This window comes from Alligator mississippiensis, chromosome 10 (assembly GCF_030867095.1).
Source record: "Alligator mississippiensis isolate rAllMis1 chromosome 10, rAllMis1, whole genome shotgun sequence".
Lineage (NCBI taxonomy): Eukaryota > Metazoa > Chordata > Crocodylia > Alligatoridae > Alligator > Alligator mississippiensis.
This window is the reverse complement of record NC_081833.1, coordinates 1,840,039-2,070,508: the sequence shown is the minus strand read 5'-3', so window position 1 is coordinate 2,070,508 and position 230,470 is coordinate 1,840,039. Positions and strand designations below refer to the sequence as shown.

Here is a 230,470-nt window from a genome sequence, read left to right as displayed (position 1 = left end):
GTTTACGCATTTTGGAGGGGTTGGTATATGATGTACTATATAATCTTACTTTGGCTTTTAAAGTATACTTCTAGGGATGAAATCCTTAATTACATGATCACACATTTTTACATGAGACCTTTGCTTCAGTTAATAATCCAGGATAACGGCACGTAGGGAATGGAACAGCTGTGTCTCGTGGAAGTGGTGGCTGTCTGCAGAAGCCCTGCCTCGTATATCTGCATGTTGGCAGTGAGTGAAACCAGCAAGTCCAGAGAGAAAGTGCATGGTCTCACAGGCAAGGCAAATGGAATGCCAGCTCAACTGATCCTGCCTCTGCCTCTCAGGAAAATGTCCAGAGCTATTTTTTATTTTGTTGGCTTGTTCATTTTTCTTTCTTGAATGCTTATTAATAACCCAGCAGCTGTTTAACATCTGCATAACCTCTTAGAATTCACTATGTGAGCTTCAGAGTTTTTGTGCAGTTACTAATGTGAAAACTTTTAATTTGTGCTCGTGGCAGCTCTTCATTTTCTAGAAGCAGAATGCCCTGCTCTCTCAAAATACTCCTCTTAAATCAACACCTAAGTCTTATTCTCTTTGGCTTTATCAAAAGCTTCCTGATTACCAGAGGCCTAGCCCATTCACAGACTTTGATTTGGAGCTCAATCCCTTTTATGTTCCTTTGAATTGTTTTCTGTTGCAAACAGTCTTGCACTGTACACATGAATAATTCTGTAACTCCTACCTTGAAGCACAATAGCTGACTTCTGAAATTTGTTAATAGGTATGCACTTATCCCCGTTTGATTTTTTGGGGGGGGGGGCTTAAATATGACATTATCATGTATAAAGTTATCAAATATGTAGTATTGATCTCAGCTAATCAAAACGTTTTAAATGGACACATAATCCATGTAGACATTTTCTGACATTTATGTTTAATTTTGAATCTTATGTTTTGAAATTTTTTGGAGATTGGCACAGAATAAATATTTTCAAAGCAAATGAGGCATTTTAGACTATTAGAACTACAGCGCTTTTGATGACATGACTTATCTATACTCATGCATGTGTCAAGGAGATAGGAATAGAAACAGAAAAGAATGGGGTAGCATATTTGATATTTACAACAAGCTTTTTATGAAAGGCCAACATTCTTTCTAAAGCCAGGTTTTTGTAAGGTTCTTTCTTTCATGGAAATGATGTAGAATACCTGATACTTTTTCTGAAGTAGTATAACATGAAAGCTGTAATCAGCTTTTATGAATTGCAGTACAGTGCAAATTAACTATTACAAATTAATCCTATTGAGTCTCCACGTGATCTGCACAGTAGGCCTACAAGTTTCTAAAAGGGAGATGAGGGTTAGGATAAATGGTTTCAAGCACTTGTGCACACTTGCAATTTAATTTGTCCACAGCTTAATTTGGACATTTTTTTTATTGGAAGCAGCGATCCAAAAGTTAACGAGGAAGCAGTGCAGTTTCTTCATTAAAGTACTGAGATGCAGACCAGGGACTAGTCTATAATTTTAGAGCTAAGCAAACTTTTCTGAATCCAAATTGCTAACTCTTGACTTTTGATTACTGCAGTACAATAGCAGTAGGAATAAAAACGAAATTTAGGACCAGCTGTAAAACTTGGAACCAAGGTGCATAGTACCGTTGACTTCCATGGCAGGTCTATGTGCCGCCCTCAGTAGGACCATTATTTTGTTTGTTCTGGTAGCTTTTCAGTAGGCTACTTCTTCAGGAAGGTGGAATGCAGACCTATTCGGCATCCTTACACCAATGTCAGCCAAGGCTACCTTTAATGAATTATAAAAATTAAGTGTGCCTATTACAAAAGCTGCTATCACATTGGTAATAGACTGCTGCCTTCTTGGATATTCAGCTCAAGTGATTAATTTTTTTCCTAAATGCTTGCTGTGCTTCTTAAGTGGCTAAAGTGGTTCTTTATTTCCTGCAATGGAGAGCTGTGAGCCAGCTACTGCCCTTGGTCTCAAAGAAACCTGCAAGCAAAGTGTTTCCTAAATCATAAAGGTATGCATTCAAAATAGCTGAAGGACTCTTTGAAACTTAAGCCAGAGAGAGAGCTGATATCTGTCCATGGGTGAGTGAAGTGGTGCAATGTTCCAACTTTTACTTGTAACCTGTTATTAGCTGGATGCTACCCATGAATCAAACACCACAACATGTACTTTGCAAACATTTTGCTTTACAGCAAGGCTTAGGATCTCGACCAGTTCTTACCCATTTCTGTAGTCCCGCTGATGTGAGGGAAGCTACTGGTTAGCGGCTGAGGTACTGATTGTTATAGCGGTCTTGTAGCATGTGCAGCACATGCATTCACAAATGACTGAGTATGGGATTATTTGGTTAGCTTTTTATTTGTACAAAAAGATCTTGCAGGGAGTGGAGAATGAATGCGAGCTATGACTCGGTAGAACTGTAGCTACAAGTGTGCTTTCCATCAATACCATACTAACAAAGGAGGATGTGTAATATTCAGCGAGATGAAGGCAGACCGAGACCGCCAGCAATGGAATACCCTGCTGTGAGTGTCGGGGGTAGGGGAACAAAAAGGGAAGAGAGAGAATAAGAACTTTGCTTGCACTTTTACTCATGTTTTACTCAGACTGGGCATCATAGCAATTGCCTGTGTACAAACACTATCCATCATTACAAAACAGGTAAGCACCCAGGAATCATCACTATTTCCAACAAGTATCACTGCTCTTCAATGAAACTAAACCAGCAGACATCAAGTAAGACACAATAGAAGGTTTAAGACTAATACAAACCAGCATATGGTTAGTCCAAAAGTGAAATTTGGAATGGTAAATAAATTAAAACAAAATCTTTCATTAAATACAATATGCCAAAGCAAAATCCAATTAATATTTATAACAGTGCAAAATAAAATAGCAGCATGTATATGCAACTGTAAACACTTAAATTCATTACAGACAATGCATACAACTGAGAGCTGCCCCTAGCTTAAAAACAACACTTCCGGAAGGATTTGAAAGCAGCATTGCTTCCACAGAGATGTAGCAGATTCTCACATGTGACTGGCTTTCCTGTAAATCTCTGGTTCTTAGAAATTTCCACTGTCACTGGACTACTTTCTAGTGACCCAAGCCTACTGCACAGCCAAGAAGGTAAGTGTTTGGTCTCAGGCCAAGTCAGAAGCTAGACTGGTCTCCACACAAACAAACGACATTGGTATTTTGGTGCAAGTCTATTGCTCCAGAAGAAAAGCAGCTAAAAGTACTTAGCAAACCGACATGTTTTCCTTGCCTTGTTTGTCTCACGTTTCTGTATTTTAGTTCAGATATGTGCATATGGCCATCTTTACAAAGCCAGGTTTCTGATTCTGGTGGATATTTGCCCTGAGTGATTTTAATAAGACAATGCTAGAAACCAGCAGTACTCCACGCTAGAACAGAAAACTGAATTCCTTAAAACTATAAAACCTGAAAATGCAATCTGATGCATGCGATTACTTGCAAAATAAAGATGTTTAGGAGAGAAATCAAAACTCAAGCTTTCCATTTTATAATGTCACTCCTGCCAAGATACTTTATTAGGGCACTGGGTGTGTGAGAGATTAGATATCATGGACTTTGGCAGGTTTATGGTGAAGTTTAATCAGTAACTAGCAGAAATGGTACGTGACCCACCCTTTGTAAAGTGTGGCATGTTGTTTTAGAAACACGCAGATGCTGTGTTTAGTGTCCATGAAGTTTGTTGCTATCACAAACCCACCCAGGAGCCAAGAGCAGAACTCAAAAATGCAATAAATCTGTGTGGAAAAGCATTCTTATGGACACTAGCAAAGTAAAAGACTTCATATAGTAGTAGCCTCTCCTGTCAGGATTAGGACAAATGGCAAGTGCAGTTTGCAGCTAATGTTTCCAAACAAGTGCTCAGTTAGACATCTACAGAAGTGCTGCCAGGCTGATGGCCACATTTAGTTGTTGTCTAACTCTAGCCATTCATGTTTGAATATCTGGGTCTTTCCAGGGTACAAACTCCTGAAAATGAGGGATGAGATTGCCAGACCCTAACTGTAGTGTGTTTAAGAGCAGTTGCCCTAGTACGGCAGTTTCGGGTGTGTTTCTGCAAAAGAACAACTGGTTATGCTAGAAAAGAGAGACACCCTTACCCACTTTCACAAGTGACTTAGGCGCTTACAAGCCAGAGCTCGGGGTACAAGCCTGGTTGGTTTTACAGCAGCTATATAGCACATCAGTTGTAACAAGTACCAGTGCTTTGATCCCAAAGTTTCCACATGCAATGTGATTGATCTAGTATTTAGCCGCTCGTGCTCTGCTACCGTCTTCGAATGGGCTTGTAGACGCACACTGCCATCAGGATCATGGTGATTAGCAGGATACTGAAGATACTCCCCATCAGCACTGCAGGAAGGAAAAAGTGACGTGTCGGGAAACAGGAATCAATTTTGAGCGGGAAAGAGAAGCTGTACAGTTCTTGTCTTAATTAATGCAACAGGTTCCAAACTGATAACCTCAGGGAATTTTTGCTCAAAACAAGAGGCTTGCCCACGCTCTCTCTGGCCCAACAGGAAAGACTGAGTGAGACCCACCCCAACATGGTCCAGTAATGATGGGGAGGTGGAGGCTGAAGTTCAGGTCCCTGGTCTGAATCAGGCAGAACAGACCCTTCCACCTCCCCAGCTCGGTGCCCTGACTGCTTCACTGTTGCTTTCCCTGGGGTAGCTAAGGGCACATCTCTTATTTTTCAAGAAAAACGTCAAGATTTTTTTTAGGCTTGTTGCTTTCCAGAAGACAGCTTCGTGTCTTGTAACTGGGCCTACATTTTTAGTATCTCAAGCTAGGACCCTGCATATAGCAGCATGAACACACTCCTTATCTGGCTCAGCCCAGGGTACCAAGACTGCTTTGTTGAACAGACTCGTCCTGGTAATTGTTTACTGGTCTCCAATTTGTGTCACCCATAAAACTTCACCAGCCGTGATCTCACGCTTTCCTTCAGATCCGGGATAAAGGCCCTGAGCAACAAACACTGGGACTAGAGCTAGACAACCCGGTTGATTCCTTTTGTGTGGTTACTGTGACAGCTGAACTGCCCGATTTTGACCTACTATATTACTAATTAATACCTTTTTGTTCACCCAGATGTAGAAAGTCTGCCCCCTTCCCCTCTGTTTGCCCACCCCCTTATATACACGAGAGAGGCACATATACAACAGCAAAGGAAAACCCCACAGGATATCAACCCAGTTGTCTTCCAGGTTGCAAGACCAGGGCAGAGCTAACATGTACTCTGCCCTCTGCTCTCGTTTTCAGATCGACTGTGGGGGGAAAAAAAGTGAGAATCTGATTGTAGCTAGTAGACAGCTTAATTGGTCTCACGGAGAACGGTGCCTCTTTATCTTCATCAACGGCCTCTTTCTTAGCAGTAACATTTCAAAAGGAACTCGAAGCCATTTTCCTGATAAGACGGTCACTCTCTAGAAGGCCGCTAGTATCGCCAACTGTTTTTGTGTCGGGCGTACAACACCCGAAGACAGATAAGCACGTGCCAAAGCGAACCGAGCGCTGGGCGCTCCTTCGTGCTGCACAGCGCCCCTTGTTCTCGCTGCTGGTTGTCATCTGATCATCGCAGGTGCGTCCGACGGCTGTGCGGTTTACGAACCGGCCTCGACGAACCTCGACCAAGTCGGTTTTTCAGCTGCTCCTGCCCCTTCCCGACGTGGCGACCGGCCCTACGCGCGCCTCCAGGCTGCCACACGGAGTGGTCGCGCGGCAGTCGTCGCCCGTGTCCGCGTGGAGAATGTCGGGGTCTGCGGCGCATCCGCAGCTGCCTCCGCTCGCACCCGCGGCACCCTCATGCGCCGTGTGTCCCCACCGCGGGCCAGGCCCTGAGCGCGGCGCAGGCCCCACGGCCCCGGGTCGTGTCGTGACTCCTCCCCACCCCCCCACGGCGGCCCCCAGGCCCCGGCCCGGCCCGGCCCGGCCCGGCCCGGCCCTCACACGGACGGAGCCGGGGGGCGGGCGCGGCTCCTCACCCAGGTTCTGGCGCTGCAGCACGGCGTAGGGCCGGCTGCGCTCCGCCGCCTCCTCAGGCCCCGGCGTCGCCGCCGCCGCCGCCGCGCCCGCCAGCAGCAGCAGCGCGAGGGCCCAGCCCGGCCCCGGCCCCGGCCCCGGCCCCGGCATCTCCGCACTCGCCGGCGGGGCCGGGGGAGGAGCTGCGCCAGGCCCGGCCTCCGCCTCTGAGGTGAGCGCGCGCCCGGGCCCGCCCCGCCGCCTCCCCTCACGGCTCTGCCGCGCGAGCGCCACCATCGCCGTGCCCCCCCGCCCCGCCCCGCCCCGCCCCGCCGGCGTGTTGGGCAGCACGCCCGGGGGGTGTTTAGTCGGTGTGGACACAGGGTGGGCAAGGCTTCCTTCGCCTCAGGAGACGCAGCCGCAACAGGGGGGGCTACAGACATGGGTGCGGGGCGAGGAGCTGCGTTTTGGTGCCCCGGGCAGGGGTCCTTTCCGACCCTAAACATCCATGAAATCTCCGGTGCGCAACGCACCGCACGAGGCAGCCGAGGCCGACCGCGTAAGACTGAACTCGCCCGGCGTTTTTTGGTATAAAAAAGGGCCGTTCGCACACAAAGCCGGTGAAATGCGCTCCGGACGACGACGGCAGGACGGTGCCGTTGCCTGTCCTCGTCTGGGACACTTCACCGCATCGCTCGTGCTGTCTGATACGGAGTCTGACGGCAGGTTCGTGAGGGTAAATCCAGATTCACTGGGCGGCGTGGCCCGGCTCCACGTAGACACGGAGCTGCAAGGGAGCACGTGCACCGGACCCAAATGCAGCCCCGGGTGTTCGGCTGCTTCTCGCTGTGCTCCGCGGTCGGAGGTGCACGCTTCACCGGGACAGACTCCTACCGCCTGCCTGGAGCCGTGTACGCCGGGGCTCGTAGTCCGGAAGGACGCAGTCAGGAATAGCCTTTTGGCCAAGGGAATAGCACACGTACAAGAAAGGTTAAATTTGCAGTGAACTTAGAGAGTTTGTTACAAGTGATTCCTCAATTATGCCCTTTTTCCCCCAACCACTCTCCATCTGGATTTTCTCTGTTGCTTCCTAGCGCATTGAAAGTGAAGTTTTCTGTTCTCTCGAGAGAGCGAGCCTTGCAGCGAGCCTCCACTTGTTCTTGGCATCGGTCTTCGTCATGTTCTGTTTGTTGTCTTTCAGAAAGGATCCTTATCACCATCAGTCTTATTAGCAAGCTGTACCCGGCGTTTGTGCAGAGAAGCTGTTCTAAAACAGCCTTCTGCTCTCGTTCCACGTGTCTACCCGGGGTTTACAGAAAAGCACGAGCAAAGATGATCAAAGTCTGTTTGTAAAGGAAACCTGCCTGGAAATTAACCGTCATAAAGAACTATTTGCAAAATAGATATGAATAACTCGTAGCAGGTCTAGGGTGATTTACATTTGCAGAAGTTTATTCTTAAGGTCTAATATTGGCATTTATGAGAAAATGGTTTAACAGCCCTGTCAGAAATGGGTAGAGTGAAAGCTGCAAAAAGAAGCTTGCTGCATGCAGATTTATAAATGAAATGATATTTTTTGAATAGCAAAGTTTCATTTATAAACATCCAGAATAACAACAGGCTGAGTTCGAAAGACATGCCAAAGACACGGATCAATGACAGTATGTCGGCTGTAGTAGGAAACCTGGGAGTTGTAAGGTGTTTGATGGGGACAACAAGGACTCATGAAGGCTGAAAAAGGTAATAGATGATGATAAAGGGGCACTGCTGAGATCCCAGGTCACTAGTGCACACCGTGAGTACAGGTGTGTTGCAGTGACATGAGGTGCGTGTGTGTTTTGTTGCCCATGGCTGGTTGGATTTAGAAGGGCTTAACTGTATCCTAGGGCCTGTACTGCCAACCACTGTTGGAGAGCTGCCAGCAACACCAGTTGTAGGAGCCTGTGGTTTTGGAGCAGATAGGGTCACTATCACATTTCAGGTGGTGCTGACACCTGTAACACCCTGAGTTACCAATGGTTTGCCTTAGTATTTGCTTTTTAAAAAGAAAATAGCTGAGGAGCCCTCCTGTCTTACTGGAGTGTCTAAACTGAAATCCAAGATGCTATCCCCGCTGCCACTGTTAAGGGAGACAAGGTTCCTTGGGTGAATTGGATATCTTTTATTAGACCAACCCAAATAGTTGGAGAATAGTTATTAAGCAAGCTTTCAGGGAGAGCATTTTAGATAAATATGATGTTGCCAGGGCTGTGGGATAAAATGGGGCATCTACATTTGAGTCTGGGTGTGTAAATAGAAGAAATAGTGAGCTTCAGCTTTTTGCCTGCATATATACATGTGTTTATGGTTTGTATCTACCTGTCCTTTTTTGTTACTTGTTTGGGAAGCCTGACCTAGGGAGCAGGATGCCAGGCCTGGACTTCAGAGGTCTGGGGTTTGCCCTTGTTGGGCTGTCTGGAGAAGTCACTTCCCCTCTGTGTACCCATCTCTAAAATGGGATAACAATAGCAGCTTTTAGTGACTTGCGATCTATGACTAGAGGGGCACAATGTAGCATCATCATGTTTGGGACAGTTTAGTGAGTTATGGTTTTGAGGATCACCTTTAAATGGAATTTCTCTCCTGGGCACTCAGTTTAGCGGAGTGATGGTTAAGTGCTAAGGCAGGACAGATGCTGCAAGCTGAGTTACAGGCATTTGTTGAGAGGACCTGTCTCTACCCCATGCACTGGCCAGTTATCAGTACAAATTTAGATCCACTGTAGAAGCTATTCCAATCTCTAACAGCGTTTAAAAAAGGCCAGCAAGGCCTGAATTCCCTTGAAAACGTCAGAGCCCAGGTCCATAACTAGGCTTATCTCATAATAATCACCATCTAATCTGTTCTCCATGTCACTTGCATTTTGAATAAATAGTTTTTGCACTTGGCGTTCAGTACATTTGAACCAAAGACCGACTGATGGCATTTCTCAGCAAAGCCTGTTCACACGTAGTCATGTCAAACAGAACAGTCCTATTCTTGTAGCAGGCACTTGCAACTCTGTGCCCTTCTGAAACCTGAAGGATTGTGAAGTTGGCTTAGAATCAGACTTGGCAATAAGGAATTCCTCCCACGTTAGTTAGAACTATTCTGAATTCAAACAAGCAAGCAATGATGGAAGCCTATTTTGCTTCCCTTCAAATGAGCTCTGCTCATAACTTGTGCTTTGTTTTCTCTTTCAAAGGGAACTTTGATATCAGAACAATGGGTCCAATACAGTCCCAGGTGCACCTCCCATGGCATTCTCTGTCATACTGATCGGAGGGGGGAGCCACAATGTAAGGAGGTCTGCACATGTGTCTGAGAAAAGGGAAGGAGCTTCTCCAGTGGTCATGGCACAAATCCAGAGCAAGTTCACCCAAGTCAGTGGAGTCACCCTCGTTAGATACGCCAGGGAAACTGAGATCACTGTCAACCTCATCCTTCATCTTAGGCTATCCTGGGAGTCATTATCCCTATGATCCACCATGTTTCTGGGCCCCTCATGGCGTGAGCTGCTCAGGTTTTGCAAATCTGCTGGCACTGTACTGCAAGTCAGAGTCCGTTACCCCTTGCCCTCATTTTCTGACCAACCTATTTCCCACATGCAACCTACTGCGCTCTTTGTGCCAGTTGAATTTGGCTCAAATTGTAAAAAAAAATATAAGCATGCAAGTCCTTGACCCTCCCCACCCTGCTGCTTTCTTCCCTACATTGGTGGAAGGAAGAGGTTCCTACTTTGGAGTCCATCATATCCAGGTGTCTGCTCCAGTGGCAGCCAGGACAGAACAGAATATACCAGGCTAGACAAATGTCTCTCAGGGAGGGTCAAGGTATACTCTGATATTGCAGCAGCCTAAAGAGCGCCTCGTGACTTCACTGCAGGAAGAGGAAGGGGAAAGGCAAACCTATCTCTAAACAAGAGATCTCCTGGATAACAAAGAGGACAGGCAAGACAGTTTGGAAGTGTTCATGGCAGAGAAATGGATTTAGGTTGGAATATAACACAGGATAGACCATCAGTGCTGTAGAGGCATCCAGGTGTAGCAGTGAAATCAGCTCCATTGCGTGGAAAGCGCATGTGTGTGGTTGGAGAAAAAATGCCTGCCTGAGACTGGAAGAGGGGTATTGTGCTTCCAAAGTCTGTGGTTCTCTTGGGTCTCCCAGCCTGAACCACAGATTTGCCTGATGCTGTCAGTTAGCACTTAGGCAGGAGGGTCAGGTGTGGAAGCAGCTGCTATGTTGTGGCCAGTACAATGCCTTAGGCATGGGGGTATGATGGGGGGAAGGATCACGGTCTGCTCTGTAACTGTGGCTGTCCACACCATGACAATGAGACTTCTGGTCAAACTACAATTTTATTGATAACTCAGACACAGGTGAATCCCGATCCTGCTCTCATTGCAGCCAATGCAGAGATCATCTCTGACTTCAATGGGACCTGGATCGGGACGCTTAGGCATATGATTAGGACACTGACAGTACAGGCTTTTACTGAGATGCATGGTCATGTACATGCCATGGTATGGCATGGGTAAACAGTCTGCAGAGAGTGGCACTGCTGTGTGCTTCAGGTCTTGAGCTGGCTTTGACCAGTGTGCACAGGTTTTAGAGAGACTCAGGAGAGCAATTCAAATCATGTTGGTAGCTGTTCTCCCTGTCCATGTAGTTTGTTACGTTGGTAATCACAGAGCCGACTGGCAGTCTTCACCTCCCTTCTGTGGGCTGTAGAATTAGGGGACATGTGACATACCGACTGACTCTGCTGGCTGGTCTCGGATGGTTTTCTCCGGCCGAATGCACTCTGCCAGACGCTAGCAGGGATGAGGAGGAAATGCGTTACCTTCTACAGCTCTGGTGGTGAGCGTCCAGCCTGAGCTGGGTGATTTATCTTTCCCATCACAACCATCTACCACTGAAAGCCTCAGCGTCTGGTGCAAATGAAACTAAGAAATGAGGGCATGGCAGCTCAGAGGGGCACGTACCCTCAGGTGACTGCTGATGTGCCTTTCTTCAAGCAAGGTAGCCCCTGCTGTAATCAGGTACTGGGAGGGGGTGTCTTGTGGATGGGGAGATGAGGTCTGTGACCTCAGGGTCAGATGATAAATTCCACTTTGCTTTGTAATGACATCACATTACACACACTGTTGTAACGTCACTACCTGCTTGGCTTTGGACCCTCATTTCACAGCAGGAACCTGGCAGCCAGCTGAACAGCTAGGTCCAGGGGCCATGACATGGAAGCAAGGGCCACCATCGAATGGTTCTGCTCTAGTGCAGCAATAGGTTTGCTACATGTTGGGCTCTTGCCTTTGAAGGGAACTCTCTCCTGAAGCTGGCAGGAGCATTTTTATATGAGAGAAAGGGAAGGAGAGGCTGACATCTGGGAATGACCTGCTAGAAGCACAGGGACAAGACAGAGGTCAGCGGCTGTTTTGAAAGCAGAATTCTCAGTTGGTAAGAGGAGGTCATTCCACCCCCAGAACCAGAAGAAAAAGCCAAGCAGGTGGGAGGAGGTGACTAGACCAAACCCTGGACTCATGAATGTGGGGCAGTCAGACCAGGGGGCTGTGCAGGGGGGCTGTTGTTTCCCCTAGATCTGTAACTCTGCAGTTGTGTCAGAGTGTATTTGCATAAGGAGCTCATTTGTGAGGCTGGCCTAGCCTCTCCCATTGCGCTGCACCAAACGCTGGCTCCCAGCCTCCTGCAATATCTGAACCACACAGGATTGCATAACATCACATGACATCCTGCTCTTCCTGACCTGCTTGAGAGATCCAGGTGTCCAGACCAGCTTGTAGACCATGTAGACAGGGATGCAGATGAAGGATGATGCTCCGATGAGGTACCCTACTGAGATGCTCCACTCTGGGTACTGGTAGTCAAAGAGCATGAGTGGTGGCTGGTCCAGGAGAGAGCTGACTATTATAAACTGTTAACAGAGCAAGAGAGCTATGTGAGAGGTGTATGATTGCAAGACCTGCATTCCAAGGGCCAATGAAAAGCACATGATCCACCCTGGTTCATGGGGTAATAGCATTTTTGGTAATTTAGAAGTGACTGTATATGATGATGCACTAAAATTCCATTCAACACAGCATCCATGTTTTTTTCTCCCTTGTAATACTCATTCACGATTATACCAGGATCATGTACATCTGTGCCTTCTTAGCTGGGATTAATTCCCTGGTGCCAGCAAATTGGTATACAGCATCTCATAAACTCTCAGACTGGTACCCAGCAAACTCACAAACTCATGCTGAGTTAAAGGCCAGTATGGGGTTTAAATCAACATTTGCCAGACTGGCATTCCTTACTAGCTCTGATCTAGGTTGTCTGTCAGGTTTTCATCAGAGGAAGACCTCTTAGAGATTGCCCCTTTGAGGTTATTTCTCACTGGTGTAACTCAGTCATTCATTTTCCTTCTGCCTTGCTTATAGTACTTTGCCCCTAAAACCTAAGCTCTCAAGTCCTTAACACAGCTATTAATCCTTACAATCCCTCTCCCCCCTGAAAGGCAGGTGATATTAATACATTCTCTCTCTTACAGATGGGCATTCTTTGAAGTCCAGTGTAAGGCTGGCGTTTCAAAGGTGATGGATCCAGTACCCAGTGCAGCACTGGAGCTGCATCTAAAATAGCCTGTCTGGCAAGCTGGACCACAGTAAAGCTGATACATTGCAATCTTTAGAGTAGATGGATTTGTTTTATAGAAGGAACATGACAGGGCCAAAATCACTGCTGGTGTAAGCAGGCGTCACTTCATTGACTCAAACTGAATTGCAGCTGCCAACTGTGAGCTATGGCCCATGATCTATAGATCATGCAGTTCAATACATGCTGTACAACCTTTTTATTTGACAAGTGCATAGTCTCAGTGTGTATGGATAGAATGTCATGTTCCCACTTTACTTAGCAAACTTCCTATTGATTTCTGGTTACAGAAAACAAAGGAGGTGGCTTTTCGTAAACAGCAGCCCTCCTTCCTTATACACCCAAGGGTGACTGAACTGGGGAGCAAGGGAGGGTGAGTGGTGGGTGCAGGCAGACCTAAGCTTGCTTTGACGTCGCTAACACAGGCACTGAAAGCAGTGGAGACATGATGGCAAGGGCTTTAGTTCATAGGGTTGCCAGAGGGTTTGGCTAGCCTGTGCTAAAGTGCAAATGCATCCACTGAGCTGATCCACTGTAGCTGCTGCACCTTCACTGCCTGTGTTCTCTATATTAGCTAGATGGAGGCTAAGTCAGCTGTTACTACATAGGCCATATTGTGCTATAGATGTCCTCCCAGAATCTGTCAGGTCTTATGTCAGCATTCTAGCCGGCACGTGCATGGTTAGGTGTCTAAAGGAAAGTTAGCAAGCTGAGCCCCAGCTTGGGACAACAATACTCACTGCTAAAAAGGCTGGGCTGATGGCCACCCAGCAAACCTGCCAGAACATCCCTGGGGCGAAGCCCAGCATGGACTTCACGTCGTTACAGAACCGCTGAATTCCTGTGCAAAAGAAAATGGACCACAGACATTGCGTCACTGCTCGGCAAGGGAGAGTAGGCACCTGCAGAGAACTCATGGAGAAAGCTCACAACTGTCATGCTCGCGAGAGACTGTCCTTCATTCTAGCCTAGCCAAGACTGCTTATATGGCTACAAGAATAAGTCCTATTAAGCCTTGTGCACAGAGAAGCCTATGCACAAGTATTTGAAGGGTCAAGATCTTTGGCTGTTCAGGGGCATCACTTAATAACAGAGGTGTCCAAAGGGAGTTTCCTTACCGTAAAACCATGACACTGCTATTGCTTCTAACAACACTACAGCTAGAATCGAGCATCCGGCACCAAACTCTTCCAGTAGTTTTACAACGTATGCCCCACCCTGGAATGACAAATGCAATCTGGCTGTAATGTTAGTGACTCTTAGGTAGACTAGGCAATGCGGGATTCTCGCTCCTTCCACTGTGTTGGCTTTTTCAAGCATTCAATCCATGCACTGGAGGGGAGTTGCTAAACCCCTTATGGGGCTTAGGATTGAGGGTGCTTAGGTGAAGGAGACTTTTCTCTTCCTTGAGATATTGCTGCAGGTGCAGTCCTGTAAGAAAGGCTGAGTGAAGGAGGCCGGTCTAAGAGAATCTGCTGGGGTCAGTTGAGAAAAACAGATGTAAAAAAAACCAAACTGGAAGTGGGAAGCCTTACTTTGAACATTGCTAGGACAAGCCAGCCTGGTGCCTGAAAAAGAAAACCAGGGCTTACCAGTCTACTAGAGTGTTTCCGTTTGAGTGTGTCAGTAAAACAGTGAGATTGGGGAGCTGTCTAATAGAGCTCCAGGCTTTATAAGGACTTTGGAAAAGCCTTTGACCAAATTGCACACAAAGGACTGTTAAGGAAGCTAATTAGGTCTGGGTGAGGGAGGAAGTATGGTTACGTAGCGGCTATGAGGCAACAAGCAAACCGCAGGGTTTTGTGGGCTGCGGGGGCTGCCCAGTAACTTGGCCTGGGACTGGTGGTTAGTATGATCTGCAAAATGGAATAAAGTGCAAGGCGGGAACTTAGCAAAGGACTTAAAATGAACCAGGGTAGTGGAGAGTAGGGACGATTGCAAAGGAATCCCAGGGACCTTCTCAAGCCAGGAGAATGACAGCATGACAGCAGCAGAAATTTGGCGAATGCCCTTGTGGAAGATGAAGATGCTCTGCTTGTTCCCGTTGCGGGGCTGTACGTCAGCAGCAGCCTGCTCTCCGATGGGCATTTCCCATGTGGCCTGTATGAAGGTCCAGCAGCAGAAGGAGGTGGCATTGAATCCACTCTCCGACATACTCACGTGCGTCAGTGTAGTGAGAGAACCCAGAAAGCACATGGTGATGAGGCCAAGAACAAACAGCTCCCTCCGCTTTGCCAGGATGTGAGGGTATTCATCCATTATTGCTGTGATCACAGCCTCCAAGCCTCCAAACTGCGCAGGAACCAGAGGAAACAGTGGGGGAGCCAGAAAAAGGAAACAAAGGCTCAGATTCTGCACTTGGTGCAAAATTCACTATAACCCCATGGACTCTCTCTGGATATTACATTTTATGATTAGCTCCAAAGGCCTTTCCCTGGCTGCACACTGTCCATCAAGCCTCAAATTTGAAGTATGCTGCACAGATGTTATCCTTGGATAATATTAGGGTTCATTGTGTCTTATTACAAATGAAAAAAAAATCATGGACTCTTACAATAATTGCTGGAGTGAAATAAAAATCATAAAATAGAGGGGACCTTTTTATGCAAACCCATCCTGCTGTGCTTGTCCCTGCTTTCCTAGCCAGCTCTGAGAAAAGTCAACTTCCTTTATCATTTTGGGGGCTCGTCAGCAGCATCACTAGGCTGAGTAACACTAGGGATTACCCACCCCTCAGGGATTATTGCTTAGGACCAATTCCTTGTCCCTTTGAAGTTAATAAAGGGGCCTGGGGGAGGAAGAATCAGCCTTATACAGAGCAGAAATGAGTAAAAGGCCCATTGAAATAACCTGCACATGGGCCATTTTGAGAGAAGAAGAGACAGGGTATTTTTCACAGCCTGTGGCCCTGTTTTTTGGATGGATGCCCAGCACTGACCAGAGTTCTGGCCACGGAGGAATCCTTCTAGAGCAGGGTGCTCTGGAATGGACACTTAGGCCTTTCCTGGATCATGAAGGTACCTACCGTGCTGTCCAGCCCCAGAGTTATCACCATGAGGAAGAATATGATGGCAAAGAAGGTGGAGCCCATCATGTTGGCGATGGCCTCGGGATAGGTGATAAACAGCAGACTGGGACCTGGAAGGGAGATGCTGGTTATTCCTTGTTCACCAGTTGCTACGAATGTGGTCCTGTGTGACAAAAATCCTGGAGCTTCTGCCTCGTGCCCACTGGCAGAAGTACGGGGATTTTCATGCCATGTTAGAAAAGCTCTTGGGAGAAGATTGTCCAAGGCAGGAGTGAATGGCAGTTCAGTACCCAACCCTCACAGAGAGGAAGTAGGTGCCTCACTCCTCTTTGTGCAGGTGAAAATTGTTCTGTTACTCACACCTGCCAGGCCTGGCCTTCTGCCCCCATTTGTGCCCAAGCCCCCTCAGTGCCTGGTCACTCCTAGGGAAGGCCCCCACCTGAGCTGCCAGCTCACTGCCCTGACAACCATTACTTAAGGCCTATGAAGAATGTAGTTTTTCCTTCTTCTGAATTAGATGGGAATAGTCGAGGCACAGGAAGGCAACATAGCTTGCCGGAGCTCATGGGCAACTGGTGCCTCCTGAGTCTGGGGGGGGCACCTGCAGAAGCCAGCGGTAGCATTGGCAGTGGGGACAGGGCTGGTGAGCACCTGCAGAAGCTGCCGCTGGTGTTGGCAGAGAAGACGACCCTGTCAGGGGGGGCACATGCCCACTCCTGTGTCCCTCCTACCAGTCGCCTATGTCGGAGCTCATACAGCAAAGCCAGGGGCATAGCTCAGGATCTGGATTTGCAGGATTGACCATTAATCACCCAGCCCCCAACACATGGTTGCAGACCAGTATCCATTATCTTGGAGGGCAGAAGAGACTATTCCAAGGCTAACGGAGGGCAAACCTTTGTCTTTTGCTACATCTTCTACTTCCACATCCCTCATTTCAGCCATGTAGCCCAGCACTGTGAAAATGACAAAGCCCGAGAGGAAGCTGGTCAGGCAGTTCACCACGCTGGTGACGATCGCGTCCCTGAAAGGCAGAAATGGGGAGAGTGACTGGGATGGGCGCCGTTCCCAAAAGCTCCTGCATTTCTAGCTGCAGGAGTTGTTGGCCCAGAGGCAAGAGGATTCTCGCTAGAGGCAGTAGCTGTGTTTGGACAGGATAACTCGGCTTGCCTAGGAGTAAACAGAGCTGGGTAGACTTTTTTTAGCAGCTGAAACACCACCCAACAGGCTTCCTGCAGGCAGATAAGCTGGTGTTGTGTGGAAGCAGGGGAGTCCAGCCTCCAGGGTGCTGAGAGCACCAAAGCAAAGCCCACAGTTGGCTTCTTACCGGTAGCAGTTGTTGTTGAAGTGGTTATAACTGGCCAAGGCAAGAAGAACGCCAAATCCAGGGCCCAAGGAGAAGAAAATCTGGGCAGCAGCATCAACCCAAACCTGGCAGAGCAAGCAGAGAAGCTGGATGGAGGCAGGATTGCAGGTGTCTCCTGAGGGCTTGGGCCCAGCCAGAAAGCCTAGATCCCAGGCAGGCACAGGGCAGGTCCTGCCCAGTGGGCCAGGATGCACAGGGTGTACACCCAGGCGTTTGGGCTGTAACAGCTTTGCTTCCTGGGGTGCCCCGAAACTTTCCCTTTGCTCCAGCTGTGCTCACAGTGACTGGGGAAAAGGGAGGGCTGCTGAATGATTAGCCCTGTCTCTGTTATGAAAGGCTCTAACTGGAGAGCATATCGCTGATTACCTTTCATGAAAATGCTCAAGTGCAGCTCTGTGCTAATTACAGACAGGAAATCTATTGTCAGGCCAGCTTTATACAGGCGGGCGAGAACGCGGCAGGAACGGAACCCGGCAGCAAATGAGATGGGTGATCCAATTAAAGATTTGCATTTCCAAGAGCTTGGCCAGCATGCCGCTATTTTGTGCGGGAATAATAAACCCATTACTCTCTGGTTCTCTCATCTGGGCCGGGCATGCGCCCGGTGGACCTGCAAGCGCTGGCTCTTGTGTGAACAAGGTCCTTGTTAAAGGCCATTGTCCGCTGAGGTGGCTGGAGCGGATTACCAGGCTGGGAGATGCAACAGGTACACTTACTTTCTCATTAAAGTATGTGATGCTGTGGCTAATGTTTTCTCCCTGGTGTGCTGCTCTAGCAGTATCTCCCTGCCAGTTCTTGTCTTTTGTGTCTCAAGCCCCACACTGTAGTGGAAAGGCCACTCACGGACATTTTCACCTCCATGTCAGACTCAGGGCAGTGTCCTATGACACAGCAGCTGCTCTGTATCATGGGACAGCTTCCACTGCAGCCAGTATTCTTGTGCATCTGATTTTCCCTGCTGTGGACAAGGCTACTGAGTCTAGGCAATGAACCCCGGGGAGTGCGTGGGGCTAGCAGGTCCCTCTTCTGCCTGTCTTGAGAGACACATGATCTCTCTAGGGTCATCAATTCAGTGCTGAAGTTCATGCTAGTTTCTAGTATAAAGCCAAAACAGAGCATTTAACCCTTCCTTGCTTGACTCACAGGCTCTTCCGTGGCTCCTCAAAACTTGGCTATACCCAACAAACACCTGGCTACACAGGGCAGAGCCCTTGAAAGGGACTTGTTTGCTAACACTTACTGCAGTGCTCAGGAGCTTCTCCCAGTTGGGTCGGAGATAGAAGATGACCCCTCTCCATGCCCCGGGCAGAGTCGCTCCCCGAACCAGTAGTATGAGGAGGACAACGTAAGGCAGAGTTGCTGTCACCCACACCACCTGGAAAGCAGGGCCGGATGTCACTGGCAGGGACAAGGGAGGCAGACTCCAGCTGGAGACAGACAGAGAAGACACCCCAGGCCTTGCTGGCAGTGATGGAGCTGGAATGGCCAGTCCAATGAACACAACCTGCTTGGAGGGATGCTATTGCACAACCTCATTATAATGAACCCTGTTTATAACATCCCCCTTTTAACAATCCCAGCAGTAGGAGCCAATTTTTTTAATTACTAAGATGCAGCAAATTGACTAGCCTCTTTATAGCGAGCGCCCTCTTTTAATGAGCTTTTCTCCTGGTCCCATGGGGGTTCTGTATAACAGGGTTGTGCTGTTCTTTAGCAATGGGCTGAAAGCAAGCAGCATTCCTGCAAGATTTTGGCACTATGTGGAGCAAGGGGGCTACCATGAAAGAATGACCTATATCTTTTAAACCCCATGAGGGCAGAGCAGGTTGTTATAATCCATTGGGGGATTTTTGCCTTTCCCCTTTGTTAGCAGGTTGTCACCTATCAGATCTGAGTGCCCAAATGTACTTAGTGTTTGGGTGACTCCTAACACACAGGGGAATCAGTCTGGTTTAGACAACTCTTTGCAATTTGCAGTCCCCCTCTGCTGCGAAGTCAGGCAGCATCACTGAACCTGGTTAACCAGGCTCCTGTGCTAAGGTGTGTGTTTGGGAGAGGCAGAGCATGCAGGGCAGGGCCCTCTGTTTTGAGCAAGGATGCTATGCAGTGGGTCCTCTTCACAGGGTATGAGGGCTCTTCTGGGATGGGGCACTGTCAGAAAGGCCTTTAGGCAGAACTGGAGCTGGAGGCTTGGTTACCTTCCCTGAGGTTTTCACGCCTTTCCACAGGCTGAAGTAAACAATAGTGAAGATGAGGAGCAGGCAGAGGAGGAGCTGCCAGCGGATCCCACCCACATCATACAGGCCACTGGACTTCTGAATCTCAAGGACCTTCCTCCTGCGGCAAAAGAAATCCAGGGTTAGGTGCTGATCCAAGAAGGGGAAGGTACATCCGAGTCTTGTCACCTGGGGGTCTTTTGTCATGTGGCTGGATCTGTTTCTGCCCCAGGTGTGCCCAGCTTAGACCATCGGAGCTGTGGCAGACCTGCAGAGAGCTTGCTTTAGTAGCAGGTGACTCCTGAACTCTAGGCTCAGCTCCTGACTCAGTGTGGGTAGCGGCCTTAGGTCTTAGGCAAGCAAATCACTGAAGTGCGGGACAGACATAAGCCCCTAAACCAGGGCAAGTTTGCCTAGTCTGGTGGAGTTTTAGCTCTGCAGGAATCTGGTGTAAAACTCCACCAGCAGAAATTACATTGGGTTAGGTTTTGTCTGTCCAGACTCCTCTTAGGGTAGCCATTTGCTACAAGCCTTACCTGCTCCTCCATCACCTACCAGCCAGGCAGTCAGAGCCACCTGTTGGATGAGCTGCCCCGGGGTAGTTGCGTGTCTGCCCCTTCAGAATCTCAGTCTAACTTACATCAAGATACAAAGCACTGCAAATTACAGTGGGGTATGTGTTTATAAGCCTTTGAGATCCTGGTCTGTCGCTCAGCAGACCTTAGCATGTGGCTGGACCCCAAGGAGAGAAGGAATTTTCCCAGCCCACCTATGTCTTCCACTTACATGCACTTACGTATAAAACTCTTCAGCCGGTGACTTGGAGAAGTTGCTCCAGGTCACGTTGCTCTTTCCAAAGTAGTTGGTGCAGTTGGGTGTGTTCCAGGGGTTGTCGCAGCTCGTCCACGGCAGGGAGCTGGTGAAGGAGGAGTAGAAATAGTACAGGGCCCAGGCGATGATGGTGTTGTAGTAGAAGGAGACGTACAGGCCAATGATGCAAATGGCAAAGCCAATCCCTGTGAGGGGTGAGAGATTGCTTTAACAGATGTGTCTGCTCCTCCTGACTGCCGTGTGGGCAGGGTTCCTGCACGTGGCATTCGGACAGGATAGTGTAGAGTGAGTGGTGACTTTGGAGCCTTCTCTTTTTAGTTCTCAGCTAGAGGCATCATCCTTCTGGAAATCATGCCCTTGCAGGGGATAACCGTGGCCCTGAGAATGCAGTGTAATGGAAGAACTTTGGCAATTGTTGGTCACTAAACCATGGGATAAATCTTTGGGGAGACGGCTCTGATTTTGAGGAACTCTGTCTGATACAGGAAGCATCTCAGGGGCTGGATCAGGGTCCCTGGGTCTTGATCTTGACAGTGCATGTGAGTCACTGTGAGCAAGTCAGGTCATTTCTCTCTGCACATGAATTTCCCCCTCTGTGAGTGGTGTTTGCTCTAAGTCTGCTGGCCAGCTTGTTGCAAAGCTTAGTTGGTATTTGCAAAGCCCGGTGAGCTAATCGGTTAGAAGGGACTATTGAACTGCTGAGCTCTCCATGAGCACCGAGCAAAAATACTTTGGTGAGATGTTGTGTGGTTTGGGTCTGTGGTTGCAGGAATTTCCTGTCATCTGTTGTGTGGACAAAGCAGAGAGTTGAGCACATACATCAGAATTAAACTGGGGGTGGGAAGGGGTGTCTTACCTTTAAAGATGGGACAGATCCGTTTCCAGATGGGGATGGCTCCTGTCCTGTGGAACTGTCCCAGGGCCAGCTCCATGTAGAAAAGAGGCACCCCTCCAAAGACAGCCATCAGGGTATACGGGATGAGGAAGGCCCCTGCAGAGAGTGAAGCAAAACCATTGTAGTCATCAACAGCAGGGAGGGCAGGTTCACCCAGGCTGGGTGAGTATCAGTGCTGCATACAGGCTCCGGGAAGGAGTAGCCACCCCGGCCTGTGTCAGAGCCACAGGGGATGGCATCTGGGATGGGGGCCTGGCCCTCTTGAAGTCAACAGGAGCTTTGCTGCCAACTTCAGCAGAGGCAGGATTTCACGCCTGGTTCCAAGAGGCGGCATCGCCCAGGTGGCTTCTCCAGAGATGTGGGCTCACCAGGGCTCTGCGTCCCCTCACTGCCAATCTGCCGCGGACAGTTTTCAAGGCCATTCCTCTCCGTGTTTTACTTTGCTAAGGAATCAGGGTGTTCTTTTTTGGAGCTGCAGGGACACACAGGGAGTTTCTGGACTTTGTGTGTGGCTGCATTGTGGCTTAAAGCCATCCTGCTTTTAGTTAGGAAGAGATGAACCAGCTGTAACCCCAAGCAAGACAGCATCAGAATGGGGAGGAAAGAGGCATTAAGCACCTTTCAGGTTTGAAAAGGTTCTATGGAGGAAACTCCCAATGAATATGCATTGTCCCTCTCCCAGATAAATAATTAACATTGTCATTTGCATTTTTCATAATGAGGCAGTAATTACTGGGGCTAGACTTGTACCCACTGGATTCTTTCTAGCTGGAACTGCTTTCTACACTCCTCAGAGTAATCCTGCAGGGAATTAGTTAATTTAGGCCCCCCCCCCCCCGGCTCCACTGAAAGTCCTGTACCCAAAGAGATGGCTGGTCTGACTTGTCTCAGCCAGTGGGCATGCAAGGTTTTCCTTTTGCTGAATGGCCATTGGCAAGGGTCACATCAGAAGATGTGGGCAATTTCATGGCAGCGGTGAATATGAGCAAGGAAGTTTACTGCTCTTCCCAAAGCTGCGTGATGAGGCATGGAGGGACCTGTGCAGGGGTCGTGCCCATGTGTGTGGATCAGGACACCGGAGTGTGGATGAGTCTCTGAACTACCCAGGTCTTCTGAACCTGTGCTGGGCGTAGGGGTCTCAGGTAAAGCCCTCAGCACTCCCTGTGTCAGTTGGAAAGAGCTCATTTTCCTCTAATAATCTGGTTCTGGCCTTGGCAGTGTACCAGAACTGCATACATAACACAGTCCAGCATCGCTGCCTTTCACTGCTCCCCAGAAAGACAGAGTGCAAGGGCTTCTTAGCTGGGAAGACTTGAGTGTAGCCAGGTTTGTGAAGGGGAAGGTGTGGAGGGTAAGTGGCCTGGCCTCATAGGAATGGCCTCACTTCATGGTCACAGGCAGGGCTCCAGCCACTACAGCAGTCCATCCAGCTATGTCTGTACAGCACTTGGTACAATGGGGCCCAATCCTGAGCATGGCTGCATTGTGAATATAGGCAGCCACGACACCGGCCACAGGCATTTGCTTGAATGCTGGGTCGTACTGGGGAGGAAGTCAGAGGGGGTGTACCACACTCCAGTTACAGTCAGAACAGGTGTTGCCAGGCAGCTGCTGGGGCAATCACCCTCCACCTTTGGTAGAAGCCATTTCTGTCTGACTTGGACTGAATGGCCTCCCCCACATCCCTCTGGGGTTCCAAAGTGTCACATCGTTTTTCAGGATTGCAAGTGGCCTGGGAAGGGATGATGCCATTTGGTGACTGATTGTTTTCAGTGTTTGTAACTCCACCCTTCACCTATTATAAATTGGAGAGAGGCAAACAACTCGGTCTACAAATAGCCCCCCCCCCCCCCCCCCCCCCCCCCGGCATGTCTCCTATAGCAGCTAGAAATGAGGTTAACCAATTGTTGCTTGAGCTATATGTTTGATGTTGTGCCAGGGGCACTAGGAATCTCCCTACATGATGAGTGCTATCATGCCCCATGTGTGCCCTGCTGGAGGGCAGCAGGAAGCAGTCTGAGAAACATGGAGAAACACAGGCATGGATAACAGAGACATGGTCCACTGCAGTTGCTGTGCCAGGCTATTTATAGAATCTGCTAATTTGCCGAGGAAGAGTCCGAAAAGATATGCATGCATTGCCTGACACAAGGGAAGCAAAGGCCCTGACCATCTGAATTCATCCAGGCTGCGCTGTCTGATCATCACTGCTTTGAAACGCAAACAAAAGAGAGCATTCACTATGGACAGGGCGTAAAAGTTTTTTCTGACTTTGCAAATAACTTGCAGGATGCCAGTGTAACAAATTGCCTCATCCTACATTGCCTCAGTGGTTCATTGAGAGAGAAGCAGAGAAATGGGGCTTGATGAAACGAGAGGGTATGCCGTGGAGAAGGAGTTTAGGAGGTGGTCTTTGAACAAGGGTGCTAACAGTTCTCTAAGGTCTATTGCAGGACAAAGGCATGAAGGGAAGGCCCAATTATCGTTATTATTTTATGTTAGGAACACAAATGAAGAACAAGTTACATCTGCTGCTTGCACAGGTGCTCACTCTTTCTCTTTGTGCCTTTTGGGCTTTTTTTTTTTTTTAAGAACAGCATCTGTGTTTTAATGTTTTTATAAAATGCCTTTTAGATTTCTACTGTGTGCATGTTTTAAGGTAAATTGACAACAAGCCATTAGTTGCTCTCAGTTACACTGCAGTACGTCTGGAGTAATCCCATGGATTGAAGTGCAGATGCTTTGAAGCAACACGAATTAATCTGAAATCAGAATCTAGCCTGTAGCCTTCGGCATAGCATAATTATTTTCTTGTAATTTGCCCAAACATTAAAGCATGACACCTAAACTCCCACAACTTTTGGCAATCAAATCCACTGTGTTTTCTGCAAACAATGTAAAACATCTTTATTTCCACATTTTTGCACTCTTAAAAAGAGATTTTTCTACTCTTATTTAAAATAGTTCATTGACTAAACAGTTGCTAGAAACATTTTCTAACAGTAGGATTCTGGGGGATTTTGAACTTCAGGTTAATTTCTGTCAGGAAGAAATAATCAGAACGTTTAATTAATTGGTTGAGCCTACTGAAAGCTGCTTTATAGACATCTAAATTCAAGTACCATGGACAGCTCCACGACAAGCCTTTTTGGCTTTATTTTAAAGGACTGTAATTGTACGAGAGATATGCCTGTAATCTCAAATCAAGGATATTTGGGATGTTTGAAATAATGATCTTAAACTGCAAGACATCAAAAGGGATCAGTTTCACAAACTGGCAAGACCACAAAGTTATCAGCCACTGCGCAGGATTTGGCCTTTGTGGTCCTTTTTCATAATTTTCCTTTCTTTTTAATTTTAAATGTATTAATTGCAAAACATGTGGTGTTCTTCCTCAAAGCAGAAATTCACACTTCTAATTGCAGAAGGAAGGGCATCGGGGGAAAAAGATTTAAAACAAGTAGAGGTAACATGGAAAAGAGAGACGCATCAAAGCTGTAGTTGTATCATTCCCTGAAGTTGCCTGGCTCAGGCAGTCATGGCTGTAAAACAACCACCAAGCAAAGGGAAGAAAGAACAAGTTTTCCAAGTCTAAAATTTTTTTTTTAAAGCCATTACTTTTCCTTTAAAAGCAGATTAAAATAAACAAAGCTTTGTCCTTACCCCCTCCGTTCTGGTAACAGATATAAGGGAACCTCCAGACATTGCCCAGATCGACAGCAAATCCAATTACCGAGAGGAGGAAATCCATTTTTTTGCTCCATTTGTCCCTGGAGTCTGTCTGGGTCACGAGCGGCACAGGGTTGGCAGCAGAGCCGGGGTTCGCTCCTGTCCCCTGCCCGGGAAGGCTACCAGCCTGAGCTGGAGAGTTCTGCTCTGACATTCTGCCTCCGATGCAAATCCTGCAGGATTCAAGCTGAATAAGTTGGAGAAGAGAAGGATTTTGTATTGCTGATGACAGAACCAAGGAGGGGAGGGTCACACAGACTGGGGTTCTCCACCTCCAGTCTGGAAATCCACACCAGCCCTCAGAAGGACCCATCCTTTGATCAAAGGCAGGAGGGGGGTGGAGAAAGCATTTCATTGAGAGCACGGAGCTGAAATGCTGGGACCAATGTAAGGGCACTGGGTATTGATAGGTTCTCTTTCTAGGGTTTTGCTGTCACTGGAGGGGGATGCTATGCTCGTGTGCAGGATGGGGAGGTTGCAGGGCGGAGTGTGAGATTCATTCTCCTCATTCCTAAGAGACTATGTGGATTTGGAGCAATTCAGCCTGGGCAAAAACACATTTCTTTGTTGGGAGCCTGATCACTGCTTCCTACAAACAGAGGCTATGTAGCAGGCCGGGGATGGCAGGTTCAATACAGACCATGGCTAGGTGTATTTGAACGGGGACCGTGCATTTCTTATATCAGAAGCAGCTTTTCTGCTTTGCTCTTACATTGTCTGGTAAACAGCCCTTTCTTCATCCTTTATTTTTATGATCACCATCATGACATCATAACTAAGTAAAGGATACTGCCATTTATTCACCCAGAGAAAATCTGTGCTGAGATAGAGCTGACTTAAAATGTCATGGTCCTGGATAAGATGCAACAGGCATGATATGAACACAGTCCAAACGCACTGTGTTTAGGTCACAAAACCTGTCCGACCCATTGTAAACCAGCAGGCATTGATGCCTTTCTGGTTCCTATCACTGCATTTATGGAATTATTTCCAGTATCATTTAAAATTCCCTCTCTTCATCTACTCCCTGTTTCTTGATTTAGCAAAGAGCTCTGGGTTGTCAGAAATAAATAGTCTGAAATAGAATAATTTTTTTGCGGAGCAAATGTTATTATGAAGGGGCTTTCACTATAATGAAAGGTCATTACACTCTTTACAATTTGATTGGCAGAATGACAAATTTCATTACTAACATGAATTCAGCAGAGCAGTTCAATCAAAGCAGGGAAACAAATAACCAAGGGAGCCTTTTGCAGAGGGAAATGGGACGGCTGGTCAAAATGATGATAAAATCTCCTGCCGTGATTTGAGGTCGTCCTGTAAATATTAACACTGAAAGGAACATGAGCTCCGTGGCATTGTGTTTTACTTCCCTTTACACTTCAGGGGCCCAGCCCTGTAGTCCTGACTCTGGCACGCTCACCCTTGAAACCAATGGGCATTTAGCTTGAGAAAGGGCTGTTGATTTGTCCCTGCTTTCTGCAGCACAAAATGAGACCATAGGATCAAAGATTTTTACACTCCCTAAATTTGCTGCTCCAGTCCTTTGAAAAGAGCCATGGGCAGTGCAACCATGTTGACTGACTTGTGCTACCTGAGGATACTGTTGTGTCCAAGTCTGGCCAGAAATAAAATGGCACAAGCCACTGGCATGGGTCAGAGTGCACCTATCCTGACCAACACAGGATATATTTTGAACATAAAGTAAAACAATGAATTATTTGCCATCAGCAGATTCAACAAAAAAAAGTTTAGGTGTAGATTATCAGGTGCATATTCAATTAATACATTCCTCTATCTCCCAGATATGCCTTGAGGTAGTTTTTGCTAAGAAGCAGAGAGCAGTGGTGCGTATCTTCGCAGGACCTCAGTATCTGCCTACAGCGTTGCCTACATTTTCCTTGCCTTGATCTTGTCCTCCGTGGTTGACATTCTGGTGTCTTCTGTTCCAGCATCTCCATCTCCCCCTCCGGCCACGCTGTGGACTTTCTTCACGAGACGTTGCAGCAGCTTCTATGTCACATGGACAGGACCCAGGTCTGTATTCCTTGCACATTCAAAATGCCAGGGGAAATCAAGGAGAGGTTTTGGTACACAGGCATCATCAAATCAGCCCTAGAGAGAAAAGCTACTTCTCCCAGTCTCTCAAAGGAGAAACCTTTTAATCAGCACTGTCCTGTCTAAGTTTGTGGCTGAGTTCCTCCCTGTCCAGTTCCCTCCATGCACAGACCAGATGGTGCAAAGGCTGCTTCAGGCAGTTGTGGCAGAACAGCTCTTGCCACAGCCCCTTCAGCTCACACTGGCCTAGGATGTCTTCGGAAAGCTCTTATACCACACTGACGCACTGAGTTGCTGTTATTTGTATTATGACAGGGCCTAGAGGCTGCAGCTGGGAACCAGGTCCCCACAGTGCTGGACACTTCACAAACAGAGATGGTCTATTGATGATGCAGCATGAGGTAGATTGCGGTGCTATTCCTCTACTGTCAGCACAAAGCTACCAAAATGTTGATTGCCCAGCTAGGAGCCCTGACAGTCCCCAGCGAACAATTCACAGGGAGTAACTGAGGTGAGGCACGCTGCTTTGTGAGCAAATCCCCACTTTCCTTTAGCCTATTCCTTGTCTGAAGACATAATGTGGCAACACTTGTACTGTGGGATGCACTCAGGCCTGGGGAGGGATCATTCATTGCTCTTGTCAGGTCTTCTATTCCCAAGCAGTGTTGCTCAGTCCTAACATCTTGTTTCCGTTTGATGATCCAGTGAGTAGGTAGGCACTTCTGGTGTGGCTGCGCTTGTGTGAGACCTTGGGGTCCCTCCAGGAATCCTCCTGCCTGCACCCTGGCTGAAGTGGTTAAACTGAGAAGCGATCTGTGCTTCATTGTCTGGGAGCTGCTGTTGCCTTTATTTATGGGGCGGCAGATGGTTCATAATTGAATGCGGCTCCTGTGTCTTCCCTTCTATGCAGTCAGGGTGAGAAGGCTGCTTTGCCAATTGGTTCTGTCTGAAGAGTGCCTGTTAGAGAGGCAGGATGCAGTCCTGTTGGTCTGAGGACTGTCTCAGAGGCATAAGTGACAGAATATAGAGAACAGATGCCGTAGCAACCATAAAGCAATAATCAGTCTTTTCCCATCATTGATCCTCCCTCTCTTCTGCAAGTTTAAAGGCAGTGCCTCAAATACTTGTGTGTCTGGACCCCTTCCCTGGGAGGCAGTACCATTCCACTCTGCACCACGACAAACAGTTGCTAACGGAGTCTGTGATCAGCTTTGCAGTTTGCTACATCACACCATCAAATCACTGCCACTCATGTCATACCACCGCTTGAAATACAGCCATCTCGAGAGTGAGACAAACTGACTCCCTCCTAGTGGTTTCTGCAGTCTCTCTCATTTTCTTTCTGCCTGTCTTGTACTGTGTCTGAGATTGGCATTACGGTTGTGTCCTAGGCAGAGCTAGACACCAGCAGCACCTAGTAAGTCAGTGTGACTGAACTCTATCTGTGTGCCACAGCCCGAGACAAGAGGTGAAGAAAAATTCTGCATGACACTAACTGCAGAGGAGCTGCTGGGGCAGGATGCAGTGACCTGACTGGGCTTTGGCTCAGGCGCCAGCATTCAGTGTTCTTACTGAGTGCAGCTGGCAGGATGTCAGATGGCATCCCCAGCAGCTGGCAGCCCTCTAGCACCATGCCACAGCAGTGACTCAGTGCTTACTCAGGCCCCAATTCTTTAAGATCCTTTAAGGACACAAGCAGCCCCTGCTGCCTCCTTGAAGTACCAGCTGAATCAGGCCCTGACTTGTCAGGATGACCTGCCAGGTGCTGTGTGGTCTCCTTCCCTCTTGCAGTCAGTGCAAATGAAAGGGCTCAGCACCAGTCAGGAATGGCCTGAGGCTGCTTTCTGGCCCTGGAGCCATGATGATGTGGTTAAGGGGTGAATACTGTGTGAGTCTAATCTAGCACTATCAAATGCTGAGGTTTGATGCTTGGCCTCACATGTCAGCTGGTGCTGGAAGAATATGGAGTGCATTTACACTCAGAGCTTCCTGCTGCCAGCATGTTGCACTGCCTTTGCTATGCCAAGGAAGACTGCGTCACTGTCCAGCCTCTGGTAGCTGGTGCATGTGGTTGCTCCCAGGCCTTCTGCCAGCTGCCATGGTCCCTGCTGCAACTGGTGCCTCTCCTGGGTGCATTGCTATGTTAGTGGCTTGCCTGTTGTCCTGGGGTTGTTCATTGCCACCAAAAGTACAGGGACATGCTTGTGATTAGGCGGTGTGGGAGTGGATACCACTATCTGCCACCCAAACTCCCAGCAGCGGTCTGGAGCATAAAGAGGTTGAAGGTGAAGAATTCCCGTGGTGGGGTGAGGAGGGAAGGGTTAGCAGTTTGGGGGTGAGCATGTTTTGAACAAAATATTAAACCTTTTTCAAGGATTAATAAACAAGGAAACAGCTTTTTGACTGGATTCAGGCTCTCCCTTGCCAAACCTGTTAGCATCTTTTGGCACCTTACAATGGAGCTGAGCAGAAGCAGAAAAAAAGCCATCAGTCTATTTTCTCTGGCCAGGGTCCCAGGGGAGTACAAGCTAAGCCCTGAACATCCATGACAAGATGTTCCAAACTCTCCTTCCTTTGGAAGAGGCTCCAAGGTGCCCAGGGAGGTAGGTTTGTTCTGTAACCCTCTGACTTTTCACCTGCAAGATCCCACTGAAGCCAGTCTCTTCACAAAGGGCTGGTGCCAATTCTGCAGGGTCTGGCCTGGGAACGACTGCTCCACCTTATCCTAATACATTCGTTGTCAGTTCGATGGCCAGGCTTCCGCTCCACCAGCCTGTCATCCTTGACGGATTCCACCTTGGGCATCTTTCTGTCAAAGAAGCAACAAAACTCCTCAGAGCTCGACCCACCGGCATCTTGAGTCCGTGACTCTCTCTATGAACATCGTATCAGTCACCCATGCTGCTCTGCTCTTGCCCACAAGCTGCTCAGCTCTGGTCTGCTTCCATGGCTTCATGTTTTCCAGAGCCAGACCCATGCTGCCACTGTCAAATCAATTAAAGGGGAGCTGTGAAATCCCAAACCTATACACACAGCAAGTTGGTGAAGTAACAGCAGGTACCCAGGGAGGCAAATTTGAGGAGAGCATCAGACCCATAATCTGCTTCTTGCTCATTGAGTCTGGCAGAGCAGCCACAGGGGGAATATCTCCATGAAACGGTTCTGACTGTTGATCTTCTGCTCCCTAGAATTCACCTTACCATCCCACCTCTCCCCCAACCAAGAGGCCTGGCATTGCAGACCTTATTCTAGCTGAGTAGAGCTGGAGATGGGTCTCCCTGACACCCCAAACTAACCTCTGTGTGGCAGCGTGTTGCACAGGCAGCTCTCTGTATTTCTCAGCTTAGCAGACTGCTTCGTTTCCACCTCCCCACACAGGCACTGAACTGTTGAGCAATGAATTGCTGTGTTAAACAAACTTTGGGCAATTTAGTTTTAAGCTGCAGAGACAGCAATGAGCAACTTAATTGACTTAGCCTGATACCCAGAGAGGCAACATAATCACATGAAGAGCAAAGCAACTCACTCTCAGTTAAACGCTTCGACCTTCAGAAAATTGGAAGCCATCACATCTCACTCAGGACGTACCCATCACCAGATCGGGGATAGGCAGCACTCCTTCATGTGGGAGCTGGGACGGATGGCTGGTGGTGGCATGCTAGAAGTTCGCTTACAGGATTAAGAGAGATTTTGCTGCATTCATTTTAATCAACAGCTCTCAAGGGAGGCAGTAATAGCACCCATCTATCCAGGTAGCACCATTTCTCCCAGGGAGAAAGAAATCAGACCAGAAGAGGCTGGAAGCAAGCCTGGAAGAGAGAAGCTGTCCTCTGTGTGTGTAGAGCTGTGCACCACCTCCCATTGCTGGTTAGAATAAGACTCGCTACTGTGGCAGGTGTGACTGCATTGACTGCAAGTGTTTGGGTGTCCTAAATGTCTCAGTCCTAGTCCTAGTGCATGGAGACTTCCCTTCATGTTGCTGGGGGCTATTTTTTGGGGAGCAGAAGGCCCTGATGCTTCAGTGCAGCAGGCAGCCCTGAGGACTGTGTATGCAGCCTGTACCCTGTTCCTGGAGATGCATCCCAGGTCGCTTCTTTCTGAAGGAGGGCTGTGGCGTTGGGGCAGAGGAGAGGGTCACTGCTGTGTCTCTGGCACCTGGTTAGGGCCTGCGTGTGTGGTGTGTGCACATCTCTCAGTGACTGGCAGGATTTGCCTGGACTGCAAGTGACCCCCAATGCACCACCCCCATTTTTCATCTCCCTCAGGCTTAAGGGAAATGCCGATGCCACAGGCAGGCCACTGAGAGAAGTACAAAGGTCCTAGAGCTGTGTAACCAATGGGCCGTGTTCCCAAGCAGATGCAGATCAGCCTCCTTGAGCTTTCCAAGGAAGAGTGAAGTCAGCTGGGGCAGCTCAGCTCATTGCTTTACTTCCTGTGGGCAGAAGCAACAGGTTAGCTGACTCTCTGCCCCCTTGCGCAGGTCAAGACCCAAGTGCCTATCATTAGGGACTACTTTTTTCTTTAAAACTCTTTGGAAGGTGCCAGAGTGCAAATAGCAGCAGGGTCCTGCCCAGCCGGGAGAGCTCTCCAGTGAGATAAGTCCTTCCCCAGTGAATGATGGGAAGTGACAGGTCCTTTCTGTGTACTCTCAGCACATGACTCGCAGCTGCCCATCCAATGTGAATTTGCTAGGAGTGATACAGACAGATTGACAGGGCTTAAGATTTCAGATGCAAAAAATCCTTCTGTACAGGAACCCCAGTGTTTCCTTTATAAGAAATCATCATCTTTCTGCTCCCCAGGGCTTCCAGTCTCTTGGTGCTTTATCTGATTGCACAGGCTGCACATTTACGTCACTCCAAAGCTCAACATGTTGTGTTTATTAAGTCTTAACTTGCTCTATCTAAGCAAAATGAGTGCATCCCAGTGGATCAGTCTTTTTAACATGTGTTATCTCCACACAGATACTCCAGTGGAGGTGACCTCGGTAGCACTCATAATGAGCGTGAGAAGCATGGAGAGTCCTTATGAAATGTTGCAAAGAACTGCTGTTAAGGGTAAGTGTGAAGGGCCTGGGGTTGTCATTGACTCATGCACAGGTGAAGCCAGAAGGAACCATCCGGCCTGACCTTCAGCGTAAGACAGGCAAAGAGCCCAGCTTCCATCTAGGCACTGAAGCAAAGCCACCAGATTTGAAAAACCTCTGTTCCCCAGTGGCAACTGCTGGGAGTGAGGCACATTTTCAAATATGGCCATGTGGTTACTGACCTTACTAGGAACTGAGTTCTGCAGGAGATCTGGCCATAAACCTGGATGGTGGCATGACAGAGATGGTGACTCTGATGAAGCTGGGCAGGGGGTGCATAGAGACGATCTCACTGCTTCCTGCTACACTCACATTGGTCTGTGTCCAGCTGCTGCCTCTTGTTTTGTGTTGATTCCAAGCTCTCGGGCAGGAACCATTTTGCTTAGTGTTTGCAAAGAACCTCGCACCATGGACTCCTACTGTACGGGAGTACTGTACTGTGCCGTATAGTACCACTATACAGGCAGTCCTCAACTTACAACGTTACGAGTTACAATGTTTCGCACTTACAGTGTTTATAAATTGACACCTGTTTCAACCTTCTGATGTCAGTTTTGACTTTACAACGCTTGATCTGACGCCAAGCCATGTCAATGAACAAGTTCACTGCATCACCCATCTCCTTGGAGAACACATCCCAAGGAACACAAACTTGGGATGTGTTTCCTTCCAAGGAACACAAACTTCCTTGGACACTTTCTTTAAGAAAAGCAGACGAGACTCCAGAAAAACCTGCAGCCGGGACTCCTGAGAAGACTCCAGCCAAGAACCCTTCAAAAAGTCCAACCAAGAGCCTTTCAAAATGTCTAGCAGAGTCTCCTCAAAGAAGTTTTTCCAAATCAATATGATTGCTATTTACAATATAAATACATTAATGTAGCTATATTACTCATCTATAATTGATTGAGTACAAAATTCTGGGTTATTTTTGGTGAAAATAGGGTATTGGGCCTTGGTTCAGGAACCAATTCTCCATTTATAACATTGTTTGCTATGGGAAAATTGGTTCCGAGTTACAACGTTTCGACTTAAGACGGGGAGGGGGTGGTTTTCAGGAACCAATTGTGTCGTACGTCTGAGGACTGTCTGTACAGATAACATATTGACGTAATACACAGCCATCACCACATGAGCCCTTTGCTCAGGGAAAGAACTGCAACAGAGATGATGATAGTGGGTGCTGTGATGGTAGGTTCTTTAGAAACGCTACTGGACCACGTAGATTAAGTCAGGCAGGGCACTGATAGCCTCATAAAACTGCCCTGCAGTTTCACTTGGGAAAAGTACCACTTCTTTGATACAGGGAATTTGCCAGTTTGTAGGTTTCTAGCTGCCTGCTTGAAGAGGAATCCACTGTCTTGCTCTGTGCGATCCTATAACAAAGAACACTCCCAAATACAAACCACTATCTGCAGTCCATGGTGGGTCCAGTGGGAGCTTTGCTTGAGTAAAGACTGCAGGCTTTGGCCTGAATGCAGACCCAGAAGGATACACATCCACACCTACATTGCTAGCAATCATGTCTTTACTGGCTGAAGCTGAAAGAGCCATTAATTATTACACTCAGATCAACACCGCATCACGTGTGGTGTTTGTTCAGGTCTGAAGATCTCACACAACTCAATAAGACAGAACTTGCCTCTGCCAGGTTTGTTAGGGTTTCCCTGTCGGCACAGCTGGAGGACATTTTCTCCAACAAATCGTCAATTTACTGATAAGCAGAGTTTCGGCTGGACTAAAGGGATTAAAAAATTCAAGTAAAAGATGACAAACAGTTTGTGCCTGAAACAAAACAGAGGAAACATTTCAGAACATTTCATCTGGACATTTTTTGAGATGGAACTTTTAAACTTCGTGCTTCCAAATGGCATTTTCCTTTTGAATGCTAACCTAAATTTAACCAAAGCTCAAAAATGGGTTAAATAAGCCCCAAATAAAACAAAGTATTTTGTTTGGAATCAAATGAAAGGTTTCAAGTTGAGCCAAGAAGATTTGGTTTTCATTTAGCTGTAACCCTCCCCTCCCTGCCCCCTGATATTTCTGTCTTAGTTCTATTTAAACCAGATTCTTGTCTTGATTTTTGGTTTCAGCCACAAAACTGTAAAACCTGTTCTGGGACCAGCTCTGCCAGCCCGGGACTCCGGCCCTGGAAGGATGCAGTGGGCCAGCAGCTCATTCAGCATCTTTGGGAGGCAGAGCAATACTGTGTTCTATATTTTATGGATAGGGAAATGGAGGCACTGCACAGCGATGAGTCTACCCTGCCTCTGACCAGTGCCAGGGAGGGTAGCTGTGAGAATAGGCCCTGCCCTCTTGCTTCATGCATGCCACACGTTGAAAAAAATGTGACAAGTTTGCACGTCCCCCAGTACCACCTGGGTGTACACGTAGTGCTGTTGCAGTGGTGGCTACCTTACATTGTTTGGCATTTAGTGCACGTGTGTAACAGGACTTAATGGTGGAGTGTTTCTTCCCAGCAGAGCCGACAGTCCCCCACTGGGCACTATCAGAAGCAGTATGGACAGACTGGGAGTGCAGGAAGCCTGGCTACCCAGTCCCATCCTGAACTGCAAAGCCATCTCTTCTCTCCCTGCTGTCTGTTGTCTCCAGAGTCCCATGTCCTGATCAGAGGAGCTCTGCAGACTGGAGCAGTGCAGGGATCTCAGCCTGGCATTTCCACATCAGCCCAGCTGTTGGCAGCTCAGGAAATCTGCCCTGCTTTCAATCTCCAAATTGGATATTCATGCAGTGTTAACTCCAGTGTCTCTTAGCTGCATCCCCAGGTCACATGAGACAAGCTTTTTCTGCCCCGGGTGATTTGCTCAGATGTTAATGATTTCATGGAGTTTCTCTGGTGGGTGTTTTATGAGGTGTTGATGCTTTCATTATTCCTGTTAGTCTGTGTTTCCTGCTCCTGCTAGACTGACAATGGGCCCTGCAGGTCTCCTGGGGTAGAACTGGTGGGGAAGACATTTGGATTTGTGTGAATTTTCAGGAACAGGCTTTATCTTTATTTTCCCCCTAGTAGAGTGGGGAAAAAAGATGTGAATTTGAGCTATGAGAAGGCAGCAGGATGAAATATGAGAAAGAAAGATGAGAGCAGGTGGCAATGAGAAGGGTTTTCAGTTTGGGGTGGGGCTAGGACTGATGTGGGATTAAATGCATTGTCCCGTGGGTCTCCAGGCCATCCACTCAGCCTCGTGACACCTGCCTCTTTCCTAATGTAGCATCTGGTCTGTCACTTCCCCCCATATTCTTATTTAGCAGCTTGTGCAATCTTTTATGATGGGGGACACTGTCTGGATCGGTTATTCAGCCTTGCCCCCTCCATCCCTGTCATTCAGATTCTCCCCAAGCAGAAAGCTCTTGTAGCAAAACAAACACAATGGCTCCACCTTGTGACTCCAGCCCCCTTCGCACCGAGGAGCGGCTGTTTTTTCTGATGTCGCTGCTTGAGCAACTGGGGCCAATCTGGAAAGATACCGAATCTCTCAGTAGGCGAGATGGTGAAAGAAATGCTGCTGGCAGTCAGGTCTCCAGGCACTTCCAGTTGGTTCAGGATGCGAGCCAGAGGCTGTCCCTGCGTATGCTGCACTGTGCTGAGCACCTCTCTCATTAGCCAACACAAAAATACGAATGCCAGTACCTGAACAAGCGGAATTCTCCGTCGATCTGGATCCTAGCCCACAAGTGTTGGAAAGCAGCCAAGCTTATTTGTCACAGTTCCCCGAAGTATTTTGGCTATGGCTGTCTTCTCCACCGGTGGGACACCTGCAGGTAACCAGAATGACCGGTCCCTATAAAAAAATGGGAAGAATAAGGCCTGTCTCCTTTTCTTGGCTTTCGTTGAAAATAAAAGATCCTAGGAGAATGAAATCAAGGATTATAGGCCGCCCAGAGGCCAGCTGCTGCAGCATGGTGGGTTGGGGGGCTCTGAAGTGCTTCAAGAGGGTGTAGCAAAAGTTGCTTTTGGGTTAATTCAATCAAAATAAAAGTGAGCCATCACTTGCTGTACCCTGGAGCAGTGCTGAGAGTGACACATGTGATACGTGACTTTATTAGGCTGGACCCCTCCCTGCTTTAGCAACAAATATGGAGCAAAAATCAGCTGGTTTGCAGTACCTCAGCAAACTCCTGAGAGGGTTGACTTTATTTCCTTTCAGTAACTGAGGACGGGTCATGCAGCCGCTCTAGAGACCCTGTGCTCTACATGGGCTGTAGAGTAGGATGTATTATTATTTGCATCAGGCCTGTGGTTTCCTGGTCATTGATCTTTGCAATGCCACATCCTGCTGGGACTAACGCCATGAAGGTGTTTGGAGAGGGAGGGGCCGTAATCAGCAGAGGTATGTGGCCATCAGCTAACCGCAGGCACAGAGCACTTAGAATACACCTCGGGAGGCCAGGCCAGTTCCTGGCGAAGCAATGGAGGGGCTTCTCAGGGAGGGAGCCTTGACATGCAGGGAACAGATCTAAACCATTCTGGGCCTCAGAGACATACATGTACACGGATGAGTCACTGCAACATGAGTCACCGCAGCATGCAAGGGCAGGAGCTGTCCCTTGCACGTGCTTCCACACCCTGCTCGCATGTCATCGCACTTGCTCCCTGTTTGGAGAGCAGCTTTCTTGTTGTTAACTCTGGCTCGGCTCTCTCCAAGAAGGGGCAGAGGAGGGGCGAGGAGTCCAGTATCTGATGGGGCTGATTCCATGAAGGAGCGGTTGACAAGTGGCTGCCAGGAAGGGTTTGAAGGGATGACTGGTGGTGCCTGTTCCAGTGCTACGATCGCAGCAATCAGTGGAGGTTGCACGAAGACACTCAAGCAGAGCCTTTTGAGTTTCATGGTATGGATGATGGCCAATGTAGTGGGGGGGAGAGAGAGCTGTGATCAGAAGCGGTGTGGATGTGTGGTTACCCATTGCCAGCTCTTCTCAGGAAGGCCAGCTCTGGCTGCAGTCCCAGCTCCAGTGTGGACGGAGTTTGCCACACTCACTGAAGGCCATGAGGACACATCAATGCATCAGTTGTGTGGAGGATGCCTTGTCTTATTTGAGCATCTCAGCGTGCTTTACTGGCATGAACAGACACCTCACCTGGTCCCTGCGCAGCCAGGGTTACCTTCACCTTTTAATCAAGGAAACTGAGGTCCAGCTGCTGAATGGCCGGAGCTGGAAGGCCACCCCTTACTAACACACGATGGAACTGATTGCAGCTGCCCTCCTCTCTGATGCTGTGTGTTGTTAGTGGAAGCCGGACTGCTAAGGAACAAAGATCCTGTTTCTATGGAAATGTCCTCAGGAGCAATGAGTGAGGGAAGAGAAACGCAGGAAATGTGTTAATGAAACTGCCTGTTTCTCCCTCCTCAGTTTTTACAGCAGACACCCATGGGCCCTCAAAGTCTGGCCCTGCTCAAGCCACTATCATTTCTCTGATCATTACAGGTGCAGAAAGGCCTTACAGATGAGTGGCTCATGGGGAGGTACCCCTGCTGAGCATTTGGCCCATCTGTCCTTTCCAAGAGGCTCAGATCTAGGTAAAATGTGATATCCCAGTGGATTACCTCCTGGATACCACGTCTTCTGTGTTACAGAGGATGTCCCGCAAATGCAGTAGGCTTTTCCTGTGGGCTACCTGATGCTAAATGGCTTGAGCCCAATTTCACTTCTGCAGTGTACAGATTTTTGAGCCTACGTTATCAGAGTTTATACTGAGATCATAGTATTAATAAAGACTGATTAATAAAGGTTGGAATTAATAAAGGCAGAAAGCCACCCCCCACTGTGTGGCTTACATGACAGTTCTTGCAGCACAGAATGGCGGGGCTAGTCACTGGGACTGACTTGCAGGCATGTATCTGTGGGTAACGGGGGTGCTGATGATTACCCATCAGATCACGGTAAATAGCTTGCGTCTGTGCAGGCAGTGCTGGCACTGCCCTGCTGCTGCCCTTGCTGCTTGCATTTCTCATTTATGAGAGGCAAGGATTTCTTAGGGTGAAAACATGGTGCAATCACAGACATCACCCTAAGAACCCTTGCCTTGCATGATTTCTGGACCATTGCAGCTACAACATCATCTATGAATATAAGAATTGCCATCGATAGGTCAGACCATAGGTCCATTTTGCCCAGTCTCATGTGTCACACGGGGGCAGAGAGCGGAGTGACTGGGTCTGCCCAGGGTTTTTCCCCTGCTCCTCTCTCCCTCGCAGCCTCTAGCACTGAAGGTCCAGGAAGGTCGGATTCAGCAGAGGCCGTGCCCCTCGCTCCTGTGCTCAATAGGGATGGATGCCCCTTTCCTCCAAGCATGTGTCTAATCCCTTGGTGAATCTGGATGAACTTGCTGCTTCCACCGCACCTGGTGGACATGAGTTTGTGGGCACCAGGTGCGGTGGAAGCATGCTTTAATGACTTGCTGGGTGAACAAGAACATCCTTGTGTTGGTTTTAAACTGCCGGCCTGCTTGCTTCACGTTGTGACCCCTTGATCTTGTGAACACTGGTCAGCACTCACTCCCCTGCCCGCCCCCCACCAACACCGCTGTGGCTGCCTGTGGGCAGTCGCCGTGCCCCCCCAGCCTCCTGGGGCACGCAGCGTTCATGTTGGGTACTCACCTACAGCAGACAGTGCCCACAAGCACAGGGTGGTGGTGAATGTTTAGCTGGTATAAAGAGAGGGCGAGGAAGGCTTCCTCGATGGACCAGGGACACTTAAAAGCCATAATGGGGATGGCAATTACAGAAACTCCTGTTGCAGACAACCGGCGCGGAGCACTGATCCACTGGGGAGACTATAGTTTGGTGCCCAGGGCAGGGGGTCAGACGCGATGATCTCCTGAGGTCCGTCCCGACCCTAAAGATCTATGAAATCTAGGAAAGAGTCAGTAATAAATCCCTATTCTCTTCTCTGCACCCTGCAGGTGGTAAACCCTTCTCCTGCCCCCTCCTAGGAAGCCCCTCCAAGCGCTCATCATCCCCCTTGTCCTTCCCTCTCCTCTGGGCGGTGCCAGGCTGTAGGAAGGGGCATCCACAGCAGATGCTGTCCCCTCGGCTCACGATTCCGCCCCCGCACAGCCTGCCTGGCCAGGCCCGGGCCCGGGCCCGGGCCCGGTGCGCGCTGCCTCCCGCGGGCGGGCGCGGATTGGCGGCGGCGGCGGCGGCGGGCACCTCCCCACGGGCGGGCGCGGTGGGCGGCGCTGCCTGCCCTGCCCTGCTCTGCCCTGCCCGGGCCCGGCTGCTCGGCGCCCGCTGCCTGCCAGTCTGCGGCGGAGCGGGGCCATGGCTGCAGCTCCGGCGGGTAGGCACCGGGCCGGGCTGGGGGCCGGGGCCGGGGCCGGGGCTTGGGCCGCGGGACTAACGCGTCTCCTCCTTGCCCCCACAGAGGCGGAGACCCGGCAGCAGCTGCTGCGCACCGTCAAGAAGGAGGTGGGTGCGCGCAGCTGGACCCGCTCCAGATGTTAGCGGGGGCGGGGGCAGAGGATGCGCGCAGCTGGATGCGCCCCGGGGTGGGCTCGGGGGTGCACATCTGGATGCCCCAGGCTCGGCTCGGGGGTGCGCAGGGCGCAGCGCTGGAGGGGCTGCGCCAGATGTTGCCCTCTGCGGTGGCTGGCCCTGCGGGAGCGGGGTGGGTGCAGCCCCTGCAGCTGCTCGCCGGGTTGCCGGGGGGCTCTGCCTTGCCCTGTCCTGGGGGCTCCTCCCCGCCACCCCAGGCCCGGTAGCCCGGGCAGTGGCTCTGGAGCACGGCACCTCGGGCAGGCTGGGAAGCACCGAGCTGAGCCCCCGCCGGGCTGGGCTGGGCAGGGCAGGGCAGGTTTGCTCCCAGCTGCTCCAGCCCCTGCTGCTGCATGGGGGAGAGCTGGGCATGGGGGGCAGAGTCGCTAGAGCAGGGCCCGGGGGCCGCGGACTCCTGGGCTCTGGTGCCTCTGACCTTGGTTGCCTGCCTCTGGGGGACATGCGTAGGGGAAAGGCACAGCCGGGTGCTCCAGGGAGTCATCTCTTCTCATTTAAAGTCCCTCTGGGTCCTTTGCTGCCACAGCAAGAGCTCCCGTAGCAGCAGGAGCCCAGCGGGATGGCACCAGGCAAAGCAAACGGGCTGCCTCTGGGCTGGCAGAGCCTGCAAGCTGAGGGCACGGTGCAGCCTCATCTGCACTCTGTTCCTGGTCCCCCCCTGCCCCCCAGGTTTAGCGAGCTGGTTTGGCAGTGCTTGGAGTCCCAGTGCTGACCCTTTTCCCTGTGGCGAACCCAGGACCCTGGGCTCACCCCTGGGCACACGCCACCCCTGCACCTCACCCTTGCCAGCCATAACTCTTGGTTGCTCTCTCGTGCTGAGCCTGGCTGGTGAGGACTGTCTCTCCTGCCCGGAGCCCTCTCGTGGAAGGGAGACGGCACAGGCTGCGCTGTGGCTGCCTCTGCCTGGACCTTGAATTGTGGGAGAGGCAGACAGAGCTTTCTGTGTTCCTGGGCTGGATGTGGAGTGCCAGGAGGTCACAGCCAGATGCTGTTCCCAGCCCCTGGACCAAATTAGCTGCTTTCCTAGGCTGGCAACACAGTCCTGTTTATTGGTGCTAGTGTGGGGGGCTGCATACACCTGACCCTGTAGGCTGGAGGGCATTTGGCACCAACGCAGATGCCATCTTGCATCTTTTAAAATGTGTTTTTGCTGTGGATGCTGCTCCTCTGTGACTTGTGTGTGTCTGAGTGGTCCTGGGGGGCAGGACTGACACCGATCTTCCCTGTGCCTGTCTACCTGTCCCAGCTGGTAGGTCACTGACTCCTGAAATGCTTGAGTCCTGCGCTTGCAGTGGTTCAGGGCTGTTGGCAAGAGCAGGGGAAGGAGGATGCAGGCTGCCCATATGCACATTTGTGCTCTGGGCCTGTGTGTGTGTGTTCACAAGATGGAAGATGATGAGGGCCTAATTGTAGGCCTCTCTGCCTTTCTGGTTTTCCGTTGAACACACGAGCAACATTTTCTCTCTTTCTATTCATAGCAGCCTTTCGTAGCTTGTTTTGCATACATTTGCTTTGGATGGGGTGCAGTAGCTGATGTGTAGCTTTGTTTGCCCTCAGATTTCAAAGCTTTTTGCAAATGTGGGAAAGAGTTATCCCCCTTCTACAGCTGTGAAAACTGAGACACAGAAAGGAAGCCATTTATCCAAGTCAGTGACAGACTTGAGAACAGGACTGAGGGATGCTGGTCATGCCCTTCTGCCTCATGCCCTAGACATCCATCACTGCTGTTGCAATGTAAACCAAGCCTACCATCCACAGTCTTCAAGGAACAGCTGTGGTTGGCATCCAAAGGGCCAAACCGCCCTTCATCCTGGGATGGGTGTGGTAGAAAGGATTGCTCTGTGGTGCCTTGACAACGGCTGCCAAAGCCAGAAGGAGGGTGCGACATGTTTTGAGCAGTTGAAATAAAGCATCTCATTGCAATTTGTCTGCAACTTCTCCTGGGCTGAGCCGCATAGAGAGCAGACGAGGAAAGCAAAGGCAGTTAGTTCCCAGAGGAGGATGCTAAAGGCTGATACGATGAGAGGGAAGGAGGCAACACCCAGTGCCCTGAACACAGAAGTTAACATGGTTTTGTGCAACAGACCCATGATCCCAGTCTGGGACCATGTTCTGTCCTTTTCAGCTCCTCTCCTGTCCTCCCGGCCATTTACTGAACTGTGCAATAAACCACAGGCCTAACCTGAATCCCACATGGCTCCCCCTTCTCCAGGGACCGAACTGTCTGGGCAGTGGTGTGTTGTGCCTCAGGGTTTTCAATACACAAGCTGCTGCATCTTGAAGATGAAGGAGGCAGTTTGAAGAAGAAGGCTTCACGCTTGGAGTGGCAGGTGGTGGAGGTGTGGGAGGCCTTTGGTGTCTGTAGGAGCGTACGCTGCATCTGCTGTGTGGAAGAGCAGCCTTCCCTTGCTGTGTTTTGATGGGTCTGGGTCAGCTTGACCTGAGGGGTGAAGGCTGCATCAAGAGGAGGGAGGAGGGAGAAAGAGTGCAAAAGGATGCGTGGCCGTGAAAAGACACGTTGGCCGAGTGACATCTTGCCTGTCAGCCTGCCGCTAGGCCACGTTTGTCAGTGTACAGCAGTGTCGTGCTGTAAACGCGCTCTTCCAGGTTGTCAGAGTCGTGAGATTTTTCTGGCAGCCCTGTTGCATCCTGAGCTCTGCGGGAATCTTGGTGTCCTCTCTGCTCTCGGGGCCTAGTGCTCTTAGCAACAGATGTCTCCACCTTCCTCAAGCTGTTTCCTAGTCTGTTCCCTGGCGAAATCCATGGGGGCCCTGTGGCCCTGATTCAGTGCTGAAAAATGAGGCCTGCGTTTATGCTCTTTGTTGAGCCCCGGGTCTACATTTCCCTTCCAACTCTGTCCCCACTCAGCTCAACAGAAGAAACATAACCCAGAAAGTTTTATTTTTTGCAGTTCTGTAGTTATTCAGTGACGTTTCTGGTAAGTGATCCAGCCCACCCATCTGTTGTGTTTTCTCACCTGCTCATTAGACCTACTTCAGCTTGGTGTGCATGGGCACATGCGTGTTTTTTCCTCTTCCTTCTCACCTAACTTAGCTCCAAGTCCAGCTGAAGGCCCAAGTGATTCCCTGCAGATATCAAAGAAGGCCCTGCAGGAACCTTCTCCCTCTCTTCTGCTCTCAAGGCACCCAGCTTCTGCACGAGTGTTATCTCTCATTCTGTTGGATTGGGTTACGAGGCCTTGGCTCAAGCCCTGGGGCAGACACTGGTGTGCTGTATCTGGTACAGACCTGGACAGCACTCTCTGAAATTGGGTAGTGCCTCACTTGTCAAGGGTGCAAATGGCTTATCCTATTGCAGGATGTCTATACCGGGGGTTTGCAGTGGTACAGTGACAGAAGGAACTAAACCCCAGGGTAGGTGAGGCCTAGAGCAGAGGGGTACTTGGCACAGAGTGCCCCGGTGACCTGTCGGGATTGCGTGCGGTAATCAGTGCATACGTGTAACGTGCCAGTGTGGCAGGGGGGCAGCTGCTGGGAGTCGTGCTGCAGGTCTTGCTGTCCCACCCTTGTTCGGTGCCCCATGCCTGGGGGAGCTGCGTGGCTGGGGTCAGCACCGTACCTAAACTCCTGGCGGCCCTGGGCAAACTTTTAGTATCAGGCCCCCCCTTTGTCAGAAGCAATGATAATAATAATAATAATAAAAATTACCATTTCCGGGCCCCCTTTCTGTCCGGGCCCTGGGCAGCCACCCGGCTTGCCCATGCCTGCATCTGGCCCTGGGTGGGATGGAGGGGGGCAGATGGCCTCACATTGTTGGCACACTTCAGCGATATGTTTAGGGATCAAATGGAGGGAAATAAATCAAGGTTGAACCTGAAAGCTGAAAATGAACCCCTAGGCCTTCTGGGCAGGGAAGGAAGCACAGCATGACTGGTTGGGAAATGAGTGTGTGTGTGTGTGTGTGTGTGTGTGTGTGTGTGTGTGTGTGTGTGTGTGGTTTTGTCTGCTGGTTGTTTCTGTCATTTTTCTATGGGGGGCATCAGGAAAGAAGAAAACAATATAAAACAAGCAAACGCCCCCCACCAGAGAACCCAAACCAGAATTTCTGTTTTCAAGGTGAAATGCATCCTGTTTTTGGTGTCTGAACACTGAGAAGGGCTCAGTTTAGAAAGGGTTGGATCTATTTATTTATTTTTGTAATGAAAACTTGAAAAACTTCAGCCAAAACAGGGAAATGCGTAATTCACTGAAGAAGCAATTTGTATGAATCAAAATCTCTTTTTTTTTTTTTTCCCCCCCCCCATTGAAAGGCTTTTGCCCACTCCATGTAGCAGCGTTGCAGACAATGACTTGGGAATTCGGTGTTGTACTTGGGGGACAACTTGTCGTAGGCTCGGCCTGTTCATTTTCCTGTTCTGTGCTGTCACTTTACAGCAGCACAACGTGGGTGTAGAAACGGTAGTGGATGAGAATGGGTGAAAAGAGTGCACAGCTGTAGAGTGACAGCACAAAATGTAGAGCAACAGAGAAACCATTGTTTTGAGGTGTATTGAGGGCGGGAGACCCGAGAGCTCTGGAGGATGGAGTATCTGCATGGAACAAGCACTCGTCTGGTTTATTCCTCTCTTGCAGTTTTGCTTTCTTACTTAACTTGCCCCTCAGTGTTTTGAATGTTTTGTTAATAAATAATTGACATGCACCTATTATTCACTTCAGTTCATATTCTTAGACTTTCTTTTCTTTTCGTAGTTTATTGATTGGCCAGAGCCTGCTGTATTAATGATGTTTTATAGTTCTGTATATAGTAGATATACTTTTTTCTTTTCTTTTTTGCCTGTGGGTTTGGTTTTTGTTTTGTTTTGTTTTGTTTTTTGTTTTTAATAGCATGAATGAGCTTTGCTATAGATTTTATGTGAGTCTTTCCTGGATTAGAGGGGCAAAAATCAATCTCCTTTTCTTCTACTTTTTCCACTTAATTTGTTTGCTACACCAGTCTTATTTAGCTTGCAGCAATCTAATGTAAAATTATTACAATCTGACTGTTTCTGCAGCCGTTGTCTGCCCTCTTGGAGTAAGTCCTTGCAGCCATCATTCTGAAATGTCGAGTTGCTGGTGTCAAGGCCAAGGAATCTATTCTGGTTTGTTAGCAAGTTGATATATTTCTAATACAGCTTCATTGGGATCTCCTGGAGAATGAATGCTGGAGCTATCATCAAGGCAAAAAAAATATGATTTTATTCAACTGTCAGGACCGCTTGGACAAAATAAGGCCTGTCAGTCTCCTCTTCAAGCTTATATTGAAGGTCGTTGACTATCAAGGAGCCCTCGGATGTCTCTTCCCAGCCAGACCAGCCTTTTTAAATGTGCCTATGTCCAAAGTAAACAAAAGGCTTTAATATACTGCTGCTCGGCTGTCTGCATTGATCTCTGCAGAAAACAATATTTCTAATCACAAGGGGACATTTTCTGCCTCTGAAGATGAAAGCACTTGCTTGCAGGGGCCTTCTCAGGTTCCAGCAAGCCTGGGGGAGGAGGTTTTAAACCAAGCACAATTTTCTTGCCTCTGTCTCTTGTATGCTCCCCTTGTAAACATTTTGGGGGAGATCTATGCTTCAGGCAGCATAGCCTTGATTTAGGGCTGCCAAGATGTCATCCTTTGGTGCGTGTGCAGCATCAATCTGTTGCCGTGGAAATGCCTGCCTTTTCACAAGCTTAAGGCTTCGAAGCAAGACAGTCTGGGAAGGTGGATCCGATTCCAGTGCAAATGCTGCTGGGAGCTGGTAAATTTGCCCAACAGGCTCTACATCCTGAATGATCCCATGCCCATTTTCGGCTTGGTTGTCCAGGACCAGCCATTGACATGAGTCCGGAGAGGGGCTTTGAATTCGTGGCTGTTGCTGCGCCTCTTGGTACGACATGACTTTCCCATGTGTGTGGTGCCTGGGGTGTGCCTGGCAACCTGCACAGGCGGGCTGGCAGCTTGCTGGGCAAGGCCAGGCACTGGGAGGTCAGGAAACCACCGAAGTAAAGGCTTCTCCTATGGTGCTCCTTTGCCTCATGGAGCATTGCAAGTCTGGCGTTGTACCGGCAGTACCAACAGGTGCAAAGAAAAATGCTGCATTCAACCAGGAAAACAGGACCAGAACCTGCCACCCTTGCTCAGAGCTCTCCAGGTCCTGTTGCAAGTGGGAGGTTGGGCCACTGTGGGCCCAGCGTGATGGGAGAGGCCCACTGCTGTGATCAGAGCTGTATGCAGTTTTAGCCTACGTATACATGCCTACTGGGGGGGAACATGGACCTGGCTTTGTGTGCAGCCATACCATTGCACAGACTTCTACTTTGCACTTAATTTCCCTGTGCTTTAAAGAAAAATGAGAGGCCACAGAACAGAAACCAATTGTCAAACGACGTAGTTGGCTGAACCTGTATTTTGACGCAAAATATCTTGCTGGCAACATATCTGGGCCTTGCAACAGGCTCCCGTCTGTGTCACGTGGCTGATCCCCCAGCAGCAGCCTGTGTCGATGTCTTATTTAGTCAGTGGCAATAAATAATTGATTAACACTTCTTAGCAAGCCAAAGGTCTCAGTCGATAGGATTAGAATCGTCGTTTCAGGAGCTGCCAGAGCGTGGAGCTGCCGAATGATGCCAAACAGAAGCAGGCTGAGTGGTCGGGCACGGCACGGCTTGGCATCCGCTCTGCAAAGGCAGGCGGTTTGTCCCGCGGGCGCGTGAGTCGGTGTGGCTGGAATTGTTTCTTGCGGGAATCTGGCGTGGGGGCCATGCTCACCCGTGTGGCTCCGGCAAGTGAACAGGCCAGATGTGACTGGTGAAAGTTGAGCCAGGTCTTGAATCCTGCACAGTGCAGTGGCCAAAAGAGGCTGATGGGAATTAGCAGGGCCTGGGAAGCCGGGATTCATTCGAGCTTATGGGCAGTTTCAGGGAATTGCCGCAGGTTCTCTCCCAGACTAGATCTGCCTGCACCTGGGCATCTTGTATCACTGGCTCTGCATTCATGGTGCTCCCTGCACAGGGATTAATTAGAAATGGACATTTCCTGTCTTGGGAATCCTCTGAAAAAACATCTCCAGCAGTTAAAGTGGCTGGGGCAGGAGCCAGGCAAGTGAAGCCTTTATACATGGCATGGGGTTCTTTCAGTGATAAAGAGACCTTGAAGTCCTTGGCTGAAGAAAGCACTTGGACTCTGGGAGTGGCAGCACTTTAACAGATCAAAGCACACTTCGTTGCGGTTATTTATTGAATAGTCTGCTAGTAAATTCTCCCGCAGATCAGTGGTGGGCTTTGGCTGCAAGCTGCATTGGTGCTTGAGAGAACTGTTTGGCACCTGCCATTGGAGTAATCGAGGCATTGATTCCTGGGAAGATAAGAGACTGTATTTTGCACCATGCAGATATCAATACTAGATGTTTTATAAAGACGGCAGATAAATGGACGTTATGCCTTTGTCTGCTAAAGGAGCCAGATGAACAAAACAGTGCCCTTGGTCTTTTACATGCAAAAAGAAATGAATCCAGCAAGTGAGAGAGAGGCTGGATTGGTGGCATCGGCCCTGGGGCTCCGCATTCGCTCAGCAGCCTGCCTGTGTCCCCATTGACATTGACTGCCCCCACACTGCCCTTCTGTGTGACCCCACCTCCGGGGCCCCATGCCTGGGTCTCTGCAGATGTGGAGCAGGGCCCAGCTCATCCGCTGGCCGTGGCATGTCTGGCAAGGCCTTCCACTGGCTGCTCAGAATGGCTCACCCCTGGGTGCACTAGGCTGTAGGTCTCCTATGGCTCTGGGCTGCTTCAGCCCGGTTTATGCACCACATCAGTGCTCCATTGAGGTGCTTTATCTTCCCCGGCCTGTGAGACACCGGAGTTTCTGTTGGGCCTTCCTAGTGGCAGGGAACCATAGACATATCTTGATGCTTTGATGGGAAATGCCGGGAGGATGAACTTGGCTGCCTGTGAATTGCCGCTTTCCTTCCTCGTATCGATGCTCATGTGTTTGTCCTAAGTCTGTTTCTGTGAGCATCTGTTTAGCTCAGGTTGGTTTGAGTGGGGTGTTAGTAACACCAGTGTCACAAGTTCAGTCCTTGGTTGGACTAGGTGATCTCTGGAGGTCCCTTCCAGACTTATTTTCTATGACTTCTTGCTGAAAGTTTCCTTAGCATTGTGCTGGACGTGGATGCAGACCCCATAGCAGAGCGCTGTTCCTTTTGGGCACTCCCTGCATGGCTCTTGTCAGAGCATCTGCATAGACTTAAAGGAGAGCTTTTCCTGAAGGAGGAAAGGGACCTGGATTCAGCAGTGCACTTCAGGCTGTGCCTAAAGTGAAATCCCTATGCTCTGCTGGGCTGGGCCGTCCCTGCTCTGATGATAGCACCACGACTGGAAGTTTTGCTGGGATTACTCAGTGCTAAAAACAGCACTTCCATCTAAGCAGCGAAAAAGATTGCAAGTGGGAGTGAGCAAATACCAGCTCGTGGAAGCATGAAAAACAAACACACAGGATCAAACCCTAGTTTGAAGCTTCTCTTGGTCACGTTTGCTACAGGTGCAGCTCAGGAGCTTTAAATGCACCAGGAAAGGAACAGAAAGTTTTCTCTCCCTTTTTTTCTCTTTGCACAAAAGCCTTGTGGGGCTTGGCACCCTTCTGGGTAGCAGTACTGTGCCAGCTGCCAAAGCACCGGGTGCAAGAACATTTGTATTAATGCTCTTAAGAGAGAGCCAGGCCGCTAAAGCCTAAGCCTGCACTTAACTGCTTCTGTCCTCACACCTTGGTTGTTGCCTCATGCCTTGGGTTGCCCTTCAAAGGCTCTGGCAGTCCCCAAGGTGTCCCAGCTCCCTGCGTGCGAATCATTGCACTAGACAAAGCTCCTTGGAGCACAGACAAAGGTCTGTCTCTCCCAGTGCCTGTGCAGCACCGAATGCTCCTGTGCACACCTGGGGTCCCTGGTAAAGTGGCCTTAACTGGGTCCTACCTCTACCTTGGACTCCTCGGATTGCCTGCTTTTTGCCAGAGAGGCTGTCCCTGCCTGGATTCAAATAGTGCGTAGGCCATGGGGCCGTGGCAGTGGCAGGGGCTTTTAGGTGCTGCTATAACAAGGGAAGAGCAGTCTTGCCTGTGCCATGATAGCTGAATCCCGCAGTGCCTCCAGGCCACTGAAAACCTGAGGAAGAACAAAGCCAATGTGCCTTTGTCTGTCGGCCGCTGCTTCTTCTGATTCCTGCAGCCCCGCTGATGACCCCCAAGCAAGCTGCAGGCATGAACCCCCACCTCCACCATACTCGTATCTTATGTGTGCCCTTTTGTTTTCAGCTGCAGGAAGGGATGTGGACTGTAAGAGCCTGAGAGGAGGCAAGAAGGACTCTGCGAGCAGACCCATGTGATGGCAGTGTCCACACACACCACGTGCAGTGCAGTTCATGGTGGTTTTTGTAGATGTAGTTAATAAGCAACTGCATTGGCAAAGCACCCCCTCCCTGCATCTCTCTCAAGTGAGTCCTGCACTCCCTTCTCTGCGGACAGGCTGGGTAACAGTCCAGCCATCAGATCAGCACAAAGCAGATGGCTGTGTACCAGGACATGGCCAGCAGCCCCCTTGTCTGACCACTTGTGGCCTCTCTTGGGTGCGAGCATGGCTTTCCTTGAGATCGCAGCTCCCTGGAGACACGAGGTGATGGTGGCATTGTGGCCCTGGGCGTTATGCGCAGGCCCATGCAGCCCAAAGCTGCCGCTGTCTGCATGTGCCCGGGCTGGAGAGGGCTGAACGTGGAGCTGCCTGACTGAACCCCAGCTCAGAGCTCTTTTGCAATAATCTCGTGCCCTTGGTGTTCTCCAGAGATGGAGATGTGACACCTTTCAGCAATGAGGGGCTTGGCCACTATAGCTCACGCCTACTCAGCATCTGTTTGCACTGCAGCAAAGCTGTGTACGGATAGATGATACCTGAGCTGGCTTTGAAGTGGGCAGCAGGGACCTGCTAGGCTTGCAGCTGCAGCAGCATAAAGCTCAGCGTGGGCCAGGAAGCTGGGTAGAGCTGCCCACGCTGAGCTGGTGCAGTTGTGGCAAGCCTATTGCTACCTGCAGGCTCGCTTGTTCTAAGCTAACTGGGTCACATTCTGTGGCACCCCAGGAAGGGGCTGTGTTGGAGCTGAGGTCCCTGGAGGCCCCTTGCTGTGCGGGGCACTGCTGGACTGCAAGGGGCCTACAGACCACAGAGGTATTGCAGGCAGCTGTGGCCCAGACCAGTGTTGTTCTAAAAGGAGTTGGGATTAGCGTGGGAGGCATTGGGAGAGGGCACCGCAGCACTGGGAGGCTGCTCTGCAACCTGCCTGCTCTGATGCTGTCTCATAGCGCTCTTGGGGGGTGATAATGCCCATGCTTAGCTTTCATTTCAACAGACCAAATGAGCCAAGTTCTTTTGGTCTCTTCTGGCAAGGCGGGCTCTCCACTCCCCATTCAACCCTGTCACCCTTCTCCGTACCTGGTGCTTACATTTAATTCAAACAAGACGCACTCGGAATACACCCAGCCTGTGCCTCACCGGTTCCTCTCTTGCTGGGAAACAAAGCCAGAAAGACATAGGTGTTTCTTTCAGCTGGTCAGGGAGCAGTGCTGCCGTCCCCATGGGGACCTGGGTTAAGTGACTTGTCTAACATTGCGCACAGAAGCTGTCAGTGCCAGGATCAGAACTCAGGTCTCCTGGTCCTGGGTTTTTGATCCAGAAACTTGGCCTTCCTCCCAGCCTTGCATCTGTCTGACAGTGGGCGACTTCTTCTCGACCTGTTCCTGAAGTGCCAGAGCAGCTGAACACGTCTGATCACTACAGCGGCTTGTCATCTTAGCCATGTACCAAATGCAGTTATGTTTGCTAGGTGTGTTCGTGTGTACTCGGGTACGTGTCAGGACAGATTCCCTTGCTCAGAGACCCGGGGCAGCTGTTGTGTTAGCCTCAAGTGCTGTTGCCTTCTCAAGAGGTGGGAGCTGGTTCTGGAAACAAAGGGCGCAGGTCTCTGCATAATACTTCTCAGGCTGCCCATGCTTGGTTTATAATATACCATCTGGGAGAGTTGTATGACGCATATGTGGGAGACGATGTGCTTCAGTACAAGTGAGTGTATGATCCATACGATGGCCTGGCCACCTGTATGGGAAAGGCAATTGCCAATGCAAAGATCATCATTCCAATAATGCGGCAGGTAGATTGTCTGTTTGCTGGGGTCTGTGGCAAATGAGCTGGAAAAGCCCAGGTAGGCGCAAAGGCAGAGATATGGGTAAATATTGTCTTTGGCTGATTAAACAGAGGAATTATTCATTTGCTCTTGGCCTCTGCACCCTGGCTCTTGTCCTAACAGCTGCAGCATGCAGCTTGCTCCACCATTGCAAATAGCAGCTGGGGTTAGAGGGCGAGGGGCAGCATGGAGACACGTTGCTGGCTTGGGGTTTCCTGGCTTTGAAGTGAAGAATGATCCTGGGAATCTTGCAGCAGTCGGGGACCAGGCAGGCACTCGGGCCTCGTGGTCTGGGGAGGGGAGGCTGGTCTTGCGGTTAGGCCTACCCGGGATTTTCATTTAATAAAATGCTTTTTGTCAGTGCTCTGAAAGTTGAATGTTTTCATGGCAAGGTTTAGTCAGAGCTGACACTGCCTCAGGCCCAGGCGGGAGCCATTAAATCAGCGGCTCTGAACCTTTTTAGACACCGCCACTCATTAGCCTTGGGGCCTCCATGGGAAAATGCCAGCTCTTAGTTTTCCGGTGAAACAGGAACATACCTTCCAGCCAGGCCCAGCTCCAGCTCAGAAAGCATTGCCCGCTCCCATGCCCTAATGCACGTGGACCGCTACGTGAAGTCTCTCAAACGTGGAGTGCGCTGGACACTGAGAGGTTTCAGGGGAGAGCGGGGAGCTACTTCACCTAAAACCTGCACTTGTGGCCATGTTGCAAAGACGGGTTCACTTCAGCCGGGCCGACTGTTTGGAACAAAACCTCACCTGCTGCAATGGCAGCTTCTCCGTTACTAGTTAGATGCTGGCAGTCATGGCAGCCTTGACTTACGTGGCCTCCTACGTGGCAGGCTTTGCTCCCCTATTTCTCATTTCAGAGGCTGTTGCTTGCTGTCTTTGGCTCGCGTAGGGTAGGAGGGCGAGTAATTCATTATTAGAAAAGACCCGATAAAGTCTGCCAAACCTGTGTGCCTCTACGCTGTTAGGCACAGCTGGATTATTACAAACGGAAATTAAGGGAGTGATTAACCAAGGGCAGCAAACCCCTCCTTTTCCTCCACGTTGCTTTATCGAGATGGTGAGGGAAGCTTTTGATCTGGTATCTACAATATTAGAACTGGCCTGAAAAAAAGCTGCAATGCAGAATTGCAGGAGGATGCTCCTCTGTCTTTCCTGGTCGCTACTGGCTGAGCACAGGGTGTCCTGGCGCTGCAGGGATGGAGCAGGCTGCGGTGTACTTCCACCAGCTTCACGAGGAGATTTGTAGTGCTTTGCCATTGCACTATAAGCAGCCAGAGCCCCTTGTGTTGTGCTGCAGTCTGGCCCTGGAAGCTAAGCAGCCTTGGGTTCACCCGGAGGTAGGTGGGAGACCTCTTAGTTCCCCTTGGTAGGGGTAGAGGTGGTGCTACTGCAAGAGGGAGCCCTGTTCCCTCTGATTCAGGTCGGAGCAGTGGCCCAGGGGTGCTGCTGCTGTGAGTGTGCTGAGATCTCCCTCCAAGACATCCTCCATCTCTAAGCAGCTGACAAGCATGCTGTAGGTGGGCTATGCTTTTGGTGGCACCTGCCATTTCCTATTCCCTCCCTTCCCCACCGTGTCATGGTTACACCATAGATGGTGTAGGATTTATCCAGGTTTCCTGGCCAAATTGCAGCCCCCATGACTGCTTCCCTTTGCTTCCCCTCTGCATGCGTCCTTGTGCCAGAGGAGCATGGCATGGGCTGGGCCGTGTTGACCTCTTGCCTCGGGGAGCTCAGTGGTATAACCACAGTGCGCAAAGTGCTCTGGGACTCTCTGGAATGGCACTAGGTCCAGACAAGACCAGGCAGGGCTTCACAGCCATGGGCTGCTGCTGTCTTAAATAGGAACGGCCCCTTCTAGGCATGCCTGTAACTCTGTAAAGGTGTAGCATGTTTGTTCTCTTAACGTGCCTTTGCTGCTGCAGGCCAAAACCTTGTCCCTGCAAGGGCCACTTGACATGTGCTGCCGGGCCGGCCGTGGCAGGAGCTTTGTGTTTGCTCAGCCCGCAGCACCCTGGAGCTCTCGTTCACTGCTGCTATGGTGGAAAAAGCTATTAGTAGCGGCAATATGGGAATGCCAGAAATACAGTTCCTTTTCGCCAAACAAACGCCCTCAGATCCTACATCAGCTAGACAGCAAACAAGTGCCTTTAATGGAGCAGGCCAATTAAAACCTGGCTGTCCCTGGGCACTGGGGCTGTTTCTCTTGTTCTGGCTCTCATTGCTTTGTTCCTTCATGTGGGCTCCTTAGATCTATTTACAGTGATTATTAATTCACTCGTGTAGATTTTGGATGGCAATCCTTTTGCTGGCAGTCCTCTGTAATTTCTTCACTTTCTGAGCAGCCACAAATTTTGCTGTGTGCAGGTATCGGTCCCAGGTTCAGTGACCAGCTGCTCTCGCCTCCTGGGCTTTGTGTCTCCATTGAGTGCCCCAGTCACAACCCCGTTTCCTTTCTCGTTCCTTTGCTCAGTGTTGTTTTGAATGGCCAGTACTGGGCCACTTCTTTTTTTATCCTGGCCGTGTAACTTCCCACCGACCTGCATCTCTAGGAGGGTTTCTCTGTGCATTGTGAATGCTGATGACCCTTTGTATTGTTTCAGCAGTGAAGAACCTCAGTTCGGGGCCAAATCCCCCATTGTGCCAAGGCATGCAACTGGCAGCCTCTCCCCCAAGGAGCTCGCTGCCTGTGTGCTAAGTGTGGGGCTGTTGTGTCACAGAGTGGTAAGACCATGGCCCTTGTTACATTGCTTTGGGCACAATCAACCCAAGACGTATGAACATAAGCATTGCCATTTACTGGGTCGGACCATAGGTCCATCTTGCCCAGTCTCCTGTGTTGCAAAGGGACAGAGCGTGGATACTGAAAGGGAGAGGGAACTGGGTCTGACTAGGGTTTTTCTCACTGCTCCTTTCTTATTTGCAGCCTCCAGCATTTAGGGTCTAGGAAGTCCCGATTCAGAGGCCGTGCCCCTCACTCCTGTGCTCAATAGGATATGCTGCCCCTTTCCTCTAAGCACGTGTCCAGTCCCTTTGTGAATCTGGCTGACCTCTCTGCTGCCACCACGGCTGGTGGCCGCGGGCTCCACGCTTTAATTCTACGCTGCGTGAAAAAGAAAAACATCCTTGCGTTGGTTTTAAACTGCTGGCCTCTATTTTCAGTTTGTGACCCCTGGTTCTTGTCTTGTGAGAGAGACTAAAGAATAAATCCCTGTTGACTGTCTCTTCACTGTATAGCATTTTGTAAACCCTTCTCATGTCTACCCTTAAGTGTCTCTTCTAAACTGAATAGGCCTGGCTTCTTGAGTCTCTCCTTGTACAGACACCCCTCCATACCACTCATCGTCTGTGTTGCCCCTCTCTGGACCTTCTCTAGGTCTTTTATATACTTCGAGGTGTGGGGACCAGAACTGGGCATGGTATTCCAGGTGTGGACGCGCCATGGATTTGTAAAGAGGCATCATGATATGTTGCTTTGCTTATAGTTCCTTTCTCAATAATCGCTAACATTTCCTTTGCCCTTTTGATGGCTGCTCAGCACCGAGCTGATGTTTTTACTGAACTGTCCACAACAATTCCCAGATCTCTTTCTTCTGTAGCAACAGTTAATGTCGAGCACATCACAGTGTAGGTACAATTTGGGCTATTTTTGCTTGACCCTTACCTACATGGACTTCCATCTGCCATGTCGTTGCCCATTCATGCCAGCATGCCAGATCCTTCTGTAGATCCTCACAGTCCACCTGGATCTGTACACTTTGAATAATTTTGTGTCATCAGCAAATATGGCCACTTTGCTACTTGCCCCCTTTTCCAGGTCATATATGAATATGTTAAAAAGCACTGGTCCCTGGGGGACCCCGCTGTTTATGTCTTTCCATCCTGAAAACTGACCATTTTTACTCACTCCTTGCTTTCTATCTTTGAGCCAGTTTCTGATACATCAGTGGACGTTCCCTGTAATCCCATGATTATCTAATGTAGTTAAGAGCCTCTGATGGATGACCTTGTCAAAGGCTTTTTGGACATCCGAATATACGATGTCAACTGGATTGCCCCTATCCAACAGCTTATTGACACCCTCCAAGAGCTGCGATAGGTTGGTGAGGCATTTGGGACCCCAAAGAAGTTGTCAAGTATTTGCACATACTGTGTGAGGGTGGGGGAAGGTGCGCGTGTCGTGCAGGGCTTAGGTTATGCTCAACTATGGCTTCGTTTCACCGAAGAACTTCAGCGTCAGCCAGGCAGAAGGAGCAGAAGCACATTTTTTTTTCCTTTTGTGAATGAAGGAGAGAAAAGCCACCTTCTGCCTTCAGTGTTTTTCTGGGTGTTGGTTGGAGCCTCAGAGCCTGGCCCGCACCCCAGCATGGTCCGGAGCATTTCTCCGTTGTATTTGGAATCGTGCTGCTTGTGTAGGAGCGGGAAGCACGGGTGTGCTTCTTCTCAGCAGGTGACTTGCCTCTGCGAGGGAAAGTGCCGTGATGCTTCTCTCCTGGTCGAGGTGGGGATGGCCCCTGCCTTGTCCCTTGGGGCTCTGCACATTGCTCCCTTCAAACTTGCTTTCATCTCGGGCCCATGCGCCCTTTCCACCCCAACCAGTGAGTCAGTCTTGAAATGACAAGTTGTAGACATGCGGGTCTAGAAGTCTCTGTGCCCTGAAAGCGGATAAATCTTCTGGCATTTCAAGCCTCCATGAGTCTTCTTTGGCCTTTGTATCTCTTGGTTTCTGGCCCCTGCAGGCATTGAATATTTGGGCCCCAAACAGTTTAACTCTTGCCTCATTTTCTGAGGTCTACAAGGGCATCGTTGTCGTTAGCATCTTGTGTCCCATCATCAACTACCTGGGCTCCATCGTGCTAGACCCTGCAGAGACCACATGGGAGTCCTTCAGCTCTGCATTCAAGTTGAGAAGAGCGGGAGAAACAAGAAATGGTCCCCCACATACTGATGGAAGTGGCATTTCATCTACGGCCGGGTGACGTAGGCACAGAGGGTTTGCGTCCCTCGCGCAGCTTCTCGTTCCTGGGCCGCCTCGGCTGTGGGCTTCGGATTCGGTGCCAATTCATTCCAACCACCGGAGACATGGCTGAAATCATCCCTCGCGGATCCTGCCTCCCCCTGGGTTGAAGAGCTGTCTCTATTAGTCACCAGGCACGCAAGAGACAGAAGTGCGCAGTGAGCTGACCCACTTGTTGGGAGAAGGCGGCGGGGGTGGATTTAGCTTTTGTGTGTGGGTTTTTTTAATTCTCTATTCAGAAATGAGCTCCCTCTAGTCATGCTGACAATTGTACATGATTGACCCTGGCAAATTGTTATGAGGGGGCTTTAATTTTCCGAGTGATAGTCATTAGGTGTCTCGCACACGTCAGCCTTGCTTGGGCAGGTCTGAAGATGCTGGTTTTTTGTTGTTTTTTTTTTCCTCTCTGTGAACAAGACCCATCCTAGCACAAAACATCCTGACAAGTGGAGCATTTTCTGCCTGCTGTGAGCCCCACTGGGCAAACTTCCCAATGCTCGTGAAACCAAAGAAGAAAGAGCGAGATGCATTGCAGAAACTGGAGAGATACAAATCTATGTGCTTTGGAAGGGAAATTATTTTGGAGCTCAAAGATGGAAAGGTCTGATCCTCTGCTGACTGCAGGGACGAATGATCACAGTTGCTGGTGCTGGAAATTGCAGCTGCCCTGAGCTGTGAGAGTGGCTGTGCATCAGTCGCGGGGCCCTGAGTGAGCTGTCCCTAGACTTCACCTGGTGTGTGTCTGATGGAGCCAGGTGGCAGGGATGCAGTGTTGGGCCATCAGCTGGCAGGGCTGGCACAGCCAGGAAGAAGTGTTGTGCCAGGAGGGCAAGTCCTGCAGCGTGGGAGGGACTCGGAAGGCATTGATGCCAGATCTCCCAGTTCCTGTTGGTCCTTCCTCCTAAATGCAACTTTATGTTGTCTTTGCACTTCCCAGGCAGCTCCCAGAGTGCTTTGCAGCTGCTAATTCTAGCCCTCCCTGTAAGGAAATTCAGTATGTTCCCCATTTAACAGGTGGGGAAACTGAGGCACAGGGTGAGGCTGTGACATGGGAGTGGAGGGCAAAGGAGGGGGCTAGCACCTCTCAGTATTCATCACCCTGAACCTCCTTTCCTGGCGCTGAAGGTGTGAGAGGCCGAGAAGTCCCGCCACACTGGCTTGGGGAGCTCACAGCATCTCCAAGGCTGGGCTTCATCATTCATTGAGCTGCAGCATCTGCTTTGTGGCTCTTCTCCACCGCCTTGCTGTTAGATGCCTCATGAGCATAATTGGATTTCATGCAACCCTGCATGCTCGCTCCCAAGGAGCACCAGAGAGGGCAGGTGTAAAGCCAGCTCCCAGAGAAGCCGGCTTGGAAATGGGGGTGACAGGGAGCCTCTCATCCGGACAGCCCGAGGGTGACACAAGATAGCAGTCGCCCTTTGCTGGGCCAGGATGAAAAGCATTGAATTGTTTTGAACCTAATAAATGAAACGAGCTGGGGGCTGAGCCTGATTTATCTCTGCCCCTCCCCATCTTTTCTCTGCATCTGCTTGAATCACTGCTTGAAGCGCTGAATCTGCTACGGGGGAAACTGTGCTCTGTGGAGTGCTAGAAGTGAGCCGTGAGCAGCAAGCACGTATGTGCGTGCGTGTGTGAGAGAGATGCCTTCCCAGGTTCAGCACTGCCTTTGAAAAGGCGGGTAACACCACGTACGCAGAACAGGACCTTAGAGGTACAAAGCATGGTGGAGAGTGGGAGTGGGGCCTAACCCCAGGGTCATACATTTGGGTATTTCAGAGTTAACATTGATTAATTCAGAGTTAAAGTTGCATTTAGGAAGAATCCAAACTTGCCGGCATATGGGAATGCACTGTGGAGCCTTTAAAAAGACTTTGACTCTGCCTGGCAGTGAAGCTGTGAAAAGAGAAAAAAAAAAACAACAAAAAAAGGTCTAGGACCATGAAGACCAAAATGCCTTAATTGGAGTCGTACAGGGACAGCTAGCTGTGTCAGGCAGAAGGCAGGGGAGGGGCACTGTAGAGACTAACTGGTTCAGAGAGGTTTGAGCTTTCATAGACAAGGACCTACTTTCGTACAGTGATTGCAGGTGTTGCTACAAGGTACGGGCCAAACTGGAGTTCACTGGCCACCTGCAGCATGCGGTAGCATGCTAGCTGGTCCGAGCCTCCTGGAGCCATCTGCACAGCCTGTAGTACCCTGCTAGCGAACCCAAGCAATGGCCCAACTGAGGGAGAATGCCTGACCCGTGGGCTACCTTTTAAGTGTTTCTGGGGCAGCCAGGAAGGGCCAGACCCCAGGACGGTGTGTGTAGACTCTGGATGGGATAAGGACTAGACCTGTCTGTACTGCCTTTGCTTCTGCCTGTGTGCGCAAGTGTCAGCCTGATTGATTTCCAAATGGATGATCGTGAATAATGAGACATCAGGGCTCTCCAAGCATGTTGGAGCCAGGTTGGAGGGAACCTGTGTTCCAGCTCAGAGACCACTTATTCATGAAGGGAGGTTCTCTCTGGTGAGGTGGACCAGCTGGAGATGGTGGTGGGGGAAGGATAAGCTGGGGGGTAGCAGTGGGAAATCTGCTGGGCCCGGGTGGCCTTGGCTGCTGTCTCTTCTCACACCCATCCAGAGCTAGTCTGTCGTGCGGGAGTCACTCCTCTGCCGGAGCCGGACTATTGCACCCAACCTTCCGCTTTGTGACTGCAGATTTATGGCCCTAATGATTTGGCTTCCAACCTACATGACAGCTTCCTTCTAATTAACTGAACCGAAATGCGTGCGTGCCAGGAACGTGTCACAGGCAATGCACACAGAGTTCAACACTGATTGCATTGCTATGCAAATAGCGCCTCCGTCTACGGGAGGCAAATCACTGACATCTGAGTGGATGGGCTGGTTTTCGGGGCAGCACGTGACCTGGAACTGGTCAGAGCCGTCTCAAACAGGAGGGCATGAAGAACTATAAATTGTATTGAACTGGACTGGGTAGCCCAGCTGAAGGTGCCTCCTAGCTAAATGCTGCTTAGTTGACTATACCTTGTCTAGGCTAAGGCCTCCTGAGGCTTTCTTCAACATTTTCCCTTCTTTGTCCCTGTCTGTCTCTCTAAACCAGTAATTCTTAGCCAGGGTGTTGTGAGTTGTTGTTGCTCTATTATTTTCCTGTAGTCAAAAACTGAGTGAAAACTTAAGAGCTGGCATTTTCTAAGGGTGTCTCGAGTTTACTGGGGGGTGTACCTTGAGTCTAAAAAGGGTGCTTTCAATTGTCCTGCATGCTGCCCAGTTGGATGGTGGCTCCCTGCTAGACCACACAGTTGTGGCATGGATTGGCCATGTGGCCTGTTAGCGTTTTCCAAAAAGGTAAGAGAGCAGAGGGGCATCCCCTTATGGAAAGAGAGATAATCCAGTACCTTCACTATGTTGCTGCACTCGAGGTGGTTTTAATGAACTCTGCTGTGCTTGTGTGCCACAGCCACATGCCTGTCACTGAAAGCTTTTCCTGCTTGGTTCAACAGGTGAAGCAGATCATGGAGGAGGCAGTGACGAGGAAGTTTGTGCACGAGGACAGCAGCCACATCATCTCCTTCTGCGGTAAGGTGGTGCAAAGAGATGGGCTTTGAGAAGCTGCCGGCCCTGGCACGCTGTCCATGCTGGGCTGTTGCTGCATCACACTATTGCTCTTATGGGCAGCTCCCTCCTGATGGTACCATGTGCTGAGACCGGGGAGCTGTAGCATCCCTGGGGAGGAGTCATGTGGTTAGCACGTTGTGTTCCTCATTGAATGTGGACTCGGGTTGTGACACCCCAGGCCCTGGCAATTCAGCAAACCAAGTGCCTTAATATTGAGTCCCTCTCACTCGTTTGAGAAGGGATTAAACCGGCTGCTTATGTGACAGGTGAACCTCTGTGCTGTGAGGAGTCTCTGTAAATGTGCATGGGGACAGCGCAAGCGCAGGGAACAGGATCGTGTTGAAAGGGTCTTCGAGCATTTTACATAGTGCTGGTGACCCCTGCAGTAGGCTTCCTTCAGCCCCTTTTTCTGGCCTGGGGTCTGACATCTGGTCTTGCACACGCTTCCTGCATTGAATCTAAATAACATCTGCCTTTTTTCAGCAGTTAGTGACGGTTTCTAAGCTTGGAAAATGTGTTCCAGAGCTGGCCGAAGCAGGGCAGAGCCTTCGTGCAGAGCTGGTTTGGCCTGGGTGTGAGAGGAGGACTGCAGATGGCAGGGAACAGCCCTCTGGGACACACCATACTTCTGTCTGCTTTGCAGGGGCCAAGTGTGTCCATCTTGCTCCCCAGCTGCATGGTGTGAGGTCCTCCTGTGTCTCTTTGGGTGGGGGGAAGGTATCGCTGGGGCAGCTTTCGGGGGTCCCAGCACAGCAAGGCACTCGGAGAAGCTGGGTTCCCCTCTCCCTGCTCCCTCTCCTGTCACAGGCCACTTGCGTCTCCTGCAGGCGGCTGACCCCTCCCCAGGAAGCTGCTCCCTCCACCCACTCTCCAGAGCACACACAGCTGCTCACCTGCTTCACGGCTGAGTCTCTGGCTGCCACCTGCCTCCTGCTGCTGTGTCTGTGACAACATGTGCCGGCCAGAGCGGGCCACCTGCTGAGCAGCGCAGTGCCAGGGAGCCAGTGTGCAAAGCTGCTGTCTGGCTCCAGCTCCATCCATGAGCTCTCCCCTCTGTGTGCACTGCTGCTCCATCTCCATTCCCAGGCCAGGGCTTGCTCTGCATGGGCTCCCTGGATCCCAGCAGGATGAGGTCCAAACACCTTGGCTGAGAATCACTGTTGGAGGATGCAAAGAGGGGGAACCGTGCCACCTCCATCTCTGCTGTGGAAGGCAGTTAGGAGCTGCTTCGTGCCCTTTCTCCCTGGTCCTGGGATGAAAGGCAGGCGGGCGCGTGTCCCAGGCCTCTGTGTCTCCTCACGTCGTTAGCTGAGTGGCGTCAAAAGAGCAGAGCTAACTTGGAGGCGTGACTCACTCTCTGCTTTCTGTACAGTGCAGGCTTCGCAGCCTGGGATTATTTATAGTGCTTTGTGCCAGGCGAGGAGCTGGGCTTGCTGGTTACCACTCAGCCTCCCTAATGATGCCACCGGGTTTTTTTTCCAGTGGATTCTGGGTATCTGCAGCTTATTGCCTGTCATCACAATTGGATCTGAGCAGCCTACACAGCTCTCTGAGTGCCTTGGCAGCAATGAGCTTCATAAAGGACATCACCATCCTCATAAGCAGCTTGCCTCTCACGGTTTGCTGGGACCTGCATGGTGCTGCCTTTTGCCCCTGGGCAGGCCTCTCGCCTTCAGCCCTTGTAACCCAAGCTCACCCATTCCCTGTCCTCCTCCTCCTGTTCAGTAAAGTACCAGGCTCCTCTAACAGATTGCTTGGTTTGGCAGGAAAGGCAGCTGACCCCAAAAGTCCAATTTAGCTGATTACAGAGTTGAAAGGTTTGGGGGAAACAAATGCACGTTGACACCTCTTAAGGTCATGCTCCCTCTGCAAGCTGACATGCAGCTGCCTTTGCTGTGTTCCTCCTGCTGCCTAGCACTGAACTTTGCCTTGACTCTTAACATCAGAGCGCTTCAAATGGCGGCATGCACCTCCATGGAAGTACCAGTAGTGTTGCACCAGGAATAAAATAATCTTAATCCCCTAGGCACAGATGGGCAAAACGCCACTCTCTTGTTTCATTATCCACCCACGCTGAATATAATCTGCAGATGTGTGCTTGGAAACATACCTGGCATTTACTGCACTCTGCAATTCCATTTAGAGAGAGAAAGTGCAGCACATTGTCTAGGTGACTTCTGCTATTGCCAGCCCCAGATATTCAAAATCATGCAGTGAGCCTAAAAAAAAAAAAAAATCACACTAGGAAAGTCATGTATCTGTTTTGGGTTTTTTTGAGCCTTTTGCGGGACACGCTTGGCGCATGGTTACGAACCTTTCTCCACGTGTGTGAGGACTAGACACTTCTTTGTCAGGGGACGCTGTGATTCCCCTGAAATTCTGTTTCCAGGAGCTCAGACTTCAAGAAAAACAGCAGGTGTTACAGAGAGGCCTATTGAAAGTGAGAGCTCCCTGGACTTTGAGCATAATGGAAGTGTTTTCTCCCCCAGCCATGGGGAGCTGGGCTATGCTTTCAGAAGGAATGGCCTCCAGGGATTCCTGCAGGAATCGAATTGCTCGTGTGTTTGGGGTGGTGGCAAGCTACAGAAAACTCAGCGACGTGACAGGTGTGCGATGCTGAGCCCTCCTGGGACTGCTCCTCCTCTGGGCTGCTGGGAGAGCCAGAAAGGAGGATGGGCCTCACTCTTCATCCTTCTCAGACCTGCAGGATGCCAGCAGAGGATGGGAGCAGTGTCAGCCAGAGGCGTGGGGAGTTGCATGCCGCCAGCCCAGCTGCTTGCAGTTCCTGGGACGGGGAGGAGGTGGTGGTCCAGTGCAGCATTGCATGTTCTCGAGCACCATCTAGTGGCACTTGATCCTAGCCTGCAGGCCACTCCTGGGCTAGGAAGGGGCAGATGCTGCAGCCTCCAGTAGGCTGGGGAGGGAGCTGGGGAGATCCGCGCTGCCCCTGGGCTGACGTCTTGGGTGTGCAGGCATCCAGCTGTGCATTCCCGCCATACGCAGGCACCATTTTGCCACGTCAGCAGCACGCCTGTGACCGTGTGTGCTTGACTTCCAGCATCCAGCTGGCCCTAGATAAGGAGCTGACTGGCGGTATAATTGATGTGACAACTAGTGACCTGCCAGAGCCGAAAATAATGCAAGGCCAGTGTTGCTAATTCACTCCCTCCAGCCTGATGGGTGCCTGGCTGCTTACGGTGCCATGGACCTGGCTGTGCTTCAGAGAGCAAGCTGCAGTGCTTCAGAGAGCAAGGAGGAGATGAATGAATGCATGGTTGGTGTCAGCTGTCTGCCATCAGGCAGGAGGGTGCGAGTTTGCTGTGGCAGGAGCTAGTCTAGCTTCATCAGTGGAGGGATGAAGGAGAAAGAGGTGCCAGCCCCCCCTTCCAGCCAGTGCAGTAGTGCCCCACAAACACTTGTGCTTCCAGCAATGTCTCTCATGTCTCAGGTTGCTTTTACTTGGGCAGGGGAGTAAAATACATTGCCTTGAGTTTCGAAGTGGTTGCTCTGATGTTCCCCAATGCCCCACTTCACTTTACATCCTAGCTTTGTAGCTTGCACAGCCCACGTGCTGGTTGAGTCAGGCTCTCTCCCTGTGCCTCAAGGCTGGCATTTGCAAGGCAGCGTATTACAGGAGGGGCATGCAATGGGCATCAGCAGTATACGTGAGCATACAGGGAAGAGTCACTGCTGCATGTTAGCACACATAGTGTTGTTCGTGAGCCTGTCTGGGGAGCACTGCAGGCCCTTGCAGACTGCCCTGCTCACAGCAGTGGAGGGCCAGATGCCCTGCTGCTGTAAACTGTGGTGCAAATCCCAGCCTGGGCCATTTGGTGTGTGGTCACTGTGTTTGTCAGTGTCTTGGTGTGAAGGAGGGGTGCTGCCGGTGGCTTCCCCCGGTTAGGTGGAATTGCTGGTAACTCTTACCTACATCCTCGTGGGGTGCTGGCAGGTCGACCTGTAGCTGCATGGAGCCATCGGGCCCTGGTGCGTACGATACTGCTGTACTCCCTTTGTCAGGCCCTGCTCTCCCCTCTGTCAAAGCTGTGATGAGGCAGGTGCTGAGGTACCCTTGCACATCTGTTTAACTGAACCACCCAGGGCAGGAGCTCCCTGTAACAGCCTGTAGCCTCATGCTTTAAACACCAGAGCTGAGGGCTTTGCTTGCGAGCTCTCTGCAGCAGAGAGCGGTGGTTCAGCTGTGGCGTGGCACACGTTCTGCAGAGCTGGCCTCGGGTAAGACGAGCCCTGGGTAATAGAGTGGCTCACGGGGCTGGCGTGGGGCAGCAGAGCCACCTCTGTTGCTTGCCCGGTTGCCTTTCGGTTCCTGGGTAGATTGCAGACAAGTGCCCGGAAGACACGTTGGGCAGAGAGCTGTCTCTCCATGCTGCCTTGATCTCTTAGAGCCTGTCTGCTCCCCAAGCCAGGCAAACCTGTCAGACTTATTCTGCACCCTCGGACATCTGCCCCCGCATTGGAGCATAGGCCTCTGCTCACCCCGCACAGCTTTCAGGGGCGGGAGCCGTGCTTTTCCACCAGAGACCTCGTTCTACAGCACCAATACGGTTCCAGCGCTGTGGGGCTGCATTGTTTTCCGGGGCTTGGATCACAGTGTATTGATACCACGTGTCCCTCTGGATCCTTCCTAAGAGACTCGGCCAAGGCAGCTGGCCATGGCGTCGGCTGTTGCATGCATTTGTTTTGAGGCGTCGAGGGAGCGAGGCTTGTACGGCAGGGTGAGGCCTACATGCTCCTGTCCAGGGTCCCCCCGCGAGTAGGGGTGCAGCAGGAACCGGCAGGTGGCCGAGGCTGCCTGGGTTTCGGGGCGACTTTAGTTAGCGGTTTGCATCCCCTTCCGGTAGCGCCACAGGCTCAGGTGCTGCATGAAGCCTGGCCTGGAAAATGTATTGCCAGCTGCCATCTAGTCATCAGTTGTCTTGGTAACGGTAGTTGCTGAAGCCAAACTGAATTAGCAGCTCGGCCGTCTTTTCTGCGGGCTTGGTCTGTCTTGAGATTCATTTTTCTGCTGCTTGGCCTAAAGGAGAATCCCCGTTCTCAGGGTGGCCATCTCGGCCGCTCCGGTTCTGCGTGCGAGCCAGCTCTGTCGGCTCCCTGCAGCCTCCCTGCCTCTGTTATCTTCAGGCTGCTCGTTCGCTCCTCTTCCCAAGCTCTCTGCTGCTGCGGACAGGCACCCAGGTCCCTGGTGCTGTCCTGGGCTTGGGCAGGGAGCCGGCCGTGAGCCTGGCTCTCCAAGGAGCGTCCCTGCTGTAGGGAGAGGCCGGGGTGCAAGAAGAATGGGAGGCAGGGAGTCGGGCCAGCCAGGCCGGGGAGGGGTTGTTCCCGGGCTAGTGGGTGCGTCGGGTCACTGCTGCACTTTATTGCAGCGGCCGTGGAGGCCTGCGTGCTGTACGGGCTGAAGAGGCGAGCGGCGGGCTTCCTGCGCAGCAACAAGATAGCCGCCCTCTTCATGAAGGTGGGCAAGAGCTTCCCGCTGGCCGAAGAGCTTTGCCGGAAGGTACAAGACCTGGAGCAGCTCATCGAGACCGCGTGAGGCTCTTGCTTGTTACCGCACCGTCTCGCGTGCTGCCGGGGTCTCGGGGGGGGGGGGGGGGTGGATCTGGGCTGTGACATTCAAACTCAGGGAGTCTCAAATACAGTGGCATGTGGTCTTTTGGTAATGTACGGGTGAGTAGGAGCCACGAGCACGGGTAAGTGTCGCCAGGTGCCCAGCTGCAGGCACCTGAGTTTGGAAACCATGGCCCAGGAGGACCATTTTGAAGGATGCCCAAAGATGCATGTATGTGCATGCTTCAATGCAGCCCTGTTCTCTGGGGCAGTTTTGCCCCTTCTGGGTAAAACCCTCCTAGGCTGCCTTGAAAACAGGGCTTGGGACTCTAAATCCCTTTGGCTGGAAAGGGAACTTTGCCCCAGACTTGTGGATGTCTAATTCCTCTGGGACTTCAGCACTTGCTTCAGAGCTTTGCTGGATTGTGTCCTCATTTCCAGCACCTTTGTGCTAGGTTTCATCTCCACAATATTGGAAATGAAAGTCGCATCCTGGCTGTCACCCCAGCCTCCTCAGGGCAGAGGGGGTGCAAGGAAGAGGGCAAGAGCTGTGCCCCTGGGTAGTGGCTGCCATGCAGAGGTGGGCTTTCATAGACCTGTAGAATAGCAGGGCTGGAAGGGACTTCGAGAAGTCATCCAGTTCAGCACCCTGTTCACAGCAGGAGCATCCTTATCTAGCTACCTGCCTGTTAGAGTTATATGCTGGCCTGCCCCACAAAGGCTCTGGGTGGCTTACAATAAGAGACAGACAGCTGGACTAGAATATGAAGCAAAAGCTCCTTAAGCAGAGTCCCGGCTTATAGCTGTTTAGAGCATCCTTGGCAGAAGTATGTCTCACCTATTCTTAAATGTTACGACCCTGTTGTACAACTACCAGGCCTCGTGTCCAAAAGAGCACCTTACCCTGACCCAGGTAAAGCTGGGGGATGAGAGCACTGTCAGCAAAGCAGACTGTAGTTTAATAAATACACCCAAGAGAGCCAAAGAAGTACGAGCACTGCCTGGTAGCCAGCCAAGGAGAGGCCTGCCCTTAGGGAGGGGCTGGAGCATGTGCCCCATGCTGCTGTCTGGTTAATTCGTTTGTGCTGTCCTCTGCCCTGCCTGCCTGCAGGCGAAACCAAGTGCAAGGCCTCCAGGAGAATGTGCGCAAGGTGCCGAAGCTGCCGAACCTGTCCCCGCAGGCCATCAAGCACCTCTGGATTCGCACGGCCCTTTTCGAGAAGGTCCTGGACAAGATTGTGCATCACCTGGTTGAGAACAGCAGGTGAGTGCAGGTGGGGGGTGGTGGCTGCTGCCCATGAGCTGTTCCCCAGCTGGGCCTGTTGTAAAGTCACAGTCCCTGGACTGAGCTGCATGCATTCCTGGCTTAGCAATCCTCCAGGGCAGTGACCCGCAGGACCAGCACAAAGCATGCTCCTCCTCTCCCAGCTCAGTGCACGGCCCTGGATTTCAAACTCTGGCCCTGCTGTCCACCGAGTTTCAGGTGTCCTGGTGATGCTGCTAAGCTGGCAGAGATGGGTCTTGTGTCTCACCATCTCTATCTGCTACCGGGCTGGCAGGATTCTGCTAGCCTGTGCGTCCTTCTACTGTTGCAGAGCTCGTGTCAGGGACGTGCCTGTCCTGGGCATCTCTGGCATAAGCGGCATGCCAGTGCCATGCTGGGGGGTCCCCACTTGTGGTTCGCTGCAGTGGCTTGGCTCAGGCCAGGCTGAGGCTGCTGCAGAGGGTGGAGGTAGGAGCTGGAAGAGGATTTCCGACTGCCTTGCTGCTGCGGGGCAGTACGACAGCCCATTATGGCCACTCATCCTTTCTCACCAGCCATGAGGGATGCAGGAGGGACAGGGCAACAGCCACAACAGCCTTCTCTGCCACATAACTCTTCCATCAGAGTGTAATTCTCTTCTGCGATTTGTTCCCTCCAGTAAATATTATGAGAAAGAAGCCCTCCTGATGGACCCTGTAGATGGACCGATTCTTGCTTCTCTGCTGGGTAACATTTATGCTCTTCACCTGCTCTCTTAGCTGACTTTCCAGACAGATGCTCCCCATAGTCAGTGTGTAGGGCTTTTACTACATCTTACTAGGGCTCGCCTTGGGTGGGACAGGCCTGTGCAACTGCTCAGGTGCTGGTAGCAAACTCCAAATACTTCCCAGTGGAGGCCATTCCAAACTGACTTTCGGGCTGTTGAAATGCAGACCGTGAAACCATCTTGCAGGCTGCATTGCAAGCCTCATGTTAAACAGAGCTGAAGAGAGCTGCCCACGAGGGACAGCCCCAGAATGGCTTTGCCTGTCAGTTCGCTCCTGGGTTTGCGTGCGACCTGCTAGTTATCCCCACCCTGCATGGCTGGCTGGTAACCCACGAGCCAGGCTGAGGGAGGGCCAGTGCATGGCTGCGCAGTCACAAGCCAGGACCCAGTTGAGTCCCTCTCTGTTTCCTGTTGCCTTCTTGATCCAGGCAGATAGTGGCTGCAGATTCCTCCTAGCTCCAGGCAGTCTCTGGTGTGGGGACGGGGCTTTGGGAGCTCTGGTTGCAATGCTGCCACCCGGTGCCGACGGGTGCAGTGTGGGCAGACCCACGGCTGGCTCGGCCAGCAGCCTGGCTCCTCTGCCTGGGCACCGAGCAGGGGGCGTGTTTGAACCCACCGTGCATGCTGTTCTAATATCATGGGACTGGATGAAGCTCTGCTACTTTCTTCAGGGCCGAGGGTGTGTCCCCTTCATTGCCAATGCTCGCTGATAGTCTGGGGACAATACAAGAGCCTGCTTTGAGCCTTGTGTTCAGCCTGTGCACACATCCTGTGCACCCGGGTCTAGACACGCGCTCTGTGGCTGGGAGATGGATGTGGTCCGTAGCTCTCAGGTGGCAGCTGAGTTCTTGCTCCTCTCCCTGTGCAGTGGGGCCGTGCGCACTGGAATACACCAAGATGAAGACCGCTGATCACTTCTGGACTGACCCCTCTGCCGATGAGCTGGTGCAGAGGCACCGGATTCACAGCTCGCACTGCCGCCAGGACTCCCCCACCAAGCGCCCTGCCCTCTGTGTGAGTTGGGGGGCCAGGGGTGTAAGGGTGAGAGAGGAAGCCTCACTGGTTTGAAAAGTGCTTTGAGATCCTTGCGTGGCAGGGGCTAGAGAAGTGCAGGGTGTTGGCCTTGGTGGGGATGCTGAAGCCCCAGAACATGGGCTAGTGGGGCAAGAATGGAGCCTGGCATTTTGGGGCCAGGCAGTGGCTCTGAACTGTGAAGGAAGGCAGCTGCAGGTGACTGCAATCAGTGCAGGTTTTGTACAGCCCTGAGTGGCCCCCAGCGCACAGCTGACTATGGCCAGTGTCAAACTGGTAGCCTAGAGTGAGGGTCCCAAATTACAGTCTGCAGGAGCTGAGGGGCCATGGCAGGTGGTCAGGAGCTGGTCCATGAGCACACCAGGCATCCTGCCTTTTCAGTTCAAAGTCCAGGGGCTGTGACAGCTTGCTGGGAAAGTCGAGGGTCCCAGAAGCTTGGAAAGCGCTGACCTAGGGGACAAAGAGAGATGACAGTGTTGCATGATGGCCCACAAGCCATTTTGGACAGGCGAGCTTATGAAAAAAGAGGTCTTTCAAGGGCAGGGAGAGGAGGAGGAGAGGACCTGCTCCCACAAGCCCTCCTTTTCCAGATTCAGAAGAGGCATTCGAGCGGCAGCATGGACGACCGGCTTTCATTGTCAGCCAGGGACTATGTGGAGTCGCTGCACCAGAACTCCAGGGCCACCCTCCTGTATGGCAAGAACAACGTCAGGGTGCAGCCGGTAAGCAGCGCAGGCACCCCGGAAAGGGAAGGGGCTGGTGGGGGCTGATGTGGAAAAGGCCCCCAAACTGCTTTGTCCAGGGGGCATCGCCTCTGCCTGTCTAGCCAGCGTCCACCTGTTTGTTGGGGCTGGCTCTTCCAACAGTTCCACCCATTCAGGCCATGCTGGAGAAGGGGACTGTCCTTGGAGCGAGATTTGAGGCTTGGAAGTGATTTAGAAAAGTAGGACTCTGTTACTTCAAAACAACGGCTCTGGAGCTGAGGTCTTGGGGTGCAGCTTGCCCTTCCTGGAGTCATAGTGCTGAGTCTTGAGCCTGGTGCATCACTGAGCTGGGCCCAACAGACACAGCTCTGTCCTCCTGGACCACCCAAACTGTGTGGAGGCCGAGGTCCTGCCAGCCCATGGGGGCACTTCACCGATAGGCATGAGTGCGCTCTGCAGAGTCGCTGACACGGGGAGAGGGAGTGCTTCCTTAGCACTGCTGTCTTGCTCTCGAGCTTGCTCCTTGGGCAGCTCTGCGACCTCAAAGCAGGGAGATCAAGCTGCTGTGTGGAGCTGTGGCAGTGAGTCTCAGCTGGCCTGGCACCTCGGACCCAGCGTAGGTGTTGGTCTGCCCCGATGGCAGCAGCATTTTGTGGGGTGTGTCTGTATTGCATAAAGGGTTTTGCACTCGCCTCTCTGCTGCATTGGATTGAGGCGTGAAGGGTTTCAAAGGCATCAGGCACAGCTGCGGTACAGTACGTGATTGTGGTGTGGCTCAGACGGTTCCTTCCTCAGCCTGTGACCCCCACCCTTGCCATCCTGAAAGGCCATTTCTTCCCCTTCTCTTCCTCCAGCGAGATGACATGGAGGCAATCCCAGGGTACCTGTCCCTGCACCAAACAGCAGACATCATGACACTGAAGTGGACTCCCAACCAGCTCATGAATGGCTCCGTGGGAGACCTGGACTACGAGAAAAGGTGACTTGCTGGAAGGGCAGGACCCAGCCAGCACCCGGGTGAGGAGAGAGGGGAAAAGGAAATGTCCTGCTAGGTGCCCCTCCAGGACCCAGCCTTTCCTGGACTTCGCTGGACTGTTGAGCGGAGGTGGCTGGATTGCCTCTGCTCTCAAAGAACTGCAGCTTAGTGTAGAGGAGGAACAGCTCCCCTTCCAGCCCCGCTGGGGGAATCTGGTTCCAGCTATGTGCTGGTCTCTGCTGGAGTCCATCCAGGAAGGGCTCCCCTGGCTGAGTGGCCCTCATCCAGGAGTTGAAGGCAGTAGCAGAGGGAGAGCAGGAAGGAGGCTGGGGAGAGCGCAGGGGAGGGATGAGCTGTGGGGGGCAGAGAGGAGAGGCTGAGGCATCTGTCTCCATGGGGCTGTGCCCCAGCACATTGGGTGAGCGGCTGTGCCCTGGCCGTGGGTGATGGTTTGCTTTGTCCAAGAGAGTCCTGGTGGAGCAGATCTGGAGTGCACTGAGCCTGGCCCCTCGTGTCACTGCCAGCGTTAGTCTGGGGGGTTTCAAGCAGATACACGGGGCAGGTGTCTAGGGAGAGGAGGCAATAGCTGGAGCAGCCTGCTCAGGGCAGTGGTAGAAAGGCGGAGGCACATCAGGACTCACCTGGCCTTGGGATAGGGCCTTTCCCTCCTGGGGCTGTAGCTTCCACCACCTGAGTCGTGGACTCGCTAGCAGCCCCCAGTGTCTCTCCTGCCATCTCTTTGCTGAGGATGGAGTCCCTGAAGCAGGGTCCCACAGGCCCCTCCACGTGGAACCTGCTGGGTGGGCTGACGACACCCATGTCCATGGATTGTGCTGGGCCCTGGCATTCAGCTTCTCCCCGCAACTCCCTTCTGGTATCAGGACCTCAGCCTGGACTGCACAACAGCCACTAGCAGCCTTCCTCGGGACTGCCCAGTGCTAGAGCTGGTCATCCTGGAAGGGAGCTGGTCTGCAGAGGTTGCTCTAGCAGGAGACCTACGTGCAGAAGTGACCTGCAGGGCTCTCCCTGGGCTGGAGATAAGGATTGTCTGCGTGTAACTCATTTTTCTTCTCTTTTCCCAACCCTTGTCTCTGTTTCTCACTTTAATTCCTTCCCTTCCCGTCTCCCCGTTGCCCTGTGCTGTTGGGGTGGGGGGGTGTTCGGTGGCTTACATCCCACTGCAACGCTTTCTTTCACCTCTGGGCTGCTTTGCTGAGTTCTTGGCTTGGGCTTCAGCCTAATTTCTAAAACTTCCCAGTGTCCAGGCCCGACGGAGGGAGATAGAGGTCAGACTACAAAGTAAGTATGCCCACTCCTGGGGATGTGCCTCCCTCCCTCCCTTATCCTGTCCTTCAGGACCTGTGCAGGGCTCCAGGGTACAGAGCTGCTGTTGCCGACCTCCCAGGAGGCATTGACCAGCCACAGCAAGGAGCAGAGTGTTGATTGCTTTCCAGAGTGTCCCAGCAGCCAGGGGACCCAGAGCCCCTGGTGCATGTGGCCATGTCCGCCTTCAGCTGGGAAGGATGCTGAGGCAGAGACATGGCCCCAGTCAGGCAGGACTGGCTTTAACCCAGCCCAGTTTTGCTGAGCTGCTTTTTTGAAGGCGGGGGAAAGCAGAGAGAAGAGGTGTTTCTGCAGGGGCATGATGGCCATCCCACCCTGTCCTCCTGGCAGGACCAGGTGGCTGTTCTCCTCTCCAGATCCCTCTGAAACTTTCTGCTCCCTTGGAGGAGTTTGGTGAAGCTCAGAGCAGCATCCTCTGTCATGCAAATGGGTTCAGCTCTCGCTGACTAGTGTCCTCTGGCTGGGGATCAGGCCTGCGTCTCTTGCCTTCGAAGGTGTGAACGAGTCAGGAGGCCAGGCCGGCGAATGGGGCAGTGGAGAAGGCGCTGAGTGTAGGGCTCCACTGAGGTCTCTCTCTTTTCCCCTTCCAGCGTGTACTGGGACTATGCCATGACCATTCGCCTGGAAGAGATCGTCTACCTGCACTGCCACCAGCAGGGTAAGCTGGGTGATGGAGGGCGTGCTGTGAGAGGCAAGGGCTTTGCTTCGCTGCAGTTCCCTCGGTTTGCAGGGCACCAGGCTGGTGTGGGGTGGCTGAGAGCTCTATGAGGACAGACTGGTGGTGCCTCCTGTCCAGATCTCCCAGCTTTGAGGTCACAGAGCAGAGTTCGATCCCAGCTCGCCTGGCTTGGCTCTTGGCAGATGAACCGAGTGCCCCAAGCCTGCTGTTAAGTGGCTCTTTCCAAGGGGATGTCTACAAGCAGGTCTTGGGGAAGACTGCGAAGAGCAGGTGCCCGGGACTTGAACCTGTGGTTCTAGGGCAGTGAGAGTGGCAGAAGAGCCCAGTGGGACCTGCCAGACCTGGGTTCTGTTCCCCCCACCCCGCGTGACCCCGTTCAGTCCCTCTGCTCTTCGGTTCCATCTGTGAAATGGAGGCAGAGAGATCCCTCTTCTCCCCTCCTCTGCCTCTCTCTGGTCTGCTTGAACTGCAAGCTCTTTGGGAAGTTTCCCCTGTTCTCCCTCCCTCGAAGCATGAGGTGAGCTCCCCTGACTGACCATGTCCTGTCCCGTCCTCCAGCCTATCTCCTGACTCCTGTGTTCTGTGTTTCCTCTGCTCTCGTTCCTGTTGCTAATAGTAGACAGCGGCGGGACAGTGGTTTTGGTGAGCCAGGACGGGATTCAGAGGCCTCCGCTCCGGTTCCCCAGAGGAGGACACCTGTTGCAGTTTCTCTCCTGCCTTGAAAATGGCCTCCTTCCTCACGGGCAGCTGGATCCCCCTCTCTGGTCACAGAGGGGAAAGGTGAGGGCTTTGATTTCAGGTGTGGTGGCTTGGTAGCCATGCACTTGCCCCAGTCCCGGAGGCACGCAGGCTCCTTGCCAGCCCTGGTGACACGCAGCTGTAGCCTTCTTCATGAGGCCTCTCAGAAGAGACTTTGCTGAAAGAGCCCCCTGCATCCAGCTCAAAAGACTGCTGGATCTAGCATGTGAGGAGTTTTGTGTTGGACCACAGCCAGGCATGATGGGGACATGACCCACATGCCCTTCAAAAGGCACACCATGACCTGTGGGTAAGAGCTGGTCCTTCAAGACTTTGGCCTTCACTGTCTTGCACCCCCCAGGGACTGCAGTCCCCTTGGGTGAGCAGTCATGACAGGTGTTGCTGAGGCCCGGTTCATTACTGTCCATGCACTTGTCAGTGCCAGGGAGCCTGTCGTTCCGTCTGAAGTGCACCTTCTCCACGGGGCTGGCGCCAGACCTAGGCACCCTTTGAGCGTGCAGGGTTCAAGTGGGAGTTCAGCGATGCTTGATGCCAGCCCTCTGCACAGGGGTCCATGTTCCCCTAGTTTGGGAAGCTCACCTAACGCAGCAGAGTCAAGCTGATGGGCAGTTTTCCTGGAGCCTGAGGGTCACCTTTCACTTGCATCGTGCAAAGCAGGTGGCTGCTGCCCTTCCCTCTTATCCACTGACACGCCACTCTTGTACCACAGTGGCCCAGCTGCTGGTCTTAGCAGGCAGTGACCCACCATGAGCTGAGTGGCTGTCTGTGGTCTCCACAGACCTTGCCAGCCACCAGAGCTGTGTCATGAAGCCGGGGCATATTGTGCCTGCCAAAGGGCGTATATGGTTTTTCTCTCAGGCAGGGGGATCCTCCAGTACTGAGGGTGTTCAATCTCCCAGTGCGGGGTGGTGTTTGTGACACCTGTTTTCAATGGCGAGGCAGTGATTGTGCTCACCCTGACTGCAGCCATAGTCAACGATGTGGTAAGCAGCTGCTCTTCTCTGTTTAGGGGAAAGTATTTCCCAAGCTGAGGAAGCGAAGTCCCCAGGGCTCTTCTGAGTCGGCCTCTGACAAGGAAGATGACGAAGCCACAGACTATGTCTTCAGGATCATATACCCTGGCACGCAGTCTGAGTTCAGTAAGTGTGCATGGCGGGGCAAGGGTCAGGCAGCACAGCCTGGTCCCTGGGGTGTGAATTGTTGGGGACATCACTAAGAGAAATGCCCCAGGAATTGCCTTGGGGAGGGCGTCACGTCCAAAGGAGGCTCCATCTCCCCCGCTCTGGCTTTGGCGCATACAAGCGCACTTTGTTTGGAGGGAGAGAGAAGCACTGAACCTTTGGGTGTGGATTGAGTCATGGGCCCCTGCCCAGCAAAGGTCTGCAGGGCCATAGGGAACCCTCCACAGATCTGCTGGATCCACGTGTCCTTCGCTTCCCTCTGTGCCAGTCACCAGGCACTTAGGTGAACCCCTTGGGCCAGGCCTGGGAGCTGGCTAGGCCCCTTCTGCACCAGGACAGCAGCCCAGGGCAAGAGGTGCCCTTTGGGCTGTCCCGTCTGGCTTGGCCCCCTACTCCGGCCCTCCCAGAATCAGTCAGGCAGATCCTGTTTGAATTTCAGCGCACCTTAATGTCGTGCTCTGACCCAAGTTGCTGCTTCCCTTCCAGTCTTAGTTTTGTATTGCATAGCAGAGGTGCCACCCTTGGGGTCTCGCAGGGAGGAAGCCAGGAGAGCTTATAGAAACACACCAAGAACCAGAGATTCCTGACTCCTGCCTCTGTGCCGCAGGCCACAGAATCACATCCAGGTTCTCCCGTGCTTGACTCTGGTAACTTGCTGGCCTAAGTCCCAGATAAAACTGCAGTTAAGACCAAAGCCATCAGTAGAGGATCTTCTTTCCTCGGGCTTATTCTGAGCCACTCGAGTGTGCCGTGCTGGGGGCAGAATTCCCCCTTAGGCTGGTGGTCGGAGCCCGTCTGGCCGAGTTCTCATCACCTGTCATGGGCAGGACGTTTGCACACGGCGTGCTGGCAGCCCCCCTGCTCCCACTCACTTGTGCCTTCATCCTGTCTCCACATCTGTAGTTGCTGTTAACCATCGTTCTCACCCTTCCCTTGCTTCACCTGCCACCTCCATTGCCTTTGGGAGTCAGAGGACCCTGAGGACGCCTGCCACCAGGAAGGTTGTGGTGATTCCCAAATGGTCTCTGAGCCTCTGCACTGGACCCCATCCTCTCCTGGCCCTGCCGGGGGCCAAGCAGTGCCAGTGTAATGTTGTTGCCATCCATGTTGGTTCTGTTGCTCTGTCCATGTTGTCACTTGTGGGCTCTCATCGAGAAGGCATACCCTAGCTCTGGCAGACCTCACAGGGTGCCAGTCTGGCTGCATCCCTTTCCAGTGTTAGGTGGGGAGAAACTCTGGTAGGAACCTCCTTGCAGGCTTCTCTTTGGGTGCATTGCGAAGGTCAGCCACTGCTGGAGTGCTGCCCTCGTGGAGGACCAGCAGGTATTACGTGGTATGCCCTAGCCTTTCCCAAGGCCGGGCTGGATTCCTGTCCTGTGTCAGCTGTGCTTTCTTCCATGCCTCACCCTTGGTCTGGCTTGCTTGTCTCTGTCTGCTCAGAGGTGGCCATAGCCCAAGTAGCCAGGGACCCCAGGTCAGAGAGGGGGGATGGCCACAGAGCTGTGGGGTGGCCTGGAACAGGCAGGGCTCAGTGCAGGAAGCCAGTGAATCTCCAGGGAATCGGTAGAGCCCGGATTGCCCGGCACATTGAATCAGCCAGCAGCACCATGGCGAGGGACCGTGCTGAGTCTCGGTGGGTGTGTAGTAAGTGACAGCATGGCAGGCACCATATCCTGCTGCTCCTTCACACTGCTGGGGACATCTTAATTGATCTGGTTCTTCCTCAGTCTCTTCCCCCTTGACTTTTCTCTGGCACCACAGGCAGCTCCTCCTGCCACTGTCCTGCTCTCTCCAGGGCCACGGCCATTCTCATGCTTGGGGGCTGGGTTTGGTGGTGTCCCATGTCCGATGCACCTTGGCTCAGTCACTTGTTCACAACCCGGGTGTCTTTCCTTGGACATTAGGGTGAGCTGGTGGCAGGTGGGGTCTAGGCATGGCTGAGGCTTCTCTCTTTCACTCACTAATGCTCCCCCATTTGTTCCTTTCTCCCAAGAGTGCTGTAGCTTCGGGTGCTGAGGAGCCATCTCTCTGGGGACGCTGTGGGCTGTTGCTGTCCAATCAGATTCCCTGCGTGTCCCTTAGCGTGGTGGCCGAGTGCCCAGCCTGCGGGGGCTCTTGCAGCTATCAGTGACGGCTCTCTCCCCACTCTTTTGCAGTCCCCCAGGACCTGATTGACACGCAGGGCAGTGGCCTGCCATCCATGTGGCAGCCCAGCACCCGCAAGTCCTCCTGCTCTTCCTGCTCCCAGAGTGGCTCCTCGGATGGTGGCCCTGCCAATGGATGCAACCATGAGAGGTATGGTGGGTGCTGCCGGCAGACAGGTGAGATCCCCCTGAGGTCAGGGATAAGGGGCTCTGGCATCTCCCAGGTGGGTTGAGGAATGGGGCGACCCTCCGACAGCAGTGTGGGCACCCATGTGGACATGATGAGGTCCCTGTAGCAGAATCATGGCTGTGCCTTGCACTGTTTCATCCTGTTCAGGGAGGGCAGGAGAATTCACTGGTGGGGGCAGGGTTGAATGTCCCAGCGGGGTTAGCGTTAGCCTTATCCATTGCAGACTCAAAGGCAGGGCTGAAGGTGTGAGCACAGGACTTGGAGCCAGTGACTCACCACTGATGCCCTCTGCAGCTCTGGGCAGGTAGCCAAGGCTGGGATTTTCCTAGAGGACTATAGGAGCCATGCCCCAGACCCCACCAAGCTTTGCTAAGGGGTGGAAACTGATTTCCCTTGAAAATGCTGGTGCCTACATTTCCCCTTCTCTAATGTGGAGCTAGTGCTTGGGGCTGCCAGGTTCTTGCATCAGCCTGCCCATAGTATGGGAGAGACCACAGCAAACATGTGTGTTTGAATGTACCCGCGGCTTGGAGGGGTCTTGGGAGAGCTGGCAGCTGGGCTTCCTCCCCTGCCACTGGTTCAGGATGAACAAGCCAGAGTGGAAAGTCTCCCCCTTTCCTGCTGCCACGGGTGAGATGCACGCAGCAGTCTCCACCAGGGGCTTTGCTCTGGGTGGGAGTGACTGCCAGGGGTCTATGCGAAGAGGGCTTGGGCCAGGGCGGTGCACCGTGGTGGGGGCAGCAGTTGCAGTGTTTCCCCTCCCAGGGGCTGACGGCTCCTTTCTGCTTTGGCAGGGCCCCGCTGAAGCTCCTGTGTGACAATATGAAGTACCAGATCCTCTCCCGGGCCTTCTATGGCTGTGAGTATCTCCCTCAGCCAACTTCTCTTGAGTCTCTCAGGGGGGCGTGGGGAGAGGACCAGGCCTGGTTGATCAAGCTGATATTGCCAGCAGGACGTGGGTGCCTTTGGCTGCTGCCTGCATGTTGCATGCAGGGAGCATTTGGAGGGTCCCTAGCCCAAGTGTCTCATGCCCTGGCTGTGCAGTGATACACTGGGGGTGGGAGAGATGCCTTGTTCATAGCTCTTAATGTTAGACAAGGGGAAAAATAGCTCAAGGATCTCTGTTGGGGACCAAGCTGTCACCGTGCAGGGTGGGCAGACAGGCCTGCTGATGTCCCAGGGCTCCTCTGGCCCCCTCTGGCTGGCAACCCGGGTCACAAGTGCCTGTGTCCTTGCTTCCCTCGGCTGCAGGGCTGGCGTACTGCCGACACCTTTCCACAGTGCGCACCCACCTGTCCGCGCTGGTGAACCACAATATTGTGTCTCCTGACGTCCCCTGCAGCGCCAGCTCGGGGCTGACAGCTGAGATCTGGCAGAAGTACCTGCAGGACAGCACGGTATGGGGCCCCTTCCGGGGCATTTGGTGTATAGCAAGCACCCAGGATGCAGGGCCCTGTGTCCATCCTCCGTCATGGGCACCAAACACTCCACTGCAGGAGAACGCGGCCCCTGTTAGCCTGCTGGAACCAGGAACGAGCTGTGGGTTGCCACCTCCATTGTGAGGAATTGGCTTCCCCTTGGTTATTCCGCTGCTGACAAATGCAGCGTTGCCGGCTTTCCCGGCTGCCTCTCTCTGACATGCCATAACGCTGATAATTAATAATAACTAACCCTTCACCTCCTGTCCAAGCTGTCACAACACATTCCAGGAACTATTGAACTGATTCAGACATGTCCTGTTGCCAGGGAGCGTTTTACCCATCTTACAGGTACCGTGAGAGGAGCATGGCTAAGTCAGGTGACTTGCCCAAGGCTGCTGGGCTCTTCTGTGGCAGAGAAGAGCAGTCTGTCTCCCAGAGAGATGGGAGGGGAAGCCCCAGGCTCTGATCTAGCTTTATGGCCTTGTCCCCGATTCTGTCGGCAGCACAGCGCCACTAGGATTGCCAGCAGAGCTAGGGTTCAGACGTCAGCAAGGCTAGAGGATGTGGTGGCAGCAGTCTCCTGTAGCCTTCCACTGGTGTCAGGCTTTTGGGGGATCAGGAAGCACTTCTGGCAGCAGCAAGGCTGGGATCAGGGTGGAGGGGATTGCACTTGACCTGCAGCACACATCCCACTTGCCCGGTGCCTCTCCATAACTCAGAGCTTCCTCCGCAGAGCTACGAGGAGCAGGAGCTGCTGCGGCTGGTCTACTACGGTGGGATCCAGCATGAGATCCGGAGAGCTGTGTGGCCTTTCCTTCTGGGCCACTACCAGTTTGGGATGACGGAGGCAGAGCAGAAGGAGGTCGGTCTGTCACTGGGGAGTGCTGGGATGACCTTTGGGGGGGCAGCAGGCGCTCTCATGGCCAGTGGGAGAACCACATGGGTGCCTGGGCCCTGTGCAGAAGGAACGGTCTGCCCATTTGCTGCTGCATCTCTTCCCTGCCCATAGGAAAGCCTGGGCTCTGATGAACCCACCATCACAGCCTCTGCAGCTCTGACAGCTGGGGACATGCAGTGGGGACAGGGGAAAGGCCAGGGGACCGTGACCAGGGAGTCAAAATGCTCCTGTCCAGCTGCAGACAGATCTCCTCCAAACAACACTTGGCTCAGCAGCTTGGTACTGCCTCGGGCAGGGAGGTCCAGCTTCAGGTCCCCTGTCCTCTGTGGTACGCAGAGAGCCTATAGCACTGCCAAGATGTCTGTGGAAGCTGTGCTCAGCTCAGCAGTGCCAGCTCCCCCTTGCCCAAGTGCAGAGGGTGTGTGTGGTCCAGGGGGGCGTGGAGGGGCTGCCAGGCAGACTTGCTCTCTCTGGCTGCTGCAGGTGGATGAGCAGGTCCGGGCCTGCTACGAGCAAACCATGGCAGAGTGGCTGGGCTGCGAGGCCATCGTGCGGCAGAGGGAGAAGGAGTCCCACGCTGCGGCTCTGGCCAAGTGCTCGTCTGGGGCCAGCCTGGATTCCCACATTCAGAAGATGATGCACAGAGATTCAACCATCAGCAACGAGGTGAGGCCAGAGGAGCCCCAGTGCAGGTTGCCTGAGCTGTTGGGCTGCTCCCCTTAGAGTTCCTCCAACGCCCTCCTGAAGATACATGTGGGTGCTTTTGGCCAGTGTGTGTTGGACCAAGGTGGAGACCAGCGAGGCTGGACAGGAGACGTGAACGGGAGCAAGCTGGGACAGCCTGGCTGGTGACCAAAGGAAGAGCTCTTGCCCTTCCCCAGCCCACAAGCTACCAGCTTGGGGTGCAGACAGCTGGCTGGTCCCAGCTCCTAGCCCTGTCCTGCCCATGCTGGTCTTTCTCACCAGTAATCCTCCAAGGATGCTGTGCCTGGGTGCCTTGCTGTGGCTGACGCAGGTGAATGACAAGCATGGCCAGCAGCTAAATTGGGCCCTGGGGGAGATCAGCAGTAGCTGCAGAGATGTGCAGGTATAAAGCAGCAGCAAACCCCCGTTGCTGCCACCACTGCTTCCTCTGCACCAGCGCAAAGGCAGGAGATGTTGCTCTTACCTTGTAGCCCGCCTTCTTGGGACCAAGTCTCTGACACAGCAGCACTTGGGCTTGAAGTCACTTTTATAGAGGAGGATTGAGGCAGAGCCTGTAAATCCATGACTTGTGTGAAGCACAGCGGGATGAATCGCATCACTGCCAAATCAGAGAGGGATTTGCGGGGCCTGCCCTCTGTGGAGCTAGTTGGGGCTGCTAAAGGCCAGCATAAAGCTGTTCACCTTGGCCCCAGGCATGTGGCATGAGAGTACTTGGGCTGGACCTTGTTGGGGTCATCTTCTCTAGCAGTGAGGGGCTGCCACTGTGGGGGCAGCCTGTTGAGCTGTGTGGATCCATAGCCTGCAGGGCTATATGGACCCGAGGCTCTGTGATCCTCTCTGGTTGAAGAAAGGTGTTTATTAGTAGTGGTCTCCCCCTGATCCTTGTACATTGACCTGCTGGGTGCTGCGGCCTTCACTCCCCCACCCGGGGCCCAGGCTGCGTTTTACCCTTCCCCTCACCCTGTTCCCCTCCTCTCTATTGCAGTCTTCCCAGAGCTGCAGCTCTGACAGGCAAAACCATGCCCGGCTGCAGAGCGATTCCAGCTCCAGCACGCAGGTAAGAGGCAGAGCTGTGTGGGCTGACCCTGCCCCAGCCCAGACCTCCTTCAGCTTGAGCCGATGGACCAAGCCCTCCACATTCCCTTTGTGCAAGCTTGTTTTGGGGATGCCCGCCTTACAGGGAGCTGGGTTAAACAGCTCGTGCTGCCTCTGAAGGCCACAGGGTCAGGCAGCGCATTGCTAGATGGGCCTTGATATCTCCACCCTGTCCCCATGTGGGCCCTACACAAAACATCTGCTCTGACGTGGGACTCGCTAGCTGCAAGGTTTGTTGCCTTGGGCTGATTTGTATATGGAGTCATTTGCTTCATGCTTAAATAACACTGCTGCTAAATATAGATGATGTCCTTTTGCATTAGCATGCAAAGAAATAGCCCCAAGCCACTGCTGGCTGGATGGCTGAGGCCTTTGGTGCTGTGGATGTGCATTGTGGAACTTGCTCAGGTCCACAGAGGAGACCTGCAGTTTGCAGACACAAAAGCAAACCTGCCCAGAGGTACTAAGTTTTCTGGATGGCTGGACACACTGGGCCAGGGCAGGACACACTGGACCTCCTCTGTGCAGTGAAAGTCCCTCAGGGATCTGGCTGTAAGTGGGACACAGCTGCTCGTTGCTCTGTCAGTAGCTGATGCCGGCATTGGGCAGACGAGAGAGAGATGGAGCCAAATCCAGGCGCAGCCTGAGTCGGTCCAGATGCTTTGAAGTCACGTGCAGCTGCACTGCCGCAATGCTGATGGAACTGCACAGGCTGCGATGGCCAGAGCACCCAGTTGTGTCCTTGGAACAGAGACCTTGGTCCCTGCATGTGATGTTCCCCTTCCTAGACTGTGAATGTGGACAGCGCTGCTGCCCTCCCCGTGCTTGGGGTGATGTGGATTTGTCGGGTGGAATCGCAGGCACCTGGACGCCGGGGCGCTGTCTCCTGCAGTGGCTCGCGTTCAGAGGGGACCTTCTCCAGCCATCCAGGCATAGCCTGGCCCTGTCTGTGGGGCAGGAAAGTCTGCTCTGGAAAATGATGGCAAAAAGGACATTGCCAGCCCCTGCCTCTCGTCTGTGGCTGACGACATCAAACCCCAGGCTTCTGGCCAGCTGCTACCCCTGCACCCTGAGTAGAGGCCTGTTCTCTGCCTCCTGCAATGCCTGTGTTGCCCTGCTGGGTCAGCTGAGGGGGCTGCTTGTTGGTACCTGACTGGTCCTGCTATCAACACAGAGCTAACACTTCTATTGAGAAACATGCAGGACAGACCCATCTCTCTCTCCTTTTCCCCCCCTCCCTTCCCCTCACTTCTCCCAGGTGTTTTCATGTACAGAAAGCACTAAAACCTCCTCAGTGCTCGTCTCTGAATACAGGTGAGAGCCACTTACCCAGGCAGGAAGAGATTGTCTCCAGTCCAGTCCCTTTCTGGAGCAGGGCTGTGTCCCCCCTGGGGGTTGGAGTCCGGGAGCTGTGTCACAGGCTGGGGGTGAAAATAGAGGGTTTCCCCAGGCTCAGAGCCTTTCTCCTGGTTGTTCCCGCAGGTGTTTGAATCGGTGGACGAGGTGGAGCAGACAGAAGTGGACGTCCCGCTAGATGATGGCAAGCAGGCCAAGATCCCCAACGGGATGGTGCCCAACGGGATGTGCTCGCCCGACTCTGGGCACCCTTCCTCCCAGAACTTCTCCATCACATCAGGCTATTCGGAGCGTAGCTTCAGCACGGAGGACAGCGGGACGGAGACCAGCAAAGCCACAACTTGCCACCTGGTGAAGCCCAGCGAAGCCAGTGTCCCAAAACAGGAGCGCTTGGACAGTGCCCCAGCAGAGGAGCAGCTGCCCGGTGAGGATCTGCAGGGCCAGGACAGTCTGGAAGGGGAGTTCTCCATTGACGGCAGCTTGGACTTTCTCCCCATTGGCGGGAGCCACGAGGCCATGGCCCTTTCTGTGGTGGAAAGCTGGGCTGACAGTGAAGCCGAAAAGCAGAGCTTAGTGGGAAGCGAGGACAACCTCTCCGAGGAGCCGGAGATGGAGAGCCTGTACCCGCAGCTGGACTCGCTGGTGGTGGCGGAGCTGGCTCATAGTGAGGTGTCTCCTGTTTCCTCCTCCGGGGTCACCTATTCTGTGAGTATCTGGCTGGGGGTTTCATCTCCCCCTCCCAGGGTGCCCAGCTCTCATTTGGTCCCTTTGCAAAGGCACTTCCCCAGGTCCCTGCAGTTGGTCTGCGAGACCTTCTCTGCCACCTCCACAGTTTAATGCAGTGTGATTAACCCCTACACCTCTGTGCAGAGAGGGTGATGCCCAGGCCGTGTGGAGCCCGGGCATGGGGAATGGGCTGGATGGGTTCGGCCTGTGCAATTTCTGCCCTGTCTCTGCAGCCGGAGCTGCTGGACATGTACACAGTGAACCTGCACCGCATCGAGAAGGACGTGCAGCGCTGTGACCGCAACTACTGGTACTTCACACCTGCCAACCTCGAGAAGCTGCGCAACATCATGTGCAGGTAGCTTCCGGGGCAGGGGCCGGCTCCCAGACCAACACATGGGAGGGCCACAAACGGGGCTCACGTTGGAGGGAGCCACAGGGCAAAGGGGTTGGTTCCAACCCCATCCTTTGATTATAGCTCTCCCCAGCACCATACAGCTCTCCCACCCCAGCACATCCTAGCGTCAGGACCTTAACACAGGGGATTGTGACTTGCTTGGCCACGTCAGTAACTCAGACCTGCTCCACCGGCACAGGAAACGGTGGCAGCAGCCTGAAAGCACCTGCTGCTCACAGGGTCCAGCAATTGCATTGTGCCCTTCTGCTATGAATCTCCCATCCCCACACACTGCACAGCTCAGCATAGGTTGGCCAAAGTGGAGGATGCTCCTCTTCATCTCGGGCAAGGCCCAGCAGGCCAACCCTCCATGCTGCTTCAACAGGCACCGGCATCTAATTAGTTAGCCTCACATGTCCTCTTACCTGCTGGGAATGCGGGAGCAGAGCCAGCACAGCCAGCACAGCCGAGGGTGGGCATGGCGGGGGAAAGGGAAGGCTGCAGGAGTTAGCAATACAGGGAAGGAACTTATCTTCCATCTTGCCATGCTGGCCTAAGGCCCTCTGTCCTTAGCAGGCTGGCAGGGGCTGGGAGCACTGCTGGGGCTGCACACTTCATGTCCAGCCAAGCATGCACCCTCAGGCTCTCCAGGGAGGCTGGAGCAAGGGGGTGCAGCATGGGGCAGTGGAGGGCATTCCCCAGACACAGGGAGAATGGCTGTGGCTTCAGCCCCCAAGGAAGCGGAGAGGATGCAGCAAGCTCCATCAGCCCTGGGGCAGCTGTGATCCTTTCAGTGACCTGTGGGTCACACCACCACCTCCTGGGTGCCACTGAGACTACAGCCCTAGGGCACCCTGGAGCTGGGCAGCCAGAGTACAGCCCTGCAGCAGTGCCATGCTGGGGGCTCCTTTCCAGCCTGCTGGGGTCAGAGAAAGGAGGAAGCCAGGCTCTTGCTTGCATTGCCATGGTCTGTGCTTACCAGTGATGGGGATGGGGGACCTTGGGGTCTGGTTCTCCCTGCCCGGATCCAGCACTGGTAATGGTGGCATGAAGCGATAGGGCATTGGGCTCCAGGGCATCAGGCTTTGGCCATGTGGGATCGCTGGGACAGGCTGGCGATTGCTAAGTGCTCTGCCCCAGAAGGCACCTGCCCCTTGGAGTTTCCCCTCCTTCCCAAGGATGTGACAGGCAGGGATGTCTAGCCTGGCACTGGTGGAGAGCTCATGTCCTGTCCCCCCACTGTCTCCTCTAGCTACATCTGGCAGCACATTGAGGTCGGATACGTGCAGGGGATGTGTGACCTGCTAGCACCGCTCCTAGTTGTTCTGGATGATGGTGAGTGGGCTGCTTAGCATTAAGAGGTGGAGGTGTGGGGAGAGCTTGGTGATGAAGGTGGCGGGGAGCTCGCTGGTCAGACCCCTGCGAGTTGGGGTCATCCCGCTCTGCAGTTGGGCACGGCTACTTGCAGGATACTGTAGACTGCTGCTGTGCCTCCATCTGGCTCCCAAACAGGGCTGCTGGGCGCCGGTCAAGCTTCCCCTGCTCCACTGGGCTGAGCTTCACTCCATCTAGTGCTAGAGGAGAAAACTTGGTCCCCCCAGCTCATTGCTTGGTGTGTCCCCTGGAGAGGAGGTCAACAAGGGAGCCCGTGGAGTCTTGGGCACTCGGGTGGGGTGCATTCATGCGTGTGCACATGGACACCCCTGCTGGTCTCCATGTATTATCGTGTCGTTCATATGTGCATGCTGGCACAGGGACACCTCCATGCAGCAGGGCTGTGACATTCCCCCTCTTGCCCCCTGCAGAGGCGCTCGCTTTCAGCTGCTTCACAGAGCTGATGAAAAGGATGAACCAGAACTTCCCTCACGGGGGGGCTATGGACACCCACTTTGCGAACATGCGGTCTTTGATCCAGGTACGGGGCCCGCGGAGCGGCAGTGATGATGGCCTGTTGGGTGGCCTGCTCGGGCTAGCAGGGACCTCAGTGGCTGGGCTTGGGGGAAGGGGTGTGGAGGCAGAGCCCTGGGGAGTGCAAGGAGGGCCTGCAGGAGAAGACTCCAGAGGAGAGCATGATGGGTGTACCGAGGAGTGGGAGAAGGCCAGAGGGGCTGCGGGCAGAGGTGGGGCTTCAGGAGGCATCGCTAGCACTCAGTGGGTCCTGGGCTCTCTTTTGGTTTTCTGGGACAGATCCTGGACTCGGAGCTCTTCGAGCTGATGCACCAGAACGGTGATTACACCCACTTCTACTTCTGCTATCGATGGTTCCTCCTGGACTTCAAGCGAGGTGCGGGCTGGGTGGGCGGGCATCTGCCCTAGGGTCCCTCTGCTCTGTGACATCCCCTCTGGACAGCCCCTGGGCTTGCCTGAACGTGCCTGGTGCACGGGGCTCTTGTCAGCTCATCTGGGCTCCCTGCTGTGATCCTCTCCCATGTCCTGCCCTTTGACGTGGAAACCCTCTCACCAACGGTCTGAGACCTCCCCAGGATGGGACCTACGAGGGGGTTTCCCAGTCAAGTGCTTCCCGAGGAGGCCCTGGCTCAGCTGTGGCTGTCTCTCCTGTTTGAGCAGAGCTGGTGTACGATGATGTCTTCTCTGTCTGGGAGACCATCTGGGCAGCGGCGCGTGTCTCCTCTTCGCACTATGTCCTCTTCATTGCCCTGGCCCTGGTGGAGATGTACCGGGACATCATCCTGGAGAACAACATGGACTTCACCGACATCATCAAGTTCTTCAACGGTATGGCCCAGGGGCAGGTGGCAGGGGGCTGGCCTGCAGCGCGCAGAGGCTTGTGCTGAGGTCCTGCATTTGGCTGTATGGATGAGGGGCCTTTAGCAAGACATTAAGAGGTGGAGGGGCCTTTAGCAAGACAGGGCAAGGCTGTGCCGGGGAATGGGCGGCTGGACCTGGAGTTCGGAGCATGGGTTCGCATGGACTCTGTCTCACTCCAGGGCCTGGGAGTAGTTGCTCTGTGCTGCTGTTTCTTTGATCACAGTATGGCCACGTTTCCCTACAAGGGTTAGTCCCCACAGGGACGATTTAGTTCACAACTCATTACAGGGTCAGGGCAGAGATGTGTCCAAGGGCTCAGGACCTGCTGGGATGGGCTCCAGCCCCTGCTGAAACCAGTGAAGTGAGCAGAGATGTGACCTTGGGGGCTGCGAGTACCCCTCAAGACACGGAGCTGGGCGGTTGGGTTGGGTTGTTAACCCCTTTTCCTCCCATGTTCCAGAAATGGCTGAGCGGCACAACACCAAGATGATCCTGAAGCTCGCCCGGGACCTCGTGTACAAGGTCCAGACGCTGATCGAGAACAAATGAAGGCCGGGAGGGGAAGGCGGCACATTCAGCAAGGGGTCGGGGGCTCCCGTCCAATGCTTCCTTTGCCCTCTCCTTTTTCTTAAAGTGCCACATCTGTGAAAACAAATTGCCGTAGTCTGATACATGCTGCTCCTGAGAGTGGAAGCACCCTTCTCCCAGCACGTGGTGCTGGTGAGCTTCAACACTAGGCCCAGGGGCTCCTCACTCTAGTTCTTCAGCTCCGCATTCGTCTTCAGTGATTAACCAAAGATCTGAACATCTGCATCTTACTTTCATTTAAATCCGCATGTCCCTGGAAGAGAATTGGGGCAGGCCCTGCCTGGTCTTCTGTTAGGAGCGGGAGGGTGGTTCTGGCTCTCACCGTCCCGTGGGAGCGCGTGCTCGGAGAGGCAGGGAGACGGGCAGGCTGTGTCGCTGCCGTTCCTACAGTCTGCCTTGAACTCCGCAGTGTTCACTGTGGGGGAGGCAAACACTTCCCCCAGAGGCAGCTCTGCCTCATGGCAAAGAAACCAGGCTGCACCCACGCGAGCCTGGGAGAAACAAAGATGCTCTTAGTTTAGTTTTATACAAGGAGCCAGGAAGCTCTGCCTGTGGCAGTCTCCAGTCAGGGGAGTTCTTCCTTTCATCCCTTTCCTTTTGTTCCCCTCCCCTTCCCATCTTTGCGCATCCTGCTGGGATGTGAGCACCCCCAGCTTGGGCTCTGGCTGCGTCCTTGCGTGAGCTGTGCAGGCCCAGCACTGAGCGCGCTCTCAGAGTCTGGTCCCAGTTGTAGCCTCCAAGCACTTGAGAAGCCGGTCACTGGGCACTGTCCATCAGTCTAGACTTGGTGACCGTGGGCCTCCCACTGGATTTCAGTGGGCTTTGTATTGGATGCAGGTAGGAGGGATTGGGGCACGGCCCCGGCAGGTTCTGGGACCCTGTGTGCAGGTCCTCGGCCACTTCCCCACAGTGGCACTCTAGCATGGGGACCCCACGGTCCCTGTGGCACAAAGTGCCTCTGCCAGCACAAGGAGGGTGGAGAGCTGAGGGCAGTGGAGGGTAACCGGCAAGGCTAGCTTGAATGCAAGGTTGGGTTTATTTTTCAACTCAGGTAAAAACAAAAAGGAAAAGGAGAGAAGTGGGTGATTAGCAGCATGGGAACCAGCCCGGGGGGGGCAGTGGTCGCGACTGAGTCCGTACGTGGCGGGCCACGAACCTGTGCTCCCGGCCACTTGGGGAACACCTGGCGGTGGCTCTAGGAAGGGCGCTTTCTCTCCAGTCGTGCTGCAAAATCTTTGTTCTCCAGCTGTGAAACACGTGGTCAGTGTGTTCTTGCCTTGGCCTGCCGTGCTGAGGGTGGGCGTTCACCAGGAGGGGAAGGGGTGCGTGGCCAGCCAGCGCGTTGCTGCTGTGCCCCTTCCCTGTGCAATGCTCTGTGCTGACCGTGTCCATATGTCCTTGTGGTGTGTCTCTGGTGTTGCTTGCCCGGCAGCCTGGGCAGAGCGGAGGCGGTCAGTCTGCAGTGTGCGAGCACACCTGCCAGTCTGACACGCCGGGTGCAGAGGCTGTAACTACCCAACAGGAGAGGTCTGGGCCTGCTGAAGCGTTTTTCCGGAGCAGAATACAGCGGGTGATAGGCACAGAGGAAGTCTCCTGGCTTCCTTCTGCTGCGAGCCCTGTGTACTTTATTTGCTCCAGTTAGGAAACCCGTTGGAAGCAATTTCCTGTTAGATCTCCAAAAAGCACTTAATTTGCCAGGGGAAAACAAGCCTGGCCTGCAGTAGCATATGAAACTGGTGACTAGGAATCAAAAGAATTTGAGCTTTAAACCTTCAGGTTCACCTGGGAATCTCTCGAGCTTCGGTCAAGCAGCGAGCAGACCCCAGGCCTATGCTGACGACCTACTCCTGGGCATAGGCCACATAGCTCTTCGGAGGGTAGATGGGGGAACAAGCACATTGAATGGCCTTGTTCGAAAGGGAAGGGCTGTGAACAACGCCCTGTTTTATAGCCAAGCGAAGGAACAGTGACCTTTAGCTTGGCATCAATACTGCATCTGACCAAGCAACAACTCTGACACTTTAGCTTTCATGCTTTTATTTTATTTTGGACAGATAGCTGAGAAATCCTGCACAATATCTGCTATCTGTATTCTCTGCGAGTGTCTTTGGGCCCTTCAATAGCAGTGTTTTTGAATAACTTCTGAGAAAAGGTATTTATTTATTGACTGTACATTACTGTGTGTCCTTGTATACTGAATTCAGTGAGTGTGAATTGTTATGCAAATGGAGATATATCTTTTCAATGTTGCAAACATATCTTGTAAATGTTTACCAGAAGATAGTGTCTATATATATATAAATATATATACGCACACACACACAATATATAGAGAGAAAAATATGTGAATCAAGTGGGGTATTTTTTTGAGGGGAAAAAAAGAAACCTTATGCTTCTAAGGACTGTGTGGTTCTCTATAGCACCTACTCAATGATGTGCCAATCTGTCTCTTTTCCTTGTACTGTGAAAATTGTTCATTTGCAGCCATGAGAAGCTCAGTGCAGGTAAAGACTATTGGCAACCTCGGCTTTGCTGCTTTCAACTCTGATTTTTTTAAAACCCATGGAAGGGAAAGGAAGAAGCAATGGGCTGTAGCCATGATCTGCCACGGCTATGATTCCACGTTCACTCCTGATAGCTAGAGTCCTGGTCAGCCTGGTGGAGCAATCAGTGTAGCATCAGGACTTTCTTGTAGCAGATTTGATCCCCCGAGGAATTGAAGTGGAGATTTAACTGGAAAAAGCTGTCTCCAGATTGCTGTGCCAGAAAGCTCAGCTGATCAGAGGTGGATCCAGGGAGGAAATGAGTGTGAAATGCATCTGTGAGGAAAGCCCAGGGGATGAATGTGAGTCTCTGATTACCACGACTTCACTGAGTGCTGCACGCCAACTGCAGCACGGGGGTGAGCTGGTGCCTCCTGGTACAGGTGAGGTAGAACGAATCCTGTTGTTGCACACTCAGCGGCATCTGCACGTGTGTATCTGGAAGCACGATGTGTTCCCCGGGACGTCTTGCACTGGTGGCTGAGCTCATCGTCTGCATTTCTTGCTGGGGCGCCTTGTTGGGCCTCTGAGCTCCGTGGGCTGCAGCCGGCAGGTCGTGCATATTTGATTGTTGTGACAGGCGGCAGTTGTGGCATTTTTTGGTCCCAGCTCAGCTCCCCAGGCATGGTCCCAGGCACAGTGGTTCTCCTTGGGTAACTTTGAGCGGAGGATTGAGTGCAGTAGTCACCGTGCTTCTGTGCAGAGAGCGGGCCAGTTAGTTTAGTGAGTGAAAGCAGCTGCAGAGGCTCGTGATGCCAACACGTATGGGGTAGGAAGGGCTGCTAAGCAGTGCTGCCAACTCTTATGATTTTTGTCGTTCTTAAAGTCTGCACTTCAGGAATGTGAAAAACTTCGCTTTCTTTTATCTCTATTTATATAGATAGATGAAAGAAAGAGCTAAGTTTTTCACATTCCCGAAACGTAGACTTTAAGAACAATGCCAAAAACGATGAGAGTTGGCAGCACAGGCTAAGGCTCTGCCTGGATTTTAGAGCAGCGCAGAGGAGCAGGTGCAGATCCTGCTAGTTTCCCTGTCACATCTCTACCTTCTCCTCGGCCCTTTCTCCCTGCTTGTACATCTCTGACCTCCTGGCCCTCAATTTCAGAAGCCACTCTAGGGGTATTCAGAGAGGCGAATGGAGCTATACCATTGATATACAGTTGTTCACACCTCTTGGTGCAACTGTGCCGGCAGGTGGGCTGGCACCGAGCTAGAACCCTTGGCCAGGGACCGTGGTAGACACGAGGATCATGATATGAGAAAAGGAGTTGCGGTTTCTTTCTCGCAATACCGCGTGGCTGAAACTTATCCTGCATCAAGCCAGGATGAGCCCCATGGGGTCTCGTGTTAACTCTTGTGTTGACTTGTGTGCAGAGAGGCAGACAGGTTTTGCCTGGCGCCCCTGCAGCTGGAGCAGCTCAGCACGCAGCTCAGCACGCTCCACTTGGCTTTCAAACCAAATCCCAGCCTCTTCCTTTCCTTCGGGGGTTGCTAATGGCTTCTGCCTGTACTTGAGCTTTCTGTGGATGCCACCCACCAAACAACTCTTGACACCCATCTTTTTCCGGCGTTACTAATGTGAGCATTTTGGAAGTGGTCTTTGTTCCTGACTGTGTCTTTTATAGGAGACAGCTTTTCCTTTGAACTGTGTTGAGTCTCTGGATCGCCTTTCTATAAACCTTGCTCATATAGATTGAGATTTTTCTTCATCAGACCAAGATTGCATTGGAAACCTGTGCATGCCATACTGTTACTATGATTTTTTAAACTGCCTTTTAGTACCTAAACGTTAGCGGTTATTGCAGCACAGGTGTTAGCTATCATTTTCTACCAGTAATTTAAAACCACGCCAGGGGAAGTGATTGCTCCTGATGTTGTAGTGTAGACAGCATCATTTCAGCTCGCTTCTGGTGAAACCTACCCAAGGCAGAGGGCCAAGGTAGCCTGCTTAAGTCCGACATCAGAGGTGCCTGGCCTTTTCACTGGGTCTCTGGCCAGGAGTGAAGTTCATTCATGCTGTACCTTGACTTTTTTATGACTTTTTTTTAAAAACTGTATTGTCCTTCTTGTGGACTTGGTTTTCACTCCTTGCCCTCTCCGCTGGCACAGTGAGCCGTCCAGGATCCGTGGTTCAAATCCCAATACCCTTGTCACAGCCATGACGTAAAACTTTTTTCTTATGTACACAAGCACACAGAGCAAGTGGCCTGACTGTGTGCACAGCGGTTGCTGCTTTGCAGTCCTGTACTGAAGCTTTCCTGTTCAGGCAGCCATAGTCTCTGAGCCAGGTAAACTGGTGAGATGATGGGAAGAAAAACTTCTGCATTTGACAGACGTACAGGAGAAGGGAATTTTTGGTAATCCCTGTGGCTTAGATATTGAAAGAGCACAACTGATTTTTTATGAAGTGCCAGTTTTCCCACAACATGGACGTTTCAGAACTATTGTTAGAAATAAGAAATAAACCCCCCGAAGTGGGGACTTCAGTTGTTTGCACGTAGCACAATCAAACCTCTCTCAAATCCCCTCTGTTGCATTCTTCTGACTCTTGCCTTGTCTGTGTCTCTAGTTAGGGCACCCACATACCTTTGAATCTACACCCCGTCACTCCATGCGATGAACGTCAATTCATCATTGAGACATCTGAGTCTTTGCGGCCCCAGATTAGATGCATTATATTAATTTTTTTCATGCTGTTACCTCAGGGCAGGGCCTTCACTATGCAGCTCTGCAGTACAGCCCATTTGGTTTCCTTTTAAGCTTAGCCCTAGCTCTGAACGAGCTAGTTTGTGCAGTTGTCGCACCATCCTTTTGAGGCACGTTGCCCTACGTCGACGGTAAGTCCTCTCGGACCAAATTCCAGTCTAACAGGTTTTGTCCAAGAAGTTTCTTTTTTATTATTATTACTACTGTCACTTTCATAAATTAGCCCCGAACAGGAGACCCAAAGGGACGGCTGGCACGAGCAGCTAGCGCTGCTTCTACTGGCTAGAGGAAATGAGCTGTCAACTCTGCGCTCTTTTTTTAAATGTTGGTTCAGGCTTTTGGGGCCTGACTCCTCTTCTGGGGCTGCTCCAAAGCTCCAGCCAGCACCAAGTAGCTGGTCAGCGCAGAGGCATTTGCAGCTGCTCCACATGGCCAGAATGGCACAGAGTAGCCAGCCGGCACCTCGCCTTCCCTTTGCACGTGCCCGTGTGCATGCACTCGCGTGTGTGCTCAGGTTCCTGGTATCCCCCACCCTTCCTGTCCTCCCCGTTGAGTCGATGTGGTGTAAGAGGTGGTTGCTTCTTGGACGAGAAGTATTTAGGATAGTCACTTTGGAAGAGGAGGGGTGTTGCTTTCGGGAGGGGCTGAGGGGCAATGCAGCTGAAAGTTCCTCCCCCAGCAGAGGCTGGGAACTGAAATTCTGTTCAGAAAGATGCTGCAACTGCCCGCTTTTCAAATGCCTCTCGTTGTGGCCACGTGCGAGGGAGCCCTCTTGCCCCTAGGCACAGACCAAAGCCTCCCATGCCATCAGGAGGCACAGAAGAGGACCTTGGCGAACAGAGACCGTGGCTCTGCGAAAGGCAAGCTGCAAACTCAGTCCCGTTAGGAACCATATGAGAAGGCGAGAGGTACTTGCTTTGAAAAATGCGGCTTTACGTGGAAGTCTCTGGAGTAGACGGTATTCTTCAGCCTTTGCTCATAGAAAAATTTCCAGCAATAGCCTGAAATGACCATGTCTTACTTTTTCTTTAAAAAACAAAAAAATAGATTGAAAGCCCTTAAATCTAGTCTATGCACAAGATTTCAACCAGCTCTAAGACTGTGGGGAGTTTGAAGAGCCTGCGTTGTTGCATTCCTACAATAAAAGGAGCAAAATAAATAAAAAGGTCTGACACGAGATATTATATTTCTTATGGTTCTATTTTTTTAAAATAAATAATTTTTACTTCTAAATTAACAGATCTACTTGTAAATTCTGTTCTCAGAGAGAAAATCCCGAGAGCTTGGGACGGAGAAAGCTGTATTTACATAAAAGAGGTCTGACCCCTCTCTGGTGCACAAAATAAGACTCGTCCTTAATGCTGGACCTGCAGTTGGCACCTCTTGTCATTCGAAACCGCATATATCGCCCTATGTTAGCTTTCGTTCAGTCGAGGGGGAAACTTTGGACCATAGCCCTGTTACAAGGATCAAGGAAATTACTTGCATCTTGGCACAAGGCTCTGTGGGATAGGGGAGAAGGGCAGAGTGATGAATGTATTTTATGGACGGGTGTTAGACCTTTTGTTGCCCTACAATGAATTGCTGCTTTTATACATAGGATGCCATTTTGGTCTCTGGGAATCGTCTATATGAGATTGAACTCGTGTTGTTGCTTTTATTACAACATTTGTAGAAGTGCTGCTAAATGTCCTTCTTATCCTACTGGAAGTCCACACAATGGTATGATATCTGTTTGATATTACTTTATTCATGCTTTGGTTTGGTTTTTTTTTTTTAATGTAAATTGTTCCTTACTGTTGTTCAGAAAGAAATACTAAAACTATATTCTCTATGGTTATATGTATTTTCAAATCAATAAAATCCTGGTTGTTCTTTATGCCTCTGCAATTTCTGATGGGAGCCTGCGAGATAAGCGGACAGGAAAGATGACTGGCAGGATTTTTGGAAGTGAGAAGATTGCGCTTTGCCAGGGCAAAAGGTTGGGGCGTCAGTGGGGGTGTTTGCAGGTTTACTAAAACGTCTTTATTCTTGCCTCCTGCAGTTTTCACGGCGACCCAAAAGGCCTGGTGCTTTGCAAGTGGAAGGGAAAAAGCCCATGAAAACAGTAGAAATCTTTCCCCTGGCTTCAGTGGCCTTTGGAGCTGGCCTTTTATGCCAGATCCCGCATGGTGGGTATCACCAGGCTCCGCTGGGGCCTTGCTCCTGTTTGAATGGTCGGGGTCTCTCGCCATCTGTGGCGTGTTGCAGGTTCTTAGAGCAAGGGGCTTCTGTTCTGCCGCAGTGAGGAGGGCGAGGGGAGATGTCCCACCTCACTTCCTCAGCCGCGCTGCACAGATGTGAGCACAATCGCAGACTCGCCAGAGGCTCGGGGGCCGAGTTGGCGGAGGGAGATGAAAAGGCCTTCGGATGGATGCTGAAGTAGAAATCAGCTGCTGCATCACATCACCTGCTCCAGTGTCGCGGGGCACTAGAGGGTCCTCGGGCATGTCTGATCCATCCCACCACCGACTGACTCGAGTTTATTCTGGAGTTAGTAACATCATGCAAGTGAGACTCTGGATTGAATTCTTCCGACAAAACCTTTCATTCCCATGTGTTGGAAAATGTGAATTTCAAGCATTCGGTTAAGAATAGCCACTCGTGACAACCCGGAGAAGGATGGGTGCTTAAATGCTGGCTTCTGGACTCGGCTCGGACTCACGGTCCGGGCTTCAAGCTGAGATTCTGAGCTGGAGGGCCGTACCCGTGTCAGTGCCGAGATGTAAATAGTGACGGTCCTTTTCCCTCCAGGAGGATGGACTGAGATGCAGATGGTGAGGGCGGCAGAGCCGGGCTAGACACAGAAATTCCTGGGGGTGTTTAGAGAAATGCTTCCGACCAGGAATTGTGCTGGTAACACTTCAAAGTGGGGCATTTAAACCCAACGAAAGGTCTGAGAGCCCCACTGCACTCGGGGTCAAGGGTTGGACCCTGCTCTGCCAGCTCACCCCACTCCAGCTTCCCCTCCTCCTGTTGCCAGCTCTGCCCGCCCACCACAAGCCTCCTCCTGGCTGCACCTCTCGTCCCTTCCCAGTCCCCATGGTGTGTCCCATCCCATCCCATCCCATCCCATCCCATCCTTTCTCTGGGACCAGATCTGTGCTGCATAATTGCACGTCAGCCATGTGCCACGCTGCAGGTCTGCCTGCTACGGCTCCCCTGCCCCACCTCTTCCTCCTTTGGAAGTTGGCTGTTGTAAGTCTGGGATACAGCTGCTCTGTTTAACAAGGGGACTGAGTTTATGAGTGCTCTGCAGGGGCTGGGCCCTGTTTTTCTACCGCTTCACCCCTGCAGCTGGCAAGGGAACGAGAGGATTTATGCTGCTCGGAGGTCTCCCTTGGATTTCACTGCAATGAAAGGCCTCCTTTCCCCACCCGGGACCACCATAACGATGCTTGCTGCACACACACGCTGGCCCTGCTCCTTATGCCAGGCCTTGTGTTGAGAGGCACTGAGGCTGCTGCAGGTTCCCGCTGGTTTTACGGTCTATGGACAGCCAGGCTGGTGGGAAGGGGCTGTGGCACCGTTGCCTTCCCGTGAGAGGCACGGAGAATGACAGGTGTCTACAGCAGTTCCCAGCAGGGCAAGAGACCCATGGTTGGAGACTGCTGTATGCTGCTTAAATCCATTTCTTGGGGCTCGAAGGCCCACAGGTGAGGGCGTAGGAGGCTCCCCGTTATGACCACTGCCTTTCCAGTGCTTACCAGCAAGGCAGAAGCTAGAGGCATGTAGGAGCCCTGTGCACTGGGGTGGTATGTACCTTGTTGCAGAAGCCACGTGTGAGTTCAGCCATACGGGCAAGGTCTCGACTGTCCCAGTGTGGGAGGAAGCACCTTCCCTCCTGGCCTGAATGTAGCATCTTCAACTGAAAATGGCTTTTACCATGCAGGCCAGTAAAGGCATAGGAGCTAAACTCATGCAAGGCAGCTCCAGACCTTAGCCCCTGCATGCTTGCTACAAGAGGCTTAATGACAAGGAACCTGGCAGCTAATTAGCTCTTAATCTGTCTACAGCCTGGGCACTTACTGCAATGGCCAGATACCAGGTGGCACAGTCCTGGTCAGTTAACTTCAAACAGTTAACCTGTTTGCAAAGGCGAGTACAGGCATCCCCCAGCCGTTTATTGCCTGGGAAAGGTGTGGGGCACGTCTTAGCTGGCTTTTACAAACATAGGAACTACCTGGAGTTAGTTGGAAATCAATTAACTGGAGCTAAAGCTCTAGTGTAGACACAGCCTCAGCCTGCACAAGTGTTAAGTGTGAAAAGCCTAATGCAGCTGGGACACACGCATGGACAAGTCACTAGAGCACGTGTGTGTCTGCAGTGGTCTGTAGTGCCACCCTTATTTTGAGTTTTAACTCTGGATACCCCTGCCAAGAGGTTCTGAGCCCTGCAGATGCATGCAGATGTGCAGTCTTTCAGCCCAGCTCCTTCCTCCTTTCCTCTGACACGGCACAATGCTCCATTGTCACCGGATCCAAATGTCTTTTTCTGAACGAAGAACATCACACCCGTAGCAGGGTGTCACCTGTAGGTTTTTCCCGTGGACTCCTGGCCTTGCAGAATCACAGAAAATGCGCAGACTCCATCTCTTCTCCCTCTGCAGCACTGATTGCAATGGGAGCAGGGCAGGAGTCACTCAAGGGAGGCTGCTAACAAAAAAGTACAAAGGCGGCACAGCTGGTAATGCCAGACAGTGGTTTCTCACAGGTGGGAAGGGAGCTCAGGAGGTCACATCTAATCCAGCCCCCTGCTCAAAGCAAGACCAGCCCCAGCTATCTCATCCCGGCCATGGCTTTGTCTGCCCGGGTCTTCAAAACTTCCAAGGATGGAGACTCCATCACCCCTCCAGGCAGCCCGTTCCCGTGCTTTACTGCCTGCTTACCTGTGTGTCCTTAGTAGCTGAGCAAGCAGGAAAGTCCCACAACCTCTGCCTGGCTGAACTTCTTTCCTGGGTGTGAAACATTCGCTCCAGCTCTAGATACAGGCCCTGATTCGGGGGGCGCTGCGCAGTGCCTGGTTGGTCCCAGGCATTTCGTGCTCTCAGCAGGTCAGGCCTGTGCCCTTGCACTGTGACAATAAACCACTGTCCAGTGTTACCAGCTGTGTTTTCTTTGTACTTTCTTTGTTAGCAGCCTCCCTTGGGTGACTCCCTGCCCTGCTCCCATTGCAATCACTGCTGCAGAGGAAGAAGAGATGGAGTCTGTGTGTGTGTGTGTTGGGGGCATCCATACTATGGAGAGAGGCAGGTTTTATCCCCCAATTTCCTTTTTCTCGAGCTAAAGCTGCCTCCTGTACTCTCTGGCTGGGGTGCAGTGGACTGATGAACGGGTTTCCAGCGCATGGGCCTGATCCTGTGCTCCAGTCCTCGAAGCAGCTCACACCGGAGCGGCAACCCATCTGGGAAGAGACGGTGCCTGGCGATCCCCGGATGACTGCAGGCTGTGGCAGGCATAGAAAGGCTTGTGTTCGCGCTGGGAACTGTAACGGTGTCTGGAGGAGAACCTGTGAACATTGCCGCATAGCACCGCTCACAACAGCAGGAGGGGTCGTTTCCAATAGGAGCAGCGAGGCGGACTCCGATCTGATGCGACAGCGGTATGTAGTCAGAGTAACGCGGTCGGCTTCTGGGGAGCGGCTTCAGGTTATCACCAGCGCAGCACTTAGCACTGGGCCCGGCCACTTAATGGAGCAGTGCCGTGGTCGCTGGCAGGTGCAGTGAGCCCAGTTCCCCACTGCAGGGCACTGCTACGCTGCAGGAGAAGACGGGATTGCATGACGAGCTGGCAGCAGTGGGATCCTTGCTGGGATTTGAAGCATCATTTTGCAAAGCTTGTTCTCGATCTATTTAAAAAAAATTAAAAAAAAAGGTAAAGTAATACTCACCTTGCCATACCCTCGGTCTGTCACGTACGGCGCGTGGCTGTTGTGACAGTAGACGTCCGGGGGGATTAGCAGTGAAAGGAGGGTTGCTAACACATCAGCACAGACAGGCAGCAAATGGCTGAAGGTCCGCTTGAGCCGTCAGGCTAGCAACCGGGCTAAGCAGCGGACAGGACACGAGGGAACGCTGTGCTGCCGTCGCGTCCAGCCACCTCCGAGCCCCAGTGACCCGCTCCCCTTGGCGGGCGGCCGGACTGGGCCCCGCTCTCAGCGCAGGTCCAGAGCAAGGCTTGGACTGGTACCTCCGGATCGTTAGCAAGATCCTGTAATTGCTCTAGCCTATTATCCGGACGACAACGACAAGTGATATTCGTGCATTAAAAAAACCCAAACCGACAGAAATGGGCAGAGATGAATGAGGTCCATTAGCTGCAGGAGGGGCCGGGGTAAGGCTTGCGTGTATGCTGCTGGGGCTCCTGGTGAAACGATAAACCGCGGGTAATAGCTTGAGTGTCCACGTCCACCGGGGCCGGCAGTGTCCGCTTGCTCCTGCCACGCACACCTGAAGGTGGAATTACAGCATTAATACACATGCCGCCGGCGGCCACGTGAGCCTCCCTGTTTAACACGAACCATAGGCCATGGGCCAGGTATGATCCCTGACCGGAGGCTAAGAGGGGGCATCTGGGGCAGGACGAAGCACGGGCGAAGGGATCCCTTTGCTCGTGCCACGCGGAGCGGTATCACGCCCCGGAGCTGTGAAAAGACCCAACTCGGGCACCCGCGGGAACCCGGCTTGGCCGGTTCTCCGGTTGCTGACTGCGCTCTGCTACCGGGGTGTGTCTTGGGAAGCCGACGCCGTTGCGACAGCGCTGACGATGCGTTCGGCTCCCTATAATTGCTTTTGCGGGGGCCCGCGGAAACCGCCCCGGTGCTGCCGAGCTGGCAAACGAAGCGGAGGAGACGGGCGAAACAGAGGAGGAAGGAAGCGAGCGGCTGGCCCGGGGGCACGGGGGTATCCCGCCCGGTTGGACGAGCACGACGGCAACTGGGACCTGCCCGGGCTCGAGGCGCGGCTGGGACGGGGGCCAGGGCAGGGCGGGAGAGGGAGGCAGCGAGCGCCTCCGCTCGGTTCAAAGAGCACGGTTTCGAGGCCCCGCTACCCGAGGGCGTTCCGGCTCTTGTTGACATTCGAGGTGGATCCCGGTGCGTCAGGGCCTGGCCCAGAGCCCGCGGGCTCGCCCTCGCCGCCGCCCGCTCTCCCCACACGGGCAGAGAGGCCGGCCTCGCCCTTTGCGCCCGGGCCGCCTCCTGCCGCAACCGGGCCCCGCGTACAGCACTGCGGAGGCGGAGGGCGAGCGAGCGCGCGCGCGAGCAAGCCGCGGACGGTCGCTGGCTCGGACACGTCCAAGTCCCGTCTGCGCCCGGCGGCCCCGGCTGTCCAAATCGAGGCGGCGGCAGGGCCGGGGCCTTCCCCCGACAGAGCACCCCGGAAACAGCGCCCTGGCCACCAGGAAACAACTATTATTATTAAGTAATTAAAATTAATTACTAGCAATTAATAATTATTATCATTAGTAATTAATAAGCATAATTAGTTATTACCATCCACAACAATCATTATTAAAAACCAATAATAATTAATAATTATTCATTATTATCGTGATGAATAATTATTTTACCATAATAAAAAATAATAATGAATAATTATGAATTATTATCGTTATAATAATTAATACTTATTAATTATTATTGTTAATGGGTATTAACTGTAAAGATTAATTATGAACGATTGACAATACTTATTAATAACTGATAATTATCATGAGTTATTAGGAATAATAATAATCGTTCATTATTATCAATGATTATTAATGATAATTAGCGAGTACTATTAATAATTATAAGGATTCATTATTAATAGTAATTACTTGCTGTAAATGAACCAGGAGGACACCACGCCCCCAGGCGGGGCCACAGGCCCGAGGCGGCGCGCGGGACTCGAACCCGTCCGAGGAGACGCGCGGCCCCGCCCCCAGGCGGCGGTTACCGCGGCAACCGCGGCGCTTCCCTAGGCCCCGCCCCGTGCCCGCCCCTCGGGCAGCAGGGTAGGCGGCGCCGGGCGGGCCCAGCACACTAGGCTGCGCCGCGAGCCCGGCGGGAGCGGAGCGGAGCGGAGCAGGAGCGAGGTGCCGTGTGCAGCGCCGCGCCGCGCCGCGCAGGTGGGGGCGGGGCCCGGGGGGCGGCGGGCGGCGCGCACTGCCCCCTGCCGGCGGGAGGCCCCGCCCCCTGCCTGGCCCCGCCCCGCCCCGCCCTGCCCACCCAGGGGCGCCAGGCTGAGGCAGGGGGTGCCCGTTGGCCCCCACGTGGGCGCCGGGGCGGGCTGCCCTCCCTCGCCCCAACCGGCCCCTCATTTCGTGCCCCGCCGGACCCCCGCTTCCAGGCTGGACGTCCCCCCCGTGGCCCTGGAGCAGGTGAACGCGGGTGGGCGCGTTCTTCCCGGGATTCGATTCGTCGCAGCGGGGCGGCGCGGCGCGGCACGGCACGGCACGTGTCCATCGGGGGTCGTCTGGCGGCGCCGTCGACGCGCCGTCGTGCGAGGCGGTGGCGGGCGCGGGCAGGCTTGGTGGCAAGCAGAGGGGGAGGCGATGTTTCCAGGGTAACTGGGAAGTTCGAGAGATCGGCCGCTTCGGGCACTTTTTGACAGACAGGGACGCGGCTGGAGCCGTTCCTCGTTTCCAGCGCGGATGTCTTGATGCATCCCGCGGCTCGCAGCCTTTTTTCATCCGCAGACCCCCGACGCGATGGCGAGAGGAGGCGCGGACCCGTCCGGGCGGTAAGTGCGGGTATTCGCGCGCTTCGCCTCGACCGCCGTCGCCTTTCGCGGCCCCTTAGCCCTCGCCCGCACCGCCCGGGGTGCGCGCTGAGCAGGGTGCCTGGCCGCGTAGCCCCGTCATTTTCCCCTCCGTTGCGTGTGTAAGAACAGCAGCTGTCCGCGATCAAGTCTTGTCGGGCGGATTTGAGCGCGCCGTATGCTAACGTGATTTTCCATCAAACAGTCGAATGCATTATTAAGCAAGCCTACGAGCAGGTCGCACCTGGAAGAGGAAGGGATTTCGTTTTAAACGAGACGACGGGTGACACTTCCAGGATAAATAGCAGCGAGATTGTAACAAAGAAGTAGTTTGTAGAAGATATTTCTACAGCCGAGCCTGTTCCCTTCCAGAGTCCGGGAGGGATTGAAATCGTTTCGGTTGCAATAGAGACGAAGGGCCTTTCCTCAGGCGACGGCTTCAAGTGATCAAATCGGTCGTGTTTTTCCTACGCGGTTCCTGTTTGAAGTCGATGCGTTTGAGGCTGCTGGAAGCATTAGCTGTGGTAACTCATTCCTGTGCTCATCCTTCTGCTTTCCCTGCTACAGATATTCCAGTTGCCTCAAATTGTACAGTCTACAATCTGTGTTTCTCCAGTAAGAGACAGTGCAGAAGAGGGTGACTCAGTTTTATAGCTGAAGGTATTTTGCTGCATTGCTTGGGAAGGTCTTCAGTGCCTTTCTGACTAACTTCACAGCGCTTTTATTGAAATGACGGCTCGGGAGACAGTGCTCGGGGTCCTGATTGTTGTTATTTCATGTTAACCATATCCTATCAGTGTTGATGAAAGGACCGTGCCTGTTTGATAGCTGGGGAGACAGCAGTCTGTTTGCTTTGTAGGTACGGTTTCAAGGATAGTAGTCCTGTTTTTTTTTTCATGAAGTCTGATCTATGAATAAACTAGGTTTATTTCGGGAGACGCTGACCCCAGCGCAGTGATGCAAGCTGTGTGGAGACGGGGCACAGCATCGTGTTATAATTTTAACCATGCATAACTCTGCTGGCCTGTTCAGCCCTCCGCATCTCTGATTTATAAATAATGTTCTCAGACAGGAGGTGATATGAAGGAAGGATAATGCTTGAAAAGTTATCCCCCCACCCTCTGAGCTGGTGAGACCCCAGGAGGCGCCATCACCTGTTCGGGAACGCTCTGGGATCCCTGCCTCGGCCTGGACCCTGGACTCTGCTCCAGCCCCTTTGGCCAGTAGATCACAGAGCCCGACCTGATCTCTTCCCGCTCCCTGCATATCGTACCATAGGAGAAAGGAGCTTTCTCTCCCTGATCTAGCCTCCTGGCTGCTCGGTGGTGTGTGTTTGCTGCCTTTTTCTTCAGATGCTGCCTGTAAATACCGTCATTTCCTGCCTCTCGTCATAGTTTTCCCAAGCATCGTTAGAGGAAAGCTGATACAGTTCTTGGCATCTCTCTTCCTGTTCCTGGATTTCTAACGAGTGACAGGGAAACTTATCAGACTCTTGATAATGTCACTGAAAGGCAGGTTAGAAAAGCTCCCACGCCTTCCCAGTATTGACTTTTTTCAGGTGTAAATTCAACAGAAATTCCTCAACTCCTTGGTAAGTGAGCAGGGCTCCCGTTTTCCATCAGCAAATGGACTTTTCAGGCCCAGGGATCTGGCGCAGCGGTTATGAATAGGAGATACCATCAGTACGCAGTAATATTGCTGTTAAGCTGGATTTGCATACAGTTGATCACAAATCCTGTGTTTTCTTTCCTTATTCTCCAGCTATTCCTTTCTGTAGGGCAGAGGCAGGGCACAGACACAGCAGCATTTTGTCCAGTTAAACAAGTTGTGCTCTTTAAATCCTGGGCGTGCCAAAGCTAAAGCAAGTGCTGAAGCGTACGCGCTGCGGGGACTCCAGCGGCATTAAACCTGTGAGTAAATCTTCGCAGGATTGGGGCCGTGGGAATGCCGTGGCCTGAACTGGAGTGTCCTTTCAAGGCAGGTGCTGCTGTTGCCGAAGTGTGTGTTACAGGTGTGAGGATAGGTTCTCCGCTTGTGTGTGTTGCCCCGAGGTCTTGACGTTTTACACTGAGCGTGGACCTGGCATCTGGTGCCTCTCGAGTCTGTAAGGTTCGTTGGTTTTTTCACATGATGGGATGATGATTGGCATTTTAAATAAAGTGGTTTCCCACCTCCTCTGATTAAAAGAGACTATCAAGAGAACATAGCTGGGCTATTCAGAGACATGGTGTAATGTTTAATATCAGTTGGCAGTATTTTTCTTCCATTTGTCCCATGCCCAATGCTTTCTGAAGGTATGGAGCTATTCCTTTTCCCAGGCAGTGCATGTCACTGTTTACTATAAATCAGTGTCTTAGGGTGGATGCATTCATTTTTGGCTTACTGTCTGTTAAATAATGATCCAGTGTCATGAGAACAAACCATTACTTCCAGTCTCTACAATGCTCAGAAAGCTTTTCTGAATAAAATAGCTGCGAGTATTCAGGGGTCGCTTTGTAGAAGCGGTGCTCGAGGGTAAGACTCCTTGGAGCTACAAGCCCAGACATGACGCTCGTGGTGATGCTGTGAATGCGATCTTCAGCTTGCTTTTGCTTTGGTATGTGAGGGTGACCGGGCTCTGAGACTGTAATATCTCGGGGATGTTTGTTCTGCTTCTAGGGATTATTCAAAGCTGTGCTATGGTAAGAGCCACAGACATTTTTGCTGTTGTCTCTGAGGTCTAAGATTTTTATTTCAATGAAGTTTCTGGCCTCCCTGATTGCAAAGATGGCCTTTGCAGGGTAAACCAGCGCGTGGTTGTCTTGTTAAGTTTGCAGCCAGAGAGACTGGAACAATGGCACGAAGAGAGCTGTGAAATTCCCCCAGCGTCTAATTCAGGTTAATCTTGAATCCTAATTGCAATCTTATGAATGTCTACAGTGTTAACCACTTCACCACAGGGGAGTATGCCGGGCACATCTGCACGTGCACCTGTTCTTGCAGCTGGATTTGCTGACTTCCTGCACTTTCACACTAAATTGAGGCTGGATCAACATATGCACGGTCCAGTGTCAGCGGGGACGAGTAAACACGCTCCAGCTGTCGGCTCTGGCATTGATTGCGGGGTGGGGTGGGGTGGGTGGATGGCACATGCTAAAAATGCTTGCGTCTGAGAGGGCAGGAAAGCAACGGCGCCCTATTTAATACCCACCTTTTTATGTTGCTGAGAAGAGTTCACTTGTACGGAGCGGGGTTGGGAAGGAGTGCATGCTCTCCTATCCGGTGCTGCTGACGCGGAAGGGGTTTGTTTCATCTCTCACTGGGCTTGCACCAGTACAAGTTATCCGGGCACTTTGTCTTCAAGCCCTGTCACAATTTCATTTCAGCAGCAGGTCGCAGAATAACGTGAGGATTGGAGTGTGTTGTCAGCTGTGACATTTCAGGATATAAGCAGCTGCATGGGATGGTTTTGCAGGAAAAGTGCGGGACGTGGATGATACTACAGTATTGTCTGCGGGCTGGATTGCCTTTGCCTGTGCTGCTTGACGTGGGAGAAAAATTGCTTCTTGGAGAACCTGAACATTGCATATCAGTACGAGGTGTAGCACTAGGACGGTCCGGCCTCTTACAACCGTTGTGACTAGCTGAAGCCTTGTATTCCCCTAACCCCTCAGATGTGGCTGGGTGATCTCATTGCTCCAGACAGGGTTCTGCTTGGGTTGTGATATTGGAGCTGGACTTCTAAAAACAACTGCCCCGACCATCTGGGAAAGTATTAAAGGGTTATTCTCAACACGACTTTCAAGAACTCATTAAAATAAAAATCAGATTTCTCTTAGAACACTTGTTAAGTAATAGCCCCACTGATTTTTAAATTAATTAAAAAAGGGCTCCCCCCAGCTTTATAAGGATCCCTTCGACAAGACCAAGGTAACCGTGTTAGCAGGGAATCTGACTCAGGCTGGGATGGATGTGGAGTAAAAACCTCCGCGGACTAGAACAAGGTATAAAGTGCCCTTACGCCTACTTACGAAGCGAGGCAAGGAAGTATCCTCCCATTCACTACTTCCGGTTATATTGATCTGAGCTGAGATTTGCTGCCATAACCGGTACAAAGTTTTCTGAAATAAATAGGTTTTCCCCCATGTTGCCAGCATTCCCTTTTGCAATGTGATCCCGTGACCGCTCTGGCGAGAAGCATATGACCCTTGTGTCTAGGTGAGCTGGGTTTCCTTGCTGCTTCGTGACCTGTGCAGCATTCCCATCTCAGCTGGGCAGCTCGCACGAGACTGGGCCTTCGACTCCCAGATAGGTGACTTGTGGAAAGCTACTTGAAGCAGTATGCGAGCATTGAAAGACGTCCAGTTGTTATCCTGATGACTGAGGAAGGCGGCGTTGGAGGGGAGGTGACAAATGCTACTTTTTATTGCATTTCAGTTTTATTAAATAAACAACAAAACTTTACTTTGCTTATGACCTGTATTGTAGGGGGAAAAGTGTGCGTGTGGGGGGGATACCGTTGCATTGGCATCACTAAGGATGACCTGCATAACTTGCTTGGGATTTTGCACTGAAGGCATGAATTTTATGGAGATTAAAAGAAATGATCCTGTAAAGTATGTGCTTATGACAGGAGCTTGTAAACCTGTTAAAAGGCCGAGCCATCTAGACTTCCTTCCATTTGTATTTTAAAGTCCCATTAGGATTTGGAAACGGCGGTGAGCATCCGTCAGTTTTAGCCGGTCTGGAGGAATGTTTGGTATGTTTAGTATGTTTAGGTCCTTTTTATATACGGGGCATAAATCATGTCTCTAATGTGCACGGCGCACTGCAACTAGGCGAGCTTCTGTCGATTATTTGTATAAGCTTATGTAGTGCTAACTTTGATCTCTAGCTAAAGGCTAATTTAATAAGAAAAAAACTCCTGGACAAATGGCAGTTTGGCCTAATCCCCATTGCCTTTTACTGACGTGTCGGTAGGTATTTATTTTGATTTATGTCTTGTAAAGATATAGCTAGCTATATGGTGGGAGCTTTTGGCTGTTTTGAAGGCAATGGCAGATTGCAAAGGAAGATCAAACTGGTGTGTTTTATCTTGCGACAAACCAGAAATGTGTCTGCCAACCAGATGCAGGTGAAAAAGTCCTGCAGTTTGGAAGATTTCTCACACTTCGAAGCAGGTTGCGAGAACGACTGTCTTGATTTGTAATCAGTTTGTTTCAGCAGGTAGGAGAAAAACCCTGGAGCACCGTGCTCAGAGTGGGTGTGCAGAACATGCAGTCTCTAGTGGGAGAAAAAGGCCTGTGTTATGTGGACTGGGGCAGTTTCATGACACCGCTGGCATACGCAGCACTCCTGTTTACAGCTTCGGTGTACGTCTTGCTCGAGAGCTGGTCTGCATTACAGGGTTAACTCCAGGTTTAACCCGAGTGCCCCCCGTTTGAGTCCCATCCGCACAGAGCAGTTTTAGCATTCATGCCTGAATGAAGCTGGGGGTTTGAAAGCCATACACTTACTTAAGTCTCAGAAACCTAAATGCTGCTATATATTTAGCATCTTGTAATTATTTATTAATTATCTCCTGTCCTGTCACTTTAATGAGCTCAAACTTCAACTTGGAGTCAAGTCTCCATGGCTACTTTTACAAGTAAGGGTTAGTATTAATGTCTGTGAAAAGGCAGCGAGCTGTGCCAAAACTTAGCAGAAGGTTTATACGCTGCAAGCTTGTTCAACAAAACAAGGCTTTAGAAGGACATGGATGCCTCATCCTTAACGAAAGCATTTGCAAGGGTTGAAGCCCTGGCTCCCAGAGCTGCACTTGAATTTTGCAAGAGCCATTAGGTTCCTTCACTGAACAAAATGGACACAGATCTCTCTTTCAAGTTGCCTTTCATGCTAAGTTTCTGTAGTGAATCTGGTTTCTTCCTTTACTTGCAGATTTGAAAAGAAATGCCACCTTTACTCTTTGCCATCAAACAACCCGAATCGTTTTAATAACCACCGGGCCCCTTGATATGAACGCCGTCTGTGCTTAAGTTTGTAGTCGGCATTCTGTTTAAACTATCCGATTGACTGAGAGCATTTCCCTCTGGCAGCACAGGCATTGGCATCAACTGAATCTTTCCTTTCGTGTTGCTATAAAGAGAGTTTATGTAGAAAGCATGACAACATTGGGTCTAGAGTCGCAGAGAGAGTCCTTGCACGTCTCTGCCGTGGCTTCTGCAGGCCACCCCTCCCTCCCCTCCTCCACACCCAAAGCCCTGGGAAGCGTTTCTGGGGTGGCCCGAGGAGGGTGAGGGACGTTTTCCTGAAGCATGGGATTACCAGGTGCTTTCCACCCACCAAGAGAGACTTCTTTCAGCTCCTTTATGGACATACCAGATACTAAGGTCCACGCCGGGGTGACTAGTACTATGGTGTCCTATCAGACCCTCTTGTTCCTAAGCTCGTCAAGTTCCTTCTTGAAGCAATTAATTTCCTTTAGCAAATGAACAGCAAGATGCGTGTTTGGTGTTTTACGGGTAGCCGCCCACTTTTCAACATATGCTGATTGTACATGGCAAGGGGGATTAAATCACTTGACGATCATAATTAAACCTGTTGTGCGGCTACACTTCTTTTGTTTCGCTTTTAAATCACATTTTCGCGTGGGGCAAAGCAATCGCCAAAGGTGGTGGAACAGGTTTCTGAACCCAGCTGAAATAGCCTGGCTGAACCTGACCGGGCAACGGATACGTTGGTCTACACCCTCCTGTTCACTTGCACCTAAGCCGCAAGCTTCAGCACTCCTGGGAAAGACTCTGCTCCAGGGTTTCCTCAACCACAGGTCAGCTTTATTAACACTTCTGGGCTGTCTTGAAAAGATGCAGCGTCAAGGAAAAGCGTGTTTCTGTGTGCTGAGATCTGTGCTAATGCAAACATTATGCTTATCTGCAGCGCTCTTCCGTTTGCTTCTGCGCCGGCAGGTTCCTCCGCGCCGCTTGTTCCGGCCTGGGAGAATTTCGGCCGGGTTTTGGACAGCGCGGAGCAACGTTTGCCTAGAAGAAGTGTGCGAGCGTATTGCCTGGCAGCGATTGAAGCGCAGAGGCTGCAGCGTGCCACTGGCATGGGTTTCTTGGAACAACGTAGGCGTTTGGGTGGTGTCGAACATCCCGGCGCCGCCGCGTATCCAAACGAGGTGGGACTGGCGAGTAGGAGTTGGAATCTGATGAGATCGAATGTGCCGTCTCCTCTCAAGGAGGCACGCTGGAGAATGGACCGGGACAGCTCAACGGTTGCTTGTAGAGACTGGACCCCGTGGCTGCTTAGTTCGTGTGAATGTGCGCTAGGTGGTTTTATGGAAGTATGCGGAGTTGTGGTCTGTAATCCATTGAATCCCACCTGCAAGCTGTACCTGAGGTCTGTGGGCCCCACTCGAAGGATGCATCTCTGCTGAGTTGTCTTCCACGCAGCAGTTCGTGTGAACAACGTTTATTTGTGCTACTATGTCTGTGTTGCCGGAGCGTGCTCCTCTGGGGCAGCGCTTTCTGTCCTCGTGGCGCGCGCCGGGCAGGGGTACAAACTGAGCAGAGTCGTATGCCGACGAGGGCTAGGAGAGCAGCAAAGCCAAATGGGCCGTTGCCCGGCGAGGTCTAGCTCTGAATGTCTGTGGGCAGGATGGTGTACGGCGTGCTCTTTCAACTAGTTTTCATGGCTATAACCGTGTGATCTGTTCCTGGCGTTGCAGTTGGTGTGCTCTGATTGGAAGAGATAACGAACTTGCCTTATTAATCTTCCCTTCATGCTGCTAAGCTCATCAGTGGCCACAGTTGAGCACTTACATCTGCTTTTTGGGGAGCGTGTCCCCATTCTTGTGACACTGTAGGTGTTACTGTTTGTATTGAGAATCACTTATGAGCTCCAGGTGACATTTATCGTGTTGTTTATTAGGTATTTAATAGGCCTTCCTTTCCCAGAGCCGTACTGTAAGATGATTTACCCAGTACCTTCCTTTTTAAAAACTTCCTGCTTGCTTATTTAAATAGATATGTAAATAAGCAGTGATAGCGTGAGCGATGTTGCTGCTGTGATGCAAAATGAATTGTGCGAGAGGCAAGGATATCTTTGCTTGGACCAGCTGTGTGGTGGGGATAGTTAGACCTGCTTTCGAATGCAAGACGTTCTTCAGGTCTCAAGAAGAGAGCGTGTCTAACCGCGTCCCCACTGTGCATTTGGTCCAATACAAGATTTCTCCCTAACAAATCTAAGCCTCTCCCAGAAATCAGCAACATAACCTGGATTCAGAAACCTTGGCTGTATTTCTGGAGGCTGGCTTGCTTTCGCTGAAATCTTCAGTGGTTGCTGATCCGACAGCCCTTGGCAGCGGGCTGGAGCGGAAGTAGGATCTGAACGGGACACCGAGTCCGGGAAGAGCCCGTTACCGTCTCTGTTGTCGTGGGGGATATTGCAGGATGGGTAGAAAACGTGTCGCTGGTCTGTGTGGTGCAGTTATTGCTGGGGGAGACCGTTATGTGCTGCGCAGCGGGCCTTGCTATTTCCTTGGCCTCTTTTTTTTTTCTTTTTTTCTCACCCGTAATTTGTGTGAATTTGTGTGAAGAATTATGGGTTGACGGGGGAGAAATGACACAGGCAACCAGTAACTTTTCCAGCTAGGATTTAATTTGCTTTTGCCAGCAGATTTCTCGGAGCTGTGATTACAGGTTTAGCAAGCGTAAATGCATACCTGAATGTGTCTGCCGCCTGCTTTCAGTTTCTAACCGTCATAATGGTCCTTTTATGAAAGTAGTATCTTGGATCACAAGGATTAGAAGTGTCCCGGTCCATATGAAGCAGGGAAGTGCTTTCTTGCTGGTCTGGCTGGGCCACCTGGGCTTCTTGGTTTGTGGCACACCGCCCGGGCTCGGGGTTGAAAAGGCAACGAGCTTCTGCATCCCAGGTCAGCGTCCTGCCTAGGCCACTCCTGGATGACGATGCTGGAGAGTTGTTTCAAGCCGGTGGGAATCCTTGTCCGGGCAAACTTCTCCTGCCTGCTCCTGCAGCTTCCGAGGCCTCTCTGGTTAGTGATGTGCTGATGGGTCTCTAGATGACAAAATATCTCCTTTGACTAATCATAATAAATAGCAGATAAATGACCTACGAGGGCTCTTGAAAAGTTGTTCCCGGTTCTGGTCTGGGAGATGATGGGTGTCCTGCAAGGTTGCTCTTGCTGGAAATGGTTTCAAGCTCATGACTGGAAACTGGTGTGATGGCCCTGTCATCCCAGCACCTCCTCATCTCCCAGCCAGGCCCTCGAAGCTTTACTTGCTTTCCACCCCCTAGGTTTGAAAACATACTTATCAAAACCTTTGGGGTGGGACCCTGGGATGCGGTTGCATTTGACAAGGTAGACGTGTAGAGATGAAATCAAGACCTCACCAGTGGCTGGATACAAGTGTCAGTGTCTGCCCTTAATTGGATGGAGAATGTGAAAAGGGAGATCCACCCCCCATAGTAAAAATACACATTTTTTTTGCCCGTGGGGCGGGGGGGGAAAGAGAAGGTCCTCCGGGTCTGCTGGGCAGAGCGAGCCACCCCGGCCTCACGGGCAGGGGATCGTAAACCAGCAAAGGAGACGAAGGGCTGGCTTCCTAGACGCGGCACCCGCTGACTTCTCTGAGTACAGATTGAGGAGGCAGCTGGCATTTTGGAAGAGCAGCTGGAGAGGGAGAGGGCCTACGAGGATTACGTGGTTGTGGATTCGCTCAAAGAGAGATTCCCGAACTAGTGGGAATTAAGGATGGAGGTTTTAGGGGGGAATGGCTATTGAGCTTAGACCAGAAACCTGCAGGAGTTTAGTCACCGTGAGATTTGCTTGCGTGTGTGAGTGCTTAAGGATGGGAAAGGAAAATCCAGAGCGCTGATGAACTCCACGTGGGTTTATGTGACCACCGCCACGCTCGTTCTGGGAGAGAGCGTGTGTACTTGGTAAACTGATGTCTCCTGCCTGGGAAATGCTTGTGAATTGTCTTCTTGAGTCTAAAAGAAAGGGAAGACTGTGCGTGTTCATTGTTATCTTCAACAACAGCCTCCTAACGGGGCTGTTTCGCTGGGCCCTTCTCTTCCCATGCGCTCCAGTGTATTCGGGAGGGGGCAGCGGGGATGGCGACTGTTTTTTGTAATCATAAAACTGTATGTTCTAGTTAACATGTGAAGCGATAATGCCTAACAGCCCGTGCGGGTTTGCTGATTTGGATGTGCCTCTTGTGACCCGGGTGGTGAATGGGGTTAATGCACTGACCCGGCATCACCGCAGCCCCCGCTTTAAACATGCCTTTGTTCACAAGTGAAAAGGAGCATGGTGGCCCCTCTCTTAATCCTTCAAGGGCACGGAGGGCATTGTCGTGCGCCGGTCTGCTCTTGGGAAGGGGGGCCGCTTCCTACTACGTGCTGTACTGCGAACGGCTGCTAGCGAGGACGGCGTGCGTGTCCGTCTGCTAACGTGCATGCACACAGACCCAGAACTGCATTCAATAAGCGACTCCAATAGCACAGGCCCTCTAAGAAATGATTAATTTCCTACTTCTGTGGAAGCTAGATACGAGCTATTGACCGAAGAACAGATGCCCTTATCAGCGAGGCACAAGCAGCTGGTGCTGTAAAGCATAACGCCACTCTGCACCTGACGGCCCTTTCTGCCCTCCTCCAGCCTTTTCACGGCCAGGCCCTCGGGAGAGAGCTGTCAGCGCGACGGGGCGGCAGCGGCACAGCAGCGCCCTGCGGCAGCGCGAGATCCTCCCCAAATCAGTGCTGCGCGGAGCCGTTCGCAATAAATCTCTCCGTCTTGCTCCTGCCACAGGATTATTTTTTTCCCCCAAACAGAAGGCGACATGAAATAAGATTTTGCTCCAGAGAAGCCTAAATATTATTAAGAATCATCCTTTTTTTTGTGACCTCCTCGGTGCTGGCTTGAGACTAAAGACTGGGCCAGTCGCTTGGGCTGGTTGGCTAGAGGGAAGTGTTTAATAGCAAGTGCGCTGCAAGCAGCGGTGAAGCGTTTAGACTTTCAGAGCCGTTGAGCCGAGTCCCTTGGAGCGGTAGCGATGTCACATTTGACGATCGCATTTGTTTAGGGGGAAACCATCATTGCAGTCGAGCGAGCTGAAGAAATCCATTAAGCGACACCTGACCTGTCGCAGGCCGAGCTGCTGTGCCAGTCGGATCCAACCCCGCGCTGCTCCAGGGGCAGGATGGGAAGACGCTTTGCTCCATACCTGGTCCTTCCCAATTGCAGCCTGCGACTGACTGGAGTCTCGGTTGTCTTTTTTCACTCTTGTTGCCCCGAACTGCCAGGTTTGGAGGCCTCTGGCCTTGCTACATGGGCCTGCATCTGCCGCTTCGCTCCCCCAGCACTTGTTTAAATCTGCAGACACTAGTGAGAGCAGAGAAGGGCAGCTTGGTTACGTTTTATTTTTACTTTGCATACTTGCAAATAACTGCAAAAGGCTGCGGCAAGCCAGATCTCTTAATGACCCAACTACGCAGCTGTGCACAACTCTGGGAGAAGGCATCTGATTATTTCCTGACAGATTTGTCTTGCAGACTCTTACGGTACCAGGCTGCACGCTCAGACGTGCCCGGTGTTGGCCGAACGCGGCCCTCGCTGAAGGCAGTGGGATTCTCACAATGTCCTGAAGTCAGGAGTGGAGCGAACCCAGTTTTGAAAATTTCATGCTCCTGAATCGTTGCCAGCAATGGGTAAAAACCCCCAAATCCATGGCTGCTCCTGGCTCTTCCGGATGAAATGCCATTTAGATCTGGGGCCAAGTACAGAAACAGGGCAGAGCGAGAAGAATTGCTCTTGCGGTCTCTTTAAAAATCTCCAAATTTGGGTCTAAGGGTGCCCGAGCAGAGCTGACTGCCTTGCTGCGAAAGCCTTGCAGCTGCATCTGAGGCACGGGGAGAGCCGGTTCCTGAGGTCCAGGCAGTTTGGCATTTTCAATCCTGACTTCTAGCTGCGTGTGTCAGGCGATGCACACCTATTGGCGTATTGCACAGTTGTGCAAGCCGTCGGTCTTACTGAGCGCACATCCTGCAGCACTTGCTGAGCATTTCCTTGGTGGCATCTAAATCACCGTCATGATGCAAAGGGAAGTAAATCGGCGATGTGTCAGACGAACATGTCACTGCTGTCCAGCGCAGAAGCTTATAGCCAGGCACATCCTATAACAAGTTTTATCTTGTTGTCTTTTTCTTGGAAGACCAACAAAACGTATGTGGACCCACTCCCGTTTCTTCAACTGCACTCTTCCATGCTGCAGCTCATGTTCAGGGCATGGGCTGAACTGAGTTGCACTTCTAGGCTTGTATTTTTACTAATGCAGGATGCCGGAAAGTAGGGTGATGGGATCAGTGGCAAAGCAAAGCCTGATCAGTGCAGGCTGTCTGATGTGAAAGGAAGGAAAATACCATTAGCAGAGGTTTTTTTAAAAGCAGGAGTGTTCTGGGCTCACCATTCAGAAGCCATTAAAAAAAGCCAATCGATGCATCATTTTAAGAAAAGAAGAGAAAAGCCAGTCGGGTAGTATAAGGAAAAGGTGAGAACACCTAGTAGAATTCAAAGAGAAAGCAATCATTTCAAACAAGACTAGGCAGTGATATGACTGTGTTATTTTAACCAGGTTAAGCACAGCCGGTTTCCCTGCGTCAGCCCTAAATCTCTTCTCTTTGGTGTGTGAAATGCTTAATTTGTGAAGGGCAGTGTTTTTTTGCCACTGGCGGTTTGATTTCAGAGCGTACTCCCTTCTGCCAGCTGGTGGTTACAATTGCAAAACCAATGTACTGTAAAAGACAGAGAAGTCTTGGTTTGTGCTGTGTTATTGCAGCAAAATATGTTTGAACATAAGGGGTAGAAGGTGCTGCGGTTACAGAGCTAGCGCCCTCTCGGACTGCTCCGGGAAGGAGGCATCGCGTGATTCCCTTTTGGGGGAATCGCGCCATTCTCTCGCTGCTGGGCCGGGTCCTTGCGTACAGCCATGTCTGCAGCAGCGGTCCAACTGGATTTGCTCTCAGTGGGGGCAGACGACAGGACAAGGAGCATTGGGCTCAACTTGCAGCAAGGGAAGTTGAGGCTGGATGTTAGGAAGGGTTTTCTCACTGGGTGGGTGGTAAAACACTGGACCAGGTTACCCAGAGAGATGGTGAACTCTCCATCCTTGGAGGTGTTTACAACCCACGCAGACAAAGCCTTGGCTGGGATGATGTAGTTGGGGCTGGTCTTTTAGCAGGGGTTGGGCTAGACGTGACCTCCCGAGCTCCCTTCCAGCCCTCATTTTTCATGATTCTGTGGTACCCACCGGCTTCCCCCCTCGCAAGCTGTGGTCCGTGCTGCATGCAGCGAATCAAAGCAGCCCCTTAAGCCAAAGTATCGTTTGATTTTAACAGGCGATCAAACAAAGCATAGCATAAGAAAAAGAGGCTTTAAAACAGCAAGAAACATAAGCAGAGGCCTTTTGCCTAGGGCTTGGCCACTGTCATCACGGGGACCCTCCTAGGTGGTGTCCCCACTCTGGCATCGTCTGGTTTTATTTTGCTTTCAGGTTCTTCTTACTCCTTACCCCCTCTTGGATCCTTTGGTCCGGGTTCCTCCATCTGGGATCTGTTCATCTGGCAGACTGGTTTAGCGAGCTAAGCTGGATGTTGGGTGGCACTTGAAAGCAAATGGCATAATCCTTTAAGTGTTGGTACAGGAATGGGCATCTGAAGCTGTTTTATTCTTTCCTCCGTATGTGCATTTGTGTCTTGTGTTAACCCCTGCTACAACAGTCAGGCAAACCACCTAGCATTCATAAATCGTTACGGACCACCCCGACTCAATCACAGCACAGCAGTGCTGGGTTCTTCCGCCTAGAAAGGCTTGTTTAAGCCAGACCACAGAAACACGTTGCTGCCCCTGGACATCCTCTTAGCACTCGAGGAGAGAGATCAGGAGGGATTACTGGCTTTGTCTACCGACTCAGGGTCCTGAGACAGGCTTCTGCCGGGCACAGAGAGGAACAGGACATGTCTTTTCACATCAGGCTAATTTTTGTACTCGTGGTCGTCTTCGGAAAGGTTTGAGATCGTACAAAATCGTCCTTTTCCCTCTGATTCCTTCTTTAGGCCACGTTCATTGCGGCAGGCTGTACGGTCTCTCTCTCCTCGTCCTTCCCTGTCTTTCACACGATTTCGAGCTCTCAGTCTCTTCTAGACCGGCACTAAACGGGTTCCTGTTTCAGCAGCTCCTAGATAAGGGATGGAGGACCTGCAGCATGGATGCTACGAGTGACACGGGAGCCTCTGCGAGTGGCACGTGGCAGGCTGGGGAGGGGACTGGCAGCACAGCCGCAGATAGAGCAGAAAGCCGAGCAGCAGATCGGGTAAGGGAAAGGGATTGGTGTGGCACTTGGGGAATGTATGGGCCTAATTTGTGGTAGGTCTGCCAGAAAGGCTGGCCCCTGATGGCCTAGATCACGTGTCTGCAATAATCAAAGCCTCCCTCACCACCAAAAGCAGTTGAATGCTTTGAGTCTAGCAGCGGCTGACTCCCCTTTCTCTACCCCATCAAGCACAAATTACTGTTGTCTCTCTCATACCTCCACAGCCTGTTTTATGCCCTTGGTGTTGATCCTGGTCTCCAGTCGTGGTTCCAGTCTTGGTTGCACACTTGTCAGACTTTCTTTCACGTTTCCTGCTGTGCCACCCCTTCAGCGTGCAGCAGCTCCCCAAATCCTCCCCTCCAGAGCCTTTCTCAGGACCGCCTTTGTCCCAATGCAAAAAGAAAACTAAAATCCCTAATGAATTAGGCCTCTGGCATGCCACTAACGGCTAACACGATAAGCACCGTCTCCTCTCCCAGGTTTCCTTTGTTGTAGCTCGCTGGGGCAGTGCCTAGCACAATGGGGCTAGAGTTTTCAGGTGCTACCACAATGCAAAGGATGCAACTTTTTGCTGTTTTCTATAGCTCAGAATGACTTTCTTTGTAATGCTTTACATTTTGGTCCCATTTCAGCTACATTTAATGCTGAGCGTGAAGACCTAAAGTACAGTGGCTCTGTGTGTCAGGCCGTGGGTTTGTTAGGGAGCTGTAGATCTTGCTGTGCTGGTTGGCGAACTGGAATGATGGGAAAGCAAGTGAATAGGTATTTTCAGCCCGAAGTATTTAGATAAAGGAATAACTTCACCTCTCCCTCGCCTGTGGTTTTGCGAACTGTTATTTAGAAGGAGTATTTAGAGAATCCCGCCGCTTCAATACCATGCTGTCTTGGGATGTTTTTGGATCATGTTGTTTGTTTAGACTTTTTTTATTCAGTGCCATCTAGTTAGTGGAGCGTGGACCTAGGATCTGCGCAGCGATCAACACAGGTGGTGCAAGTTGGTGTATAGTCCAGCGAGCCCTTGGGCTTATTTTTGGCTGGTGGATTGCAGCATCCTGTAAATCTGCCTCTGCTAATTAAAATCCCAGGAAGACACAGCGACTCGCCTGCGAGCTGGGTGGTGCTCAGCATTACAGCCCAGCCTGACTGCTCCTCCTGCAGCTGCAAGGCTGGCGGCAGGTCTGAAGTAGAGGGACTTAGCAAGGGGCTGGGCTGCTCTTTGTGACAGAAGTCGACTCAGGTGCCACGCACATGAGTTTCCTGTGATGAATGTAGGGGAAAATAATCTGCTCCACAGTGCGGTGGTACCCCGTGCTGGCGGCAGCGCAGCCACTGATGCTGCCCCGTGCATGGCTGTCGTCCGGGGCACTCACGCGCCCAGGTTTCTCTCTGCCACAGTAGCAAAACGGGGTTTTCCCATGAAAGCATCTGGCTACTAGTCTGCAGAAGAGAAGGGTGAAAGTGGGGTTTGATAGCAGCTTTCAGCTCCCTGTGGGGTGGGTCCAAAGAGGCTGGAGCTGGACTGCTCTCAGTGGGGGCGGATGACAGGACAAGGAGCAACGGGCTCAGGTTGCAGCAAGAGAGGTTTAGGTTGGACATTAGGAAAGACTTTCTCACTAGGAGGGCGGTGAAGCACTGGGACAGGCTCCCCAGAGAGGTGGGGGAGTCTCCGTCTTTGGAGGTTTTGTAGACCTGGGTAGACAAAGCCTTGGCTGGGATGCTGTAGTTGGGGCTGGTCCTGCTTGGACTAGATGTGACCTCCCGAGGTCCCTCCCACCCTTGTTTCTATGCTTCGATGAAACTGCTGTGGGTTGCTGCACCTGCTACCCAGAATATTGTTCCAACTGCTGCTACAGATTGTCGGGCCTTGTCCATCACTTCCGCTGCTCCCTGCCTGAACACGGAGCGAGGTACAGGGGAGAAGAACAAGCGAGGGAGTCCAGGGTCTCTGGCCCCACCAGGTTGCCATTTCTGGCCTCCCTGGCCCTTGTTTTCTAAGACCAGAGGGTTCCTTCAGGTGCACTAGTCCAAATTCAATCTGGGGTCTCTGCTGTGGGGAAGTACTGTATGGCTATCTGGTCTAGTGGTCAGGGACTCGGTGTTTCGCATAACGTTTCTCCCACCCATCAGAAATAGTTGTCTCCATATTGCAAAGCCCTTTGCACATTGCTGAGTTGAACCAGCTGTTACCTCTGCCCCTTCCTTCAAACCTGAAAGCACTCGAGTGATATCTGCCTAATAACATGATGAAGTGGCATTTGACACCCTGCACGCAGGTGGACGCTCTTGCAAACACAGTGCTGCTTAATCGAAACATCCCTTTGACTAAAGGCTTCTCACTGGAAAAGGTAGTAGGGCACGCATCTGCGATCAGATGCTCCGGCAGATCACCTCGCAGCTCTGAGGGCTGCCCTGTCAATAGCTTCAGCTTCCCATAAAAGTTTTCCAGGGTCACCGGAGAAGATTTACAATGCTGGCTGCTGCCAGGCAGCGAAGAAAGGAATACAGATCGCATTGCAAGTTGGAGCGCTTTCCGAAGCACAAGGGAGAGTGATGCAATGCAAGTGGTCGCAGGAACAGATTCCAGGTGTCGAAGTGCGGTCAGTACTCCTCATCTGCCTCCAAACACCTGGCACGACTCCCATCCATCCCTGTCTGGAGTTAGACCCTTGGGCAGTGCCAGGCTCTTTCAGTTTAAGAGCAAATGGCTCCTTGTACATGTGGTCGCAGTGAGATAGTGGGACGGGGTCCAGCCCACGGAGCGGTCCAGCGTGGCTGCAAAGGTAGCCCTCTAAAATATCAACAAAGCACGTATCAGATGGATTCACCTTCTGGCAAGCATCTCAAGAGTAGTCGCCTGCAGGGAATCATCAGCAAATAGGAGTAGTGGCACTATGCCCAATGTTACCATATGCTTTCAGCATTGATTGGAAGTGGATATAAAATCGCTGTTGCTGAGATGGGCAGGATGGTAAATGATGACAACAGGGCTGTTGTGCGGAGCAGTTGAGGTTGCTTGGTAGACAGACCCATTCAAACAAACTGCATGTTAATGGAAGGAAACCCAAAAGCTGTCCATCTTTGAATAGGCACGTGTGCCCGATCTCCTGGAGGGGTGCTCCAGCCTTTTCAGAACCACTGTTTGCCAGGGTCGAACATGAGCAATGCAACATGAACTTCCAAGGTAAAGTAGTGGCAAAAGGAGCTAGTGTAATCCTTGGATGTATGCTTAGATGTGCAAGCAAGGCAGGTGCAAGGTGCATTTTAGCTCTCCATATGGCATTGGTAGAACCAGTACCAGGCTGCTGGGTACACTTCTTGTTCACCATCTTAAAAGGATATTGAAAACCTGAAGACTGTAGAAAAAGAGCCATGATCTGACGACCAGAATAGATACTTTACAGGGAGAGACATAAGGAGCTCAATCTGTGTAGTTTATTGAAATGATTGAAAGATGGCTTGATTGCAGTATTTAAGTACCTCCATGGTGAGAAAATACCCATCATTAATCTATTAGAGAAAGGCATAACAAGGAACAGTAGCTGGAGGTTGAAGCTAGATAAAACGCATGAGAAATAAGGCGAGCACATCTCGACTGCTGAGCGTGATTGGAACAAACCAGCCAGGGGAGCGGTGGGTTCCCCACGGCCAGTCTCGAGCAACTCGCGGGAATGGCAGGGCATGAATGAAACCATCCTTCAGGTCAGAGCCCTAAGCCCATTCCCCGCTTGTTCCTAGTCTTAGAAAATCGGAGCGGAGTCGGGCTCCATTTGAAGCATGTGAACGTGTTCCTGTGTTTGCAAACCCCTTTGACCAACCCATGGACAGCTCTCCTGCTTTGTGCATGAAGTTTGGGTTTCTTTTTCAGTGATTTTCTTCCAATTGTGATCGTTATGATTTGACGTGACAAACGCTCCCAGGGTCTCTTCCAGGATCAGGTAATATTAACACTGGTTTTAAGGAAGCAGGGTATCCGTGCCTGTCTCATCCTGGGCCCTGCATTTTAAGGCGACAGAGGATCCAGAGGCGAGGGACTAGGTTACTAACGGGGCTGGGACACAAGCCATATGAGGAAGGGTTGAGAGAACTAGGCATGTTTTTTGTTCGGAGAGAAAGACATTACGGAGGGATATGCCAGCAGCTTTCAAATACTTGAAAGGCTGCCATGGAGAAGGTGGAAAGCCATTATTCTTTCTTGCCACAGAGGGCAGGACACGGGGCAGTGGCTTCGAAATTCAGCAGAACAGATTTAGATTAAACCTCAGGAAACATTTCGTCACCGTAAGAACGGTAGGACGATGGGACGAGCTGCCCAGGAAAGCTGGGGGATCTTTCCCCGCAGGTTTCCAAGACGGGTCTGGATAGGCATTTTGTCTGGGCTGGGGGAGGAACAGCGCATCCTGCATTTATGCATTTATTGCTTTTCAGTCGTGTGATTCCTGGGCGCAGGGAGGTGGGGGGGAAACGGTGACAGGGTGCCCGGAGTATCGTGGGGTGACGATAAACACAGACGTCGGATGCTGAAGTAGGCCTGCGAGAGGCTGAATCCCTTTAGCTCCAAGGTGTCATTTTGGAGGAATGATAATAGGAGTGCGAAGCTGGCCACAAAGGCAAGCAAGTGGCGTCACAGAAACCAAATAACAGCGCTCGGTGAAACCTGTGGGGAGCGCAGCTGTCCTGCACGGGCACGTTTCGGAGAAGCAGGGTTCACGCGAGCGCTCTCCACCCATTCCTGTTACCCCCTTGCATCTCCCCTGTCAGATCTGCTGCGGGCTCAGGCCCCGTTTTCTGCTCTCTCTCGCAGTGCATGCAGGGCCTTGGCTTTCTCTGAAAGTACCACCAATTATGGAAGCAGGCAGCGCACGGTTTATGCCAAAAGTTAGCTGGAAATAATGGAGAGGGTTCATCTGGCTTGCGATCCAGCGCAGGGAGCGGGTGCCCAGAAGGGAGGGAGGGAGCGCAGCATCTACCAGCTGGAGCAGTGATTTACTGAGGTCTGGGAGCGCTCTTCCTTCTACGGCTGACAGCCTTGCTCCGCTTGGGACAGTCGGCACGTCTCGCGGGGCCTCGCAAGCAAACAGAAATAGCGCTGTCAGCCTGGGCCCAGGGACAGGACCCATTTCTGTCCCGAGCTGAGTGATGCTTCCCGTTCTTCCGTGCGCTCTGCCTGCAGAAGCTGAGCACCGAAACGTGCGTGGCTCGAGTAGGAACCAGCACGGTGCTCGCTCAGAGTCCATTTTGGTGGGCCAGAAGTTGACTTTGTGTTTGCAAACACCAGAAAAGCACCTTGCCATGGTGTCTTCGTGCATCGGGATCCTGCATGTGGGGTGATGGAGGAATCCGTCTCCGAGCTGGACAAGGGTCTGCTCTCTGCCTTCTCACCTGGACGCTGTTTTTGTCTTTCTGACTGATGTGGCAGTGGTCCTTAGGCCTTCCTGGTCCTCTCGTCTTTGGAGAGAAGGTTTGCAATTGAAAAAATGAATCCTACGTCCAGCTTGGGACAGATTCAGAGAGGGTTGCTGGATGAAATGATTTTCCGTCCGGTGGAAGTCAGCCTACAGAGTTTACACTGTGGCTGTTGCTCGAAGACGGGACGAACAAGTGACACGCAGCCAGAATGCCTCGGGGGCGGCTCTGGTGTTGGTATATGAGAGCATCCCCGAGACAGGGTCAGGTCCTGTACCAGCGTTCGGAGTCGGTTCAGGAAAAAAGAACTGCGTACCGATGTGAACCCCGAGGGTTTGCTTAGGGCCGCGCTGATCCCAGCACCTGCAACCACGGGTCGATCCTTATAGCGCTGCCCAGGAACAACCCAGGTGTAGGGGGCAATATTTTTCCTATCCATTAAACCGCACGTCCCGATCCTTGCTGTCTCCAATTAGATGGGGTGGATTTTGAGGTTTCAGGCTTCCTGGGGTGACGCTGTATTACAGCGTTAATTCGGCGACGCAGTTCTGACGGTTTCACAGCGTTCGCTCCCTGAGTAAATTCAATAAATCGTCCTCTTCTGTTAAGCTCCAGCAGTCCCATGCCAAAGTCGTGTCTCCCCCTAAATGAGATTTCCTCGGTAATGATGGGGCCATCAGGACATACATTTATCTATACATACCTGAAAATTTCCTTCTCCGAGTAGTGAAGCCCACAGATCTAGTTCCCTTTGGAGACGAATGGATCCTGCAGGATAGAGGAATTTCTGTACAAAGGTTCAGATTTATTTCATTAGGGCAAACTGTGCCTACGCTCTGTAATAGGAAACAAATGTTGTGCTTTTTCTTTCATCTATAGTTAATATGATCCGAAGGCAGGATGGACTTGTTCTGGCTGTGTAAGGTTGTCCCAGCCGAGAGAGACCTCAGATGGCAAGTTCCTCTTCAGCGGCTTGGGGGCAGATAGAGAACCGACCCCATCAAGCAGGCTGGCCTGCGTGTTGTAATGGATCTGGGGACCTAGTTGCTCAAATAAAGGAAATGTTGAGGTAGGCTAAGCTAAATCGCCCTGTTGTTAAGTGAGTAGCAAACGGGGAGAGAGTCGGTAATCTTTGTGATGAATTATAACGGGAAAACTCTGGTCTGAAATACCTATGGGATGATTTGAGGACCTCTGAATCATAAGGGTGATTTTTTTGTAGAGACCCTTTTGTTGCCAGACAGACCAGAAGGCAAGACAGGGTTGGCAGCGGGGAAGACCCCGCTGAAGCGCAGGTTGTGAGAGGGGACGGGCTCGCACGGCACAAACGACCCGCTGTGCTACGTGCCTTTGAGCTAGGAAGGTAGACGGCCTGGTCTCGAATGGAGGAATCTCGTCAGGCAGGCTTCAGCCTTGCTACGGGTGCGGGAAGAGGAAGTCTGTCTTGAAAAAACGAAACGAAACACAAAATACTATTCCTCCAGCCCAAGGAAGAGCCGAGGCACAAGAATGGAGGGGAGCAGTAGCACGCGTTGCTCCGATGACGAGCGCAAACGAATAGAAACTGGCCGTAAATACATTCGGGCAGGAAATTAGAAGATTTTCCTGTCTTCAGAAAAGCAGACATCTGGAACACACTTCCAGTAGGAGAAATGAGAGCGGAAACCCGGGGTGGTTTGAAAGCCCAGCACGATTACATTTAGGAACAGCGCTGTATGATGCCCTTGCCACCGGTAGCCAAGGACTGGACCTGATAACCCTGCCGGCTACTTGTTCCTAAAGCTGCTTTGGTACAAAACGGAAGAAGTATGGGAAATGAGTGGAAAGTGGAAGTGTTGCTTTCCAGTACAGACCATGGTTTTGTGGGCAGCCCCCCTGGTGGGCAGCGTTTGTGCATTGGCGGTGAAGCCTACGCAGGAAGGAGAGGGGAGCCGGAGTCGGCAACTGCGTTTTAATCCTTTCCTGTAAATCTGTCTACTAATTTTCCAATCTTTTTGTCCTTCTGAAATCCTTTGAATTCGTGGAAGCATTTTTTTTTTTTTTGAGCTTTTAAAAATCTGTATTTCTGTACTTTATGCTAGTTTAGACTGATTCTCGTTCTCCGGGTTTTAATACTGCGTTTCTTCTAAAAGGAAATATGCTTTTTTTCCCCCCCCCCCTCCCCAGAATCATGCTCATGTCATTCCTGCTGCAGGACAACATCGAAAATGGGATTGTGCAGTATTTACGTTTAGCTTCAGATGTGCCGGTGTGTTTAAGAGGGCATTTTTAACCTTAGATTTTATTGCATTTGTGGACACTTAAATCATTTACCCGTAACGATTTGTAGCTAGTGTTACCTGTTCAGCTGCTTTACCTTCATACCCATGGATGTAGAATAGTTAAATGAGCAGACCCCTGAGTATTGAAGTCTAAAGGGTGAGGTTTTGTTGGTAATGAGCCACCTGTTCATAATCACCGAGCTAGGAGAATATTTTCACATGCTTCAGTGTCTTTCGATCTGCGTGGTAGTTTAACATGGTGCCATAGGCATATTACTGTGCAGGCAATAGCAACGACCGTTTTACAAGGGCTTGTAAAACTGCTATTAATAGGATGGGCATGCTGTTTAACAAGACAGATCTTGTTCTCCAGTAGGAGAAAACCAGAGGGTGGAGTAGATTATCCTCAGAAGGGGACCAGGTTATTGCCTTGTAAAACAATACACCGCCCTTTTATTGATGCAGGCTCCATGTAACCACACGGGAAAAACAGACAAAAGCCTAAACTTTCAGAGGTATAGAAATGTTTGGAAAAAGCATAAGCAAATAATTTTTAGCTGGGTGGAGATGTCTTGTGGGTTTGGAGGACTTTTTTCCCCCCGGTGTCAACAACCACTCACATTTTTCTTAGCAGGTTTTGTAGGGTTATGTTGAACTCCTGGCCATAAACCTGTATGTGGGACAAGAGCAGTTTACTTCTTGCTGCTGCTTACCCTGAGAGTAAGGAGGTTTGGGAATGCTTTAAAACGAAGGCTAGCGTGAGCATGATTTAATTAGTCCGTCTTACCGGGGAAGGGATCGGAGAACAGTTGGGCTGGTTGAAAGCGCCCATTTTAGTATAATTGACGTATCCGATTCCAGGCAATGAGCTAGGTAACGACACCGCTCCGGCTTAACTCGAAGAATAGACAATGCCTCTATTTACTCTTAATTTGACTTGTCTGATTTTTTTTTCTTTTAAATTCCTGAAATACTTATTTTATCTGATTGCACTTATTTGGCTTCTCTCGCACTGTACTAAATGTACATTTATGGCTTTATTGTAACGAGTGCACAATGTGAGCTGGCTGTGCCCTTTCTGCCTTTCGCACACCCACGGTGCATGCCTGGGCTAAATGTGGATGGACAGATCCATCAGCGGCTGGCACGGGCTGATGGGGAAGGCAGCAGAAGCTGAATAATAGACTCCCTTTGGCCTCCCTGTTTTTATTTGTGATATTCCTGTCTTCAGAGTGGGGCGGGGAAGAAAACAAACGGCAATTCAGGAATGAGAACAGCTTGAAATAATGTGAGTTGAAATGGTGCAGCCTTTCCTAGAGGCAGAAGACGTACAGTTGATTGCATTGCGTTTGTCTTTGTGGCATATGCTCCGGTGTTGGACTTCTTTTCTAATAGTTGCACCGGACCAGGCGACTTCTGCTGGCATTGCCGGGGCACGGGGAAGTATAATCCCTGACTGGCGTAATGTGGACAAGAGCATGCCTGCAGACCTGCAGTTCTCCTGCTGCCTCCTGCTGTGCTCGTGGGCGGCGAGCGTAACGTCTGTCCGTGTCCAAAGGGCAGCGCGTTGCCTATAGAGTCTGCCGGCATGCTCCTAGTACAGACCTCCCTGCTGCTCTCAGGACTTTTACTTTGGGCCCCTCTTATTTCACACAGTTGTTTTGAAATGGTTTCTAACCCGTGGCTTGTTCCTCCATCTCCCCGTTTGCATTTCGCATCCTTACAAAAAAGACATAAGCAGGACTTCTACCTGCTTGGAAAGATAGGTGCACTTTCAACCTTGCCCTGGGGCGTCACATCAAGTCGGCCTTTGTCGGAGACACAGACGTTGGTAATAACCATATGATTCACGGTGGAAAACAATCTTGCACCATCTCCCAATAGCCCCGCGTTGCTGCTACGTGCCGAAGTCGCGGCGCTGCAGATGGGAGTTTTGCGTGTGGCCTGTGGATAGCGCCCTCCCGAGAGCGATGCCGGCGGTGGAGCCTGGAGATTCGAGGAGGCTGCAAGAAGAAGGATGTGGGCTGATAACGGTATTTTTGTTTCTAATGAGCGGCATCAAAATGCGCCTGCGATGGCAGGATGCTAATATGTTAGCACCTTAAATATGTTTTGTTAAACCAGCTGGGGGAGAGAACTTGCATTACAATTGCAGATTAATCTCTTGGTTATATTTTTAATTGGTGCATCATAAAATAGGAATTTAAAATCTGAACCCTGTCAGGATTTAGACTTTGGCCTCTTGCTCGTTAACTTTTAGCTGTTTGCATTTCCTGGCTTTGTGTTTGCTCTGGGAATGGCACTTGATAGTCATCCTGTGGGAATCAAAAGTCCCCAGGAAAAGAATTGGAGCCTGAATGTCAAGGCAGCAGGTGGATCCCGTGTCAGAGCTGCGGAAGAAAAGGAGAGCGAGCCAGCGTTGCTGGCAAACTGGAGTCCTGTTTCTGTACCAGTTTGCTTGGGTTTTTTCCTGTACCTGCGATCCCGGTTAGAGTCATTTTACATCAAATCTTCTTTTTCTTGCAACTATTTTTTCCCCCCCCCTTGTTTGTGCTTCCAGCTCAGCACACCCAGAAGTCTCCCGTAGTGTTTGCTTTTGCTCAGCACTGGCGTCTGATGCGTGGAATCGGATTGAAGTCTGCATTTGCTTCTCGGTACGGGAGGCTCTGATGTGCTGTGCTTCCTGGTGACGGGGCTGGAGCATTGTGGGTACTATGCAGATGAGTCGCCCAAGAAACCCCTCCCCTCCCCGTGCCGCCCGATCCTGTACTTGGACTCGTCTTGCAGGAAGGAGACTCTGCTAGACGTGCCCCAGCCAGGGAAGCGTTTTGTCCTTTTCAAGCCTCAGTCACCGTCCTAGGATATTTTGGCTTGGCGTAAGTGGAGCTGGTCTTAGCCGGTATCACAAGGGAAGACAAAAGATGGATGTTCTTGGTGCCCATTAAAGTTGTGTTCCCACTCGGTTTCTTTTGTATGCAAGAAGAAAAGCCTTAAACCCCTCCCTTGGGACACTGGGAGACGGAGGAAGCCATGTCCGTCCATAGCTCCTTTTTGGTTCGTGAATTTTATCTGCTAGATTTAAGGAAGAAAAGAAAGGGGAGAGAGGAAGGCCCGTTCCAGAGGTTCCTTTTCCCCTGTAGAAACCCAGCAGATTTGAAAGACGTCAGCCCTTTTTACCAAAAAACAAAAGCAGAAACACCCAGGGAGGTTTTAGGAAACAATAGATCCGTGGGTCTGGCCGTCTTTGCAGGGCTTTAATGAAGGTATTGCTTGGGAGCAGTGATGGATTGGTTTGTGTTCGAGTGCTTTGAACGGGGTGGTGACGTGCACGTGAGCGAGGGCAGATTTGCAGAGCATAACCCGGCAGTGAGATGGATTAAAATTGGCCCGGTGTTGGTGCAAGGGAGCAGCTCGCTGCAGACTGAGGATGGGTGCTTATTGATTTGCTATGAGAAGCCGCAGTATTTGGGACTTGGTAACCTCGCTGGATAAAGCCATGGGAAATAAGGTATTTCAGACTTTGGGAGAACATCCAGTGCCGCGCTGGTTGTACGTGTACGACACGTCAAGTATGAAAAGCAGCTGCTTGTTTTTACAAGTACCACGTTACCTGCAAGCATACAGGCACTGTCTGTCTGTCCTTCTTCCTACTTTTTGGTACTGCTCCATGCATCCACTGCAGGGCGTAGTCATGGCGGTCTCAGGCCCTGCCAAGTGACCTGACCAGCTTACGCTGAACAGCACGGGTCCCCTAAACCTGCACTGTAATGTCATTAGGACAGAAATGATCAGAGTAGAGAAATCATGACTTAAAAATGTGGGTTAGGAAAGTCCTGAGCAGTGATTGCGGACGCTGTGTCTGTCTTGCCTTGTGAATGTCCCGTCGGCTTCCCCTTGTGTGTCAGGGAGACTAACGTACTGTTCCCCCCACTTCCACCCCAAATAAACCAGCTGGTGTGTTGTACATCCGGGCACGGTTGGATTGACAGTGCTGTCAGCAGACTGTCTCGCGCCACGTTTGGAGCCCTGTCTCTTCCAGGTCATTCTTGTGTCCAAAGTTATTAGTTTTGGATCGACTTGGAAATAATTTCATTGCTCTTCGCATAATATTATGGTACTTTCAGACATGGCAGGCATTTTAGTGCATCGGATCGGACCGTATCCTTTAGAAGGAGGAGGAAAGCCAGGAGGCTTTTGTTGAGATCCTGGAAGATCTTGAAAGGAACAGATTGATTCAGATAAGCTGATTGAGCCGGTATCTATTTTGAAACCAAGAGGTCATGGACTTAACCTGAGTAAGGGACCAACATATCATATTAGTTTTAGGCCGAACGTCTTTACACGCGAGCTGGCTGGAACGTAAAGCGAAGTGCCAAAGTTAACAGTGGATGAACGTGGTCGGGAGCCGGAGACATTTTTGGAATAGTAGAAAACTCTGGATATCGACGTGAACTGGAGTTTTGGCCTAAAGTGTAATAGTGGATAGTTTTCATTTCTCAGTTCTCTTTATTATTGTTTCCTTACTTGGTATCTAACTTAAACACATGGGCTTTATTTTTTCCCAAAGAAGCCCAGGGTATCCAACTTAACATACTGGTGCCGTATGCTGTTATTTTGAGCTGTGGAAAGAAATATCATCTCTGGCATTTCGCTATCAGTGTGAAGTTTCCACCCAGATCAGGGGTAGAATATGGCCTTTGTGTGCTAACTAATTATGTCTTTCCTGCTCAGCGTTACACTGCCATCAGTCAGTGGTAAAAGAGTTTCTCCCGTAGCACAAGTGTTATTTTAGCTGTTTCCATCTTCCACTTCCTTTCCTCTCCTCTCCCCGTCTTTTAATCTTTTCCCTTTTAATTCCCTTTTGTATTTCATTCCCTCCCGTTGCACCCAGGCTCCACGGGCTTCATTCCTACGCCCCTCCTCACTCCATCAGCTCTACTGATAATTCATCCTGTCGTTTGGAGGCTCGTCACTGAGACCGAGCAAATGCACAAAAGACCTTGCAGAACGCTTTCTGCCTCGTTGTCTTAAGTCCTACACGGTCTGCAAAGCCGGGAGGGAAATGCTGTCTGTGTTGTGGCGTTCGCCTGCTGTTTCGGAGGTTTGCTCACACCAAAAGCTTGCGTTCTGCGGGATCTGCAAAGATCTCGCGGGTCACCAAAATGCATCAGCTGGGCTGGATGTCGGACGCCTCTGCTCTAGGCAGCAGACGGGGCAGGATGGCACCTCTGCTCCAGGCCACATCTGTTTGGGAAATGGGAGGATGTCAGTGGAGGAGTAACATTGCAGGCTCCTGCAGGGAGGAGTTTGATGGTGTTTTGAGGGGCAAAGAATTATCCGGCGACTTAAAATACCTACTTTACTTTCGTTTTGAATGATGCAGGTTACTGAAACCCCTTTTCAAGGCAACAGGGATGAAATTTGGGTGGGCACTTTTTAGCTGTTCTGGCTGCAGTTTCCTTGATAGGAGACTTGGCGGTTAATATACATAAGTCATAGTAAAAAGATGCATTTTGATTTAAAGAAAATCAACAACCAAGAGCAACCTCTTGGGGAAGCAGCTTTCCAAGGTCACAGTGCAGACATTTATCACACGAGATTTACAGCAGAAAGCCAATTGCAGTAATTGAGCTCAGAGTCATACAAAGTCCAGTATTTAATCAGAGATTCAGATTAAATACAGCGGACAACTCTTACGAATTTGGGTTTAATTGTTTAACGTTATCTATGCTTTGTGATGGCCACGCTATCTGTATTTTTTCCGAGTGTCACGCATTTAAAGCTTTAAAGTGCAGACGCTGCAAACCCTTCGTATTGCAGTTCCGCGTGTAATTTCCAGACACGCTTATTAGAAGAAATAAGCAACTTCTGACTGTAACTAGATTGTAAGGTTGAATCTTGTCGCTTCAGACTGGACGATAGTTGTTAAATTGGGAAGCTGAATGCTCCGGCTCTGCACGACCTGCAGCACGGGCTGCCGGCTCTGCCGTGCTCGAATCTGAATGTCGTCTGTGTTTTTCAGGCTACGTGTGGTGCAGCTCGATGCCCAGCGATCGCCCCCATGTTCTTCCTGTGATCCAACACGACTCTTCTTTCCAGAATGAAAAGTGGTCCCGTTTACCTGCAGCTTCAATCACAGCTTTTTAAACAGACGATGCAAGCTAGGGTAAGCGGTTACTAAAGCTCCTGGGCGTGGATGTACACGACACGTGTACTTTCTGTATTTTAATCGTAGTTTCTCCTAAACACCAAATACGGACTTTGTGCTCACCACTTTGTCATTGCTAGCCCACCAGGTGAATTGAGAACAGGAGGTGAGGCTGTGATATTGAAAACATATTCATTGGGACTGGTTACTGATGTTAATATTGATTTAATTTACCGAAACTTATGGTGCTGTCCCACTGGTTGTTGAGGATTGGTACTGTGGTCTCCGGTTTCGGGGGTATTGCTTTGATTTGGAAGAAAACAATAAAATACATTGCACTCTCCTGTTTGTCTGGGAGTGGTTCGTGTCACGGTTTGAGGCATGCTATATCTAGTGCCAAATATTAAGCCCTATTCAAAATTAGAATATGAGTGCATTTCTACTTTGAGGTTGTTGCTGTCCATATGGTAACACTTACCTTTTATTTTTATTTTTTTGTAGCTTGTTTTTCCTTGCTGGATTGTTCTAATTCTGTTGAATGCTTAACTACAACTATGGCAACAAGAGTAGAGAGAAATGCTACTCTGATGTCCTTGACAACAATACCTGACTTAAGTGAAATTGCTAATGAGAAGAAATCACAATGCACCTACATCCACCCACTTTTAGATGCAAGCAATAAAGCTAGCGAGCCTCCAGATCCTTCCACATCACTCTTTCTTGAAGAAAAAAGCAAATTTGGGGGCAGTCTAAGATCAACAGCTATGCCTACGCCTGGATCAAGACCAAGACTTTTTCCAAAACCATATTCAAAGGAGAAATCTTCAGATACTTTTGCAAATGTGAAACCTCCTGTGACCACTTTTAAATCAAGCAGTGTCATTGTCCCCATGGTCTCTGTACCGAGAAAGCCCCCTGAAGAAATGACATCAGCCGGTGCATTCAGTGGCAATGTTCCCCCATTAGTAGATCAAAAATCGATTGAAAAGGAAAGTAAAGGCACTACTGAATTGGTGACAAATATGGCTTTTTATTCTGGTCCCAGTGCAAATACAGTGATTCTTTTTGAAACGGCTAGCACTGACAAGGCTAGGGCAAGTGCAACCCAGGGTAAAAGATCACCGGACGAGCAGAGAACATTTGGCACTGTGCAGACAAAGGAAGCGCAATGTGATACAAAACCAGAGACACTAGTTCAGTCATCGATGACTTCCAGGAAATCTGAAGGTGGTCTGCAGAGACAAATCTCTCTTCCATCCTACCCTAGACCGGTCTCCTGGAACCCTTGTAGGTCTGGTGAAAAGAAAGAGGCTTCTGGAGATCCTACAGGTGAGAAAACCAAGGGTGAGGCACAGCAAGCCAGCAGGAGAGTTGGCTTATCTCCTGAGGTGCAACCAAGGCTGAAACATAGACCAATATCTGCTATTTTTTTGGAATCGTTAAAAGATCAAAGGTGTAGCAGTCTGGAAGACTCGGAAGGAAAATCTCCGACAGAGAAATCCTGGGTTAGAAAACCAAGGCCGTTGTCCATGGATCTGACTGCCAAATTTGAAAATAAAGACATTTCTCTATGCAAGAAGACCTGTCTGGCTGATGAGAGCAAGGAAAATGCACCAGTGCCACCCTTCACTGACACGGGCAGTTGTGCACAGTCTGAAACGGCATCTAAATCTGCCGAAATAGCCTGGAGTAAGAGTGTTTCTTCTCCATCAGATTTGAAAAGTGGTAGTCAAGATACTGACTCCCTTGACTTTAAAGACAAGTCCAGTGAGCAAAGCCAGAAAGCTTTTCCAAGGGACATGGACTCTACAAAAGATATGAAGCCGAACAATGCAAAAGATAAAAAATACCCTTGGGAAAGTAAATACAAATCTAAGGAGGAGCAAAATGAGCTAAAATCAGACCCTGTAACTAACTTACACGGATCAGAGAAAAGCCAAGAGCTGGTTGATTACAAAAGCACAGTAATGAAGGAGGGCAGCGTATTGGCCCAAAAGGAAACGTTTGCCGTGTTAGCTGGTGAAAACTCTGCAAACGCCTCAAAAAACGAGAGCAAGCTCTTGAGGGGGGGGAGTGTGAAGAGGCACATAAATCTGTTTGTTGGCTCAGAAAATACCGCTGCTCCAGCGGAGCCGGAGCCTCTCCCAACCGCTGCTGAGAGGGAAAACAGAAACATGAGCGTCCAGCAGAGAATCAAAGAGCTGACGGCGGAGACCGTGGATGCTAAGCCAGGAAGTCTGCGCCGATCGCTTCCATCACGGCCGCTTTCTGCAGATTTAACAAAGATGTACGTTGCAAAAGAGTCGGAGTCTCTGCTCGACTTTCCGACGTTTCATTCAGTAAAATAGTTGGCGATCACGGTTCCTCGCTCGTAAAGTTCAAACTTAAATTTTCGTAGTCATTTTTTTTTCTGCATCTGTTCCTCTTTTAGGAACAAAAGATCATGACAGGCTGAAAGAAGGTGTCGTTAACAATGCTGGGTTTTGTACGTTAGCTGTTGCCTGCTCCCACCTGAGTTTTCTTTACACTTTGAAATGCTAGTGTAATGTTGAGCACCGTGTCCCATACAGTAGGACCCAGACACTTCCAAGGGTTTGGTTCCTTATCTCCCCACAACGATGAAGGTTTGCAGAGCACCGTCTGTGTTTTGAGGGGATGTACAGCTGCAGCAAACCGCTGTGTGGGATCTTTGAAGTGATCTAGCTGTTTGCTGCAGCTTTTATATCAAAAGGTGCCACTTCTCTGATCAGCTCCGCAGCACTGCCTTTGAGCTCCAGCTGCTTGGAGAAGCATTGTCCTTTGACACAGCACACAGCCAAGTGGCTCATTCTTAATTGGGCATCCTGCTGGGAATTTAATTGGTTCACCTAGATGTGAATGAGTGAGATCCTACTGTATTTTTAAGAATGTGAAAGATAATTTGAGAGTAACTTTGTTTAATAAGCCTTAGCAGGTGGATAGTAGTCTTTTTGTTTGCTTTTACTCCATTTTCCAAGTACTCCAAAATCATTTTTGCTTTTGACACGAATTGGGGCAGACGTGTGTACCAGCATCACCTCGGAGATGCGATAGACTGTGCCAGACTTTGAACTAGAAGGCAGTTTAATTCCCTTTTGTGAAATGATGAAATGTCAGCTTCAGCAATTTTTTCAGTTGTCTACTACTTTCTGGTATCCCAAAGTCCTTTTTTGGCTGAGGATACAGTAGGTACATGACAGGTTGTTAATTTTGTCAGGAAACCCTGAAAATATTAGTTGTAGAGAAGGTTTAAGTTTTGTTTGCCAGTGACATAAGACCTTAAACAATCAACTAATCACAATTCTTTGAAAGCTTTTATAAAAATTAGGTTAACTGGGGAATTTTTAAGATGATGTGGAATAATGCATCAGCAATCTGCATTTGGGAAGTGCATGCATTGGACTACTAACTCAAGCTCTTTGTAGAAATTCATAGTAAAAAGAAATAACAAAAATCTTTGCAATAGGTTTTCGAGTCCAGTGTCGCCGAATGAGACGAAGCTGGAGAAACCTGCTGAATTGACTAGTGACTTGATTAATGAAACACAAGCAAATCAGAAGGTAAGAAAGTGGTATTAATACGCTTGATCTTTCAAACAGAGTCACATTTAGAATCCATATAGTACTATGCCATAGGTGCCCCGCATATCACTCTGTGAGCTATGGTTTAGAAACTGGAATTGTGAGTATTAAGAATGGCATAATCCTAACAAGCTTCAGTTGGTAATTCCATCTTTAAGGGCACCCTCACTGTGTACAGTCTATAGAAGTGGTGCACGTGTTTGCCCTAAAAGATATCTATACGTATTTAAACATAGCTACTGGCAGTAGTTGTGTAGATATTAACTTCTGTATGAAACCTCTAAGGTGCCCTTTCCTAACATGATAACATTTTTTCCTAATGTGTTGCACTTTATCATGATTATATCCTCCTTAATTCTGCCTAAGCATAGCATCAGCATAATACATTTCCAAGATTTAGTCACTCCACTGACTTATCTGTGTGCTTTGCATGTTGTACCAGCCCCTTTGGTAACCTTTAACTTTAATGATCTATGAAATGACATTGCTACAGAAAGTATCTGGAATTGCCTACACTGATCACTTTGAGCACTGATTGATTAGTCAACATAATAACTTTGCTCCTAATCCGTAACTTTAACGTGCTACAAAACGTGTATTTTGTACTGAAAACTCTCGAATAGTTTTTCCTTCCTTTTCCGAGTTAGCAAAGCAAGAGGGGGAAAAAGTCCACATACGTAGGGACTCAATAAAACAAGCTATATTAAATATTCATATACAAGTCTGATAAAAGATTTTAACTTGAAAGCAGAGTAATTGTGTTTTCATTGAGCGGAATCTCACTTGTTATAACTTTTGTCTAACGGGGGGCTGCTGCCTTAAGAATTTGAAAATACAGTGAGTCGGAGAGGTCAAGCTTTACAGAAAAATTAAAACTTGGAAAAGATCTTTTTTCCCCACTGCTTTCTTAGGGCCGAGAGATTTATTCAGTTCCAGTTACCATCGTCATCATCTGCTCCCCGGTGATAATTACTAAAATGGCAGGCTTCAGTGCAACAACACAATGTTTACTGACTTCTAGATACTGAAAAGGTCTGACATGCCTAAAACTGTTGTGAAAATCCATATGCTTACCCACTAGTCTGTTTTATTGGACTTGATTTATGTTTCGTGCCAGGCCCTCTGTCACCAGCAGCTCCGGCTGTGAAGGGTACTCACTTCCCGCAACCACTGTCAACTCTTCTTGGTTATCTCCTCAAACTACCGCTCCTACTGCTTTATTTTTTATTTTTAGGCATTACTCACTGGTGCTCACTGCCATACTATGTGAGAGTCTCCCTTGCTGAGTGTCTTGCCTTTTCTGGAACTTGCAAGCAGATTATTCATTGCAGATTTAAATGCCTTGTCAAATGTAAACCCAGTAACTCTTCATACATTTTCCCTTTTTTTTAATTTAAAAAAAGGCAGAAAATGTGAGAGTCTAACATATGAGAATTTGCCCTGGGGCTTGTAAGATTTACTGTTAGTCCATCAGCACTTGAATCGGTTAGTGTGTGTGCTTGGAGAAGAAGTGTGTATAATATGGACGCAGTACACTCCACGCTAATAGGGACGCAGTACGCTTCCCTACTGTCGTATGGAAGCTGGGGGCAGCACGCTCTTTATAATTAAACCCTAACGACTGAATTTTTGTTTCAGAGTAAAGAGGTGAAGCCTTCGTGTGGAGCAGATATCAGTGAAACGTGTGCTGTTTGGAATCAGTGGAAACCGTGGCAGGCGTTAAAAATACCAGATAAAACTGGCCAAATGGAGAGAAAAGGAAGTTTTCTCAGAGACCGGCAAAATCTCTCTTTTCTGGGTGAAAACTCGGCGTCAGGTGCAAACAGTTTTGAAACGCAGTTAACCCCTTCCATTCCAGCAGAAAAGACACAATCTTTTAAAACAGTCCGCGCTACCATGTATGACTCTAACGTGGAGAAGCATAATATTATCGCTGATCGGCTTGGAGTTGATTCCACGTTAAAGTTGACCACCGAGCGTGAAGGAAAAGATGATGCGGCAACTTCATCTGGTCATCATAGAAGGTCTTGGGTGGAAAAAGAACTGCAGGAGGAAACTCTGTCAAAGAAAGAGCACCACAGACAGTCTCATACATCAGGTTACGTAGGAAATACAGACAAATGTGGAAAAGCAACTTCTCATAGTGAAGACAAGAAAACTGCTCATGCAGTTCCCCTGGAAAAATACTCTTTAGTTGAAAAATGTGAAAAACCCACTGCTAAGCATGTGGAGGACTCGCTAATGTACCAAAGAATAGAACCAAGATATGAAATCCTTCAGACAGTCGGTGAGAGAGCGCTCAGCGAAGCCATTACGGTGGTTCCTGAAGACAAAGCTGTGACGCTCAGAACCAGAAAATCATCCATGAAAGAGAAGAGAAAACCTGACGGGGATGTGCTGCAAGGTGATTATCTGTGCAGACTAGATAATAAAACTGACCACCTAAAAGAGGCAAATGCTCGTTCAGAAACGAAAGACCCTTTGGAGCCTTCTGCAGATAAGTTTACTTCTAGAGAACTGAAAGATTTCTTCCCCAGCAAACATGTGCTTCCTGAGCAGATAGCAGAACTGGGGAAAAGTCAGGCAAATCAGCTGTTCATATCAGAGAAACTGTTTTACTCCATAAGTAGTAACAGGGATTTGGCTGTAACAAGTGACAAAGTTACGAAAGGGCATCCTGAAATGCAAAAGGAGAAGAATGATGCTTCTTCCACAGAAAAAACAGAGAGCTCAAAAATGACAAAATACTTTTTAGAGAAACCTGGTATTAAACCAGTTAGGGCAGATGACTACGAATCCAGAGCAGACGTAGGTCAAGGCATTATGTCACCCAGCGTCAGTAAGCAGGGGGGTCGGCTCTCAGTAACCGGAGGTAACCAAATGGGTAAATCCCCTGTGGGCCACTATCCTGATGGAGAAGTAATATCTATGAAGAAAGAAGAATCAAGAGCCTTTGAATTAAGGAACTATCCAGACTCGAGTAATGCAGCCACTGAAAATGGAGACAAATTTAGATTAGTAGAATCAGAAGAAAAAGTCCAAGGAAGCGGCAGTCATGTTTCCCACCATAAGGTTTCAGGCAGGTGGCGACGGAAGACCTTGCCCCAGGATCGTAACAAGCTGGAAGTTGGCGCCGTGACTCAGGAAAGCGCCGCGAGGTCGAGTGGAATGGAATCGCTGCTGGCTGCTGAAAGTGCAATGAAAAAGAAAAGTAAAAAAACCAAAGATGGGATAGACCCAAAGGAAGCAAACCAAACCATCCCGGTAAGTCCTGATGACCCCATGAAGAAGCAGATCTCTTCCTCTGAACCCAAGGCAACTTACTTTGCAGTCACTTATCAGGTTCCTGGTAGTAAAAAAGAAAAAAGCTCCGTAACCACTGTTAATGCAAATGAAACGAGCCCGACTTTTCCAGGGGGTGAAAGTCTACCAATTAACCCAGCCTCCAATTCTTCCAGAAGATCCAAGCCTACGCCTCCGCAACCCTATAAACATGTGGCAAGCGCACGTTGTAAAGACAGCTCTCAAGACGTATGCATTAATAGGAATTGGACTGGAGAGGACGATCAAGACAATTCAAGTTTTTCCAAAAAAGGTGCACTAAATAGTTATGTGGTGGCTCATGAAGATAACAGCCGGAAGCAGCGCGACGGAGGCCTGGATCGTTCCAAGGAGAAGGTGACAGATGTTGATGCCTTGTTAAAACAGGAACCGGAAAGTACGGTTCAAACTGATTTAAAAGGTAGTGGAGGAAAAGCCTCCCCATGCTATGACTCAAAATCCACAAGGCCCTTTAAACACGTTCACAAAGATAATGAGCTCTCGTCACAGAAAAAGAGCGGTGAAAGCACCCGGGATGTACTTGGCACAAAGGCCGAGGATCATTTCCGAGCCAGGATTCTTGATATCGATGCTCTGATGGCAGAATATAAAGACGAATCCATGAGAACCAGTCACAGTCAAGACAGAAAGGATGACAGGCTCCCTGTGGATAACAGCTCGTTTAATTGGGAGAAGTCTAAGCACAAAAGAAGTGTGACAGATAAAACTCCCCACGGCCAGAGCAGGAAAGAGCGGAAAGAATCGGATGATCTGTCTTCTAGCGCCGCTAAACAAGGTAACTGTGCAGAAGAGCACCACAGGCCTCGGGGCTTGCTTCTTTGTGAAAGCAGCAAAGAGAAGCTGGAGTCCCGTGGCCAAGACTTGAGTAAGCCAAAGTCAAAAGACAGACTACTGAGCCCTCTCTACTGGGGAAACCCGAGCAGCTGGCTTTCAGATAAACCTATAAGTTCATCTGCCGATGCTGCCAGCACCAGAAAAAAGACATTCATTATTGACGAGGATCACGAAAAGGATGTCACTCCAAGGCGCCAAAGTGCCAAGCACAAAGATTACGAAGTGCAGCTCAAAAATCCAGTGAGTGTGGACCAAAAACTGGAAGGCAGCTTGGCTTTTGATTTCTCCTCGGAGGTTGCTGGCTCATTACAGAAGAAATGGTTCCCAAGCCAACAGCTCGCAGAGGTGTCTGTGGATGACCACTGGCACAGAAACGTAACTTGGAGCTCTGTGAATAAGAGCAAAGCCAGTGCAAACAAAACCTTGCAGGAGGGGGACTTTTCCCATGCAAAGAACAAACCTGAGCGGAAGGAGTACATGCCTAGTTTTGGAAACACGGTGCCAGAGTTAAAGCGCTCGTACTCGGAAAAGAGCCGCCCAGCCAAGGCGAGAGGCAGCGTTCCCATTGTGCAAGAAGCATCGGGAAGAAGGGACCCGCACCAGCTCAAGCAGAGCTGCTCGCCCGAAAGTGCCGAGAGCGGGCTGAAACAAAGGACCGCGTCTTCGCGGGAATCTTTCTCCTGGGAAGATAAAAAGGTATTTTACAGAGCGCTATCTGTTAGCCCACTTTCTGGAACTAATGGTGCCAACTGCTTTCTGTCTCGCTTTCTTTGTGCTACTGCCAGATCCCTGGCTGGTGCAAATTGGCTCGGCTTTCTTGGTATTGGTGCCAATAGGAACATTTGCCAGACGAGACTCTGGCCTTTATGTGCCCTAGTGAGGGACTCGGCTCCCCCCAGCAATCTCCCTCTCTCTCTCGCTCACTGTAAAGATGGAGCGTTGCTCCTCGCAAGGTGTGTCATTTAGGAGCCGGATGTGCAGCAGCTAATTAAAAGTCACCGGTTGCCTACTGACAGCTTTGTTACGCTGCCAAAGAAAGCTGGAGAAGTACCGAGCTTCTAAATGGTGGATTGATATTGTATAAATTGTAAATTTTGTCAAAGATGACGGTCGCATTTGTATTTCAGTGAACTGAACTGACTTTGGATTGGCAGTTGCTGTACAGGCTTTCAGCTGAGCTGGTATTTTTGTTTCTCTTTATTGAAGGGGAGCAAACTACTATTTTGGTTTTTTGTGGGTGAGCTGGTCCATTTTTCCCACTCCCTGACCTCGACCATTGCTGTAGCACCTGATGAAGTGGCCTGTGGCTCATGAAAGCTGCTGAATCTCTGATTTAGTTAGTCTGTAAGGTGCATCTCTACCCTGCCTTCTGCCAGACTTCAGACGAACACAGCTAGCTACCGTTTTCTACTTCTGTAGCCTGCGTTGCCGTGCAGGGTGTGCGGCAGTGATTCTCGTAACACGGCGAGACGCGACTGCACAGCACGTACCCAGCCAGGTGTCGGTGGGCATGCGGGAGGGACCCGTCCTTGCTTTGACTGCCTCGAGCCCCAGCCTTGAGCCTTCTCTGTAGGTCTTTTAGCTGAAGTCGATTCCAGCGGGCATTTTACACTGGATTTGTCATGTTCTCTCTTGAAACAGGACTTTGGAAAAGAATGGACCAAACACAGCTCTGAGAAGTCTGATGGGAAAAGCTTTACGTTCGTTTCTATCCAGAGAAGAAGTCATAGCTTTTATAAGGACCAAAGGACAGAGCGGTGGACGGTAGGCTGCTTTTCTTTCCTTTCCTTTTCCCCTCCTCTTCTTCCTTTCTTTGTATTTATTTTTGTAAAGATCTGGTTTAGATGGTGTTTCCCTTTCTGTGATCCCGACTGGTGGGAGTAGCTGTGCTGGAGGGTATCAGGACCTGGAGCAGGAGGAAGTAGACTTCCTGTCCAGATTAACTTCTGGATAACACAGATCCCCGGGGGCTATCTTATCACTTCGAGCTGAATCTCCAAACACAAAAGACCGCACAGAAGCCCTTCTGTTTTCAGGGACCATTTTCTGGCCGAAAACGAAGTGACTAGTAAAATCTTGGGTTATTGCAAAGGAGGGAATTTAAAGCGCCCCGTCCCAGTGTCCTGTTGCTTGTTCAGTGTTATACACTTCTCCAAAGGAGGATGGTGATTCCAAGGCCTTTGTGCTTAAAAGCTTTGCTCTTCGTTTGATTACTGAAGCTGACCTCCTTCCCCCCCATTTTTTTAGTTGTACTGTCGTCCTTGTCATGAGTTTTGTACCAAGGGCACTGTTTTCTCTCCTTTCCTACACAGCCTAAGTAATCACGTTTTATTAGGATCTATATGGAAACCATAGGGATGCAGGCCCTTCCTTGTCCCTCCAGCCTTTCACTCCACCCAGGGTAGGCTACATGCTGCCGTACCTCTGTGAGTGTCTGTGAAGGTAGCCCAGCTCCTGAATTCGCATAACCGTGAATCCAATACTCTTCCTCTGCCCATAAGGTCAGCTTTGCTTTGCTTCATTGTGTTTAGAGCTGGCAGAGAAATTACTGCCATGTGGGAGCAGCAAAAGCTTGTATTGGGACTGTGCAAGTGTTCGGCATTTCCTGCAATCCTTACCTTTTATGCTAGTCTTTGAGAAAAGGGTCTTGTTGATTATTATTTCCACCCAGAGAAATCTTTTTATGCCATTTGTGGTATTGTTTCCCCCTCCCCTCCAGGGGCTAGGAACAGCCCTTTTGTTATAAAGTTTATTCTTTAACCAAAGAGGACAGAAGATATAATAAAATATATAAATGTTCTGTTTATAAGTGGTGACTCTGTCTACATTTCCCTTTAATGGGATGGCTGTTGCAAAGTAAGGAAGTGGAAGTTTTTTGGATAGACAGACTTTGGAATTTCAGGTTTCTTTTGGGTTTTAAAATTCGAGCACTTCCACCAGCTTACTTTCCTTGACTCTTATTTCCTCGTAAAGCTTCTCTCTCTCTCTTCAAACAGAGACTGGTGCGTCCGTATTTATTTTCAATAGTTTCTGTAGCAAGTGCACACAGTTCTCAGCTAAGCTAATTTAATGTATAACGGACTGCTCTGCAAAATCAAGCTAGGAAGTAAACGTGCAACAGTTTTCCCTATTGGTAATGACCTGGCAGTAGTAGAGGCTCTCCAGGTCAGATCCCAACCCAGGTGACACCTGTGATGCCCGTAGGCGGTTTGCATCCCCGTGGAGCTGGGGGAAGCCTGGGTAAGACTCGCGGTGTGCACCTGCGCGCTCAGCTGCCTCCCTCTGCATTGCTGACAGCAGCAAGAAATGATTTTGTCACCTGAAGTAGGGCGTCTTTCTGTTCTCCAGGGACCACTCTTTTGAGTTCACTGTGCATATTGGAGCAGAGCTCTCTTTTAAACGTTCTTATCCAATTTCATTGGGCAAGAAACTTGTTCAGACAAGCAGAAACACTTCTGCTGTGGCTTCTAAAGGCCTGTTAAGTCCTAGCACAACGTGGTTTGCATAGGCACGCAGCTACCCAGGGAGTGTAAAGGAAATGTAGCCTTGATTTTTCTGTCAGCCAGGTGACTGCACAGAGGTACGACATTGGGGCTTGCAAAATCATCTAGACTGCTGAGTTTCTCTGGTGCCTTTTCTGACTTTAAAAACATTTAGTTTGAGTATCTGAAAACGATATGCCTTTTACATGTGGTTCCTTTAGTGACAGGCAGCTCATCCGAGCCCTCTGTCATCATCGCCAAGATGTATGTTCACACTTGGAAGTGGGAGATCCAGGCTTGCAGTTATGCCACATACCTGAGTAGTATGTGGATGTTGTGAGTCTCACTTGTCAGAAGACTAGGTGTCGGCGTTCGCACGTCTTCTCGGGCTAATAACCCCCTCGTGTGGCAACTCAGTGCATCGCCCTGCTTGGAAACTGCCAGAGGTCGCACAAAAACCCGAGGAATGTCGTGCGTGGCTGTTGAGCGTAAAGGCTGCTTGACTGCTGAGACAACTACAGTTCATAACTCGGATTCCTTCGAGTTTGATTTCCTTTTTTAGTGAAGGAATAAGAACAAGTAAATGACTGCTGGTCTCTTACTAAGCCTTTGGAACAGTTCTCCTCCTCTGTTTCAGACTGAACTTCAGAAGAAGGGGAGCAAGCGTGACGGCCGGCCTTGCACAGGGGGAAGGACAGGGGGCTGGGGCTGCTGCATCCTCCCCAGGAGCATTTTGTGGTGGATGTGTAGGAAAGTGAAAGCTAATGTTTCCCAGTGAGTTAGTGCAACGGCTGTAGAAACGACAACTGGTTTTGGCTAACAAAAATAATAGTGACAAAAGCTACATGACACTCAACAGATGACATGGTATCATCCCAGTTTGAAACTTTTTCAGGCTGGTATTTTGGAAACTGGAGAATGCAAAAGAGGAGTTTAAGAGTAAAAAAAAATATTGTGCATTCAATGATAGTGAAATTGCCAAGGGGGTGTGTGTGTGTGTGTGTGTACATATATATAATATGTACGTGTAAAATGAAAATGGTGGAGGGCACATTTTAGGCTCACTATTCTTCCAGTGTTGTAATACTCTTACCATTTATATCCTCTGACTCTTTCTTTCTTGGAGTCTGGATTCCTTTAGGTTGAATGCCAGTTGACAACAGCACGCACTCATTGCGAGAGCCTGGATTTCTTGATGCTGACTGCTAATCCCAGATGCCACGAGAGCTGATCCTTGCCAGATCTTTAGGGTATGGGAGTATGAGCAAGATGCCACAACATGACATAAAGCCTAGGCCGAGAGTGCATCATCTGCCCCGTGGTAGCTGCCCGTGTGCATGTCCCACAGCAGCAAGCTGCAGGTAGTGTACCCCGCTTCGTTTAGCCTTGCATGTACACACATGCAGTTATGGTGGCCTGGACGAGGCGCTGTAAATTCACCCCTGTGCTTCCCTCAGAATGAAAACCCTGGGGCAAACTGCATTTTACACTTCACACACGCACGCTTTCGTCGGGTTCAGCTTTGACCCGCAGCGAACAATAAAAACCGAGCGGCTCTTTACCTTATCCATTGTCAGGCATGCTCCGGGGCTGAGTCAACCTGTCTGCTAATTTGCAGGTGGTAACTTGTGTCCTCCTTGACTCTGCCTCTCCGGCCAATGGCAGGATTGTGGGCCAGAAACTTGACTGGGTTTTACTGGAGTTTTTGACTGGGATGATACAATGACATCTCTTATTTTTCAAATAGCTTTTGTATTTTTTTTTAAATCTCAATTAGTTCTCATTTCTACAGACTTAGCAACAACTCTGGGAATTTTCGTTTTTGACACCCAGGTAAATTAAAACAAAATGGTTTTGATGAAGATCATGTTACTCCTTCCATCAGTCTTCACTATGTTGCTTTGTCCGTGATCTTCATTATTAGAATATATTTCTCAGATAATATGGAAAAGTAGAGTAGAGCAGGGTGGATAAAAGTCAACAATTTAAAAAAAAAAATTAAAAACCTGGATTGTTAAAATTGAAATAATATTTTTGATTTAATCATATTTTTTTTCTTAAAAAAAACAAACACATAAAGATAATTTTAATTTAAAATATGTTAAAGCTCAAAGACATCATCATGGAATAGGGATCGTCACTTCTAATTTATATACTATTTGAGACAATATATTCTTGTAACCTGTTTAGAAGCTTTATAAATAGGTCACATGGACTATATTAGGGGCTCAATCTTGGGGGGGTTCCCAGAGGCTCCTCTATAGATTAGTAAAGATTAAAGAAAACCACTCTACCCAGTGGGACTTGGTGCTCAGTCAAGAAAATCCCATTAAGCATCTCTGGTGCTGAGTTTCAGTTCTCAAACTGTGGGTTTGTGTCTCCAGAGATCACAGGCAGACAAGGATCTTTGGGTAGATGTGATATCTTTTATTAGACCAACTAAAACTAGTTGGAAAAACTATTCTTCACGGGCTTTGGGGCACAAAGGCCCGTCTTCAGGCAGACGGAGAGTTTGTGGTCTCCAGAGATAACCTCCTTGGTAACAGCAGTATACGGAGACGGGAGATAACAGCCCCGTTACCCACCCAGCAGCACTCTTGTCTCTTTGCAAGTTATGTACACACACTCAAGCCCTTACCTCTCGAAGTGGAGTTTCAAGAAGTTAAATGAATAAAGGATATCAAACAAGAAGGCACTTCTTGTAGAAAACAATGATTAAATCGAGGTTTTCTGCCCAGTGATTAAATTGCAATTTAAATCCATTTGATTTAAATCAAGCCCACCCTGGAGTAGAGGAATGGAATTTGTGGGGTGCACTTTCACCCCAGAAGAAGAGGGTTAGCACCCTTATAGTGTCATGATTGACGAACCAGTGCATGTCAGTCTGCTTGTGATATAAAGAAAGCAACTAAACGCACATTTGGAGCCGTGTTCACAGTGAATCAGAAGGGGATGAGCTAGTAGCTAATCCCAATCTTCCTGGGACCAAAGAACTGGATGTAACTCTTGGATTTTTCCTTTTTCTATGCAGGTAATTCCTGCATAGGGAACAGTGAGGCTGATAGTTGCACATGTTCTTGCTTTCTTTGAGGATTTAAAATCTCCCTAATAACGAGATGCTTAAGGAGCGACGGATTGATTTGGGAACCTGCAGCTGTAAGGCTCCTTGTTATCAAAGGCCCCTAGATGCTACAAGGTTGGCAAACCCATTGCTGTCACGCTTGACAGTCAGATGCCGTGATCTACTGGTATTTAGCTGCTTCTTGGTAGGCACATCTTTCATGCACAAGCGTTGCAGTTTGGCAGAGATGAGGGATGTCATCCTAAATTCTTGAAGCCGACAGGCCTCATTTCGGATGCTTTTACAGCAAGCACAGTGTACAAGAGGGAGGCTGAATTTGCACCTAATAGATTAACCAAAGTGTGCGTGTGTGACAAACTTTCGTGGTCTGAAGCTCGCTTCATCAGATGCTGTGGTAAGATGTGCACAGCGCGTACGAGACAAGTGCGGTGGTATGCAGCCACGCAAAATGTTTCCTTTATAGCTGCTGGTGGAATAATCTGCACCCTTCTCTCCTGCTCCTTTGAAGTTGATGAAAGGTTTTGATCCTAAACCTTGTTGCAGCGTGACTTGCTTTTTCCTGATTCATAGACGCAATCAATTTTTAAATATTGCCAGTTACTGCAGCGTTCTTAGCACTAAAACGCTATTCTTTATACATAATGTGCTTATTCCCTTTCTGCCTTGAGTGCATCTTGCCACTGGTTAATCCAGGCTGAATAGCTTATGATGATGCAAAAAATAAATAATTTAGATTTAGGAAAGTTCAGCTAAGGAAATAAGTGAGAGGCTTACATTTTGAAGGGATAAACAGTTTCCTAGCTGCATTTCTGATGCAAGATTTCTTCCTTCTTTCTGTTTAATTCTTTAGAGCAGTTCTTCATAAAATCAAACGTTACATATGGCCTATTACAGCTTTGTAGAAGTCTGAAAGCCCTTGCATCATTGTAGACAAGGGTCATTAATTTTTGTTAACTTTAGGAGTCTGGGCTTGGGGCCTAATTACTCGTTAGGACAACTCGGGACCCTTAATGGACGTGTGAGCATCCTGCACCTGAGAACTCGTGCAGCGCACAGGACGGTGGTAGCCTTAGTGCACAGGACGGTTGCTGTTGTCACATATGGGTTATTGGCCTGCTAACCACATCTGATGACAGGCGCTACTGGAAACCTAACAGCTCACAGCAAAACCACCAGTTTCACAACGTGCATCAGAAACCAGAAGTGGGCTGGAGGTGGAGCTGGGTGTTATAGCTCTGCATGTAGGAATGCCTCAAATTTCTGGTGGGTTTTTTTTTGGATTGATTTAATGGCTAAACCTGCCCATCGTGAGCCGGTGAAAGGCCCTGCTTGCTGGGGCTGCCGTGTACGGGTAGAGAGGGCTGGTTGAAATAACTCCTGCTTTGGCCTGAATCAGTCCTGGGTCTTGTGAGGCTTGAGGGAGCGCAGTGTAGGGGAGAGGAGACATGGGAAAGGTGAGCTCGCTCTCCAGGTGGTCACGGGCATCTCTGCTGGGTCTGATCCCGGCCACTGGATCTCTCTCCCACGTCCCTTCCCACTGGCTGTAGCGCGGCCGGAAGGGCGCGAGAAGGGGAGCAGGCGCCTGCTCTCCCACCTTTAAACCGGAGCAGGAGACGGATATTTAGAAACCCATTGGGAGCAACTGATTCCTGGTTTTGCTCTTGTTGGACAACTCCATCACTAATTCTCCACGCCTCCTGCTTACTCTTCTACCTGGAACTGGTGAAGAAGCCCGAGATAACTGTCCGATAACATCTGTCATCCGGTCTTTTTTTTCTTTTGCCCCCCTTTTCTGGTTTGCCAGTGTTGGTTACGTTCCAGCAATATGCGAAAGATGCATCGTGAGGTCCCAGACCCTCTGTTTTTCTTATTCATGAGCTGTTTTTTATATTCAACGCCTGGTTTTTTATATCCATGTTGCACGGTGCGCAGAGAACCGGACCACTGGTGCGGCAGCAATAGAGTTCGATAGCCCGAGCCTCTTAAGCAGCACGCTTTAGCTTTTTCTTCCAGGGGGAAAATGTTATCGCTGCAGTACAGTGAAATCCAAACTAGTATTACTGATCAGAGGCTAGCACTTTATGCTGTAGGTTAACTAAATTGGGAAACTCTGAGCAGTTAGATGCTAATAGCAAGTGGTGAGTCATCCGAGTTCGGGCGCTCAGTGGCTGCTGGTGTGTCGCACGTCTGTTAAAGGGACAGTCCTCCGTGCAGTACCTTGCCTCCTGTGCAGCAGACCGTCTGAATTATTCAGGATGCCTTTAACTCGTACGATGTGCGTTTAACTTCCTTTGGAGGAAGGGAAGCCTCGCTGTCCGAGAAGCCGGTCTGCAGCCAGCATGGCGTTGCGGTAACTTTGTGCTTTGGAAGAATGGAGTACTATTATTGTCCACGCTTGCTCAAGTGCCTGCAGTATCTGTGGGTGAGTGGATTCTCGAGTCGAAACTTGTGGTGCGTAGTTGGACGTTTTAAGTGCGTTTCCAAAACCTTCCCTTCCTCTACTGAACTGCAGTACTGGGACAGGAGATGCTTTTTCAGCTGGATGCCACAGCAGCCGTGTTGTGGGCTTGACCGGTTTCTCAAATGGGAATAGATGGGACTTGGCCAAACCATCAAAAGCAGATATAAATGTTCGTGTGCCTTGAATTTCCTCCTTGTCTCTGTCTAGCATTGAAGCCCTCTGAAGGAGTGCAGTTTTTCTTACTGCATATTCATAGACATTCCTTCCTACTTACTGAAAAGCTATCCGTGACCCCTAGGAAACTGGCTTAAAAATATTCCTTCCCTCCTGCCAAGTATGGCAGCCTCCCGGCGTTTAAAATAGTTGGCGGTGCTGGCTTTTGAATTGTGCTGTTATTGCTTCCTTGGGAAGCACAGAATCGTTAAGGGCCTGTATCCACTTTCTTGCTCTCAAGAAGCACCTCGTGAATAAAACAGGATGTTTTAATGGGTAGGAGACCACGGGGAAAAGCAGCTGAGCCTACATGGTGGTTTTTGCTCATTAATGTCTTACTGATCAATTCTTAATGTGTGCTACCATTTTACAAGTTTGAACATGCTTGAATAACGGGAGTGAATTATTGAGAAGAGTCTATTACTCCGTGTCAGAGAAAAGGAAACTCCAGCTCAGTGCTGAGGCTTATTTTTACTTCTGTGTTGTCACGCCGAGTGATATGTTTAATCTGGGAGTTAGGACTCCAGCAGCGCACCTTCTTTAATTTGTTCTTCATCGATTGCAGTTCATGGCAACATCTTCGTTAATCCGATGATTTTTCCGCAGAGTCAGTACACTAATATAAATGCTGCCCTCTGTAAAACCTGGATGTTTGCTGCTAATTTTGCTGAGAAATTGGTAGCAGGGGATTGGTTCCCCCCCGGCAAGACTTGAATTCGGCAGCCCTTCCACATGTGTTCGCTGTCACGAGTAGTCGAGCAGGGGCTACCCGTTGTTAAACGATACCTGAATTGGGAAGTGAGGGTTGCAGAGTCCGTCCTTTTCCGTATGGAAAGCCAGTTATGAGCTTGTTTCCGATCGCTGTAATGTTCAGACCTTCCACGGCTCTTCAGTGCAGCTGTCTTGTTATAATCTAAGGATTTAAAAGGCAAACTTCCTTGAAATGCTGGTTTAAAAGCCTGGATGAGTCAAATAAGATACTTGAATTATGAGTTGGTGACACTTCTTCATTGCTGCCATTTATGGGAAAGGAAAAGATCTCTCCGAGTGCCTTGGTTGGCAAACGCCTACTGGTATTCACAAAATAAGAAAGTAAATTAAATGTGATTTTGGCCATCCGGTAACTGGGAGTGATCTTTTATATCGTGTAACTTCAGTCCGCAGGAGAACAAAACTCTGCTGCATTGTCGGTGTGTGTATGTGCTGCTGTGCACGCCTTGCATTATTTATTTGGCAGTATAGTAGTAATGCTGTAAGCAAATACTCAATGTCTAACTAATCTCTCTAAGCAATTTGAATACTGTGAATTTCAAGAGGATGTTTCTTTGGTTATAGGAAAGCTTTTTCTCCCTGAAAATTATTGCACGTTTTAATTGCACAGCTTCGACCTCTTTAATTTTTAAAAAACATAGATTACTCTGAGGAAGTATTGCAAGCGCTGGATGCAGACTGACTGCTTTGTCTCCAAACCAAACTGAGGGCTGCTAAGGAGATAAAGTATTAATTCTCTCTGTTTATAGTCAAGAGAAACAGGAGATGTCCGGTCTGGTTGTCAAGCTTTGTGTGGTTATTTGATCCTTTTAGGGGGTTAAGCTAACTTATTTATAAGGTGCACCTACTCTAGGAAGCTGTAATTATTTTTTTAAGTCATGTAAAATCAAAATTATTTAAAAAAGTTACTAGCTAAGGTTGTTTCTCACTGCTTACTCATGTTAGCGTCAGAGCCAGCACTGCGAATTCGTTTGCTATCCAGCGGTCAGAGTTAGAGCGGCGGGGTAGCAGTGATGATCCAGGAAATGTAAGGGTTTTTAGTGATGCACTCATTGGACCACCTGTAACGTTGGGAGAGTTGTTGGATGAGCTTTCGGGCATCAAGTGAATGCAGCAACTACGCAATTGCTGCTTCCTCCTCCTCTTGCTGCGTCGTTAGAAGTTTTACTTTTTATTTCGTGTTTCCACGGTACGTAGGAAACACACTTCTGACAGCCTTTCCTGCAGGTGACAAGCATCCTGGTCCTTCCGTGTAGTCGTGGACATGATGGATGAGCCAGCCACCGAGAGACCGGTCCCCTGCACAAGTGCGCTGCAATAATGAACGTCGTAGGGTTGGCGTTGTAGCTGAGATGGTCCAGAGAACATGAGAGAAGCAGGGCTGGTTTGCAAGGGTATTTTGTGTCTGAAAGCTTGTCTGACCTCTCTCCCAATGAAATGGGGCAGTAAAAGATACCGCCGACCCAACTTTGCTTGTCACGGTAATGAAGCACAGACTTTGTAGAAGCGTGGATGACCGAGGCAGGCCCATTGCTATGTATGAGCATGGAGGGCTCCATCTTTAACCGCTTTCAGTTGGGAAAGCAAGGGCTTTTAGCTCTCACAAATTTACCACGTCCAAAAGAGCCAAAGGTTTTGGTATATCTGCTTTCTTCTGACGTCTGTAGTCCTTGGGAGCAGCCATATTTCTATTCACATTTAAAAGTTGTTTGCTTGCGAGTTACAATCCCCTCTGATCTTTTAGAGGGGTGATTTTTCTTAATTCTTAAGTTTTCAACCATATCTTGGCGACATCGCCAAAGTCTGGGAGCCGGCGGATTGGCCTACTTGAGTGGCTTTTCGACATTTCCATTTTATGTGTGAAAAATAGCAGCTCTAAAATAAGGGCTGCAGCCCACGGAAGATAAAATCCCACCAAGCATCTTCCTAGTGCCATAAAACAGATTTTCTTTTTAATGAATTTTGTCACTGTGTTCTTGCAGGGAAGTGACAGTTTGACATGCTTGAAACAGTGAGCGGCGGATGTGTGTCTAATTTTAGGCCTCGTGGCCTAGACAGGCTTCCCTTTTGACAATACTAATTAAGAAGCTCATTGAGTGCATATGATACCATTTTTAATGAGCTGTTTCATATTTAAGTCTGGCAGTTATTTTACATGCACTAGATCCTAAAGCATCAAAGAAATTTTTGGTGCATTTTAATATGAACTCCTGTACTGTAAAAGGCTTCAGGACACCGTAGAAGTAGTCTGAAGAAACCTGGCCATTCTTCTTGGGCAGTAACCATTGTTCACAGACTAAGCAGATAGGTAAAATGGGACCATTTCTCAACCGAGCATTGTTTCGGAGTGAGCAAATACAGTTAATAGTTCTGTTTGTTCTTGCTTTCTCTGTCTACTCCTAGCCCAATGTTAAATTACATTTTTACCTTTTTAAAATCTCAGGTTTGCTGCAGGCAGGGCCTCGTCGCCAGGCTGACGTTGGTTCCTTATTCCCAGTTCCTTGTTCAAAGGATTACATTTTTTTAGACATCATTAATATAAGCTAATATGCAATATATTTCTCCGTGATTTGCGGTTACCAACATGAAATGCAATAAACAATTAAAAATCAAATAATTCAGTGGAAACCAGAAATGCAGAACAAGTTGCATTAAACTCTGTGCATGCATAGGAATCTGCTGCGCCCGGGGGAGTCCCCTGAAGCAGCTGACGCGGGGGCACGCAATGCCAGCTCCATTCGGCTGTGTCCGTGGGTCTTGAATGAATGTGGACCTAGGGTTTGGCTGAATGCCCGTGGTCAAATCTGCCTCGGGTCAGCGCAAGCTTCAGGCCTCTGATGAGCAAAACTTCCCATCAGGTCCCAGCTGCGGTAGGAGAGTAGCCCAGGTGCAGTGACCCAGCACTTGAGGTTTCAGGAGAAGTGATATCCTCTGGGATTCAGCGCCACTTGCGTGATATCTGTATTGTTTGATTGAAATACTTGATCTTCAGTCTTTACTTAATAACCTAGAGTCCGTTGTAGCAATCACAGATTACGGTAAAATACACACCACTTTAGCTTTGAACAGTTTCTAATAGATATATTTTCAAAAACGAACTCAGTCCTGGGAATAAGGAACCAAATTGAGCCTCAGGTCTTGTCTGACATCTGACTCAGTTGTCACATGAGCCGGGCTGTAATGCTGGTTTCTAAGGGATGGAAGCTCTCAATCAGATTCAGTGCTGCATATTTTATATAGGGTATAGCCTGCGCAAGATGAAAACTCGTTTTCTAGAAGGCCCAAAATAGCTCTCATAATGCAAAAATGCTGCGAAACCCAGGATCTCAATCAGTGGGATGAATATTTATTATAACCTCATCAAAAGCAGGTTAGTGAATTTAAACGCAGATAAAACCCACGGAGCGCTCTGATGACAAGAATATAGCTCTTCCAGCGCTGTCTGCTACGGTTGCTTTATCAGGTGATGCCAAAGGGAGGGTCATCTCTATTTCATGGTTAATATTCTGGGACTACAGCAGAGAAAGATGCAGTCCCCATAAAATATCACGGGTGTCGGCGTGCAGCCTGTCTGGGTTGCGGATGTCGCTGCTAATGGTGTACGTAATAAAGGCTAAATAAGCTGGGTTTTCATTAGCCTGGGCCCACGCCTCTGAAACCGGCTTAGTTCTGTGCCCCGATCCCTCGCTCTTGTCCACGCCAGCCGTCTGTCGTACACGTGCCGTTCTCTTGGCAGTCGCTGCGCCCCTCAACTGCTTGGGCCTTTCAGGAGCCGGTGCTTTATCCGGTGGGCATGCACTTTAATAAACCGGCGACACAGCCGCGCGGCAAGCGTGTGTGTGACCTAGCAGTGCCTCTGATGCGTGTGCACAGCGAGGCTCCCAAAGTGCACCGATCCAGCATGGCAGAACAGAGACTTTTACCCCAGGGTGTTTGGTGTGCGTCTGGAGAGCAGCCCCTTGCTTTGTGCACATCCTGGTGTTGGATACCACCCCGAACGCAGGGGACTGAAAGATGCTAAATTTGGCACGCTGCTTCGTTTCTGGGGGTTGTCTTGACTCGATCCTAGTTGGCCTTGGAAACTCCTGCAAAAGAAATGTCTCCCTCCCACGCACGGCTGCCACGTGCGAAAGGTGCAGCGGTGCCTTCACGGTGTACGAGAGAGAAAGGTCAGTAGACCGTGCTGAGAGGCAGCCTCCTCGTCCCTGCCTTTGCCCGACCTCCAGCTTGGAGCTCACTCGCTGTCCCCCATCTCCTGCCCTCAGCTGATCCAAAATGAGACGAGTTTCTGGCCTTCAAGGCACACCGCGTAGTCCATATCTTTAGACAGCTGTTTCCTCCGTTTTGTGTTTTTTGCAGGGTTAGGGTAAGATTAGAAATGTAGTAGAGACTGTCCTGCAGGGCCTGAACGTCTTCCTGTCTGGTGACCCTCCGGGGAGGGGAGTGTGTTGTTGCTCTTTGGTTCTTGTTACAGGTTCTGTGTTTGGTGGCAGGGTGGCGGAGAGGAACGCTAGGGTGCTCTCACGTTTAAGTCTCATAACTGGCAAACAACGCGTGCCTGCTCATCCGGGCAGCGTCAGTGGCATTAGACTGCACGTGGTCGAACAAAGTGTGGATTGCAGTTCGCAGTAAGTGGCAGAAGATCCAGGTCCCTGCGTTTCATACAGCTGGGGGCTTGCACTGGAAGTCGTGTGGCAAGAAAACAGGTTTCCAGAGCCATTATAAAAAAACAAAAACCAGACTTCCTTCCTATTTAGTGCTTTGGCAACGCCGTTTCCTGAGTCCAACGCACGAGGGCGCTGGGAGGCTGGAGGAACCAGCGTCGCTGGCAGGGCTCCACTCGTCGTCTCTTCAACTTGAAGCATTTGCAGCAGTAAAAAAATAAAAATAGAAGTGCAGGGTGCAGGCTTGCTGCTAGCATTGGAATCGTATTGGGTACAATCTCCCATAAAACATTGTAGGAAACTGCAGATGTGACAGTGTCTTTTAGCGCAACAGTTTCTCCACTCAGGAAGACCTAAATGTTTTGAGCTTGGATGCTTTGCTTAATATAATGGCCGAGGCTGCGCGGCATCAGAGCAGTCACAAAAAAGGGGCGTTTATCCTTGCTGGGTTTTTTTTCTTCTTAATATTCTGGGACTGGAAAATAAAAACTTCTCATTTTAAAACTAATTTAAAAAGTGAATTCCTGGATCTGACTCTTATGTACAAGGCACGCAGGTAACTTAGCTGTCTCCTTCTACTTATACTGTGACCTCGACTTGTTTGGAGACTTGCTTTCCCATGCTGTTGTGTGTGTGTCATTAAAGCTGGGAGGTGGCCAAGTTCCCACTATTGTTTCTGTTCTTCCAGCAGAGTTGTGCCTTGTTAATACGGCCAACGCGTGTTTACTGTACTGAAAGGAAATGGCGTTTGGGAGACCAACTTGAGCATGCCGAGAGGAGCTCTTTGTATATATAAGACCCATTCAAATCTGGTGACAGGAGTCCAGATCACAATGCAGGTTGCTCTTAATGTGCAGCTCGAGCCAGAGCCTTGCATGGAATTTGCAGAACCAGGTTAGCTTTTGGGGAAAATGGAACAAAAGCTGAATTTTTCATGTAACATGGCAGAGTTTAAGAAGTGTAAACTATACAACGGTACAGGTTAGCACAGCTGAATTGTTATTCAGCACAGCTCACCCGAGTATGTCAGAAGGTGCTTTCCTAGTTTTTTAAGCACAGACATTAACTCAGCCTCAGTAGATGTAGCGTACGGCATCTGTGTTATAGTGCCGTAACTCATCGCAGCACCACCGTGCAGTTCAGTCTGGGAGAGAAATCGTGTCCAATTGAAAGTGCAGACAGAACACAAGTTTGGGCCCGTGCTGGGTAAACTAAGGGGATGTCTATATGAGAACTAAGCTGGCACAGGAAGACTGGTTGGCCTCTCCGGCCAAGCTCCCGTCCTGCACCAGCTAGACCAGCGGACCTGTCGGGCACCAGGACGGGAGGCCTGGCCCTTAGCAGAGCAAGCTGTAGCGGTCAAGTCACACCTCCGCCAGCCCCAGGGAGTCCAGGCGAGGGGCTTGTGCTCAGCTGTGCTGGCAGGCCGGGCGTAAAAGAGAAGTAGGAGAGCGCTCCAGGCCGAGACGATACGTCAGGTGATCTTCTACTAGCGTCCACTCGACTTGTGCAATCTCAGGTTCCTGGAATTGATGTTTTGCAAGAACTCGTTACCAAATGTTTCCCCTCGGTAGGCACCGCTGACCGCAAAAGTGCCGTGTGGACGAAAGGTGATTTCACGATGGAGTCTCATTCACGTGCACACCTGTGCTCCTGTACAGGGGAAGGCAGCGAGTGATGGGATTGTAATGCCAGCCGTCTGGAAAAGCCTCTCTAGGAAATGGCTCCAGCTTCTTATGTCTGCATCGGGGAGATTGTGTACATTGAAGGGGAAGCTGTCAGGTTTTAGGCACGCTGCATTTTATGTGCAGGTGCATGGGAAGCGTAGTGCTCTGCTGCTTCCTTCCAGGGGAGGTGCGGACAAGCTGACTCAGGGTTTCACTTCCTCTGTGTTGATTGATGATCATCTGTTTATTTTGCATGGGGGGCTGTTTGCTTTTCAGTCCTTTTCCCCTTTTCCAGCTACTTACCGCCTTCGGAGGGAGGGAGCAAGCAAGCTGGGCCTACTTCTTTGGTGGTGGTCTCAGGTTTGGCAGGGAGTGAACTTTGGCTTAGGGGCTAAATAGTGTAAACAGCGTTCCCCCTCTCCTGCAGTGCGGGCATGTGTGTATACTGGGAATCTTTCCTTAAAGCCTTCCTATTGAGAAACCTCCTTCAAGCCTGTGCCAGCTGTGCTGGGCTTTCTCTGCCCATGAGAGCGAACGAGCACTACCCAGTGCTTCAGCCAGGTGGCATGCCAAGTTGCATTTCTTACGGTCACACCAAGGCAAGCTGAAATACATTATTGACGAAGCAGTCACGTGGCACCTGGCAGGCACGGACCCGCCAGAGTTTGGCGTGCTTTGGCCTGACTGTCTTTGAGTACTTCGAGTCCCAAACTTCACCGAGGATGTTCTGGTCCCGCACAATGCACAGACTCTCTTTTATCCTTCGTTGCTTGAAGCTGACCTGTGTTTGTGTCGCAGAAGGAAATCCGAGCTGTGGGGGTATTTCTTAAGGCAGAAAAACAGGCTGCCTTTCCGCACGCTGCCGTTAACAGCTTACTGCACGCGCGGGGAAGCTGCTTGGCAGCACGCGAAACAGCCCAGTGATCAGCGCCGAGGAAAATGTTGCGTGGACTTTCTCTTGAAGCTGTCGGTACTGTTGCCCCCTGGAAAATAATACACCGTCCTACCTGCAAAATTGTTCTACCAGCACAAGTGTTTGAAATAGGGGGGAGAAACACGCAGGCTACTGGTTTCCTTGGTTAAACATTATTCAGGCTGTAGCAGCTTACATCCAAAGACCTGTTTAATAATTATACCAGCATCATGTGTGTAGATATATGGACCAAATCCTGCCCGGCAGGGGCGATGTCAGTGGTTACGACAAGGACACTTGTGGCACAAGGGCACGCCTGGGAGCCGTGGAGGGGAGTGGGGCATAGCAAATTCGGCACGCCTGCTCATTTGTCACGGTCATGGGTGATGTGCGGCAACGCTTGACCTTTGCAGGGTGGCACCACAAAAGGATGCGATTACCTAGCTGGATCAAAAGATACGATGAATTTTATTAGGGAGATGGAAGATAGTTGTTGAAAGCAGAATTTGTCTTAGGCTTGGATTTCGATTCCCCTTGATTGTAGGAAACTCTCAAGGGGATTTCAGTGACAGCAGATACGCAGATCTGAATTGACAGCAGTGGTTCATGTCAGTCGGCTAGAAGAGACGTGCTGCTGTACTTCTCCAGATCCCCTGGCCATGTTTTTCTTGCTTATTAGGATGAATTGGGTAGTTTCTCTTTGTACAAGAATTTATTGTAGCAGCTTCTCCTGTTGTTCGCGGTTGCAATTTAAACTGAAGTAATGTGTCCCCATGTTCACTCCTGTATCTTCTTTTTGTTCATCTTAATCCTAGCAATTCTCTCCTCAGAAAAACATGCGCAGTCCCTATTATAATCAGGGAAGATGCCTTCACATACCTGGAAGCAGAATTTGGCCTTCAGTGCTCTTCTGTATGTGGCTGCATAATGGTGTTTTCAATTTTTTGTGCAAAAAAGTTTCCTTTTTAATACCTTTTATATGTCATTGTTTCCTATCCCATGAGATATTTATAATTTCCAGCACAGTCTCTTTTCTGAGCAGTATAAAAGGTAGACCTTGACAATGTTCAAATCCGTCTCTCTCTCCTTGCAGCTTTCAATTGCCTATTGTGCGAGAGAGCAGATTTAGCAAAGCAAGGTACTAATATTAAAAAAAGCCCCACCTACAGAAATAGAAGTGGATTCTGTGCAGCGATGTTACCAGGCAGGGAAACCATACAATGAGAGCACGGCTCCACTCAGAAATCAGGATGGCTCCAACTCGAAAACAGGAAGCTGGTAGCAAACGCAGTAAGGTTGCAATGGTAGACCTGTTTTTCTTGCATGTAAGGACACGCGATTTGGAGCACCTTTTCAGGCCAGGCTTAATTGAAAAATGTTAACAAATTTTCTTTTAAAAATGCACCTAACATGCAGCTGTTGCACGAGCATGTTAGGTGCATGCCGAGGGTAGGCCAGAAGGCTGGTTGCACGGGCTCCTCTCGCCGAGGGTCTTGTGGGTCGTGCTGTGGCTACATGCTAGCCTGGGCTGCGGGAGATGTTTCCCATTGGGTTTCAAGCTTCAGCAAAATCCTGAAATCCCATTGCCAAATGCTCAAAGGTGTTTAGACAGCAAAGTTGCATTTCAGTGGGAGGTAAGTGCCCTGTGTCTCTGAGCATCACCGGTCCTGTGCCAAGGGGGTTGTGGCACTCTTCCACCTCGCTGCAGTGAGGCAGTCGGACGCTCCGGGGAAGGAGGTTTCATTTGATTTCATCTGAAAGAAGTGGTTAATATTTCAAAACCACCCAAACTAACTTGTATTCACCGTTTCCGTACGTACTCATTCGCTTCAGATCTGTATCTTCCTTTATTTTATTTTGCTTTGTTCTTAAGCATTTTCATCCTCTTAGTCTATGTGAATCATCTGCTGCTCACGTAAGGTCATAAAACCCTTCCATATTATTGTGCTCATGATTATGGTGCTTAAAGTTTTTGTGAGGGGCATGGATATATATCTAAGACCCACTTAGTGTCTGCTTCCCAAGAACTTGAAAAAGGGGTGCCCCAAAAAGCTGGTGGAGCAGTAGAGGTATACTGGAAAACACGGGCATGACAACACGAACCTTGCTGCGTGTGAAATGCCTGTATGCACCGCACAACTTTTGTTTAAAAAAAACCCTGGTAAAAGCACTTGGCTGTAAAGTGAAGGTATAAAATAAATGTCAGTGACCCTTGCTTTTGATTTTGTTTCTTTTCCTACCAGTTCAGGCCTACTTTTCTTTTGCACTTTTGTTTTTATATTACGAGTCCATGGCAAGTGATTCCTCCCCTCTATTCAGCACTGGGGAGGCCACATCTGGAGCCCGGTGTCCAGCTGTGTGCCCTCACTACAGAAAGGGTGTGGACACATTGGAGAGAGACCAGAGGAGAGCAACAAAAATGGTTCAGGAGCTGAGGCACATGACTGGTGAGGAGAGGAGGAGGGAAATGGGCTGATTGAGTCTGCAGAAGAGAAGACGGAGGGGGATTGAATAGCAGCCGTCACCTCCCTGCAGGGGGTTGCAAAGAGGATGGAGCTGGGCTGGTCTCGGTGGGGGCAGATGACAGAAGGAGCAATGGGCTCAAGCTGCAGCAAGGGAAGTTGAGTTTGGATATTAGGAAAAACTCTCCCACTAGGAGGGTGGTGAAGTGCTGGAACAGGCTCCCCAGGGAGGTGGTGAACTCTCCATCCTTGGAGGTTTTGAAGACCTGGGCAGACAAAGCCTTGGCTGGGATGATGTAGCTGGGGCTGGTCCTGCTTGGAGCAGGGGTTGGACTAGATGTGACCTCCTGAGCTCCCTTCCACCCTCCTTTTCTATGAGTCTAAGTGTTTTCCCCCACTCCTCCTTATTAGGGCATCAATTTGTGAATGCATGTGTCTTTGGTTGCTAGAGAGCTGGTCTGTCTGAACTGTAATGCGTTTCTATTATAACTGCAGGCAGGAATTTTACTATTTCTATATAGATCTTCATGCTGTTGTGTAGACTGAAACACCAGGCTTTGATTAGTGATTTTTTGGTAGCGTTTAGTTTATTCCTCTTGATGTCAATACATGCTAAAAAGTCATTGTTTGCTGCTCTCCGGTGTCCAGGACATTTGTGCTACAGACTTTTCCTGTTCCCTGCCAACGGAGGCAGAAAGGAAGTGCTGGACATTCCCGTATATAACCACTCGAAGCATTGCAGTGTATTTTTAGCGTGTCTGTAAGCTTACACATTCATTTAGTTCTTAGACTCAAACAATTCAGAGTGCATAAGAGCACGTCGAATACAATGCCGGGGTTATTTTCTTGAACATATGAAATAAAGGACTTGAATTTCAGAAAACCAAACATCCTGTTTTGCCCTTTGTACTTTTAGGGTCTCTCTGGTACGTTCCCAAAAGCATGGATTAAAACTTTTTTGACTCCAAGTTTAAATAGCTTTAAATTGCAGCAAGTGAAATTTAGGTTGGATGTTAGCACAAACTTTCTTCCTGTGAGGGTAGTTCATCACTGCCACAGGTTACGTGGAGAAATTGGGAACGGCCATCACTGGATATTTTTAAAAGCAGGTTAGACACAGGCTTATGCGGGGATGACCTTGCTATGAGTGTGGGCTTGGACTGGACCTCCCGAGGGCCACGTGATCCCCATATTTCTCTGATCCCCATATTTCTCATGCTTGGTACGTTCTAGTGGGAGAAAATTGTAAAGGAGCATCTAATCAATATTGCTGCCGTCGCGATGGTATCTGAAGGGGTCTGCACGCTGGACGTGCATTGTAGCTGACAGCGGACCCTTCTGTTGGAGTCGGCGGTATCAGTCCAGACGTTGCTGTAAACGCTGCACGTTTGGAGCCTGCTATTTTGTCTGTCTGAATTGCAAAATATTGAAAGGACCCCGACGAAATTAGGATCCCTTTGCTTGTGGTCCCTAGCCTAAGAACTTGGCGATGATTTCAAGCGAGTTTGAACAAACAGGTATAACACGCTAGCAAGAGATCCCAGGGAGCAAGAACGAAGGAGCTCATCAGACGGCGTTGCTGTGTAGTTGAGCTGTCGCTCAGCTCCGTAGTGCTAGATGGTGTCTGGTGTTTCTGTTCACTCTCACTAGTGAGTGTGCGACTGGGCAAAGCTGGATGGGGAGGGCGCGGCGTGCAAATAAGCTGCAGTTGAAACGCTTCAAATTTTAAAATAGGGTTTTGCAAAATCCAAGAAGCCTGAAGGAAGATGTCCTAAGGAACGTTGTGTTTCCCAAGTGCGCTTTGCTAGGCAAGTTTTGCACCAGCATAAAGCACACATAAGTAAATTTGTCAGCCTCTTATAAACAGAACTTAAAGGCTGTTCATCTCAGCAGCTAAACCAAAGCAAAAGACTCCAGGAAGAAGGACACTTTTACAGCGATGACGAAGCTTGTTAACATTTTTGGCAAGAGTAGGCAAGTGAAAGAATACTCAGCCTGGAAAGCTTTTGTTGCAAATGTGTTCCTGTCATTGAAACAGGGAATATAATTGTGTATTAATATTTTGTGACTCAAGTAAACCAAGCTGTTCTGCTGAAAAGCTGAAAAGCTCTTAGTATTGACCTTGTCAGAGTAATCCTGGCTTTCTGATGCATTCAGAACTTCTTATTTAACAAGAACCACAAATTCCAGGTCTTGGATTTAAAATCCGTTTTATAGCCGCCGAAGTATTTAATTAAAACGTCTCAGCCTGCGGTCGTTCCTAGCCTTCTTTCTAATTTAGCTTTTCTAACTTTTGGAAGTGGGGATGGGTGGGCCGAGCTGTTGTTTCACGAGCGGAGGCAGACGATGGACCGAGCAGACCTCCGAGCTCAGACCGTGCGCGAGGAAGGATGCTGGCGCTGCTGGCACGGGGTGGGAGGAGGAGATGCAGTTTGCCGTGGCCCCGGCTCTTGCCCACTTCGTGTTGCATCTTGAACGCTCGGTCAATGGAGTCGTGCTCTGGAAAGACCGTCCGGAGGAGAACAGATGACTCCAGAGACGGATCATCTTTAGCAAACGCTGCAGAACCTTCCTTTTGGATAAAGCCTTACCCTGAGTGACGTTTACTGTCGCCAACCCGCTTTCTTTATCTTCTCTGCCAAAGCTACCAAAACACCCATCTCAACGTAAGGCATGAACGACTGTGACCCGAGATTCCCGGGGGGTTTCTGGTTGGGTTTTTTTACACGAGTAACCTTTCTTTTCCAAACAAAGTTATATGTGAAGGAGAAGCAACACCGAGGGTTTCGTTGTACAGCGTCCAGTCACTTTCCCCCAGGCCACGTGTGACAAGAAGGAAGCGAGGACCTTTGTCTAGAGTCCCTGTTGCACGTGCGGCTTTTCGCAGCTACGCAAACCTAGACGTGCAGTTGAACACCAAGAGGAGTGTTGGCTCCTTTTTTCCCCTTCAGCTGTTATCAAACATATCACTTTTTGTTTGGTTTCTTTTGTGCCAGCCCTTCAGTCAGAGACCATATAATTAATTGTGCTTTCAAGCCAGGAAATGCTTTCAATCAGGTATTTCTGCTTACTATCATTGGAGACAGCGTGGGTGGTTTTGTTTCTGTGTTCTTGTTTAAACGGGAAAAGCTAGGGTGAAGTGCCGACTTCCCAGCAATGGATACCAAAATCCCCTATTATTGTCACTGTGTCCAAGTACAGCCAATTAACGTGGTCTTGGTGGGCTGTCGTTGATACAGGCACTTCTTTCTCAGCTCTGGACTTGGACAAGCCCAGTTCACATAGGTTAGCCTGCTGTAGTGCGACAGCTTGGCAGGGGAGAAGGTGATGCTGTCTGGGCCTGTTAGTCCGACGTGTGGGTGCAGTGAAAATGCTGCACTTCTGCTGTTTAAATAAGGTGATGAATATCATTCTGGCTGCCCATTGTTGGATTATTCATATTATTATGGGAGAAGGAAGGGGAGATAAGTGGTAGCTCTTTAAGTACAGAAATAGTTCTGGTGCTTGTGCAGTGACGATTAGTTAGCTATACCGTTCAAGCAGCATTTAACCATTAATCCTGCTGTGACTGATAGTGGTGCTATTTCTGTGCTAGGAAGTATTGCTGTTTTCTTCTCTTTTATTGTTCAGGTCACACAGGTGAATGAAAGACAGGCAGGGGTGGTACATGCCCGCCCATGCCCTGTTGCTGGTGTTTAATGGGGTCCAGGGTGCGCTCTGTAACGAAGGACCGGGCTAGCCCCTTCCACCCACAGTCCCAGTTCAGTTCCTTCTCTCCCCAGTAAGAAGTTTGGACCAGTCTGCCAAATCACGGCTCCTGGTGCGGGCCCAAAGGGCCACCAGCTAAAATCCCAGCTCCTGTTTAACCTGCTCTGGCTGCAGGTTGCGCCTGGTGTGCACTTTTAACTCGTCTTCTACTATTTGGGCTGTAAGTCCAAGTCCTCTTTACCTGGACTGAGCTTCCACAACCCAGTCAGAGAGCTGAAGGCAGACCTCGGCTGGCCTTATCCTGCAAAACAGGCTGTACGTCCCACGCCCAGCATCCTGCAAACCGGCCCTGTTTCCAGCTACAGCCGGGGAGGGCCAGGCAGCCCAAAAGGCAAGCAGTTTGTGTGTGCACGTGTGGGGATGGGGGCATCGGTGGCAATTATCAGGTGGGGCTTGGCCAGCCAAGGAGATGCCCAGTGGTGGGGACGGCTCCCTCCTTTACCTGGCTCTTGGGAGCAGCACTTCTCCTTTTCCTGGTCCGAGCAGCATCGTTCCCCTGACGCGGCGAGGCCCCGCTCGGCGGGGAGAAGAGCATCCTTTATGCCTGCCCTCGCACACAGCTGCGCCGTAACATCCCGCTTGCATTGAGGGGTCCAGCAGCTCTCTCTTCTGGCACAGCACTCCCCTGCTTCGGGAGAGCCGTCTTGATCTGAGGCCGTTCCCCATTTGCGTGCGCCCTGGTTAGATCTGCAGGACCTGCCAGCCCTTCCCCATGCTGCAAGAAGGGCGCTCTCTTTCATGCCATGTCTGCTATGTGGATACTTATCACCTGAAAATTGGATCAGCTTCAAACCAGTCTTTTGCCCACGAGCTGAGGATAACGAAAGACGAGCCCTTCTAATACGCCACGTGAGCCTTCAGATCCAAGACCATTATGTTGTAGCGGCTTTCCCTGCTATGGCAGTGCATTTCTTTTCCTCCAAATGTTAAGGGAAAAATGTACTGTGCTCAGCAGTTTGGGGGAGGATTTTAAGTATTTGAATATCAAGTCACTGCCGTTTAAAGGAAATGGTTTACATTGTAGTAGTTCCCTTTGAAAAGCTTTACGATGGTCCTCCTAATACAGCTGTTCTCTGCAATGCTGATTCTTTCGGGGCATTATTGCTCCTCCTAAGACAACTATTTTTATAAAGTGCCCTTTAATGGGAATGAGTTGGCTTTGCATGAAATACTTTCTCAGCTTTCTTTTTTAGCCATCTCGTCATTTGAACGTGTAGACATGCACAATCTCTAAATGTTGATTTATCAGCTGTTGCTAACGCACCCTCTTCCTCCTGCGCTGGTCTCTCCAGTCAGGACTGGAGGGTATTAAAAAAGAAGAGCGCTGGGAGAGGGCAAGCAGAGCTGATAGTGGAGACTGCTGCCTCTCTCTTGCAGTTGAGTGAAAAGAAATACTCTAATATGCATAAAACGAACGTAGCTACATTTAAAATGCCCCAAATTGTCATGATATGAAGCTAAAAACACAAACCCTGAACTCTGTGATTTCAGAAGGAGGCCAGAATAGGAATAGAAAATAGTCATTTAGTTTAATCATTAACAGAGATAGCCACTGTTTTAATTTACACAAGAGAGTTCACCGAGGGTGGGTCCTAGACAAAGTCCCTGTGCTGTAATCTGTGTTTAAAAATACCTCTGCCATTTCACTCAACAAACTTGGAATAGATGCTGCTAATTGTTGCGTGGCGGTTTGGTGACCGGGAGATGCATTCAGACACTAGAACCGGTTGACAGGTGTCCTACCCCTACATTTTGTCTTGGTGCAAAGTGGAAAGATCCCTCGCCCACTCCCACTTCAGTGCATTAGTGGAAAGATCCCTCTTCCTTTGGCTCTGCTGAGCTCACTGCATTGCTGCCTGGGGGACAAGGCAGTGCAAAGCAACTAAAAAGGACAAATATAAAGAGCAAAAGCATACTAATGAGGGAAAATGAAACTGCTCCCCTTTTCTTGGTAGTATAGCCTGGGATAGTGCATGAGAGAGTCCCGGTCCTATTTAGAAAGAGGTAGACATTGCAGGTGCAGAGTCCTGGAGGTCCAGGAGTACAAACAACACTTCCAGGATGTTGCAGTTGTCTGGACCTAAACATACTTCTTGGGTTATCATCCTGTTTATGAGCCAAAAATATGATCCTGTTCAAGAGCAAACAAACAGCAGCTGAAGACTTTTAATTGCTTGCAAAAAACCCCCCTATTCTATTGCAGGCAGAGGCCAAAGTGGAAACCTTTGAGTAGCAAGGCCACCGTGTGAACCAAAATGAAAGCCCATCAGATGGTGCTCCTGAGACGACTTCGGTATTTCTCTGGAGACCCCAGCTCCTGTTGACACAATGGAGTTAGATGCAGCGTGTGGAGATGTGTATATTTATTGTCTCGCACAACCTGAGAGAACGTGTTCCTCTTACTTTGAATGCCCCAAGCAGCTTGCCTGAATACAGAAGAGTCCCATAATTTAGTTGCTCTGATCCTGTTTTTCTAGCTAGCCTGGCTGGGAAGAAAAGAGAACTTGAGAACCGAAAGAGAGGGTCAAAATTATCAAGAACTGAGTTAATATATTGACATTTTAAAATTTGGGTACGGGACTTAAAACATGGATGCAGTGGCCAAAGGCTTTCATGAATTTAGGTGTTTAACCAAACTTGTTCAGAATTTTTTTTAGCAGTCAAGGCTTTGGGTGTAAATAGATTCATAGATTCATAGATGTTAGGGTCGGAAGGGACCTCAATAGATCAGTCATAAAATCACTGGAGGATCCATTCTGTTCTGGCCTTTGTTGGGCTGCTTTAAAAATTAATAAGCTATTATGCACACTTTACTGCATTTGGCTCCATACGCTGCCTTTCTCCAGCAGGTGTGAGTACGCCACGCTTCACTGCTTGTGAAAGGCTGCAAGCACACCTGGGGCGAGCAGCGCTTGTTAGGCAGGTATGGGGAATGGTCCATCGCTCATAAAAAAAGAGAAGTTGTAAACTGGAAAGAACTGTGCTTCAATAGCAGATCCCTGGAAAGCATTGAACATCTCGCAGGTCTTATTTCATCTATGTGACACCAGAATGCTAAAGTCCATTTATTTCATGAAAGATTTGAGGGGATGAGACAAAGATGAACATTACAGAAACGTATATTTTGTGTGCGTCAAGAGGCTATTTCGAATGCAAAGTAACTGATAGATGCTGAACAGCATAAAGCCCAAAATAACGGGCACAGAGAACACCTCTTCACTTGTGATTTGATGTGCATGTAAAAATACTGACTTTAGTGTGCGGCAAATCCCAAGTGAACCCAAAGTTGTACTGCACAGTTCAGACAGATAGTGTTCGACTGTTCTTAAATAGGACATGATTTCAAAAGCAGTATATTAATGTGAATAACAGGGCATGAATGAGAGCTAGACTCTGGAAATCAAGAACAATGCAGCCTTGCAAAGGCACACTTTAGGTCTTCAACAGTTTCTGAAGCCCGAGTATAACACAGACAAATTAACTAACAGCCGCGATGGAAGGGAAGCTGCCTTGTGGCCTTTGTCCATGTTTCAGCACAAATTGAAGTTTGAAGTCAGGCTGATACCTTGAAAAATGCTTGCGCTACAGATAAATAATTGATGATGAATGAAATGGGTAAAAGAGTAACAGCAAAGTAAGTGAGCTGGTGGTGAAAATCTGGGTCAGAACCAGGGAACGGAGAGCCTGAGCTCCCCCAGCCTTCAAGGTTTTATAGTTTTAGTGCATTTTATCGCACGCTGTGCAGTACACAGGCCTGTTGTAACCTGACCTTCCCGCTCGGTGTGAGCATTAGCATAATCGCCCATATTTGTAGGCACGTAAAGCAAGAAAGAAGTAGCTTTTGGAAAAGTATAATTCAGATGTATAGAATGTTGTTTCCCCCAAGGGAGAAGTAGGGGTTGTTATTTCTTTGTGCAGAGCTGTATGTGCGAGTTGTAGGTGGCATGAATGTCAATAATAAAAGAAGAAAAGGGTACCCAGCAATGCTTGAATAATGCAGTCAGCTGTACGACTGGTGCGATGTGGTCATACCGAGCTGTTCATGGGCCGTGTTTGCTGGAATCGGAGGCCCGCGACGAACCCAGGGTGACGACAGCCTGAGATAATCGCTCGTATTCTTTTCATTACGAGGGGAGAGGATCACGTTGTGCAGCCCTCGTTGTGTGGGAACAACCCCTTACTTGGCCCAAGATGCTCCTAGACTAAAATGCTCTCGGGGCTGGAAGCTGGACGTTTGCAGAGTGTTTGTATTACAGGGCCGGTCCCTTAGAGGAAAACCTGGAAAAGACGTGCCCATTGACTGTAACGAAGTGTGCGTCTCCCCAAGTCTTGTCTGTCGTGACTATTTGTGGCGGTTTCTGATCAACATGAAAATGGTCCCAGGAGCAGGAGATTCAGACCAGAAATCGCCCCACGCATCATGCTTTTCACTGTCATGTGCTATTTGAGATCGAACACTAAGACAAGATACCATTACATGGCGATAAATATAACGCTCCCATGTTCAATCTATTTAAATAGGTGAGGTCTACCCTCTATTAAAAATAGGGTTTTGTTCTCATTGTATGTTTGCTTAATTGCTAGGAATAGAGCCTCTTGTACAACACTTATTTTTAACTCTGGCTAATAAGCTTGTAAACTTATTCTCATGTGTGAACCTAATAGCATCGTTCTTTGTGAATTATGAAGGTGTCCTGAAATAGATCCGTCCTGCCCCTAAGCTCTGTGCTTAAATATTGATGAACATAATGTGGGGGTTTTTAATTAAAACAGAGCTGCAAAGGTTCTGAGCAATTTTTGCTTCTGGAAAGATTATTGCACAAAATTGTTGCCCCATAGATGATAGTACTGGAACATGTAGTACCTGGAAGAAATAGGCAGCGCTTTTGCAAACCTGTAAAATAGGTGCAGGTCGCTGTTTAGGTACGAGTGTGAACAGGCATGGCTCTTCCCCCAGCAGTGAAGAAAGCTGATACCCTTTCAAGGAGGGCCAAGCAATCGAAGTACATGGAAAATGGAGAGTTAAAATATTTCAGTGACTTAGGTGAAAAGACTCACCATAATATCTTGAATCTGCCCCTTTTTATGTGGGTTTTGTGTATCCGAACACAATAGTATAAACTTGTTTTTTGGTTTTTGGGTTTTTTTAAAGCTTTTGAAATAGTAATGATACAGATCTAGAGCCGCTAGTTGTACAGTAGACAGATAAAATGAAGTATATATTCTTGGAATCAGCTGCATATATGCTTTAAAGAAATTTATGAGCAATGCATAACAACTTCTACACTGCGTACTCTGGGAATATTCCTTGTCAGCATGTAGGTGTTGGATTAAGACACTTTACTGACTTTGATCACAGTCTGGCAATAATTAGTTCTGAAGACTATCTATCTATCTATCTATCTATCTATCTATCTATCTATCTATCTATCTATCTATCTATCTAGTAATGTGTTCATCTGACACAGTCAAAACATGCTAAATTTAGTGTTGCAGGAAGTCTCGAGTCAGCACTTGTACTAGTTTTCTAAGGACAAATGTAGTAAAGTGTGCATAATAGCTTATTAATTTTTAAAGCAGCCCAACAAAGGCCAGAACAGAATGGATCCTCCAGTGATTTTTTCCCCCACCTCCTTTCAGCCACACAGGAAGCGTAAAGAGGCAGTAATTCGGGTACTGAGGTTCAACCAGAAGTAAAACTGGAACTTTGCCATGGCAGTAATGCCCCACGCTGTTGAAGAGATCATGACAAACTTTTGACGAGGCAGAGTAGATGGAAGGAGTAGTCAATTCTTGCTGGCTGGAAATACTGGGAACTCCTTTCTCTGTAAGTTGGACTCTTTCAAACAGGCAGAGGTTAAGCTACTAAGAAGAAAGCATTTCAAAGCAAAGCAACCCAGCACTTTCGGTGTTAAGGGTGGCCCCGCAGGTGTGGGGCATGGCTTGCTAACACGGTTTGCTTTTACGTGGTGCCTCGGCGATTAGCGTTGGGAAGGCTGGGTTACAAATACGGGTTGTAAGTCACTAATTGCTGCGCCTCTCAGTTTACGCCCGGGAACGACTCCCAGGCATGCCGAACTTCTCACCGGGCTAGGGAAGCCTGTTTGCTCACAGCGTACGTGACCTGTTGCCCTTGGGAGGAGATTAGTCATGCACAGCTCTCATAACTATTACCCCTTTAGGCTAACAGTCCTAGGAAAAGCCTTGGCGCCCACTGCTAACACAGTCATCCAGCTCTAGAATTGCCTGGGGAAAGGCTAATGAATGACGAGGGCACTGAGATTTGTCTCTGAAACGAGTGGTAAAAAATGAAAGGGAAGGTTAGAAGGGAGGAGGGTGAGGAGTGCGTAGAGCGAAAGGGAACGAGCGTCTCGGAGCCGGTCTTTCCTGGTGGCTGGGTATACGCTTGCAGAAGTGAAATGTTTTATGAACGTGATTTTAACCGATGGATTTGCTCAGATGTTTAAAAGGCACCTGGTCCAGAGAGCTGTATCTTTTTTTCTCGTTCTTACTCATCATCCGAAAGCAGATGTTGGGTCATTTATCAAGTTATATTCTAACGTCTTGACTTGATTCCTGATACGACATCACACAGTTGAGTTTTATGATTATTTACAGCAAAGAAAGACGTCGTAAACGTACACAGGAGAGCAAGCATCACCTCCTGGCATTTCTGATGCCTGTCGCCAGGAATTGAGCATCTGAACTTTGTGGAAAAGTGAACGCCCATTTCTTTGCTTCTGGCTGCTAAGATGAACTCTAGGCTAGGGACAGAAATTACACATAAACCAGTATAAGTGACCAGAAACTGGTTCAAAGTCTGTAACACAACAGAAGTTCAGCAGACTTAAATTGCTTTAAAAATGGCTGAAACTGGTTTAAGATAAACTTGGATGCATGTAGTATCAGACTTAAGTGACTTGGCCTAAACCAGTTCATTGAACTTCTGTCCCAGATTCCTTCCAGATTTAAGTTAACTCACAGTCCCCCAACATCCCAGGATGCTTTGCACCTCCCCTGGAAGCCACCCCTCACAGGGTGTGTGGGCTAAGCTTGGCCCAAGCGGTCTGCTCTAGTTGAGCAGGGAGGCGTGCTGTAGCGCCCCCCGGTGCCTGGCCTGGGCCACTGCAGGCAAGTGGCTGCATTTCTGGAATCAAAAGTGAATGTCTGTTCACTCGCTTATAGGTTCAATCTACACAACGTAGACTCACCTGTAAAGATTGAATCAATTCAGCCCCAGGCTTTTTGGCTGTCTGTACTTAGCCCTCTTCTTAATGTGCTTCCAATTCGTGTGGTTTTTAACTTTTTTTTTCGATTCTTCTTAAAATGATTGGGTCTTGTACAGACAACCTTTAGGATCTTACTTTATAGTTAGTGAAGTCGTTTTGAAGAGGGGATGCCAGTACATCACTAGTACCAAATATGCAGATTTAGTGACAATGAATTCAACTCCAAGATAGGTCTGTGTTTTTGAAAAATTATCCTGGCATTTAAGCTGTCTGGCTAGAAAAGGAAACAAAACAGCGATTTGTGTAATAACGATAGCCGCGTAGTCACGTGTCAGTAAAATTCAGTGAGAAGCAGCTGGCCGTAGCGAGAAGCCAGTGCGAGATTCCTCCCTCTTTCTACCGATGTCGAAAGCGCGGCAGAATTTTGAACGTTGTTTCAGTTGAATTTGAATTATTCTGGTCAACTCATTGTTGTCATGAGTTGCAAGTAGTTATGGGTCTTATTCCCTGTGATACTTGTGCACTTGATGAAGACTACAGGAATCTGAAACCTACAGGACTTTTTCAGACTTCGGCAATACAGTCTGTAGGCTGCGAGAGACTGGAGGAATATCCTGCTTCTCTTCAAGGCAGTAGTACAACTTGCTGGCTCCAGTTCGAGCCAGGATTTCTCCCCTGATATTTACTTGTGAATAGACATTCCTGCACCTATTGCTGGCCAGACCAACCGGTTTTGGATTATATAAGCTTGGGGTTTTGAGAAAGGGCTTTTGTTCTCATATACCTAGAACCTCTGCTTCACTGTCCGATTATGTTATAAGCACACCTTCCCTAATAACTCTGTTTATCACTAAGTGTTTAATGGCACGGAGTCTGCACTAGAACGTAAAATCGGCACACGTGTAAATTATTTTTGCAGTTCTTTTGGGCACATCATGGAAACCAGTGCTGATATACTATAAAAACACTCCTGTTGCCCAAGAAGTAGATACCATAAAAAAGCACATTAAAATTTGCAGGCCCCGCACAGTAGCATGTCACGGCACAGACTGTGCTAATACCCTACTGCGCAGTGTTGTTAGGCTACTGTGCAGTAAGCGTCACTAAATAACTGTGTGCCGGTGTTACTGTGCAGTAACTTTTCGGTACTCTGCATTTAGTTAGTACTTTATTAAGGAAATACTAGACTAAATGTGCAGTATCTAAGGCATATTAATGAACATGTAGATGCGGCCACAGTCGCTGAATTACAGCTTATGGTCTCGACTCTCAATCCCTTGCTCGTATTTGTTAGTTGATTAAAACCTTTCCCTTACTGTTTCCAGAAGTCCCATGGGCAGAGAGCCTTTAACTTCTCTGTTCTAGATCTACCTGCTGCATACCTTTACCAGTCCCTTTATTTATTTTTTCTGACACTACAGTAGAAATCTGCACACAGGAGACATCCTAAATCCAGCACCAAAGATACCACAGTTATACAGATGGACTAGATCCGAGTCTCCTTTTTTGTTTGAAGTATTGTCTAGAGTTTCTTTGATGCCATTATCTCTTGACCTATCCTTAGTGCCATGGCGGGGTTTCTGACACTCTTCAAAAGTATGTGCCGGGCTGCGGCAGAAGAAGTTGCTTGGTTTTCCAGGTCTAATATTAAAATATCCTAATCTACAAATAGAAGTTCACCTAACTATTCAAACAACAAAAACAAAATTTAAGAGGATTTTTTCTCATCTCATTCAGCTAAATAGTTGGATCTTTTGACAGGCAAGGGTCCTTGGGTAGATGTGAGATCTTTTCTTAGACCAACGGAGTAGTTGGGACAAAGTTGTTTGCAAACTTTTGGGCACAAGCACCCTTCTCCCGGATCTTGCGGAGCTTTTATGTAGTCATCCGACTTCATCTTCATCCCTGCCTCATTAACGCCCTATTATACGAACCGACTCTCAGCCGAAAATAATTTTTAAAATTCCTAAACACAAGCCGCGTGTGTAGGTAAATACTGTCGGCTGGAAAGGTGACACGGCCGGGGGGAAGCGGGGATCCGAGCGCGGCCCGCTGCGTGTTCCCGTGGGAGAGCGCGTTGGTGCTTTGCGAACACGTCTGTCCTCCGAGATGCTCCTGTTGTAGTTCGAAGGAAGGGTTAAAACCCCGTATGTGCACGTGACACAGGCAAACTATGAATCATTCCAATAGATCTGTTCAACTCCTGCCTGCCTCGGCAGCGGGCAGATGCTGTTCCCTTGGTCGCCATGGCAATCTCGCCTGTACTATAATAAAGCCCAGCCCAGATCCTTCCTTAGGCAGACCTCTGCGGCGGTTTCACCTAGCTCATTGTCTTCTCTCCCGAGAAGCAGACAGGGAAGCGAGCGGAAAAGGATCCCGGAGGCAACCGCAGCTTTTCGCCGGCCCAGCAGCCCCGAGCCTTGTTTCAGGTTGCGAGGTCCAGGTGGCTTGCAGCATCTCCGGAGCGGGCACGGGGGAGAGAAGTCTCTCTGCAGGCAGGCGACTTGCCCGGCGGTTTCTCGCTCCCCTCCAGCCCCGGGGGCTGATGTCATCCAGATCGTTTGGCAGACTCCGGGCAAGCAGTCTGGGAGGCAGCAGACTTGACACACTTCCCTTCCAGCTCCGCGGTGCCTGGCCAGCCGGGGATTCGTGCGCCTGGGGAAAGGCAGACCTCTTAAAATGATCGAGAGGATCGAGTGACCCGTGAGAGGGGACCGACCGCGGGGAGCGCTGGTACCTGGCTGCCTCGGCAGATTTGTTGCTCCCGAGATCTTGCCGGTGTGTCCAGTGAATGGGATCTCTGCAAGCCCCAGAAGTTTGTCTGCCGTCCTGCTGCCTGCAAGCCTGCCAAGCCCGGAGGAGACGAGTCTCTGGACTTTCAGCGCTTGAAGCAAAACGAAAACCTGGCTTGAGAGGGGGAGCCGATCTCCCTGTTCCGCCATGAGAAAGTAAGAGGTTGATTCTGCGCTGGGAGCACGCGGAGCGCTTGCAGGCGGCTGTCAGGAGCGAGCCCGGGCTTTCCTTCTTTTCTACTTGTTTCTGTTTGATTTTTATTTTGCCATGGCCGGTAGATAAAAAATGTATTTCGAGGATGATCCTTGCTAACCGGCAACCTGAATGTGAGTAGGAAGAAATTCCATTTTATTTCTTTCCTCTCCCCCCACGTCTGTTCAAGGAAACAGCAGCCTTCACCTCACCTGCCTTCAGTACTGGCACGTCCCTGTTTTAGTCTAGTGCTGTTTAAACTAGAGTCAGCTGAAAATTTATTTATAGAGGGACTGTATTTTTTTAAATTTTTTATTTTGCAAGATAAAATCCGGACTCTCGAGGAGGATAGGGTTAGGAAAAAACCGAACGACACTGCATCTAGAGCCCTCCCATTCTCCTGCAAGTATGGATTACCTTGGAGACAAGCTGACAGTGGCACAAACGCACATGACCCAGTGGATGGGGACAGTGCGGAGATCTTTACAGGAGGCGCTGAATTTAGTCACTACCGCGGTGGCCCACGAGCGGACGAGCGGGGAAGCTGGGAGCAGAGCCCCCTTCAAGCGCACGGCGTCCTTCAGGCACTTCGCATCCCGGAGCAGGGAGTCCTTCCGCCGGTTTTCGGTGCGGAGCCAGCAGCGGTTTTCCTCCCTGCGGAAGAGGCAGCCCAGCTCGGAGCCGCCAGACCTCGTAAGCAGCCCCCCGCGGTAGATACCGAACGCGAGCGGCGGTGTAACGATGCACAGAAATATTCCATTGCAGCAATTTTCCAGCAACGCTGATCCGGATCAGGGCAGCTGCTCCGTCCGAAATGTCCTCCGAGCCACTTTTTTCAGCTCTTAGTCATGCTGCCTGGCTGTGCAGATGACCTGGGCTTTTTCTGATGTGCAAATGGCAGTTTCTGTTTGCTGTCAGAAAAGTTGGGGTGGGTTAGCAGCTCTGTTGACATCAGCCTAGCAATGTAGGATAAGGGTCTACCGATGCTGTTTGAAAAGTTCTCCCCAAGCTGTTTGTCCAGGTTGTAGTTTCCCAGCGTGACTCGGTATTTGATCTGCACGTTCGTTCTTTTGATTTTTCAGTAAGAATGCAGTCGTGAAAGTGGACGGGAAAAAGGATTAAGGTGCTGCCTCCCTGCAGCTAATCCAGAACTGTTTAATATTTTCCATTCAAGGAATTAAGGATTGTTTGTTCTTGGAGTAATTGCTACGTCAGGTATTTTGAAGCACGGGTTTTATGATCAGAGCGGGGTTTTGCAGGCCGAGGGGGTCTCCGAGCCAGGTGGTAATTTAAGGAGAGCAGATGTAGGCTGCTTGGTCACCACGTACCCCTGGGTTTTCTGCCATTTGGAGCTGGTGAAACCTAATTTTTCTGGGGTTAGCTTCAGAACAGACACCGTTTCTTATTACTAAAACAGTCATGCAAAGGAACGAGAGAGCTGCAGTCTCTCTGCACAGAGCACAGTTTCTTGCCTATCTGGTAGGGTAACGGCACCTGAGGTCGAAGGCCAAGTCCCTGTCGAGGATCATTGCTTTGCAGCGGTATAACGGACCCTCCCCCGGGTCTCGCTCTTGGCAGAATGGTTTTGGCCGGTCCTCATCAAAGGGTAGGGAAGAAGCTGGACACCCTGCACGGTCACGGTATGCACCGACAGACTTTGTAAAGCACTTATTTTTTTTAGGTAGTTGTAAGTGCAGGTTTCCTAGCGCCCCGAAAAGAAAGGCAGCGCCACAAACTTCTTCTGACTGCTAAAAGGGCCTCATCTTTTCTACACATCTTTTCTGCCCTGGGAAGTATGCAGGAAGTGGTCCCGGACGTTTGCAGAAGAGCTAGGAGCATCTGAGGCGGGTTGTGTGTTTAGGGCTTCTTGCAGCCCTGAAGACAAATGAGCATTGCCATTTCCTTCCAGGAGAGCAGGATTGCCCCGTTGGGTCCGAGTGTAGTGATGCAGGGATACCTGGTTTAGTTCTTCTTCAGAAAGCGGAGCGACTTCGTAGAGCCTGCTGGGGATAAGAAATCTGATGAGGGTTAATTGGGCTGTAAATTGTGCGCATACCTGAAACGTGCATTCCCCAGACGGGCGTGGTATCCGCACCTGAAATATTTCGAATGTTTTTTCATTACCCGTAAAGCCTAAAGCGCTTTGTGGCCTGACTTGCCGTTCATCTGCTGCTTGGCAGCTCTGCCAGGGAACTGGGAAAAATAGATGGCCAGATAAGCATACAGGCAGGAAGAATTCGAGTTTACTTGGTGACACGTGCAATTCGGGTGGCGGGGGAAGCACCCCAGGGGAAATGGTGACCGCTCGGGTTAGAGTAACAGACTCAAAAACCATTAACAGTTGTCCTGCAAAAGTAATGATGCCCAGTGACCGAGGCGACACCAAAAATACAGCGTTGGAAATGGGAAGTAAGACAGGCCGCCTAGGGCGATCCTGCCACGTACCAGGTCATTCAGAGACGAAGTATCAACACTTTCCCGATGTCAGGTATCCAGGCTGTATCAAAGCTTTCCTGACGCACTTTTTAGAGCAAACAGCGCCTTCCTGGAAAGCAGCATGACTTTAAACTGCATTGCTGGCAGGACGGGCACGGAAACAACTGTACGTTTCAGTCCTGGTAATGTTTATTCATCTGCTTAATTGGAAGCCATGAGTAGCTTTATTCAAATCAAAATCATAGGCTCAAGCTTATGCATTTGTGCAAGTGGGGAAGTACAGTCTTAATTTGTACTTTGGTATCATTTAACCCGCAGAGCCTGGGAACCCAGAGACCAGGAATTACTGTAGAGGCTTCCATTTTATTTCTTCTCTCTACACACGCTTGTGATGGAAGAAAGGCCCTTACGTAGCTGCCTGTATTTAATTCAGGATCTGACAGTACTTTCGGAGCAATGATGGAGATTTTGTTTCGTGTTGGTTTTTTGGTGGAGCTGAAGTTGGGTGTTGCCTGCAAGGCGGTCTCTGGAAGTGTTTACACGAGTAAACACTGATATAGCGAACACTCGGGGAGCCAGCAGGACAGGCTGGCTGTTACTCCTTTCAAGGCCCTGCCATGCAGCGTAAGCCTGACGTTGGTACTCTTGGGGATATGCTTTCCACACGCCAATTAAAAGGAGCCCTTGATACTAGATTGGGAGCCAGCTCTACCAGCAAGTGGTACTGACTGTATCCTGCGTGGGGTTGAGCTCCTGCCTTGCATTGTTGGTGTGTTCATGTTGTACGAGCCCCCGGGGAATTTTAACAAGAAAAGTCCCGCTCATTAGTCTAGGTGAAGGGGAGGGGTGTGCATGAGCGTGCGGTGGCGGGGTGTGAAACGCATTGGTAATTTTTTTACGTAAGAGAAGGTGGAACTGAGGAAGGAGTGGATTCAATCTTGAAATTATCTGGACATTTCTCATTTGAAATACCCGTTAAAAATATCCTGATGCATAATGTTTTGGAATCTTTCATGTGTATCATGTATCCGCCTACTTGTTCTCAGGAGCTATGTTTGCTGAGGATTTTATCCTGCAGTCCGGCCGGGTCTCTGTTCCCTCGCATCCAGCGTGGCCCTGCGGTCGTGTTTGCACGCCTGATTTGCAGCAACTTCGTGGCAATGGACTGGTGGTGTGCCCGGTGTGATGGGCTGGATCCTCCACCGCCGCTACCCGTTTTGTTCTGTTCTAGGGGCTTACGTGAGATTTGTTTTTCATGCCAAGGGAATCCCCAAGCTGGGTAGTGCCATAGGAGTACCAGAGCACCCTCTTTCTGGCTTCTGGTGCAGGCTGCGTGGGCAAAGAAAGACCTTATGGGGACATGACTGCGATGGTGCCAACTTGTACTTACGTTCTAGCTCCGCACAGGGCAGATCCGGGGCTGGGAGAGTGCAAAGGTGCCTTAGTGCCCATCACCGCCTGCTGCGCTTAGTTTTAGATGGGCCTCCGGGGCAGGAAGTTCCCGGCTGGATCTTGGGGGGAAGAGCTCCTTTCCACCGTGTGACTTCACTGCTCGGGGATCTTTCTTCCATTTGGTGTTTGAGCAATAACATTTGGCTTTGGTGTTAATGCTCCTACGAAGTTTAATTGTGAAATCTCTTTTCCCACGCCTAAATGCAGCTCTTTTTCCTTTGTTGCTCATTCTGACGGGGGCGACTTTTTTTGCAGCAGCACGTTCCTGCCGTGAGTCAAGCTGACTGCCTTGGTCAGCCCTGGCTGCTCAGGGGACGGACCCGCCACCGGCGCCGCAGGAAGGAAGTCTGCATGGAGACGCCTGATCGAGTGTGGAGTCCTCCGCTCTCGCAGGGGAATCGGCCCGTACGCCGAATGCTTTGCGAACGTGCTTGGCATGTCGCTGGCCTTTTTGCCTCTGTTGCTCCTTTTGGAAAGCTGTTCCAGAACTTGAGTGCCCTGAAGGTTGGGAATCGTCTCTGCCCAGGCCTGAATTTATTCCTGGCTACTTTATACCCATTTGTTCTTGTGCCAGTGTTATCATTTAGCTTAAATAGCTCTTCCCCCTTCTTGGGTATTTATAGAGAGCAATCCTATCCCATCTCAGGTTTTGTTTTGCTGAGCTAAACAAGCCCGTCTTTTCTTTTTCTTTCCTAAGGTAGTGCTCCGTTCCCGGATCATCACGGTAATCCTCCTTTGTGCCCGTGCCAGCCCCATGTCCAGCGAGGTCTTACCCATAGCTTGTGCCCTGGTACTTTTCTGCCTCCACTGGGAATGCACTGCCTGGCACATCCTAGGATCGCACTTGCCTGATTCAGTCGGATCACGTTACTGGCTCATAGCCACTCCGCGGTTGACTAATATGTCTCTGGTTTTTTCCTTTTTCTGTCATTTCCAAATGACACACACAAATCCTGTTCCTCCTCCGTGTTGATAATGCTTCCCTGTTTTGCGCCCTCAGCAGATTCTAGCAGCACGTTCCTCTTATTTTGTGCCAAAGTCAGGATGAATAAGGCCTGTTGTGAGCCGGAGCCCGGAGGAGCTCCTCTAGCAACCTCCCTCCAGACGCTGTCACCACGGCCTGTTTCCCCCCTTCGCCTAGTCCACCGACCACGTGAAGACGGGTCGAGGTGCTGAGGGATGCACTCAGGACCCCTTTCTAAACCATCTTCACTGCTTAGGTGCCTGGCTTCGTTGCGTATGGAGATGGAGCAAATGGGCAGGGGCAGCTGCAGGTTCAGGAGGGAGGTGGAGTAGACATGCCCAGGTCATCTCTACTGCAATGCCTTCTAGTGGGATCTACTCTGCCCTTTCTGCAGGTCATTCCTCTGCTCCTGCCACCTCCCTCGTGTCCTTTGCCTTCTCCTTCCCAGCCCCTTCGACTATGCGACGACGTCTTCGCTCAGATTTAACGCTAATAAGATTGACACAGGCCAACCCTGGAAATGAAAGCCTTTCATTTGTAGGTGCCGTGGGGTTGTTCTGCGGCTGTCAAAGAGTGAAGCTCGGTCCTGCCCTCGAGGGACTTCTGCTGACGGCGAGAGGAGTTCGCTCGCTGTTTGGCATCGCCTCCGTGCAAATCTGTTGTGTATTAGGAACCGGTGCGAGGCCACAGGTGGCTTTCACGTGTAGCAGGGAGTGTTTTGAAGAGTAAACTGCTGCTGTTTTACTGACCTTTGCGGGGTTTGAGCTGGGGACTTACACTAAAAGGCTCATGTCCCATTAGAAAGAATTGTTCAAGAAGTTTGCAAAGATGTGTACTGGGCAGAAAAGCTTTTAGTTCTTGAGTGAGTGGCTTTATTTTGGCCACGTACAATGGTTTGAATGAGCCGGCATGTTCTGGTCTTTGATCAGGTTCTGTAATTCAGAAAGCCCTTTAGTTATAGACCTGATGCCTTTACAGTTGCACTTAATCATTCCCTTAATCTGCTCAGATGCTATAAAGTGCAGCGGACCCTTAAGTTCTGAGTTGTTGTTCCAGTTAATCTTCTCACATTTGATTTTTAAGAGTTCCCTCCCTGTGTCCTCCCCCCTGAACCCAGTTCATAATTGAAGAACTGTGGGTAATAGTTTACTTGGATTTTAGCAAGGCTTCCATACAGTATCTCATCCCAGTCTCATAAATAAATGAAGAGGCTGTGACATAGATGTTTACACAGTCCGGCGGGTGGCAAATTGGCTGGGGGGTCGCACTGAGAGAGTGGTGGTGGACAGGTCGGTATGGACCTGGAGGGATGTGGGCAGCGGGGTCCCGCAGGGTTCAGTCCTTGGACCTGTACTCTTCAATGTCTTCATCGGTGACTTGGATGTGGGTGTGAAGTGTACTCTGTCCAAGTTTGCGGACAATACTAAATTGTGGGGTGAAGGGCACACCCCGGAGGGTAGGGAACAACTGCAGGCAGACCTGGACAGGTGAGAAAAGTGGGCAGTACACAATAGGATGCAGTACAACACAGACAAGTGCAGAGTGCTGCACCTAGGGTGCAAAAATATCCAGCACATCGACTGGCTGGGAAGTGACCCTCTCGGCAGCACAGAAGCGGAAAGGGATCTCTGAGTCATAGCGGACTTCAAGATGAGCATGAGTTGTCAGTGTGACGAAATCATCAGCAAAGCTAACCGCACGTTATCGTGCATCAGCAGATGGATGACGAATAGATCCAAGGAGGTGATCCTTCCCCTCTACGCGACGTTGGTCAGACCGCAGTTGGAGTCCTGCGTCCAGTTCTGGGCGCTGCACTTCAAGAGGGATGTTGATAGACTCGAGAGGGTCCAGAGGAGGCCACTCATGTGGTCAGGGGCTTACAGGACAAGCCCTACGAGGAGAGACTGAGGGACCTGGACCTCGTCAGCTTCCACCAGAGAAGGCTGAGAGGGGATCTTGTGGCCACCTCCAAATTCATCAGGGGGACACAGCAAGGGATCGGAGATGCTCTGTTCACCAGGCGCCTCTTGGGGTAACAAGGAACGATGGTCACAAACTGACCGAGAGCAGATTTAGGCTAGACATCAGGAAAAACTTCTTCACGGTAAGGGTGGCCAACATTTGGAACGGGCTTCCAAGGGAGGTGGCGCTCTCCCCTCCTTGGGGGTCTCTAAGAGAAGGCTGGATCGGCATCTGGCTGGGGGCATCTGACCCCAGCGCTCTCTCCTGCCCAGGCAGGGGGTCGGACTCGATGATCTGTTGAGGTCCCTTCCGACCCTCGCGTCGGTGAATCTGTGAAATGCATAATAAGGCTAGTTGACCCTTCGTGATAACTAAGAGCACCTGGATTTAACATATATCCATTGTATGCTGCTTTTTAAATGGATCTGCAGTGAAAAAGCTAAGCCGACACTCCTGTAAAGCTGACTTTTGAGTAAGGGTTACTAGATGACTGTGGAGTGAAGAGTAGGGTTTGGGTGTGCGGTACGAGCAGTGTGAGCCCTGGGACGCACCAGTGTCCTGTGTTATCTTCTGGTTTCTGCACTATCGTTCCAAGTCACCCGTGCCCAGGGTTTCAAGATGGAGGGGTGAGAAGTATTTATCCAAAGCTAAGCAGATTTGCCAAGTTTTATACAACTTGCATTGGGAGGCCCTCGGCACCTTTACTGTTGGCTGAAAAAGATCCCTCTAGATACGTTTACATCTTCATTCACAAATAACTGGGGGATTTATGCATTGTGCAAATAGTCATCGTAGCTCTTTGCTGTGTTCCCCAAATGTTGCTGCGTAGAAGTGGCTAAGCTTATGGGCTTTTGCTGTGGTAGCCTGACGTAAGTTGATTCTCTTTCCAAAAGTATTTGTCCTGGCTCTAAAGCCACCCCAAAGTCAAACACGAGCCTTGAAGTAACACCCTGCCGGGAGAGGTGTACCTGGCAAGGAGAGTGTCTGCGTGGATTTTGTTTGGCCGAGGATAAGTGAGCGCTCAACTCGGCCTTTCTTGTATAGGGGCGAAACACGAAATCTGCAGACAACGGGATCCTGCCAAAAGAACGCGATCCAGATTGGGTGTATTCAGGCTGCGTCACGCCGGGCACGCTCCCAGCCCGGGCAGAGGCTTCCACTGCGTGCCTCTCGTTTGCCCGTGGCCGTAGCAGGGACAAAAAGGAGCAGTGGGAATTTCATTCTCCGTGACTTAAAACAGCTGAGCGCAGGGGTGCTCCCACCCCGAGCCTGTTTTTTTTCCTAAGCAAAAAGTTCTGCTGCAGACGCCAGCTCCGAAATGTGTGTCAAGTCTCCGTCTGGCACTGTGGTTCTCCTGAAATCAGATGGCGGAGGTTCAGGAACATCACAGCGAGACGTGCGACACCGGAGTCTGGAGCCACGTGTACAGTGAGCGTGCCCCCAGGAGTAATAATTGTGTAAGAGTTTGAGCCCGGGGGCTGCACTGTGTAGTAAAGTGAATGGCTCTGGCTCGGTCGGAGGTCGCTCAAGATCATATCTGGAATCAGTTCTTCCCTCTGCAGCGAGATGCCCGGTTTAGTGCGCAGGTATTTTTTGCCCCTTCTTTTGTTAGCGAGGGGAAAATGCAGATAGTCTGTATTCTGCCTCTCCCAAAACAAAGTGTTTCTACGTGCAGATGAATGCAACTTATCCTGCTTGCCCTGGATTTAATTATTTTATGACCTTTGCTGCAGTTGAGCAGTAGTGGCAATTCAGGGTCTACCTACAATATTATTTAATGGAGTATTTTTTATACTAATAGGCACCCAGCAAATCGCAGTGAATCGCCCCCTTCAAGACCTCTTCTTTCACTCTTCTCAATGACTGCAACTTAGTCGAGACCTACATTTGCAGAGAAGTGGTGCAGAGTATAGCACGATTGCAGAAGGCATGCTCTTAGAATGAGTCAGTTGTCTGTCTTTTCTATAGGAGTAAATGAACCTTTACAATGACAAAGTAAATCTGTTTAATTAATGAATGTGCAAGACCCAACACACACAGTCCGTGGTTTTTCACTCATAATAACGTCTTTCTTCTGTTTATCAAGCCATGAACATCGTTGGCAGTGTAAATCCAGGCCATACAAAATGTACTACCCTGGGACTTTTTCGCTAGACTCTTTTTAGCTACGTTGATGGCAAGACTCCTTTGCAAGGGGTTTGATTCTGTGTTTTGCTGCCGTGTAGGATAGTTGTAAATACGGTAGTTTAAGTCATTTTGATCAGGTTTATCATTCTGCACAAAAACATAATGATGCTAAACCCCCGACAGAGAGCTGGACTAGTACTCATTCCTGCCTTAGTTTTTTAAAAGCTGCTAGAAAATGATACGCAGTTTGCCGCGAGACCTAAATGAGGCGCGCTGAACAGCGATGCTAATTGAAATACATACTTTTTATTCTGGCTGTGGTAATTTTCTTGTAATAAAAATAAGGACGTGTCTTGTTTTCTCTTTCACTGAACATTGTGCACGCTCTGGCTCCTTTTATAACTCCAAGTGTGACTTTTTTTCCGTCGTCTCAGTTTTGTCCTCTTAGAATTTCGTTCAGGTGCTTTGGCTGTTTTATGTTGCAAGGAGCACCATCTAGTTTTTGAAGTCCAAAATATTCAATATTTATTTGAAGTCAGGAATTTTTACTTATCACTCACTCTTCCAACTTATCCCTGTTTTAAGCTTAAAGAGATTTTTTCTAGGAAACAAGTGTTTCAGGATTAGCGTCTTGTACTGGAGACATCCAGCTTTGTTGAAGAATGTGTAGGATGCAGTATTGCAACTCGAAGGCGTTGTTTCCAAGCATGGGGTCCTTAATGTCGGTAAATGCATGTCCTTGCTAGCATTACAGTATTAATCCTGCTGCTTTCCTTGGGCCCCTTGAAACCCAGCTAAACGGGTAATGGAGCCTCTCTGGCTATTCATGCCAGCTTCCATTAGTGCTGATGAGAGCTGCGCCTGCCCGCTGCAGGAGAACGGGCTCTGGATCTTTTTGTTAGAGCTATAATACAATGCTATTCTGTTTGAAATTCCCTGAGCTGGCTACCGTCGTGCCCATCCAGTGCCAGCGCATTCCAGTTGGACTTTGAGCTTTCCTCTCATATGTATATCTGCCTTGTCCCCTTTCCTCCTCCCAGCGGTAGGTTTATTCCTGGGAAGCTCCTGCTGCAGCTCCTAGGGTATAACTCCCTGCCCTGCGTGGGAAGGGTTTTCCCTGCTTTGCAGCGTGCTGCCTTTTGGACGCTGGCAGAGTCCTGGTTCATCGATACCACGATCGGAGCTACTGCGGTAATGCCCAAAGGCCCGAAGCAGGGAGCAGAGCCCATTTTTTGCCTTGGCACTATGCAGGTTAAATGGCCCACTTGTGCAAACAAGGTTCTTTGGGTAAACCTGATATCTTTTATTAGGCCAACTAAATAGTTGGAAAAATGGCTCTTTGCAAGTTTTTGGATGCAAACACCCTTCTTCTAGGGAGAGTCTGCTGGTGTCTTGTGTTCTCCTGGGTGGAATAAAAACCAGCATGCAAAATGCAGGTCTGAAAAGGCAAATGCATGGCAGGGAGGATGAGAGGGATGGGAGACAATAGATGCGAGACAGGGAGGTGTTGGGGGGGTGGGGAATGTGGACCTGGTGATGGAGCGTCGCCGGTCAAATGTCGAGAGGTTACTTGGGGTCATCAGGTGGCAGGCAGGTGTATAATGTGCCATAAATCCAATGTCTGCATTTAGTCCGTGATTTTTTCATCCATCTACTTCATCCAGTAGATGGATGAAGTGAAGTTCGTAGCCTCGTCTGTGACAGGTGCTTTGTAGAGTCCCTTTGAGGATCAAACTGAGAGAGTGGAGTGGGAGTGCCTGTCTTGTGCGAGGTGTGCACCCATCTCTGATGGATTTTCGGCATGCGTTTATTCCGGTGCACAGTTGTCGTTTGGTTTCTCCTACATATTTTCCATCAGGGCATTTAGTGCAAAGTACTTGTGTAGCAAATGGGCTTGAGCTTCGCGAACAAGTCGAACCAATGGTCCACTTGAGTGCCAGTGGCTTGTTGGGCTCGAGCACTGAGGTCTCATGCAGTTGAGGGCGGGATGTGGCCTGCGTCGCACCCAGCCGCGCGCGACTGCCTGGCCTGAACGAGCTCTTTGTTCGGCACTGGATGTTTGCTTGAACTGGTGAGTTCAGCGTATCGGCAGAGGTGTCCGTGCACGGAAATGAACATCCACGGTAGAGGTGGTTCCTCCATCTTGGACCACAAGTATTTGGATGAGGATGATGCAGCCACTTCTAATTGGACGTGGCAAGCGGCCAGTGCCAGCGCTCACCTGTCTGAGTCTTGCCTCGCTTTGTGATGGACAAGACTAAGGCGTAGCTCACTGTGACTGCGGCGACACAATTTGGCTGAAGAATGGGGTGCATCGTCCCACCAGCACTTCCATTGTAAAACCTGTTTTGAAGATTTCGTCCAAAATTTCCTTTTAAATTGTGGAAGCAGAAGAGCGCGTGTGTTTGAAATGCGTGCGGCTTCAGAGCCCCTTACAAGGACGAATATACAGGCAATCTGTTCATTTAATTTGAAATTCCCTGCAGAGCTCCCTCCCTGCCCTGCCCTCCTTGAAAAATATATGATGTCTGTCTGTGCAAGAGAAACGAACCCTGCCCGGAGGATCAACCGTGTCGGGAACATGGATGTTTACGGTGCCTCAAGAAATCCCAGTCTACCAAAGCTATTTACAGGGACATCTTCCCCATTTCCAGCCACCCACAGCTCCCCTTACAAGGTACTGTGATAAACTGCAAATACATACACTGCAGACGTGTTTGAAATACAGTTAGTGGGGAGTGATAAACCTGCCTGAACCTGAAGCTTAAACAAGAATATGATCCCCACTGAATGGGCTGGGCGGCTGTTTAATTAAGAGCTATACTGCACAAGGCTGCAAAGAAAAGCTCATTTCTAATGCTGCATCGATGCAGCAGAGAGTTCACCATTCCCTCTATTCTGCTCAGTTTTCCTATTGGTGGTTGTAACGCTTCAGTCCGGGGGAGGCATTAAGATCTCCTGTGCGTTTGGGATCAACCCGGTATGTTTTCAGAAGCGGGTTCTGTCTCCTCGCTGATCTCCGGCTTAGCCTCCATCTCTGCTCCAGCGCTGCACTGAAACCACGTCATTTTTGTATCTGAATGTAGGAAGAGCATTCGCTGCAGGTCTAAGCTACTCTCTTTTTTCCCAGGGTACAGAAAATGATGGTCTGTGTGTAGCCTTTGAAGTTTGAACTGCAGGATCAAGGTTGATGGCGCACAATTATAAGCTTAGTAGCGAAGGCATTAATTGGGTTTCATGCCACGGAGTTAAGCAGCTTGTAGATGAAACCTGGGTCTGCGTAGCTTCGTTCTGCCCCGTTCTCTGCTGCAGCCCAAACTAACAGAGAACAGTAAAGGGCCGCCTAATGCTCCCTTTGGCCCAGCGCAGCTACAGGAGCGCATCTGCAAGGGTCACGTCACCAGGACGTCTGCATAGTGAAGAATCGAGCCCAAAGCAGAACGAGACCGCGGCCTCTTGGAGAAAGCACAGCTGGGTCTTGTCCCTGGCTCTGCTCCACGAACGTGGGCAAATCATTGCACTTCTTGGTGGCTTTTCTCCCTTGCCTCTCCTGCCTGCTTGCACTCTTTAGGGCAGGAGCTAGCCCTTACCCTGGGCATCTGCGGTTCCCGGCACAGAGGAGGCCTCCGAGCTCTCCTGTGATGCAAATACTAAACTAAAGCTGAACAGCGTGCTGTTAAATCTGTAGCACAGCTTGCCCGGGTATTTTTGGTTAAGGTACAAGCAGTTCTGCCTTGGCAGTAGAAGATCTGAAGATTTTTAAGGGATCCGTCTCGTTTTCCTGTGCAGCGGCAAAAGGCTTTCTTGCATTTCATGTCTAAGAAATAATGCCCAGTGAATGCCCAGAGGGAGGAATTTGAGGAACAATGAGACCTAGAAACCAGAAAAGTGCGTGCGAGCGAGAGCTTCAGAGCCGCTTTGCTGTAGATTTCCCCTTGCCATAATGAAGTGCTTCCCTTCGTGATAGGTACGGTCGCCCGCTCTGGGAAGCCGTGTGAAGGGAGAGCTGCATAAACTGTAGTACTTGGCTCTGAATAAGGGAACGAGTTAAGTTCTGGCAGCTTTAACTTTGTGTTATCACTTCCAGCAGTTTAAGGTATATCGCTGTGACTTGGTGTTTCATTAATTCCCACTGACTTTTTAATTGTGTGACTTTCAAATAAGGTGCGGGACCGGCCGTGGAGAAGCGCTGTGCTCCAGGCAGAATGAGGGCCTCCGACCGGCAGGACTTCTCTCCAGCCCCTTGCGCTGTTTTAGCAGGACACAGCATAGCAGGACTGTGACACTGGTTTTATTTTATTTTTTTTAAATTTCTGCAAAATATTGCCAGGAGCATGTGTGCAGCAACGTAGAGCGTTTGCCCATTTAATATCGGTGGTGTAAATGCTTTACTTATCGCAGCGTGACAGCGCAGGGAAATTGTGCGGCCTACTCAGTGGTCACTATTGCTGTTATTAAAATGCTGAAAGCTGCAATCAACTGTACCAGTTCCTTGCTTTGACTTAATTTCCCATGTGCTACAGCTGCACAGAACTGAGCCCATTGAAAACATCGGTGCAAGGAACTATTACCTTCGTTCGGATTAATACGAAACACAATGCTAAAGCACAATACATTTTCACCTGATTAAGGCTGGCTTTCATAGCAACAAGGGTTTTGAGGACTGCTGATAAACAGTTTAACGCGCGTCGTGCCATTTTCTTGTTTAACAAGCAAATGAGAGGCTGAGCTTAACGGTCTATACAGCCCACGGTGGAGTGAGGCTGACTTGAAGCCTTTGGTGAGAACAGATATCCCGCAGAATACGATTAAACCACCCCAACGTTTCAATGCGAAGAAAAGCGCCCACAGGGAAGAGCAGCTCCAGGCCTTGCTCAGTGTCTAGGTTTTACGCAGTCAAAAGTCTGGGCTGTTTCCGCACTGTTTCGCTATCTCGGGGTTTACCAAACTCCTGTCCGGCCACGTCGCGCTGCCTCCACGTCAGCATTGGGTTGACCAGGCGTGGCGCGTCTCTTTGGCGGTCACCGTCGGAGCCGGTTTTGCCCCCCTGGCCTGTGCAGCCAGTCCCCGCACCCTGCCCCTTCTCGGAAAGGATGCTCCAGCTAACCCCAAAGGTTTGCTGCTTAATGACTTAAAAATGTAGAGAGCACCGAGATCCCTTCCTGGCTGGCTGGAGCGGTTGGAACAGATCCCGTTTCGTGGTTGGGGGAAGGTTTAGGGTTTTCTCCTTTTGTTCAGTCCTTTGACCCCCAAATGTTCACAGTCCTCAAGACTGTGGTTTGCAGTCAAGTTATTTTGGGCTGGCGATTGGGACAAAAACTGGGACTTGTCTGTAAACGTAGGTCCTCTGTGCTGTGATTTCATTGCGTCGTCTTTATGAAAAGTACCCGAATTCAGGCTTGTGCCCGAAACCGTGCTCTGACTCGGCACACCGGGGTTGGAAAAGGCTGCGGCAAACCAGTTACCCCCTTTTAAATCGATCCGTGCAGTTTAGAAAAGAAATTTGGCAGACTTGTAACATTAGCAGCACTAGTGGTTGCCGCTTCTCAGCTCCCAGTGGAAGGGGAGAGCAAACGTGTCTGGCTCCGGCGGTCTTCGGTTGCGTAGCAACACTGGAAGTGTACCGGGTGAGATTATCATTTTTCAGGATGTTTTACACCGTGGGGCTCGGTAGCTCTTCAGTTGCACAGGGCAGAATTAACTGTTTATAGTTTCAGGGGTGTTCAAATCTAGTGGTCTGTGGGTTCAGACTTTGGAGTAGTTTGTCACCAACGTGTTAAATTTAAATCTACCTGCCTGCCGCCCGAGCCGTTGAAACATGGGGACGTTTTCATACGGGCACGTTCCCGAAGGCGCTCCTGAAGTGGCAATTGTTCCCGTTTGCCATGTGAAAACTGCTGGTTCTCTCAAGTTTCCCACCTGTCTCAAGTCCCCTGCCGAGCCGTAGTGAAATTTTACCGTCTGCAACGGATCTGTGCTCGCTCCACGCGGCTTTCCCGGTGGCAGCAGAGACAGTCCGTGTGACAATTCAGTGACTTGCTGAATAGGAGGCTGAGCAGGTCTGAGATTTCATAGCTTGCAGTTCTGTTTAAAATTACATTTTTTTTTTTTTATCATGCTACTAAATCCTTTATCTGTTTTCCGGTGTCTTGTCTACTGGGTTTGCCATCTCTCGAAGATGAATAATGTGCCTTCAGGATAAAAAAGGGCGCTGCAGTTCTACTTTCTACATTTGTTCTCTGTGGCTTGTGAAATGCTTCCAGGATTTGAAAACACAGAGAGAGCCTTCCTGTCTCTCCAGTGTGATGGAAGCCGTTACAATGCTGTCATTGATGAGGTCAGCGAGAATAGCCACAGTTCTGGGAATCCTTCCTCGGCTTCTCCAGCGTCGGGAGGGTGGAGACGGAGGGTGGGGACTTGCATGCTTTTGGGGATGTCACACGAAAGCAGCCACTGCTTTGAAACATCTCATGAGTGGCTTTTCTTGCCTGGTCTTAAGGAAAGTTGCAGCTGTGGTGTTAAATGATGACACATTTCTTGTGGACAGCACTAACCCGTCAAATAGTGAGTATATATAATAAATATAGTAAAATAGTATATATAATAAATACGGTATAAATAACCCGTCAGATAGTGAGCATAAATATAGACTTGCTGACTTGGTGAGAGTTTGACTTTCCACCTGCTGCACGTATGCTTAGGAGGCAGGTACAGAATTACTGTAATCTCTAATATAGGTTTTTAAGTCCCATCTCTTTTTATATGGTGTCAGCTGGATTTCTGGTATGTGAATTAATAGTTTTGTTACTGGTCCAAAATTACAATTAGTTTTCATTATTAATTAAACTCCAGGGGCCCGTTCTACCATCCTTCTCTGGCTTTCCTCACCGAGGCTCAGGGTGCAGTAACAAAGAGAGATGCTACTCGGTGGGTCGCGGAAGCGTTGGCGCATCTTTCTGGAAGAGTCACGGGTGTCTGTCTGCGTAGGGTGGCCAGAGCAAACCCTTTTTAGGAGCAGATGAAGGATTTCGAGTGCTTCCTGCCAAAAGCGAGAGTTGGTGTTTGGACTGTGATTCTTGAGATCCCAAGCATGCCTGTTTGACAGTGGCTAATTGCACCGCGTCCGGCTTACGCAAATGCTGAGGGAGGTGCAGTCAGCCATGAAAGTGCACAAATTAGGACTGTTTTAGGTGCACATTTAGACTGCTGGTGAGGAAATGCATATGAGGCAGTGATGTATAAGTAGCTAGTAATACATTAAATAATGTTATGTGCCACTGCATTTGTTTTTTTTATGCATCACAGTATCCGTCATTAACTATCCAGTTCTTGATTTGCACGAGCAGGAAGCTCCTGGAGGAATGAATTCCTGCTGCACTGCTATGAAATGCCAGTCTCAGTCAGGTACAGGATGCACAAAACTCTTGTTTTCAAGAATAATTGTTTCATCAACAAATCTAGTTACCGGTCTGACTTTCCTCCCCTGCGGCGTGTAGTGTTTTGCAGTAGTAATGTGACATCAGGAGGCAGGACTTTGTAAGTATGTATGTAAATGCTGGAAAAATGATCCATAACATCCTTTCTGAGCACAATAAATAATTGCCGTGCTCATTCATTCCAGTCATGAGCTCTTGTCTAGAATAAATTAGCTGTCAAAGACTGAGAGCTCGGCAGCACGCAATCAGCAGTGGGAGAAGTTTTAAACTATGAATACTGTCTGCTCTCGTTCTCTCCATCTCAACCTCACTTGTAGTTGTGTGCGCCAGCTCGTTCTGCACATCCATTAGGACATTTTGAACGGCTGAGGCCGTATATGGATCCTGCGGCATAGATAGGCTGCTCTGCTTATGCCATATGCTCACAGCCTGATTCATGGGTGGAGAATGTAGTTTAATGAAACCGCCACCTTCTTCTAGGTTCCTGGGTAGTCGCACACAATTTTGTGGTATTTTCTTTCGTGCTTCCTCTAGTTCTTTGCCCTTTCTCAGTCTTGGAAATCAAAGAAACAAATGCAGAATCAAAGTAGTTTCTTGCATTGGTGTGAGACACCCCGCTTGTCGCCTGCGCTAAAGCAGGGTTTGTTGGTCCACCACAGTCCCGGTAGCGACACTACACCTTGTGCATGGGTTTTCTGAATACACCCGGACTAGCCAGCAACGGTAGCTTTTGCCAGTGTGCAACAGTCAACTTCTTTAAAAAAAGGCTTTCCAAGGACTTGTCATCAGCATTTTGGTTTGTGCCTATAATTCCAGTCGGAAGGAGGCAGATTGAGTTGTTCCTGTCTGCACAGATGACAGAAAGCCTGTTCCATTGTGCACTTAATTGCTTCCATTAATTTTATTGCTAGTGGATTTTGTTTTTAATTTTTGCTTAGTACAGCATGTTGTGGGTGTCACTTTGGCTGCTTACCGTGTCTCGGTCCCTTCTGCAGTCAAAGATTATTTTTGCAGCTCACTGTGCAGATCTGACTCATGAGATCTGTCTCAATCGAGAATCATCTCCGTCCGTCACCCCTGCCGGGACGCTCTCCTACATCAGTGCAGCCGGGGGGTTGGGGTGCGGGATGTTTAGTGAGGGCTATTTCTGTACGGTGACCATTGCCTTTTGGGAAAGGGTGGCACCCACGAAGATCGTGTTTCGTGTCTGGAGTACAACTCTTATGGGCACCACTTTCAGGGATTGGAAATTACAGTGATTATCACTTATGGACTCGTGCCAAAACCAGTATTTCTAGGTAGATGCATTAGAAGAGGCTTGATGTCAGAACTAGAAACCAATACAAGAATTTCTGATGACCAGTCTTCTTGCTTTATTTCACTTGAATTTTGAGATGATTTTCTTGCCTTTTTATTTTTATTTTTGAGAACCCAAGGAGCTAAAAATAAACCTCGGGAAAATGAGTCTAATTAGTGTCTGACTCCAGTGATTAGAGTTGACTGCTGACTTTGCGAGAGGCTGTTTCAAAGGTGGGTGGCCGGAGCAATTTTTCTTGGCTAGCTGACCTGTCGATCAGAGAAATCCTTCGTTCACACTCATTCCACTTGTGTCTAGAAGAGAGGCGAGACCCCTCGCCGGTGGTCTCCTTTGCCCTTTCACTTCTCTCTCCATCACAAGGTGCATCTACCTGCACCTGACCTACCTACCTACCTCCCTCCACAGGTGCTGTCTGCAGTCCTCAGTTCTCCTTTCTGAAGCGTGGGCTTGGCTTCTCTGTTACAAGAATCGGGAAGGACAAGAGCGTCCTTGCTTGCATCTCTCAGGTTGATAACTGCTGTTCTGCTCCGTTTAGAAAGCATGGCGCTGTTCTCTCAGTGTCGATGGATCTGGTCTTGTATCAGCAGCGTAAATGCAGGAAACCCTTTTGGCCAGTGCTATTTACACCCCACGAGTCTTATTTGTAATGGTAATTGTTCTGACTCGGAGCAAGCGTGCGTATGCTCTTTCCTTCTGCGATGGGCTTTACGTGCCGTTTGGCAGTGGAATGAGGAAACAACCCTTTCATTTGAAAAGTTACATTTGTTGGGAGTAGATGATGAACATATACGGGCTCATGCTTGCCATGGGTGTGCAGTGTGCTTATTGACTCAGGTTTCAAGATCTTTTCTTTTCCTTGCAGCGAAGGCAGCCAGTTCGCTTGCTTGGGGATAGGAGACTGTCTCTCCAGTGCGCCTTCCTGCCGCGTTGTGGGTTTAGTCTTTTGCATTACTTACCTGCCGCGTTGACCCAAGGTGGCAAACGCGCGCTGGCCTGTTAATGTGACGGACAGCTCGAGCTCCCGGGCTGCGATGGAGTATCTCTGCTTTCTCCCCTTCCAGAGATGGTTTCAGAGCAGTCTCTGGGGGTGTCTCTGCAAGGGGGGAGGCTGGCCAGGTGCTCCTTCCTGGGGCGCGCGGGACCACCGGGCTCCTCACGCCCAGGGAGCACCTGGCCGGGTAGTAGGAGCGCGTCTGCCCTCTCCCACCATGAAGCAGATAGATTCCCACCGCAATAAAGTGGCACAATTTATTACTGTCTTTTGTTGCAGCCACGTCGTAGCACGACAAGGTGTGGACGTCTCAGGGGCGGCAAAAAGTGACAGCAAAAATCCTTTGTGGCTGCACAAAGGCAATGCAAAGTGATGCCTGTTTCTACCTTTAACCTACGAATGACTGGGCCTGTTTTTCCTTCCAGCAGTTTTTTTTTCAGGAAAATTAGCATCCTCCGTACGCAGGGCTCCTCTTAAACAGTGGATGCACTCCCTTCCTGTCTCCTTTTACCTTTCGAGTTTCCCATTTTGTTTCCTGAGCCGTTCAGCCTCTGGCCTTCTGCGAAGTGAATGCCAGCACCTGGGACAGGGCAGTCGGAGAGAAGGCATTTACTGCGCTCTGTCCGGAGAGCACGGGCCGTAGCTGGAGGATGTTGCTTCCCCATCAGTAGGATAAACCTATCAGTGCTTATCGGACCGGTCTCATTTATCTCCCCTTGCTGCACTTTGGAGGTCAGTTGTGAAATCAGTGCACACATGCCCTGCACGTCTTTAAAGCACTCGTATTCCTCAATCTATAAAATGGAAAAAACGCCAAACCCCAGTACCTGCCATGGCAATCCCGTTGTTCCAGAAAGGTTTCTGTTTGGCATGTCCTCATATTTGTAAGCAGAGGCAGGCTGTACACTCAGTGCTTTTTCATTCTTTGTCTGTTTGAAACCAGCAAACAGTGTCCTTCAGGGGTCTGAAAGCTGGTGCACACTCGTTTCAGCAGGAAGAAGTATGCCTGTAAGATAAATGACGTGTATACAATGGCTTGGTTCACTTTGGAAAGCTCTCTACATCCACTCTTTGCAGGAGAAACTTTATTAGCAAAGATGGTTCTTGTGCCTGCGTCGGGGAGGCCTGTGTAGCGTGTTATGATGCAAGATAGGCTCCTTATCAGGACTCCCATGATAGCTTCACCACCGGTTATCATGTAAACATCTGTGCAATCGCACTGTCTGCTGATAAGACTCCCGTATCCTCCGGCTGTGGCTCTCGGTACAAATGCAGCTCTCCTTGCGAACTCGGCCTGGTTTTGTGCAGAAAGTGGTGTGAGGCGATAAACGGTCTCCGCGTATTGATTACACAAGGGTTTTAGTCTGCCATGCGGGAGTGGGATTAAAGAAATTACATAGCAAGCATCACGAAGAAGGCTAGCCGAGCCAGCAGGAGAAGCGGGGAGGGAAGTCAGAATAACACTTTGCATTGGTGCTGGTGCCTTTCAGAGGACTTGGCAGCGGAGGTTTCATATTATCATCATTTTATCATATTATCATTATGATCATTTGTCAGCTGGTCAAACCCAGGAGCAGAGAGGTGGATTGCCTTGCTGCAGGTTGTGCGCTTCGCAAGGGGTGGCAGGGAGCTGAGCCCACAAGCAGCAGTTTAGCCTCTTTTAGGCTGCGGGGAGACTGCAAAAATTGGTGCAGGAAACGTTTCATTTGACGGGCACGTGCCGACCTGCGCGTGGGGACCGCGGACTTCTTCAGCCTCTGGAAAGCGAGCGTCTCAGTAGTTGGGCCTGGCTGGTAGGACCGCTGTGGGATCATGATCTAAAATGCTTTAAATAGTAGTATCTTCTTCCGACTTTGTTCCATATCGACACTGGTTGCAATGTTATGGAGACGAGACACCGACATGTGAGCAGGCAGCTGCGAGGTCTCGGAGCGTGCGGGTCACGCTGCTCTTTTTAGGTCTTGCGGGAGGTCCTGGTTATTTAATATTCCCGGGGCCGGCTCCTGAAGGCTTGTTCCACGGGCAGCTGTGCAGACCCCCTCCAAAGGTCAGACCAGAACGACGGGCAGTTTGTCGTGGCACTACTGAGGAAGTGAGTTAGTTTGCCTGCAGGAAGAGGAAGAGAAGAGATTAATTGGTCGGGAAGAAAACGTGTGACACGTGAACTCCTACCGAAGGAGGTTTCCACGTGCAGTGTGAGCCTGAGGTCTGAAACTAGTCGCAGATGCTGCTGCACACAGCATCGTTGTTGCACGAGGGAGATGCTCTGTGAAGGATAAAGAGAGGTGCTCTGAGATGAAGGATGCTCTGTGCATGGACAGCACTTGTGTGCAAGCACACTCGCTTCCCGATGGTGGTAGAGAGAGAATCGAGCGCGTCCGTTTTGGGACGGGAAACGGGGCATAGGTAATATAGCTTTTCCTGGAGAGAGGAACAAGTCGGAAGATCCCTCTGCCCACAGATTCTCCACCGAACAGAAGGTGGCAAACTCCAGATCGCTTTCCGCGTGGCACAACGGAGACTTGAAACCTGGAGATGCGTCTGCGTGATTTATCTGAGAGGTGCTGAGGCCACAGAGTTGAGATGCCCAAGCAGAGCACTTGCTGGCCGTCCGCGACGAGCTGGTTGCTGAACTGCGTGAGTTTTCGAATGCGCCTGTGCTGACCCGTGGCTTAGCCCAGAGGGCTCAGCATCTTTCTGTGAGGAGATCCACGTGTTACCGCGCGCTATAGCGCTGCTTGGAGAAAGCAAGAATTCATGTTCTTTTCCTTGTACTAGAAGTGTAAATTCCCCCAAGCAGTAGCCCTGCTCATTAAAGGAAACGAACAGAAACCAGCCAATTACAGCGTGTGCATTAATTATGAAGTAACCTGCTATCTGGCTGGCAAGCTGTCAGCGAATGCTTGTGCGTCTTTCCCCAGGTAAATGGGTCTTGAGCAGAACTGATAACTGGCTTCTCAGCAGAGTACTCGAAACCCTTCTGCCGGGCGGCGGCGTGTCCTCCCTGGGTGCCCAGGTATTACGTGAAACAACACGCAGCATTAGCAACCGGCACCTTGGACGTGGTGAGATGCAGCCTAGTGATAAAACGTCTCCCTCGGCCCGTCGTGCCTGCACAAGTGATGCTTCAGGCTTTCCTTGCTGCTGCCCAATTGCCAGCTACTTGGCTTCATGACGTGGCATAGCACAGGGCATGTCACGGTTGGTATTGCCACGTCCCCGACGCCAGCCGGGGAAAGATGTTTCCCCTTGGCTTGCTAAGATCTGCAGCCCCCCGGTCATTGCAGGTTCTCGGCAAGACCCCGTGTCAGCCGTGCAGCTTCTTTCCTGGGCCCAGACCTGCCCCTGCCCTGTAACATCCACGCTGTAGCGTCCACGCTTCGGTGCCCTCCCTGCAGGCCCAGGCGCCGAGGTCGCACAAGAGCTGTGCTGGTCTGGGTGGCGTTGCACGGCTGTAGGGGCAGGGAGCAGGAAACCGGCACCAAAAAGCAAAAGAGGAGCTTGTGGGATATTTGACTCCCGAAACCTGGAATTGCTTTCAGGAGCGGTGGTATGCCATAACGCAGTGCAAAGTGTTCCCCCAAGGCAGTGCGAGAACAGGGCCCTCTGGCACACTGCGATGCTTGCCTGGTTTGCCCACGGGGCTCTTGCCGGCGCAGCACGAGGCCGCGAGGATGCCGCACTGGCAGAGGCAGCCACGTTTGAGCGCAGTTGGCGAGCGCCACGGCATGCCCACGGACCTTTTGCTGTAAGATTTGCTAGTGTAGGTCTGAACAGCACAGCCAGGAAATCCCACAGTGATCCGCTTCTGCCGGTTTTACATGCTGAAGGTAACAGCCATGGAAATGAGCATCGCCCCCACAAGAGGAAATGTGTACGTTTGGAGCTGTCATTTGGCATGAGGAATGCAAGAGGGAACCAACATGTCTGCATGTGATGCCTAATTTCAGTAACCATCTAGCTTCAATGGGTGACTCAGCCCCACTACGAAACGCAAGGCACCGCAGCGCTGCGGGCTGGCGTAGCGTGCGAGAGCGGGGAGCGTGCACGCCTCGTGCAAGGCCAGGGTGCTTGCAACCAGTACCACCCATTTCTTTTGTTCTGAAAGGATTCATTTCCATTCCCTCCCTGTTTGTCTACATTAGTGCCTAAAACCCTTGCCTGCCTATGTCCTTAGACTAACATGGCTACAGCCAGCAACCCTGCATCAGCTTGCTAGCTTCACGAGCCAATTATGTAAAAAGGAAAGGTCAGGGACAGAATGCAGAAAGGCAAGGATATTCAGTGTTATACATACTGCTACCTTGGTAATTCACTCCATTATATACCTTGGCTTTACTCGGATTCATGTTTTACCTTAATACCTTCGTGCTGCGCTGCTATTGAGAACAGGATCTGATCGTAATTGTGCTGGGATAATGCTCAGCTAGTCAGAGCAGATCTCCATTTTGTTCCTTAGGTGTGCAAAGAGAACAACGTGGACCTGGGAGCCCAACCCCGAGTCTGTTTAATGCAGCGGCTCTCAGCCCTTTTAGACTGAAGGCACCCCTGGTTAGGCCCCTCAGAAAAAACCCCCTTAGTTTTCACTCTTTTTTTTTACTATAGCAAACTAATAGATCAATTCTTTTGCTGCAGAGAACTCAAAGTCCACAACAGGTCGGATAACGCCATGCATTCCTGTTTGAGATCTCCGGGATTATCTTGTGAATCATGTGCCGAAGAGCGGTGACGTTGCATGGTGCCCCACAGCACCCTCGAAAGGATCTCGAGGCACAAGTCTCCTTCGGGCATGTCTGTCCTGTCTCTGGCCTGCGCTAGGACGTGCCGCAGCAAACACGGCACACCTCCTCCTCCTTGCACTCCAGATCGGGAAACATGCCAGGCAGCTCTGCCTCGGGCGCGTGCCCAGCACTGCTCCAAGGCAGCAACATCCCAAGAGTGCAGCCCGTAGTGCGGGGTACCAGAGCATGCGTAGGAGACCTGGGCTTCCTCCTCGGGCTGCCCCACTGACTGTGGGTGATCAGTCATGACCGGAGCTGAAGTCCGGTCAAAATGAGAGCTTTGGGAGAGGTTGCTGAGCAGAGAACGGCTCATCAGCCCTGCCCCTAATTACGCCTGCTGCGTTCGTGCCGTAACGTGGCTTCCAGCGACTTCCACAAGAGACTTTTGGCCCTTCGCAGGTGCAGAGCAGTTCGCGTGCGAAGGCCTGAGCGTACAGCTTGCATGCAAGTACGTCCTGGGATGAGTTACTTTTTAACCACAGAGTTTGGGTTACAGCCGCTGGTCATTTTCTCTGCATTGATCCCTGTAGTGCCGATCGAAGCCGTGGACGACATTTTGGTGGGAGCGAGCTAGAGGTTTGCGGTTCGCTTTGGATTCCCATATCAGCTTTTCCCTTCTGGGCTTCTGCGTACGTCGCTGTCTTACAATCGGTAGTAAAGCTCTCCCCTCCTCTCATCGTGTATACCTAGGATGCTTTAAAATGTCCTCGGGGAACATTAGTGGCTACAGTACCACTTATTCCCATGAAGTGAACCAGTGCTCCATTCATCCGCATAAAAGTTCAGTTATCTATAAAAAAAAAATTTAACAAGTAAAGGTTGCTGAGCGTGTTAGGAAGTAGGAGGAGTGCTTGCCGGTTGTTCAGCAGCCAGCTTCCGAAGTGAGACAAATCAGCGTTTCTTGGAGGCTGGTCGTAGCGGAGAGAGGCTGTCGCGCTTGGTGATTTGTGGTCACTGAAAGTCCTTGCCATCGTCCGGGTCTTGGCTGGCCTGCATGAAACGAGTGAGAAGGCCTCCATCCGGCGCACGAGGGACAGCTATCCCCCGTACAGCTCCCAGCGCTGTGCCTGGCACTAATCAGTAACTTCACTGGCAGTTTCTTGAGAGAGAACAGGTGCTCAATGTGAATGATCCTTCGGCTCAAGCTGGGTCATCGCTGGGAAACCTTCCCCTGCCGTGTCCTGTGCTTAGTTCTGCGGTCGGAGCAACCTCTGGGCTCTGGTGCCGTCGCTCTGACGCCTTCCCATCGCCTCTCACTGGTGCTAAACTTGCTTCGAAGTTGGAAAGAAAGGCATTTGCCTCGGGAGGAATCCGAACCCGGGGCAGAGGTGGTATCCGTTATTAGACCAGCTAGATATTTGCAAAAACAGAGCTTTATTTGCAAGCTTTCGGGCCCAAGATCTCACAAAGACCTGCTCCACGCAGGGCCACCAGGCATTAACTTATTAGTGGGAATCTGTTCTGCCTTCCCTACAGCTTATTGCACACTTTAAGACACGCTCATCCACACTGTTGTTCTAAAAATGTTTGTTGAGTGGGTGGACGTGCCTGCAGCAGCTGTAGCAGAGTCCTTCTCCGTCTTCCTGCCTGCGCCCCGGGGGAATCGCGCCTGCGTTCGGGGTACCCGTGACTTGGGTGGATGCTGCTGTATCCCGGTGTCATTTCCTTCTTAAAAGATGTTTTCTTCCTTCCCTCATTTGACCTAGTCCAGATTATTCAAGGCCCTATATTGCAGCCATATCTTTGGCTCATCTTCTCCTTGTTGCTCATCGTGTCTCTTCCTACCCTGGGGTTCCTGCGTTCGAGCGCGCGCCTTCTCTTCATCTTGCTGCCGGCACCAACCGGTCAGAAAGGAAACCAGCCCCGAGTCCCACCTGGCACCCCACCAACCTGTTGCTGTGTCACCAGGCCGTACATGATTGAAATGACGGTATCTTACAACATAACAGATAGACCCTGTGGGTGTGGAAGCGGTGGAAGCCCCATTGGTTGAATATCAAAAAGCTAAACCAGACGAAACGCGCAGCTCTGCTCTAGGGCGCTTCCTTCGGTAATGGAGGAGGAGCAGGATGGCCGCGTCTCTTCGTTTCGAGTCTCTCTGATGATCAAATGTTGGAGGGAACCGTAAATGGTGACTGGGGTTAGGAGGCAGCATTGCCACCACTCCCACGACCCCGTCATTGAACACGAACCGCGTGCACCGTTCTCTTCCCGTGCGCTCGGCGGCCAGACGGGACTCGCAACAGAGACGCGGCGCGTCGGCGTGCGATGGCTTGACCCTGCAGGCTGGCGCAGGCACGGAAGGACAACAAGTGGCCGGAGAGACTCGTGGAGGCTCGTCCGGAAGTGCCGTTTCACGTCCGGCACCGCGCGTGTTGTGCACGATAACGGAGCACGCTTCAGCTAGGAAACCACGTAACCTGCTTCCCGGGACAGATAGGACTGGAGGGCAGGGGCTGAAGCCAGTCCATTGCTACGTGAGGCTGTCCCCTGCACGTTTTTTGCTAACTTTAAAGGCTTTTGTGGATTTATGAAGCAACTTCCCAGTACTAATAAAATAGCAGCCGAGTTTTAAAAGGAACGCTGACAAAGAAATGGGATGTCTGACGTTGCCTATTAAAATAGTCAGAATAGGAGAAATCTTTGGGACTTGGCAGGTATGCCCCAAAAATGTATTTGGCAAGAACAATGGGCCTTTATTGTGGGGACCTGCCCTGTGAGCTTTCAGCTCCTGCTTTTGGCTTTGCAGCAGCAGTTCATTAACAAAGAGCATTTTCTGGGCTCTGCACATTTCTGTTGACCTAATCACGATGCTGCTGCGCAAACCCGGAGGTGGGTGAAATGCAGCTGCAGCAAGTGATTCTGCTGCCTTATAAACAGAAGCGGGGCGAGGCGCGGCGCGCGTGCCGGCGGGGCCGTTGCTAGGCAGGAGAATTCGACTCTTCCAAAAACCCAAATGCTTCCCTTGAGAGGATGAGGCAGGGCCCGGCTGTGCTGTTCCTGCTCCCGGCTCCGGGAAGCCGAGCGTCTCCTGCAGCATTCACGTGGCCGTGCCCCCACCTTGCTTCCTAACTCATTAGATATGAAGATGCGCTAGCTGTCGCCACGTATCCTGGAGTTATTCAGACAAGGTCATTGGTGCCTGCCTCGCGCCCCTATGATTTGCCCACGAAGCGTTCGTTTCATCCAGACCCGCGGTCGTAGGTTTGAACGACAGTAGTTTTCCTTGTCTGTACAGGGGCACAGTTCAGCCCCGGGGGTCTGAGACTCGCTCTCATCAATTAACTCGGTAAACTGTTTAACCAGGCTGGTAAAGGAATAACACGGCGTCTCTGTTTTATTGTGTTTCAGGATCAGCTGAAGCAGTGTTTTGGCAGACAGCCCCCCGAGGCAAAGGACACAGACGCGCTGGTCCAAGAAGCCGACAGCCAGTATGGGACCTGGAGCGAGCAGCGTCACAGCGGGGACAGGTAGGACGGGGGCCGGCGGACGGTCCTGCCACCTGAGCGTGGGCTGTTCTTCTCTTTCCCATCCAGTGCGTTTGTCCCATTTACCGGGCAGCGGCCTCTTTTCTGTGACATTTTAAGATGAATCCAGGCGTCTCTCTTCCGTGGCACTTTAAAAGTTCCTGTAAAAACGGCATTGTGGAGTTGCCCATTCACAGCTCTGCCAAAGTCGCCGTGTTTACAGGAGGAGAGGTGTTGGTTTTTAGCCGTTAGCCCTGCAAGCTGCAGCTGGGGCTGAAATTAGAGCTGTTTCTCCTGGCTCGTTCGCTGTCGGCATTATGTAAGTAATGCACACGCCACGGGAAGTAAATCAACAGTTCTGTCGGTGCGTGTGCCAGACTCGGATCTAGTCGTTGCTTGTAGCTGCTAACTGAAGGTAACATTGCAGCGAGTCACCTTGTCCCGTAAACCGAGCACATTTGTTCTCGTAGGGAACGGGTGTGTTGCCTGTCTTGTGCCCTCACTTCCCTGACTGTAACCAGAACGTGGCCTGCAGGTTCGGGGGTGGCGGCACAGGTTTGGGATGTCCGCTTTCCTGCGGCAGATGATGGTTTTATGAAGTTTTCCTCTCCTAAAAACGGATTTCCTTTTTCTGGTGGACAAAGGTGGTTACACAAGGCACTTGCACACTAGATTTTTCCTCCCAGCTTTTAGTGTAAGTTCTGGTACCAGACCCACACCTGTCTAGATAGCCAAGCTGCAACATAAGGTGATGGTCAAAACCTGCTTGCAAAAGCCACAGCGAATCCTAAACAGCAATGCGGCGAGCCGTTCCAGCACTTAATTTGAGTCCTGGTCACTGCATGTGCTGTGATAAGGTGTTCCCAGTCTTAGCTTACCGTAAGTAAAGTAGTACGGTTATAGTTTAGTTGCTCGCCAGCCAGATAGAGGCTGAAGATACTCATCACCATCAGCATTTCATTTTAATACCATTGGGCTCCACTGAGCGAGAAGCTCCTTCAGGTGCCTGCTCGGGCTCAGGCATTGCCCCGGCCTCGGGCCAGGCTGCGCCAGAACCAAACTCTTCAGCAGAGCGTGGCCACGACGGCTTCAATTCTGAATTTCCTTTATGTCCTCCTAGCTGAAACCTGCTGGTCGCTCTCCTGTCGCTCGTGCTCAGACTGCGTTTTCTTTTGGGAGATGCGCAGTATAAATATTTTATTGCTTGCTAAGGCGGGCGTGCTTTATGGTTGAGAAGCTCTGATGGGCTGACTAAATGATATGCCAACATCTAAAGCTCTTCAGCAGGTGAAACTTTCATTGAGTGTTTTATAGCCGCCCTTTCAGTGACATCCGTTTCCAGCCACAAAGCAACATCCCTGTCGGATGCACAGGCAAGAGCGCTTGCACGCTTATACCAAAGCTGGACTGCAGCCGTGGGGGTTCGCCTGCGCTGGCATTTTTAAGGTGACCTTTTCTCTCTTGGTTAGACAGGCCCCGAGCCTTGGAGGTTTTGTTTTCCCAGCAGAAAATATTAAACAGAGCAAGGTGTAAAGGGGAATGTCCTAATGGGATCGTAGGGCCGCCAGGCATCTGCCTGCGTGCCGTGGGTTGGCCTCCGTTATCCATTGCAGTGGGAGCACCGGGGCCTGACCTCAGGACGCAGCACCTGAATAGCACGGGAGCCGACTTTGCAATAATGAATTTTAAAATGGGAATTTGCTTGGGATATTTAAAGCTACATTATGCCCTCTGTCCACTCTCTAGATTTTTTAAAGCTGCGGTGGGGGCTGGAGGGGAGAGGTGGGGGTGATCGCTGCTGCTGGTTTAACAAGCCCCTGCATTAGGTGAGGGTGAGAGTTAACTACTCTCTGAACCGGATTGAAAAGCGAGGGTGGTGTTTGTCCACTTCAGCCTGAACAATCGAGCTGGTGTGCGTTAGATAGAGGAACCTTCCCCGCTCCGAAAGAGCAAATGCTTCAGCTTTCAATCACTACCTTGTCTCATTGTTCTCTGCCTTTTTTTCACCCCCTAGGTTTGGTTTGGATCCAGCCCTGTTTGCAGCCTTCCCTTTGGGTTGGGGTTATTTTCCTATGGGCTAGTGCTCCTGATCCATACCCGCCCTGTTGGGCCTTGTTGTGTCAGTGGTGCTTGGCTCTCCTGCATGTTAAATGTGCTTTGCGTGCTGCAGCCGCGAGCGCACGGTCACCTGCACAGCGCTGGCTGCGTTGGGAAGCTTACACCTGCTCTCTGCTTTGCAAAAACGTATTGAACGTCCTGGGAGCTTCCAGCTGACTCTCGCTGTCTGCCTGGGATTTGATGGCTCTCTCTAGCCTCCCAGCCACATTCCTGCCCCCGTCTGACATCTGCTGGCAACTACCTCAATTGCTGGGGAGGCATGCCCTGGGGACCTCCCAGCCTAGAGCAAGGGGCAGGAGGTGCAGGGCTGCACGGGGACTGCCCCGAGCGCCCGTGGGTCGGTCATTCTGCTCCGCAGAGCAGCCGTGGGGGGGATGCAGCAACCTCAAGCACCACGCAGACTGCACTGGCTAGTTTCTGTGGCTGCTGGGCCACGGAGTCCACTGGCCAGAGCTTTTCGTCGTGTTTTAGTCATCTGGAGGCTCTGGCTGCGTCGATAGATGCACCGTTCCTGGTCTCGAGGCCGTCTCTGACCGTTTAGAGCTAGCAACGGCCTCTGTAATGAAAGCTGAGATTCTGACTCTCCGTCCTGGGGCAAGGTGGCACTATCGAGGCAAAATCAGGGGCTATGTAGCCACAAGGTGCACAAGACCCTCTTGATGGATGGGCCTTTTTTGCAAGAACAGAAGTGCTGCATGAGTTAGTGCAGTAGAGGAGCACGTCTCGTGCTCGCTTGCAGCGCGCTGCGGCAGGGAGCTTGTTCGAGCAGGCAGGGATGGGTCAGTCTGGGGGTGAGTCTGATTCCCCCCTCTATTTAAACAGAGAGAAGGTTTTATTTCCATCTTCCTCTGTTCTCTGGTGCGCTCCCCCAGTCCTAGTCCATAGTAAAAAAGAACAGGCTTGTTTTTAAATGAAAAAAGTCTGCAGAGAGGCGGGTTCTGTGTCTCCTGTAAGAGAGCGTGCTGGTTGTTAGATCATGGGACTGCCGTGTTGTGACGGTGTGGCAGGTGATCATTTAGCTCTGTCCTTCTCCAGGTAACTGGAGGAGAGGGACTGTCACAAAGATTTAGAAAAGAAATGGAAAGTAATACATGAACAGCAAGTTGCACATTCGCCTTTTATCATCCGTAACCGCAGTCCTTCAGTGCGCTCGCGGTACACGGGGCTGGTTCTTTGCACTGCACAGATACAGAGAGCCCTGCAGTACATTTCAGAGGTCTTAAAGGGAAAAGCAGGGTTCAGGATGTCTCCTGAATGACACTGGTGGTGTTGCACAACCTCACACCAACAACGTATGCATCCATCCGTACAGCACCTCAGCACCATCTGACTGCGACTCAGAATTAACCATGAAAGCAAACGGTGAACTGGAATTGGTGCACTTCTTCTTGTGTCTCGCCCCTTGTGCATCTTTGGGTGCGCACGGCATGACTTATTTATACAGCTGACAGATTGAGTTTTCGGAGGAGCTCTTTGCGAGAGGTGCAGACGGCACATTGTTGGCCCAAACTCTGGGATGTGCAGGTTTTAGCCCAAAGAGCTTGCCGTCCCCATGACGCTGTGGACGGGACCCCTTGGTGCCGAGGGGCGAGGGGATGACTTCTGCTTCTGTTTCGGCAGTTGTTGTGACTTGGCTCCTTTGCCTCGTGCTCTTGGGACGGCAAGGATTGACGCTGCGTAATGGAGTCTCATACTTCAATTATCTTTGTCATGTTCTTATTGATTAGCTACACCACCGTGCTTAGGATATAATGATGCTATAATTGTACAAGGCCTCTAAAAGGGAATCCATTAAAAGGTTTGTGATGAGGAAGCCACCAATTAGTATAAATCCAAGGAGGGCAACTGTGTTTTCTAGCACTGCTGACTTAAAAGTAATTTCAGTTTGAAAGGCTGCGCACGCTGCCTCGGCTTCAGTCCGGGGGTATGAGAAAGCACAGGTCTTTCCAGGATGTACAAATTGGGATGGATCTCTCTAAAATGTAGCTCAAGGGGCCCTGTCGCCAACTCCTTATCTCCCTGCGTTCATGCACATGCTCAAAGGAGTGATGCCCCCCATTTGGATAAAGAAAAGCAGACCACGTTCCCTTTGGAGCTCATTAGTTGGCTGCTTAATTGCCTGGGGGGCTGCTAGTGAGCGAGGCAAGAGGCTTTTCCTCCATTTACATGCTGGAAACTCTGTGCAGAGCTCCCCAGCCGTCGTCGACCTGGAAATTAATACACGTCCTGTCTCTCGATAGCCGCAGCGCTTCCCCCAGCAACAAAATCCTGAGTGTTTTCCTTCCAACCTCGTCATCACTGTCAGGGCTGGATGCCGCTGCCTTAAAAGTGTGCCAATAATCCTATCTGTACAGCTTAAGATCCGTGGCTTTTAAAAATAGCAGGTACTTAGTACTGAAGGATCCTTGCAAAAAGAAGCGACTGAGCCACGGATGCTCCTCTGTTACCCGCAGCTACAATCAGAGCCACCTCTTTGCTAATAAAAACCTGCACAACCCCCCCTTGTCCCTCCCACGGAGCTGCGTGTTTAATGCCTGCTGCTCCGCCGCATGCAGCGTGAGCCAAGCCCGTGTTGTCCCGCGGGGGGTAGTGACCAGCGTGAGCCCCCCGTCTCTCTCCTAAGTCCTTCCTCTGCCTAGCGCGCCAGGAGAGAGGATGGAGATGCTCGTGCTGATGTCTTGCAGCGGTGAGAAGCAGGCCTGGAAGACCTCGGTGCTTGTTATTAAAGCACATGTGGCAGAAAGCGATCTGCTGGCAAGGCCTGGCGGCTCCAGTTCGAGGCTGTAGGGCCATCTGGTGCTCGACGGGTGAACTTCACCTCGTTTTATTTTAATTAATCCAGTGTTTTGCATTGGGTGGGTCTCTCTCTGCATCGCCTAGGATGTAGCAGGGAGGCTCTTCTCTAGAGGAACGGCTGCTTTGGAGGCCGAGCATTCATAATGTAGAAGCAAAACCAACTGTGAGCGCAACGGAGAGGAGCCGCAGGGCAGGATGAGAATGGAGTTAGCAGCCGTTTCTCCAAGGGCGAGCATCCCCTTCTAGTCTCAGGGCTTGCTCCTTGGGTGCTGTGTCGGGGCTTTGCTGTGAAAGGACCCAGACACCTGAGCTAGTGCCGAACGGCAGGGTCCCAAGCATGTAACACCATTGCACTACCCCCCTGCGTAGCCCAGGTTGGCCCCAGGTGTGCTAACAGGGTCCACAACAGCTTCTGGATCCCTTTAACCAAGTCCCCCCTCCTGTCGTCTCCTAACGGGGGCTGCTGCTTTCCAGCCCACCGCTGCTTTGGTCCTTTCCAGCGGTGAAACCAGCACTGGCTGCCTGTGGGGGACCAGCCTGGCAGGGTTTCTCTGCAGAGGTCGAACTAAAGACGGGAGAAGGCACCGCACAAAACTTAGCGTTTCTTAATCGACGCATCTCCCAGTCGCAGGGGAGCTCCCGAGGCAGGGCGGATGGGAAGTGAGCCCCTCCTTCGGGTAGTTCAGCACAACCGGGAACCCCCAGACCACGGGAGCCCATTGCACTTCTGGAAACGTTATGCTCGTCTTTGAGCAGGGAGATGTTGGCATCGCGCGTCTCTGCGCGGGCCCTTCAAAGAGCCTCCTGGGCAGAGCAAGGGCCGGGCGGGACAGCAGAACGATTCCCACCGGACCACCTTCCACTCCCAGGACAAGGCACTGCGGGCAGATTGCCTTCTCACACACGAATGGACAGCAGGGCGCATGCATTATAGTAAAATAGCTCCAAACAAAACCCTCCTCTAGACACGCTTTCCCCCTGGCAGAGGATGAGAGAGGCTAGCAAGTCGCCCGATAAGACCCTGCCCGCAGTCGTGACTACCACGCTGCTCCGCGGGGCTGTGGGTAGGGGGTGACCTTGCTTTCCTTTCAGATGTGCCCTGGTCCCGAAGCATCGGGGCCTTGGCTTCTGTGCATCTAACGCGGAGCCTGTCTGGGCTCTCCAGGCAGCGTGGTCGTTTCCCCAGAGCCTGTCCGTGCGGGTGCGGGTGCTTGTGTACGTGGGTGCGAAGGTGACTGTTGCTGAATACAAAACCCTGTGCCTTGACTTAGATGTTCCTTTTCCTGTGTCCCCCGTCCCTGCGGAAATCCAGTACCTTGAGCGAGGCCATTGGGGGTGCAGCGGCCTTGCAGTGGTGGTGGTTCGCATCCTCTCCGCTAGCCTGCCGCACCTCCGCATGCCTGCTTGGCTCCCGGCAGGTGCGGTGTGACGTTGCTCTGAGATGCCCACCCGCTGTGGCCGTGCCGAGCCCGGGCCCTACATGGCCGCTGTCCTGTTGCAGAAAGCACTTTGGGTCTCCAGCCCTCTGTCCCGTGGGGCAGGCGTGGGACCTTGGCCAAGGGCCCCGTAACTCTGCTGCTATTCTCTGCCCCCGTCGCTGGCCTGGGGCTTGGGGAAGAGGACTCGGCTTCGGTGTGTGCCACGGCACACGTCCCCGTGACCTCAAGCTGCGCGCTGGTTCCAGGACCGGGTGGTCTCTGCCTCTGTGTCTGTGTGTCTGTCTGTCCCTCAGGCTGCTGCCTAAAAGTATTCTCGCACGTCTTCATGCATCCAGCTGCCTCACAAGCGTCGCCCTCTTGTTTTGCAGCTTCGTGCCTGAATCTCCTTCCTCAGAGAACAATGTCATTTCAACCAGAAAGCAAGCCCCAAATAGCCGGCTGTCTTTCTCATCTCAAACGGAGCCAGCCTCTTCAATCGACCAGCCAGAGTCCTCCTCCAGAGACCAAAGGAGCACCAGCTTGGACCAGTCCAGCACAGACATGGATTCAACCGACGGCACTGACGGAGCGCCTCCCACAGACCTGTACCCCGATGAGAAAAGCGCGGACTTCTCCTTCATCGATGTAAGTCGTAATTCCTAGGTACCTAGCCCACACGGTGAGGAGCACGCTCATCAGCGTCCTCTGCCCGCTTGGCTCCACCGGGCACCACCTTTTACCCGCTCCCACTTGGTGCCCAACTTCCTGTGCAAAATACTTTCGAGAGCCAAGTCGTTCCAACTCCTCTGACCGCTGGGTTTCCGGGAATTAATTTCACCCAAAGAATCTGAAGGGGCAGCGATTACGTGTCAGCCTTGCCGTTGCTTTATTAAAGCTGCGCTTCAATTGCCCGTTTTTCCAAGATGATGGGCTGTAGCAGAGGAGTTGAATGGCTTCAGGAAATGGAAACCGTACACTGCAGAGACGGTGTAGTTAAGTGATACAGATTGCTCGTACTCTTAGCACTGTGAGAAATGTGGATTTAAAGGCTACAGATGCTGGGTTTTAATGCTGTTTGGCTGATTTATAGTAGGAATATCTTTCTGCAGGCTTTTAAAAATCACATTTCTAAAGAGCAGTCAAAGGTCCCCTGAATGACACAGGCATGCAGATACCAGGGCTTCTAGTCACCCACAGTTAGCTCGGCTTTACTGCCTTGTAGGAGCACACGCACAAGCAGTGCACGTGTCCGCGCCGCGTGCAGCAGCTGGGACGTACTAGTTTCTCTTGGGTGGGAGTTGCTTTGCTCTCCTAGTACTGAACTGGCGGCAGGGACTGGAGAAAGCTCGCTGTCAGGTCTTACGTGCTTCTCCGCCCCCCGTTTGTGGTGGAGCTGGCGGCTGTGGGGACGGTGGAGTACACGACGATACCCTGCAGTGCACCTCATCCCCTTCACGTGCCAGTGCAGTGGCACCCTGGCTTGGCCAGGCGATGTATGAAGGGGGGCAAACACTTCCTTCGCCTTTCCAAATGAAGCCTGACAGCCCCGGTGCTAGCCTGCAGTGCAGCTGCTCTGCACATCACTGCTAGCGGAGTCGGGATGTAGGACGCGATCTTGAGGCCTCTGTCACCGTCTTACCTAGCAGCTGCAGGCATTGCTGCTAAGCACGGCTGTAAAAGCGTGGCAGGCTGGTGCATTTTGGTGAATGGTGAATCCTGCAAGGCACACTGGTCTTAAAATATGTCCTGGCAAAGAGAAGCTTTCCCAGAAGGACGGAGGCATTGGGCTTGGGAGGGAGACTCGGTTACAATCAGCAAAGAACTGAAGAATGAAACTGCCCTGCTCTTTGCTCTCTATTCACCGTGCCTCTCTGCATGGCGCGGGACTTATCTAAAAGAGCTGACCGTCTGCTTTTTGCCAGGGTCTGATATTTAGCTCGTAGGCTCTTTGTTGCGGGCAAACCGCTTGAAATTTTGGAGGATTTGGTTTGGAGCAGAGAGATTACAGCAGTCTGTCCCAGGGAGAGGCTCTTTGGTTCTGTAAATCCCTGCCTTCTGACGGGCTGTCAGCCGCTATTAGCCAGGAAGAGCACACGGGTCTTCAGAGTTTGCTCATTGAAAAATAACGCTGCCTCCATTTGGTAGATCAGACCCCCAGAACAAAACAGTCCCCCTAGGAAACCGCTGGAGGCCTGTATCGTTTCATAGTTGGTAGGGTTGGAAGGGACCTGAGCAGATCATCAAGTCTGACCCCTGCCGTGGCAGGAATGATTATCTAGCCTCCTTTTGAAGACCCCCAGGGTAGAAGCGAGCACCACTTCCTTGGAAGTTGGTTCCAGATCCTAGCCGCCCTGACAGTGAAGTAGCGCCTCCTGATGTCTAGTCTGAATCTACCCTCTGCCAGCTTGTGACTTATTTCTAGTCACTCCTGGGAGTGCTCGGGGGAACAGGGACTCCCCCAGTGCCTGCTGGTCCCCCCTGACTAGTTTGTAACAGGCCTTCTCTTGTGGAGGCTGAACAGGTTCAGGTCCTGTAGCCTCTCCTCGTAGGGCCTGCCCTGCTGCCCCTGACCATGCGGGTGGCCTCCTCTGGACCCTCTCCATGCTGGCCATGTCCCTCCTGAAGTGCGGCGCCCAGACCTGGACACAGTACTCCGGCTGCGGCCTGACCAGCATCGCATAGAGGGGGAGGATCACCTCCTTGGCCCTGCTCGAGATGCATCTGTAGATGCACGACAAGGTGCGGTTGGCCTTGCTGACCACGTCTCCACACTGTCGGCCTGTGCTCATTGTGGCATCAGTAATGACTCCAAGATCCTTTTCTGCCTCTGCACTGGCGAGAAGGGAGTTCCCCAGCCTGTATGTCTGCTGCTGGTTCTTCCCCCCAGGTGCAGCACCTTGCACTTGTCAGTGTTGAAACCCATCCTGTTCTCATCCGTCCACCCCTGTCACCTGTCTAGGTTCGATTGCAGCCCGTTCCTCCCTGCTAGCGTGCCCACTTTCCCCCAATGTCTTAGTGTCATCAGCAAATTTGAACAAGGTGCTTTTCACCCCCCGTCCAAGTCACTGATGAAGATGTTGAATAGTGCAGGCCCAAGCACCGAGCCCTGGGGGACCCCACTACCCACATCCCTCCAGGTCAAAAATGACCCGTCCACCACCACTCTCTGGGTGCGGCCCTCCAGCCAGTTAGCGACCCATCTGACTGTATAGGTCTCAACACCACAGTCCCCTAGTTTTTTAATGAGAATGGGGTGGGAGATAGTGTCGAAGGCCTTCCTGAAGTCCAGAAAGACTATGTCCGTCGCAACACCTGCATCTAAGGATGTTGTGACCTGGTCGTAGAAGGCCACCGGGTTGGTCTGACAGGACCTGCCTCTAATGAACCCGTGTTGGTTGCCCCTGAGCATCATCCCCGCTGCTGGCCCCTCGCGGACATGCCCCAAGATAACTCTCTCAAAATCATTGCTGTCGTACAGTCTCACCCTTCCAGCTGAATAGACCGTTAATTAATCTGAGTTTAAAATAACAACAATAATGCTAACGAACACACACATTCTTAATGACATGGAAATAGGCTTATGCTTTAAAAAGACTCCCAAGATGTTTATGGATCTGTGCTCTGTATCCGGGCAAATCGAAAACACCCTCATGGGTACTATTTTTCTTTAAAGCAAACCGCTGTCCTGGATTCCAGCGTGCTGAAAACCCGCGTGCAGCTCAGCAAGAAGAGGCACCGCCGGGCCCCCGTCTCCTACGCTCGCAGGAGAAGCAGCGGGATGGAGTCGGAGAGCAGGCGCGCTGCGACGGACGAGACTGACAGCGCGTGGATGTTCAAAGACTCCACAGGTACGTGGGCAGCCTGCCGAGTCCTCAGCCCTTGTCGCCTGGGCCGTGCGGACGGGATTCCTGCCCATTGTGCTACTATTTCACTACGAACGTGACCTTTTTTCCTCTCTGTTTAACTCTCCTGGTCTTCTACATCAGTTATTGCCCTTCCTTCTTTCGACACCCTCTCCCCCGCTGCCCCCCACCCGGTGGGCGATGGGTCCCTGCGCCATGCCGGGCTGGTCCGTGGAGCCCTGGGCAGCCGGGCAGCGTGGGCGAAGGAGGGCTGCGGTGCAGAGTCTCTGCCTGTGGCAGACCACGCCGCATAGGACGGGTTTATGGCTGCAATTCCAGCAGCCCCTTCCTCCCTGCTCCCTGCTGGAGGGATAACGGGTGGGATTTTTCAAACATGCTATCAAGTCACTTGGGAGCACAAGTCTCATGACTTCAGTGGAGTGTGGGATCTGAAGTCACCTAGATGAGAGACTTGCATTAAACTTGGCCTCTGCTCCGCTGTATGAGGTCTGGTGGTGCGTGGCTGAATGGGGTCCTAGCTGTGAGAGTTAGAACAGGTCTCTTTAATAGCACGCTCTTCTGTTCCATAGATTTGCTCAGCTTTTTTGATGACTAGTGCACAAAAATCACCTTGAGCCAGCAATCTTACATGGCTGGGGGGTTTTTTTCAGTGAGAAAAACTCAAGGGCAGCAAAAGCTCATTTCCCTTTTAGCTTTTAGCAGAGCGATTTGCTCTTTGCTTTTTTAACCTTGTTCTCCAAACGTCGCTGTTAAATAAATTCTAGCGCTGGAGTCCATGCTAAAACTCCCGCAGTCGAGACATCAGTTGTGCAGCACGTTTGTAGTTCGTCGAGTTAAAATAACTGAAGTGCGGGGATTTACTGTTTCATCTACAGTGTATTTCCTACAAGATAACTGCTTTCTGAACTTCTGTGCAGGTGAGAGGCCAGACCCAGAAACAGCTGCTTAGGGCAGGGTGCTGCGGGCTCCTTCGCAAACCACGTTGTTCCTGGAATCGAGATTTAAAAATTTTTTTTTTTTATGTTGCATTTTCAAACCTTTCCTAAAATATTTCCTTAATTTAGCATAACGGAGACACCCGAGCCCCTGGCTCTGTGGGTGCCTTTCCTTGCAGCTTGTTTCTCAATATATAACCATCAGTGTGAATTCATAGGAGCTGTGATAGCTGTTCAGGTTCTGCGTGTGCCTCCAAGTCCCCATGCTTAGGCACATGTTGCCCGTGAGACCCTTAGAAATTGCTCACGGCCACAGCAAATTTAAAATGGAGCGGAGAAAAGCACATGCAGCACGTTACCTGCTTAGTATGGTTGTCTGTGGCCCCGCACAGCTTGGGGATCGCTGCCTTAAAGACCTGCTGCCACGGAGCAGCGCGTCGGCCCTTCCCCCTGCAAAAGGGCTGTTGTTAGCGCTGAAAGGATTAAAAGGAGCTCATCGACGCTAAGTCCACATCTCCATCCAGCCTGTCAAAAATGTTTCTAAATCATCCCCTTCCAACCCCCCTTGATGGTCCTGGGAGCGGGGCGAAGCAGCCGGCCAGCTTTTGGAAAAGTTCCTGTCTCCCACGAGGGAACAAACGGCTCAGCTCGCACACCATCAATCTCACCTCCATCCTTGGCAAAGTCTTTGAAAAAATTATCAAGGTTCACATTTGTGAGAGCCCAGCAGGACAAATTATGCTGAGGGGAAATCAGCACGGGTTCGTGGCAGGCAGATCGTGCCTGACCAATCTAGTCTCTTTCTATGACCAGGTTACGAAACGCCTGGACACAGGAGGAGGGGTGGATGTCGTATACTTAGACTTCAGGAAGGCCTTCGATACGGTATCCCACCCCATACTGGTGAACAAGTTAAGAGGCTGTGACGTGGATGACTACACAGTCCGGTGGGTGGCGAATTGGCTAGAGGGTCGCACCCAGAGAGTCGTGGTGGATGGGTCGGCTTCGACCTGGAAGGATGTGGGCAGTGGGGTCCTGCAGGGCTCGGTCCTTGGACCGATACTCTTTAATGTCTTCATCAGCGACTTGGACGAGGGAGTCAAATGTACTCTGTCCAAGTTTGCAGATGACACAAAGCTATGGGGAGAAGTGGACACGCCGGAGGGCAGGGAACAGCTGCAGGCAGACCTGGACAGGTTGGACAAGTGGGCAGAAAACAATAGGATGCAGTTCAACAAGGAGAAATGCAAAGTGCTGCACCTAGGGAGGAAAAATGTCCAGCACACCTACAGCCTAGGGAATGACCTGCTGGGTGGCACAGAGGTGGAAAGGGATCTTGGAGTCCTAGTGGACTCCAAGATGAACATGAGTCGGCAGTGTGACGAAGCCATCAGAAAAGCCAATGGCACTTTATCGTGCATCAGCAGATGCATGACGAATAGGTCCAGGGAGGTGATACTTCCCCTCTATCGGGCGCTGGAGTCAGACCGCAGTTGGAGTACTGCGTGCAATTCTGGGCGTCGCACTTCAAGAGGGATGCGGATAACCTGGAGAGGGTCCAGAGAAGGGCCACTCGTATGGTTGAGGGCCTGCAGACCAAACCCTACGAGGAGAGACTAGAGAACCTGGACCTTTTCAGCTTCCGCAAGAGAAGGTTGAGAGGTGACCTTGTGGCCGCCTATAAGTTCATCACGGGGGCACAGAAGGGAATTGGTGAGGATTTATTCACCAAGGCGCCCCCGGGGGTTACAAGAAACAATGGCCACAAGCTAGCAGAGAGCAGATTTAGACTGGACATTAGGAAGAACTTCTTCCCAGTTCGAGTGGCCAAGGTCTGGAACGGGCTCCCAAGGGAGGTGGTGCTCTCCCCTACCCTGGGGGTCTTCAAGAGGGGTTAGATGAGCATCTAGCTGGGGTCATCTAGACCCAGCACTCTTTCCTGCTTATGCAGGGGGTCGGACTCGATGATCTACTGAGGTCCCTTCCGACCCTAACATCTATGAATCTATGAACCTGCAACCAGCCCAGCGCTCTGGCACATAGCGATGCGTGCTGTAGCTGTGCCGAGGTAGTTGCAGGTATTCCCAGACGGGGAGGAGTTGCTGGGGCTAGAGCTGCTGATTGCTTTCTGGTTATCATGGGGGCCAGCCAGCTCTGCAGTGCCCGGAGGCTCAATAGATGGGGGGGAAAGAGCACAAGAACCAACTCGCTCCTCCTGATGCTCGCTGAGGGAGGAAGGCAGCTGGATGTTTCCCAGTGACCGTCACCTCCCAGTCTTATGTGAGAAGTAACTAGCTGCACTGACCCAGGTCGTTAGTGATCAAACTAAATAAACAAATTAGAGGGGGTCTCGGGGCTTAGGCTGCATCAGAAATCTTAACGTTAAAAAGCAACCGCTGCTTTTGGCTAAATCGTATCCGCTCAAACCACCCCTTTCTGCCGATGGTCCGTCTGCATCGCAGGATTACGCGGCGTGTGCTGTTACGGGGGGAGAGAGGTGTGGGCGAGGAGGCTGCCGACTGCTTGCTTGGTTCCTGTTTTAATGTGTCTGGTGTGAAGTGACATCTGGTCCCTTGCATTTGTTGTTAGAAGAGAAGTCTGCAAAGCAAGAAGCATCTGATGAGGAAGAAAAAATTCACCGACCTGAGAGATCACCAGCTGCACATCCTCAGAGGCTTCCTGTGTTTCCAGGCATGGACCCCTCGGTGCTCAAGGTGAGCGTGGGCCGAGCCCTCCAGAGCAACCCGGGACCGAGTGGCAAGGACCCGGTGCTGTCCGGAGCGAGCGCTAGGGCCAGAAGGGGCGGTCGTGCGATACCCGGTGCACAGGCAACAAATGCGGGTCTCTTAGATGGGCACAAAATGCACAGACGTGTCACAAGCACCTCTTTCGCTCGCAGGCCATTCATTTATACTTTGGTGGAAGGAGTGGGAGTTAAAATGAGACGTAACTCATGATAGTGACTGTATTTCCTAGATGTTTCCCAGACGGTTCAAGCTGACTGCGTTTCCATTATGAGGGGGTACCGTCTCTTATGAATTTCAGACTCGGGTTTCCGCTGCTTCATAAATGATTCAAGCGATCGGCTTGTTCTCTAAGCAAATTTGAAAGCTGCTTTTTAATAAACTTCTTCCCAGGCTCAGCTGCGGAGAAGGCAAGAGCCTGAGAGCCCCGGTGAAACGGGTTCAGCTCAGCTGTCGAAATCCCCGAAGCCCCAGTTCCAGCCAGGAGCTCCTGGGAGCCGAGTGCTGCCCTCCAGCGCCGAGAGGGAGGACAGGTGAGAGCCGCCCAGGTGCGGGAAGCAGCTTCCACGAGGTATTGTCATTGAAGAGTAAAGCGTATTTTTTCTTTCTCAGGTCTGAAGAGATGTCTCCTCAGTGGCTGAAAGAGCTGAAGTCAAAGAAAAGGCAGAGCCATTATGAGAATCAGGTCTGAGAAGGTAACTTCCCGGCACGGGCAGGGAGCGGCTGTGTGGGGTGTGGGTCTCCCCGCTCTCTGGTCTTCTCAGCCAGGGGGGTTGCTAGCCCAGGAAGGAAGCGCTGCGCTCTTTCTTTCGGACCTGGCAGCTTATCAGCGTGGGTATTCCCTGCCCAGAGCAGTGTTGTCTCGGGCCGTCGTGGGCAAGCGCTCGCTGGAAGCACTTGGCCGGGCACCAGCGATGTGTCTGCAGTGTGTGAGGTCCATAAAGCTGACAGCCCTGGTCAGAAAACACCTCGACACCAGCTCTGCAAGCCTGCCGGAGAAATGCCATAGACATTTCTAGCCAAGAGAGAAACCACCCAATTGACTGCACAGATGATGCACATCTCACCTGGCCTTCCTGCTTTGCAGTTTTTGCTAGTCCAGATGAAGACGCTCTGAATTTCTTGCCAGGCAGCTCTGCTGGGATAGCACTAACACCACTGCGCTGCTGATTTTGTAACGAAACTTTGACTCCTGCAACGAAGCAGGAGTGGGTTTGTCACCGGGCAGCTGATGGCCTCTCCAGTTCAGTACCGTACAGTGGCTTGCATCTGCAGTGCCGGAAATGAGGGTTCAGCTCATTTAAAATCTTGGCAGTCCAGAGGGTGGTGGGGTTGGCTAATTGATGAATTTACAATGTCACGGTGCAGCTGATCCAACAGCTTCTGGTTTTCTTTCTCCCCCCAGATACCGATTATGACCAGGAAAAGAGAGAGAAATTTAACAGAAGCCTTAACTCATCTGAACCTAAAATTCACACATTGTGCTGCTGCTGTTTGCTTCCTGCCTCGACTGCTATGTGCATGGTGCCTTCCCGTTTTTGTGGAGAAAGCTGCTTAACTTTCATAGTCAAATACAAAGCTGTGTCTTACCCGGCGTGGGAGGAGAGTCACTTTCGAGCCACCCGAAGCAAGCGCCAGGGCGGGGGTAGTTAGCACTTCAGGAGGTCTTGCCAGGGTGCGACGCGTGATTTAGGACACGCTGCACGTGAGATGCGCGTGGCCCCTCGTCTCGAACAAAGACGACGCGTCCGCCGATGCGTTCAGCAGCTCGGAGATGGGAGTTGCGGGGGGCACGCGGCGTGTAAGGCTGGGTTTGTATTTGCTTATGAAAATGACATTTTTAATCCATTTTCTTTCTTGTGAACTAATAGTAGTTCCTGTGTAGAATGAAGTGCGTGGAAGAGAACAAATCCTGTTTACTGCCATATCGAAAAAGGAAACTTGACTGATTTTTTCTTTTTTTTCTCTTTGTTTTTGTTTTGTAAAATGTGTTTTTGATGGGCTGATTGGCTTATACGTATGTATAATCTGCTGGTCTGGAAGATCAATATTATTTGTAGCTAGAACAAAAGGTTAATTTTTTCTTTCTTTTAAGTGGGGTTATATATTCTGTCAGCATGTAGTGTAGTCGTTTCATTCGAATGTCATTCATAGGAGGGATAAAGCAATAATGTCAACCAATTCTCTTTAAAAAAAAATAGATGTAAATATTTTTTTTACTATTAAATAGGAGGGAAGAGGAAGGATGTCTAGTCTTATCCATATCAGGGTTCCCGATTATAGCTGAATGTCACTCTAGAAGCAGCTCAGGTTGTCCCACTTGATATTTTTATTGCTTATTCTGTAAATAATCAGTTGTAGGTTTTTATTTTTATGATGCTCGTGTGGGATAACCTCGAGTCAGTCTCCCGTTTTTCAGATGAACTAAACACTTTATTTTTGGTAAGACCAAGCGGTGGTTACATTAGCACTGTCGGTAATACTAACATCACAACGCACGAGTTCGGAGATGTCCCTCGTACCACACGTGTTTGGGTGTCTTTGGATACAGATTCTGCTAACTTGTAAGATGATGATGATTATTATTATTATTTTTTAACCAGGACGTCCGTTTAAAAATTTCATTTTAAATGGAGGCTGCATTTTAAAATCTCTCTTATTTTATCTGCCCCCGATAAGTGCTCTTTTCAGAAAACCCTTAAAATTACCTGTAAAAGGGGAAAGCTCCCCTTTCAAGGGAGCCTCCCCCTAACTCCAGCAGAGGAAGTAGGTGACCGGGGCAGGAGAAGTGAATCCAGGTCGCCCAGAGCTCTTCTTTCGGCTGCTTTTGTAACCCGGTGCGGCAGAGCCCTGGAGCAGGCCCGCCAGCGCAGCCATCCGGGGCAAGCCACCACGGTGGCGTGGCAGGCGGAAAGCATCACGTTTGCTGTAAACTGCACTGCAGTCCTTATGTCCAGCTGACCGGTTCGGATCTGAACAGTCTTGCACCACCACTCGCACACGTGATCCTCTTGCGCGGCCCCGCTCTCGGCAGCTCGATGGCCGTGGCCCTCCACGGTGAACCGAAGGGGCGCACCCTGTCTGCTAGCTCCAGCTTCCGCTGCCATAAACCACGTGCCAAGTCTCGTCCTTGAGAAGTCACCAGCGAGGCGACTTCAGCAAACCTCGGGGCGAGACCAGTCCAATGCCCCCTTCTCCCTTTCCAAGCTACAGTCCCGGCTGCAAGAGCCCACGTGTGATAGGAGTGCAAGCCGGTATTTTTCCGTAGCAGAGTAACCATCTTTGCTCGGTGCTTTGCCCTGCTTCGCGTCCAGAGGCAGCGATGCTAGAGGCACTGCTTTTGCAGCCACCTCTGATGCAGGTCGGCAGCCTCTCGCTGACGTTGCGGGCAAGCGGAGCCCCCCACCTCCCGCCATCCTGTGCAGAGGTGGGTTCAAACCTCCCCCTCCCCTGCCCCGGGAAGGGAGCGCGGCTCCCGTCGAGTGCGGTTGTTAGAGGGCCGCTGTGCAGTGATTTTAAAGAGCCGTGTCCGTTCCCTGCCTGTCGTTTGAGTGTGCGAGCCCCGGTTTCAGTTTGGACAAGGCGCTCTCTGAAGCAAGGTGCGTGCGCTTCTGTTCTTAATGCAACGCCCCCACGTCTTGGCAGCCGCACGCAGGTGTTGGCACGTACGACTGGAGCGGGATTTAATTAGCGGCAGGGTTTCTGCAGGTGACGGCAGCACCTCGGTTGGGGTTTTTTATGGGGTTTTTTTAGTTGCCCTGCACTAAGCGTGTTGGGTGCCTTTTTTCTCGAGAAGCGTTTGAAGCCCGGGTACGTTCCACCTCGTCCCAAGAGCGCTTGGGCGGCGCGGGAGCGGGACGTCGGGAGTCAGCGGGTCGGCGGCGTCCCTTTAATGCCAGGCGGCGCGCTTCGTCTGACGCTCCCTGATGTCACCAGACAAAAGCCACGAATTCTTGGGGTCGGTAGCTGCAGGGTTTGCTGTGCATGCTGGGAAACAGGGGGATTGTGATTGGATATTGTCAGAGCCCTTTGAATATGTATGCGTTTCCACTTCTGCTTGGACAATGCACTGAAATTTACTGTACTGAGTGGTTGAATAACTGCTGAGAAATGTTTAATCTGAAACATGTCTGATTAAAAAAGAAATCTTTAGAATGTGGTTGAACGGGAAAGTGTGTTTTTCTGATCTCTCATTTCTTTGTACCACGTATGACTTAATGGCTACTTCCTGCTCTCCACGTTCCCCTCGTGTACTATAACATTATATTAGCGGCTCGTTCATTATTACATACGTAATAGGACACCCTCGAAAAGCCTCTGCTTTTGCAGAGTTTCATTTTAATTTCAAATGCTGCTTATCACATGTCTCACCTTGGTTGTTTGGTCTGCCGTGCCACAGATTGCACCTCGCTGTTAATCTAAGGCAGGAATGAACTCTTAGCTGTCTGCATGTTCTTCGTGTATGGGGTTTGTTGTTTTTTAATGAATAACTTTTGGAGTTTATTTCCGGAGTCATTTAACTCTCCTCTGCTTGAGCTCGTTTTTCAAGCGCGATGGACGGGGAGAGGCGGGCGGTCGCGCTCCCCGTAGCGTACGCGAGCTCCAGCGGAGAGAGCTTTGTCTTCTCCAGTTCAGGTCGCTCCTGCAACCGCTGCTTCTCATCCCACGTCAGTAGATGGGTGTTTGAAAGAAGTGAATGTAAATCAGGCTGGTGCCTCTGAGCTGGATGAGGAGCATCTTTGCCCTGACTCGATGCTGCTCGTGCTCAGATTTGCACTGCCTCTGCATTTCGTATTTGTTGGACCGTTGCAGGTGTCTTCCCTTTCAGTTTGGCAAATTCCCCTCCTTTACGCGTTGTACAATTTTGTGCTTCCTACAAGCCAGGGCAGACTTGCTGGTTTGTTTTATCTGCTGTATAGAAAGATGCCCACTTGCTGCTTTCTGGCCTTTGAAACGTGGTTTTTTGTTGTTTTTTTACCGCAGTTGTGTAGGAAGAAAAAGAAAAAAGAAGCTTGTTGCTTGAACAAACACACAGTTTTACTCTCTGCCATATTTTTGGTTCCCCCACTCGTTGCTGGGAAGCTACCAGACACATTTGAGGTCAGAAACGGCCGGCGATGGACTCAGAAACGCTTGTTTGCAGGCTTGCTCCGGCGTCTTCTCCAGACGCAGCAGTGGTTTCATCGTGACGTTTCTGTTGCTGCACTTTGCGTTTTTGCCTTTAATTTGTAGACTATTCCGCTGTTGCGGCGGATGCCCGTAAAGGACTGTAACGGAGCGGGGGCTGAGGTCTTTCGAAGGCAAAGCAGGGGCAAGGCAAGTACTGCCTGCAGCGCGAGGAGCCCAAGCCAGCTGCGATCTTCGTCCCCTGTCACCGCTCTGCGATGCTGGCAGTGCATTTTGCAGTGAACGCGTTGATCCGTGTCGGATGGAGCAGGGGCTCTCGTCTCGGGGGCAGAGCGACTGGCCTGGGTTCGGCACAGCGTTTTGTGAAAGGTGGTGAAAGGTGATTGCTGGTCTGTCCCCAGCGGCTGTCCTCGTGGGAAGGGCTCCCTGCTTGCTTACTGAACCGCGTTTCCTTCAGATGAGGCCAGAAGGGCCGGCGCGGTGAGAGCTAAGCCTGGTCAGTCTCGTTTTGTCCCTCGTTACCGTGCGAATGCCTTCCCCCGTCGGGCTGATGCTGAAGCCCGCTGAACCGAGCTCACCTTTAATCCGGGCTGCGACCAGATGCTTCGGGCACGGGATAACGCCCGGAGCCTCGAGAGGGAAAGAGGGTAGCTGACAACACCGGCGACCCTTGTGAGATTTGTGCGCGGGTTCATCGTGAGAGACGAACACCAAACAGCTGTCAGGAGGGAAACGTTCTTGCCGAGCGATCCTGCATGCAGAGTAGACGGGAGAGACGGGCGTCGAGGGGCGCTAGCTAGTCGGGGACGTGGCCAGTTGGGAATCCCACCGGTGCTCTTCACTGCCTTGAAAACCCTCGTGTGTGTCCTCCCGTCGGACGGACCGCTCCATCCGGGGTCGCTGTCGCACCCGCTGTTTAACGGGAGGGGCCGTGGCAGTCCCCTCTCCCCATGCCCTGGATCATTGCGTAGGGACTCGGCTCCGCTAGCCCGTGTCGCAGGTACCGGGCGTCTGCGGGGACGGGGGACGGAGAAGCACGGGCGGGCCAGCTCTGTCCGGTTAGGAAAGGGCATTTGCAGCCTGCCCCTCCCCAGGGACGTGCACCACTGGCCAAAGCCACCCCGTCCGCGGCGTGGCAAGGCAGGGGCCAGCCACGGCTCTGCTGGTCTCGTCGGGCCACCCCGGGAGCATGCTGCGGGCTTAGTTTGCCTGCGTCCAAGCAAGACCTGCCCTTTCCATCCTCCGCGGAGCGGTGACCTTTTACCACGGGCCTGAATTGGGTGCACGTGCACCAGCTTCCAAGTCCTCTGTTGCCCCAGATGGACGTGGCCAAGCAAGGAAGAGGCCAGGGTAGGGCAGCACCTTGGAAGCAAACTGCTTCAGAGGTAAGCTTTCATAGGCAGATAGCCTGACGCAGTGGGTTGCTGCCTATGAAAACTCGGGCTTCCTCGAGCCGGTTAAGTGTCTAAGGTGCCCCCTTCCTGCCTGGCTTCAGGTGGACATGGTGAGCCACCTGTCTGCCCGGAGCCGGGTGTCGTAGCCGTGCACGGGGCAGGGCGCTGTGATGAGCAGCATCAAGTATTTCCCTTCCCGGGTCCGCCTGGGACTCGTGTCATAGCAACGTGCTCTCCCCCAGGCACTGCTGGCTCGGGTCAAGCAGCTGAGAGTATTATTATTATTATCAATATTCTTTTTTTTAACGAAGCTATCTCTCAAAATACTTTTTCACATCTCTTGATGGGTTTTGGAGAGGAGGGGGAAGGGGACGGTCTGGAGGATTATCTTCTGACCACGTCGGACATGCTGATTGTATGCGGCCTGTTTAAAGGAGCTGTTGTATAGTTCAAACTTTTATATCGTTCCACATAGCCTTATAGACCCTGTAAATACGGATCACACAGTTAATAAATATATTGTGCTATAGAAAATATTTTGTACTACATAGTTTCCTACGTAAAATGGATATTCTGGCTGTTGTGCAACTTATTGTATGACTCTGATTCCAAGTTTAGCTTTGCCAGGTATTTAAAAAAATAAAAAGAAGAAGAATATTTTCTATCCACGTGCCGCGAGTGTTTCCCAACGGGATTGAAGAAGCCGACAGCTAGAGGAAAGCGAGCGCCGCTTGGAAGGAAATCAATACGAGACGTCGTCCCCTCTGTCATGTTTTGCAACTGTCTTATCAATGGTCAAGCTCCACGAGCTTGGAAAACAAAGCAGGATTTATGGGCACTTCAGTCATTGCAAAACTCAATGCAAGTGAGGATGCCACCAAGAAATGAGCCCGTGGGAAAATGCCTGTATTTTGAATGTCAAACGGGAAAAATCAGTGTCAGATGAGTCTTTGGCAGGTTATTCCTCTTCCGATCCCTCCCCGAGTGCTCGTTGCTCTGTCTGGCAGTGGTGTTCTCTGTTTTACAACCGTGAGATTTCGTATTCGCGGAGAGGGTGGAAACGTGAAAAGGAGCGTGATAAGCACGAGTGTTGGTGCACCGCTGTCTGTGGCGGCTCTCCGCATGTGCAGGATGTGTTGCAAACCACGACAATAAATTACAGTACGAAGCTGTGGTGTTGCTTGCGTTTCATGGAGGGTTTCGCGTCGTCTCGCCGCGTGCCGGCTGCCCCCAGAACAGCTCTGCCGTGAAAACGGGTCGTCGCGGCCGGCCGGTCGCCGGCCCATTCCTGCCCCGGGGAGGTCTGCCCAGGCTTCTGGTAAAGAGAAATGGCAGGAGTGTCTTTGAGACGGTGACTTCCAGCCCACCCTCCCTGGGTAGGGCCTGGAGCCACGCTGAGGGCCGCGGCGTGATGCTGCGAGCGGTCAGGGCTTTACGAGCAATGCACACGATGCCGGGATGGCAGGTTTTTGCCAGCGTTTGCCTGGCTCGTCCCTGCAATCCCTGCCCCTCCGTCTCCACCCGTGCCCTGGCCTGCTCCCTGCTCGCGCCACGGAGACGCTCTCGTGCGTCCCCTGGAGCCACGCGCCCAGGCCACGCTCGTTAAACACAACCCCGCCAAAGTCTCCCCCAGCAGCTAGCTGAATAACGGAGCGGCTCTTGGATTGATTTGTCTCCTGAATTATGACTCCGGCTTGAGGCCGGGAGACGGTGCTGGGTGAAAGCGCTGATGGCCGTGCCCTGGGACCGGAGCGTGGTCTGCTCCAGCGCTGGCTGCTCCTCGCCTGCCTGTTTTCCACGCGGTGCTTGGTCTCTTGCAGCGGGCATGGGCCTGGCTCCCGGCTAAGCACGTGCTTAAGTGCTTGCCTTCATCAGGTCCGAGCCGCGGGTGCCTGGCTGGAAGGTTGATTCGCACCCAGCTGAGCCCCGCTGACCTCGGGGCGTGATGTGCACTTGGCACTGAAGGGGCTTTTGGGGGTCGCCCGATGGCTGGGAGACTCCAAAGCTTCAGTCTGCTCCTCCCCAGCCCCAGATCCGTCCCCCAGCAGAGCTATCTCCCCCGCCAAGGGACGGATACCTCTGCACCAGGCATTTTTCAGCAGTCCCGACCGACTCCGAGTTTCCTTCCTCCCAAGTGTAACACGTGGACGTGCCCCCCTGTGTCTGCCAGCACAACCATGTTTGACACGAGGCCCCCGGGAGAAGGATTGCTGGGGGAGGTTGGGGAGGCACAACAGGCCTAAAGGTGTGCGTTTGGGGAGAAGGATGATGCCTTTGCCTGGCATTGGCGTGAGCTCTCAGTGGGCCAGACGGGGACGGGATAGGACGGAAGAGGAGGATGGAGACCAGCAGCTCGCGCGTCATCATTCAGCAGGTAAGTGGTTCCCCGGCTGTGGGACCGCAGGCACCCCCGACACCGAGCCCTTGCCCTACCCCGGCTCACTTCGAGGCCGTGTTTTGCACTGTTTTTGCCGTGCTCGGCTTGGGGCCCTCCGCAAACCGCTGATGGAGGAGTTTTCCAAAGAGTCTGGAGAGGAGCAATGCGAACATGCTGATGCGGAGCTGGCCGCTAATCTGTGCGGCGGGGTCTAAGGCGCGGCGGGGAGGTCTCTGAATACTGTTTCCACAGCGTGCCGCGAGCCCTCGCTATTGAAGTGAAATCTGCTGGACAGAATTCAATAGACAGCTGCTGCATCAGCATCGAAACCGGGCGCTGCTCCATTCAGAGGCACCCCATAAATACGGTGGTCTCCCGTCCTGGCCCGGCACAGCCAAAACTCCTCCGGAAGAGGTAGCGGCAGCCGGTGGCCGCGCTCGTTTGACTTGGGTTGCTTCTAGCCGTTAGCACGGGCACGTTAGCAGAGCAGTGTCCCATTCGGGAGCCGTGCCATGAGGTTTTAATTGGTATTTTTTCGCAAGGGCAAGAGTGGAGCTTTGTCTCTTTTTTTCTTCTCCACTGGCCCTGCAAACTCCTGGTAATTAGGGCGAGGGAAAGGCTGGCCAGCTGTGTCCTCGCATGGGCTTGCAAAGGGGCAGGGGATGTGCCGAGATAGGCACCCGCTGACATCCTGGCGCTGATTGAACGCTGCCGTTTGAATGGGGCTGGGCCGTGTCCAGCGAGTGTAGTTGGGGGATGCTCGATGGCCTCGCAGCCCCGATCAACCCATGCTGGGGAGCGGAGGCGGTGAACGCCACTAGCTGCTGGAGCGGCTCCGCAGGGGCTGTGGTGTTGCCGTGCCCCCACCGAGCCTTTGTAGACGGTGTCATTGCTCCCCCCGTCCCACTGCCTGGGCTCTGCGGGGATGGCCGGGTCGGATGCTCTGGCCTGTGTCATGCTGCAGGTCAGGCGAGATGCCCTCGCCGTCGGCAGGTGCCTGACGCTCCGGCACCTGCTTTAGTGCCTGACTAACAGGACGCGACGAGCTTGGCCCGGTGCTGACGCCTTGCGGTTCGGGATTTTCCAGGCGCGATGACTGACCAGCCGAGCCCTCCTGAGCAGATGGCCACTGGGGACAGCTTCGGTGGAAGAACTGGCACGTTCAAGGTACAGACGTGATGGTCGGTCACGGGCTCGTGTTGCTCCAGGGGTAGAGCAGGCCTCCGGGCCAGACTCGAGCTCTAGGATACGGCAGTTGTTTATTGCAGCCCCTGTTTTCAAGCAGCCCCGTCCCGCCGCCCCGAGCAGCGCACGGCTGCTTGATGCCGTCCCTCCTGCCCCGTGCACGCGCGTGCCCGCAGAAGGGGGCCGCGCTCCAGGCCTCCATCCCATCCCGATCACCCGCTCATCCGTAGCGGCTTAGCAGCGGGTCTCTTGTCAGGGAAGAGACTTTTTCTGAAGCTAAATTCCTTACGGCCGCGTCGTAGCCCTGTCTGCTGGTGAAAGCAGCTCGGGTGGCTGTTGTGGGTGCTCGCAGGCGGGTCCCCTTGGGTGGGGGGCAGAGAAACGTTGTGAGCGAGGGTGAGATCGGAGCCCCGCACGCGGCCGGTGCTGCTGCCGTGCTTTCTCTGTGAAAACACGGAAGAGCGTCAGGCCATCGCAGCAGCGTGGGCATTTGTACCCGCAGGAAATATACCTGCCGGGGCATTTGTACCCCCCAAGGCTCTGCAGGGACTATGCAGGGCAGCAGCAGAAGGCAAAGGCTAGCGTCCCTAGCATTTCAAAACACCCCTCCAGTGCAGCTTCCCCTCTCTCTGGAGAGGAGACGGCGTCAGCCCCATGATTGCTACGGGAGCCGAGTGCATGGCGTGGCACCGTGGCTCTTGGTCTTGTAATTGGGCTCTGCATGGCTGAGGGACTTGCCCACGCGTGCTTGAGGGCTAGGTCCGGCGGGCTGGCCGGGCTCTGGGTGTCCCCTGCAAGTCCCTGCCGGGGGATTGCTGGTGGCGGTGCTGCGGCTGGCAGCTCCCATGCATGCGGTGCGGGCGGGTGCTGCGGCTTTTCTCTCGGGGGTTGCCACTGGCGTTCCTTCAGAGCTGCTGTTTCCTGCTCCTGGGTTTGCAACACGACCTCGGCAAGTTGGGCTGGGGTTGGGAAGGGGCAGCCCTGCTACCCAGAGGCCCCCGGGTGCACATGCAGCTAACTCAACCTGTGCTGGAAGGAAAGGCCAGGGCAAGGATCTGGAGGGTAGGGAAGCCGGGCACAGTGCACCAGCCTCTGGGGTGGGAGGCTGCAGCTTGGAGCAGGGTCCCGGGTGAGCTGCAGGCAAGCTGCGATGCGCGTCTCGGGTCGGTTTGACCGGCCAGTGCCCGGTTTGCCCTCTGCCTCCGCTGACCCCGGGAGCAATCGCACCCCGTGCCTTGTGCTCAGCGCTGGCTATCGAGTCTGAGCAGGAGCCGTCCGCCTTGCCAGGAGGGTTGCTGGCTCTGGGCCGGCTCCAGTGTCGGGAGGTAGCAGGGTGGCCGGGGCCAGGGTGGGCCAGCTCCTCTCCGGGGAGGCAGCGTGACTGCACGGTCCCTCCTCGCAGATCACCGTCTACGAGCTGGAGAACTTCCAGGGCCGGAAGCTGGTGCTGACCGAGGAGACCCCCAACGTGACCGAGAAGGCGCTGGAGAAGGTGGGCTCCATCCAGGTGGAGTCAGGCCCGTAAGTACCCAGGGCCGGGGCTGAGCGCTGCCAGGGCAGGGGCAGGGCTTGGCCGGCACGGGGGAGGACGGGGCTGCTGGCTAGCGGGGTCCTGGCGCTGACCCGGCTTCTCCCGGCAGGTGGCTGGGGTTCGAGCGCCAGGCGTTCGCCGGGGAGCAGTACGTGCTGGAGAAGGGAGACTACCCGCGCTGGGACGCCTGGTCCAACAGCCACAGCAGCGACCGTCTCATGTCCATCCGCCCCCTGGGCATCGTGAGTCGCGCCGGCGCTGCCCCAGCTGGCTCGCGGGGTGGGGGGGTGTTTTCCCCGGGAGGCTCCAAAACTGCTCCCCGTCTTCTCCCCGTGTCCGGCCGGGACAAGGGGGTCGGGCTGTGGCCCCTTGCCAGCCTGGGCTTTGCCGTGCGCTGTTGGCAGGATCGGGGGCTTGGACCCGGCACCTCCTCAGTTTGGGAAGGCGCCTGCCCCGTGGCTCTCCCGGCCGTGGCGCGGAGGGGCGCGCTCACCGGCGCGGCCTTTCCCCCGCAGGACAGCAGCGACCACAAGATCCACCTGTTTGAGAACCCGGGGTTCGCCGGCAGGAAGATGGAGATCGTCGACGACGACGTCCCGAGCCTCTGGGCCCACGGCTTCCAGGACCGCGTGGCCAGCGTCAAGGCGCTGAACGGGACGTAAGGCCGGGCCGCGGGGACGGGTCCCTGCCTCGGGGACGCGATGGAAGGAGGGACGAGCCAGTCTGACCCAGGGGGAGGTGGATGGGTGAGGACATCAGAGCCCAGGTCCGTCGTGCCCGTCTCCTGCAGCACGGGGCGCAGAGGGCAGAGAGCTGGGTCTGAGCAGGGTTTCCCCCCGTTCCTCTCTCCCTCGCTGCCTCCGGCATTGTTTAGCATTAGCACAGCCACTCCCACACCAGGGCTTGGTTGGCGGGGGGTCGGGTGCCGCCCCGAGAGCCCCTCGTGGCCCGCGGGAAGGAGAGGGTCCCACAACCCCGCTTGCGGCGCTGAGGCCCGGCTCTCTCTTCCACGCAGGTGGGTGGGCTACGAGTTCCCCGGGTACCGGGGCCGCCAGTACGTCTTCGAGAAGGGCGACTACCGCCACTGGAACGAGTGGGACGCCAACCAGCCCCGCATCCAGTCCGTGCGCCGCGTGCGCGACCAGCAGTGGCACCCGCGCGGCTCCTTCGAGCACAGCTGAAGGAGACCCAAGCACCCGCACCCGCACCCGCCGCCCCTTCCCGCGCCCCCCAAGCACGCCAAGAAGAGGAAGCTCAAGTGATTTTACGATGCTCTTTTGTGTCCGTGTAAAAACCTCCTCAATAAAGCTCTGGGCTAGAGGCGGCTTCGGCGTGGCGTGGCCTGGCTCGCTGCTGCGCGCGGAGGGGTGGGATCGGCTCGGTGGCTAACGCACCCGGGGCGCACGGCCTGGGAGGTCGCGCCTGCCAAGCAGGGCTGGGTCCTGCCCCGGGGCGAGGGGTCCCAGGGTGGAAAAGGCTGGGACTCTCTCATCCTCTCTTGTCCCGGACCCGGGGGTGCTGCCCGCTCGGAGGTGCACTGCATGCGGCCGGGGTTGGCCTGTCCTTGGCACTAGTGAGAGGCTGTTGGAGAGCCAGGAGCTCTGGGCAGGACACTGATGGGTCCCCAGTGTCGCCAAACTAGGATTCGTGCACCATAATGAGGCCCTGATCTGTGCCTAAGGGGTTTGTGCGCCTAACCCCGGGCTGTTACCCCTGGTGCTCCTGCCCCAGCCACCCGGGACGAAGGGAAGCGAGTACCATCCCTCAGGGCATTGCAAAAAGGCTGCAGCATTGCAAACATAGCCCAGCTCCGGCTGCTGCCTCTCAGCCCTGATGCCATCTGTGTGCCCCGTGGGCCGGGGCTCCCCATGCACCTGCTCCGTCTTGGCACCGGAGCCCATGGGCACGGGGTGGTGCGGAGCAGAGCAGGCAACCGTGGCTCCGGGCTCGTCTGCAGGAGAGGCTTGGCGCTGGTGTCTGCATCTCAGTGCTGTCACACGATGCAACAGCTGGGCTCGAAAGGGAGACGGGCTGGGAAGGGGCAGCCTAGCAGCGGTGTTGGGAGCCCAGGGGCATGTGCATTGCCCTCCGTCCTTGCGGCAGAGCCGGTGGGCTGTGGAGGACCCGGCCGGGGGCTCAGCCTGGGGGACATGCGCATTGGGACCGTCGGGGCTGCTGTAACGAGAGTGGTGCAGGGGTTTTGCTGGGAGATGCTGAGAGAGGCCCCGAGTGGGATGCTGAGAGCTGCGCCCAGGCGGGATGGGGACGTAGCAGCTCATCGCTGCGTGCCGGCGGTCCCCCAAGGCTGCTTTCCTCCGTGCTCCAGCACTTCCCAAACTGGAGCTTTGTTGATGTCTTCTAAGGTCCCGGGTGCCGGGAATTGCTCAGCAACGTCCTTCCAAACCATCAAGCAATGTCATTGCAACGGGAGGTTTCCAGGCAATGCTTCCACCTGGAAGTGTGTTTTAGCGCACTTTACTTCCCCCCAAAATAAGGGGGGATGAAACCCAAGAGGTGCTGAGAGCAGCCTGCCGCCCACCGTGGACAGACCAGGCCTGGCTATGGAGAAGGCCGCTGTGGCCCATCCGGGAGGACGTGACGATCGGTCACTTGCTGGGGTTTGTGCTGCCCTTGCTCTCCCCGTGCAAGGCAGGTCTCTGCTCAGCACCAGGAGACGGACCCGTCTCCAGCGCAGTCCCCATCTCCACAGGATGCAGCGAGCACGGAGGGGGGGATGTGAATGGGAGCGTGTCAGAGGATAAGGGGAGGTTGGAAAGAGGAGAGCAAAGAAAAGGGTGGGGACGGCGGGGGGAAGGCATGCGTGGCCAGGCTGGGAGACGTGGGGTTAGTGAGTCTCGAGAGAGAGGATGGAGCAATAGGGCAAGTCTTCCAGTACAGACGGGGCGGCAGGAGGGGGATCGCAAGCAATTGTCTGCACGCACAAGGCACGGGACCAGCGGGAGATTTAGCAGCTCTGAGGGCGGTTCGGTGCTGGGCGCTCCCCCTTGTCCTCGGCCCCTCAACAGCTGCCAGGCGGGGTGCTCGGCTGGGGCGGGATTGGGGTGAGCTCTGCCTTGCCTCCGTTAGCCCTGCGAGCCTTTAGGAAAAGGGCCCGGCTGTCCTGGGAAGCGTTAGGACCGGCCTCGAGCCTCGCTCCAAGTCCCTCGCCCTCGCGCCGGCCTGGGGTCAGTGTTGGGCACGTTCTGCCGGCGTCTCCGGTCTCGTGGCGCACGGCTCGTGCCTCCTGCTGCAGGTCGACGTGGGGGGAGACGGTGCGGCGGTCGCAGGGGGGTCCCAGGACTGCTTCCCATGAGCATCTTCGTGGGCTGAGAAAGCTGCTGCGGTCACGGGCATTTTCCCTTCCCGTGTTTGAACACTGCTCAAAACAGCCCCGTGGAGGAGTAACGGGCTTCGAACGGGGGAGGTAATCGAGTCTGAAATGGTCTCCGCTGGCACCGTCGGGCTGCTCCGTCTGTACGGAGGAGTGGGCGCTGTTGAGGCCCGAGCGGTGGGGACGCGGGCAGCCAAGGGGACGGCAGGCGTGCGAACGCCCCTGACTTCGGTATAACAAGTGTTGCCTGCCGGGGGGCAGCTGGGGGCCGGGGCTCGTGCCCAGCCTGCCTGCACCGGGCTGAAGGCCTTTTGCCCCTGGCAGCTTTGCCCTGCTGTCCTGCCGTTCGCTTCAGCACTGGCGTGTCGGGGTCAGCGAGCAAAGCACCGGGCCCTAGACGTGCGAACGAAACACCCGCGTGGTCTCCACGCTCCCAGCAAGGACTCCCGGGTTTGCCGGCTCCCGGGGCGGCTTCCCAAAGGCCTGGCCAGGGAAGATCACGCGTGGGGCTGGGGTCCCGCACCGTGCCACGTGCTACAAGTGGCATCTCCGAGGGGGGCCACATGCGAAGGCCCCGTGGCGGATGCTGCCGTTGGGAGCAGCACCCCGTACAAGTCAGCGTCCTTCCAGGCCTTCGCGGGCTCAACGTGCCGCTGCACGTGCACCCCGTCTCACTGCGGAAAGCAAAGGCTTGGGCATCGGCGGAGATTTCCCGTGCGTCGCACGGCCCCGGCGTGTTGCTCGCGCGGGTGGAGGCAGCTGAGCTCAGCAGGTTTTCTGTGCTGCTAGCGGGGGGGCCGGGGGCCGGTTTGTTCCAGGGATCAAGACTCTGGCTCCAAAAGCCCTGAAACAGGGCTGTGCGGGGCATTGTTTGAGAGCGGCGGGCCCGGCCTTGGCACGCGTTTTGGCTGATGCTTGCAAACTGCAAAGCTCCTTGCCAACAAACCCGACAAAGCGGGCGCTGCAAATGTGACAGCTAATGAAATACCTCCCCGGCTCGGGGCTTCGCGACACAATGGTGCCGGCGGACCAGCTGACCCGCGTTGCCATTGAGGGCTAATCCCGCATTCTCGCTCGGGGCGCGGCGCGGGCTAGTTTGTAAATAGCGTTGGCACCGTTCCCCCGCGCCGCGGTATAAATTGCACCCTCGGCCCCAGCCCGGCACTGGCTCAAGCAGGTACTGGTACAACGGGTAAGAAACCTCTCTCTCTCTTCTCCTTCTTTGCTCCAGTTTCCATCGCCACGCCGGGCCACGGCAAAATAGCTGGAGCGCGGGCTCCGGGCCGGCGAGGAGGCAACCGGGAGAGGAAGGCAGTGAGTTGGTAGCAGATGGCGGCCGGGATGGCCTGATCGCATTTAGGAGGGAACCGCTTGTTTTCCCGGGGTCTGAGCTTTGGATTTTGAGTAATTCTGAATGTGGCTGGGTCCTGGCGCTCCTCGCCCTGGCGTCGCCCGCCGCTCACGTTGCTGGGTGAGAGTCGTGGGGAAAAGCCTCCGGATCCTCCGTCGCTTTCTCCGGCGCCGCGAAGGTCCCCAAGGCTTGGGCTTGCCCCACTCCTATAGCCGTGGTGCACGGAGGACGGAGCCGAGGAGCAGCTCGGGCAGAAGTCGCTCCCCTTTCCACCCCGGGGGCGCAGGCCTTGTCTCTTCCCTTGTCGGTGCCCAGGAAGGCGCTTGTCTCTGGTCTGGTTCTGCCCGGCGTTGGCATAAAGGGACCCACGGCGGTCCATCCTCCTCGCTCGCGCCGCAGCCCCGTTTCGGCTGCTTTCTCCGGAGGAGTCGTCGGCCCCCGCGGCTCTGCCACAGATCCCCGTGCGCCCCCATCGTAGCGGGGCAGTTCGCATGGGGCAGCGAGCCCACCCTTTCCTCCACCCTTGCCCACACTTGCGTGGAGCAACCCCTTAGAAAGACCCGCGGGGACGGGGTGCAGGGTCCTGGCCGAGCGGTCGGCGCAGACTGTTAACCTGTCGCGTTTTCTCCCCAAAGCAACAGCCCACCTGGGTCAGCATGGCTTCTGAACATCACCTGCCACTCTCTAAGCAACAGACCAACCCGAAGGTCAGTCCTTGCCCCTCGCGGGCCGCGCCGGGAGCCGGAGCAGGCGACCTGTCCGGTGCAAAGCGCGTGCACGCGTGCAAATACCCGTCTCCCATCCTGGCCCAGCGTGCAGCCCGGGGCTCTCCTCTCTCTGACGCTGCAGGTGGGAATGGGGGGAGTGGGCTGCTCTTGGCCGCACCTTGCTCGGCTCTGGCCCTGAAGCACCATCCGGCTAGCGGCGGAGATGGACGTACGCCCTACGGCTGGCAGTGTCCCGTGAGCCCGCGGCACCCTCCTCGCACCGGTGGTGACTCGGGACGGGCCCAGCGTGCTAACGAATAATGCAGAGCAAGGGAGGAATAAAGCCCCGTCCCCCATGCGCCTCGATGCGGGCACACGGGACCAAGGACGAGGATGCTACAAGTGTCTCGGTGCTCAGCTCGTCCCCCGGGAGCGGGCGATGGTGGGGACGGTGGGCGCCGTGCCCTCGTTCGGGCCCCGTCGAGCTCCTACGGACACGGTTGGGAAGAGCCCCTAATCCCATCTCCTCCCTGCAGACACAACAAATCCTCTCCTCGTAGCTTCGCTGACCCATGAAACCCATGCTGAGCCGGCAGATCCCGGCTCACTGGACGGTGCCTTAATCCGCTCCACCCATCCCTAATCCCTGTTGATCTTGCTGGGACTCGCATGCCCCCGGGGACCAGACGCTGCCCCGCCGGAGCGGCCTGGGCCTCCGGCTGGAGGGCAACCTGCCGGCCGAGGTTTAAAGCCTTGGGGTGGTCAGTAGGGTTGAGGAAATGCTCGGCGCGGCCCCGCCGTGTGCTGCCGGGGAGGGTCCGGGCTGCACACGCGTGCCACGTGTTTCCTGGCCTAGACTCGGGGACCAGGTGTGAATGTGGCTCGGTATTTGTAGCATGGATACAAGGCGAGCACAGCCCTAGGTGACCCTCTGCAAGGGTGCAGCACCAAACAGGGGCTCGTATGCAACTCGACGGCCCAGCTCTGAGCCCGGTCCGTGCCGGGAGTCACCGAGGCGGGTGGCGATGCTCGCGGGAGAGGCCCCGGGTGCCAGGCAGGGATATGCGACCCGGCTCCGGGCGCGGGCGCCGTGGCTCACACGGCTCCGTCCTGCGTTGCAGATCGCCATCTTCGAGCAGGAAAACTTCCAGGGGCGCTGCCATGAAATCAATGGGTCCTGCACCAGTTTGAAGGAAGCCGGAGTGGAGAAAGTGGGCTCCATCCTGGTGCACTCTGGACCGTACGTATCTGCCGGGAGCGGAGGCAGGCAGCGGGCCTGGGCTGGGCCGGGGGCGCCGAGGCAGGGTCAGGGTCTGCGAGCGACGGGAGGAGCTGGTGCAAGGCAAAGGGCAGCGCTGCAGGAGTTTCCCTCCTCCTGCCAGGGGCACGCATAGCCTGAGCACGGGGCCGAGGGACACGGCATCTCCGTGAGCAGGAGGAGCGCGTGGTGCATCGAGGGTGGGCTCGATGGCCCTTAAGGTCCCTCCAGCCCCGGGGAGCAGACACCACCAGACTAGCGTTTCAGGACGGGTAGCACCAGGGCATCCCGGCGCGAGCCCCGTGGCTGATGCCCGTGCGTGGCTCTGTTGCAGCTGGGTTGGTTACGAGCAGGCCAACTGCAAAGGGGAGCAGTTCGTGTTCGAGAAGGGAGAGTACCCGCGCTGGGATGCCTGGACCAACAGCCGGAGGAGCGACATCATCGGGTCCCTGCGACCCATCAAAGTGGTGAGCGCGCGTTCGGGAGCCCGGGGCAGGGCCGGCTCGGGGCGCCCGTCCGTGTGCGAGCTGGAGGAGGAGGGGGCGAGCCCCTGTGCGCTCACACCTGCATGCTCACGCTTCCCCAGGGGTGTGCACACGCCCAGATGGGAGCACGGGTCAGCCAGCCCTACAGCATCCCAGTAGGAGCCAGACTCCCCGATAACCCCCGAGACCCCTGCAAGGCACCGCGTTTCCCTGCCCCGGCTGACCCCCCGTTGCTGCCTTCTCCCCTTCAGGACAGCCAAGAGCACAAGATCGTTCTCTTCGAAAACCCCAGCTTCACTGGCAAGAAGATCGAGATCATCGATGACGACGTGCCCAGCTTCCACGCTCACGGCTACCAGGAGAAGGTGTCCTCCGTGAGGGTGCAGAGTGGCACGTGAGTACCTTGCACGCCCGGCCCCTTAGGATCCGTGTCTCCGGGCTCGACCCAGGGACAGAGTCATTGCACGGATGGGTCGTGGCTCTCCGGCCTCGCTGCAGCAACCTCCCCGCTTTACACGTCAAATCCGTGCACGCGGTCGTGTCGCTCGCTCGGCGGCTCTGCTCCGGGCCTGGCCAGGAGGCAGCCGGGGCTGAAAGCAGGAGAGAGGGGCGCGACCTGGGAGGAGGTCGGGGAGCACCGGTTTGAACCCTGGGGTGCAGCACAGGGATGGGAGGTTCACCCCCGGGGGACCCCAAGGCATCTGCCCCATCCCGACCCGCTAGGACCCTGCGTGCAGGGCGGCGATGGGCTGCGGGTGCCGCGCCGGGCCGGCTGGCCTCTCTCCTGGCTCTGACGCGGCCGCGCGTCCCGTTGCAGGTGGGTGGGGTACCAGTACCCAGGCTACAGAGGTTACCAGTACCTGTTTGAAAAGGGGGAATACAAAGACAGCTCGGAGTTCGGCGCCCAGCACCCCCAGATCCAGTCCGTCAGGCGCATCCGGGACATGCAGTGGCATCAGCGAGGGGCTTTCCACCCCACCAACTAGAGCCCCTCTCCTCTCCCGAGTGCCTGGAAGAGGAAGGGGAGCGAGACGAGCTTTCCCGTGGCCGGCTGCTGTTTTCGATGGCGTTGTTCCCCCAAATGCCACTGTGTGACGAATGCTACTGCTGCTGAAGCAACCGAATAAAGCTTTGAGTATCAAACGCCCTGGCCTTGTGCCTTTTCTCGGGGCCGGGGCTGGGACCCCCTTCCGGCCGGTCTGCCTGGTAGCTCTGGGGGCCGTGCCGGAGGGGGCTGTGCTGCAGGCCACTATGCAGCGGGGACCTGCCTGGTCCAGGCGACGGAGGAGAGGCCCGACTGGGCCAGATGCTTGCTCTCTGACCTTGGGGGCTCTGTCCCGCCTGCCTGCGGCCCCTGAGAGCGAGGGGGGCTGCAGGAAACAGCAGGAAAACCCATGCGAGTTGCCCCAACCCAAAG

The 230,470-nt window shown here is 51.3% G+C and overlaps 7 protein-coding genes and 2 long non-coding RNA genes across 19 annotated transcripts; 5 read left to right on the top strand and 4 right to left on the bottom strand.

The window, feature by feature from the left end:
- Positions 1-2,583: 2,583 nt before the first annotated feature.
- Positions 2,584-6,258, bottom strand: C10H12orf76 (chromosome 10 C12orf76 homolog). Its single transcript, XM_059713338.1, has 2 exons — positions 6,039-6,258; positions 2,584-4,404 (listed from the first exon to the last, which is right to left on the bottom strand). Exons 1-2 carry the CDS (start codon positions 6,184-6,186, stop codon positions 4,319-4,321), a joined length of 234 nt encoding a protein of 77 aa, XP_059569321.1. The 5' UTR covers positions 6,187-6,258; the 3' UTR covers positions 2,584-4,318.
- Positions 6,259-10,363: 4,105 nt separating this feature from the next.
- Positions 10,364-29,615, bottom strand: LOC102575565 (sodium-dependent serotonin transporter). The gene is made up of 13 exons (XM_059713277.1): positions 29,543-29,615; positions 20,985-21,119; positions 20,094-20,313; positions 19,280-19,418; positions 18,322-18,456; positions 17,043-17,146; positions 16,612-16,739; positions 15,713-15,825; positions 14,848-14,979; positions 13,806-13,905; positions 13,428-13,528; positions 11,798-11,965; positions 10,364-10,847 (listed from the first exon to the last, which is right to left on the bottom strand). The coding sequence occupies exons 1-13, from the start codon at positions 29,613-29,615 to the stop codon at positions 10,767-10,769; spliced, it is 1,629 nt and encodes a 542-aa protein (XP_059569260.1). The 3' UTR covers positions 10,364-10,766.
- A 9,473-nt stretch (positions 29,616-39,088) lies between these two features.
- Positions 39,089-92,943, top strand: SGSM1 (small G protein signaling modulator 1). Of its 7 annotated transcripts, XM_019486886.2 has the most exons (28): positions 39,089-39,192; positions 39,277-39,320; positions 59,141-59,216; positions 64,640-64,802; positions 65,932-66,084; positions 66,743-66,810; positions 67,719-67,864; positions 68,473-68,604; positions 69,441-69,565; positions 71,497-71,564; positions 72,202-72,365; positions 73,354-73,483; positions 74,429-74,611; positions 75,682-75,820; positions 76,654-76,718; positions 77,111-77,256; positions 78,014-78,142; positions 78,662-78,844; positions 79,869-79,940; positions 81,461-82,039; positions 82,294-82,418; positions 83,710-83,792; positions 84,263-84,372; positions 84,645-84,741; positions 85,026-85,193; positions 85,687-85,748; positions 87,869-87,966; positions 92,330-92,943. In XM_019486886.2, exons 1-27 carry the CDS (start codon positions 39,174-39,176, stop codon positions 87,935-87,937), a joined length of 3,498 nt encoding a protein of 1,165 aa, XP_019342431.1. In that variant the 5' UTR covers positions 39,089-39,173; the 3' UTR covers positions 87,938-87,966; positions 92,330-92,943. The 7 variants fall into 7 exon arrangements, with proteins under 7 accessions (XP_019342431.1, XP_059569318.1, XP_059569317.1 ...); XM_059713335.1 differs by having other exon boundaries at positions 72,205-72,365; positions 87,869-92,943; XM_059713334.1 differs by having other exon boundaries at positions 87,869-92,943.
- On the bottom strand, positions 92,795-99,258 carry LOC109282999 (uncharacterized). Its single transcript, XR_009455098.1, has 3 exons — positions 98,921-99,258; positions 95,992-97,551; positions 92,795-95,755 (listed from the first exon to the last, which is right to left on the bottom strand). It is a non-coding gene; the product is annotated as an uncharacterized LOC109282999 (long non-coding RNA).
- Positions 99,259-99,288: 30 nt separating this feature from the next.
- Positions 99,289-214,466, top strand: KIAA1671 (KIAA1671 ortholog). Of its 4 annotated transcripts, none has more exons than XM_014594789.3 (13): positions 99,289-99,463; positions 127,902-128,045; positions 128,529-130,314; positions 131,512-131,605; positions 133,265-136,498; positions 137,444-137,566; positions 196,318-196,436; positions 203,155-203,410; positions 206,439-206,613; positions 210,153-210,277; positions 210,701-210,840; positions 210,920-211,002; positions 211,713-214,466. In XM_014594789.3, the coding sequence occupies exons 3-12, from the start codon at positions 128,582-128,584 to the stop codon at positions 210,996-210,998; spliced, it is 6,078 nt and encodes a 2,025-aa protein (XP_014450275.3). In that variant the 5' UTR covers positions 99,289-99,463; positions 127,902-128,045; positions 128,529-128,581; the 3' UTR covers positions 210,999-211,002; positions 211,713-214,466. The 4 variants fall into 4 exon arrangements, with proteins under 4 accessions (XP_014450275.3, XP_059569315.1, XP_059569316.1 ...); XM_059713332.1 differs by having other exon boundaries at positions 99,289-99,473; XM_059713333.1 differs by lacking the exons at positions 99,289-99,463; positions 127,902-128,045; positions 128,529-130,314; ... (1 more) ...; positions 133,265-136,498; positions 137,444-137,566 and adding an exon at positions 144,686-144,788.
- LOC132243509 (uncharacterized) lies at positions 160,790-168,738 on the bottom strand. Its single transcript, XR_009455099.1, has 2 exons — positions 166,497-168,738; positions 160,790-166,049 (listed from the first exon to the last, which is right to left on the bottom strand). It is a non-coding gene; the product is annotated as an uncharacterized LOC132243509 (long non-coding RNA).
- Positions 214,467-218,076: 3,610 nt separating the features above from the next.
- LOC102563162 (beta-crystallin B3) lies at positions 218,077-222,586 on the top strand. Of its 2 annotated transcripts, XM_006259823.3 has the most exons (4): positions 218,077-220,372; positions 221,793-221,911; positions 222,031-222,163; positions 222,437-222,586. In XM_006259823.3, the coding sequence occupies exons 1-4, from the start codon at positions 220,298-220,300 to the stop codon at positions 222,581-222,583; spliced, it is 474 nt and encodes a 157-aa protein (XP_006259885.2). In that variant the 5' UTR covers positions 218,077-220,297; the 3' UTR covers positions 222,584-222,586. The 2 variants fall into 2 exon arrangements, with proteins under 2 accessions (XP_006259885.2, XP_059569319.1); XM_059713336.1 differs by having other exon boundaries at positions 222,031-222,586.
- A 36-nt stretch (positions 222,587-222,622) lies between these two features.
- Positions 222,623-223,102, top strand: CRYBB3 (crystallin beta B3). The gene has a single exon (XM_059713337.1). It carries the CDS (start codon positions 222,623-222,625, stop codon positions 223,100-223,102), a length of 480 nt encoding a protein of 159 aa, XP_059569320.1.
- Positions 223,103-225,815: 2,713 nt separating this feature from the next.
- Positions 225,816-230,110, top strand: CRYBB2 (crystallin beta B2). Its single transcript, XM_006259824.3, has 7 exons — positions 225,816-225,966; positions 226,484-226,566; positions 227,239-227,310; positions 228,432-228,550; positions 228,903-229,035; positions 229,305-229,447; positions 229,871-230,110. Exons 1-7 carry the CDS (start codon positions 225,816-225,818, stop codon positions 230,037-230,039), a joined length of 870 nt encoding a protein of 289 aa, XP_006259886.2. The 3' UTR covers positions 230,040-230,110.
- The last annotated feature ends 360 nt before the right edge of the window (positions 230,111-230,470 follow it).

What these genes read in the sequence shown, in the direction of transcription:
- C10H12orf76 (XM_059713338.1), bottom strand. Translation starts at nt 6,186, where the DNA reads ATGCCGGGGCCGGGGCCGGGGCCGGGGCCGGGCTGGGCCCTCGCGCTG. An exon ending in GCTGCAGCGCCAGAACCTGG is followed by an intron (nt 4,405 to 6,038) that starts GTGAGGAGCCGC and finishes TCCTTCCTGCAG; the next exon opens with TGCTGATGGGGAGTATCTTC.
- LOC102575565 (XM_059713277.1), bottom strand. Translation starts at nt 29,615, where the DNA reads ATGCCCAAGGTGGAATCCGTCAAGGATGACAGGCTGGTGGAGCGGAAG. An exon ending in AGAAGCTCCTGAGCACTGCA is followed by an intron (nt 17,147 to 18,321) that starts GTAAGTGTTAGC and finishes TTGCTCTGCCAG; the next exon opens with GTTTGGGTTGATGCTGCTGC. An exon ending in CTCTCACTACACTGACGCAC is followed by an intron (nt 13,906 to 14,847) that starts GTGAGTATGTCG and finishes TTGTCATTCCAG; the next exon opens with GGTGGGGCATACGTTGTAAA.
- SGSM1 (XM_019486886.2), top strand. An exon ending in GACCTGGACTACGAGAAAAG is followed by an intron (nt 69,566 to 71,496) that starts GTGACTTGCTGG and finishes TTCCCCTTCCAG; the next exon opens with CGTGTACTGGGACTATGCCA. An exon ending in CGGAGGCAGAGCAGAAGGAG is followed by an intron (nt 78,143 to 78,661) that starts GTCGGTCTGTCA and finishes TGGCTGCTGCAG; the next exon opens with GTGGATGAGCAGGTCCGGGC.
- KIAA1671 (XM_014594789.3), top strand. Translation starts at nt 128,582, where the DNA reads ATGGCAACAAGAGTAGAGAGAAATGCTACTCTGATGTCCTTGACAACA. An exon ending in CAGCGTCACAGCGGGGACAG is followed by an intron (nt 196,437 to 203,154) that starts GTAGGACGGGGG and finishes CTTGTTTTGCAG; the next exon opens with CTTCGTGCCTGAATCTCCTT. An exon ending in AGCGCCGAGAGGGAGGACAG is followed by an intron (nt 210,841 to 210,919) that starts GTGAGAGCCGCC and finishes TTTCTTTCTCAG; the next exon opens with GTCTGAAGAGATGTCTCCTC.
- LOC102563162 (XM_059713336.1), top strand. Translation starts at nt 220,298, where the DNA reads ATGACTGACCAGCCGAGCCCTCCTGAGCAGATGGCCACTGGGGACAGC. An exon ending in GAAGAACTGGCACGTTCAAG is followed by an intron (nt 220,373 to 221,792) that starts GTACAGACGTGA and finishes CCCTCCTCGCAG; the next exon opens with ATCACCGTCTACGAGCTGGA. An exon ending in ATCCAGGTGGAGTCAGGCCC is followed by an intron (nt 221,912 to 222,030) that starts GTAAGTACCCAG and finishes TTCTCCCGGCAG; the next exon opens with GTGGCTGGGGTTCGAGCGCC.
- CRYBB3 (XM_059713337.1), top strand. Translation starts at nt 222,623, where the DNA reads ATGGAAGGAGGGACGAGCCAGTCTGACCCAGGGGGAGGTGGATGGGTG.
- CRYBB2 (XM_006259824.3), top strand. Translation starts at nt 225,816, where the DNA reads ATGCGAAGGCCCCGTGGCGGATGCTGCCGTTGGGAGCAGCACCCCGTA. An exon ending in GGCATCGGCGGAGATTTCCC is followed by an intron (nt 225,967 to 226,483) that starts GTGCGTCGCACG and finishes TCTTTGCTCCAG; the next exon opens with TTTCCATCGCCACGCCGGGC. An exon ending in CCCTGCGACCCATCAAAGTG is followed by an intron (nt 229,036 to 229,304) that starts GTGAGCGCGCGT and finishes TCTCCCCTTCAG; the next exon opens with GACAGCCAAGAGCACAAGAT.